Source organism: Eumetopias jubatus, unplaced genomic scaffold (genome assembly GCF_037043125.1).
Source record: "Eumetopias jubatus isolate StellerSeaLion01/CBP00866 unplaced genomic scaffold, mEumJub1_p1.0 scaffold_11, whole genome shotgun sequence".
Taxonomy (NCBI): Eukaryota; Metazoa; Chordata; class Mammalia; order Carnivora; family Otariidae; genus Eumetopias; species Eumetopias jubatus.
In genome coordinates this window covers 66,960,952-67,249,309 of record NW_028274817.1, presented here as the reverse complement: position 1 = coordinate 67,249,309, position 288,358 = coordinate 66,960,952, and the positions used below count along the sequence as shown (strand labels likewise).

Genomic DNA, 288,358 nt, shown 5'->3' with positions numbered 1-288,358 from the left:
TATATACATATTTAGAGTGGTTTGGGAGGTTTTTTCCAGGAAATAGGAAGGAAGGAGAGTTCCAGAGTGAATATAGACACCAGATTAGTAGAGGAATGAAACACATTTATTGGACAATCTATAGGATCTCAGCCAGGGATCTCAGAAAGGACAGAGCAGAGAACTCTGGGTCAATTCTCCCAAAGTTAAGTTGTTATGTTAGGCAAACAGCTTTATGGGCCATAGGTTTGCTTCTGAGGCAGGGAGGGCAGAAAGATAAAAAGAGCTAAAGAGTAAGCAACCAGATAAGACAGGAAGTCCAAGTCAGGGAAATAGGAGGAAAGAAGGTGAAGGGGCAGGGTGATAGGATAGAAGAAAAATGAGGTAGAAAGCCCTAGAGACAAACTGGAGCATTCTAAAAGCACTAAGTCAGGAACCAGTTGACTCATCTGGAGGTCAGCCAAACCAGACAGGTAGCCCCATGTTGTGTTGATATAACTAGCACAGCCAAGAGCTTTCAGAGCAGTGATTTGGCTTTCCCGATTATTTTGGCAAGACCACACTCCCACCACTATACTTACATCAACATGATTTGGATGAGTGCCTTTGTAATTGCCACTATGGCCCTTCAACCTATATCAAATGATCCTGCATTCTATTGGAGGTCTCCATTTCTCTCCATCCCTGTTTCCAGGCAGAATAATTATAGAGACATTACAACTGTGCTTCTGACTAATGTCTATCATTAATTGGTACACATTGAAGTGTAAATGAAATCCATTTTTATATATGGTCATTTTATCCCAGGGCAAAATGTTCTATTATAATCCATGAGAAATTCAAGAAAGAACAGAGGGTCTACTCAGGCTCAATTGTTTGCAAGAAACCCACTCAAGCTAACTCAGATAAAGTGAAATTTATTCTAAGGCTATGAGTAGAGTAACAGGGTGGAAGGCGTAGTACATAAATCCAAGAATAAACACTAACAGGAATGGAATTCAGCAAGATTAGAGTGCGGGATAGTTTTGGCTTCAAGTTAGCCCTAGAGAATTTCAGTAAGAGTTTAGAGTCTTCATTCTAGTGACTAAGTGACTCTTCTTTCCATCCCACCACCACTTGACTTCTTCTAATTAGTCATTATTACTCATATATCTCCCTGTACGTGGCCTATCATGGCTTCTCCAGTCCCAACTATACCTCATGACCTTTTAGCTATTATAATTCACTGTTTTCTGTTATTGTAGTTTTCTGTTTCATATTTTAGATTTAAGTAATAAAGTATGTGATTAACCCAGCTCATTCTTTCAAGTCAGCCCATACCAGCCAGTTTATGTCCTTCGAAAGGTCTTTCTTTCTCCCTCACCACAAAAATTTAACTGGTGGGGGAGGGAAAACAAGTAGAGTCAATGTGGTAGAAATGTGGTAGAAAATGTGGCTACTTAGCTGTCATTAGGGATCTGGAAGAGCATAAAATAGTGGAATATGATATAAGGTAGAAGGAAGGAATATAGCTGAGGCACGGGTACCTACAACAAAGAAAACTAACATGGGGAGTCAATCTAAGCAGAGACAGCATCTTAGACCCAAACTGTAGAAAGATTGTTATGGGGCTCCTGTACAGGGACATTTATTGCACATCTACTTTGGACCAACCAATTTAAATTTCTTGACTCATTTTTCTGGTCTCATATTATCTTTGAGGAATAATTATTATTAATGAAATTGTACAGATGAAGAAACTGAAGGCCAATGAGTAACTGTCTAAACTTATGAGCAAATAAATGACAGAGAAAGGATATAAGCCTAGAGTGCCCAAGAGCTATTCCACCTGTTCTTGTTAGAGAACAGGAAGCCCCTATAGGTGGGTGTGGATAGTGGATATCTCTTCTTTGCAGAGATAGGACCCTAAGTAGAAAGTCATGCAAATATCCTGGGAAGTTGGGTTAGCCTACTGGAGCCATCTGAACTGACACGTTTCGATATTGGGCAAGTCATGTAAGTCATAACAATAAGTCAGATGTGGAAGGATGAGAGACTTGGGAAAATACATGCTGTCAGAAAGAGGGTATGTGAGGGGAACGAGCAAGATGGCAGAGGAGTAGGAGACTTAAATTTCATCTGGTCCCAGGAATTCAGCTAGATAGGGATCAAACAATTCTGAACACCCACGAACTCAATAGGAGATCGAAGAAAAGAATTGCAGCAACTCTCTGAACAGAAAAGTGACCACTTTCTGGAAGGTAGGACGTGTGGAGAAGTGAATCTGAGGCAATATTTGGGAAGATAGGTCGCGGGGGGAGGGGGCCTCCGTCAGCCACTATTGGCAAGTGATAGAGCCACAGAGCACAAAATTGGAACTTTCAGAAGTTGGCTCTGCTGAGGGATGTCGCTCCTGTGGCTAAGTAGGGGTTGGAACCCTCGCTAGGACAGTGTGGTCTCAGGACCCTCAGGGTCACAGAAAGACCAGGGGGTGCCTGAGTGCGGCAGCGCTCCCAGGTATCAGAGCAGAGAAGCTGGGTGCAGAGAAAGAGCTGAGGAGTGGACTTTCAGCTCGGGGTTGCCATAAACCATGATCCGTGGAAGAGTCGGGCCACTGCTCTTCCAGCAGGGACCCAACAAGTGGCAGATCCAGGGAGACTACCCTTCCTCCCCTGGGATGAGTGGCGCAGGAGCACACCGCAGGACTCTGCTGGGTTTGGAGACTCCAAACAGGGTCATGCGCCAGAGATAGAAACACTCAGGCGCAGGCCGGGTGAGCACGGAGTGCGGCCAGAGACTGGGGAGATGGAAGTGATTGACTGCTTTTCTCTGGGGGCGGACTGAGGAGTGGGGCCCCGAGTTCTCAGCTCCTCCAGGGCGGAGATTGGGAGGCTGCCATTTTCACTCTCATCCTCCAAAGCTGTATGGAGAGTTTGTACGGAACAAAAGCTTCCAAGAGCAAACCCGAGGAGATTACTTAGCCTGGCCCCCGGCAAGGGAGAGGCAATTCCGCCTCCCGCAAAGACATTTGGGAACCATGGCAACAGGCCCCTCCCCCAGAAGATAAGCAAGAGCAGCCAGCCAACACCAAGTTTACTGATCAATGAAAACGGCAGAACTCCAGCACTAGGGGAATACTCCACGTAGAATTCATGGCGTTTTCCCTCATGATTCTTTAGTCTTTCAAAGTTAATTTTTTTAATTTTCTTTTTTTTTTGAAGTTTTCTTTTTCCCTTTTCAACCAACATCTTATCAATCCTTTTTAAAAAAATCTTTTTTTATTTTTCATTTTTAGAGTCATATTCTATCCCTTCATAGTAGTTACCTATTTTTGGTATATATACATATAAGTTGTTCTCTCTTTAAAAAAATTTGGGATACAGTTTCTTCTAACAGATGAAAATATACCCTAAATCTCTAGTGTATGGCTTTGTTCTAGTCTCCTGCCTGATCACATTCTCTACCCCCCTTTTTTTTAAATCCTCTTCTTTATTTTTTCAACCAACTTCTTATCTTATCAATTCCTTTTATAAAATCTTTTATAATTTTCATCTTTACAGTCGTATTCTATCCCTTCATCGTATTTACCCTTATTTTTGTACATATATAAGTTTTTCTTTCTTTAAAATTTTGGGAGTCACTTTCTTCTAACAGACCAAAATACGCCCAAAATCTAGTGTGTGGCACTGATCTATGCACCAGCCTGATCATATTTGATTATATTCTGTTTTTTTTGTTTGTTTGTTTTATCTTTTTCTTTTTTTTTCTTTTTTCTTTCTTTCCTTTCTTTCCCCCCAGTTTCAGGTCTCTTCTGATTTGTTTAGTATATATTTTTCTGGGATCGTTGTTACCCTGTTAGCATTTTGTTCTCTTATTCATCTATTGTCCTCTGGACAAAATGACAAGACAGAAAAAAAATCACCTCAAAAAAAAAAAAGTACAAGAGGCAGTACCGACTGCCAGGGACCTAATCAATACGGACATTAGTAAGATGTTGGAACTAGAGTAGAATGATGATTTTAAAGATACTAGCTGGGCCTGAAAAAAGCATGGAAGTTATTAGAGAAACCCTTTCTGAAGAAATAAAAGAACTAAAATCTAACCAAGTCGAAATCAAAAATGCTATTCATGAGATGCAAACAAAAATGGAGGCTCTAATGGCTAGGATAAATGAAGCATAAGAGAGAAGTAGTGATATAGAAGACCAAATGATGGAAAATAAAGAAGCTGAGAAAAAGACAGATAAACATCTACTGGACCACGAGGGCAGAATTCGAGAGATAAGCGATACCATAAGATGAAACAACATTAGAATAATTGGGATCCCAGAAGAAGAAGAAAGAGAGAGAGGGGCAGAAGGTATATTGGAGCAAATTATAGCAGAGAACTTCCCTAATTTGGGGAAGGAAACAGGCATCAAAATCCAGGAGGCACAGAGAACCCCTCTCAAAATCAATAAAAATAGGTCAACACCCCGACATCTAATAGTAAAACTTACGAGTCTCAGAGACAAAGAGAAAATCCTGAAAGCAGCTCGGGAGAAGAGATCTGTAACCTATAATGGTGGAAACATTAGTCTGGCAACAGACCTATCCACAGAGACCTGGCAGGCCAGAAAGGACTGGCATGATATAGTCAGAGCACTAAATGAGAAAAATATGCAGCCAAGAATACTCTATCTAGCTAGGCTGTCATTGAAAGTAGAAGGAGAGATAAAAAGGTTCCAGGACAAACAAAAACTAAAGGAATTTGCAAACACAAAACCAGCCCTACAAGAAATATTGAAAAGGGTCCTCTAAGTAAAGAGAGAGCCAAAAGTAACATAGACCAGAAAGGAACAGAGACAATATACAGTAACAGTCACCTTACAGGCAATACAATGGCACTAAATTCATATCTTGCAATAGTTACCCTGAATGTAAATGGGCTAAATGCCCCAATCAAAAGACACAGGGTATCAGATTGGATAAGAAAACAAGACCCATCGATATGCTGTCTGCAAGAGACTCATTTTAGACCCAAAGTCACCCCCAGATTGAAAGTGAGGGGGTGGAAAACCATTTACCATGCTAATGGACACCAAAAGAAAGCTGGGATGGCAATCTTTATATCAGACAAATTAGATTTTAAACCAAAGACTATAATGAGAAATGAGGAAGGACACTATAGCCTACTTAAAGGGTCTATCCAACAAGAAGATCTACCAATTGTAAATATCTATGCCCCTAACACGGGAGCAGCCAATTATATAAGGCAATTAATAACAAAAGCAAAGAAATACATTGACAACAATACAATAATAGTGGGGGACTTTAACACCTCCCTCACTGAAATGGACAGATCATCTAAGCAAAAGATCAACAAGGAAATAAAGACTTTAAATGACACACGGGACCAAATGGACTTCACAGATATATTCAGAACATTCCATCCCAAAGCAACAGAATACTCGTTCTTCTCTAGTGCCCATGGAACATTCTCCAGAATAGATCACATCCTAGGTCAGAAATCAGGTCTCAACCGGTACCAAAAGATTGGGATCATTCCCTGCATATTTTCAGACCACAATGCTTTGAAACTATAACTCAACCACAAGAGGAAAGTCAGAAAGAACTCAAATACATGGAGGCTAAAGAGCATCCTACGAAAGAATGCATGGGTCAACCAGGAAACAAATGAAAATGAAAACACAACTGTTCAAAATCTTTGGGATGCAGCAAAGGCAGTCCTGAGAAGAAAGTATATAGCAATACATGCCTTTCTCAAGAAACAAGAAAGGTCTCAAATACACAACCTAACCCTACACCTAAAGGAGCTAGAGAAAAAACGGCAAATAAAGCCTAAACCCAGCAGGAGAAGAGAATTAATAAAGATCAGAGCAGAAATCAATGAAAAAGAAACCAAAAGAACAGTAGAACAGATCAATGAAACTAGGAGCTTGTTCTCTGAAACAATTAACAAGATTGATAACCCCCTGGCCAGACTTATCAAAGAGAAAAGAGAAATGACCCAAATAAATAAAATCATGAATGAAAGAGGAGAGATCACAACCAACACCAAAGAAATACAAACAATTATAAGAACATATTATGAGCAACTATATGCCAGCAAATTAGGTAATCTGGAAGAAATGGATGCATTCCTAGAGACATATAAACTACCAAAACTGAACCAGGAAGAAATACAAAACCTGAACAGACCTATAACCACTAAGGAAATTGAAGTAGTCATCAAAAAAGAGCCCAGGGCCAGATGGCTTCCCAGGGAATTCTACCAAATATTTAAAGAAGAATTAATACCTACTCTTCTGAAACTGTTCCAAAAAATAGAAAAGGAAGGAAAATTTCCAAACTCGTTTTATGAGGCCAGCATTACCTTGATCCCAAATCCAGACAAAGATCCCATCAAAAAGGAGAATTACTGACCAATATCCCTGATGAACATGGATGAAAAAATTCTCACCAAAATACTAGCCAAGAGGATCCAACAGTACATTAAAAGGATTATTCACCACGACCAAGTGGGATTGATTCTGGGGCTGCAAGGTTGGTTCATTGTCCGCAAATCAATCAATGTGATACAATACATTAATAAAAGAAAGAAAAAGAACCATATGATCCTCTCTATAGATGCAGAAAAAGCATTTGACAAAGTACAGCATCCTTTCTTGATCAAAACTCTTCAGAGTATAGGGATAGAGAGTATGTACCTCAATATCATAAAAGCCATCTATGAAAAACCCACAGCGAATATCATTCTCAATGGGGAAAAACTGAGACCTTTCCCCCCTAAGGTCAGGAACACGGCAGGGATGTCCACTATCACCACTGCTCTTCAACATAGTATTAGAATCCTAGCCACAGCAATCAGACAACAAAAAGAAATAAAAGTCACCCGAATCAGTAAAGAAGAAGTCAAACTCTTACTCTTTGCAGATGATATGATACTCTATGTGGAAAACCCAAAAGACTCCACCCCAAAACTGCTAGAACTCGTACAAGAATTCAGTAAAATGGCAGGATATAAAATCAATGCACAGAAATCAGTGGCATTCCTATACACCAACAACAAGACAGAAAACAGAGAAATTAAGGAGTCGATCCCACTTACAATTGCACCCAAAAACCACAAGATAGCTAGGAATAAATCTAACCAAAGAGACAAAGAGTCTGTACTCAGAAAACTATAAAATACTCATGAAAGAAATTGAGGAAGACACAAAGAAATGGAAAAACGTCCCATGTTCATGGATTGTAAGAACAAATATTGTGAAGATGTCAATGCTACCTAGAGCAATCTACACATTGAATGCAATTCCTATCAAAATACCATCTACTTTTTTCAAAGAAATGGAACAAATAATCCTAAAATTTGCATGGAACAAGAAAAGACCCCGAATAGCCAGAGGAATGTTGATAAAGCAAAGCACAGCTGGTGGCATCACAATTCCGGAATTCCAGCTCTATTACAAAGCTGTCATCATCAAGACAGTATGGTACTGGCACAAAAACAGACACATAGATCAATGGAACAGAATCGAGAGCCCAGAAATGGACCCTCAACTCTATGGTCAACTAATCTTTGACAAAGCAGGAAAGAATGTCCAATGGAAAAAAGACAGTCTCTTCAACAAATGGTGTTGGGAAAATTGGACAGCCACATGCAGAAGAATGAAATTGGACCATTTCCTTACACCACACTCAAAAATAGACTCCAAATGGTTGAAATACCTAAGTGTGAGACAGGAGTCCATCAAAATCCTATAGGAGAACACAGGCAGGAACCTCTTCGACATCAGCCGCAGTAACTTCTTCCTAGAAACATCGCCAAAGGCAAGGGAAGCAAGGGCAAAAATGAACTATTGGGACTTCATCAAGATAAAAAGCTTTTGCACAGCAAGAGAAACACTCAATAAAACCAAAAGACAACCGACAGAATGGGAGAAGATATTTGCAAATGACATATCAGATAAAGGGCTAGTATCCAAAATCTATAAAGAACTTATCACACTCAACACCCAGAGAACAAAGAATCCAATCAAGAAATGGGCAGAAAGCATAACAGACATTTTTCCAAAGAAGACATCCAAATGGCCAACAGACACATGAAAAAGTGCTCAATATTGCTCCGCATCAGGGAAATCCAAATTAAAACCTCAGTGAGATACCACTTCACACCAGTCAGAATGGCTAAAATTAACAAGTCAGGAAATGACAGATGTTGGTGGGGTTGCGGAGAAAGGGGAACCCTCCTACACTATTGGTGGGAATGCAAGCTGGTGCAGCCTGTCTGGAAGACAGTATGGAGGTTCCTCAAAAATTTGAAAATAGAGCTACCATACAACCCAGCAATTGCACTACTGGGTATTTACCCCAAAGATACAAATGTAGGGATCTGAAGGGGTATGTGCTCCCCAATGTTTATAATAGCAATGTCCACTAAATAGCCAAACTATGGAAAGAGCTAAGATGTCCATCAACAGATGAATGGATAAAGAAGATGTGGCATATATATAGACAATGGAATATTATGCAGCCATCAAAAGGAATGAAATCTTGCCATTTGCAATGATGTGGATGGAACTGGAGGGTATTATGCTGAGCAAAATAAGTCAGTCAGAGAAAGATGTATCATATGATCTCGTTGATATGAGGAATTCTTAATCTCAGGAAACAAACTGAGTGTTGCTGGTGTGGTGGGGGGTAGGAGGGATGGGGTGGCTCGGTGATAGACACTGGGGAGGGTATGTGCTATGGTGAGCGCTGTGGATTGTGTAAGACTGTTGAATCACAGACCTGTACCTCTGACACAAATAATACATTATATGTTAAAAAAAAAGATAGCAGGAATGGATAAATGAAGGGGGGGAAATCGGAGGGGGAAACAAACCATGCGAGACTATGGACTCTTGAGAAACAAACTGAGGGTTCTAGAGGGGAGGAGGGTGGGGGGATGGGTTAGCCTGGTGATGGGTATTAAAGAGGGCATGTACTGAATGGAGCATTGGGTGTTATACGCAAAAATGAATCATGGAACACTACATCAAAAACTAATGATGTAATGTATGGTGATTAACATAACATAATAATAAAAATTAAAAAAAAGAAAGAGGGTATGTGAAAACAACTACTTTAAAATGAATAAAGTAATTTTGACCCCCTCCAATAAACAACCCAGACAAAGGCCCCTTGAAGGCCTCTGGGACATCAAGCAAGGCCCTGGAAATTAGTCTTCAGTGGTGATAATTCTATTGAATAATAAGAGGACCGAGGGAGTAAGGCATAGGAGAGTTCATTTTGGAGTTTTACCTCCATTATGAGACACAGAGGAACCCCGAAGGCAGTGTTGTGTATTCCCAGGGAAAGGCAGATTAGAGACTCCTAATTACTTTTCCATACTCCCCTCCTCATCACTCTCCCTCCATAGGAGAGGCTGGTGTGGGGGTGGGGTGGGGAGGTGCACAAGGACTCTGGCTCAGCTTCTTCAGCCTTCATGCCTCCATCCTGGGGCTATGGTGCCACTCACTGTCCAGAGTTTTCCTTGGGAGGCAGAGTGGGCCTGGAGGCAGCAGGTACTGTCTCCAGGAGCAGCAAGCAGAGTTTCTAAGAAGTCAGGGGAAAAGAAAGATTCACTTACTTCCCTACTTTCTGTAAGGAAGTGTGGAAAGAGCCTTGGAGAAGGGGTTTGAAAACTGGCATTTAGTTCCCCTCTGGGCCTCACTTTCCCCATCTGCAAAACAGGTATGAGAGCAGCTGCCTCTCAGGGTTGGGGGGAGGTGTCAAATGTGATGAGGGATATGGGAGCATCTGTGAACTGTAAGTTGCCCACCCAAAAGTGAGGGCACCTTGTTATCGTTGAAGGGAGCCTCTGTGTCCACATATGCTGCAGGGAAGACTCCTGTGTTCATGGAGCTAAAGGATGAAGGAGCTGTGTCTGTATTCGGTGGGGGAGGGGCAGGACGAATGAGGAGGCAAGGAACTGAAAGATCTCCCCCTGACAGGAGGAAACTCTGGCCCTTGCAAGGCTTTGAGGCAGATGGAACTGCAGGGCTGGGCTTCCCAGAACACTCCACCCTACAGGAGGGTGTATGTGGGTGTGTGTGTGGGGGGGGGAGTGGAGTTGGTTACTCTGGCCCTCTCCTTCACTCCTACTTAGGCAAGTGGATGGAGGAAGCAAGTAGGTGGAGGAGTGTCGGATGGGGAGCAAATTGAGGAGGGGGTCTGAGAGTGGACCTGGTCCATTCCTGTGTCTCTGTTTAGATTTGGGGGAGGTTTCTCAAGCCTAGGAAATCCCGCTAGCTAGTTCACCTGTGCGAACCTAGGGCAGCTGGTGGGGGCTCATCTTCACCCTGCATAGTACCCAAGGACTGCGTGGTGAGGGAACCTACCTGAGCTGGGAGCTCCCTCCAGCGTGGTTGGCCACCCCTCCCCAGGGGTTCTGGGACAACTATTACGGGAAAGTGGTGGGATTGACGGGTGGGCCAATTCTTTGGAAGAAGCAGCCCCATTGTGCTGAATGCATGGAGGAGGCAGCCCCGCAGGCCCGGCCCAGGGTTGGAGGTTGGAAAGGAGGGCGGAGGAGGATGTCTGCTTTGGACCAAGGGTTTCCTGGAGGCGATTCCCAGCCCCAGCCCCCTCATCTCCGAGAGCTCCTTGCCTAAAATCACTTAGATCCTTCGTCAGCTGCAGGCCGACTCCGTCTTTTGGGGCCTTGGGGCCAGATCAGGTAGGGGGAAGAGAGAAGAGGGCCGCTGGTAGGAAGGGGTTGTCGCCCATCCAGCCTGGATCACCTCCAGGGCTCTGGATTAAGCGCTCCGTGGGGGTGGCGATGCTGCAGTCCCTGGTGGTGGTGGCACGGACAGGGCAGTGGGGGTGGGGAATCGAGGAGGACCTGAGCCCTGGACACATGGCAGGGGCAGTCTATTAATCTGGCTCCCCGGACAGTTGGCAAGGCCTGGGGTTAGGTTCTCCCGCCTTCCTTCCCACCCCCTTCCCCTGGCCGGTCCTGATTCCCATCTGAATAGCAGGGTCAGTTGTATGTCCATGGCGGGTCTCCCAGGTTCTTACCTTTCCCAGACGCGGAAGTGGATGGAGGGCCACGGAGGGGCAGGAGCCGTGCCCTTTCCCATCCAAAGTGACCAGAGGCCAGGGGCAGAACCAAGGGATGCTGCACCCCCATCTCCATCTCCAGGCACTCCCCAAGTGTGAGTGTCGGGTGGGTGGGGAGACCCGGTGGGAAGTGGTACTGGTTAGCACCCCATCCCCAGATCCCAGAGCCCAGTCATTTCAAGGGCAGTGTAGGGTGGGTGTGCAGCGGAAAAGGGGTAATGTTCACCTGTCTCTAGCCTCCCATCCCTGGAGCAGATAGGCCCTGGGCGCAAGGAGGCTCTGGGCTGGGGGGCGCTTGACAGGTGCTGTCAATCCAGGCATCCTACTGGCCAGGCAAGAGTGCTCCTGGGCTCAGCTCTGACACTTGTTAGATGTGAGGAATGGGCTAATTTTTTAAAAAAGATTTTTTATTTATTTCAGAGTGAGTGAGAGAGAGAGAGAGACAGAGAGAGAGAGAGAGAGGGAGAGAGTCCATGAGTGGGAGGGGCAGAGGGAGAGGGAGAATCTCAAGCAGACTGCCTGCTGAGCGCAGAGCCCCAGTAAGGGCTCAATTCCATGACCATGAGATCATGACCTGAGCTGAAACCAAGAGTTGGAGGTGCCATACAGGTGCCCCAGCAATGGGCTAATTTTATCCTGCCGGGCTCTGGCTCAGTAGGAAACCAACACTGAAGAGTACATAGTTCTTCTGGGTGGATCTGGCCAGACGGAGGCCAGTCACAGGGCAGTGAGGGGAAAATACTGCGACCTTCATCCCAGAGGGGGTGCATCCTCAGAGAGGACCAAATTTTAGTGCCTAGGCCTGTATGCTCCAGGTCGCTGTGTTGAAATGGAATCCAGGCCTGTCATTGAGGCCTGGGGGTTCACACTGGGACACTTAGGTGGGAAGGTGTCAAGGAAATAGGTCTATTAGAGGGCTGAAGTATAAGAATCCCCCCTCTCTAAAGGGAAGGGACATTCTCACTGAATCTGTTAGGCACCTCTAGAGCTGGCAAACATGCTATTTGAGAGTGTGGAAATCAGTAATCCAAATAGGGGAGTCCAGACAGATCACCTGAGAGGATGGAAACAGAGAGCAGAGACTCTAACATAAGACCAAGGAAATGAACCAGGAAAGTAAGAGGGAAGAGTCCTGGACAGTTACAAAAAAATGGGCATGATGTGATGCTTGCACCCTTCCTTCAGGAGGGCTGGGTGTTTTTAAAGGACTAGCATAGATACTAGCACCACCTTTCTTCCTAGACTTCCCTTATTCTGAGCTAGGCCAGAGCTCTTTGGGTTTGACCAAGGAAGGCCTAGATTCTTTCTGAGGGGATTCTTGGCTTAGGAGGTGAGCATTGCTGACAGTGTTTCAGGTTCTCCTAACACTTCTCAATGGACCAATCCTAGAACTAGCCAGGTTTCAGCTAATGGGAACTTTATTTCCTCTCCTAATGAAAACAACTTTATTATTTGTTTTGATCATAAAAATGATATATTTCATAAAGTATTATTTAATAAAAATAGAAATATGTGAAAAAATGTGGATACTATCTTCCCCCCTCTACTTTTTGGTAAAACAATAACCAAAAAACACCCCAAATATGTCTGTGTATATCCAGATAGGATTTTGGGAATATAGAGAAAAATGTGGAAGAGTATGCAAATTTTAAATATAGGTTACCTATGGTAGGGTGGAGGTCATGTTGCCATGGAAGGGAGGAAGATAGGAAAAAAATGGAAAGGAAAAAAAGCCACATTAAAAAAGGAATATATGTGGGGTGCTTGGGTGGCTCAGTCATTAAGCGTCTGCCTTTGGCTCAGGTCATGGTCCCAGGGTCCTGGGATCAAGCCCCTCATTGGGCTCCCTGCTCTGCGGGAAGCCTGCTTCTCCCTCTCCCACTCCCCCTGCTTGTGTTCCCTCTCTTGCTGTGTCAAATAAATAAATAAAACCTTAAAAAAATAAAAAAGGAATATATGTGATCACAATTATGAATTTACATTAAAAAGATGCAGACTTGGGCGCCTGGGTGCCCAGGACCCCAGCACCCAGCATCGGTCTCCCTGCTCAGCAGGGAGTCTGCTTCTCCCTCTGCCCCTCCCCCTGGTCATGCTTTCTTTCTCTATCTCTATCAAATAAATAAATGAAATCTTTAAAAAAAAGATGCAGGCTCATTGTAGGAACTGAAAACAATATATCAAACAATAAGAATTGAGTGAAGATTTCCCCAAATCTCAGGTTCCAGCAATAACCTCTAACATTTGTGTGCATTTTTCCAGATAGACACACTGTTCTACATCTTGCTTTTGCAATTTTATAAGGAAAATTTTTATTGTTTACTTATTTTTATTTTTTTAAGATTTTATTTTTAAGTGATCTCTACACCCAACTTGGGGCTCACTTACAACTGTGAGGTCAAGAGTTGCATGCTCTACTGACTGAACCAGCCAGGTGCCCCATAAAGAACATTTTTATTGAGGTGTATCATACATACAGAGAAATGCACAGATCCTAAATGTACAGCTCAATGATATTTTATAATTTAAGCCACCCTTATAACCAGTATCCAGATTATACATTACATTACTTGCATCCCAGAAGTCCCCTGTGGCTCCTTCTAGTCATACACCTACTCCCACCCTGAGGGTAACCACTATTCTGACTCCTAAAAGCACAGGTTAGTTTGTTTTTATAAACTTAATCGTAAGTATGTATATTTGTTGGTCTATATTCTTTTGCTTAAAGTTACATTTTTTGAAGTCCCTACTACTATACAGTAATAGTTCTTTTTTTCTCATTGCCATATAAAATTCCATTGTTTGAATATATCACAGGGTATTCTTCCATTCTGTTGTGATGGAAATCTGGGTTTTTTCTAGTTTTTGGGTATTACAAAGTTGCATGAATATTCTTGTACCTAATTACACATTTTTGTTTGATATATACCTAAGAATGGAATAGCTGGGTTTTATGATAAGTTTTTATTTTCAGTTTTAGTAGCTATTGCTAGTCTTCCAAACTGGCTATACCAGTTTATGGTACTATGAGAGGTGAGTGTGTTTTCCAGTTACCTCAGGTCCTTGACAATACTCAGTATTTTGAGTTTTAAAAAATCCGCTCTTATGGGGGTGTACTGGTATCTCTCTTTGATTTTAATTCTTTTATGAAGTCAAGCACTTCTTCTGAGAGAGAGAGAGAGAAAGAGGGGGAGGGGCCGAAGGAGAGGGAGAGAATCTCAAGCAGCCTCCACACCTAGTGTGGAGCCCGATGTGGGGCTTGATCTAACAACCCTGAGATCATGGCCAGAACCGAAATCAAGAGTTAGATGCTCAACCAACTGAGCCACCCAGGTGCCCCAAGCACTTTTCTGTATGTTCATTGACCATCGGATATCATCTTTTATGAAGTGCATTTTCAATTCTTTTGCCCATTTTTTATTAGGTTGTCTGTCTTTTTTTTTTTCATGGATCAGAAGACAACATTTTTTTCTTTAAATTTTTTATTGTTATGTTAATCACCATACATTACATCATTAGTTTTTGATGTAGTGTTCCATGATTCATTGTTTGTGCATAACACCCAGTGCTCTATGCAGAATGTGCCCTCTTTAATACCCATCACCAGGATAACCCATCCCCCCAACACCCCTCCCCTCTAGAACCCTCAGTTTGTTTTTCAGAGTCCATTGTCTCTCATGGTTCGTCTCCCGGTTGTCTGTCTTCTTTATATAGATTTGTAACAGTTCTTTATATATTATGAATAAGAACCCTATGGCAAATATATTCATTGTGAATATCTTCTCTGAATCAGTGAGTTCCTTTTTCACAGTCTTAAGCACTTCTTTTGAATAAACAGATGATTGACATTTTAATGTAGTCCTTTATGGAACCAGCTTTGTATAAGAGTGTCTGGTTATCTGTTTCCTCATCAATAATGAGAACTATCAAATTTTTTCTTTCAAATTGGAAAATTATGTTTCATTGTGCTTTAATTTGCATTTATGTACTTACAAGTGAAGTTGAATGTTTTATATATACTAGCTGACCATTTAGACTGTTTTCTGAGTTGACTGTCAAGTATTTTACCCCATTTTTACTGGGTTCTTTTTCTTACTGATTTTTAAGAACTTACTGTATATTAAGAGTATACATATCTATTGCTGTTCTGCACATTACTTAACCCTGTGGCAAATGTCTTTAAATATACTCATAAATGAACATTCTTGTATGTTTATATATGTTCATTTATTTCCAGGAAGAATAATTAATGGGGCAAAAATATGTACTTTTGAATTTATTTATTACATATTGAGTAGATAGAGAATATTCATAAAATATATACAACAAACAAAGCATATGTCCTTTTGAGGTTCAGCTGACATACAATAAACAGCACATATTTAAAGTATACAATCTGATATTTTGACATGATATACCATGAATTCATCACCACAATCAAGATAATAAACATACCCGTCACCTGCAAGAGTTTTTTCATGCTGCTTTGTAATCATTTTTATTGCTGTGGTATTCTATAGCTTTGCTATCATTCATTTGGTGATAGATATGTGGGTTGTTTAGAGTTTGAGCTATTAAGAATTTTGCTATGAACATTTATGTAGAAATGTTTGTATGAATATATGCTTTCAGTTTTCTTTAGTAAATATCTAGGAGTGGAATGATTTAATATATGTTGGTGTATGTTGTACTTACAAGTAACTACCAAACTGTTTTCCAGGGTGGGTCTCCAAGGCCACCTCACATTTGGAGATTTACTAGAAGGATGCAGAGGACACAGCATAGAGTTTTAATCATAACTAAGATTTATTATAGTGATGTACTAAGGATATATAGCATAATCATTATGGGAAAAGAACCAGGTGAAGTCTGCAGGAATCTCTGTGTAGGAATCTTTATGCTCTTTTCTTCCTATTAGCAGTAGCACAGGGAGCATTTTTTTTTTAATTTCTTTAAATTCAATTAGCCAACATAGAGTACATCATTAGTTTTTGACGTAGTGTTCAGTGGTTCATTAGTTGCATATAACACGCAGTGCTCATCACATCACGTGCCTTCCTTAATGCCCATCACCCAGTTACCGATCACTCCACCAACTTCCCTTTCCGCAACCCTCAGTTTGGTTCCCGGAGTCAAGAGTCTCTCATGGTTTGTCTCCCTCTCTGATTTCTTCCCATTCAGTTTTCCCTCCCTTCCCCTGTGGCCCTCCACCCTATTCCTTATGTTCCACATATGAGTGAAACCATATGATAATTGTCTTTCTCTGCTTGACTTATTTCACTTAGCATAATCCCCTCCAGTTCCATCCATGTCAAAGTAAATGGTAGGCACTCATCCTTTCTGATGGCTGAGTAATATTCCATTGTAGATATGAACCACATCTTCTTTATCCATTCGTCTGTTGAAGGGCATCTTGGCTCCTTCCACAGTTTGGCTATTGTGGACATTGCTGCTATGAGCATTGGGGTGCATGTTCCCCTTCTTTTCACTACATCTGTATCTTTGAGGTAAATACCCAGTACTGCAATTGCTGGGTCATAGGGTAGCTCGATTTTTAACATTGAAGAACCTCCATACTGTTTTCCAGAGTAGCTGTACCAGCTTGCATTCCCACCAACAGTGTAATAGTGTTCCCCTTTCTCTGCATCCTCACCAACACTTGTTTCCTGCCTTGTAAATTTTTGCCATTCTAACAGGCGTAAGGCGGTATCTCATTGTGGTTTTGATTTGTATATCCCTGATGACAAGTGATGTGAGCATTTTTTTTTTCATGTGTCTGTTGGCCATTTGTATGTCTTCTTTGGAGAAGTGTCTGTTCATGTCTTCTGCCCATTTCTTGACTGGATTATTTGTTTTTTGGGTGTTGAGTTTGAGAAGTTCTTTATAGATCTTGGATACCAGCCCTTTATCCATAATGTCATTTGCAAATATCTTCTCCCATTCCGTGGGTTGCCTCTTAGTTTTGTTGACTGTTTCTTTCGCTGTGCAAAAGCTTTTTATCTTGATGAAGTCCCAAAAGTTCATTTTTGCTTTTGTTTCCCTTGCCTTTAGAGAATGTCTTGAAAGAGGTCGCTGTGGCCAGTGTCAAAGAGGTTACTGCGTGTGTTCTCCTCTAGGATTTTGATGGATTCTTGTCTCACATTTAGGTCTTTCATCCATTTTGAATTTATCTTTGTGTATGGTGTAAGAGAATGGCCCAGTTTCATTCTTCTGCATGTGACTATCCAATTTTCCCAGCACCATTTATTGAAAAGACTTTTTTTCTTTAAATTTTTTTATTGTTATGTTAATCACCATACATTACATCATTAGTTTGTGATGTAGTATTCCATGATTCATTGTTTGTGCATAACACCCAGTGCTCCACGCAGAATGTGCCCTCTTTAGTACCCATCACCAGGCTAACCCATCCCCCACTCCCCCTCCCCTCTAGAACCCTCAGTTTTTTTCAGAGTCCATCATTTCTCATGGTTTGTATCCCCTCCGATATACCCCCTTCATTCTTTCCCTCCTGCTATATTCTTCTTTTTGTTTCTTAACATATATTGCATTATTTGTTTCAGAGGTACAGATCTGTGATTCAACAGTCTTGCACAATTTACAGTGCTCACCATAGCACATACCCTCCCCAATGTCTATCACCGAGCCACCCCATCCTTCCCACCCCCCCGACTCCAGCAACCCTCAGTTTGTTTCCTGAGATTAAGAATTCCTCATATCAGTGAGTTCATATGATACATCTCTTTCTCTGATTGACTTATTTCACTCAGCATAACACCCTCCAGCTCCATCCACGTCATTGCAAATGGCAAGATCTCATTCCTTTTGATGGCCGCATAATATTCCTTTGTATATATATACCACATCTTCTTTATCCATTCATCTGTCGGTGGACATCTTGGCTCTTTCCACAGTTTGGCTGTTGTGGACATTGCTGCTATAAACATCGGGGGCGACATACCCCTTTGGATCCCTACATTTGTATCTTTGAGGTAAATACCCAGTAGTGCAATTGCTGGATCGTAGGGTAGCTCTATTTTAAACTGTTTGAGGAACCTCCATACTGTTTTCCAGAGTGGCTGCACCAGCTTGCATTCCCACCAACAGTGTAGGAGGGTTCCCCTGTCTCCGCATCCCCGCCAACATCTGTTGTTTCCTGACTTGTTAATTTTAGCCATTCTGATTGGTGTGAGGTGGTATCTCATTGAGGTTTTGATTTGGATTTCCCTGATGCCGAGCAATGTTGAGCACTTTTTCATGTGGCCATTTGGATGTCTTCTTTGGAAAAATGTCTGTTCATGTCTTCTGCCCATTTCTTGATTGGATCATTTGTTCTTTGGGTGTTGAGTTTGATAAGTTCTTTATAGATTTTGAATACTAGCCCTTTATCTGATATGTCATTTGCAAATATCTTCTCCCATTCTGTCGGTTGTCTTTTGGTTTTGTTGAGTGTTTCTTTTGCTGTGCAAAAGCTTTTTATCTTGATGAAGTCCCAATAGTTCCTTTTTGCCCTTGCTTCCCTTGCCTTTGGTGATGTTTCTAGGAAGAAGTTGCTGTGGCTGAGGTCGAAGAGGTTGCTGCCTGTGTTCTCCTTTAGGATTTTGATGGACTCCTTTCTCACATTTAGGTCTTTCAACCATTTGGAGTCTATTTTTGTGTGTGGTGTAAGGAAATGGTCCAGTTTCATTCTTCTGCATGTGGCTGTCCAATTGTCCCAACACCATTTGTTGAAGAGACTGTTCTTTTTCCATTGGACATTCTTTCCTGCTTTGTCAAGGATTAGTTGATCATAGAGTTGGGGGTCCATTTCTGGGCTCTCTATTCTGTTCCATTGATCTATGTGTCTGTTTTTGTGCCAGTACCATACTGTCTTGATGATGACAGCTTCGTAATAGAGCTGGAAGTCTGGAATTGTGATGCTGCCAGCTTTGCTTTTCTTTTTCAATATTCTTCTGGCTATTTGGGGTCTTTTCTGGTTCCATACAAATTAGGATTATTTGTTCTATTTCTTTGAAAAAAGTGGATGATATTTTGATGGGGATTGCATTGAACGTGTAGATTGCTCTAGGTAGCATTGACACCTTCACAATATTTTTCTTCCAATCCATGAGCATGGAACGTTTTTCCATTTCTTTGTGTCTTCCTCAATTTCTTTCATGAGTACTTTATAGTTTTCTGAGTACAAATTCTTTGTCTCTTTGGTTAGATTTATTCCTAGTTATCTTATGGTTTTGGGTGCAATTGTAAATGGGATTTACAATTTCTCTTTCTTCTCTTAATTTCTCTTTCTTCTGTCTTGTTGTTGGTGTATAGGAATGCCACTGATTTCTGTGCATTGATTTTATATCCTGCCACTTTACTGGATTCCTATATGAGTTCTAGCAGTTTTGGCGTGGAGTCTTTTGGGTTTTCCACATAAAGTATCATATCATCTGCAAAGAGTGAGAGTTTGACTTCTTTGCCGATTTGGATGCATTTGATTTCTTTTTGTTGTCTGATTGCTGTAGCTAGGATTCTAATACTATGTTGAATAGCAGTGGTGATAGTGGACATCCCTGCCACATTCCTGACCTTAGGGGGGAAAGCTCTCAGTTTTTCCCCATTGAGAATGATATTTGCTGTGGATTTTTCATAGATGGCTTTTATGATATTGAGGTATGTACCCTCTATCCCTATACTCTGAAGAGTTTTGATCAAGAAAGAATGCTGTACATTGTCACATGCCTTTTCTGCATCTATTGAGAGGATATCGAAAGCCTTTTTCTTTCTTTTATTAATATATTGTATCACGTTGATTGATTCACGGATGTTGAACCAACTTGCAGCCCAGGGATAAATCCCACTTGGTCGTGGTGAGTAATCCTTTTAATGTACTGTTAGATCCTATTGGCTAGTATTTTGGTGAGAATTTTTGCATCCATTATTCATTAAGGATATTGGTCTGTAATTCTTTTTGATGGAGTCTTTGTTTGGTTTGGGGATCAAGGTAATGCTGGCCTCATAAAACGAGTTTGGAAGTTTTCCTTCCATGTCTATTTTTTGGAACAGTTTCAGAAGAGTAGGTATTAATTCTTTAAATGTTTAGTAGAATTCCCCTGGGAAGCCATCTGGCCCTGGGCTTTTGTTTGTTGGGAGATTTTTGATGACTGCTTCAATTTCCTTAGTGGTTATAGGTCTGTTCAGGTTTTCTATTTCTTCCTGGTTCAGTTTTGGTAGTTTATATGTTTCTAGGAATGCATCCATTTCTTCCAGATTATCTAATTTGCTGGCATATAGTTGCTCATAATATGTTCTTATAATTGTTTGTATTTCTTTGGTGTTGGTTGTGATCTCTCCTCTTTCATTCATGATTTTGTTGATTTGGGTCATTTCTCTTTTCTTTTTGATCAGTCTGGCTAGGGGTTTAGCAATCTTGTTAATTCTTTCAAAGAACCAGCTCCTAGTTTCGTTGATCTATTCTACTGTTCTTTTGGTTTCTATTTCATTGCTTTCTGCTCTGATCTTTATTAATTCTCTTCTCCTTCTGTGTTTAGGCTTTATTTGCTGTTTTTTTCTCTAGCTCCTTTAGGTGTAGGTTTAGGTTGTGTATTTGAGACCTTTCTTGTTTCTTGAGAAAGGCTTGTATTGCTATATACTTTCCTCTCAGGACTGCCTTTGCTGCATCCCAAAGATTTTGAACAGTTGTGTTTTCATTTTCATTGGTTTCCATGAATTTTTTTAATTCTCCTTTAATTTCCTGGTTGACCCATTCATTCCTTAGTAGGATGCTTTTTAGCCTTCATGTATTTGAGTTCTTTCTGACTTTCCTCTTGTGATTGAGTTCTAGTTTCAAAGTATTGTGGTCTGAAAATATGCAGGGAATGATCCCAATCTTTTGGTACCGGTTGAGACCTGATTTCTGACCTAGGATGTGATCTATTCTGGAGAATGTTCCATGGGCACTAGAGAAGAACGAGTATTCTGTTGCTTTGGGATGGAATGTTCTGGATATATCTGTGAAGTCCATTTGATCCCGTGTGTCATTTAAAGTCTTTATTTCCTTGTTGATCTTTTGCTTAGGTGATCTGTCCATTTCAATCAGGGGGGTGTTAAAGTCCCCTACTATTATTGTATTGTCATCAATGTGTTTCTTTGTTTTTATTATTAATTGCCTTATATAATTGGCTGCTCCCGTGTTAGGGGCATAGATATTTACAATTGGTAGATCTTCTTGTTGGATAGACCCTTTAAGTAGGCTATAGTGTCCTTCCTCATCTCTTATTATAATCTTTGGTTTAAAATCTAATTTGTCCGATATAAGGATTGCCATCCCAGCTTTCTTTTGGTGTCCATTAGCATGGTAAATGGTTTTCCACCCCCTCACTTTCAATCTGGGGGTGTATTTGGGTCTAAAATGAGTCTCTTGCAGACAGCATATTGATGGGTCTTGTTTTCTTATCCAATCTGATACCCTGTGTCTTTTGATTGGGGCATTTAGCTCATTTACATTCAGGGTAACTATTGTAAGATATGAATTTAGTGCCATTGTATTGCCTGTAAGGTGACTGTTGCTATATATTGTCTGTGTTCCTTTCTGGTCTATGCTGCTCTTGGCTCTCTCTTTGCTTAGAGGACCCTTTTCAATATTTCTTGTAGGGCTGGTTTCGTGTTGCAAGTTCCTTTAGTTTTTGTTTGTCCTGGAACCTTTTTATCTCTCCTTCTATTTTCAATGACAGCCTAGCTAGATAAAGTATTCTTGGCTGCATATTTTTCTCATTTAGTGCTCTGACTATATCATGCCAGTCCTTTCTGGCCTGCCAGGTCTCTGTGGATAGGTCTGTTGCCAGTCTACTGTTTCTACCATTATAGGTTACAGATCTCTTCTCCCGAGCTGCTTTCAGGATTTTCTCTTTGTCTCTGAGACTCGTAAGTTTTACTATTAGATGTCGGGGTGTTGACCTATTTTTATTGATTTTGAGAGGGGTTCTCTGTGCCTCCTGGATTTTGATGCCTGTTTCCTTCCCCAAATTAGGGAAGTTCTCTGCTATAATTTGCTCCAATATACCTTCTGCCCCTCTCTCTCTTTCTTCTTCTTCTGGGATCCCAATTATTCTAATGTTGTTTCGTTTTATGGTATCGCTTATCTCTCGAATTCTGCCCTCGTGGTCCAGTAGGTGTTTATCTGTCTTTTTCTCAGCTTCTTTATTTTCCATCATTTGGTCTTCTATATCACTGATTCTCTCTTCTGCCTCATTTATCCTAGCAGTTAGTGCCCCCATTTTTATTGCACCTCATTAATAGCCTTTTTGATTTCGACTTGGTTAGATTTTAGTTCTTTTATTTCTTCAGAAAGAGTTTCTCTAATAACTTCCATGCTTTTTTCAAGCCCAGCTAGTATCTTTAAAATCATGATTCTGAACTCTAGGTCCAACATCGTACTAATGTCCATATTGAGTAGGTCCCTGGAAGATGGTACTACCTCTTGTTCTTTTTGTTGAGGTGATTTTTTCCGTCTTGTCATTTTGTCCAGAGGAGAATAGATGAATGAGAGAACAAAATACTAACAGGGTAACAACATCCCCAGAAAATATACTCTAAACAAATCAGAAAAGACCTGAAAGCAGGGGAAAAGAAAGGGAAAGAAAGAAAAAAGAAAGAGGAAAAAAAAGAAAAAGATAGAAACAAACAAAAATAGAACAAAACAAAAAAAACAGAATATGATCAAATATGATCAGGCTGGTGCATAGATCAGTGCCACACACTAGATTTTGGGTGTATTTTGTTCTGTTAGAAGAAAGTGCCTCCCAAAATTTTAAAGAAAGAAAGACTTATATATGTACAAATTAAGGGTTGATACGATGAAGGGATAGAATATGAATGTAAAGGGGAAAATTATAAAAAATTTTATAAAAGGAATTGATAAGATAAGAAGTTGTTTGAAAAAAGAAAGAAGATTTAAAAAAACAAAGAAAGAAAAAAACGGGGAGAGACTGTGATCGGGCAGGCGACTAGAACAAATCCATACACTAGAGACTTAGGGTATATTTTGATCTGTTAGAGGAAACTGTATCTCAAAATTTTAAAGAGAGAACAACTTATATATATATGCCAAAAATAAGGGTAACTACTATGAAGGGATAGAATATGACTCTAAAAATGAAAAATAAGAATGTTTTTTTAAAAAAGGGATTGATAAGATGTTGGTTGAAAAAGGGAAAAATTAAAAAAGAAAGTTAAAAAAGAAATTAACTTTGAAAGACTAAAGAATCATGGTAAAAAAGCCATGAATTCTGTGTGCAGTATTCCCCTAGCGCTGGAGTTCTGCCGTTCTCATTGATTGGTAAACTTGGTCTTGGCTGGCTATTCTTGCTGATCTTCTGGGGGAGGGGCCTGTTGTGGTTCCCAAATGTCTTTGCCAGAGGCGGAATTGCTCCACCCTTGCCGGTCCGGGCTAAGTAATCTGCTTGGGTTTGCTCTCCAGAGCTTTTGTTCCCTGCAAGCTTTTGGTACAGCTTTGGAGGATGAGAGTGAAAATGGCGGCCTCCCAATCTCCGCCCCGGAGGAGCCAAGAACTCGGAGCCCCACTCTTCAGTGCGCCCCCAGAGAAAAGCAGTCAATCACTCCCATCTCCCCGGTCTCTGGCCGTACTCCGTGCTCACCCGGCCTGTGACTGAGCGTTTCTATCTCTGGCACCCAACTCGGTGTGGAGTCTCCAAACCCAGCAGATCCCTGTGGTGCGCTCTCGTGCCACTCCTCTCAGGGGAGGAAGGGGAGTCTCCCCGGATCTGCCGCTTGTTGGGTCCCTGCTGGAGGAGCAGTGGCCCGACTGTGTCGCCAATCACAGTTTAAGGCAACCCTGAGCTGAGAGCCCATGCCTCGGCTCCGTCTCTGCAGCCGGCTTCTCCACTCTGATACCCGGGAGCTCTGCCGCCCTCAGGCACACCCGGTCTTTCTGTGACCCCAAGGGTCCTGAGACCACACTGTCCCATGAGCGTTCCACCCCCTGCTTAGCCACTGGAGCGACATCCCTCAGTGGAGCTGACTTCTAAAAGTTCTGATTTTGTGCTCCGTGGCTCTCTCACTTGCCAAAAGCGGCCAACGGAGGCCCCCTCGCCCGCCATCTATCCTCCTGAATATCACCTCAGATTCACTTCTCCACACGTCCTACCTTCCAGAAAGTGGTCGCTTTTCTGTTCAGAGAGTTGTTGCTATTCTTTTCTTCAATCTCCTGTTGAGTTCATAGGTGCTCAGAATGGTTTGATCCCTATCCAGCTGAATTCCTGAGACCAGATGAAATCCAGGTCTCCTACTCCTCCACCATCTTGCTCCGTCCCCCCGAAGAGACTGTCTTTTTTCCATTAGATATTCTCTTTCCTGCTTTGTCGAAGATTAGTTGACCATAGGGTTGAGGGTCCATTTCTGGGCTATCTGTTCTGTTCCATTGACCTATGTGTCTGTTTTTGTGCCAGTACCATGCTGTCTTGTTGATCACAGCTTTGTAATATAGCTTGAAGTCAGGCATTGTGATGCCCCCAGCTTTGGTTTTCTTTTTCAACAATCCCTTGGCAATTCAGGTCTTTTCTGGTTCCATACAAATTTTAGGATTGTTTGTTCCAGCTCTGTGAAAAACGTTGATGGTATTTTGGTAGGAATTGCATTGAAAGTGTAGTTTGTGCTGGGCAGCATAGACATTTTCACAATGTTTATTCTTCCAATCCATGAGCATGGAATATTTTTCCATCTCTTTGTGTCTTCCTCAAATTCCTTCATAAGTGTTCTGTAGTTTCTAGAGTATAGATCCTTCACCTCTTTGGTTAGGTTTATTCCTAGGTATCTTATGTTTTTTGGTGCAATTGTAAATGGGATCGACTCCTTAATTTCTCTTTCTTCAGCCACATTTGTTAATGTATGGAAATGCAACTGATTTCAGTGCACTGATTTTGTATCCTGCCACGTTGCTGAATTGCCGTATGATTTCTAGTACTTTGGGAGTGGAGTCTTTTGGGTTTTCCACATAAAATATCATGTGATCTGTGAAGAGAAAGAGTTTGGCTTCTTCTTTGCCAGTTTGAATGCCTTTCATTTCTTTTTGTTGTCTGATTGCTGAGGTTGGGACTTCTAGCACTATGTTGAACAAAAGTGGTGAGAATTTTGAACAATAGTGGTGAGAGTGGGCATTCCTGTTGTGTTCTTGACCTTAAGGGAAAAGAAAGAGTACTCTTCTTTTAGCAACAAAATGGAACAACTTGTGCAGTGTTTCTGCCTAGGGAAGCCCATTGAAGACACAATACCCAAGAGTTTCATTGGGAGCTGATCATGTAGGTACCTTTTGGCTCACACATACTAAAATTGGAGACTCCCAGAAGGAAAGTATAGTCAATATAATCCTTATGATATCATTTGTACAAATAATCTAGGCACAGTGAGCCACTTTAATCAGTTTTGGAAAGGCCAATTGGGAAGCTCAGTTTTTTTTTTTATCTCCACCATCCAGTAATGAGCCACCTAACTGATGGTAGCACTGGAGATCATGTAGAATGCTTTGGACTTTTGCCCTTGGTAATAATGAGGTTCCCTTCCTTCTCTCCTTTGGAGTGGTGTCAGAGAGAACTAGAAAAGAGGCAGGATTTTCATCATAATCCAGAAGTAACAAGAACATCCCCACCATGGTGTCCATAGAGAAGATATGAGGAGCTAGAACACTTATCACTATCCATCAGTAATGAGGCTATCCCCCACCGTCTGCCAATGGAGGCCAACTGGGGAAGTGGGACTTCTATTTACATCCACCTGGAAGTAATGAGGCACTACCCTACTTCCCCTGCAAGAGTGATGTCAGAAAGCTAGCTACAATAGCAGGTTTTTAATAATATCCAGGGTCCATAACATGAACATTTCCAGATTTCAAACTAAAATTAGTCATCAAACTAAGAAATAGGAAGATTTCAAAGTGAATGAGAAAAACAATCAACAGATGCCTATACTTAGATGACAGAATTGTTAAAATTATCTGACAAAAATTTTAAATCAGCCATGATAAAAACACTTCAATGAGAAATGACAAACATGTGAAACACATGAAAAATAGAAAATCCCAACAAAAAATTTAAGACATATAGAAGAGCAAAATGGAATTTTATTCCCCTTCCCCCCCCCAAATAAACCCCAAACAGTAACTAAAAGAGCTCAGTAGATTGACTCAACAACAAAATGATAGGGCCAGAGGAAAGAATCAGTGACCTGGAAGATAGAACAATAGAAATTATTTCGTCTGAACAACAGAGAGAACATATACTGAAAAAAAATGAAAAGAGCCCCAGGGACATGGAAGACTATGAGAAAAGATCTAACATTTGTGTCATCAAAATCCCAGAGGGAGAAGTGAGAGAGGGTGAGGCTGAATATATACTCAAAGAAATTATGATTGAAAACTTCTCAAATTTGGAGAAAGGCATAGACCTACAGATTCTAAAATCAGAACAAACCCCAAACAGGAAAACCCCAAAGAAATCTTCACAAAGACACATGCTAATCTTTTTTTTTAAGATTTTATTTATTTATTTGACAGAGAGACAGTGAGAGCAGAAACATAAGCAGGGGAAGTGGGAGAGGGAGAGAGAGAAGCAGGCTTCCCACTGAGTGGGGAGCCCGGTGTGGGGTTTGATCCCAGGATCCTGGGATCATGACCTGAGCCGAAGGCAGACGGTTAACCGACTGAGCCACCCAGGTGCCCCTAATCTTCTGAAAACTAAAGATGAAGAAAAAATCTTGAAACCTGCCAAATAAAAACAGTATCTTACCTATGATGGAATAATGATTTGAATGACAGTAGATTTCTCATCAGAAACATAGAGGTGAGAAGGAAGTGACACAATGTTTTTTGGGTTCTGAAAGAATTGTCAACACAGAATCCTATACTCACTTTTGGAATAAAAGGGAAATCAAGACTTGCTCAGATGAAGGAAAACCAAGACAGTTGGTCAATGGCAATCCACCCTGAAGAGTGTCTAAAGGAAATTCTATAACCAGAATGGAAATAATAAGAAAACTTGGAGCATCAGGAAAGTAGAAAGAACATGGCAAGCAAAATGAGTAAATATAACACTTTTCTCTCTCCTCCTGAGTTTTTAAAATTATGTTTGGTTGTTGAAACAAAAAATATGATACTGCCTGATGTTATTCTAAATGTATGTAGAAGATATATTTAAGATATGTATATATATAATAAACAAAAGGTGAGTAATAGGACATTAAAGAAGGTATGACTTCTATCCTTCACTCAAGATGGTAAAATGAGGACATCAGTAGACTGTGATAAGCTATGCATATGTAATGTAATACCCAGAGTAACCACAAATAAAACTATACAAAAAAATGAACTTTAAAAGACTATAAAGGGTGCCTGGGTGGCTCAGTTGGTTAAGCATCTGCCTTTAGCACAGGTCATGATCCCAGGGTCTTGGTATTGAGCCCAGCATCAGGCTCCTCTACCTCTACCCCTCCCCCTGCTCTCATGCTCTTTCTCTCACTCACTCTCTCTCTCAAATAAATAAATAAAATCTTAAAAAATAAAATAAAAGGCTATAGATAAATATAAATAGAATTCTTTTAAAAAAGATTTTATTTATTTTTTTGTCAGAGAGAGAGAACATAAGAAGGGGAAGTGGCAGGCAGAGGGAGAAGCAGGCTCCCTGCTGAGCAAGGAGCCTGATGTGGACTGGATCCCAGGATGCTGGGATCATGACCTGAGCCAAAGGCAGCCGCTCAACTGACTGAGCCACCCAGGCCTCCCTATGAATAGAATTCTAAAAATGTTTCTAGATATTCACATGAAGGCAAGGGAAAGAAAACAGAAAAAGAAAAATGAAGGAGACAAACATAAAAAAAATGGCATAATTATGTGCTAAAATAATAATTTCAGGGAATATAAATTGTCTAAATATACCAATTAAAAGACAGAGATCGGTAGAGTGGATTAAAAAACAGTACAGTGAGAGCGAGTGTGAGTGGGGGGAGGGGCAGAGGGGGATGGAGAGGGAGAGAATCTCAAGCAGACTCGCACTGAAGGCAGAGCAGACTCTGGGCTCAATCTCAGGACCCTGAGATCATGACCTGAGCCAAAGTGAGAGTCTGACGCTTAACCATCTGAGCCACCCAGGCACCCTCGAATAGAATTCTAAAAATGTTTCAAGGTGAAACAAAGAGTTTGTTCTTTGAACAGTTAAAAAAAAATTAACAAACCTCTAAGAAAGACTGACAAAGAAAAGAGACAAGACACAAGGTACCAATATCAGGAATAAACAGAGACTATCACTACATTTACTTCAGACATCAAGGCGATAATAAAAAATTGCCATGAACAACTCTAAAGACACAACCGTGACAATTGAGATAAAATGGATCAGTTTCTTGAAAATCCCAAGCTATCACAACTCAATGAAATAGATAATTTGGATTGCCATATACTTATTAAAGAAATTGAATTCACAATTTAAAAACCCTCATGCTCTGTTGATGGGAATGTAAATTGGTTCAACCGCTGTGGAAAACAGTATGGAGTTTCTCAGAAAAACTAAGAAATATGATATTCCACTGTGGGGTATTTACCCAAAGAAAACAAAAACACTAATTTGAAAAGATATATGCACCCCTATGTTTATTGTAACATTATTTACAAACTCCCCCCATTCCAAACAGTCCAATTAGAAAATGAGCAAGAAACCTGAAGAAACATTTTATTGAAGAGGCTATACAGATGGCAAATAAGTACATGGAAATAAGTTAAAAATCATCAGCCATCAGAGAAATGAATATTAAAACCATGATGAGATAGCACTATACACCAGAATGGCTAAAATAAAAAAAAAATTTGACAACATCAAATACTGGCAAAGATACAGAGAAGCTGGATTACTCATACATTGTTGGTGGGAATGAAAGATAAGGTGGAAAACTGTTTGGCAGTTAAAAAAACAAACAAAAAACAACTAAACATTCAACTACCATATGATTCAGCAAAGGCACTCCTGGGCATTTATCCCAGAAAAACAAAGACTTATGTTCACACAAAACCTTGTACATGAATGTTTATAGCAGTTCTGTAAGTTTTAACACATGTATAGCTTCATGTAAAATCAGCATAGTTATTTCCATCATCCCCAAAATCTCCCTCATGCTATCTCTTTAGAGTCATACCCTACCTTCCACAATAATCGCCAGAAACTATTGATTGTTTTCTTTCACTATACTTCTGTTTTTTCAAAAATGTCATATAAATGGAATAAAACAGTATGTAACTGGGAAGAGTGGAAGATTTAACTTTTAATGAAGTGCAATTCATCAGTTTGTTCTTTTATGGGTTGTACTTTTTTTAAAATTTTATTTATTTATTTGACAGAGAGAGACACAGCGAGAGAGGGAACACAAGCAGGGGGAGTAGGAGAGGGAGAAGCAGGCTTCCTGCAGAGCAGGGAGCCCGATGTGGGGCTCGGTCCCAGGACTCTGGAATCATGACCTGAGCCAAAGGCAGACGCTTAACCAACTGAGCCACCCCGGCGCCCCTGGGTTGTACTTTTGATGTGGTACAAGAAATCGTTGCCTAACACCAGGTTACACAGATTTTTCCCCCATTTTTTTCCCTAGAAATTTTATAGGTTTAGATTTAACACTTAGGTCTATGATCTATTTTGTATTGATTTTTATATATGTGTTACAAGCTATGGATTGAAATTTATTTTTTGTATATGGGTATCCAATTGCTCCATCACCATTTATTGAAAGGACTCTTCTTTCTTCACTGAATTACTTTTGAAACATTTTCATATGTCCAAACATGCCAGTTGTCCATATATATGTGGATCTATTTCTGGACCCTCTATTCTGTTCCATTGATCTATTTGTCAACCTTTACACCAACATCACACTGTCTTGATTAATGTAGTTTGATAATAAATCCTGAAATCAGTGTTTCATCCTGCATTTTAATTTTTTTTCCAATTTGTTTTGGGATTTTAGGTCCTTTTTATTTCCATATGAATTTTAGAATCAGTTTGTCAATTTCTACAAGAAGATTTTGCTGGGATTTCGATTGCTATTTTATTCAATCTATAGATCAATTTGAAAAGAGTTAACATCTAACATTATTGAATCCTCCAAACCATGAACAGAGTATATGTCTCAATTTATTTAGATCTTCCTTAATTTCTCAGTAATGTTTTATAGTTTTCATTGTACAGGTCTTTTGCATCTTTTGTCAGATTTATCTCTGGTTTTTCAAAAATTTTGATGCTATTGTAAATGACATTGTTTTTTAAAATTTAAAATTCTAATTTTTGTTACTATGTAGAAAAAACAATTGATTATTTTATACTGCAAGCTTGCTAAACTCATTTATTAGTTCTAGTAGCTTTTTTGTAGATTTCATCAGATTTTCTACCTAGATAATCATATAACCTATAAATAAATGCAATTTTACTTCTTTCCTTCTAATCTGGGAGTCTTTTTTCCTCTTCCTTGTCTAATTGCACTGGCTAGAATGTCCAGTATTGAATAGAAGTGGTGAAAGCAGACATTCTTGCTTTACTCCTGATTTTAGGGGAAACACATTCAGTCTTTCATCATTAAATATGATGTTTGCTGTAGGTTTTTTGTAGATGCCGTTTATCATGTTGAGGAAATTCCCTTCAATTTTTTCTTTGTTGAAAATTTTCATCTGGAATGGATGTTCGCTTTCTCAGAAGATTTTTCGTGTGTATTGAGATGGCCGTATGGTTTTTCATTTTTAGTCTGTAAATATGGTGAATTTCTTTAATTGATTTCTAAATGTTAAAACAAACTTGCATTCTGGGATATGCCCCACCTGGTCATAATGTGTTATTATTTTTATATATTGTTGGATTTGATTTGCTAAAATTTCCTTTTTGATTTTTGACATCCAAATTCATGAGGGATATTGGTTTGCAGTTTTCTTAATGTCTTTTTTTGGTTTTGGTGTCAGAGTAAATCTACTGTCATAGAATGAATTGAGGAATATTCCCTAATTTTAATATTTGTCTGTTTGTTTAAAGATTTTAGTTTTTGGAGAACTTTCAAATCTATAGGAAAAAATTGAGCAGAAAGTACAGAGTTCCCATAACCACTCTCCAACCCTCCCCTGAAGTGTCCCCTATTATCATCTTGCATTAATGCAGTATGTTTGTTATAATTAGATTAGCCAATATTGATATATTACATTTTTAAAGTTTTTATTTAAATTCCAGTTAGTTAACATACAGTGTAATATTAGTTTCAGGTGTACAATTTAATGATTCAACATTTCCATACAAAACAGTGTGCTCATCACTCTATTTAACCCATCACCTATTTAAGCCATCCCACACCCACCCCCCTCTGATAACCATCAGTTTGTTCTCCATAATTAAGAATCTGTTTCTTGACAGAAGGAAAACTTCCAAACTCCTATGAGGCCAACATTACCCTGATCCCAAAACCAAAGACTTCATCAAAAAGGAGAATTACAGACCAATATCCCTGATGAACATGGATGCCAAAATAGTCAACAAGATCCAAGCCAAGAGGATCCAACAGTACATTAAAAGTATTATCCACCATAACCAGGTGGGATTTGTTCCTGGGATGCAAGGGTGTTTCAACATTCGCAAATCAATCAATGTGATAGAGCACATTAAAAAAGAAAAAACAAGAACCATATGATCCTCTCAATTGATGCAGAAAAAGCATTTGGCAAAACACAGCATTCTTTCCTGATTAAAACTCTTCAAAGTGTATGGATAGAGGGAACATACCTCAATATCATAAAAACCATCTACAAAAAGCCCACAGCGAATATCATTCTCAATGGGAAAAAAACTGAAAGATTTTCCCTTATGGTCAGGAACACAACAGGGATGCCCACTCTCACCACTTTTGTTCAACATAGGGCTAGAAGTCCTAGCCTCAGCAATCAGACAACAAAAAGAAATGAAAGACATTCAAATTGGCAAAGAAGAAGCCAAACTCTTTCTCTTCACAGATCACATGATATTTTATGTGGAAAACCCAAAGGACTCCACCCCCAAAGTACTAGAAATCATACGGCAATTCAGCAATGTGGCAGGATACAAAATCAATGCACCGAAATCAGTTGCATTTCCATACATTAACAAATGTGGCTGAAGAAAGAGAAATTAAGGAGTCGATCCCATTTACAATTGCACCAAAAAACATAAGATACCTAGGAATAAACCTAACCAAAGAGGTCAATGATCTATACTCTAGAAACTACAGAACACTTACGAAGTAATTTGAGGAAGACACAAAGAGATGGAAAAATATTCCATGCTCATGGATTGGAAGAATAAACATTGTGAAAATGTCTATGCTGCCCAGCGCAAACTACACTTTCAATGCAATTCCTACCAAAATACCATCAACGTTTTTCACAGAGCTGGAACAAACAATCCTAAAATTTGTATGGAACCAGAAAAGACCTGAATTTCTTTTTCAACAATTGCCTGAATTGTTGAAAAAGAAAACCAAAGCTGGGGGCATCACAATGCCTGACTTCAAGCTATATTACAAAACTTGAGAGGACGAGAGTATAACAATCTCAGTCAGTCTTTAGTAGTGATCAAAGTGATCAGCAAGACAGCATGGTACTGGCACAAAAACAGACACATAGGTCAATGGAACAGAACAGAGAGCCCAGAAATGGACCCTCAACCCTATGGTCAACTAATCTTCGACAAGGCAGGAAAGAGAATATCCAATGGAAAAAAGACAGTCTCTTCAATAAATGGTGCTGGGAAAATTGGATAGTCACATGCAGAAGAATGAAACTAGGCCATTCTCTTACACCATACACAAAGATAAATTCAAAATGGATGAAAGACCTAAATGTGAGACAAGAATCCATCAAAATCCTAGAGGAGAACACACGCAGTAACCTCTTTGACACTGGCCACAGCGACCTCTTTCAAGACATTCTCTAAAGGCAAGGGAAACAAAAGCAAAAATGAACTTTTGGGACTTCATCAAGATAAAAAGCTTTTGCACAGCGAAAGAAACAGTCAACAAAACTAAGAGGCAACCCACGGAATGGGAGAAGATATTTGCAAATGACATTATGGATAAAGGGCTGGTATCCAAGATCTATAAAGAACTTCTCAAACTCAACACCCAAAAAACAAATAATCCAGTCAAGAAATGGGCAGAAGACATGAACAGACACTTCTCCAAAGAAGACATACAAATGGCCAACAGACACATGAAAAAAAAAAAATGCTCACATCACTTGTCATCAGGGATATACAAATCAAAACCACAATGAGATACCGCCTTACGCCCGTTAGAACGGCAAAAATTAACAAGGCAGGAAACAAGTGTTGGTGAGGATGCAGAGAAAGGGGAACACTATTACACTGTTGGTGGGAATGCAAGCTGGTACAGCTACTCTGGAAAACAGTATGGAGGTTCTTCAATGTTAAAAATCGAGCTACCCTATGACCCAGCAATTGCAGTACTGGGTATTTACCTCAAAGATACAGATGTAGTGAAAAGAAGGGGAACATGCACCCCAATGCTCATAGCAGCAATGTCCACAATAGCCAAACTGTGGAAGGAGCCAAGATGCCCTTCAACAGACGAATGGATAAAGAAGATGTGGTTCATATCTACAATGGAATATTACTCAGCCATCAGAAAGGATGAGTGCCTACCATTTACTTTGACATGGATGGAACTGGAGGGGATTATGCTAAGTGAAATAAGTCAAGCAGAGAAAGACAATTATCATATGGTTTCACTCATATGTGGAACATAAGGAATAGGGTGGAGGGCCACAGGGGAAGGGAGGGAAAACTGAATGGGAAGAAATCAGAGAGGGAGACAAACCATGAGAGACTCTTGACTCCGGGAACCAAACTGAGGGTTGCGGAAAGGGAAGTTGGTGGAGTGATCGGTAACTGGGTGATGGGCATTAAGGAAGGCACGTGATGTGATGAGCACTGCGTGTTATATGCAACTAATGAACCACTGAACACTACGTCAAAAACTAATGATGTTCTATATGCTGGCTAATTGAACATAATAAAAATAAATAAATAAATAAATAAATAAATAAATAAATAAATTTCGGAAGAGAAAAGAAAAAAGGGTCTGTTTCTTGGTTTGCTTCTCTATCTCTTTCTCTATGCTTATTTGTTTTGTTTCTTAAATTCCACATAAGTTAGAGCATATGGTATTTGTCTTTAACTTATTTCACTTAGCATAATATTCTCTAGCTTCACGCACGTCATCACAAATGACAAGATTTCGTTCTTCTTTATGGCTGAGTAATATTCCATTGTATTTATATACACCACATCTGTTTTTTTTGAGATTAAACAGGTGTGTTTTATTATAAAATGTAACAATTCTATAAAAATTCAGTAGTGTTGTAGTATTACTTTATATCTTAAAGTCTTTCAGAGCTTTGAGCAGACAGCATCTTTAAGGCATCAAATATAAACAAACTATTTTTCTGATCTTTAGTGCCAGTTGTCACCAATTTTCACACAAAATGGTTTTTTGGTTTTTCTTTTTTCCTACTGCAGTTAAAGGGCTATTGTTGGTAAGGTGAAGAGAGAATGTTTGGTTCTCCATTCAAGATGTTAATAAAAGTAAATAAAAATAGCAGCCACATAAATCTGCATGGCATTGCATCCAAGCCAAGGACAATAGGAGTAACTTAAAGACTGATGTGCACTTAGTTAATCAAATCCTGCTTTGCTCTTTGGAGTTACTAGCTAGCTGGTCTAATATTGCACTTTTGTGGCATAAACACTGCTAAACACGTAGGACAGCATCACTACCTGCTCTGCTTCAATGTTACCTCTCAGTCCAGCATGCTTACTACAATCCTATGCTTTTAAAAGTTTTAATTATTTGACAGTGAAGGCATTAGAGAGAAAGGTTTAAAGCTGTACCTTAATATATAAGCATTCTCTTCAGTTAGTATACTGCTTTCTATAATATACTGTTCATTCTCATTTTGCGATATTAAAAATTATGAAATTTCTTTTATTAAAGTCCAAACCATGGGACTTTATGGGAAGAGTACAGTGTAAAATAATACATATGAAGCCACAATGTTCAGTTATAGTTTAAAATAGAAATTATTAACTACACATAGCTGCTTCATTTTTGGTTTTGCATTTTGGCCCTTAGTTCATTCTTATTTACAACTGGTACCTGCTGATAGAAAAGATACAAATTTAAGCTATTTATATTTTGTGGTGGATGTGTAATGTCTTCTAATTTATCCCAAGTTGTTTTAAAAGCCGTTTTTGTTGGTTTTTAACTATAAGTCATCATGATGGCCAAGATAGTATACACCTCATCTTCTTTATCCATTTATCAGTCAGTGGACATTTGGGCTGTTTCCATAATTTGGCTATTGTAGATAATGTTGCTATAAAGATTTGGGGCACATGTATCCCTTTGAATTTATTAATATTTTTTAAAAAAGTGAACTCTACTCCCAACGTGGAGCTCAAACTCATGACCCTGAGATCAAGAGTCACATGCTCTACCAACTGAGCAGCCAGGCACCCTTTGATACATTACTCTTAATTAAAGCCCATAGTTTACATTAGGGTTCAATATTACCTCATTTAAAATTTTCTTGACATTTGTGTAGGATTCGCATTATTTTTTCTCAAATTATTGGAATAATTCTTCAGTGAAACCATCTAGCCTGAATGGACTTTTCTTTGCAAGAAGGTTATTAACTACAAGTTTGATTTTTAAAATTGGATATGGGGCTATTCAGTTTATATATTTCTTCCCGATTGATTGTAGTAGGCAGAATTCCAAGATGATCCCCAAGAGTCTTCTTCCTGGTATACATATTCTGTATAATCCCCTTCCCTTACGTGTGGGAGAGACTTGTAAATATGATGTGACATTCACTACCTTGATTAGTTTATATTACATTGCAAAGGTGATGGGATAGTCACTCTTATGATGATATTCTGTCTTAGCAGAGCTGGAGACAGATATTCTGCTGGTTTTGAAGAAATAAGGTACCATGTTGTGAGAGGCAATATGGCTAAGATGTGAGGTTAGCCTCTAGGAGCTGAGAGTCACCTCCAACCAAGAGCCAGCAAGAAACTAAAATCCCAGTTTTACAACTGCGAAGAAATGAATTCTGCCAACAACTAGTGAGCTTTGAAGAGATTTCAAGTTCCAGATGAGATCACAGTGAAACAAAGAGCTTTAATTATTTGTGTCTTTCAAGGAATCTCTTTTTAAAAGGATTTTATTTGTTTGTGTTTTATTTATTTATTTATTTGAGAGAGAGAGCACATGCATGAAAGGTGGGAGGAGCAGAGGGGGAGGGAGAGGGAGGGAGGAAAGAATCTCAAGCAGGCTACACGCTCAGTGTGGGGCTGGATCCCACCCTCAGATCATGACCTGAGCCAAATGCTCAACCAACTGAGCCACCCAAGTGCCCTGGAATTTGTCTAGTTCATCTAAATTGTTGAATCCATTGTCATAAAGTTATTCATAATATTCCCTTTTTATCCTTTCAATACTTGCAGAATCTTTAGTGATATCATCAGTCTCATTCCTGATATTAGTGATTTGTATCTTTTCCTATTTTTCCTAGTAAGTCTGGCCAAAATTCTATCAATTATATTCATGTTCTCAACAAGAAACACCTTTTTCTTTCACTGATTTCTCTATTGTTCTACTGTTTATTGTTTCACTGATTTTTACACTTAATCCTTATTATATCTTTCATTCACTTACTTTAGATTTAATTTGCTCTCTTTCTTTCTAGTTTCTTAAGGTGGAAATTGAGGTTATTGCATTGGAGGTCATTCTTCTTTTCTAAGATAGACCTTTAGTGCTATAAAATTTCCCCCAAGAAAACCTGCTTTAGTGGCATCCCACAAGTTTTGTTTTTGTTTTCATTTAGTATATAATACATTCTAATTTCCCTTTTGACTTCTTTGATCTTTGAGTTACTTAGAAGTATGTTATTTAGTTGCCAAATATTTGTGGATTTTCTAGAAATCTTCTGTTATTGATTTCTTTTTTTAAAAAGATTTTATTTATTTATTTGACAGAGAGACAGAGACAGCAAGAGAGGGAACACAAGCAAGGGGAGTGGGAGAGGGAGAAGCAGGCTTCCCTCTGAGCAGGGAGCCCTACGCTGGGCTCAATCCCAGGACCCCTGGATCATGACCCGAGCTGAAGGCAGATGCCCAGCGACTGAGCCACCCAGGCGCCCCCTGTTATTGATTTCTAATTTAATTCCATTTTGGTCAGAGAATGTACTTTGTATGACTTGAATCTTAAAATTTATTGAGACAGGGGAGCCTGGGTGGCTCAGTTGGTTAGCATTCAACTCTTGATTTGGGGTCAGGTCATGATCTCAGGGTTGTGAGATTGAGCCTTGCATCGGGTTTGCACTGGGCATGGAGACTGCTTAACATTCTCTCCCTCCTCCCCAATTCTCTAAAAGAACTGAAAGACTAAGTTTGTCAGATTTCTGAAAGAGCCAAATAAACATCAGGCAGAAACATCAAAAATATAAAATAAAATAAAATAAATAAAAATTACTATTGAGGAAATAGTAAGCAAAATATGTGTCCATTAAAAACTTCGTTGAGACTTGCTTCACTCATTCTGATATGTGTATAGTGATATTTCATTGTAGTCTTAATTTGCATTTTTCTGGTGGCTAGTAATGTTGAATATATTTCATGTGCTAATTCACTATCTATATATCTTTTTTGATAAATTATCTCTTCATGTCTTTTGTGTATCTTCTAATTGGGCTATTAGCTTTATTACTGTTGAGTTCTTTATATATTCTAGATACTAGTCCTTTGTTGGATTTGTGGTTTGCAAACATATTTTCCCAATCTGCATCTTGTCTTTTCAACTTCTCAACAGGATTTTGCATAGAGCGAAAGTTTTCAATTTGGATGAAGTACAATTTATCAAGTTTCTTCTTTTATAGATCATGATTTTTTTGTGAAAATCTATGAAGTTTTCTTTTTTCCCCAGTTTTATTGAGATATAATTGACATATAAAATTGTGCAAGTTTAAGGTATACAATGTGATGATTGGATACACTTATATTTATTGTGAAATGATTACCACAGTATGGTTAGTTAATACTTCCATCACCTCACATAATTACCATTTCTTTGTTGTGGTGAGAACATTTAGATCTCTCTTAGCAACTTTCAAGTTACATAACATAATATGAAAATATTTTTAATAAAAAACCACTCATCATACAGTGTCTTCAACAAATGGTGCTGGGAAAACTAGATATCCACATGCAAAAGAATGAAGTTGGGCCCTTGCCTAACAACATATGCAAAAATGAACTCAAATCCTGATTTCAGGGTGCCTGGGTGGCTCAGTTGGTTAAGCATCTGCCTTCGGCTCAGACCATGATCCCAGGGTCCTGGGGTTGAGCCCTGTGTTGGGCTCCCTGCTCAATGGGGAGTCTGCTTCTCCCTCTCCCTCCCCCTGCTTGTGCTTACTCACTTTCTCTCTCTCATTCACTCTCAAATAAATAAATAAAATCTTTTTCTAAAAAAGATACTGCTTTCAATTTTTTTACATATATACCCAGAAATGTGATTGTTGGATTATATGATAATTCTTTTTCTTTTATTCCAAAGCAGCTACATCATTTTATAGTCCCACCAACAATACACAAAGGTTACAATTTCTCCAATTCCTCACCCACACTTGTTATTTTCTGTTTTTTTTTGATAGTAACAATCTTAATGGGTGTGAGGTGGTATCTCATTGTAGTTTTGGTTTGTATTAATGATTACTGATGTTGAGCACTTTTTCATGTGCTTACTGGCCATTTGTATATCAAATGTAAAAACTTCTGAGCATCAAGGAAAGTAATCAACAGCGTGAAAAAGCAATCTATGGAATGGGAGAAAATATTTATGAATCATATATCTGATGAGGGGTTAATATCCAGAATATATAAAGAACACCTACAACTCAACAACAAAAACCACCCAAACAACCTAGTTTAAAAATGGGCAAAGGACTTGATAGACATTTCTCCAAAGAAAATATACAAATGGCCCTAAAGCATATGTGCATCCTTGTGCACAGTTGGAGGGAACGTGCAGCCACTATGGAAACAGTATGGAAATTCCCCTAAAATTAAAAAAAAAAAAGAATTACCAGATGATTCAGCAATTCCAGTTCTGGGTACATATCCACAAGAACTGAAAACAGGATCACAGAGGGATATTTTACACCCATATTCATAGTCAAGAAGTGGAAGCAACCCAAATGTCCATCAGTGGATGAATAGATAAACAAAATGTGATATATACATAAAATAGAGTATCACTCAGCCTTAAAAAGAAGGAAATCCTGTCACATGCTGCAATATGGATGAATCTTGAGGACATTAAAAAAGACAAATATTGTATGATTCCACTTATGTGAGGTATCTAAAGTGGTCAATCTAATGTAAACAAAAACTAGAATGGTGGTTGCTGGGAGCTGGGAGAACAAGAAATGGAGAGTTGTTCAATGGGTAAAGAGTTTCAGGTTTTCAAGATGAAAATGTTCTAGAGAACTTGCATGACAATGTGAATATGGTTAACACTACTGAATTGTGCACTTTAAAATGGTTAAGATGGTAAATTTTATATTATTTTTTTACCATGATATAAAACATTCTAATACTTTCAAGTATTACAGGTTAGTTACATCTCACATAATTACCATTTTGTTATTTTTGTCTGGTTAAAGCATTAAAACTGTACTTGCTAGCAACTCTTTGTCCAATATCTCTCTATTTCTCTCACCCCTTAGCCCCTGGTAATTGCTACTGTACTATCTTTTTCTATGAGTCCAATGTTTTTAGATTCCACATATGAATGTGATCACAGTAATTGTCTTTCTCTGTCTGACTTATTTCACTTAGCATAATGCCCTCAGGGTCCATCCATGTTATCACAAATGGCCTAATAATATTCTATTGTGTGGAATTCAATATATCACATTTTCTTTATCCATTCATCTGTAGGCAGACACTTAGATTGTTTCCATATTTTGGCTGTTGTGAATAATGCTGTAATGAACATGGGAGTGCAGATATCTCTTTGAGATCCTAATTTCATTTCCTTTGGATATATACCCAGAAGTGAGATTTCTTGATCATTTGGTAGTTCTATTTTTATTTTTTTGAGGAACCTCCATGCTGTTTTCTATAGTGGCTGCACTGATTTACATTCCCACCAACAGTGCACAAGGGTTCCATTTTCTCTACGTACTAGTCAGCATTTCTTATCTCTTGTGTTTTCAATAATAGCCATTCTAACAGGTATAAGATATCTCAATGTGGTTTGATTTGCATTTCCCTGATGATTAATGATATTGAGCACATTTTCATGTATATGTTGGCCATTTGTATGTTTTCTTTGGAAAAATATCTATTCAGTTCCTCTCTCCATTTTGTAATCAGGTTGTTTTATTTTGTTATTGAGTTGAATGAACTCTTTATATATTTTGGATAGTAACCTCTTTTCAGATGCATGATTTGCAAATATTTTCTCCTTTTCCATAGGTTGACTTTTCATTTTGTTGATTATTTCCTTTATTGTGCAGAAGATTTTAGTTTGATGCAGTCCCACTTATTTTTGCTTTTGTTTTTTATGTTTTTTGGTGTCTTAGCCTGGAGATGCTCTTATGTTTAAGTCTTTGAGCCATTTTGAGTTAATTTTGTGAGTAGTGTAAGATGGGTGTCCAATTTAATTCTTCTACATATGGTTATCTAGTTTTCCCAGCACCATTTATTGAAGAGGCTATCCTTTTCCTATTGAATATTTTAGGCTCTCTTCTCAAATATTAGGTGGTTGTATATGTGAGGGTTTATTTTGGGGCTCTCAATTTTGTTCCATTGGTCTGTGTCTATTTTTATGCCAGTACTATACTGTTTTGATTATTATATTTGTATAGTATAGTTTGAAATCATGAAATGTGATGCCTCTAGTTTTGTCCTGCTTTCTCAGGATTATTTTGGCTATTTGGAATCTTTTGTGGCTCCATGCAAATTTTAGGATTTTTTTTCTTTTTTTTTTTAAAGATTTTATTTATTTATTTGACAGAGAGAGAGAGAGATAGCAAAAGCAGGAACACAAGCAGGGGGAGTGGGAGAAGGAGAAGCAGGCTTCCCGCGGAGCAGGGAGCCCGGTGCGGGGCTTGATCTCAGGACCCTGGGATCATGACCTGAGCCGAAGGCAGACACTTAACGACTGAGCCACCCAGGCGCCCCAGGATTTTTTTTTTTATTTCTGCAAAAAAAGACATTGGAATTTTGATAGGGATTTCATTGAATCTATAGATGGCTTTGAAACTTCTGACCCATAAATATGGGTTATCTTTTCATTTATTTGTGTTTTCTTCAGTTTATTAAAGTATTATAGTTTTCAGTGTATAGATCTTTCACCTTCTTGATAAATTTATTCCTAAATATTTTATTGTTTTGGATCCTATTATGAATGGGATTGTTTTCATCATTTTTTCCCAGATGTTTTGTTAGTGTATAAAAACAATTGATTTCTGTATGCTGATTTTTATCCTACAGCTTCACTAAATTAACTGATTAGTTCTATCAGTGTTTTGGTGAGGTCTTTAGGATTTTCTATATATAAAATCATACCACCTGGGGGCACCTAGGTGGCTCAGTTGGTTAAGTGGCTGACTCTTGATTTCAGTTCAGGTCATGATCTCAGGGTTCTGGGATCGAGCCCTGCATGGATCCTCACCATCAGGCTCTGTGCTCAGTGAGGAGTCTGCTGGAGATTCTCTCCTTTCTCTCTGCCCCTCCCTCTGCTCACATGCTCTCTCTTAAACAAATAAACCTTTTAAAAAATCATGTTATCTGTAAACAAAGACAATTTAATTCTCCCTTTCTTATTTGGACTCCTTTTAGTTTTTCTTTTTGCCTAGTCATTCTGTTTAAGATTTCCAGTACTATGTTGAATAAGGGTGGTGAGAGTAGACATGCTTATCTTGTTCCTGATCTTAGAGGAAAAGCTTTCAACCTTTCACCATTGAGTATGAAGCTGGCTTTGGGTTTGTCATATATGGCCTTTATTTTGTTGAGACCTGTTTCTTCTATAGTTTGTTGAGGGTCTGTATCATAAAAGGATGTTAAATTTTGTAATTTTTTTCTGCGTCTATTGAGATGCTCACATGTTTTTAATTTTCATTCTATTAATGTGGTGTATCACATTTATTGATTTGCATATGTTGAACCATCCTGCATCCCAGGGATAAATCCCACTTGATCATGGTGTATGACCCTTTTAATGTACTGTTGAATTCAGATCGCTAGTATTTTTTTTTTTAGATTTTATTTATTTATTTGAGATAAAGAGAGAGAGAACAAGTGGGGTGAGGGGCAGAGGGAGAGGGAGAAGCAGGCTCTCCACTGAGCAGGGAACGCAACATAGGACTCAATCCCAGGACCCTGGGATCATGACCTGAGCCAAAGACAGACGCTTAACTGACTGAGCCACCAGGCACCCCACTAGTACTTTTTTGAAAAAAAAAAATTCATCCATATTAGTCAGGGATATTGGTCCATAATTTTCTTTTCTTGTAGTATCTTTATCTGGCTTCAATGTTGTAAGAATGGAAAAACCTGTTTCTACCTCTGTATAAGGAAAAACCTAGCTCTTCCCTACAGTCTTTCCTGTGAGTCACCTTTATTACTAACACAAAACACTTCACTTCTGGTCACCAAATGTGTAGAGGTATTTCCCTACACCACCAAGAAATTCTTAGGCACCAGTAAGGAGTCCAAGAATTCAACTCAATTCTGACACTATTTACTTGGAGATGGCATTAGATTCCACTGATTAAAGGTTCAGTCCTACAAGACTCCCCTCCCCACTCCTCAACTTCAAAAGCCATTTGCGAGCCCAGGTTATCACCTGTGCTTCTAACCAACGTACTACAGATTGGGGCTTCCAATGACCCTTTCCTTGGGTTTGACTAATTTGCTAGAGTGGCTCACAGAACTCAGAGAAGCATTTTACTTAATAGATCATCAGTTTATTGTAAAAGGATATAACCCAGGAACAGCCAAAGAGAAGAGATATATAAGTCAAGGTATGGAGAAAGGGCATGCCACTCTCCCAGCACCACCATGTGTTCACCAACCTGAAAGATGTTGGAACCCTGTACTTTTGGGATTTTGTGGAGGCTTCATCACATAGGCATGATTGATCATTAACTTCATTTTCAGCCCTTCTCTCATCTCACAAGAATAGGGGAGGTGAAAATTCTGAGCTTCTAATCAGCTTGGTCTCTCCAGTGATCAGCCCTCACCCAGGAGTCCTCCAGCAGCCCATTCAGAGTTGCCTCATTAGAACAAAAGACACTCCTATTACCCTGGAAATTAAAGGGTTTCAGGAGCCCTGTATCAGGAATTGGGGTCAAAGACCAAATATTAGAACAAAATATGTTCCTGGTGCTCTTATCACTTAGGAAATTACAAGGGTTTCAGAGCTCCGTATCAAGAACCAGAGGCAGACACCAATATATGTTTCTATTACCTCACAGGTTTTAAGGTAATGATGGCTTTCTAAAATAGTTTGGGAATTTTCCCCCTCCTCCTCCTCCTCCTCCTTTTTCTCCTTCAATTTTTGGGAAGAGTTTGACTTGGCATTAATTCTGCTTTAAATGTTTGCCAGAATTCATCAGTGAAACCATCTAATCCTGGGATTTTCTGTATTGGCAGGTGTTTGATTACTAATTCAATTGCCTCACTTGTTACTGATCATTCACATTTTCTATTTCTTCATGATTCAGTCTTGGTTGATTTTTTTGGTTTGGTTTTGTTTTTATTTAAATTCCAGTTAGTTAACATAGTTATTATTAGTTTCAGGTGTACAATATAGTGATTCAACACTTCCATACAACACCTGGTGCCCATCACAACAAATTCATTCCTTAATCCCCATGACACATTTCACCCATTCCCCCCACCCACCTCCCTTCTTGTAACCATCAGTTTGTTCTCTACAGTTTTAAGAATTTGTTTCTTGGTTTGCCTCTCTCTCTTTCTCTCTCTTTTTCCTTTGCTCATTTGTTTTGTTTCTTAAATTCCACATATGAGTGAAATCATATGGTATTTGTCTTTCTCTAAGTGAATTATTTTGCTTCACATAATACTCTCAGGCTCCATCCATGTTGTTACAAATGGCAAGATTTCTTTCTTCTTTATGGCTAATATTCCAAATATTCCTATATATATATATATATACATATATACATACACACATACGTATACACACACACACACACATATGTACCACATCTTCCTTATTCATTTATCAGTTGATGGACACATGGGCTGCTTCCATATCTTGGTTATTGAAGATAATGCTGCTATAAACATTGGGGTGCATGTAACCCTTTGAATTAGTATTTGTATTTGAATCTGTAGTGCAATTTCTGGATTGTAAGATAGTTCTACTTTTAACATTTTTAAAAAGATTTTATTTATTTGACAGAGAGAGAGACAGCAAAAGAGGGAACACAAGCAGGGGGAGTGGGAGACAGAGAAGCAGGCTTCTCGAGGAGCAGGGAGCTCGATGCGGGGCTTGATCCCAGGACCTGAGCCGAAGGCAGACGCTTAACGACGGAGCCACCCAGACGCCCCTACTTTTAACATTTTGAGGAACCTCCATATTGTTTTCCTGAGGAACTGCACCAGTTTGCATTTACACCAAGAGTGCATTTACACTACATCCTCACCAACACCTGTTGCTTCTTGTGTTGTTGATTTTAGTCATTCTGAAAGGTGTGAAGTGATAATCTCACTGTAGTTTTGATTTGCATTTCCCTGATGATGAGTGATATTGAGCATCTTTTCATGGGTCTGTTAGTCATCTGTATATCTTCTTTGGAAAAATATCTGTTCATGTTTTCTGCACATTTTAAATCAGATTATTTGTTTTTTGGGTGCTGAATTTTCTGAGTTCTTTATATGTTTTGGATACTAACCCTTTCTCAGATATGTCATTAGTAAATATTTTCTTCCATTCTGTAGGTTGCCTTTTAATTTTGATGATTATTTCTTTCACAGTGTAGAAGATTTTATCTTAATGAAGTCCCAGTAGTTTATTTTTGCTTTTGTTTTCCTTGCCTCAGGAGACATATCTATAAAGAAGCTAGTATGGCTGATGTCTAAGAGGTTATCGTCTGTGTTCTCTTCTAGGATTTTTATGGTTTCAGGACTCACATTTAAGACTTCAAGTGATTTTGAATTTATTTTTGTGTATGGTATAAGAAAGTGGTACAGTTTTATTCTTTTGCATGTTGCTGTCCAGTTTTTCCAACACCATTTATTGATGAGACTGTCTTTTTCCCATTGGATATTCTTTCCTGCTTTGTTGAAGATTGATTGACCATATAGTTGTGGGTTCATTTCTGGGTTTTCTATTCTGTTCCATTGATCTATGTGTCTATTTCTGTGCCAGGACCATACTGTCTTGATCACTTCAGCTTTGTAATATAACTTGAAGTTCAGAATTATGATGCCTCCAGTTTTGCTTTGCTTTTTCAAGATTGCTTTGGCTATTCAGGGTCTTTTGTGGTTCCATACAAATTTTATGATGGTTTGTTCTAGCTTTGTGAAAAATGCTATTGGTATTTTGATAAGGATTGCATTAAATGTGTACTTTGCTTTGGGTAGTATAGATATTTTAACAGTATTTGTTCTTCCAATCGATGAACATGGAATGTCTTTCCATTTGTTTTTGCTATCTTCAATTTCTTTCATGAGCATTTTACAGTTTTCAGAGCACAAGTCTTTCACCTCTTTGGGTTTACTAGTAAGTATGTTATGGTTTTTGGTGCAATTGTAAATGGGGTTGATTCCTTAATTGCTCTTTCTGCTGCTTCAGTATTGGTGTATAGAAATGCAGCAGATTTCTGTACATTGATTTTGTATCTTGTGATTTTACTGAACTTATTTATCAGTTTTAGCAGGTTTTGGTGGAGTGTTTTGGGTTTTCTATGTGTGGGATTATGCCATCTGAAAACAGTGTAAGTTTTACCTCTTCACTGCTGATTTGGATGCCCTTTATTTCTTTTTTTGTCTGATTGTTGGGGCTAGGACTTGCAGTACTATGTTGAATGAAAGTGGTGACAGTGAACTTCCCTACCTTGTTCCTGACCATAGAGGAAAAGCTCTCAGTTCTTTCCCATTGAGGATGATATTAACTGTGGGTTTTTCATATAAGGCCTTTATTATGTTGAGGTATGGTCCCTCTAACCCTACTTTGTTGAGAGTTTTTATTATGAATGGATGTTGCACTTTGTCAAATGCTTTTTCTGCATCTATTGAGAGGATCATATGGTTCCTATCCTTTTTTTTTAATGTGGTGTATCATGTTGATTGATTTGCAAATATTGAACCACTCTTGCAACACAGGAATAAATCCCAGTTGATTGTGGTGAATAATTCTTTTAAAGTGTTGTTGGATTTGATTTGCTTGTATTATATTGAGAACTTTGTATCTATGTTCATCAGGGATGTTGGCCTGCACTTCTCTTTTTTAGTGGAGACTATCTGGTTTTGGTATCAGGGTAATGCTGGCTTCATAGAATAAATTTGAAGGTTTTCCTTCCTTTTCTATTTTTTGGAATAGTTTGAGAAGAAAAGGTATTAACTATTCTTTAAATGTTTCGTAGAATTCCCCTGTGAAGCCATCTGGCCCTGGACTTTTGTTTGTTGGAAGATTTTTGGTTACTAATTCAATTATTTTGGTTGTTATTGGTCTGTTCAAGTTTTCTCTTTCTTCCTCTTCCACTTTTGGTAGTTTGTATATTTCTAGGAATTCATCCATTTCTTCCAGGTTGTCCAATTTGTTGGCATATAGTTTTTCATTATATTCTCTTATAATTGTTTGGATTTCTGTGGTGTTGTTTGTTCTTTCTCCTTTCTAATGTGATTTTATTTATTTGGGTCCTCTTTTCCTTTTAATAAGTCTGGCTAGAGGTTTATCAATTTTATTGATTTTTTTCGAAGTACCAGTTCCTGGCTTCATTGATCTGTTCTATAGGGTTATTTTAGTTTTCATATCATTTATTTCTGCTCTAATCATTATTATTTTCTTCCTTCTGCTGACTTTAGGCTTGATTTGTTGTTCTTTTCCTAGTTCCTTTAGGTGTAAGGTTGGTTTTTTTATTGGAATTTTTTTTCTTGCTTCTTGAAATAGGCCTGTATTGCTATATACTTCCTTCTTTTATAGCCAATTTTACTGCATCCCAAAGGTTTTCTACCACTGTGTTTTCATTTTCATTTGTTTCCATGTATTTTTTAAAAGATTTTGTTTATTTATTTGAGAGAGAGAGAGTGAGAGAGAGCACATGATCAGGGCCAGAGGGAGATGGAGAAGCAGACTCCCCTGCTGAGGAGGGAGCTTGATGTGGGGCTCAATCCCATGACCCTGGGACCATGACCTGAGTTGAAGGCAGACACTTAACCAACTGAGCCACCCAGGTGGCCCTGTTTCTATGTATTTTTAAATTTCTTCTTTGATTTCATGGTTGACCCATTCACTGTTTAGTAGCTTTGATTTCATGGTTGACCCATTCATTGTTTAGTAGCATGTTGTTTAACTTCCATGTATTTGTGGTCTTTCCAGATTTTTTTCTTGTGGTCATCTTCTAGTTTCATAGCATTTTGGCCAGAAAATGTGCATGGTATGACCTCAATCTTTTTTATCTGTTGAGGCCTGTTTTGTGACCTAATATGTGATCTATTCTGGAGAATGTCCCATGTGCCCTTGAAATGAATGTGTATTCTTCTGTTTTAGGATGAAATGTTTTGAATGTTGGTTAAGTCCATCTAGTTCAGTGTGTCATTCAAAGCCATTGTTTCCTTGTTGATTTTCTGTTTAGATCATCTGTCTATCGATATAAGTGGGGTGTTAAAGACCCCCACTATTATTGTATTATTATCAATTAGTTCCTCTATGTTTGTCATTAATTGCTTTTGGGGCTTCCATTTTAGGGGCATAAATATTTACAACTGTTAGATCTTCTTGTTGAATTGTTCCCTTTATTATTACTTGGTTCCCTACTTTGTGTCTTATTACAGTATTTGTTTTAACATCCAGTTTGTCAAATATAAATATTGCCACTCTGGCTTTGTTTTGACATCCGTTTGCATGATAAATGTTTCTTCATCCCCTCACTTTCTTTTTGTTTGTTTGTTTTTTGTTTTTGTTTTTAGCCACTTTGGAAAACAGTGTGGCATTACTTTTATTTTTTAATTTTTTAAATTTTTTTATTATGTTCAGTTAGCCAACATATAGTACATCATTAATTTTTGATGTAGTGTTCAATGATTCACAGTTGTGTATAACACCCAGTGCTCATCACCATGTGTACCCTCCTAAATACCCATCACCCAGTTACCCTACCCCCCTCCCTTCCACAACCCTCAGTTTGTTTCCCAGAGTCAAGAGTCTTTCATGGATTGTCTCCCTCTCTGATTTCTTCCCATCAGTTTTCCCTCCCTTCCCCTGTGGCCTGAAATACTCCTTCCAACCTTTCTACTTTAATTTCTGAAGGACAACTTTGATGTGTAGAGTATTCTTGGTTGGCAGTTTATTTCAGCCCTTTGAATACATCAACCCATTCTCTTCTGGTCTGCATGTTCTCCACTGAGAAATCTACTGATAGCATTATGATGATTCCATCATAGGAGATAATTTTTTTTCTCTTGCTGTTTTTAAAATTTTGGCTTTGATTTTAGTTTTATGTGTTTTGGTGAAGATCAATTTGGGGTGACCCATTAGCTTCATAAACTTGTATATCCAGATCTCTCCCCAGGTTTGAGAAGTGCTCAGTCAGTATTTCTTTAAATGACTTTTCTACCCCTTTTTCCTTCTACTCTTCTACTTCTGATACTCCAGTGTTGCATACATTATTTCTCTTGATAGTGTCCTATAAGTCCCATAGGGTTTTTTTTTCATTTATTTTCATTAATTTTTTTCTTTTTGCTCCTATGATTGGATAATTTCAATTGATTTGTCTTCTAACTCACTGATTTTTTGTTCTGTTTGGTCAAGACTACTATTGAAGTTCTCTATTAAATTCTTTAGGTCACTCATTGTATTCTTCAGTTTTAAAATTTCTGGTTAGGTCTTTTTTATGTTTTCTGTCTCTCTGTTGAATTTCTCATGCTTTTTACTGAACTTCTCATTTTGTACTTGTATGTTTTCTGGATACCATTAAGTTGTTTATCAGTATCCTCTTGCTCTCTAGCTCTCTGAGCATCTTTGGAACAACTATTTTGAATTATTTATTGTGAAATTCCTTGATTTCCATTTTTTTGTGGCCAGTTAATGAAAGTTTACTGTATTCCTTGGAGTCATGTTTCCTGATTCTCCTTGATCCCCTTAGACTTGCATAGGTGTCTACATATTTGAAGAAGCAGTTATCTCTTCCAGACTTTATGGACTGACTTCAGTAATGTAAGTCTTTCATGTGCAGGTGGGGGGCATTCCGGAGTGTGCTGGGATTCCATGTCTAGTGGTGCAGGGCACCAAGTTCAGGGGCTTGTTGAGGCACCAGATCCAGGGGTGTGTGATGTGTCTTCAGCTCAGGCCATTGGGGTCCATACCATCAACAACTGAGTGGTCCTTGGCAAATACTGTGGGGGGGGTCCCCAGTGGCTCCAAGCGCTGTTGGGGGTCCTCAGTGGTACCTTCAGTTCCAGTGGCTAGGGACAAGGACAGGCAGCAGTGGGGTCAGAGCTGGTGGTGTGCACACTCTCAGCTGCAGGGGCCAGTTGTGGGTATCCGTGTAGTGGCAAAGACTGGTTGCAGATGCTCATGTAGTGTTGGGGGCCAACTACATATTCATTGTTAGATGTGGTGGCCCTAGCTGTCAGTGTGCTCTCCTGAGGCGGCACACTTGCCTTTTGAGCAGGTGTACTGCAGTGGAGTCTGACAACAGGCATTAGGCTGGTGGCATCCATGTATACAGCTGGAGGTGGTAGCTACAGGTGTGGTGGTGCTGGCCAGTGACAGAAGACAGGACCTAATCTGGTCCCATAAGCAGCTATGGAAACCCTTCTGTCACTGTGTTTTCCTGTGACTATTCACTCTCCCTCCAGGCATGTGCACTGTAGTGGAGGCTGATGACATGCATCATGTTGGGGGTGTGCTATGTAGATGCACAGCTAGAGTGGCTATCCCTGAACATGCACACAGTGGTAGGGATGGGGTGTGTGTGTTTAGGCTGGCATTTTGCATCCATGCAGCCAGAGGCCTGAGTTGGCTGCCAGTGCCATTATGTTTTTGCTCAGGATGGGGGGAAGTTGCAGGGAGAGACTCGGGTGACTGGCATTTGCAATCATGAATACTTGTGGGGCAAAAGCCAGTGAAATATGCAGGGAGGCTATGGTATCTGTACTGGCTGGTGGTTTCACCAGTGGTGAAATCTGCTGAGTTTGTCTGCAGAACTTGTCTCTGCGATCCACCAAGCTCTTGCTGTGTGGTAGCTATTAGTAGCCCCTGATTTTCTTCCCTGTTCCTAGCCATCTCTATACATCTGAGCTTTGCTGGTCTGGGTGAGGTGAAATCAAAGCAGGACCTTTGTGTGTTGCCTTAAAAGGCTGGGCAGGCTGATTGCTCACACTATACCTTTTATCCTGATAAGGAGAACTTTAGCTGGAAAGTTCCCTGTTGGCACTGAGCAATGCTGGCCTTGAAGGTGAGATGATGCACACAAAATGAAGTCGTCTTCCTTCCATTCTTATTGCAATTATGGTAGTTTTATTTGTTTGTTTGTTTCCATTGTGTTGCTAAAATTTCTTAAGTGGATTCTAGGCTCTCCCAGACTGTTTTTGTTTGTGGATAGCTGTCTAATTATAGATCTTTGTTGGGGGATGGTGAGGCTGGGATCACCTATATTACCATTTGGGTTTTTTTTAATACATTGCTGAAAGTGGGTTATTAAAGTCTCCTACTACTATTGTATTTCTCCCTTCAATTCTGCCAGAGTTTGCTTTATATATTTAGGAGTTTTCTTTTCTTGTATTTTTTTCTGCCTGGTTTTGGTATTATGTTAGTGCTGGCCTCAGAATGAGTTAGGAACTGTTCACTCTGCTTTTATTTTTTGGAAGAGATTGTAAGAATTGGTATAATTTCTTGCTTAGATGTTTGGTAGAATTCACCAGGAAACCCATTTGGGGCTGGTGCTTTCTGTTTTAGATGGTTATTAATTATTGATTCAAATTCTTTAATAAATGTATACATATTCAGATTGTCTATTTATTCTTGTTTGAGTCTTGGTAGATAGTCTCTTTCAAAGACCTGGTCCATCTCATCTAGGTTATCAAATTTGTGGCATAGAATTGGTCATAATATTCTTTTAGTATTCTTTTAATGTCCATAGAATCTGTAGTGATTTCCTGTATTTCATTTCTGACATTAGTAATTTGTGTCTTCTTTTTTTCTTAGTTAGCTGGCTAGAGTCTTATAAATTTTGTGGATCTTTTCAAAGATCTAGCTTTTGGTTCTGTTGATTCTCTCCATTGATTTGTTTCCAATTTCATTGACTTATGCTCTATTTTTTTGTATTATTTCTTTTCTTGTTTACTTTGAACTTAATTTTTTCTTATTTTTCTAGTAAGGTGAAAGTTTAGATTATTGATTTTAGATCTTTTTTCTAGATATGCATTCAGTGTTAAAATTTCTTTCTAAGCACTGCTTCTACTGTATCTTAAAAAATTGGTAAGTTGTATTTCATTGTCTTCAAAATATTTAAAAATTTCTCCTGAAAATTCTTCTTTGACTCATATGTTATTTAGAAGTGTTTTTAAATATGGTATTTTTCATCTTTCTGTAATTGATTTTTAGGTTTATTCCATTGTGGTTTGAGCACAGATATTATATGATTTCTATTTTTTTAAGTTCATTAATGCGGGTTTATGGTCCAGAATGTGGTCCACCTTGGCGAATGTTCCCTGTGAGCTTGAGAAGAATGATTATTCTGATACTGTTAGATGAAATAGTCTATAGATGTCAATTAGACCCATTTGTTTGCCTTACTGATTTTCTACCTGTTGAATCTTTCCATTACTGATAGAGGGGTGTTAACATTTCCAAGTATAATAGTGAATTCATCTATTTCTTCTTGTGATTCTATCAGTTTTTGTCTCATGTATTTTGATGCTCTGTTGTTAGGTGCATACACATTAAGAATTCCTGCATCTTCTTGGAGAATTGACTCATTTATCATTATGTAATGCCCCTTTTTATCCTTAATGATGTTCCTTGATCTGTTTTGTCTGAGATTAAGTAGCTACCCTAGCTTTTTTTTTTCCTGAGTGTTAGCATGTCATTTATTTTTTCTCTCTTTAATTTAGATGAATTAAATTTTAAATTTATTGGTGCTTTTATATTTAAAATAGATTTTTTAAGACAACATATAGTTGAGTCTTGTTTTTTAAATTTATGCTGACAGTCTCTCTTTTAATTAGTATAGTTAGACATTTGACATGATGATTTAAATGATTATTGATATAGTGTTAACATCTACCATATTAGTTACTGTTTTTATTCATTGTCCTTATTCTTTGTTTCTCCTTTTTCTTTCACTCTTTCCACCTTTTTTTCTGCTTTTGCTGGTTTTAATTGAGCATTTTATATGACTCTGTTTTGTCTCTTTTCCTAGTATGTCAATTATTTATGTTAAAAATAAGTTTTTGGTGCTTTTCCATAGTTTACAATATACATTTACAATGAATCCAAGTTCACATTCAAATAATACTATGCCACTTTTTGGGTAGTGCAAGTATCTTATAACAAAGTATTCCTAATTCCTTCCTTCTGTCTTTTGTGTCATTACTGTCATTTCATTTCACTTATGTATAAGGTATAATCATTGAACACATTGTTGCTATTATTTTGAATAAATTTTTATATATTAGATAAATTAATAAGAAAAATGTTTTTATTATACCATCACTTATGCCTTCTCTAACACTCTTCCTTTTTTTAAGATTTAATTTTTTTAAGTAATCTGTACACCCAATGTGGGACTCGAACTTGTAACTCCAAGATCAAGAGTTGCATTCTACACCAAATGAACCAGCCAGGCACCCCTCCTCCTTTGTTTTTGTAGATCCAAGTTTCTGACTTATATCATTTTCCTTCTTTCTGGAGAACTTCTTTTAACATTTCTTCCAACAATGGTCTACTGGCAATAAATCCCCTCGATTTTTTTTTGTCTGAGAAAGTCTTTATTTCTTTTATTTTTGAGGGATAATTTCACTGGAGACAGATTTCTAAGCTGATGGATTTCTCTCAATACTTTATCTCAGGACACTTTCCTCTTGTTTGCATAGTTTCTGAATAGAAGTCTGATGTAGTTCTTATCCTTGCCCTTTTATAGGTAAGGCCCTTTTTTCCCCTCTGGCTTCTTTCAAAAATTTTTTCCCTTTGATTTTCTGCAGTTTGAATGCAATATGCCTAGTTGTACTTTTTTGGCATTTATCTTGCTTGTTGCTCTCTGAGATTTCTGGATGTTTGATTTAGTGTCTGATGTGAATGTTATGAAATTCTCAGTCATCATTGCTTCAGGTATTTCTTCTATTCCTTTCTCTCTTCTCTTTCTGGTATTCCCATATTAAAAAATTGAGGGTTTTTTTTTGTTTGTTTTTTGCCTTTCAGGATGCCTTGTAATTTTTTTTGAAAACTAGACATGATGTACTAGGTAAAAGGAACTGGGGTAAATTGGCTTTTATCAATACAATAGTAAGGTATAAGGGGAAGGGAAACATTCTGTGGACCTGTAATTAGGTCTCAGTCTTTTAGTAAGCCTGTGTTTCTGGGTTGTGACCTTCAAAAGTGCTTCTTAGTTTTTTCTTCCCCTTATGTGGGTCAGGAAGATCAGTGTGTGGAGTTGGATATTTCCCTTCTTTCAGGTTGGATAGGCTCTGGTAAAATACCAGCAGGGTACACTGGGGCAAAATAGTTTGGAGCACAGCCCTCATTGTGAAGAACAGAATACTCTGGGCATATTTCAAAATGGCTCCCTTTTCCATTTCCCTGCTAGAAGCACAAGGAGATTTTTCTCCAATCTTCATTGTGAGAGCCTGGTAGGGCTCCTGGAAGTAAATATCACAAGAGTTTTGGGGCACCTCTATTACGAGGCCCCTTAGAGTTTTTAACTCACAAACGTGTCCACACTGAGCCTCTGGCAATTTATCAATTTCAGTTTAGGTTTTCCTATGCTGACACTGGTTTCCATGGAAGTTTCTGCTTTGAGTTTCTGTTCTGGTAAATGTAATTCTTTATCTGCCTGTTTATGTCTCCAATATTGGGGGTGTCAGTTTGCCCTGTATCCTCAATTCTCTGATATATCTACAAAGAGTTGTTGATTTTTAATTTGTTCAGTTTTTTACTTGTTGTTAGGATGAGTGATCATTCCCAAGTTCTTTACATGCTGTACTAGAAAGCGAAAGTCTTTCCTTCTTCTTCTTTTTTTTTTTTGAGAGAGAGCAAGATAAAGTGAGAGTGGGGGGAGGGAAAGAGGGAGAGGGAGAGAGAGAATGTTAGGCAGGTTTCATGCCCAACATAAAGCCTGACATGGGGCTCCATCACATGACCCTGAGATCATGACTTTAGCCGATATCAAGAGTTGAACACTGAACTGACTGAGCTACCCATGCACCTCTTTCTTTCATTTTTGAAGGTTAGTTTTTCTGGGTATAGAATTTTTGCTTGATTTTTTTTTTCTTTCAGCACTTCAAATATGTCATCTCACTGCCTTCTGGCCTCCATGGGTTTCTGGTGAGAAATTGGTTGTTAATCTTATTGAGGATCCCTTGTATATGTTCAGTCACTTCTCTCTTACTGATTTTTTCCTTTTAGTTTTGGACACTTTAAATGTAGTGTGTTTCAGAGTGGATCTCTTTAAGTTTATCCTACTTTGAGTTGGCTTGTTGGATGTACAGATTCGTGTCTTTCCTCAAATTTAGGAAGGTTATGGTCATTATTTTTTAAAATATTCTTTCTGCCCCCTGTCTCTCCTTTCCTTATGGGAATCCCATTATGTGCCTATTAGTACTCTTGATGTTATACCACAGGTTTCTTGGCCTTTATTCATTTTTCTTCATTTTTTTCTTTCTACTCCCCAGACTAGATAATCTCAACTGACCTATCATCAAGTTCACTGATTCTTCTGCCTGCTTAAATTTGTTGTTAATGTCTTTTGTAAATTTTTAATCTCAATTGTACTTTTCAGTTCTAGAATTTCTATTTGGTTTCTTTTTTACAATTTCTCTCTCTCTCTATTGATATTCTCTATTTGCTTAAATATCAGTCTCCCATCTTCCTTTAGTTTTTTGTTAATGGTATTCTATATCTCTTTGAGCATACTAACACCATAGATTTAAAGTCTTTATCTAATAAGTCAAATGCCTGGGCTTCTTTATAATTTCTATTTTTCTTCCTGTGAATGGACCATATTTTCTTGTTTCTTTGCATGCCTCATAATTTTTTTTATTGAAAGCTGGATATTTTGAGTATTCTAACATGACAACTCTGGAAACCAGATTCTCCTTCCTCCCCAGGGCTTTTTTTCTCCCTGCTGCCTATTATGGGTTGTTGTTTCCTTATTTAGTGACTTTTCTAAACTATTTTTATGACATCTGTATTCTTTGTTGTGTGTGGCCATTGAAGTCTGTGTTCTGTTAGCTTAGTGGTCAGCTGGTGTTTTGACAGAATTACTTTAAATGCCTGGAGCCAAGAAATGCAAAAAGAAAGAAAGAAAGAAAGAAAGAAAGAAAGAAAGGAAAGAAAGAAAGAAAGAAAGAAAGAAAGAAAGAAAGAAAGAAAGAAAGAAAGAAAGAAAGAAAAGAAGAAAAGAAGTAAGGAAGGGAGGGAGAAAGGGAGGGAGGGAGGGAGGGAAGAAGAAAGAAATGCAAAAAAATACTCTTCTGATCTCTGCCTATTGGTTTTGTGTTGGGGCGCTTTTTCAATGCTTAGCTAGGTCACTTATAACTCTGCCTTAGCTTTTTTTTCCTGTCAAGGATGAAGACCAGCCAGAAGTGAAAGCTTGGGTCTCCTCAAGCCTTTGCAAGCATGTGTCTTGTCCTGGTTATGCACATGTGTCTTGTCCTGGTTATGCACATGGATTTCTTTATTCCCTAGTATACATAAAAGCTTTTTAAATTTCTTATTTCCACATATATCTCCTGTCCAGCCTCTTCCTTTCCAAGCGTCTATCTATTGCTTGTATCAAATGTTGTCCCTTGCCTCAGGCTGCTGTGGCCAATATCTATGTCTTTAAATGCTTGTGACAATGGCCTCCCTGCAAGCCACCTGGCCCTGTGATTTCTGACTCAGAAATAGCAAAGAGAAACCTTTATGCCAGTTCTTGAGGGAGCCTCTAGTCAGGTTGAGACCCATAACACAATCCTTTAAGAGTAAGGCCCATATTGCTCCCTCTGGCACCAGCAACTTGCACCAGTTGTGCCAGCTACTCTCCTCACAGCTGCTGCTGATTTGAGGTATGTAGGATGGTAAGTGAATGATTGAACACCACAGCAATCTCTTACCACAAAGCAACACTTTCTTTCTTCACCAAATCTTTGGTGTTTTAAGTTCCCTTTTGTTGTACGTTTTTGACTGGATTCCGGAGTTTTTCCAAAGCTGAATCAGATAGGTTTTTTTTTTCTAGCTCATTAGTTGCTTTTTGGGAGGGTTGTATACCTGGCGTTCTCTGCTCCATCATTTTCAGTGACTCATATACCCTAATTTTCCAAATATTATGCTTGCCAATATAAACAGTTATGAATGCTATGTGCACCCCAAGGGCACTTTTTTAATGGCAAATAGGTATTTTTTTTTTAATGGTGGTAGAGGGGACTAGTTGGAGGAAGGGATTAGGGAAGTTTTCTTCAAGTTGTGTGTGCAAAGCATATTGCATAAATTTGAGAAAACGCCAGTTGTCAATATCATGGATGTGTGAGGACTGATGAGAATTACGGAATGAGGTGTTGAATCCTTCCCAGACCTCTCTTGATGCTGCTTAAGTAGCAAGTGGTTCTGTTACTGAGAAGCTGATTCTGAGACTACATGTAAGGATGGAAAGATGAGTCTGGTCAACCACTAATAGTCACTTCTTGAGAGGAACTTGGGAGTCAAGCAAACTCATCTGAATTTTGGGGTAGGCCAAGAATTTATTGAGCCCTTTTCTATCATTCTGTTTTTGGGCTGAAGAAGGTATACAGCCTGATCAGGTATAGAAGCCAGAGCTATGAAGAATTCTCAGGTTCATCCCCATCCCAACCCACTCCCCTCTCTGAGATTTGTTGAAAACCACTGTGCTCTGGAACTGGCTGCTTGGAATGAATATTAATCCAGGTCAAAAGGAACTCTCTGACCATACACATTGATGTCTACAGCCAGTAGGGGGCAGCTGGACTTTAGAGACTATTACCCCCCCCACCCCTTCCTGCCCCCAAGGCTAATTTTGAATGGCAGCTTCCACATTTTTTCCTATAACTTCCCCTGGAGCTTGCAGTACACTGCAGGGAAGTGGGCAGCTTTTCAAATCACCTGATTTAGACATAGCCATCAAATTACCCCTCAGGCGAGGAGAACACTCAAATCTGGCTGTTGGGATTTAGTCTTTGGATGTCAGCACTGGGGGACTCTTGGGGATTACCTGGGCCAAGGCTTAGGTTTTATTTTTATTTTCTTGTTTCTTATTTCTTCAAATTAAAGGTGCAACTCTTTTGGTTAAATGGTAGTGGTGATGGTTGCCAGTGAGGGGCCTTGCGTTCAACCCTGGCCTGAAGAGATGCCTTAGAATTCTAGGGTAGTGTTATCCAACTTTCAGTTCTACCCAGAGCACCTATATTATTTTTACCATATCTACCAGCCAGTGTGATAATATTTGTTTCTTTAAATTGACTCACTTTTTTCTTAAATATATTCAGTCTCATTCTATGTAGTATAGATTTTAATTCTCTAGGCATATCTTTTTCTAATTCATATTAAAACACATAACACAGCTATTGAAATTTAAAATTTGTTTCTGGTAACACCTAAAATTGTCTCATTCCCTTGTATTACACTTTGGGAAATGATACTATCTGGCACCAAAAGCACAGTTGGGAAAGTACTCATCTTGGTTCATTCTGTTGTCAGGTGAAGACAGTAAAAGACCCAGAAAGGGTAAGGGACTCACCCAAGGTCACTCAGTGACAGAGCTGGGACTTAAACCCAAGTCTATTGATTCCTAGTCCCTTGTTACTTTCACTGTACCAGATTCCAAGGGCATTAGGAAGCCTCTCCACCATCCAGAATCTCCTATAGGAAGGAAGGAAAGAAAGAAAAGAAGGGAAGGAGAAGAAAAAAACTATTGGATTACTGAATCAGGATTGGTATAGAAACTGTAGCCCAGGAGGGCCAAGGCAAATGTGGGGTACATGTGCCTGAGTACATAAAAAGGAGCTCACATTCTAGTGGGTGAAACAGCTCAGTAAACAGCTGATTAGAGAGCTGGGATGGGGAGCACAGGGTGCTGCAAAGGCAGAGGAAGGCTTGATGTGAGTGGGGAAAGAAGAGAGTGGACACAAGCCTTGTCCTATGCAAACTCAGCAGCCCTAGTACAGAGCCTCAATTTTCTCTTCTCTCAATCATGGGGATTGATAGGAGTTAAATACTCTTCAAAGACTAAGGTTGGCAACCTATTGCCCGACAAAGGCCATGGCCATGGAATCCTTTGCTTTCTTTCTTTTTTACCATTGACATTTGTCACCAATGTCTCTTCCTTCCCCCTGTTCCTTCATCTCATGTGCAAACACAGAACTTACCTTCCAAATGGGAATGAACAAACTAAATGTGGCTAGAAACTCAACCCCAAGAGTATTGAGCTCTGATCTATGGCTCTTACCAACCTCCTCCCCTGCCCAAACTTGTTCATGAGGCACTTCAAAAAGGAAATGCTAGAAATGGGGTTCTAACAGTTTATTATCTGATTCTGGTAGCTCCATTTGGCTTTCCCTAGTTGGATGGGAAGCTGGGCCCCACTCCCACCTCCTTCACACATGTGGTTCCTCCCCAGAAATATGAACATAGGGATTTTGTTGTCAATTGCCTGCAGGACTCTGAGGGCTACTTTTACCACCATCTCTGCCTCCCCAAATTTCCAAACCCCTAAAACTAAATCTTCTAATAGGAAGAAGATCTGAACTATTGTTTCCTTCACAAGTATTCCCTGGATTGGCTTCTTCTCAGGCAGGGAAGTGTTCACTCTGAGGGAGCTCCACTGATGTAGGTACCAGGCTTGGCTTTCCTGCTAAAACTGGGACTCCTGAGGCAATGAGTAGGGAGAGGGGCAGACAGCACCGGACTTGTTCTTAACTATCTTTCCCTGCCTCTCCCTTCAGAACTCTTCTCCCTTGTAGTTTTCTCTCTGGTTCTTTCTCACTCCATTCGTATTCCCAGGGCCTTCAAGTACCCCCACCTTCACCAATCTGATAAATTCATTTACAGTGGGAAAATTTCTGTATGGATATAAGAAAACCTGTGTTCAAATCTTGGCTTTTTCATTTATTAGTTGAGTAACTTGGAATAAAAAAAAAATTCACTTTTCTGAGTCTCAATTCCCCTTTGCAAAATGAACATGATAATCCCTGACCTGCCTACCTTAGAAAACTGCTGGATAGATCAAAGAGGATATTGGACATGAAGTTGCTTTGCGATGAGCCAATCAAAATGTACATGTGAAAGTTTGAGTGAGTCACTTTTCTTTGGGGACTGGTATTTTTAAAGAACATAACTTGAAAGAAGCAGCCACTAATACAACATTTTAAACATCAGGGCAGTATGGACTAGAAGGTGGAGGCTTAGGCCACTTTGTTGACTTCCTTATTATTCACTTGACATCCAATTATTAAACATCTCCTATGTGTTAGGCACTCTTCTAAATACTGGAGATAGAAATACATCCCTCCATTAAACTGACATTCTATTAGTATCCAAAATATATAAAGAACTTAGAATACTCAACACCCTAAAAATGAATAATCAAATTAAAAAATGGGCAGAAGACATGAATAGACATTTTTCCAAAGAAGACGTACAAATGGCCAACAGACACATGGAAGAATGTTCGTCATCACTTACCATCAGGGAAATGCAAATCAAAACTACAATGAGATATCACCTTATACCTATCAGAATGGCTAAAATCAACAACACAAGAAACAACAGGTGTTGGCGAGAACACTCTTATACTGTTGGTGGGAATGCAAACTGGTGCAGCCACCCTGGAGAACAGTAGGGAGGTTCCTCAAAAAGTTAAAAATAGAACTATCCTATGACCCAGCAATTGCACTACTAGGTATTTACCCCAAAGATGCAAATGTATCAATCCAAAGGGGCAGCTGCACCCCAATGTTTGTAGCACCTAACAGTTCCACTTACAGGTATCTACCCAAAAGAAATGAAAATATATCCATGAAAAGACTTGTGTACAAATGTTCATTATAGCTTTATTCATAATAGTCCCAAACTAGAAACAACCTAGCTACCCATCAACTGGTGAATACAATACAGAAGCAATGCAATATTTCCCAGCACAGCATGGCTAAATCTCAAAAGCAGTATGCTGTGAAAGACACCATACTCGAGAGGTTACATACTATATTATTCCATTTATATGAATCCCTAGAAAAGACACAACTAATGAGGTGGAGGTTTGACTGAGAAGGAACTTGAGGGAAGTTTCTGGGGGTGATGGTAATGCTCTATATCTTGATAAAGCAGTGGGTTATAGAGGCATATGCATTTGTCAAAAGACAGCAAATGTTCCTTTAAGATTTATGTATTCCACTGTATGTAAATTTTACTTCAAAAGAAAAAAATGTGGGTGCCTGGGTGGCTCAGTCGTTAAGCGTCTGCCTTCGGCTCGGGTCATGATCCCGGGGTCCTGGGATCGAGTCCCACGTCGGGCTCCCTGCTCGGCGGGAAGCCTGCTTCTCCCTCTCCCACTCCCCCTGCTTGTGTTCCTGCTCTCGCTGTGTCTCTCTGTCAAATAAATAAATAAAATTTAAAAAAAAGAAAAAAATGCAAGAAAATTGAAATCTAGCTAGTAATATACGTGCTTCTGCATGTATTTACAAATATTTCTGCATTGGGGGAAATGTGTGCTGATGTCTTCAGTTTATTTCAAAATGCATTAAAAATAAGATGGATTGGTATAGGTCAATGGAGAGTTAGATGGACAAATATGTGTTAAAGCAAATATAGTAAAAATGTTAATGGTAGAATCCAGTGGTGGGTATGTAGGCATTAATGGTAAAATAATTTCAATTTGGGGAGGAAGAAGTTGCCAAAAAAGAGACATGGGCATTTGGGGCCAGTAAGGCAGGAAAGAGCTTTATGCTGTTTGGGTTTAAATCCCATTGTGGGAAGTGGCTCAGGAACCAATGGAGAGTTGAACAGGACCTGCATAATGAGGGCCCCAATGTGGCAGCCCCGGAGTTTGGACTTTCTTCTTCTTTTTTTTTTTAAGATTTTATTTATTTATTTAAGAGAGAAACAGATAGTGACAGAGATAGCAAGAGAGAGAGCACAAGTGGGGAAGAGAGTGAGAAGCAGGCTCCCACTGAGCAGGGAGCCCAACACGGGGCTCAATCCCAGGACCCTGGGATCATGACCTGAACCAAAGGCAGACGCTTAATGACTGAGCACCCAGGCACCCCTGGACTTTATTCTTTAGGCAGTAAGGAACCTTCTCAGGTTTTTAAGGAGTTGAATGACATAATAGGAGGTAGTGTGGCATGGAGAGATGTCCTGTGGTTAGGAGCTAAGAGACAAGGGTTCTGGTCCACTCACAGCATTTCTTTGGGCAAGTAGATTAACATCTCCAGGTCTCAGAAAGTTTTAACAAAATACACTCCTCCTCCTTGTCCCTTCCCTCATCCAAAAAAAGGCCCTAGAAAACAGTTTAGTCAGGCATAGAAGGAACTCTGTAAATATGTACTGAAGGAGAAAAATAAACTGTCTCTTCTTTGTTCTTACCCTCCACCCAACTCCCTTGCCCCCTGCCCCTTGCACCCTTACCCCTGCTCCATTTGAATAATATTTTCCTGCCCTTTAACTAGCTTTGTTTATCTGCAGGGTCAGCAAGTTGGACTTGAAACTTGGCCCCTGGGCCAGACCATACCAGTCACTCTCTAACTCAGTTTCTTATACGTGGTTCTGACCTTAAGGCCCACCACTGTTTCATTTTTCTGTCTCTTACTCTCTAGAAATTTTCTGTGCAAGGTCCTTGGGGTTCCTAAAGGCCCTACGTCAGTGGCTATCTTGGAGTCTGAGAAATCACCCCCAAAGAGATGGGCCAGACAAAATCTGAGAATGTAGGCACACAATGTCTACTCCTAGCCTCCCTCTGCTACACTGAACCCCACCCTGCCCCACCCCACCAAGTCCCCCTCACCTTGCTGTCCTATGGTCTCTTCAGCAGTTAGTGTTTCTACTACTGACTTGATGCTTGGGGGAATTATCTTACTAGATATATATGACTTATCTCTCCAGCTACACTGTGAATTCTTAGAAGGCCAAATGGGAGGAGGCAGGCAAAAGATATTATAAGACCAGAGCACTTCCTAAATTGAACAAAACAAAACACCTATCCCATGTAATTCCTAAAAAGCCTTTACTGAAAGAAGCCTATCCAGTTGTAGGGAACTCCCAGTTCTCATCACATCTCTAATATTGCACGTTCCCCCTGAAGCTTCTCACTAATTATTCTCCTTTAACAACCTAGCTCAAGCATGGGTACAGAACTGTTTGCTCTATAGAACAGATGTGACTAAGCTAAAATGTTCAACAAGACAATAATAAAGGGAAGGATATAGCAAAAGGGAAATGAACATCAACAGTACCACAGAGCTAGATAATCTGGCTTAAAGATATGGCCTGCTTTTTAGGCCTAGAAAGTCCTAGTGTATAATAGTTGCTCAGTAAATATTTGTTAAGTGAACTAATATCTATCCACAGTGGAAGTCAGACAGTGTTATTCCCTCAGAGAGCTTAGGTTCTAGTGGGGAGACATGTTAAATGGGTAATTTTAATATAATTTTATAAGTTCTGTGATAGAAAAGTGTAGTGGTTAAAATCATAGACTCTGGACCCAGACAGCCACAGTGTGAATCATAGGTCTTTGGGCAAATGATTTAATAATCTTATTCTGTGCCGATTGTAAAATGATGCACCTACTATATATATATATCATATTGCCTTCCACCAGGATTTGGGGTAACTAGAAGGGAAAGCTTAGATAAATTAGATGGCACCTTAAATAAGTCCTTTTTTTTCTTTAGGCTTCAGTTTTCCCATCTGTTAAATGAGGAGTTTGGACTTTGTGGAAGGTCCCTTCCAGCTCTGACATTTTATGTTTTTTCTAGATTTTGGAACTACACCAATGCCAAAGAACATACTAAATTGTTTTCTTCTTTTCTCAGTGAAGAGAATCTTCAAAACATCTTCCTGTTAACATTAATTGACCATGTAGTACTACATGCTAACATTTATTGAGTGCCTACTACATACCAGGTACTATGCTAGGTGCTTCCCATATTTTATTTCTAATCCTCACAACAAACCGGAAAGATGAGCCTCATCCTTAATGTGTATGGGTTTTGTTAGATGAAGTAACAAAATTGATTGATTGATTGATTGCACCTTCTTTGTATCAGGTATCATGTTAAATTTAACTAAGGTTACAAAAATAAATAATGCTGACCCTATGTTCAGTGAAGTCACAGTCTATGAAAGGAAACTGAGATGCAACACAGGCAAGACCCATTCTTTTTTTTTTTTAATTTATTTGACAGGGAGAGAGAGAAGCAGAGGGAGACGGAAAAGCAGACTCCCATGTGGGTCTCAATCCCAGGACTCCGGGATCATGACCTGAGCTGAAGGTAGATGCTTAACCCACTGAGCCACCCAGGTGCCCCCAGGCAAGACCCATTCTTTACACTGCATTGCAACCAGACACCTCAGACACTTCTGTTCCAGCCCGTTCCACTTCTCAGGATAGGACATTTTCAACCAGGGTTTAGCACAATATTTAGCATATAGTAGGCTCTCAGTAAATACCTCTTGAATGAATAAAAAATGAATAAATTAATAAAAGGCTTAAAAACCCCATTCCAGGGCGCCTGGGTGGCTCAGATAGTTAATCGTCTGCCTTCGGCTCAGGTCATAATCCCAGGGTCCTAGGATCGAGCCCCACATCGGGCTCCCTGCTCCACAGGAGGCCTGCTTCTCCCTCTCCCACTCCCCCTGCTTGCGTCCCCTCTCTCGCTGTGTCTCTCTCTGTCAAATAAATAAATAAAATCTTTTAAAAAATTAAAAAAAATTAAAACCCCGTTCCATTTTTCCCTTGGATATAATCAAGAAACCAGTCCATTTCATCCTTTCTCTCACTTCAAGTTTTGCTGTTCTCTTTTGACCCTCAGAGGGTTAAGTATTTCTTATCTCATTCTTTTTTATAATGCTTTGCTGCTTCTGTCATCTTTTCCCTTCTAAGCTTGCTCTAATAATAGACCAATTATGGAGGAGAATTGCTTCCTTGGCATTCAGGAAGCAGGATCCATGCATATGGCCAATTGATTTGTTTTTAATGCACATATTATTATGAATAGCCTGTTGGCTTAAGCTGAAATCAGACTACATCCAATATCTTTTCCTTTCCATGCCTCCACTTTGGCCATAAGAATGTGTCAATATTCAAATTTGTTTCCCAGTAATATGGGTTCCCATCAGTACTGTTTCCTGATTATGAACAATAAAACCTAAGTCTTCTCTGCTTTTGGACTACTTTTGCCACTACTAGAACACTCTGTGTCATTTTCACAATCAACCTCACTTGGCTCTTGGATTCAAGGGTGGTGCTGTATCATCAGGACTGTTAAGTTACCCTCATAGAGATGAATAAAGAAAGTGAGTAAAGGAGAAAAAAATATGTACTCACCTTCTCGAGAAAGGTCTCAGTACATCATCCATTCTCAAGTAGTTAGGATGAGTTAGGCACAGAGCAGGGGGATAATGAGAATGAACTACTGAATTCTACTCTAGCCAGAAAAGTTCTATTTGAGCATAGAAGAGGCTCAAAGCAAGGAAGTACCTTTGGCCTAAAATAGAGAATGTCAAGGATCGCAAGGCTTTCAAAGGTTGTATGGTCCAGTGAATCCCAAGCACTAATCTGCAGATCCATGACAGTCTGACATTTTCATCAGTTTGTTGACACATGAGAAAAATTGTTGCCCACTGACTTTTCTTGAGAAAGACTTCTTAGTAAAAGACTATGGCCTTTCTAAATTTTCATTATTTCAATGTTAAAATATCATTTCATTAATGATATGCTAGTAATGACACATGTCCTCACACGGCAACATTAACAATTGATATCCTTATGTTGGTCCCAAAAGTTCTGGGAGAAATTTTACAGAAATTATTCTAGTCTTTGAGATCAAAATTTTGGGTTATTATTGTTTTGGGTAGTGGATTTGAAATCTGACAGTGCATCTATATTACTGGGAGACTTGTTAAAACTATGAATTCCTGGCTCCCACCCTCAGGTATTCTGGTTCAGCAAGTGTGGATTGGGACCCAGGAGGCAGTACTGTTATAAAAAGTCTTTAGGTGATTCGGATGTGCGACCAAGTCAGCGAACCACTGCTTTGCTTCGCCCACTAGTATGAGTAATCAAGGGCATAAACAATTGGAATGATTCCACTGTGGGATTATTTCTGTCAGGGCCAGAAAGAAAGCACATTCATTCAGCTGCAGTATAAACCAGAGACCTCCACTAGAGTTTCCTAAAGTCCACAGTCAGACAAGTAAAATAATTTAAAGGGCTTACAGGGGCCACACCTTACTTACTTGTCATGAGCATGAGCCAAGCTGAACAGATCTATACATAGTAGGTGCTTTCTAAAGAGTTTTTTTTTTTTTTTTTGCTATTGATGATGTTTGTTGACTAAGTCTGACTTAGAAATTTGTAGAAAAATTCATTCATCTTGAGACACCAGCCCTACCTCTACCACCTCATTCTCAACTTTGTCTCATCCTTTACATCCTTCCTTTCCCTTTTCCTCAATCTCAAAATGTCTTCATCCAGTCTAGTGGAGTCAAGTTCAATAAATGGTAATTATAATTATTAATAGTTCCCACTAGAATGTAAACTCCACCAGGACAAGGACCATTGTATGTTTCCAGCGCCTGACATAGTGACTGGCACACAATAGTTGCTCAAAATAACTATTTGTGAAATGAATGGCTGAATGGCATAAGAAAGGCAAGAGACATGCCTCCTCAATTCAGCACTAACCCTCCTGTTTGCTTTGTGGAACTGACTCTGGAGATTCAGGAAAGGCATAAAATTTCAACTGGAGAACAGTGGGAAGAATCAGTGGAGAGGGCTGAGAAATCAGCAGGTGCCCATAAGTCATGAAATGGTAGGTAATCCAGCGTGTTTGGAGCCTGGCATGAATGGAAGAAAAGAGGGGAACAAAATGACGGAGAATGGTGCTAGACAGGTTGAATATAAGATCCTCAGAAACAGGCACCAGGTTTTTTTGTGTGTGTGTCTTTGATATTTAGTATAGAGCCTGGCAGACAGAGGCTCTTAGTAAATATTTGCTGAGTGAATAAGGCTGGTCCCAAACCATAAAGGACCTTTTATGCCTGGCTGAGGAATTTAAACTTAAGATTCAAATGGAGAATCATTGGAAGTTTTTAGAGCAGAGAAATATGATTAATGCTCTTTTTAAAAAAGATTTTATTTATTTATTTGACAGAGAGAGACACAGCGAGAGAGGGAACACAAGCAGGGGGAAGGGGAGAGGGAGAAGCAGGCTTCCTGCTGAGCAGGGAGCCTGATGCGGGGCTCCATCCCAGGACCCTGGGATCATGACCTGAGCCGAAGGCAGACACTTAACGACTGAGCCACCCAGGCGCCCGGAGAAATATCATGATTAAAGTTGCATTTTAGAGCTGTAATTGATAGGATTATTTAGAAAAAGAACGGAAGTCACAGGCATGTCAGACCTGATTTGGCTCCTAATTCCCAATCTTTGTTAACACTATTACCACTTTTTCCTTCACTCAAGCAACAAATGTCAGCATCATCTTTGTTTCTTCTTTTTCCCTCAGTACCCAAATCTGTCAACTCTTTTATAACAGTGGTTCACAGAGTCATCCTTTTTTCTTTATCCTCACAGTCACTGCCCTATTTCATATTATCAACATTTTTTTAACCTGCTTGGTTTCCTTACCTCTTATCTGTCCAAGCCACAGTATCTCTCTACGCGGTCACCACAGTTTTCTTTCTAAAATGTAGATTTGATGTTAGTCTCCTACTCAAAAATCTTCAGTGGCTCCCTTGTATATCCAAAATAAAGCCTATACTTCTCAGCATGCCATTTAATAACTGTGAAGTAGGTATTAGCTCCATTCTGCAATAAAGAAACTGAAGCTCAAAAAGGGAAAACGATGTGCTTAGAACCACACAGGTATGCAATGGTAGAATCAAGATTAGAACCCAGATCTTCTCATACCAGTACTCTAGCCATTAAAAAGGATTGAAATGGTAGATATTGCATGTGTTCCTAGAATAGTGGGATGGTGGTTACAGGATCCTGTCTTCTGGGAGGGACATATACTTTGAAGCTCACACAAATAAGCAAAAATTCCTGTGCTACCTCTTACTGGCTTTGTAGACTTAAGCAACTGACTTAACCTCTTAGAGTCCCTGTTTCCTCAGTTATAATATAGGCACAAATCCATCCCGACCTTATAGGGTTGTTATGATTATATAAGAGCGTGTATGTAGAGGGCTAACATAGTGCTAGGTTCATAGGAGATTCTCAGTGAGTGTTATTATCCACCCTCACCCCCCACTCCGGTGATCTAAAAACCCATTTAAACAACGAGGAAACAGAATTTAGACAGTAGGGTATAAGATGAGCTGCATGACTCCAGGTCTAGTCTTAGTTGTGGGATTGGAAACATCCTTTTTTCAGGGTTTTATTCAGGTTCCCTGCAAATGGAAACCAAGGCTAGTGTCCCCTGGGGCAATAGTTGGTCATGTGTATGGTGAGACCCCTGACTAAAAGGCAAATCTTAAGCCCTAGTGCCCATTATGTGCATGATTTGTCACTCATGGCTAAAGCATTGTGGATTTTTATTAAAATGTAAATGTTTCCTGGAAGAGGTAACATAAATATTAACTCTTTGGCCTGATTAACTTTCACTTACCTCTTTTCCATGAGTAGAGGCCTTCTATGCCTCTGTGCTTTGTCTCTTTTAGGCAGGGACACCCCACCCTACCCCCAGACTGTTAAAATCCTTCTCAACATTCAAGGCCCATCTAGGCCACAACCTCTCCCAGAAGCCTACTGTGATTTCTCAGCCAAATCCTGTCTTCCTTCCTTTGTCCCTCTCCCAAAGTGCCAAGCCCTAGCCTGCTGTGGTGAAGCTTAGGAAATGTGTGAGGCTTTGATGTATGGAGACCTGCCTTGAATTCCAGCTTGTACTTGACTTGTCCCATGACCTTAGGCTAAAAAATGCCTTGACTTCGTTGAGCCTCAGGTTTTGTGCTTGGAAAAAGTAGGTGAGACCCTTGACTAAAAAGGTGGCAGTAAAGGCGCTCTTATTCGCTCAATCAATGCCTGCTCTGCTGACTGGTATAGCCTCCGTGATTTGTGAATTTAGACGGATTCCTTTCAAGACAGGCAAGCTCCTCGAAAACCCTCTATTCAGCCCGCTCTTACGTGCTTAGTAACTCTGTGTTCGTGGGCATCTGGCAGAGCCCTGAGCTGCATTTTCACCGGCCATACAGTCTTCACCCGGGAAGAAGGTTAATGAGATGCCGGGTAGAAACAGCCTGGCGCTCTCCCGCCTGCTGGTGGAGAGAGGAGTAGCTTAGTAACCACACCGCGACCTCATGATTAGTGCATTAGACGCGTGGGCCCTCAGGGGAGGCAGAACTTCCCGGGATCGTGGGGCGGGTCCCCAGGGCTGAGGCTGGTCGCAGCAGCGCACTCCGGCAGGGAGCCGGGCCGCCCACAGGGCAGATCACCCATCCCACCTCTTGGGACCCGTGCGCTGTCTGGGGAGCAAAATCTCCCTTATCCTCGCGGGCCTGGGGCCTTAGTCTGGGACATTCAGCGAGACTCTCACGTCTCTAAGCCTGAGGTGGGCGGAAGGGGGCGGTGGAAAGACACCATCCGCAAGAGGCTCGGCGGAGTCCGGAGGGCGGGAAGATCGGCCCTTGCCCAACTGGCTGCTTGACCTGGCGTCGACTCCTAGTTCCCCACTGCAGGACAGAGAGCCGGGAGGAGCCTAAGCTGAGCTTGGGCTCCGGTCCCGCCTGGGCCCGGCCCCCTCCGGTGTCACTGCACCTCCCTCCCTTCCTGGCCCAGCCCCCGGACCAGACCCGGCCCTCTACCGCTCCTCTGGGCTCCAGGTTGGCGCAAACAAAACCCTGATTGACTGCCCGGAGGGGCGGGCCTCGCTGCCGGGCTTTCTCCTCCCCTTCGCGCCCCGCCAGGGATTTGCCGGGAAGGGCGGGGGCGAAGGGGGAGAGATTGGGGGTGGGGGTGGGGGTTGCGCAGGACCGTGGGAGGCTGAGCCCCCGGCTCTAGAAGATTGTGCCCACCTTCTGTCCGAAGTCTGGGTTTTCCCCTCCAGGTCGCTCTCCGCAAGCCCAAGTGGGGGACAAAGAGATTCCTGAGGGCAGGGTGGGGTCTCTCACAGTCCAACTTTTGTCCTGGGGTCCTCGGGACCACCTCAGTTCCAGGCTGCTTGTGAGGAAGAAGAGAGTGGGAGAAAAGGACAGTGGGGTCTTCCCTGGAAATTCTGGGGTGATCAATGCCTGTTTGGAACCCGTGGGGAGAAGAAGGGAGGGGGAGCAGGATAGTTTATGGAAAAACCATTTAAACTCTCCCTCTACTGGGTATCTGGATAAGGAGGACAGCATTCAGTAGTTTGGAAAGGAAGTTGAGGTAGGGAGCAGTGGCTAGGGTAGGTAGGCGAGTATGGGGAGCAGGAAGGGCTAGGGAGAAGAGCAAGGCTGTAGCGGCTGCCTGTTGAGGGAGGAAGAGGTGGGGGGGAAAAGAGGAGGGGGAGGAGAGAGATGACATGGGGAGAGCAGAAGGGGGGTTGGACGTGGGAGGAGGAGGAGAGGACTCTAGGGACCGTCTGTCGCGGGACAGGCGGGCCAGCTGGGGCGCGGAGCCGGGAGGAGGAGGCAGCGGCGGCAGCAGTGCTCGGAGCGGCGGCGGCAGCGGCGGCAGCGGCAGCAGCGGCAGCAGAAGCAGCAGAAACAAGTACCAGCCACACAGCGGCTCCTCCCGCCGGAGCAGCCACAGTCCCCCTGCCGAGATGGCGCTGCAAAGCCTGGCGAGCAAGGAAGCCAAGGGGCCCTGGCGGGAAGCAGACCAGGAACAGCAGGAGTGGGTGGGTAGCCCCGAGCCAGAGCCCGAGCCGGAGCCGGTGCCAGTGCCCCCACCCGAGCCGCAGCCGGAGCCCCAGCCCCTACCGGACCCTGCACCCTTGCCGGAGTTGGAATTTGAGCCCGAGCCAGTGCATGAATCCAAGTCCACGCCCACCGTGGAGACCCGCGGCACCGCGCGCGGCTTTCAGCCCCCCGAAGGTGGCTTCGGCTGGATGGTGGTCTTCGCTGCCACCTGGTGCAACGGCTCCATCTTTGGCATCCAGAACTCTTTTGGGATCCTCTACTCCATGCTGCTGCAGGAGGAAAGAGAGAAAAATCGCCAAGTGGAGTTCCAAGCAGGTGAGTGGCCCCGCGCGCCCCTCCTGGCATACTGGGCAAGGGTGTCCTCGGCTCCCACTGCCGCCGACTCCTGACCTCTCGGTCGGAGGCGCCCCTTCAGCTTTCTGCTTCGACTCCTCCCCCTTGTCCCTTGCCCACGGCGCTGCTAAGGCGCGGGTTGCGGGGCTCAGGGCACCCTTACCTATGGAGACTAGGCGCAAGACGTCCCTTGGGTGGGACCTGGGATATTCATTGATCACAGGCAAGGAATGAACTTTTTAGCCCTGGTACAAATCCGGACGCACCTTTTGGGTTTTTTTTTTTTTTTTTTTAAGTATGCTGACCATGTGTAGTGGGGGGAAATATTTGCAGATTTTTTTTGGAGGCGGTGCGAAGTCATGAAGAGAGGAGAGAGTTGGGAGGCTGGGAGGGCTTTGAGAGAAATACCGTACTGCGGATCTCCGCAGCAGCCCCTGTTCCTGTACAGGGAGCGGAGGTGTTTTCTGTCAAAAACACTTTAAGAATCCTGGTGACTGAGCGAAGAGTCAAACACAAGGCCGGCGTGTGTGTCTGTTGGAGAGAGAGAGGGGAAGGGAGGGAGTGCGAGTGGGGTGGGCGCGCGTCTCTTTGCTTGCGGTGGTTATGACCCAGCCAGGCCAGGCCGGCCTCTACCACTCTGAGGGAGCGAGCAGATCTCTGTGCCCTCTGAGCTGAACCCCAAAGCAAGCAGGGAGGCGGTCTCCGAGGTCTCCTGCCAGAGGAGTGTAAGGCAGCTGGCAGGCTGGGCCCTGAGACTCAATCCACGCCTCCCCCAACCTGAGCCTTCCCTCCCCGGCGCCGAGCCTCTCCACTATCTGTGGGATGCCTCGTCTGGAGCCTCTCCACTATCTGTGGGATGCCTCGTCTGGCCTCAGCCAGAATGCCGGCCTCCACCTCTCCCACTTTTGTGTGGGGCTGACTTGGTCTTCTTCCCTAAGACAGGCAGGGCTGCAGGGCATAGCCTTCGCTCTCTAGGCCTCTGGCCGCAAGACTGCAACCTTGCCTTCTCTTCGCATTGAATCTGCCCATAGGCTCTGAAGTCAGAGGAGCTATCCTGTTTTCTCAGAGAGCCAATGGCAATTCCCCTTGGCAGTTCTGATGAGGAGTCTAGGGAGGGAGCGAGGGACTTGGGATGCCTTCTCCCTGAAGGCTTGCTCCTGTGGCTCCTCAGGACAGCTCTGCTGTCACTGGCTGAAAGTTCGCAGCTCAGAATACGTGGCTTTTCATAGTGTTGCCCTGGGGCTAAAGGGTTCCCTCACCTCACCACCCCAACAAGTACTTCTGCTGCCTTCTGTGGGGGCCTCCGGATTATTTATTGAACATAGAAACCTTGAATTCTAGGGCATCCACCTGTGGATTCCCTGGGCCCTTGAACAGCCACTCCTACAGCTCCTCTGAACCAAGGAACCTCCTTTTTAAAGTTTGCCATTTCATGGGCTACCTTTGAAGAAGAGGATTTGGGGTACCTCTTGGTGCCTCTTATGACCCATTGGCACCACAATGTGTGGGTCCCACTTGAAAATTAGAGTGTGCCTCAATAGCTGTCCAGGGCGGAAATTGCCCAGGCCACACTGATGACCAAGGGTAGGGGGTCCCTGGACTGTGTAGAACAACTGGGAGTAACGTCACTGCCATACTCACCCTTGGGACTACATTTTCCTTGCTTTGATGCAGTTCAGGGGCCCTTGGGAAGGCAGCCAGGGTAGGGCCTCTGGCTGTTGCCTAGGTTACCTAGGAGGGCACCTGCTGAGCATTGCCCTGTGGTTGAAGGCAGGCTGTTGGCCTTCAGAGTCAGTGGCAAAGTCTGGGTGGAACTTCATGAGAGGTAGTGGGGGATGGGCTGAAGCTAGGTCCTGGCATTCATGTGGTGTGAGCAGGCCTAGAGCTGGGCCCTTCAGAGTATGTAATAAAACTTGGAAAAACCACTACTTTACCAGGAAGAGGTTTACTGCTGGGGAACAAACTTCAAAGTAGGTGATCATAGGGGACTCAGGGGGAGGGCTGGCTGGGACTTTCCGGTCAAGACCTCACAGTGCAGCTGGGAAAGGGGGGGGCGGCAGTAGGCTGTGCAGAGGTGTGGCTGGTGTGTACTCTGACACAGACTAGGTCCATTGAAGGGCTGGGTTTACTGGTTTAAATTATGGTGAGTATAGGTCAGGAAGGGACAGAAAGGAATTTGGTATGTCCCTAGGGTCTCAGAATACTTTGGCTTGGGTCCTTGTTGTGGTGCATCTTGAATTCATGAAAGTTATTTTTGATACTGAATGCTCTTGGGAACACCTCAGTTTTTATTTTGAAAAGGTCAAGAATACCCCACCACATTCCTGAGCTCCTAGAAAAATCTCATCCTTAGCACTACCTTTCTTGGTCCCCTCAGCTTTCCCAAGTAACCATTCAGATCCTGAGATTCCAAATGTGTCTCTGCCTCCAGATGCTTTCTACAGTTTACTCAAAATATCCCAGCAACTTGTGCCACAGCACTGGTGTCTCAAAAGGATAGAAGTAGAAGCTTGCTAAAATGTTTATCAGCCAGCATTTGCCTAATAACCATTCTGGGGAACATGGAACATATACCCCCATAATCACAGAGGTTGGTGCATTATACATTTCTATTAATGTGGTACATTGTCCATTTCTATTAATGTCTGACATGCCTTTCATCTCTAAAAATCTGTGAATTTAATGTTTGGAGGCATCCTACACCCCAGATTCTCTTTGGCTAGGCCTAATATCTTTACAGTTCTAAAGCTGCCACTGAATGACTTTATGAATCTAAGGTTCTGCAGATAATTGTAACTGTTATGAGGCAGCCCCAGAGAAAGGTAGTTTTGTTGTTTGGGGGCTAACTCCACATCAGAGGGGTCTCTGGGCATGGGGAAAAGCCATGGAGAGTAGAAAGGACATGGAATTCAGGCCATTCTAGAGCATGCAATGTATAGTTTTTGTGGATTCTGTGATGTGTAGAGTTCTGTGGTGGCACTAACAGTATATCTTGTGCCTTCTTTTCACCTGTTTTTGAAGGGAAGCCAACTTTCCCTTGGTCCTATGCCTGAGATGAATAGCGGGCAAAAGATTCCTGAGATGGAGGCAAGTGACCAAGGTCTGGTTTAGGGGGAAAAGGAAAAGATCAAGAGAGAAATGAGCCTATACTTTTTTCAGAGCTTGTGGGAAATTTGGGAGTCCCCCTGCCAGGACCAAGCAGCAGAAAGGACAGGGCGGCCAGGCAATCTGGTGGAAAGTATATCATGGCTTCCTGGTTGAGTTTTCCTTGTAGCTCTGCAAAAAGTATAGGCTCATTTCTCTCCTGATCTTTTCCTTTCCCCCCAAAACCAGACCTTGGTCAGTTGCCTCTATCTCAGGAACATTTTGCCTGCCATTCCTCCCAGGCATAAGACCCAGGGAAAGTTGACTTTTGGAGGAAAGAGGGTAAAGAGGAACAAGATAGCATTGGTTGTGGGCCCCAGGTCATTATTGGAACCCTAAGTGGGTTGGAACTAGGGAAGGCTTAGGGTTGGGGATCCAGGGGACAAGGTAGACCAAGCCAGAGTTGTTAACATTGGCTCTAAGCTTAGGTCTTTTAAAATGTGCTCCAGAGAAAACCCATTACTCTGCACTTTCCACCTTGACTAACAGTCCAACACTGAGCCATAAAATATGATGGGAGGCATCTTTTATTGGGTAGTTTATAAGCATGGCCCTTGTAGGCTCCCAGGTTGGAGGATAGGGATTCGGGCTCTCACCACCCAGGGAAGGGGACAATAGTCAGGAAAATCTGTTACTGGGTACAAGATAGTTCAGACTCATGGATCACTCAAATGGAGACAGAATTTTCTAGGCATGGGGAAAATGATACACTATGTATTTAGACAGAGAGTCCCAAGGATGGGTTGGGTCAAAGGCAGGTTAGGCTATATTTCTCTTCCCCATCTTAGGGCCTTTCATTGCTTGGTTCATGTCTCACTGGGCTGACCACTAAATTGCTGCGTTTAGGAAGCAGGTATTTTTTGAGCAAATCTGCCAGGGTCTTGCCTTTGGCTGAAAGCTTTTGTCTACTGTCCAGATAAACTTGATCAGGTTGGTTTAGAGCCTACAATGGAGCTTTGGGCCACAGGGCCATTGGTCAGGCATCTTTCAAGTAACTCTTCTGCCTTCTTTCCAACCAAACTGGATCCCAAACTAGGACCTTGACTCATACTGGAAGGGATGAGGAGGAGAGGTTGGGGTATTTGGAAGCCAACCAGGGGGATGCTTGTAGCTGGAGTAGCTGGTTGAGGTTGGATCCCTGGCTCACTGTCCAGTGACCTCAAATGCTCATTCTAAATATAAATCTGGACCCCAAAAGGCTGGTGATCTCAGTAATACCAGCAAGACAGTGACTAGGAGTTAGACAACTTGTGCCCCTGACTTGCTCTGTGACTTTGAGCAGGTACTTTACCTCTCTGTACTTCAGTTTATCTATCTGAAAAATGAGAGGGTTTGACTAGATGAACTTTATAGCTCTGCCATTCTATCCTTCTAGATTTATGTGATATTTTATTCTTTACTATTCACTTGGCATACATTTTGACTCATTCAGACAAAATGGAAATTTGTTAATCTGCCTGAATGAAGATGTAGACAGGTTGGGAAGAGATTGGGGGAACAATGAAAAAAAAAACACATAGATATTATTTTTCCATGTCATATGTATTTAGAGATTATAGGGCTGCTTATATATACCATTGTGGTTGGAAAGATCCATTCCTTTTTGCCCAGTGTGTAAGGGCAACTCTGGATATACAACTGCTTCTCCCAGAATGCCCTGCTCAGTATGGAACTGGGCCCCCAAGAAAATTCCCTCAACTTGGCTGGTTGCAGGCTAGCAGAGTGGGTCTGTATGCTACTGTTTCCCAGCATTTGAGCCTATTCCTAAAAAGCATTAAACTATAAGCATTTCCTTAAGCCTCAGTTTGGGCCCTTCTCCTGAAACTTAATTTCCCACAGCTCATTCTTACTTCTCAGAAATGCATAGTTACTATGACCTTGGTTTGCTGTTACTTCAGGAAAGAAGAGTAAACCAAGATTCCTAAATGTGACAGTGGTTTTCTTCAGGGAGCTTCAGACAGGGCAACTTTATAACTGGGTTAGAACTGCTTCCTGGGTCCCACTGTGGATGGGTGTGGGAGAACTGCTGTTTCAGTCTTAGAGGAGGTCCTATTGGGTATCCACAATCCCTGGTCAACTTCAGCTTCACTCAGGGCTTAGCTGAGAGTGTGGCTACTGGAGAAGCAGGCATAGAGCTCTCTCTCATTTTCTCCTAAATTTATACTTGCTTGTCATTGGAAACATTTCCTCCAGTGCCATGAAGAGTAAACAAGCACCTGGATTATCAACATTTGCAGAAATATGTAAAGGATGCCATCTTGACCTTTTGAATAGACCAGTTTCCCAAGAGGGTGTACTGCCTTTACCACCAGCATCTTTTTGTTTTGTTGCCTTTTGAAAATAAATAATCATTTACTCTTTTCAGATTGTGTAAAAGATAGAGTGAACTTTCTTGCCTTTAAAGGAACTGTCTCACTTGGGATTCAATGAGCAAACCTTAGAGAAAAGGTTTTATTCATAACACACACACACACACACACACACACACACACACACACACACACACACACACACCATACACCTCACCTGAAGCCATGGATTAGGAAAGAAGTTTTTTCCCATCTGTTTATGGAATCAGGTTTAACATAATAGAGGCTTCTATAGGGGCTATGGCAGACTAGCACAAAGGGCCCGGAATGAAAAACTTGTTAGGTGAGGGTGACGGAGAGGATATGGCCAGCCTGGTCTGTACATCTTGGCCTGGACCCCTTTGTAATTCCCCAACACTGGAGCGTGGAAACATTATAAGTTTCTTTCTGCTTCCATCCGTCCCCTTATCCTGCATCCCTCTCAGTAATGGGATGAGCATTGAAATGACAGAGCACTAAGCCTAAGGACATTTAATTACCTACCTTGCAGGTGGATGCTGTGGTTACGAATGTGAAATCACTTGGCACCTATTTGTGGGTGTTGAATGTGGCCTGTTTGGGTGGCTTGAGGAAGTATATGCCTCTTCACTCTGGTAGTCTTGCCTACCTTTATCTTTTACTTTGCTCCAGCTTCTGGGGTTGAAAGAAGAAGGGATGAAATTGACTCTCCTAACCATATTTTCCTGGCTCCTCCCATTTTCATAATGTATTTGTATCACCTTTGCTAGATATGTCATCTCCTTTCCTCACAGTATTGTTATCTCTCTTCTTTCTCTGTCTCTTGCTCAATTAAAGGAACAACTGGAGTTTAAGATATTGTACAGGCCCAACTCCAGCCTGTACCTTGACCCATTTCTACACATCCCACAGAGGAATCTCTTCCTTTTTCCCCTTTCTTCCCTCTCTTACTCTCCACTTTCTGGGGGAAAGGTGACTGTCTATATAGCATTCAAGAGTGTGGAAGTCATCACCTCTGGATTTTTGCCATAAGATAGCTGCTATGAACCTGTTTTTGTCATTTCCACACCCTCTCTTTTCGTAACCCTGGGACCCCAGCCAAGGAAATAGTATTGTAGCAGGTCTTACCCAATTGTATTCAACAAATGTCCTGGTCAGTTGCACCCCTTTCTCTTCAAGTCCTTACTTTCCTTGTTCTGTGCCAACTGGACCTCCAGAGATTTCAGATTGGTTTTCAGTAGCTTCAGTGGCTCTGGATAGAACAGAAGTCTTCATTCTATTTTGAGTCTCATCATCTCTCTTCTTGCCAAAAAAATACTACAGAATTGATTGTAGAGGAGTCAGAGAAGGGAGGAGGCAGACACCCAAGTCCTAACTAGAGTCAAAAGTGCTGTCAGTGAGGGTAGAAAGAGTGGAAGTAAAGTTCCCAGGTTAGTTGTTTCCCTGCTTCTGCATAGCTGAAGGGAAAAGCGGAAAGGAAATGTTGCTAGACAAGCAGTCCTTACACAGTCTTTTTGCTCAGCTTATCCTGTGGATCTCCCTACCCACCCTCTTATCCAGGCTGAAAGGGTATGTACATGCACCCATACATCCAGACCTGTGTGTACGTTTGTATGTATAGCTGGGCATGTGATGTCTGTCTGGGCCAGTTAGCACAGTTGCTTAGAACACAGCACCTATGAGGTGGAGATCACAGATTCAGTCACTTGTTCAGGTCACTGAGCTTCTCACAAAGAAAAGAGCTCTTCTGTTCACCACCCATGCCCTTCATGTGGGGTTGCCACTGATCCCAAGGGGACTGGGTAAAAGTATGGAGATGACTCACTATAAGCCCTCCCTGCTACTTATTATTATTATTATTAACATTTATTTAGCATTTTGCAATTAAATCTGTGCCAGCATTATATTAAATTCTTTTTAAAAATTTTATTTTATTATGTTATGTTAGTCGCCATACAACACATCATTAGTTTTTGATGTGGTGATCCACGATTCATTGTTTTCATATAACACCCAGTGCTCCCTACTGGGTATTTACCTCAAAGATACAAATGTAGGGATCTGAAGGGGTACGTGCACCCTGATGTTTATAGCAACAATGTCCACAATAGCCAAACTGTGGAAAGAGCAAAGATGTCCATCGACAGATGAATGGATAAAGAAGATGTGGTATATATATACAATGGAATATTATGCAGTCATCAAAAGGAATGAAATCTTGCCATTTGCAACGACGTGGATGGAACTGGAGGGTGTTATGCTGAGTGAACTAAGTCAGTCAGAGAAAGAGATGTATCATATGACCTCACTGATATGAGGAATTCTTAATCTAAGGAAAGAAACTAAGTGTTGCTGGAGTGGTGAGGGGTGAGAGGGATGGGGTGGCTGGGTGATAGACATTGTGGAGGGTATGTGCTATGGTGAGTGCTGTGAATTGTGCAAGATTGTTGAATCACAGATCTGTACCTCTGAAACAAATAATACATTATATGTTAAAAAAGAAGAAGAAGAAGAAGAAGAAGAAGAAGAAGAAGAAGAAGAAGAAGAAGAAGAAGAAGAAGATAGCAGGAGGGGAAGAATGAAGGGGGGGAAATCGGAGAGGGAGATGAACCATGAGAGACGATGGACTCTGAAAAACAAACTGAGGGTTCTAGAGGGGAGGGGGTAGGAGGATGGGTTAGGCTGGTGTTGGGTATTAAAGAGGGCATGTTCTGCATGGAGCACTGGGTGTTATACGCAAACAATGAATCATGGAACACTACATCAAAAACTAATGATGTAATGTATGGTGATTAACATAACATAATAATAAAAAAAATAAAAAAACACCCAGTGCTCCATGCAGTACATGCCCTCCTTAATACCCATCACTGGGCTAACCTATCCCCCCTCTCCCTCCCCTCTAAAACCCTCAGTTTGTTTCTCAGAGTCCATAGTCTCTCATGGTTCATCTCTCCCTCTGATTTCCCCCCCTTCATTTTTCCCTTCCTTCTCCTAATGTCCTCCAAAATTAAATTCTTTACATGTACCAACTCATTTTAATTCTCAGTAACACTATGAAATAGGTACCATTATTTTCTCCATTTTGTAGATAAAAAGAGGCACAGAAGTTAAGTAACTTGCTTAAGCTCATATAGGAAATAACGGCAGAGCCAGGATTTGAACACAGAGAATCTGAGTCCAGAATTCCTGCTTTTATATATCACCTAATACATAGTAAGGATGGGAAGAGGCAGCTACCAAGAAGACTGCTGCCAAGTTTTCCATTCCTGTAGCCTCAGGGCATCCTTATGACTAAGGGATAAAAAAGATGGCCTGGAAATGGTTTAGTAGACAGAAGTCTGACAGTCTTGTGATGTATGACATACTCCTCTAACTACTCATCTAACTCTACCCAGAGTCATGATCCCATAGAAATGGTCTCTTCTTAATTGTTTAGCCTTGAACACGTTATATAAATTTCCAAGTCTTCAGTGTTCTCATCTGCACAATGGAATTAACAATATTTTATAGGACTATGAAGTATCCAGTGAGATTATGTATACATAAGATCTTTGTAAACTGTGAAGGGGTTGGTATTATTCTTATTTCCAGGACTCTGTCCCAGCCCCTAGAAAATGAGTTGCTATACCTTTCTTTAAATGTTTCTGGAAGGGGAATCAACCCTCCTTCTCACATTCTACCTCCCCACTCAATCTCTTCCTCATATCCCCTCTGTATTATTCTGCAATTTGACCTGGGTGTCCTGTAGCTAAGGACTGGCTGTGTTTTCTTTGTTCCTCAGTTCTCTAGGAGCCCAGAGAAAGGAGGGGCCTGATCCCAGGTCATATACATTCAAGGAAACAAGGCATGTTAAAATATTTACAGCTCTTGGCAGGAGCTCACAAACCTCCTTACAAGTCAAGGGCTGAGCTTTTTAGTAGGAATTGCTAGGGATTGGGGGGGGTGAGTGGTGGGTGAAGTTAAGGCGTCACTTCCTCCCGAGGGTCTATCACAGAGCTTCTGTTCTCTTGCAGGTAGTGAGGAAGAAGGAAAGGGATATTTAGGGTCAGAAGGTCTGGGCCAGGGGACATTAAGCATAGAAGGGGCTTTGCTCTTTTGTATTCAGTTTTGGAGTGGGCCAATTTCCTTGTGTTCTAAACAGGATAGCCCTGGAGAACAGAGGCCACAGAAGGCCAGAGGCTTGGAGGAAGACTGCAATAGCAGTTTTGAACAAGCATTTCAGTGACCACTTAGGGAAGCTCCATTAAGACTATCTAGTAGGCAAACCTGAATGGAAATGTTTCTCTTCTTTGTTGGAAACAACAAAACAAAATCTCCAAGCCCTTCTTTGAGACCAAGATTTTAAATATAGTAGGATTCATCCTTTTGATTTTTGGTTATTTAAACGTCTGAGCTGGAAGGCATTTTGGAGACCATCTTATCCTACCCCATCTGGTTCCATTTTATAGGTAGAGAACTGAGATCTGGAAAGATGTGACCTCAATCAACATTACAGTCAGATGATTATAGTGCAGATTAGTTTGTAAGAGGGATTGGGAAATGGGTGCAAAGGATGGGGCTTTTGGTACCCTGGGAGGTCCCCAATCCAATTCACTGGCATACTGCCCCCTTCCCTCCCTGAAATTTTCCAAAGTCAATCCCCAGGCACTACTCTGTGGAAAGAGATTGTATTGTGTTTTAATAAATGTGATTTTATTTATTTAATATGAGACAAAATTCAAGAGGTGCAACACTGTAAAGTCTCTCTCTAACCCCTCTCGCCCAGTACCCTGTTCCCCTCCCTAGAGGCCACCAGTGTTGTTGGTATGTCCTTCCAGAGATATTCTGTATACGTACAAGCAATTGTGTGTGTGTGTGTGTGTGTGCACTCTGTTTTTAAAATACAAATGGTAACTCATACCTCATTTTATCCTCCACCTTGCCTTTTATACTTCAAAATATATCTTGGATATTATTGCACATTAAATCCATAAAGTCCTCACTCTTTTTTTTGTAATTGCACAGTATTCTATTAAATGGATATATCATATTTTATTTAATCAACACTTTGCTAATAGGCACTAAAGCTTGATTAAATTAATTACCACATGGCTGGCTTTGACAAAGTTGTTAATTTCTTAAAGTCTGAGTTTTCTCATGCATAAAATAGGGATAATAATAACATCTTTCATTATTGCTATGGAGATTAAGATGAGGCATACAAAATATCTAGCATATAGCCAGGTACATACTAAATGTCCAATACATGTTAGTTTTCTCCCTGCTCACAAACCTTCCCCATACCCTCTACTCAATTCAATTAACGTTGGTTCAATTCAGGTCAATAAGTGTTTTTTTGTGTGCAAGGCTAGACCTTGGATGAGCCTGAGAAGGAAAAGTCCCTCAAGAAGTTTATAATTTCTTTGCAAAGATATAACATACCAAACAACTGTGGATTATTGCTAAGTAGTAATATATATATATATATATATATATATATATATATATATATATATATATATAATTGAATGCAATTTTTTTGTGGTGATGTGGAAAGGGAGATATGAGTGTGAGGAATCAAGGACAGTTTGCTAGGAGAGCTGTAACTCAAAATGGGATTTAGCTAAGTGAAGAAGAGCCTATGAATTGGGCAGTGGCAGGATGAAGGTTGAGAATTGGACAGTCTGATTGTTGCTCAAAGTCTGGGTCTTTGCCCTCTGAGAGTCCAGTGAGTCACTGTTCCCCATTAGGCCCTAACCCAGCAGGCGGGGTGGAGTGGAGGGGCAGGAGGAGAGGAAGATACTGAGCACATTTGGAGAGAAGGGCACAGGGTGGGAGGATATCTGGGCATTGGGCCACGGAATGAGGTGCCTGCAAATGGCTTGTGGCATAGCCTGCCCAACCTACACCACCTGCTCTTCCATGTCAGCAGCCCAGGCACTCTTTCTGAGGTCCAAGGGGAGGGATAAAGGACATGAGAGCAGAAATGGCAACAGCTCTCAGCCCCTTACCCTGAGTCCCAAACAGACATCCAGATGCTGTGAGCCCCAGGACAGTGGAAAGCTACTGAGTGGTAACAATCCCTTCTGTGTGTAGCACATTGTAGTTTATATCTTAGTTGATGTTTATCCTTGCAACAGAGACAGTTATGAAATAAAATACTCAGTTGAATCTCATCATGTGCCAACATCTTTGATCACAACAAGTGCTATGTTGAGGGGTTCTGGAAAATGGAAACTCAATGTGGTTTGTATTTAGCTACGGAAAAGTTCACAACAGGGAAGGACTATGTAGAGACTTATATTCCTGTTTTATAGTTTCAGAAAATGGAGAGCAGACTGAGGGCAAGTGAGTGGCCTAAGGTCAGACACTTAATGTTTAGCAGAGCTGAGACTAGAACCCGGGTGTCCCCATTTCATGTTCCATGGGGATAGATATGTAGGAGCTCCCTGAAAGTTGGAATAGAGCTGTCCCTAAATTTGATAGCAGCTTGAAGTTTAAGTGTATGGATAAGAAGAAATATGGTATGATGAAAAATAAACAATTGGGAGTCAAAAAGTTAAGGGAGATGGAAATGAGGGTCATGGAAGGAAGGATCTGGGCCTTGCTAAGTCTTGTTGGCTGGGATCAAGAAAGGTACTGGATTGGCAATCAGGAGACCCTTCCCTTTTCTTGGCCACAATTTTTCCACTAATGCAATGAGAAGACTGGACATCCCAGAGACTTAGTGCTTAAAACCATTGGCTTTTATAAACCAAAAATGTTTGGGTGACGGGGAATGGTGAGATAGTGAGTAAGAGAACAACTTCTCTGATGAAAATGGAAAACAATTCTTCCCAGATTTGAGAAGAGATGAGCTTTGGAAAGGGTAGCTATCCTGTGGTCTTCATCCTGTCTCTTTGGAGAATTCTATCCAAAAGACGCAAAGAGAGAACATGTGTGCACAAGTGAGTAAGTACCTCAATGCGAAGCTGAGATTTGGTGGGACAGATTATGATACGCTGAGTCAACATGCCTGGAAATCTTTCCTGAATATTCTCCAATTTATGATCACTTTCCTAAGATCTTGGCTTTATTTTTTAAAATGGGGTTTGTTTCCTATGGGTGAAGTACCACTGAGAATTCTCCTTTCATGGAGCCTTCTTGAGTGAGCACTAACTCTGGAGCCAAACTGCTTGAGCAAGTCCTGGCTCCACCACTTAGCTGCATCCCTAGGCAGGCCACTTAACCTCTCTGTGCCGCTACGTCCTCATTTGTAAGAGGAGGATAATAAGAGTACTTACCATATAGGGCTGTTAAATGAGTTATATATAGCTTGGAACAGTGTCTGGCACATGGTAAGTGCTGTATAAGCATTTGCTATTCTTATTATCTCACTAGTAGGCTAGTGTAATCCCAGGTGAGCCCAAGGGAGCTTTGCATTACTCAGTGAGGAATTCTGGGGGTAAACTTACTTTATCCAGGAACCATCTGGGCTACTCTGATGTTGGTCATGCTCAGGACCAGATTAAGATCTTTAGGGGCCCTAAGCACTATTTTTTTTAACTGTCAGCTTCTGAAGCAATTCATTAAATCTATGCTTTTCTCATTTGGGGTGGCCCTGCTTCACTGGTGCCCTAAACTCATAACTTTGCCTACATGTTGGGTAATCTTGCACTGGCCACATCAACCTATAAGCTCCTCCCTGAATTCTGGAGGAACCAATGAATGTGAGTGGTCTGCACATCCACATACAACAGTTTTGAAACCTGAATAACCCCATCCACAACAGGGTGCTCTGCATCCCACCTCCTAACAACTTGCCAAGATCCTGCCAAGCCCTGTGACCTCCTTGCCGGTTGGGACCTCCCATCCTGTTACTTGGAAGGAGGGTTTATCTTTTGGGGCTAGGGGGAGGGGAGGACAAATGCCTGGAAGTCCCACTAGGGGCCCACAGAAGAATCTCTAAACATTAGCAAGTTAAAATTCTGGTGCCCATTTGGAATGGCTGAGCACAGTCATAGCAGAGCAGGGGAATGGTGAAGACCACCTGCCTTGAAATGATTAGGAGACCATTCCTCCTTCCCTGAGCCCTGTCTTCAAGGCCTTCAAATCAGTGATCCTGAAAACTTGGAATCATTATCATTATCTCCATTGCTCTTGACCAGGTTCTAACCATCCAAATGGTAAACAACAGGATAGTGTATGTTCCAAGAGACACAGTGTTTTATGTTGTTTTTTTTTTTTTTGCCTTGACCTAGATTTTGCCTATGGAAAAACTAGCCAAAAGCAAGTTTTCCTTAGATCTACAGGCCAACAAGCTGGAAGGACCTAGTGGTCAGTGTAAGGGAGGTTAGCAGAACCTCAGATGGACTTATTTGCTGCTTTGCCTTGGGATGGCACTATTCACATTCAGACCTAGCTAGACCTATGCTCCCTGCCCTCCTCACAGGATGTCTCAAACATGGAAGACTCAGGTAGAACCGGTCAGACCAGATGTTGGGAGCCTGTGGCTTTTAGGAAGAGAAAGACAGATTGGCAAAGCAGAGAATAGAGAGGGAACAAACATACTGTCCTAGCTCTTAACTTCAGAAAGTACCCCCAGTGGGCTCTAGAGTATCACCAGTGAACATGCTCTATCACCAGTGAACATGCTCAAAAAGGCCATGGCTCATCTTTGTCCCATCAGTGGACTTGGCTAGTGTCTTCAGGCAAGACTAGCAACCTGCAGACTATTCTCCAGACCATGGCTCAACAGAGAATAGCACTTGCCCTGGGGCCCTCTTTTTTTTTTTCCATGGAATTTGTTTTAGCACTAATAGAAAAGGTGCCCTTGGAATGGGAGATCATAAAATAGACCCCAGAGTTCAAGTCTCTTTTCCTCATTTTTTTCTGTGCTGTGTGGTATAGACTCAGGCACAGGATCTGACATCAGCTAGAACAGTGTTAGAGTCCTGGATTTATGGTTTACCTAATCTACAACCTTGGTCAAGTCACTTGGCCTTTCTCAGCCTCACTTTCTTTATCTGCAAAATGGGGGGAGGAAATAATAATCTCTATCTCACAGTCTTGTGATGAGTTTCAAATGAGAGGATGGAAGTGACAATATTTTGAAAACTGGTTTGAGACATATATAAATTATCATCATGGCTGCCAGGTATATAAATTAATCTATAGATTTGCATATGTTCTCATGCATCTATGGCTGGATTGAGGCATCACCAATGATGCACATATGTATAACCAACCACTCGTGTGTATAAAACTATACACAAAATCTGACCTTAAGCTTGAACTCATGACAGATAACTAAAAGCACACACACCCATAGGCATACACATACACATTTATCTACATGGATAGCCCCCTTTCCTGTTTCTCACACATATACCCCCACATAGGCAGATGTATATATATGTATATATGTATGTGCACATGTACATATATGTACAGCTCCATAGCTGTACAGGTGAGCACATCATACCCTCCAGCTTCTCCCTAGACTATTCAGTTTTCTCAGGGTCTAAGAAAGGCCATGTGTGTAAATCCCCTCACTTCACACAAATAATGTCCCTTTTGCTCTTATTGGGGCCTCTTCCCTGCTTCTTTTGTTTGCAGATTAACACAGCTGCTGCCAAAATTCAAGCTGCAGTATGTTGTATCCACATGTCTGGAGAACATGGATCCTTATCCAATTGCTCTGTGAATAGCATTATGAATCTATTCTGCACAATATATTTATAGCCATGTTTGCAAAGAGCTGACAGCGTTTTCAGATTTTTTTAAAAACACAGTTAATCCAGCCACAAAAATAGTCACTAGCTCCCATGCCCTGAGGCTAAAAGAAATTAGGTAGCAGGCCTAATGAAAATTAGTCACAGAGCCTAAATGAGATTGACTCTCTCCCTCCCTTTTTTCCTTTCCCTCTCCCTTTCCCTCTTTCACTTTCCTTCTACCACTCCTTTTTATTTCGAGGGTCTCTGAGTCTAAGGTAAGATGGGTGATGATGGCATGGAGTGTAATTTGCTTCAGAGAGAGTCTGAGTCATCAGAGCCTAATGTTTTGGAAAGGATGAAGAGGAGGAAAAGGAGAAAAAATGTTAGGGTGTCCAGGATTATAAGCAGAAAGAATTTAGCTGGAGAATTAAATGGGGTGAGAACAAAAGGAGGAGGGTTAGTGCCCACCATGAGGCCAACTAGAATGGCAAAGTGCTCCAGCCTCCCCTTAATCACTGGGACATGGACTAGTAAATTGTTTCATTTAATGCAAGGTTGGAACACTAAAAAGAATCTCTAGTGATAGAATTGAAGAGTTAAGCATGGTTAAAGAACAAAATGTTTTCCCAGGAAGACAGTAGGCCTGGGCCATCCCAGGTGGCCCAGTCATGACCCAGGGTGAGGAAAGGTTTAAGTAGGGCTATCAGATACTTTATTATCCAAACTGGGACACTTTTGAAAGTGAAAAGAGACACTATTAAAATTATGCTGGGACAACAGGCATAAATTAGGATTGTCCGAGGCAAACTAAGATGTATTTTCATTTAGGTTTAGGCTTTATTGCTTCAGCTTACCTGGAAGGGGCAAACTGTAAGGGTTCCTCACAAGACGACTTAAAAAATGTGTGTGGGGGGTTGGGTAGTGGGGATCAGGGCAGGGAGATTCAGCCTTGAGACTGGGGATTGCTTACTCTGAATATTAAATCCTTTTCTTGTTGTTGTCCATGAATATATAATGGAATTCCTTCCCAAGTATCTTTATTTCCTGGTCAGCTTCATAAGAGGAGAAACTATGTGTGTATGTGTGCTTGTGTGTATGCAGTTTTGTGCATTGCATGTATATGTTTGTGTCAAAGTTCTGAAAGTATGTATGAATGTGAGTAGGAATGTGAGTATATGTAACTGTGTGTAACTATGGGCATATATGAGTGTATGGACATATGAGTGTATGAATGTGGATGTCATGAGGATAAATGACTGTATGTGTGTGTGTGCACACACACATGAGCATATGTAAGGCAGAGGCTGACTCCCTAGTTCATTTAGTTGTGGAGTCCTTAATTTCTAGAGAGCAATTGCATAAACCACCAGCTCATTTTGCATGTGAGGAAACTGAGGCATGTGTAATGAGACCTACTTTTACTATTTGCTTGGCAGTGGTTGAGGGTAGACTAGCAATAGTCACAATAATTCTGATTGGGAGTTAACTGTCAATCCATGCATTGGAGTAAAAGCCCAGCTATTTCTTTAGGGTTTCTGAAAACCAGTGCTTGGCAAGTGTGGGAAGAAGCTGCTTAAAAGTAAGCTTGAGAGGCGCCTTTTGTCGCTCAGTCGGTTGAGTGTTCAACTCTTGATTTTAGCTCAGGTCATGATCTCAGGGTCATGAGATGGAGCAGGGCTCCATGCTCTGCACGGAGTCTGCTTGAGATTCTCTCTCTCCCTCTGCATGCTCTCTCTCTCTCCTCTCTCTCTCTCTCAAAAATAAATAAATAAAATCTTTAATGATAAAAAAGAGTAAGCTTGAGGTTCCTGTAAAGTCTCGATTTGATCTCAGGGAGAAGATTTGATAGCTGGACAGTTCTCCTAGGCCTGACCCCCTGAAACATCCTGTCAGGTAATGGAAAATTTCTGTGCTTTGAACATCATTCAACATCCCTGCCCCCGCCTTTTGCCACCACCAGCAGCACACACATACACATATACAACTTACATATGAGGTTTGCCTTATAGACAATCCTTGACAGTAAAGATCCACTAAAGGCTTTTACAGGATGCAGGCCAGATGTAAGCTGAAAGTATTTCCAGACTGAGCAATAAGAGGAAAGTCTCTCTCCACCAATCCTTGACTTTTCTGTTTCTGCCCTCATCGCTTTGGGCTTTGGGCAAGGAAAATGGCTAGAGAGTTCCCAGGAGTGTTAGGATTAGCTGTTGGAATGGGAATTTGTGCCTCCGAGAGCAGGATGGGAGACTACCTTATGAGCCTTGGCCTGTTATATCTGTGGCTAAGGAGTTAGCCGTGCAAGTGAGCAAGTGCAAGCTATGTATTTGCCCAGTGCTAATGAAGTAAAAAATCCCATACTGTGGTTCAGTCCTCATCTGAACAAATTTTGCTCACTCAAGGCTCTGTTTAGGCTATATCCATTTGTCTGACCAGTCACATGGATGAGGCAAAAGAGTATGGGGTGCTAAAGCACAACTCTGAGAAAATAATCCAAGTTTCATGTCCTAGTGATGTGCCCATTCACATTCAGCCAATGTTTATTGAGCATTTTACTGTGTGCCTAGCACCATGCTCACTTTTACATGTGAACCCTCACAACAGCCCTGTGAAGTGAGATTAGTCCCATTAAGATACACCAAGGGGTAAAGTGGCCTCTCGAAGTTAAACAGCTAGAAATGGGGGAGTCAGAATTTAACTACAACTCTGCTTGATTAATGGTACTAAAGCCATTTATATTTAAAAGAAATATTGAGAGCCCACTGCATGCCAGACACTATGCTTTTTTCCATGGATTATCTCACTTAATCCTCCAAATAGCCCTATGGGGGGATACTCATCCCTTTTTTACAGATAAATATATTGATTAGAAATGTTAGGTAACTTATCCAAGGTCAAGTGCTAGTATAGAACTAGTATAGCTTTTTAATTACCAAGCCTAAGGTGTCTCCCCTTTGCTCCTCCATGGCCTCCATGGCTATCAGATATCCTGTCTAGATGATTCCTAATGCTGCTTCCAGCTTTGACATTCTAGAGGTCAGCAACTCTATGGTAACCCTTCCCCATTAACTCAGGCAGCCTTGAGTCACTTGACTGTGGAACCTATCATGCTCCTCTTCCCACTAGGCTCTCTTTATGTGTACAGAGGAAGAGTAGGCCTCCCCAATAAGCTCAGTCTGAGTTGGCCTGGGACTCTCACTCAGCTCCCCACTCCTGGCCCCAGGTACCAGGTGAGGTGCTTTTTGTAATAACTTCTAGAAGCTTCTCTGGGCTCTAGGCCTGGGCCTTGTAACTCTTTGCCTCTATAAAACAAAACAAAACAAAACAAATCAAAACCAAAACAAAAAACAGGAAATATCTCCTTAATTTGGCAAATGAGAAAATCCTACAGAAAGGGACCAGGGAAGCTGCTTCCATGCCTGAGGTGATTGTACCCATGTTTGTGTGTGTGCTTCTCTGGGTGCATGGTATAGCCAGGAATTGTAGACAGTCAACCTTGATTCTGCATTGTCCAAAGTCCTCCTTGGGCTGAGATGAATATTTCATTCCCTACCTACTCCATCAAACCTTTCCCTCTTGGAAGCTGCTGATGAATTTTATATCCCCTTCTGAACCTCAATCAGAGGAAGGCTGATTGGCTCACTAAGTGTTTAGTCAAAGTCTGGTACCTTACCTGGTGGGGGTGGTATTGATCTACCCCCTCAGAGGACTACTGTGCCAGTGGTCCCAGATGTGCCCAGTGGCCAGGGTCTGAGGTGAGCCTATGTAGTTTCCTATGTAGCCAACATCTGGGGAAGAGAGTTTCCCTAGGAGAACCCTGAGCAGCACTTGGGAAATTACTTTCGGGGGAGGGGCTGTGGTTCAGATAACTCCCCATTCTCCTTCACCTTCCCTGATCTTGATGCTTTCTGAATTCCTTTTCTATACGGCTTCCCTCTTCAAACCTTGCTGTCCTGGCACCGTATCCTGCCCCCCTCACTCCTCTACCCTTGTTATTCGGCACAGGTGAAGGAGCACTCCACCAAGAATGAGAAAACATGGATTCTACCACTATCTGCCAATTTTACCACTATCTCCCTGTGTGACTTTGGTCAAGATACTTTACTGCCCTGAACTTCAGTTCCCTCATTTGTAAAACAGGCAAAAACTGGACTGTTTTAAGGTTTGACTCAGGATTTAAATGAAAAATAAAACCATGCAAAAACATCTAGGACAATTCTGTTGCTTGTTTTGAGGCTCAAATGAGAGAATAATCTGGAAATACTTGGTGAGCTCTAAAGCGCTCTTCATACAGGAGGAGTTGCTATTGTTAATACTCCCTGTTCCCTGACTGCCTTTTCACATACATGATAATTCAAGTGTACCCAGCCTGGCTAATGTCCTGTTTCACCTCCAGTGTTTGCTCTGAAGACTAGGTAGTCATCTGCTTCTGGAATCTCTATATCTGTGGTGAAAAATCGCAAGGTTCCCACAGGGTCCTCTTTCTTCTCCCACGGACAAACTTAGCTGGGCTTTTTTGCACAGAAAGCCTTTCTCATCTCACTGGCAGAAGCAGTGGCAATCTCAAGTCAATGCAACCTGTAGGAAGGATCTATTTGGAAAGATGAGGCTTGTCTCAGAATGTTATTACTAGCCTGTTATTGCAGATGAGAAAACTGAAGCTCAAAGAAGTGAAGGGCACATTGATAACAAGTGACAGTTTCTAAGTGGTGTGTGTATGTGTGTTGATGTAGGTAGGAAGCTCATCTGGAAGCATATGAGAGGTGAGAATTCTGGATTAGCTATTAAGATAACCATCAATCTCCAGGAATTAAATAAAACCAGGCAGCAAACCTAATAAAAATTAGGTAGTGTACCAAAAAGAGACTGTGTACTATCTTTTCATCTCCTTCTTTATTTGGCTTGAATTCTTGCAAGAAGACTTATTTTATTTCTCTACATATATCACATTTTGCTAGGTGCTATGAATTAAGGATCAAGGGGAGACAGAGAACTAAGTCTCATGTCTTATGTCTGTATGAACAGACATACAGTTGAACACAGTGATTTATAAGGAGAGATATAGTGACCCCAGCACCTAACACAATGCACTATATAGTAAGTGCTTAATAAATGTGTACTGAAGGAAATGAGGGCCTCACACTCTCAGGACAGCAAGGTTTGAAGAGGGAGGCAGTACAGAAAAGGAATTCAGAAAGCATCAGGATCAGGGAAGGTGAAGGAGAATGGGGAGTTATCTGAACATGGACATGTTTGGGGACAGGTTAATGCATTGTGTGCAAAACGCCCCAAGTGTTTCATGCCTCTCATTCTGGGCATACTAGTCAAAGCCAGAATCCACTGCTGACTTCTTATGCCTTATTTGCTAGACTGTTTTAAAGGTGTGATGTGTTTGGATTTGTTTTCCAAATCATTCTTTTTAACAAGCAAGGTTAGAGTTTTAGGCTTTTCCTTTGACTGCTGATCATGCTCCTTCTACCTAAGAAATCCCATAGGAATCTTCAAACTTCAATTTGCTCCTGACAAATGACTCTCCCATATCCTTGCCTTATCTATGAACTCTGATTTTTAATTGTGAGGACCAAGATTCCATCCCCTCTTTCCCCTGGGACCAATCAGGTTTCTGAGTTTCAGAGCAGAGCCACACTCTCACCCATCCTCTGCTGAGTCTGGAATTCCCAAAGCATGGTCTGCCTTGTCTGCATTCGTGCAGCTGGACAGTGTAAATATCCTGGACATCTGCCTTGTTCTTCCCTGGGCAGCTTGGCCTCCCCCTCCCCCACACCAGTTTCCAGACTCAACCTAAGTCAATTCCCTGCCTTCTTCCCCCCTCATGAGAAAGTCTGGCAGGGGAACAGGCTCCTCTCTTGCCAGCTCAGTGATACCTTTGGAGGGACCAAGCAGACTGCATCCCACGTTCGAGTGGATTCTGACACATAATTATCCAGGGATTGGTAATTTAAGCTTGCTTACCTCTCATACAAAGATCAGAGTACTGGTAGAAATAAATTTGCAGCAGAAGAAAATTAATCTAGAATAGAGAACTTCTCAACTTTGAGAATTCTAAGATATTGTTATGGATACAGTTCTCCCTAAGTGTTTGGATTCAGCCTCTTGCCTCCAGTCATGCCAGAGTGATGAAGGTCTCTGTCTATTTTCTTATTGTCAGAAGTTCAGATTTTGGCCCAGGGCCTGGGTGAAGATGAGGATGACAGAATGACAGAGTTACCTAACTGCAACAGAGAATGCATTCCTCCCCACCTGGTCCTGCCCCAACACGTAATTGAATACTTCTTCCTTTGCCACCCCTCAATAGGCTTTTGCCCTTCTCTTCCTAAATAAGGTTTTTAACTTATTGACTTACTTATTCAAATAAAAGATCCAATGTTCAAATGACCAAAGGTATGTCCTTTGGGCCTGAACACATGGTCAATTTCAATCTTTGGGAGTTTTCAGAGAGGCCCACAAACTCCCTGTGTGAAACGCCTAAACCTGAGTCATGTGAATGTGAAAGTCATGATAATGGCTTTCTGGATGGTGATATTGATAATTATGATAAAGTATTTGGTCCAAACCTGACTTAGATTCATAGAAGATCAGAGCTAGAAGGTCCTCAGTGGTCATCTAGTCCAGTGGTTCCCAACCAAGGCTGACCATTAAAATCATCTAGGGAGTGTGTTAAAAATACAGCTTAAACACACACACACACACACACACACACACACACACACACACATCTCTTTATGTGATATATGGAATATTAGTCAGCCATAAAGAATGAAATCTTGCCATTGCAATGACGTAGATAGAGCTATAGAGTATAATATGAAGCAAAATAAGTCAGTCAGAGAAAGACAAATACCATATGATTTCACTCCTATGTGGAATTTAAGAAACAAAACAAACAAGCAAAGGGAACAAGAAGAGAGAGAGGTAAACCAAGGAACAGACTCTTAACTACAGGGAATGGATGGTTACCCCAGGGGAGTTGGGTGGGAGGATGGGTTAAGTAGGTGATGGGGATTAAGGATGTCACTTATCATGATGAACACTGGGTGTTGTTGCATGGAAGTGTTGAGTCACTATATCATGTACCTAAAACTAATATTACACTGTATGTTAAGTAAATGGAATTTAAATAAAAAGTTAAAAAATACAGCTTCTTTGCAGCCCATGATAAGCTTTCTAAACCAGAGTTTCTGAGGTATAGCTTCAGAATCTGTATTTTAAATACTCTCTTCAGGTGATTCTGATAATAGGCCCATTTTGAGAACTGCTTAGTTGAATCCTTTGATTTTTGTGGGGGGGGGTGAGGAACTGAGGCTCAGAGGGGCAGTGGCCTGAAGCAAAGTGGACAGATAGAAAAATAAGGGCAGAGCCTTTCTACTTCGGTTCTCAACATCCTCTCTTTACATAGAACATCCACATTACTTTCCCTCATCCTGCCATTATTTATCTTTCCATGTCTCCAGAACTGAGTACTTTGATGGTAGAACCATGTCAGATCTATCTCTGAGGCCTCTATGTCCTTGAGCTTAATCCTTGAAGCCAGGCTGCCAACTTGCTGGGCAGGTGCACATTCTTATCCCCTGTACTTCCATTTTTCCAGAGATAGAGGGTTGGAGCTGGAGACACAGAACCCCCTTCTTTCAAAAAGCAGGGTTGGCTGTAAAGTTTCAATTTTTTGTGCAACCAGAGATCTGTCCAGAGCTATGTGGGACCCAGGAACCCAATTCTTGTGCTGAGGGAGACAGAATGTCTAGTGGCAGCAGGTTACCTGAAGCTCAGGCTGGGCTAATTGTCTGTTTGTTTATCTTGGGGAATTTTGGCTTTATTCCCATCACATTATTGCCAATGGCAACCTTAAGTGCAAGGATAATAACATGCTTTGAAAAATGCTTAAAACGTCAATTACCCAGCATTGAAACAACCTCTGGGAGTTGTTCCTTCATGTCCACATCTTAAACTGTGCTTATCATTCTCATAGCACTGTTTCACCCTGCCGAGGTCTGCAGGGCTGCCCACCACATTGGCTTGCTGTTTTTCAGGGCCAGCGTAGGAAGTAGAATGGAAAGATGGCTGGAGGGAGGCAAGGCAGGGCTGACCTGTGGTTTGCATTTTTGTGCATTGAGAAGGCTCAGTGCCAAGCTGTGGAAGGGAGCACTGACTATCATTAGACCTGAGTTTTAGCCTTACCATTGTTGTGTTCACTCACTGTGTGACTGTGGAGTAGGCCCTCACCCCTCTAAGTCTCAGTTTCCCTGCCAGCACAATGAGGAGGTTAGACTCAGAGTCTTTCAGTAGTGATCGAATGGTAATAATTCAAGAGCAAAGCTGTAGGGTCAGGGAGGGGTCACCTAATGGGTGATGTTCATTCCCTGACTTCATGGTGCCCTATTCATCTCGGATCTTGAGTTCACTCTTGGAAAATATGTATTACCCCAGGTTCAAGATATGACCTCCAAAGCAATTTGCATATGTTCATGCCCTACTGCGGTAGCTTCAGTGGGCCTCAGCTGGGCAATATCTCACTGCAGCCTGGCTCCACTGCACTCTGGATATTTTAGCTTCTTGAAGGCAGCCAGGAGAAAAAGAAAACGCTTTTCCTACTGGATGTGCGTGCCTGAGGATATAGCTAACTCTACTTTTTAGGATCCCCTCTTCATTCTCTGTTGACTACTTGCAACATCTGTGGGGCTTTTTAGCACATTGACTCCCTCAGCCACACACTCCTCTAACTAGGTCACCTGCTGGCACAGGCTCAGTGCCAGCAGCCTGTGGTTTCTCTGACTGGAAAGGCCTTGCTTCATCCTGTTGTGAGGAACTCTTCTATTTGGCAGTTTTGCTCTGGGGATTTCTCCTCTGCCTAACCCTTCTCCTAACAATTCTCCCTCCCTCCTCCTCCCCACCTCCTGCCCCAAACTCCTAGGGATAATGGGATGGTCTTTGTTTTGGAACAGGGCACTATGGTCTATCAGGAATGTCCACCCTTTATTACCAGTGATAGCAACAAAGGTAGCTTGGGGAACTTTAGCATTCCCCCAAAGCCATGACTAATAAACCAATAATCAAAGCAAAACTCATGTACCTGCTATGCAAGTAAGCATCAAGACAAATCTCTAGTCACCTCTTTCCAACAAATTGCTTGCTTTATACCCTTCTTATTGAGAAATTATGGGCTCCCCCTTGTACTAAGAAACAGACTCTTAATTGTAGAGAACAAACTGATGGTTACTGGAAGGAAGGTAGGTGGGGGGATGGGTGAAATAAGTGGTGGGGATTACAGAGTGCATTTGTCATGATGAGCACTGGGTGATGTGTGGAATTATTGAATCACTATATTGTACACCTGACACTAATATAACACTATGTTAAATATACTGGAATTAAAGTTAAATTTAAAAATTCCACTTTAAAAAAAGTGTGGGGCCCCAGAACCACAACAACCTTCCAGGTGTTGTCTGCCCAGGGCAAAGGAAAGCACAACTGTCTCTTCCTTTGTTCTGACCAGTACATTTTATACAACTCAGTTCAAGATTTCCAACAAGACAGCACATTACCACTTGGATACCTATTGAACTCAATGTTGCCTAAAACCCCTAGATATCTTTCATACATGTCTTTATTAAGTCACAGCTCCTTTATTATACAGTTGTGCAGATTGCTTTTTATTTTATTGAATTATAATTAACATATAATGCTATATTAGTTTTGAATGTACAGCATAGTGATTTGACATTTATATACACTATGAAAGGATCACCATAGTGAGTCTAGTTACCATCTGTCACTATACAAAATTAATACAATATTATTGTCTATATTCCCCATGCTGTACATTACATTTCCAGGTCTTATTTATTTTATAACTGGAAGTTTATATCTCTTGATCCCCTTCAACCATTTTACCCACCTTCCCAGCCTCCCTCTTCTCTGGCAAATGTCAGTCTGTTCTCTGTATCTATAAGTCTGATTTTGTCTTATTTTTTCATTTGTTTTGTTTTCGGTTTTGTCTTTTTCTGTCTGACTTGTTTCATTTAGCACAGTACACTTCATGTCCATTCATGTTGTTGCAAATGGCCATATTTCATTCATTTTTATGGCTAAGTAATATTCCATTGTTTGTATCCATCTTCTTTATCCATTCATGTATTGATGGTCACTTGGGTTGCCTCTGTATCTTGGCTATTGTAAATAATGCTGTAATGAACTTAGGAGTGCATATACCTTTTTCAGTTAGTATTTTCATTTTCTTTTTTTTTTAAGATTTTATTTATTTATTTGAGAGAGCGAGAAAAGAGAGAGAGAGAGAGAGCACATGGGGGGGGAGGGTCAGAGGGAGAAGCAGACTCCCTGCTGAGCAGCAGGGAGCCCGATGCGGGACTTGATCCCGGGACTCCAGGATCATGACCTGAGCCGAAGGCAGTCGCTTAACCAACTGAGCCACCCAGGCGCCCCAGTATTTTCATTTTCTTTGGGTAAATACCCAGTAGTGGAAAAGCTGTATCATATAGTAGTTCTATTTTTAACTTTTTGAAAGACGTCTATACTGGTTTCCATAATGGCTGCACCAATTAATGTTCCCACCAACAGTATATGAGAGTTCCCTTTTCTCCACATTTTTGGTAACATTTATTATTTCTTGTTTTTTGATAATAGCTGTTCTGACAGGTGTGAAGTGATATCTCATTGTTATTTTGATTTGCATTTCCCTAATGATGAATGATGTTGAACATCTTTTCATGTGCCTATTGGCTATTTGTATTTCTTCTTTGGAGAAATATCTATTCAGATCTTCTGCCCATTTTTAAATTGGATTGTTTTAAACTATTGAGTTGTATGTGTTCTTTATGTATTTTGATTATTAGCCCTTTATCATATATATGATTTGCAAATATTTTCTCCCATTCAGTACATTGCTTTTCCATTTTGTGAATAGTTTCCTTTGTTGTGCAAAAGCTTTTTAGTTTGATGTAGTTCCATTTGTTTATTTTTGTTTTTGTTGCCCTTGCCAGTGGAATCAGGTCCAAAAAAATATCATTAAGACTGATGTCAGGGAGCCTACTTCCTATGCTTTCTTCCAGGAGTTTCATGGCTTCAGGTCTTACATTCAACTCTTTAATCCATTTTGAGTTAATTTTTGTATATGGTGTAAGATATTGGTCCAGTTTCATTTTTTTTTTGCATGTAGCTGTCCAGTTTTCCCAACGTCATTTATTGAAGGGAGTGTCTTTTCCCCATTGTATATTATTGCCTCCTTTGTCATAGATTAATTAATTGGCCAGGTAGGGGTGGGTATATTTCTGGGCTCTCTACCCTGTTCCTTTGATCTATGTGTCTATTTTTGTGCCAGTACCATACCATTTTGATTATTATAGCTTTGTAGTATACGTGAAATCTGGGAGTGTGATACCTCCAGCTTTGTTCTTTTTCAAGATTGCTTTGGATTTTGGGGGTCTTTTGGTGTTCCATACAAATTTTAGGATTAATTGTCCTAGTTCTATGAAAAATGCTATTGGTGTTTTGATAAGGATTGCATTGAATCTGTAGATTGCTTTGGGTAGTATGGACATCTTAATAATATTAATTCTACAATTCATGAGAATGGTATATATTTCCATGTATTTGTGTCTTGTTCAATTTCCTTCATCAACGTCTTATAGTTTTCAGAGTACAGGTCTTTCACTTTCTTGGTTAAATTTATTCCTTGGTATTTTATTCTTTTTGATGCAATTGTGAATGGGATTGTTTTCTTAATTTCTCTTTCTTTTTAAAAAGATTTTATTTATTTGTTTAACAGAAAGAGAGACAGTGAGAGAGGGAACACAAGCAGGGGGAGTGGAAGAGGGAGAAGCAGTCTTCCTGCTGAGCAGGGAGCCTGACGTGGAGCTCAATCCCAGGACCCTGGGATCATGACCTGAGCCAAAGGCAGATGCTTAACAACTGAGCCACCCAGGCTCCTCATTAATTTCTCTGATAATTTGTTATTAGTGCATAGAAATGCAGCAGATTTCTGTATGCTAATTTTGTATCCTTCAACTTCACTGAATTCACTTATTAATTCTAAGTTTTTTTGGTAGAGTCTTCAGCATTTTCCATATGTAATATGTCATCTGCAAGTAGTGACAGTTTTACTTCCTTCATTTGAATTTGGATGCCTTTTATCTCTTTCTTGCACAGTTACCATGGCTGGAACTTCCAATACAATGTTGAATAAAAATGGCAAGAGTGAGCATCCTTGTCTTCTTCCTATCTTAGAGGAAAAGCTTTCAGCTTTTCACCACTAAGTATGATGTTAGCTGTGGATTTTTCATATATGACCTTTATTAGGTTGAGGTACTTTCCCTCTATACCTGCTTTGTTGAGAGCTTTTATCATACAAGGATATTGAATTTTGTTGATGCTTTTCTGCATTTATTGAGATGATCATATGATTTCTACCTTTCATTTTTTAATATAGTGTATCATGTTGATTTGTGGCTATTGAACCATCCTTGCATACCTAAAGTAAATCCCATTTGAATGTAGTGAATGATCCTTTTAATGCATTTTTGAATTTGGTTTGCTAATATCATGTTAAGGATTTTTGCATTTGTTTATCAGGGATATTGGCCTATATTGTCTTTTTTGTGTGGTGTCTTTGCCTGGTTTTGGTATCAAGGTAATGCTGGCCTCATAAAATGAATTTGGAAGGATAATCTCCTCTTGAATTGTTTGGAATAGTTTGAGAAGAAATGATATTAAATCTTTGAATGTTGGGTAAAATTCACCAGCAAAGCCATCTGGTCCTGGACTTTTGTTGGAAGGTTTGATTACTGATTCAGTCTCATTACTGGGTCTAGTCAGATTTTCTATTTCTTCATGATTCACTCTTGCAAGATTGTGTGTTTCTAGGAATTTATTAATTTCTTCTAAGTTGTCCAATTTGTTGGTATATAATTGTTCATGGTAATCTCTTATAATCATTTGTATTTTTGTGGTATCAGTTGTAACTTCTGTTTTAATTCTGATTTTATTTGGGCTCTCTTTTTCTTGGTGACTACCTAAAGTTTTGTCAATTTTATTTATTTTTCAAGGAACCAGCTCATACTCTTATTGAGTTTTTCTATTTTTTTAGTCTATATTATTTCCACTTTGATCTTTATTTCCTTTCTTCTATTAACATTGAGATTTGTTCTTCTTTTTCTACTTCCTTTAAGTGTAAAATTGGGTTCTTTATTTGAAATTTTTCTTGCTTCTTTCTTTTGATGACTATCATTGTATTTATATTCTCTTCTCTTAAACTGCAGATTCCTATGACCAATTCTCCTTTCTTTTTTTTAAGTTTTTCTCTTACTTCCAGTTAGTTAACATACAGTGTCGAATTAATTTTAGGTGTACAATATAGAGATCCAACAGTTCCATACATTACCCAGTGCTTATCACAAGTTCACTCCTCAATGCCCATCACCTATTTAATGCAACCCCCTCTCCTCCCATCTGGTAATGGTCAGTTCTCTATGATTAAGAGTCTGTTTCCTTGTTTGTCTTTCTCTCTATCCCTTTTTCTTCCCTTTAGCTCATTTGTTTCTTAAATTCTACATATGAGTGAAATCATATGGTATTTGTTTTTCTCTGACTTATTTCACTTAGCATTATACTCCCTAGTTCCATCCATGTTGATGCAAATGGCAAGATTTCATTCATCTTTATGGCTAAATAATATTCCATTCTATATATATACACCACATTTTATTTATCTATTTATCAATTGATGGACTCTTGAGCTATCTCCATACCTTGGCAATTGTAAATAATGCTGCTATAAACATAGGGGTGTATGTATCCCTTTGAATTAGTGTTCTTGTATTCTTTGGGTAAATACCCAGTAGTGTGATTGCTGGATCATGGGATAGTTCTATTTTTAACTTTTTGAGGAATCTCCATACTGTTTTCCCCAGTGGCTACACCATTTTGTATTACCAACAACAGTGCACAAGTGTTCCTTTTTCTCCACATCCCTCACCAACATCTGTTTCTTGTGTTGTTGATTTTAGCCATTCTGACAAGTATAAGATGATATCTCATTGTAGTTTTCATTTGCATTTCCCCAGTGGTAAGTGATGATGAACATCTTTTCATGTGTCTGTTGGCCATCTGTATGTCTTCTTTGGAGAAGTGCCTGCTCATGTCTTCTGCCCATTTTTTAATTGGATTACTTGTTTTATGGATGTTGAGTTGTATAAGTTCTTTATATATTTTGGATACTAACTCTTTTTGGGATATGTCATTTGCAAATTTCTCCCATTCCATAGGGTGCCTTTTAGTTTTGTTCATTGTTTCCTTTGCTGTGCAGAAGCTTTTTATTTTCATGTAGTCCCAATAGTTTACTTTTGCTTTTGTTCACCTTGGCTCAGGAGACATATCTAGAAAAAAAGTTGCTATGTCAGATGTCAAAGAGGTTACTGCCTGTGTTCTCTTCCAGAATTTTTATGGTTTCAGGTCTGACATTTAGGACTTTCATCCATTCTGAATTTATTTTTGTGTATGGTGTAAGAAAGTGGCCCAGTTTCATTCTTTTGCATGTTGCCATCCAGTTTTCCCAACACCATTTGTTGAAGAGACTTTTTCCCATTGGATATTCTTTCCAGCTTTGATAAAGATTAATTGACCATATAGTTGTAGGTTTATTTCTGGACTCTCTATTCTGTTTCATTGATCTATGTGTCTATTTCTGTGCCAGAACCATACTGTTTTGATCGCTATAGCTTTGTAATATATCTTGAAGTCTGGAATTGTGTTGTCTCCAGCTTTGCTTTTCTTTTTCAAGATTACTTTGGCCATTCAGGGTCTTTTGTGGTTCCATACAAATTTTAGAATTGCTTATTCCAGTTCTGTGAAAAATGCTGTTGGTATTTTGATAAGATTGCTTTAAAAGTGTAGATTGCTTTGGGTGGTATAGACATTTTAAAAATATCTGTTATTCCAATCCATGAGCATGGAATGTCTTTCTATTTGTTTGTGTCATCTTCAATTTCGTTCATCAGTGTTTTATAGTTTTCAGAATACAAGTCTTTCACCTCTTTGGTTAGGTTTATTCCTAGATACCTTATTATTTTGGGTGCAATTGCAAATGGGATTGTTTTCTCAATTTCTCTTTCTGCTGCTTCATTATTGGTGAATAGAAATGCAACAGATTTCTCTACATTGATTTTGAATCCTGTGACTTTACTGAATTCGTTTATCACTTCTAGCAGTATTTTGGTGGTCTTTTGGCTTTTCTATATATAGTAAAATAAACCAGTCAGAGAAAGACAAATACCATATGATTTCACTCATATGTGGAATTTAAGAAACAAAACATGAACATAGAGAAAGAGGTAAAAATAAAAGAGAGTGAAGCAAACCATAAGAAACTTTTTTTTTCTTTTTATTAACATACAATGTATTATTTGTTTCAGGAGTACAGGTCTGTGATTTATCAGTCTTACACAATTCACAGTGCTACCATAGCACATGCCTTCCCCAATGTCCACCACCCAGCCACCCATCCCTCCCATGCCCCTCCACTCCAGCAACCCTCAGTTTGTTTCCTGAGATTAAGAGTCTCTTATGGTTTGACCCTTGATAGAGAACAAACTGAAGGTTTTTGGAGGGAGGTGGGTGGGGTGGGCTAGGTGGGTGATGGGTATTAAGGAGGACACTTATTATGAGCACTGGGTGTTGTTTATAAGTAATGAACTACTGAATTCTACTCCTGAAACCAATGTTGCACTGTATAATAACTAAAATTTAAATAAAAATTTGAAAAGAAAAAAAATGAAAGCAATTACATGGAAAAAAAAGAAAAGATTTGTCATCTGCAACTGTGGAAAGTTTTACTTTTTACTTGCTGATTTGGATGCATTTTATTTCTTTTTGTTGTTTGATTGCTGTGGCTAGGACATCTGAATAGAAGTGGTGAGAGTGGACGTCCTTGTTTTGGTCCTGACCTTAGAGGACCAAGCCTCAGGTTTTGCCCCTTTGAGGATCATGTTAGCTGTGGGTTTTTCATAAATGACTTTTGTTGTGTTGAGGTATGTCCCCTCTAAACTTACATTGTTAAGGATTTTTATAATGAATGGATGTTGTACTTTGTCAAATGCTTTTTTCTGCATCTATTGAAATGATCACATGATTCTTATCCTTTCTCTTATTGATGTGAGGTATCATGTTGATTGATTTGTGAATATTGAACTACACTTGCAGACCAAGAATAAGTCCCACTTGATCCTGGTGAATGAATCTTTTAATGTACTGTTGGATTTGGTTTGTTAGTATTTTATTAACAATTTTGTGTCCATGTTCATCAGGGATATTGGCCTGTAGTTCTCTTTTTTAGTGGTGTCTCCATTTGGTTATGGTATCAGTGTAATGCTGGACTCAGAATGAATTTAGAAGTTATATGTTGGCTAATTGAATTTAAATTAAAAAAAGAAGTTTTCCTTTCTTTTCTTTTCTTTTTTTTTCAATAGTTCGAGAAGAATAGGTACTAACTCTTCTTTAAATGTTTGCTAGAATTCACCCACGAAGCCATCTGGTCATGGATTTTTGTTTGTTTGGAGTTTTTTGATTACTGATTCAATTTCTTTGCAGGTTATTGGTCTGTGCAAATTTTCTATTTCTTCCTGTTTCAGATTTGGTAGTTTATATGTTTCTAGGAATTTATCCATTTCTTCCAGGTTGTCCAATTTGTTGGCATATATTTTTTCATAATACTCTCTTACAACTGTTTGTATTTCTGTGGTGTCAGTTGTTATTTCTCCTCTCTCTTTTTTGAATTTATTGATTTGAGTACTTTCTCTTTTTTTCTTGATAAGTCTGGCTAGAGGTTTATCAATTTTATTAATTTTTTTCAAGGAACCAGCTTCTCATTTCACTGATCTATGTTTTTTTTTTTTTTAGTTCCTGTATCATTTATTTCTGCTCTAATCTTTATTATTTCTTTCTTTCTGCTGGCTTTAGGTTTTGTTTGTTGTTATTTTTCTAGCTTCTTTAGGTGTAAGGTTAGCTTATTTATTTGAGATTTTTCTTGTTTCTTGAGGTAGGTCTGTTTTGCTATATACTTCTGTCTTAAAACAGATTTTGCTGTATCACAGATGTTTGGGACCATTGTGTTTTCATTTTCATTTGTTTCCGTGTACTTTTAAAATTTCTTCTTTTATTTCCTGGTTGACCCATTCATAGTTAGTAGCATGTTATTTAACCTCCATGTATTTGTGGTCTTTCCAGATTTTTTTCTTGTGGTTGAATTCTGGTTTCACAGTGTCGTGGTCAGAAAAGCTGCATGGTATGACTTCAATCTTACTGAATTTGTTGAGGGTGGTTTTGTGGGCTAATATGTGGTCTATTCTGGAGAATTTTCCATGTGTACTTGAAAAGAATGTATATTCTGCAGTTTTAGGATGAAATGTTCTGAATATCTCTGTTAAATCCATCTAGTCTAGTGTGTCATTCAAAGCCATTGTTTCCTTGTTTATTTTCTGTTTAGATGATCAGTCCATTGATGTAAGTAGGGTGTTAAAGTCCCCTACTATTATTGTATTATTATTGATTAGCTCCTTTATGGTTGTTTAACTGTTTTATGTTTTGCACTCAAACTTGTTGAGTGCAAAGATATTTACAATTTTTAGATCTTTTGGATTGTCCCCTTTATGATTATATAGTGTCCTTCTTTGTCTCTTGTTACAGTCTTTGTTTTAAAGTCTGTTTTGTCCAATATAAATATTGCTACTCTGGCTTTCTTTGGACATCAATTTGCATGATAAACGTTTCTCTGTTCCCTCACTTTCAGTCTTTCAGTATAAAATGATTGGGTGATGGGCATTAAGGAGGACACTTGATGTAATTAATGAGTACTGGGTGATATTTGCAGCTGATGAATCATTAAACTCTACCTCTGAAATGAATAATACAGTGTATGTTAATTAATTGAATTTAAATAAAATTTAAAAAATGATTCTACTGTAGGGAGCATATATGTGGGTCTTAGTTTTTTTTTTTAATCCATTATGTCACCCTATGTCTTTTGATTGGAGCATTTAGTCCATTTATATTCAAAGTAATTATGGATAGATATGTATTTATTGCCATTTTATTACTAGTTTTCCTCTGATCCTTTCTTTTCTTTTTTTTTTAAGATTTTATTTGTTTTATTTCAGAGAGAGAGAGCACAAGCAGAGGGAGCAGCAGGCAGAGGGAGAGGGAGAAGCAGGCTCCCTGCTGAACAGAGAGCCTGATGTGGGGCTCAATCCCAGGACTCTGGGATCACCACCTGGGCTGAAGGCAGATGCTTAACTGACTGAGCCACCCAGGCAATCCTGATCCTTTCTTTTCTTTCTCTCTTTTATGGTTTGGTGATTTTCTTTACTGATATATTTGGACTCCTTTTTCTTTATTCTTTGCATGTTTATTAGTGGTTTTTGATATGTGGTTACCATTAGGTTTATATATAACTTCTGCATATATCAGTCTATATTAAGTTGATGGTCATTTAAGTTTTAACCCATTCTTTTCTCCTCTCCTTCCCACCTTTAGGCATATGTTGCCATATTTTATATCCTTTTATTTTGTGAGTTCCTTGACGGATTTTTTACTGAAATATTCATTTTCACTGATTTTGTGTTTCCTACTTTACTTTTGATCTCTCCTTTCCATTCAAAGAGTCCCCTTTAATATTTCTTACAGGGCTGGTTTAGTGGTCATGAACTCCTTTAGTTTTGTTTGTCTGGGAAACTCCTTATCTCTCCTTGTATTCTGAATGATAGCTTTGCTGGTTAAAGTATTCTTGGCTGAAGATTTTTTCCATTTAGCACTTTGAATATATCGTACCACTCCCTTCTGACTGCTAAGCTTCCATTGAAAAATTTCCTGCTAGCCTTTTGGGTGTTCCCTTGTAAGTTACTGACTCCTTTTGTCTTGCTGCTTTTAAGATTTTTTCTTATCATTATATTTTGCAAATTTAATTACAACATGTCTTGGTGTGTGTATGCTTTTGTTGATTTTGATGGGGGTTCTCTGTGCCTCTTGAATCTGGTTTTCTGTTTCCTTCCCCAGATTAAGGAAGTTCTCATCTATTATTTCTTCAAATAAATTGTCTGCCCCTTTTTCTCTCTCTTCTTCTGGGACTCCTATAATATGAATGTCAATACATTTGATGGAATAACTGGGTTCCCTAAGTCTATTCCTGTTTTGTGTAATTCTTTTTTCTCTCTTTTGTTCAGGTTGATTATTTTTCATTACTCCAACTTCTAGGACACTGATTCATTCCTCTGCTTCTTCCAGCCTAATATTCATTCCATCAGGCATGTTTCTGGTTTCATTTATTGAGCTCTTTATCTATACTTTGTTTTTCCTTGTCTCTGTGATAGGGGTCTCACTCATCTTCCACTCTTTTCTCAAGTTCAGTGAGTATCCTTATGATCATTGCTTTAAATTCTGTATCAGGCCTGTTACTTATATCTGTTTCACTTAGATCTGTGGCTGTGGCCTTGTTGTGTTTTTCATTTGGGATAAATTTCTCTGTCTCCTCATTTTGTCTGCCTCCATGTATCTGTTTCTTTTTGTTAGGAAAGTCAGTTATGTCTTCTGCTCTTGAAAGTAGTGAATCCATGAAGAGGAGTTCCTGGAGTGCCCTGCAGTGCAGTGTCCTTTGTTCACCAGAAACTGGCACTTTAGGGGAGTATCTATCGTATGTGTATTTCTTATGCCCTATTGTTGTATCTGAATCACTTTTCCTTTCACTGCAGTCATTTGCACTGTCTCTCTGCCTGTTGTGGGCTGTTATTGCTCTCTGTGGTGTTATTGGGACCCAGGGCAGGCGAGCTCTGAGGGGGCCAGCCTGCTGGGGAAATTGGGAGCAAGGCATCAATTTTAGCAAACAATACACTGGGCTACTAGTCCTATGCTGGGTCCCCCAAACTGCTGCAGCACTTGAGGCCTGTGTGGTGCAATAATGGCTGAGCCCAGCCCCTGATGGTTGCTTAGGGGCACATGGCTGGATGCATCATGGTGGCTGGGTGCAATATGCAGTGGCAGCTTGCACCTAGCATGTGGTGTGGCGTGTAGTGGTGGCTGAATGTGTATGTCTGGATGTGCTGTGGCTGGGTGGGGCACACATGCAGCTTTAACAAAATCTTCCCTGAGCCGTTGGTCAAGGCTACAACTGTCTGTGCAGCCCCACCTCCACAGGTGGTTCTATGTTTATGCTGTGGTTGGGGGAAGAAAATGACACCTGCCAGCTCCCTCATTTTCAAAGAAGTCTCCCAACATGCTCTGAAATCAGTATGAACGGATCTGTCTCCCATTTGACCCTGGCGTTATATAAACTGCTGTTGTTATGTTGCCTCTCCATGCAGGCTGCTGTCTCATTTAGGGTGGTGACCCAGGTCTCACTGGCCTTCCCAGCTTGCCCAGTGCTCAATCAGCTGACTTTTGAAGTTCTAGGTTCCAAGTCCCACTGGTTTTATAAACTCATGGAATTCAACTCCTTTGGTTTTTAAACTCAAACATTATGGGAATTAGTCTTCCCTGTGTGAGCTGCCTGGTGTGAGGGCCCATTTCTCTGCCCTCTCCATGTGCAGCTTCCTCCCTTCTGCAGGCAGCCTATCTCCACCTTTCTGACCTTCCTAACCTTTCAGATGCAGCTTTTTCTCTATATTTAGTTGTGGAGTTCGTTCTGTCAGTCTTCAGATTGCTCTCTGGTTTATTGACTTGGACATGGATGATATCTAGTTGTAAATGTGAGATGGGGTGAGCTCAGGGTCCTCCTACTCCACCATCTTCCCCTACACCTTCTCTCTTGTTTCTTGAGGTAGGCCTGTATTGCTATGAACTTCCCTCTTAGAATTGCCTTTGCTGCATCCCATAGATGTAGGAATGTTGTATTTCCATTTTCATTTGTCTCAAGGTATTTTTTTTGTTTCTCTTTTGACTAATTTGTTTTCTAGTAGCATATTGTTTAACCTCCAAGTGTTTGTGTTTTTTTTTTCCAATTTTCTTCTTGTAATTGATTTATAGTTTCATACCATTGTGGTTGGAAAAATTATTTTTCTTAAGGGAAAGTTACATAAAGGGCTTTAGAAATATTAGTAATCTTTTCTTTTTTTATTATAGTTGACACACAGTGTTACATTAATTTCAAGTGCACATTGCAGTGATTTGAAAACTTTATATGTTGTGGTATACTCACCATAAGTGTAGCTACCAGTTGTCCCCATACAATGCTATTACAATTCCATTGACTATATTCCCTATGATATACATTTTATCCCTGTGATTTATTCCTTCCATAACTGGAAACATGTGTCTCTCACTCCCCTTTGCCCATTTTGCCCATTCCTCTACATGGAAAAGATTCTTGATGTAATTTAAATTTTCATAAGTTTATTGAGACTTGTTTTGTGGCCTCATATGTGATCTATTTTGGTAAATGGTCCATGTGCACTTGAAAAGAATGTGTATTCTGCTGTTTTATGATGGAATGTTTGTAAATATTAAGTCCATCTGGTCTAATGTGTCATTTAAGGATGGTGTTTCTTTATTTTCCGTCTGGATGATCTATCTACTGATATAAGTGGAGTATTAAAAGTCCCTACTATTATTATATTTTTGTCAATTTCTCCCTTTTTATGTCAGTTGATATTTGCTTTATATACTTATGTGCTCCTATGTTGGGTGCATAAATATTTACAAACATTATATCCTCTTGTTGAATTGACCCCTTTATCATTATATAATGCCTTTCTTTGTCTTTTGTTGCATTTTAAACTTTTATCTTCTTTGATATAAGTATTGCTACCCCAGCTTTCTGTTTGTTTCAGTTTGCCTGGAATATCTTTTCCCATCCATTAATTTTCAGTTTGTGTGTGTCTTTAGATCTGAACTGAGTCTCTTGTAGGCATCATATGGATGGGTCTTTTTTTAAATCCATCTAGCCCTATGTCTTTTGATTGTAGAATTTAGTCCATTTACATTTAAGGTAATTATTGGTAGGTATGTACTTATTACCATTTTGTTAATTGTTTTCTGGTTGTTCTTATAGTCCTTCTCTCTTCCTTTCTTCTTCTCTTGCTCTCTTCTCTTGTGGTTTGATAACTTTCTTTGGTGTTATGTTTATATTCTTGTCTCATTGTGTCTTGTTTATCTAGTATAGGTTTTGAGTTTGTGGTTATCATGTGGTTCATATATAATAACTTTTAATTTTTTTTAATTTTATTTATTTGACAGAAAGAGACACAGCGAGAGAGGGAACACAAGCAGGGGGAGTGGGAGAGGGAGAAGCAGGCTTCCCGCAGAGCAGGGAGCCCAATGTGGGGCTTGATTCCAGGACCCTGGGATCATGACCCAAGCCGAAGGCAGACGCTTAATGACTGAGCCACCCAGGCGCCCCAGACTTTTAATTTTTAAAAAAGATTTTATTTATTTATTTGAGAAAGAGAGTGAACAAGAGAGATTGAGCACAAGCTCGGGGGAGAGGCAGAGGGAGAGGGAGAAGCGGACTCCCACTGAGCAGGGATCCTGATATGGGGTTCGATCCCAGGACCCTGGGATCATGATCTGAACTGAAGGCAGACACTTAACTGACTGAGCCACTCAGGCTCCCCTATAATAAACTTTATATACAGCAGTCTATTTTAACTTGATAGTTACTTAAGTTCAATTGTATTCTAAAAACACTAAACCCTCCAGCCCTGCATCTTACATTTTGGATGTCATATTTTTACATCTTTTAATTTTGTGTATCTCTTACCTAACTATTGTATAGTTGATTATACTACTTTCATCTGTTAATCTTCATAGTAGGTTTAGAAATGGTTTATTCACTACCTTTGCAATATATTTGCCTTTATCAATGAAATTTTTCTTTACATGTATTTTCTTTTTTCTATTTATGAACGTTTAGCTTAAAGAAGTCTCTTAAACAATTATTGTAAGGACAGTTTAGTGGTGATAAATTCCCTTAGGTTTTGCTTGTCTGAGAAAATCTTTATTTTTCCTTAAATTCTGATTGTTAACTTTGCCAGGTAGAGTATTCTTGATTGGAAATTTTTCCCTTTCAGCATTTTGGATAAAGTATGCTACTCCCTTCTAACCTGCAAAGTTTCTGCTGAAAAATTAGCTTATAATCTTATGTTGTTTACCTTGTATGTAACTAGTTATTTTTCTCTTACTGTTTTTAAGGTTCACTCTTTATCTTTAACTTTTGACATTTCAATTATAATGTATTTTGGTGTGGATCTCTTTGGGTTCATCTTGTTTGGGACTCCCTGTGCTTCCTAGACCTGGTTTTCTGGTTCTGTCACCAGGTTAGGGAATTTTTCAACCATTATTTCTTCAGATAAATGTTCTGCCCTTTTCTCTCTCCCTCTTTTCCTTCTGGGACCCCTATAATGCCAATGTTAGTATACTTCACTTTGTCCCACAGATCCCTTAAGCTATCCTCAGTTTTAAAAAATCTTTTTTTTTCTTTTCACTGTTCTGTTTGGGTGACTTCTACTACTCTGTCTTGCATGTCACTGATCTGTTCTCCTGTATCTTCTAGTCTGCTCTTGATTACCTCTAGTATATTTTTTAGCTCAGTTATTGTATTCTTCAGCTTTATGAGTTCTGTTTGGTACTTTCTAATATTTTCTGTCTTTTCCTTAAGTTCTTGATGTGTTCATCCGCTCTTCTTCCAAGTTCAGTGAGCATCTTTATGACTGCTACTTTGAAACCCTTATGAGGTAAAGTACTTACCTTCATTTCATTAAGGTTTTTAAAAAATTTAAAAAAATATTTTATTTATTTGACAGAGAGTGAGACAGTGAGAGAGGGAACACAAGCATGGGGAGTGGGAGAAGGAGAAGCAGGCTTCCTGTGGAGCAGGGAGCCTGATGCAGGGCTTGATCCCAGGACCCTGGATCATGACCTTAGCTGAAGGCAGACACTTAACGACTGAGCCACCCAGGCACCACTCATTAAGGTTTTTTCTGGAATTTTATCTTGTTCTTATTTGGAACATGTTCCTCTTTTCCTTCATTTTGGTTGACTCTCTGTGTTTGTTTCTGTGTATTATGTAAAACAGCTATCTCTCCCTGTCCTGAAGGAGTTGCAGTGTCTCAGTGTGGCTCTTTTATTCTTTGTTGTGGAGCAGGTGTTCAGCTAGTTACCAGGTTCTTTTCAGAGGAAATTATTCCATAATATAGCTGTATATTTGTTGTCTCTGTGGAAGGAAGTGAATTCAGATCTTCCTATGCCTTCATCTTGAACCATCTCTGTACAGGCTGCTTTTTATTTCAAGTACAGTAACTGTCATTTATTTATCTCTGTTGTAGTTTACCTTTCACCTTGACTCACATTTTTTAAATCTACTTACATGTCCCATCCATGACCATCTTCATACATATTTAAATTTGATTTATGGGTGTCTGGCTGGCTCAGTCAGTAGAACATGCAACTCAATCTCAGGGTTGTGAGTTCAAGCCCCATGTTGGGTGTAGAGATTATTTAAAAAGAAAATCTTTAAAAACAATGAAATAAATTTGATTTAATTGGATCAGAAAGAACTGTAATTAAACCTCACATAGCTCTTGCTCAGCATGTTATATTTTTTTCCAGACCATTCCTTTTATTGGTCATCTAACCTTTTTCTGTCTGACTACCATGAGGCTCCCACTCAATCCAAGCCAGTATCCTCATTGTTTATCTCCCTGCATCCCAGACATACTTCTGCCTCTGGGCTTTTGACTACACTAAGCCCTCATATTATGATGCTCTCCTTTTCTAATCCTTCTTTCATGACCCAATTTAAGTCACTACATTTTCCATGATGCTTTATTCAACATCTTAAATCACACTTATCTCTCCTCTGAATTTCTACATTTTTGTTACATTTGCTATATATTGCCTTATACAATATTATATAAAAATATTTATATTATATTTTCTTATATTACATAAGAATTACATAATATGTTATTACATAATATTACATTGTATATATAAACTTCCTGCATTGGAGGTGTATAACTGAGTCATACAAGTGGGAACTCCAAAACCAGACTTCTTGGGTTCATATCCAGTTCTATAATTTACTAGTTGTGTGTCCTTCTGCAAATTACTTAATCTTTCTGTGTGTCTCAGTTTTCTCAAAGTCAGGTTAATAATTGTGTGTATTACATAGGGTTGCTTGCTTGTTTAAGTGAATTGATATATATGAAGTACTTAGAATGGTGTCTGGTCGATATAAAGTACTCAATAAATGTTAGCTATCATTATGATTATATACTATATGCTTTCACATATTTTATCTCATTTGATCTGGGAGGAAGTTAAAGCAGGGATTGTCATATCCATTTTACAGATGAGTAACTAAAGTTTGAGAGGTTAAGTGACTTGTTGATGGTCATACAACAAGTGAACAGTCTTAGGGTTATGGGAGATTAACTATGAAGTAGAGTAGAAAATGCTAAGGGCCATGAGAGAGGGGAGCTAAAGGCCCCTGGAAATTTAAAAGTTCTTCTGGCTGGGGGAGTAGGGAAGGCTTGCTAATGGTGATAAGTAAGCAATGAGGAGGGAATAGGATAGGATTGGCCTTGATAAGAATCTATTGAGCTATTCCAGGCAGAGGGGGACCAAGTGGGGTAAGAAGTGGTGGAAGAGGTGGAATATTGCTCCTTCTACATTATACTTTTGATATAGAGGACCTAGGTTAGGAGGAGAATGAACTTGAAGAGGAGACACCAGGGCATTACAGTCATGTGAGGAGCAGGCTAGAGTAGTTCTGTGATATGAAGAGCATTATACTGTGTGGGAGAGGGAGGACGTGATTCTGTAGTGGCAATTCAAGGCTTTGGACCTGTGTTCCAAAATACCTACTCTCAAAATCCATGAATATTTGGCTACTTCACTGAGTTCTTACAACCCTTGATTGATCAGCTCTGGCAACTTTATCAGATGAGCCAACTGGCCTCTTGTGAAAGGTGTGCAGTGTCTACTCAGTTCTGTGTTAAGCTGTAGGGGACTAAGGAGAAAGAGGAAGCAAAATATCTTTCCCAAGGAACTTCCAGTTGTTGCATGGTAAAATTGTTATTTAATTGATTGTGTTCTGTAATTCATGGGTAGAGCTATAGAAGAGAGGTAAGAAATGGATGAAGAAACTGCCAAGGGGCATGAGGGTACTGGTTGGGAAAGGAGGTTCAGAAAAGGGAAGTTAGGATTTGGATTATTCTGGAGTAAGGCCAGTACATCAGTATTTTTAAAAGTTCCCAGGGTATTTTGATGGGCTATAAGTCCTTCCAAACTGGGAAGTCATCCATACTTAGAGTCCAGTGTGTGTGCTGAGAATCTTGGCTAGGATTAAACTTGGAAAACAGTGACTTGAAATATGGATTACTTGAAATATGTACGCTTCTACCTCAGCTCCCTAGGCCTTTATCTCCCATGGGGAGATAAATAGGAATGAGGAAGAGCGTAGAGTTGAAGTAGTTTCAGCTCCTTGGGATGCTGCTATGGACACATTTGATCTGTCATTATTATGAAATGGGAAAACTGGATGTCAAATTAAGATAATTACTACTACTACTACTACTACTACTATTACTACCACTACCATAAATAATATTAATAAACATGTGTAATGGCACCAGTGGGATCCTGCATTTGGGCACTGTTCGTGCCCAGTGGGCTCACAGTTGAGGAGGATCTAAGGACAGTTTCCATGCCTTTCAATTTGGGCTCTGGATAGGCAATTCCCTGAAACTGGCCCTTCTCAGTGGATTGGGTTAGCTGTGTTCTTTTGCACCCCCTGCATACCATGCAGCAGCACAAATATCCACTCTTCTCCCCACCAACCCCACTCTTTTCTCCTACCTGGTAAATTTCTAGAATGTTGAAGAAGTCAGAAAGATTCTTAGAGGTCATGAAGTCCAACTACTTTGTTGTACTGGGGGAGATGGGAGGCTCAGAGGGAGATGGGGAATTGACCAGGGTCACAAAGTGAAGCAGTGGCAGAAACAGGGCCCTGACATACATCTCCTGGCTCATATAGGCCATTGTGTGTTTCCCATAGCATCTATGTCTTGCTACTTCCTCTCTACCTCCACTAACTCCTGTCACCTAAGCTGGCATCTGACTGAGACTATGGACTTCCTCTAGAGCAGTGATTCTCAATCTCAGCAGCCCATCAAAATCCCCTGAGGAGCTTAAAAAATACTGATGTACTGGCCCTACCTCAGACCAATTGAATCAGCAACTCTAGGGGGTCAGGCAGTATTTTAAGAAGCTCCCGAGGTGATTCTAATATGCCATCGAGATAAAATAAAACAAATACTACTCCAGAGAAAACAAGCCTCATATGTTTTTAAGTAATCTCTACACCCAACGTGGGGCTTGAATTTACAACCCCAAGATTAAGAGCTGCATGCTGTACTGACTGAGCCAGTTGGGTGCCCCCGAGCCTCATATATGTGAGATCTAAAGGACAGACTCCCAACAAAGCAGGCTTCCCAGCCACTAAGCCCCGCAACAAACCCCTGAGCTCTGGTATATGGAGGTCCTAGGAGTCTGGGAGTCTGAGTTTCAGAGTCACTGATGCTGTCCTGAGCCCCACTGACCCTCTTGTCTTCACCTTACCCCTCACTCATCCTAGGTCAGAAGTATTTTAACTCTAGCCTTCTTATTCTTTCTTTCTTTTTTTTTTTTCTTATTCTTTCTTTACCTATCACAAATGCCTCTGAAGAGACTGCCTGCCTCCAGTGGGAAGCCCACAAACATTTTGCCCCAGGTTTTGACTTTTTTTGAAGACCTCCATACATAAGGCATATCTTGTCTCTGGCTCCCTCCAAGGGACTTGTGCTATCTAGACCCATCCTCCAGCTACCACTTCATCTGCTTACAGTTCTCATACATAGAGCCTGCTTCTTAAACACCAGACTTCTAGGGAGTCAGTCCAGAACAGGGAGGAGAGACACTAGGCACTTGGACCCCTGATGCATGTTCAGCTCTTTGCCTGTTGTCTTGCTAGCTCTGGGCCCATAGTTATGTGTAAGTTTGACTTGCCTGGGGATGAGAAGGTAGAGATGTGTATCTTTTCCTGCACCACCAAGTGGTCTTTCTTTTTTCAGAAAATTAAAATTCATTGAAATATTCCAGTAGTGAAACTAAACATTAGTGATACTAAATTGACAAAACATCTTCTGGAACACACTACATACACCTATCTTCAAGTAATCAGGTAGGAAGGGATTATCAGTATTGTTTGGCAACATAGGCACTTTGCTATGTTGTGGTCTTTTAATGCCCTTCCTTAGTCAGATATCTGCTCCCTCCTCTACCTCCTCCTACCTATGACTCAGTGTCCAGGAATGTGCTTGTTAAATCTCCTGGACTGTTGTTTTGTGAGCTTTTAAAATGTAAAATCAAAGCTAGAGTAATAAAGAAATCCCTTTGGGCTATTGTTGTTGGAGGATAGCATATTCTGTTTACTGCAGTGGGTGGTGAGTGGACTGGGGTACTGAGAAAGCCCAGCTAGGCTCCAATCCCTGCCACACCAGAGCCCTTCCTGGATTGTTTCAAGCCATTTATAGACCTCTGCTCTGGCCTCTGTCTGTAACCGAGCCCTGATTCTGGTTTTAATCTAGAGTTTCCCCTGCCTCCTGTCAAGGCCAGAAGCTGAGAGGTATTCTGGAAAAGAGACACTGAGGCACTGGCCTCTGAGGGGTTGAAGCTGAGTTGAACAGCATGGCAGTCAGCAGACAGAAATGCAGATTAGTGGTGGCCTTCAGTAGAAGCAGCTTGCAGAGAGAGCTGTACCTCTGCCTGTCTCTGGGGTTCTAGAAGAGGAAAAACTTGCTGAAGGGCAAAGTTTGTGTGCCCCCTGACTGGGGTTCAGGTTCATTGTGAGTTTAAGGGCTCTGCCTCTTACAGCTGTGTGACAGTAGGCAAGTGGCTTACATGTATCTCCAGTTTTCTCATCCATCAAGCCCGTGTATGGAATAATTCAGGTTAGGCATACTGGCATGGGGAGGTTAACAAAATGTTAGTTTCCTAATCTTTCCCTCTCTTGGTTCCAGTAGTCACACCCCCTGTTGAAAGAAAACAGTTGGATGTGACACTGTCCAACTCTCATCCCACCTCCTTGGCCATTCTGTTTTGCTCTGTGTTCTCTAGGCTTGTGTGATTAGGAGTCTAGAGAAAGAAGGGATAAGGGGTATCTGAAGCAATAAAAGGTCTGTATATTAATTAACATATACTGTATTATTAGTTTCAGAGGCAGAATTTAGTGATTCATCAGTTGCATACAACACCCAGTGCTCATTACTTCAAGTGCTCTCCTTAATGCCCATCACCCAGTTACCCCATCCCCCCACCCACCTCCCCTCCAGCAGCCCTTTGTTTCCTATAGTTAGGAGTCTCTTATGGTTTACCTTCCTGTCTGTTTTCATCTTATTTTATTTTTCATTCCCTTCCCCTATGTTCATCTGTTTTTTTTTCCTTTAAATTCCACATATGAGTGAAATGGAGTGGTTTTGATTGACACCTAGCATGGGTGGTATGAACATGTCAGCTCATGACACAGGGCAGGGCCATGGAAGGAAAGAGCCACAGCTCAAGGTAGGTCTGACTCCTGTGCTTTAGGCAGAGGCTCTCTGGTCTCTGTCATTTCCTATTCTCTCTCTCTAGAGACTCAAGGCCCCAGTTGGCCTATGGGTATGGAGAAAGCACCTGCAGCTGGGCAAAGAAGGGATATAGTAGAAGTTAAAAGTGGTGTTCTATAGCACCCAAGACAGTGTGCCTTGCAGACCTCCAACTACAAAGAGCACAATTGACCAAGGGCCTTGGCTGCCTTGCTCTGAAATCCATCCCAGCATTTTCACTGAGGCACCTGCTACAAGGCAGTGATATTAAAGTAAGCTCATTCCTGGGAGACACAGAAATCCTCTGACTGCCAAGTGACCTTGTCTTCATCAATCCCTGTTGGCCTTGCCAAGCCTTCCTTAGAGTGCAGGGCAGACTAGGACACTTTCACCCAACCTTCCCTTCCTCCTTCTTTTGTTCAGGGGCAGACTTACATTATAGTTTCACAGCTCTCCTAATCTTCCCAGGCTCCTTCCGCATTTACTTTCATTTTCCTTAATAAATCTTTGCACATTTAATCCCATTTTATTGTCTAATCCTTGGAGGCCCCAGACTAACACAAGTTCTGAACAATGTGAAATCAAATGCATTGGCCTGGATTCTGGACCTATACCCAGGATCCTGTGTAATAAGAAGCCATGGGCTATCCTTAGAAAACAGCATGTTTCTAAACATTAGAGAAGAATCCTTAGGGTTTGCAGATACTTTGTGAGTGATCCAAGTTTATTGCCTTGCTTTACTCCAAATCGATATTTCAGATAGTTTTCTTTTTTTTTTTCAGTGTTCTCAGTGTCTTATATGTCTTTGTATGGAAGAGGATCTTTCTTTTCTTACTGAGGTATAATTCGTATAACATTATATTAGTTTCATGTGTACAATGTAATGATTTACTACACTGCAAAATGATCACCATAAGTCCAGTCAACATCCGTCACCATACATAGTTACAATTTTTTTCTTATTAAGAGAATTCAATATCTACTCTCTTAGATACTTTCAAATATGCAAGACAGTATTATTAACTATAGCCACCATGCTGTGTATTATATCCCCATAATTCATTTTATAAATGGTAATTTAAAAATTACCTTTTAACCCATTTCACCCATTTTGCCCACCTCCACCTCAGGCAACCCCCAATCTGTTCTCTATATTCATGAGCTGGGTTTTTTTGTTCATTTTTTTAAGATTCCACATATAAGTGAGATTATATGGTATTTATCTTTTTCTGTCTGACTTATTTCACTTCAGCATAATACCTTAAAGGTCCATCCATTTGTCACAAATGGCAAGATTTTGTAGGAAGATCTTTCTTTAGTATAGCTATAGTATTGCCTAAGAAGCACTCATTTCATCTTGATCTCCATTTTTGATTTGGAATCGGAGAACTATAGCTCCAGGTTTGCCACTGAAAAATTATGTTACCTTGGACAAGTCCTTACACCTCTATGACCTTCTCTTTCTGGGCCTCAGTTATTTTTTGTGACTTCCACTTTTTTTTTTCTGTTTCTTCAGTCTTTTCTTATCCAAGTCGTGGTGTTAAGTTCTAAAGGCAACAATGTGTTGGAAAAGGAGTGTGTGTGTGTGTGTGTGTGTGTGTGTGTGTGTGTGTGTGTGTGTGTTTGTGTGACAGAGGTGGGGGGGAAGACATCTTCTTACAGCTTGTTTCCAGCTTTGCTTGGCTGTTTCCTCGCGTGCAGTGCTAGGCAACACACATGGTGACCTACTTTTGCAAGAAGGCTGCTTTTGGAGTTACAATCTTTACCTTGCTGCTTGGCCTGGGATGGGTCAACCACTAAATGTCAGGTACAGATGTAGGGAACATAGGGTCTGTGGCTCTGGTATCATCACCAAATTAAAGAAATTATAAGATTGAAAGGCATTCTAGCTCTCAGCTTTATGTTGCCAGAAACCACCCCAGAAATTTTAAACTTAATCATTTCCATCTCCTCCTAGGAGAGATTCAGCCTTAATCTCATTTCCAGCTTTTTCTGGAGAGGCCAGGATGCTTTGTTCCAAGCTCCTGATTTCTCTAAATCTTACCTTGTCCCCTGCAGTGGCCTTCCTTCTCTCTTACCCTCCGTGGAGTGTCTCTTCCTGAGCCCTTCAGCCCAGCCCAGGTCAGCTCCTTTTATAGCTGCCCCTCCCCCCTGAATTCCCTCTTCCTGTCTCCTCTTACCCCTAGTGGAGGAAACCCCACCTCTGTTGACCCAGTATCTTTGAAGAGGGTCTGGAGCTGCCCCTCTGAATTTGGGTGGAGCCCCTTGTAGGCATCCAGAAAATGATTGGGAATCAAGATTGTTTTTACTTTCTGGTTCCCAGGCTCTCTGGGGGCTTGAAGTTCTGTTCATTTGAGGTGGTACTTGTACTGAGGTACTTGTTTTCTTGTGTAGCCTCCTGACTGCCAGTGTTTCACTCAGAGCTTTTGGTTCTAATTTGGTGTTCTTATCCCAGCATGTCACAACTTTACCACCGAGTGAGCCTGCTGCAGATCTATTGAGAATGGGCCTGAAAGACCCTGACCAAATAGAAACAGAACTAAGCAGGGGACAGAGAAGTAGTTGTGCTTGGGACTAGTGTAGCAGGAATTCGTTAAGGGTACAAGACACTTTTAAAGAAACTGAAGAGAAAATCCCATCAAAACAAAAGCCTTTCAAAAATACCACCCACAGGCACCAACACAGGGATCTGTCTTAGTACTTCTCAAATACTTGGACTACCAACTTCTGCTTCTGTCTATGAGACCACGTGCAGGTACTTTCACCTCTTCATGCCTCAATTTCTCCACCTATCAAAGTGCAAGGATTAGACTCTATCATGTTTTAGGACAGAGAGTGAGTAAGTAGGTAGCCTGGGAAAGAGAAGATCTGTACAACTCCAGAGATTATTTAGTACCCCTCAGGGACTACAGCGGAAGGAGAGCATAAATGAAGAGAAAGTAAATAAGAAAAAACATCAGTGGAGGTTCCAGTATCCTGACAGCCATCCCCATAACACTAGTGCAGCCCTCCTTTTATATGATTTATATAATGTGCTCCAGTGTAAGATTGCAATTGGAAAGGAAAAGGGTTTCCATAGATTTAGAAATATTTTTAAACTTTCAAACTTCTAGCTGTGAGTCTGGAAAAGTAAGCATTTAGTGTTTGTAGCTTCTGTAATGGTGACAGAAATAGAGAAGAGAATTGAAATGGATATTGAGTTAGCCCAACAGCATTTGCTATAATTTTTTTGCTCTAAATCTAATTACTTTTTTACAGCTTATGAAGGTATAATTGATGTACAATAAACTGCACATATTTAAAGTGTATAACTTGGTAAATTTTTGGTACGTGTATATATCCATGAAGTCATTGCAATAATATAGTTAATAAACATATTACCCTCAAAAGTTTCATCATGGCCTTGTTCAGTACATCTCTCCTTCCACCACCATCCCCAGACAACCACTGATCTCCTTTCTGTCACTATATATTAGTTGGCATTTTTTAGAATTTTATATAAATTGAATTATACTGGTGGTTGCCAAAGGGAAAGGGAATGGAATGATGGGCAAAATGGTGAAGGGGATTAAGAGGTATAAACTTCCAGTTTTAAAATAAATAAGTCATGGGGACGAAAGGTATAGGATAGGGAACATAGGCAATAATATTGTAATATACTTATTGTGGTGAGCATTTTGTAATATATATGATTGTTGCATAACCATATTGTATACCTGAAACTAATTTAATATGTCAACTATACTTCAAATAAAAATTTAAAAGTAAATAAATAATGGAGTCATACAGTACTCTTTTTGTTTAGAGATTCTTCCACTCAGCATAATTATTTTGAGATTCAAAATAAAGTGTATGTCGATATTTTGTTACTCTTTATTGCCAAGTAGAACTCCATTATATGAATATAACACAGTTTGTTTATTCTTTCATGGATATTTTGGTTGTATCCAGTTTTAGACTTATAAATAAAGCTGTTATGAACATTTATGTATAAGTCATTTACAAGTACTTTTTAATTTAATTGATGACTTCCATTTTCAGAATGTTTTTAGCAGAAACTGACTTGGCAAATGTTGCATTTGTGTTCTCTTTTGTGCTCAAGTTATTTTTGGCATTTTTGTTGTTGTTGATGTTTTACATCCTTTTGATGTTATTACATATTGTTGACCCTACAGTAGCACTTCCCCAAGCATTGGGAATGGGTTTCTGAAAACCCATGCAGGAAGAATTTCAGTTGAAAAACTTAAGACTTTTGTATAAAAAGATTTCTTGGGGGAATTGAGAGCCAAAGCCTTTGTAAATATTTTACATTTAGTAAAACAAACCAATAACTATAATACCAAATAAAGACAGTATTAATTTCTTTTTAAATCCACTGGCCTAGACAAAGCTTAGGGTCTTCACTCAGATAGGAGAGACTAGAAATACATGAATGGAACAGGGGACAGAATCCTAAAATAGTTGCAGACCTGTTGCTCTGCCATTGAGCCAGAGAATATGGAAACACAGAGGAAACTGGCCTTCAGGGCTGGGCTGGCTCATGGCCAGCAGCTGTTGTTTCAGGAAAGGGGTTTGGAGATGAACTGCATGATTTGCATCTGTTAATAGGACAGGATATGAGATCTATCTCATGTCTTCCTTCCATTCCTCCCCAAGGAAATGGCCATACTTTTATTTCATTCTTATGTTATCTTAGTTTATATTTCCTTAATAAAATTTAAAATGGCCCTATGGGACTCTTTGGAAACCAACAGTGACTCTCAGGCCAGGAGACAGTGTGGCATAAGGAGATTTTGCCACAGTGTGAGTGGCCTGGAATGGGGAATCCAAGCACCAAATCTTTGCCCTGGATTCTGGAGTCCTTTCATGTCTCCTTGATAATGAATTACTGCAGAGAAAGACAAGAGCAAAATTCTTCAGAAAGGATTGACTCATCAGCTGCTGCAACTCCACAGGTTCTTGCTGCCCTTGCACCCTTCAGACTCTTCCCCTGGGCCCTGAGGCCACTCAGGTCATCTTGAATAGTATTTCACTGTGCTGGGCTGCCAAGAAGGCTGGGGCTAGCACTCAGCCCATCCTGTAGATTGGAGATAGCGTTTGAGCACCAGGACAGTCCCCACTGCCAGACAGGAAAGGGCTGGAGAAAGGCCTAGTGAGGAGCACACTGCAGTTTTCTTCCCCAGCCAACCCCCATATTTGAGTGACAATTCCAGGGAGATGGAGTGCATTGTTCTTGGCTTGCTGCAAGTGTTTGGGCAATGAACAAAGCAGTCAAAGACCATGTGAGGAGATAGGACAAAGATGAGGAGGGGACTGAAGGGAAGGTGGTGAAGGATATCTGGACCAGGAGCCCCTGGGGCTGCCCAGGCGACTGACTGATCTGCTTACAAACATTAGAACTTCCCCTCTCCGGCCCTCCCAGACTCCAGGGAATGTGGACTGCTTTGCTCTCCTAGATCAGGAAGAACATGATGTCCTTATGTGGTGGGAGAGGGCCGGTCAATACCACCTCCAAGGAGAGATGAGAAGGGAACCAAGAGAACTGCAAACTCAGCAGGCAATGCCATTGAGGGAAACCTAGGAAGAAGGGTACAAGCTCCACTCCAGGGTTCCAGGAGTCCGGATGGGCGGTGGATGTCAACTCCATACTCTCTCATCAATGCTTCAGAGCCTGGGTGTTTAGGGCTGGTGTGAACTTTCTACTTTCATTCTCTTTATGAGCTTTCTCTAGACCTGGCTCCTCAGAAGCTATGAAAAAGCCACTGAGGTGACAGCATTCTCCACCCCTTTCCCTGACTCCCCACTTGCAGTTCCTCTCACTTGAATGTATTTTTTCTGGGGTCTGCTGCAGACCCATGCTTCTTCTAGGACTCTCATTCTTTGTGCCTTTTTTTTTGCCACAGAGAAATTGACCTGTTGTGCCTAGTGAGAACAAAGTAGCTCTTCCCTGAATTACTTTACCAAGCTCCACCCCAGCCATAGCCACTCTGAGTGCCAGTTCAGTGACATTAGGGGTACAATAAAACACTCACCTGGTTAAAGGGGTCTTGGAGTTTTGGAACTTGTGGTTTGGGTTGAGACCATGATGTTGTCCTAATCTAAGTTACAGTTGCCATAGGTTAACATGATCCAGAAGCCCATGGTTTTGTCATAATACTCAATACTTAGTGATATGGCCTTAGAGAGGTTTTAGACTTTTTGGCCCAGGTTCTAGATTTTTTGGCCCAATTCTGCCAACACAGATCACTTTCAGTCCATGGAAACAATCAAGCCAGACACTTTCCTGGCAAAACTGATGGGTTTCGTTCAATTCAACAAATCTTTCCTGAGTACCTACTTTATTGTGGGGAATAGGCAGTCCTGGAGTAGAGTGGAGTGGAGTAGATGAAACAAAGTTCTGGCTGGTGCTTAAGAGACCTGGGCTCCAGATCTGACAGAACCAGACTCACTATGTAACTTCAGACAAATTACTACTGTACCTTGGGTCTCAGTTTCCTCATGAGTAAAATTAAATGTTTGGATTCTGTCAGCAGTTCCCAAATTATTCACCCTTTAAAATATTTCCCCTCCTGGGTCATATAGTTCTCAAGATTTTGTTTACCAATAAATACATTGATTACATGAAAATTCGTTTCCTCATCTTATTAGTCGATGTCATAACTGCTAATCAGAACTGACCAGTAAAGATAATGACTGTTATAGCCAAAAAGAAAGAAACTTTCCAATTTAGTGAGCATGTACTACATAGCACTTTATCCTGGATCAATTTAAACTTTATTTGAGAGCTTTGGATTTATTCAAAGACTTCTCTCCTTCCACTTCCTTTTTACTACTTCCACCACTCTCAATTAGAAGCTCCTGGAATAGATGCTCACTAAGCTCCCATAGCCCTATGGGTGCCCCAGGGAATCAATCCCAGCTCCCTTTGCCTGCTCTTTCTCTAAACCTGGATTCCTAGAGTTTCTGTGACCCATATCAGCCTTCTAAACCATGGCTCCTTTGTGGATTGGTAGGCCTTCTCTGGGTTATTTCTCCTCAGTTGTAAGGTCTCTGTGAAGTATGGGTAGGAACCCAGAAACCTCTTAAAGATAAGCACAAGAGGCCATGTCAAGGATCCTCACTACAGTTTTGCCATGCCTGAACTCAAAGGCCCTTTTGGTCTGTCTGCCATTGTTCAGTGGACTGTTCAGGTTCTCAATAAAGGGTATGCTTCCTATGGATTCCTATCTTAACCCAGAACAATATGCTTTCCGGAGATTTGGAGACACAGAGAACATTGGAAAATATGAAGTACATTTTGGATTTGAAAGTGGAAAAAAAAAAGAAAGTGGAACACTCCTAGGAGCAGATGTTTGGTTGAAGGAGCATGGAGCATGTTTGATTTGGGGACAGTTCCCACCTTTCTCAGGCTGAACTAGGTCACCATATACCCGGGTAGCTCCCAAACAGAGAGAGAGGTCTAAGGACCTCTTAGGGCTTACCCCCTTTCCCTGTCTTCCTGCACTTCTTTATCTCTATCCCTTCTCGGCTCACTCAGGCTTAATTCCATTTAAAAAGAGCTAAGCTGGAAAGTGATAAGGACCCTTAGAGAAATTCTTTTCAGAACTCCTCATGATATAGACAGAGAAACAAGGATGCAGAAGAGTAGGGGACTTAATTTAGGCCACATAGCAGATTAGCAGCTGGGAACTAGAGTCTAGGGCTAAGGGTAGAGGGGAAGTTTCTAAAACAAAGCGGATAGCCCAAGTTATGCGTGTGGGGGGCATGCAGAAAGCAGGTCAAGACCCATAACCTGGACACCTCTATGGTTGGTTTGCAGTTTACCTGGTAAACTTCTGGCGCTGGGACCAAGTTATCTCTCAGAAACAAAAATGCCACTTCTGAATGATTATTTTGGAGCTTGAAGACTATGCACATTTAATTTTCCAAAAATAAAAACCTGTATAAGCAAGACCCTGTGGGAATGAGGCTTAGGGCAAGTCCTCAGGGATGCAGCTCAGACAAGACAATTGAGAAAGCCCCCAGTGATAACCTTTGCAGGCAACACAGTTTGCAAAAACCTAGCTGGTATTCTTGCCTCCTTTCATATATTCTACAGACTGATTGTTATCAAAGCATGTTCCTGTAAAATGGAAATCTGATTTTTGTCAGTCCCCAGCACAGAATCCACTCATGAATCCTCGTTTAACTTCATGAGATTAGATCCAAACTCTTGAGTTTACCATTCAAGTTCCCAGGTTACTTTCCTAGGCTCATCTTCCACCCAACACATAGCTAAACCACCCACACATACCTTCTTCATTCATACCATATCATTCATATTTTGCACCATATTATTAATATTTTGTTCATGCTTTTCCATTAGCTTAAAATACCTTTCTTAATTTTTTTTTAATGAGAGAGAGAGAGAGAGTGAGGACAAGCAGGAGAGTGGCAGGCAGAAGGAGGAGCAGGCTCCCTGCTGAGCAAAAAGCCTGATGTGGGACTTGATCCCAGGACCTTAGGATCATGACCTGAGCCAAAGGCAGCTGTTTACCTGGCTGAGCTTCCCACGTGTCCCAATACCTTTCTTTACTTTGTGATTATTTGATTATTCTTCATGGCTCAACCCAAAGATTACCTTTTGTTTTGCTAAGGTTTTTTAAAAATAACAGCTTGAGACAAAATTCATGTGCCATACAATCAGCCCATTTGAAGTACACAATTCAGGGGCGCCTGGGTGGCTCAGTCGTTAAGCATCTGCCTTTGGCTCAGGTCATGATCCCAGGGTCCTGGGATGGAGTCCCACATCGGGCTCCCTGCTCCACAGGAGGCCTGCTTCTCCCTCTCCCACTCCCCCTGCTTGTGTTTCCTCTCTCACTGTCTCTTTCTCTGTCAATAAATAAATAAATAAAATCTTAAAAAAATAAAGTACACAATTCAGTGTTTTTTTAGTATATTTACAGAATCATGCAACCATCACCACAATCAATTTTACAACACTGTAATCTCCCAAAAAGGAACCTATACCCTTTAGGTCTCACCCCCGAATTTTCTCATTCGCCCATTCCAGCTCTAGGCAACACTAATCTAATTTTGGTCTGCATGTCTTTACATGTTCTAGACATTTCATATAAATGGAATATGTGGTCTTTTTCTTTGACTGGCTTATTTCACTTAGCAAGATGTTTTTAAGGTTCTTCTATGTTGTAGCATGTATTAGTAATTTATTACTTTTTATGGCAAAATAATATTCCATTGTATGGATATACCACATTCTGTTTATCCATTCATCAGTTTATGTACTTTTTGGCTATGAACATTTGTATTCAAGTTTTTTGTTTGTTTGGTTTGGTTTTTATTTTTTTGTAGACAAATGTTTTCATTTGTCTTGGGCATATGCCTAGGAGTACAATTGTTGGATTAAATGGTAACTCTATGTTTAACATTTTAAGGAACTGCCAAAATGTTTTCCAAAGCAACTGAACCATTTTACATTCCCACCAGCAATGCATGATGATGTCCATTTATCCACATCCTCATCAACATTTGTTATTCCTTTTTAATTATTTTTTAAATTTTATTTTTAGTTCCTTTTTAAAATTATTATTATTATAGCCATCCTAGTGGGTGTGAAGTGGCATCTCATTTTTATTTTGATTTGCAGTTCCCAAATGATGTTGGGCATCTTTTCATATCCTTATTGGCCATCCATATATCTTCTTTGGAGAAATATTTAGTCAAATATTTTGACTTTAAATAAAAAACTCTTTTTAGGTTCACGGCAAAATTGAGTGGAAGATACAGAAATTTCTCATATTTTTCCTGCTCAACCATATGCACAGCCTCCCCTACTATGAACATCCCAGAGTGATACATTTCAAGGAACAATCAGTGAACCTACACTGACACATTATCACCCAAAGTCCATATTTTGCATTAGGCTCACTCTTCATGTTGTACATTCTATGAGTTCTGATAAATGTCAAACTCCCCCATTATAATATTCCCCCTTATATTGTTTTACAGAATAGTTTCACGGTCCTAAAAATCCTCTGTGCTTTGTACCTATTCCCCTCTCCCTTCCCCTGAATCCCTGGTAACCTGATCATTTTACTGTCTCCATAGTTTTGCCTTTTCCAGAATGTCATATAGTCGAAATTATATCGTATGTAGCCTTTTCAGATTGGCTTCTTTCACTTAGTAATGTGCATTTCACTTAGTAGCATGTCTTTTCCTGTCTTGATAGCTCATTTCTTTTTAGTGCTGTTTAATATTCCATTTTCTGAATGTACCCACAATTTATCCACTCACCTACTGAAGGACATCTTGGTTGCTTCTAAGTTTAGGCAATTATGAATAAAGCTGTTATAAACAATTGTGTGCAAATTTTTGTGTGGGTATAGGTTTTTGGACTCATTTGGCCAAATACAAGGAACATAATTGGGGGATCATAAGGTTAGATTATGTAGTTTTGTAGGAAACTGCTAAATTGTCTTCCAAAGTGGCCATACCATTTTGCATTCCCATCAATAGTGAATGAGAATTCTTGTTGCTCCACATCCTCACCAGCATTTGGTGTTGTCAGTGTTTTGAATTTTGGCCATTTTTATAGGGGTGTAGTGGTATTTCATTGTTGCTTTTATTTGCAATTCCCTAATGACACATGATGTGGAACATCATTTCATATGCGTATTTGCCATCTGTATATTTTCTTTGGTGAGGTATCTGTTAAGATCTTTTACCCATTTTTTAATTGGCTTGTTTATTTCCTTATTGTTGAGTTTTAAGAGTTTTTATATATTGTGGATTAGGAACTGTCCTTTATCAGATATGTCTTCTGCAAATATTTTCTCCCAGTCTGTGACTTGTTTTCTCATTCTTGTGACAGTGTCTTTTGCAGAGTAGAACTTTTTAATTTTAATGAAGTATAGTTTATCAATTCTTTCTTTTATGGATCATATCTAAAAAGTCATTACCATACCTGAGATCAACCAAACTTCTACATTATTTTTTAGAAGTTTAAGAGTTTTGTATTTTGCATTTAGGTCTATGATTATTTTTGAGTTAATTTTTGTGAAGAATGTAAGGTCTGTGACTAGATTCATTTTCTTTTTTTGCATATGGATGTCCAGTTGTTCTAGCATCATTTGTTGAAAAGACTATCTTTGCTCCATTATATTTTCTCTGCTTCTTTGCCAAAGATCAGTTGACTATATTTATGTGGACCTATTTCTGGGCTCTACTGATCTATTTGTATGTTCTTTCACCAATGCTACACCATCGTGATTACTGTAGTTTTATAGTAAGTAAGCCTTGAAGTTGGGTAGTGTCAGTCCTCCAACTTCATTCTCCATCAATATTGTTTTTAAAAGATAAAGTAATGTTATTATGGATTAAGCATTAAACCAGATTATGATGCCTGCACCATAGGTAATCCACTAAGAGAGTGCAAGGACAAAAATGAATCTTGCTCTTTTATATAGCCAAGCAGATACAACCTATTATATACTTGTTCTCAAGCTAAACAATAACTAGTCCTCAAGTAAGAGGGCTTAACAGCACCTTTTGTCACATATAGTTCTTCCAAACTTTACTTGGTAGTTGGGGTATTCTCTTTCATATTATGTTGGCTATTTGTGGTCTTTTGCCTCTCCATATAAACTTAAGAGTCATTTTGTCAATAACCACAAAATAACTTGCTGGGGTTTTAATTGAAATTGCATTGATCAAGTTGGAAGAACTGATGTCTTGACGATATTGAGCATTCCCATCTAAGAACATGGAATAACTCTCCATTTATATAATTCTTTTATTTCTTTCATCAGAGTTTTGTAGTTTTCTTTATCTAGATCTTGTACATATTTGTTTACATTTATACCTAAGTATTTCATTTTGAGGGGTGATAAAGTAAATGGTATTGTGTTTTAGTTTCAATTTCATTTGTTAATTTTGGCATATAAGAAAGTGATTGACTTTTGATTATTAACCTTGTGCCCTGCAATCTTGCTCTATTTTATAATTGCTTATTAATTACAGGAAATTTTTAGGCTTCGTTTTTTCCCAAGTTTTTGTTTAAATTCCAGTTAATTAACATAAAATGTAACATTAGTTTCAGGTGTAGAATTTAGTGATTCATCACTTATAACACCCAGTGCTCATCACAACATGTGCCCTCCTTAATACCCATCACCCATTTAACCCATCCCCCTGCCCACCTCAGATCCAGCAACCCTTAGTTTGTTCTCTATAGTTAAGAGTCTGTTTTATGGTTTGCCTCTCTTTTTTCCCCCATGTTCATCTGTTTTGTTTCTTAAATTCCACTTATAAGTGAAATCATATGGTATTTGTCTTTCTCTGACTGACTTATTTCACAACATAATACTCTCTAGCTCCATTCATGTTGTTGCGAAAGGAAAGATTTCATTTTTTTATGACTAATAGTCCACTAAACACACACACACACACACACACACACACACACAAACACACACACACACTAGATCTTCTTTATCCATTCATCAGTCAATGAGCATTTGGGTTGTTTCCATAATTTGGCTATTGTTGATAATACTGCTATAAATATCAGAGTGCATGTATCCTTTCAAATCAGAATTTTTGAATTCTTTGGGTAAATACTTAGGAGTACAATTGCTGGATCATAGGGTAGTTCTATTTTTAACTTTTTGAGGAGCTTCCATGCTGTTTTCCAGAGTGGCCGCACCAGGTTGCATTCCTGCCGACAGTGTAAGAGGGTTCCCCTTTCTCTGCATTCTTGCCAACATCTATTGTTTCCTGTGTTGTTCATTTTAGCCATTCTGGCAGGTGTGAGGTGATATTGTAGTTTTCATTTGTATTTCCCTGACGAGTGATGTTGAGCATTTTTTCATGTGTCTGCTAGCCATCTGTATGTCTTCTTTGAAAAAATGTCTATTCATGATTTCTGCCCATTTTTTTATTTTTTATTTATTTATTTATTTATATATTTTTAAAGATTTTATTTTATTTGAGAGAGAGAGAGAATGAGAGATAGAGAGCACGAGAGGGAAGAGGGTCAGAGGGAGAAGCAGACTCCCCGCTGAGCAGGGAGCCCGATGTGGGACTCGATCCCGGGACTCCAGGATCATGACCTGAGCTGAAGACAGTTGCTTAACCAGCTGAGCCACCCAGGCGCCCACTGCCCATTTTTTTAACTGGATTATTTTTTTGGGTGTTGAGTTTTCTAAGTTCTTTATATATTTTGGATACTAACCTTTCATCAGATGTGTCATTTGCAACTATCTTCTCCCATTACTTAGGTTGCCTTTTAATTTTGCTGATGTTGATTATTTCCTTCACTGTGCAGAAACTTTTTATCTTGATGAAGTACCAATGGTTTATTTTTGCTTTTGTTTCCCTCGCCTCAGGAGATGGATCTAGTAAGAAGCTGCTATGGCCAATGGCAAAGGGTTATTGCCTGTGTTCTCCTCTAGGATTTTTATGGTTTCCTGTCTTACATTTAGGTCTTTAATCCATTTTGAATTTATTTTTGTGTATGGGGTAAGAAAGTGGTCCGATTTCATTCTTTGGCATGTTGCTGTCCAGTTTTCCCAACACCATTTGTTGAGGAGACTGTCTTTTTCTCATTGGATATTTCTTCCTGTTTTGTTGAAGATTAATTGACCATATATTTGTGGGTTCATTTCTGGGTTTTCTATTCTGTTCCGTTGATGTATGTGTCCAATTTTGTGCCAGTACCATACTGTCTTGATCACTGCATCTTTGTAATATATCTTGAAGTCTGGAATTGTGTTATTTCCAGCTTTGCTTTTCTTTTTCAAGATTGCTTTGGCTATTCAAGGTCTTTTGCATTCCATACAGATTTTAGGATTTTTTGTTCTAGTTCCATGAAAAATGCTTTTGTTATTTTGATAGGATTGCTTTAAATGCGTAGATTGTTTTGGGTACTATAGACATTTTAATAATATTGTTCTTCCAATCCATGTGCATGGAATGTCTTTCCATTTCTTTGTGTCATCTTCAATTTCTTTCATCAGTGTTTTATAGTTTTCAGAGTACAGGTCTTTCGCCTCTTTCGTTAGGTTTATGCCTAGCTATCTTATTGTTTTTGGTGTAATTGTAAATGGGATTGATTCCTTAATTTCTCTCTCTGCTGCTTTGTTATTGGTGTATAAGAATGCAACAAAAAAATTCTGTACATTGATTTTGTGTCCTGAGGCTTTACTGAATTCTTGTATCAGTTCTAGCAGTTTTTTGGTGGAGTCTTTCAGGTTTTCTATATATGAGATCATGTCATTTGCAAGTAGTTTTACTTCTTCCTTGTCAATTTGGATGCCTTTTATTTCTTTTTGTTGTCTGATTTCTGTGGTTAGGACTTCCAGAACTATGTTAAATAACACTGGTGAGAGTGGACATCCTTGTCTTGATCCTGATTATAGAGGAAAAGCTTTCAGTTTTTCCCCACTGAGGATATTAGCTGTGAGTTTTTCTAGATAGCCTTTATTATGTTGAGGTATGTCCCTATGACCCTACTTTGTTGAGGGTTTTTATCATGAATGGATGTTATAAGTTGTCAAATGCTTTTTTGCATCTATTGAAATGATCACATGGTTCTTATCCTTTCTTTTATTAATATGGTGTACATGTTGATTGACTTGTGAATATTGAACCACCCTTGTAAGGGTGGAAGGGAATAAATCCCACTTCATCATGGTAATGATTTTTTTAATGTATTGTAGCATTCGAATTGCTAGTATTTTATTGAGAATTTTGGCATCCATGTTCATCAGGGATATTGACCTGTAGTTCTCATTTTTTAGTGGGGTCTTTGTCCAGTTTTTGAATCAAGGTAATGCTGATCTCATAGAATGAATTTGGAAGTTCTTCCTTTTCTACTTTCTGGAATAGTTTGAGAAGAATAGCTATTAATTCTTCTTTAAGTGTTTGGTGGAATTCACACATGAGCCATCAGGTCCTGGATTTCTGTATGTTGGGAGTCTTTGATGACTGATTCAATTTCTTTGCAGACTATCAGTCTGTTCAAGTTTTCTATTCCTTCCTCTTTCAGTTTCAGTAGTTTATATGTTTCTAGGAATTTATCCATTTCTTCCAGGTTGTCTAATTTATTGACATATAATTTTTCATAATATTTTCTTATAACTGTTTGGATTTCTGTGGTATTGGTTGTTCTTTCTCCTCTCATTTGTGATTTTATTAATTTAGGTCCTTTCTCCTTTCTTTTTGATAAGTCTGGCTAGATGTTTATCAATTTTGTTAATTTTTTCAAAGAACCAGCTCCTGGTTTCATTGATCTCTTCTATTGTTTTCTTAGTTTCTATATCATTTATTTCTGCTCTAATCATTATTTTTTTATTTTTTTTTTAAATTTTATTATGTTATGTTAGTCACCATACAATACATCATTAGTTTTTGATGTGGTGATCCACAATCCATTATTTTCGTATAACACCTGGTGCTCCATGCAGTATGTGCCCTCCTTAATACCCATCACCGGGCTAACCAATCCCCCCTCCCCCCTCCCCTCTAAAACCCTGTTTGTTTCTCAGAGTCCATAATCTCTCATGGTTCATCTCTCCCTCCAATTCCACCCCCCCAATTTTTCCCTTCCTTCTCCTAGTATCCTCCATGCTATTCCTTATGTTCCACCAGTAAGTGAAACCATATGATAATTGACTTTCTCTGCTTAATTTATTTCACTTAGCATAATCTCCTCCAGTCCCATCCATGTTGATGTAAAAGTTAGGTATTCATCCTTTCTGATGGCTGAGTCATATTCCATTGTATATATGGACCACATCTTCTTTATCCATTCATCTGTTGAAGGGCATCTCGGCTCTTTCCACAGTTTGGCTATTGCAGACATTGCTGCTATGAGTATTGGGGTGCATATGGCCCTTCTTTTCACTACATCTGTGTCTTTGGGGTAAATACCCAGGACTGCAATTGCTGGGTCATAGGGTAGCTCTATTTTTAAATTTTTGAGGAACATCCACACTGTCTTCCAAAGTGGCTGTACCAACTTGCATTCCCACCAACAGTGTAAGAGGGTTCCCCTTTTGCCACAACTTCTCCAACATTTGTTGTTTCTTGCCCTGTCAATTTTTGCCATTCTAACTGGTATAAGGTGGTAGGTATCTCAATGTGGTTTTGATTTGGATTTCCCTGATGACTAATGATGATGAATGTTTTTTCATGTGTCTGGGAGCCATTTGTATGTCTTCTTCAGAGAAGCGTCTTTTCATATCTTCTGCCCACCTTTTGACTTGATTATTTGTTTTTTGGGTGTTGAGTTTGAGAAGTTCTTTATAGATCTTGGTTACCAGCCCTTTATCTGTAGTGTCATTTGCAAATATCTTCTCCCATTCTGTGGGTTGCCTCTTTGTTTTGTTGACTGTTTCCCTTGCTGTGCAGAAGCTTTTGATCTTGATGAAGTCCCAAAAGTTCACTTTTGCTTTTGTTTCATTAGCTTTTGGAGATGTATCTTGAAAGAAGTTGCTGTGGGCGATGTCAAAGAGGTTAGGGCCTATGTTCTCCTCTAGGATTTTGATGAATTCCTGTTTCACATTGAGGTCTTTCATCCACTTTGAGTTTATCTTTGTGTATGGTGTTAGAGAATGGTTGAGTTTCATTCTTCTGCATGTGGCTGTCCAATTTTCCCAGCACCATTTATTGAAGAGACTTTTTTCCATTGCATATTTTTTCCTGCTTTGTCGAAGATTATTTGACCATAGAGTTGAGGGTCCATATCTGGGTTCTTTATTCTGTTCCATTGGTCTATATGTCTGTTTTTGTGCCAGTACCATGCTGTCTTGGGGATCATAATTTGTTCTTATAATTGTTTGTATTTCTTTGGTGTTGGTTGTGATCTCTCCTCTTTCATTCATGATTTTATTTATTTGGGTCATTTCTCTTTTCTTTTTGATAAGTCTGGCCAGGGGTTTATCAATCTTATTAATTCTTTCAAAGAACCAGCTCCTAGTTTCGTTGATCTGTTCTACTGTTCTTTTGGTTCCTATTTCTTTGATTTTTGCTCTGATCTTTATTATTTCTCTTCTCCTGCTGGGTTTAGGCTTTATTTGCTGTTTTTTCTCCAGCTCCTGTAGTTGTAGGGTTAGGTAGTGTATTTGAGACCTTTCTTGTTTTTTGACAAAGGCTTGTATTGCTATATACTGTCCTCTTAGGACCACCTTTGCTGCATCCCAAAGATTTTGAACAGTTGTGTTTTCATTTTCATTTGTTTCCATGAATTTTTTAAATTCTTTAATTTCCTGGTGACCCATTCATTCTTGAGTAGGATGCTCTTTAGTCTCCATGTATTTGAGTTCTTACCAACTTTCCTCTTGTGATGAGTTCTAGTTTCAAAGCATTGTGTTCCAAAAATATGCAGGGAATGATCCCAATCTTTTGGTACTGGTTGAGACCTGATTTGTGACCCAGGATGTGATCTATTCTGGAGAATGTTCCATGGGCACTCGAGAAGAATGTGTATTCTGTTGCTTTGGGGTGGAATGTTCTGAATATATCTGTGAAGTCCATCTGATCCAGTGTGTATCTTAAAGCCTTTATTTCCTTGTTGATCTTTTGCTTAGATGATCTGTCCATTTCAGTGAGGGGGGTGTTAATGTCCCCTACTGTTATTGTATTATTGTTGATGTCTTTCTTTGATTTTGTTATTAATTGGCTTATGTAATTGGCTGCTCCCATGTTAGGGGCATAGATATTTAAAATTGTTAGATCTTCTTGTTGGATAGACCCTTTAAGTATGATGTAGTGCCCTTCTTCATCTCTTAGTATAGTCTTTGGTTGAAAGTCTAATTTGTCTGATATAAGGATTGCCACCCCAGCTTTCTTTTGATGTCCATTCGCATGGTAAATGGTTTCCCCCCCCCACTTTAAATCTGGAGGGTCTAAAATCTCTTGCAGATAGCATATCACTGGGTCTTTTGTTTGTTTGTTTTATCCGATCTGATACCCTCTGTCTTTTGATTGGGGCATTTAGCCCATTTACATTCAGGGTAACTATTGAAAGATATGAATTTAGTGCTGCTGTATTGCCTGTAAGTTGACTGTTACTGTATATTGTCTCTGTTCCTTTCTGGTCTATGTTACTTTTAGGCTCTTTCTTTGCTTAAAGGACCCCTTTCAATATTTCTTGTAGGGCTGGCTTGGTGTTCACAAATTCTTTTTGTTTTTGTTTGTCCTGGAAGTTTTTTTTTTTTTTTTTTATCTCTCCTATTTTCAATGATATCCTAGCTGGATATAGTATTCTTGGCTGCATGCCAAGAATGAGAAAATTCAGTACTCTGAATATATCATGCCAGTCCTTTCTGGCCTGCCAGGTCTCTGTGGAGAGGTCTGTTGCCAATCTAATATTTCTACCATTGTAGTTTACAGACCTCTTGTCCTGAGCTGCTTTCAGGATTTTCTCTTTGTCTCTGAGACTTGTAAGTTTTATTACTAGATATTGGGGTATTGACCTATTTTTATTGATTTTGAGGGGGGTTCTCTGTGCCTCCTGGATTTTGAAGACTCTTTCCTTCCCCAAATTAGGGAAGTTCTCTGCTATAATTTGTTCCAATATACCTTCTGCCCCTCTCTTTCTTCTTCTTCTGGGAAACAATTACTCTAATATTGTTTCATCTTATGGTATCACTTATCTCTTGAATTCTCCCCTCGTGATCCAGTAGTTGTTTATCTCTCTTTTTCTCAGTTTCCTTATTCACCATCATTTGGTCTTCTAGATCACTAATTCTCTCTTCCGCCTCATTTATCCTAGCAGTTAGAGGCTCCATTTTTTTATTGCACTTCATTAATAGCCTTTTTGATTTCGACTTGGTTAGATTTTAGTTCTCTTATTTCTCCAGAAAGGGATTCTCTAGTATCTTCCATGCTTATTTCAAGCCCAGCTAGTATCTTTATAATTGTCATTCTGAACTCTAGGTCCGACATCTTACTAATGCCTGTATTGATTAGGTCCCTGGCAGTCAGTACTGCATCTTGGTCTTTTTTTTCTGGAGGTGAGTTTTTCCGTGTTTTCATTTTGTCCAGAGGAGAATAGATGAATGAGAGAACAAAATGCTAAAAGGGTAACAACAACCCCAGAAAAATATACACTAAACAAATCAGAAGAAACCCAAACCAGGGAGGAAAAGGGAAAAAAAAGAATATGATCATGCTGGTGAATACAACAGAGCCACACACTAGATTTTGGGTGTATTTTGGTCTGTTAGAAGAAACTGCCTCCCAAAATTTTAAAGAAAGAAAAATTCATATATATATATATACAAAAATAAGGGTAAATACGATGAAGGGATGGAATATGACTGTAAACATGAAAATTTAAAAAGATTTTTAAAAAGGAATTGGTAAGATAAAAAGTTGGTTGAATAAAGAACAAAAAAAATTTATAAAAAGAGAGAATGTCATCAGGCGGGAGACTAGGACAATGTCACACTAGATCTAGGGTATATTTTGGTCTGTTAGAAGAAACTGTATCCCCAAATTTTAAAGAAAGGAAAACTTATATACAAAAAATAAGGTTAAATACAATGAAGGGATAGAATATGACTGTAAAAAATGAAAATTAAGAAAGATTTTAAAAAAGGAATTGATAAGATGTTTGTTGAAAAAGGAAAGAAGAAAAATTCAACTAAAAATTAGAAAAAGAAAAAAATAATGAAAATTTAAAAAATTAATTTTGAAAGACAAAAGAATCATGGGGAAAAGAGCCATAAATTCTATTTGCTGTATTCCCCTAGTGCTGGGGTTTTGCCATTCTCATTGATCAATAAACTTGGTCTTGGCTGGATGCTCTTGCTGATCTTCTCGGGGAGGGGCCTGTTGCAGTGATTCTCAAATGTCTTTGCCTGAGGCGGAATTGCACTGCCCTTGCCAGGGGCCAGGATAAGTAATCTGCTGTGGTTTGCTCTCGGTAGCTTTTGTTCCCTGAAAGCTTTCTGTACAGCTTTGGAGGCTGAGAGTGAAAATGGCAGCCTCCCAGTCTCTCGTCCCAGAGGAGCTGAAAGCTCGGGGCCCCACTCCTCAGTGAGCCCTCATAGAAAAGCAGTCAATCACTCATGTCTCCCTGGTCTCCAGCCACACTCCATGCTCACCCAGCCTGTGACCAAGTGTTTCTATCTCCCCTGGCACATGACCCCCTTTGGAGTCTCCAAACCCAGCAGATTCCTGGGAGCGTTTGTGAATATTGGTATTAATTATTTTTTAAATGTTTGGTACAATTCATTCATCAGTAAAGGGATTTTTTTGAGAAGGGGAGGAGTGTCTTAATTACTAATTCAATTTCTTGCCATATCTCTATTCAGATTTTCTGTTTCTTCTTGCATCAATTTTGGTAGTTTGTGGTTTTGTAGAAATTTGTCCATTTCATCTAAGTTATCTAAGTTAGTGGCATATAGTTGTTGATAGTATTCTCTTGTGCTCCTTTTATTTCTGTGAAGTTGTAGATATCCCAGCTTTATTCTTAATTTTACTAATTTGAATCTTTTTTTCTTTTCTTTTTTCTTTTGGTCAATCTAGCTAAAGGTTGTCAGTTTTGTAGATATTTTTAAATAATCAATTTGAGGTTTTATTGATTTTCTCCATTGTTTTTTATTGTCTATTTTATTTATATCTCTTCTAGTCCTAATTATGGCCATTCTTCTACTTAATTTGGGTTCAGTTTGGTCTTATATTTCTAGTTTCTTTAGCTGAAAAGTTAGGTTAGTGACTTGAGATCTTTATTTTTAAATTTTTTTCTTGAGATAAAATTCACCTACAATAACATTCACCCTTTTAAAGTGTACAGTTTGGTGTTTTTTGTATATTTTTAATGTTTTCCAACCATTACCATTATCTAACTCCAGAACATTTTTATTACTCCCAAAAGAATGTATTTAGCAGCTGTCTCTCCCCTAGCTCCCCATCCCCCTGCCTCTGCTGACCAGTAATCTACTTTCTGTCACTGTGGATTTTGGACATTTCATAGAAGATATTTTTGTTTGACAATTTTTTCCTTTCACCACTTTGAATATGTCATCCCACTGCTTGCCAGCCTCTATTCTTTTTAGTAGAAGTCAGCCATTTATCGTACTGAAGTTTTTCTTGTTCATGATGAGTCATTTTTTTTTTCTCTTGCTGCATTCAAGATTTGCCTTTGTTTTTGGCATTCTACATCTTGACCGTGGTGTGTCTGGGATGTCTCTCCTTGTATTTAACCTATTTGTTATTTGTAGAGCTTCTTAGATTGTAGATTAATGTTTCCTTCAAATTTGAGGAGCTTTCATTATTTCTGAATATTTTTTTCTGTCCCTCTTTCTCTTCTCTTCCTGAAATCTCATTGCATGTATCTCGATGTTTTAATGGTGTCCCACATTTCCCTGAGACTCTGTTCATTTTCTTCATTTTATGTTCTCAATCTTTTTTCAAATTGCATAATATGTATTAATCTACCTTCAAGTTTGCTGATTTTTTTCTTCTGCCACCTCAAAACTGCATTGAGCTTCTCTTTTGAATTTTTTATTTTACTTATTGTGCTTTTCAACTCCAGAATTTCCATTTAGTTCTTTTTAAAAATTTCATTCTCTTTACTGATATTCTCGATGTGATGAGACATTGTTATTATACATTCTTTTAATTCTTTAAGCATGATTTCCTCTGGTTCTTTGAACATATTTGTAATAGGTGCTTTGTCTTCTAAGTCCAACATCTGGCCTCCTCAAGACAGTTTCTATTGCTTGCTTTTTCCCTCTGTTTATGAGTCACACTTTCCTGTTTCTTTGCATGTTTCATAATTTTTTGTTGAAAACTGGAAATTTCAGATAATATATTGTAGCAACTCTGGATACTGTTACTGACTTTCCTGTACTTGTTTGGTGAAGTCTATGCCCTGCAGTATATGGCCTTTATGTTGCTACTCAGACGTTACAGCTTTGGACATATACACAGCATTTATACACAGCATTACTACCGCTGTGGTTTTAGCTGGGCTTTCTGGTTCTTTCACTGAGATCCCTGTTTAGCCTCTGGCAAATCTGTCTCTAGTGGTATCACACCCAGCTATTAGCCTACACTAATTGCTATTTAATTCCACTATTGTGTTTTTAATGATGCCCATGGGCATAAATTGTTCCTCAACCTGATCCAATTATCTTGTACTCTGTTGCAGAGGCAGGGTGTTATCAGTCTTTGAAGCTTGCTTAAACCCTAGAATAGTACTTCTCAGATCTTTGTTGTTTGTTGTTGTTGTTGTTAAATTTCTAGCTGGTCTACCAATCTACAGTTGCTACTAGAATCATGGAGTTCCCAGTTCCCTCTTAATTACTCACCACGAAGAGCTTGATTGTTTCTGACAATACCCTCAGGGAAGAACTTTTCCACGTAATGGTAGTTCATTTAGGGAGAACTGAGGTGCTCTCCATTCTTAAAAACCTGTCTTTCCTCTGGGCAAAATTTCTGCTTCACTGCACTTGAGCTGGAGGTAGGGATAGCAGCCCACACCCCCCAGAGTGACACCCCTGCTTGTGAGCAAGGTGCTAGAAACAATGATAGTTACTGCTTTTCTCATCTTGTCTTAACCTAGCATGGAAGCTCCACCCTATCAGTGAGCTGAGGCAGAGGTAAACAGAGACAGTATTTTTGGCCTGCCACACTAGAAGAAGCTAGGTGGTAGAAAGGCTTTCCAGTCCTCTTGGCCCCAGCAGTCTAGAATAAAGCTTCTACAACACAGGACTAGAAGGTAGGGTTGAGATCCTAGCATCCTACCCTTCCAGGGATCAAACTGTAGCTCAGTACTAGAAGGTGGAACTCCCTGTTATTGGCCACACCCACCCAGAATAGAGGTTTAATCACACTGAGCTGGAGGCGGGTAGGGACAGGAGCAAGTCATGGTTCAAATGCCATAGACTTTCGCTGTTCTTACCTTGATTTACTAGTTTCTAAATAAATATTGCTTCATTTGCTGTATGACATAAGGACAACATTTAATAAATTTAATAAATTTCACCAGCTATGGTTCTTTCAGTAGAAAATGGGACTACAGAGCTCATCATACCTCCATTCCAAAACTGGAACTCTCTCTGTTAGGTTTATAAACACTCCCCACAGTGACATATCCCTCTGACCCAAGACTCTGCCCTGGGCCAGGAGGTCTCCACCTGAGCAGGAGGTGGAAAAAGCTTGCCTGGATTCTGGGGTAGGAATTGGATCCAGGACCTCTTTGTAAATTTGTCTGTCCTAGTGGCCCACCCCTTAAGGAGACTAAAGGTCAGACTGGGGGTGGGAGACCAGAGGGCACCAGTCATGGTAAGTCTTCCACCAAGTCTGTCCCTCAAGAAGTGGCAAGAGGTGGGGTTTGGGGCTCACAAAAGAGAGACACTACAGATCCCTTCAGCAAGGTGGATTGGATTAGCTCATTTAGCCCTTGAGGGAAAGAGCCACAGTGAGACTGACCTGGGCTTCTAGGGACAAAGCATTTTCTAAGGACAAGGTACAGAAAGGGCTACCCCAGGAAGACATAAGCCCCTGTCATCCTGAGGTTATTATCTAAGCAGAGAGCAGAAGGCCATATGTGGGGGGTTCTCTGGCATTCAGCAAGAAGTTGGACCCCAGGACCCTTGGGGGCCCATGGACCCTAAAATGCTCTGATCCTCCCATCTTTGGAAGACAAACCCTGCCCAGTCCTGTCTGGCCTGGTCAGGTGATTCAGAAGCACCCCGGGGACTAACAGCCTTTTCCTGAGGCTTCAAAAAGGAGCAGCATTAACATTCATTAGTGCTCTAATTGGCATTTTAATTGCCAGTCTCACTCTCTTCTTTCAGTCTTTAGAGTGAGTACCAGGTGCATAGTCCTCTCCCTATTCCTTCCACCCCCACCCCCCTTCTCCCTAGAGATCAGCTCAAAGTTGTGCCTCACCTTCCCTTCACCCACCACCCACATCTCCCAGCAAAGCTTAGAGTCAAGGATGAGCTTCTCCAGGGCATCTGCATTGCACTTTCGCTCCCTCCCCCTGCAGTGAGCTCAGGAAATTGGTTTTAATCCACCAGGCTCCAGTTGCTTAGCAACAGAAAAGCAGGCTCCTAGCAACCAGAAGCCACAAAGATGCTGCAGAAAGAGGGGGTTGTCTGGGCCCTGCTCTTGCTCAGCTCCTGACTGCTGGCCTCCCTGATGTTTTTCTCATTGAGTACAGACACCCTTCCTTTCTCAGATGCCAGGTCTTGAAAGGCTGATCTCTGGGGCAGCTGCCTTGACCTCACCCCCCCCACCCATTCTTCCCTCCTGGAGCCTCTCTGAATCCCACCTCCCAGCCCAGCAGAAGACAGCTCCTGATCACCGTGGGGTGGCTCCAGGAAGTGTCCTCACCTTCCAGTGACCAGTGACAGAGATCACTGGCTATGTAGGTTCCTCCAGGCTGGCCTGGTGGGTGGGAGTGGCCACCTTTCACTCTGGGTGAGAGCAATTCCTGCCCTGGGTGTCAGGGGCTGTGCATTGTAATCCCAGCCCGCCTGAGTTTGAAGGGAGGTAAGGGACCATACATGACAACTCCCCACTTCTGGAGGTCAGAAAACTGAGAGTCAGATGGGCTCAGATCCACACAACATTTCAGTGTCAGCTGGGTCTGAACCAATGCCAGAGCACAAGGCTCCCCAACACAGTCAGCATCCCTGAGACTGCCAGGCCACTGTGCAGCACAGAAGGCTTCCGCTGCCCCTCCCCAGAAGACAGTGAGGACAAGGGTCTCCACCACAAAGAAGAAGTTTTCTACCCTCCTGCTTTTTGGGATGGCCTCAGCTCAGGGTGATCATCAGTGCAGATTTTCCATTTGACGAGCTGCTTTCCTAGAATGTTTTAACTTAATAAGAGTTCAGGAGTGTCCCCCAGGAGGGGGCTGATCAGAATTCTGACTCTGTGAGTGGGGGCTAACTGGTATCTTAATCTCAGATCTCACTGGACTTCCCAGGAGGTGCACATGCATGCATTCCTCTATCCCTTCTCTAGGGCCACAAGCTCTGGCAACGGGGCTGCCCCCTAGAAATAAACCATGGAAAGCGGGGGCTGTGGGAAACTGGCATCTAACAGGGGACCCCCATCCCCAACTCTCACCCTGAGCCAGGCCCCTAGGCAGGGACAAGCCTTCCCCTGGGCAACTTCTTTCTACCTTCCCCCCTCTTCTTGTTTCTCTCCCTCCCTTTCCCCCTTTCTCTCTCCCAAGAAAGGACTTCTGGCTTCCATTGCCTGGCAACCAGACTGCCACAGGCTGAGAAGAGCAGCGCAGATGCTGCCTAATGAGGGGGCTGAAACGAGGGGCAAAATCTCTGTCTCTAGGCATAAGCCTCTGCCAGCACTGCCGCTGGTGCTCACAAATTACACATTTTCTTAAATTTGCAATTGCTGTGCTCTATGATAAAAAGCCACATTTGGATGAATACCTCCCTGATCCACCCTTTTCTATTTCATATTGAAAATCTTTTGTTATGGAAAATTTCAAGCCTACACACAAGTAGAATAGCATAATGAGCCCCCCTGTGCACACCACCCAGCATCAACAATTATTAACTCCTAGCCAGATTGTCACATCATTGTGTCTGTAAGTATTCTGTATGCAGCTCTGGAACATTAGAATTCTCTTTTTAACATAACTACAATGTTATTTTAAAGTAATTAACAATAATCCCATAATGTCATCAAATACCCAGTCAGGGTTCAAACTTCAAATGTCTCATCAATATCATGAAGGGTTGGTCTGGTTTTTTTAACAGTTTATTTGGGTCAGGATTGAAATAAAATCTACACATTGATCTATAGACTCCACGTTCTGAATATTGTAGGGGAGGAAAAACTTTTCCCCTACTCTCCTAAGCTCAGTAACTGAGGTGTGTAAATTAAACTGATAAAACACAGACTAACAGAAAGGGAAAACCAGAGTTTATTTACATGTGCAATCTCCATATACATGGCAAAACTGAGTGATCATACCTCAGAGGGGTGATTGGAGTTTGGTGCTTATATACCATCTTACTAGGTGAGGGCTGGGGGAGAAGGGCACTTGCTGGAAAACAAATACCTTTTTGGAAAGATAAATGGGTTTTCAGGAGAACCAACAGTTGATAGGAAAGTTTGTGATAATGTTTGTCTCTACAGGTGTGAGTGGTCTTTCTGTCTCCTTCAGGACCACAAAACTCTCCTGGAGAAGAGATTTGGGGTAGATTTTATTCACAGTCTACCTCTGGGAGTAGATGGCCTGAGAAGGAATTTATGACCGTCTCATTTCCCAGAAGTTGCTGCTTTTAGTCAGATAAGGGAAGCTCCGGGAAGGATTTTCCCCCTGTTATCTGTTGACTCTCAAGTGTCTGCAGCTTAAAATAATCTTTATAGCAACTCTGGGGTTCCAAGTGGGTCCCCACAATATTCCAACATAACAAGGAACTGAAATTACCCTGGAAACCATCGATCCACGGGCTAGACTTCCTATGAGCTCTGCCTTGAGCTGTGTGAGGCATTAGTTCCCAAATCTTAAGATGAGGAGACTGAAACTCAAAGTGGCAAAATGAAGAGCTCAAGGTCACCCAGCTAATGAGGCACTGGGCCAGGCTAGTAACTCATGTCAGGAGTCCAAACTCCTAATTGTATGTGTCCAACCATACTCTGCCACTCCCACCTGTCCTGCCTCCAAAGAGGTAAGAGAAGGCTTTAGGAAAGAGTCAGGGAAGGCCTCCCCTGACCACCTCTTAGCCCAGGTCTTACCCAGCATCTGTGAAAGACCCATGCAATCCCACCTCCTCTGACTGCTCTGGTCCATTTCTTTCCTCCCAAGTATCTGCCTTTGGGTGCATGTGTCTCAGTCTCCCACTCACTCAGAAGCTCCCTGAATGCAAAGGCCTTGGCTCTGGATATTGGTGACCTGCCCCAACTGAGACTCACCCAGAAACATTTGGAAGGTGCTCCCCCAAGGGGGGGCCTACTGACTGATTGCCTGAGTCAGGGGCCTTCTGGAGGGTAGGTGTGCTGGAAATACAGGTGAGTCTTTGGGAGGAGAGATCCTAGACCCCAGGAAGGAGCAGCCACCAGACACTGCAGAGTGTAAGTGTTCTCTCTTGTCCTCAGAGGAGTCAAGGGAGTGTGCAGGGAGCATCCTGGGCCCAGGCATCCGGAGGACAGGCGCCTTTGGCCTCACCCCTTCCTCTTATAGACCATTTACCCTCTGAAAGCATCAGGGAGTCCTCATCTGTGTAGCAAAGACACTCCAGAGAATCGACTGGGCTGTCATGTGGTTGAAGGAGCCCTCTCAGCTTGGAGCAATGAAGTCTGCTCTGGCTGGGGAACCCTGATGGCAGGTCTGGGTCTCTGCTCTTTCATTTTGCTGCTCGGTGACCCTGGGCAGACAATTTCCTCCCTGTGGGTCTTCATTTCCTTATCTATACAATGAAGGGTTTGGACCAGATGATCTCTAGGGGCCCACAAGTCTCCACATTTCTATGATCTCCAGGAAAGGGAGACCCAAAACATTCCTTGGTAAATGGTTACCGTTCTTAATTATCTTTACAGTCAGAAGGGTCTTCCTGCCTGTTTCCTACTGTCTCTGAGCCTTGGCTCCTCTGGCCAAGGCCCAGGTCTGGATAAGCGTGTTCATTGTCCCAGAAGTACCTGGGTGGGCAACAGGCATTTTCATGGAATGGAATGCATAACTCAAGTCACAATGGTGGGAGAGTGGGGCCTGGAGCTCTGCAGTCCCTACACCCAACCCTAGAGGTGTTCAGGAGGCAGCAGTGTTCAGACATCAAGGAGATGAACAATTGTGACACTGATCATCTCCTTGCCCTCCATGTAGCCAAACTTCCCCATTTCTGGACAAGGAAACAGGGAGTTGTCCAAGGTCACAAAGTGCTAGGACAGGGAGGAGTTTGGAGTGGGGAAGAGCTGGGGACCTCCTCAGGAAGGAATCTTTCCTGGTGAGGGGTAGGGATGGTGAGGAGGAGAGCCAGTCCCCAGAGTTGTAGCATAAACTAAAACCAGTTTGTGAAACCCACCATCAGGGAGCTCCTGGTTTCTCCTGGGGGGAATGCGCATGCACGCGTGCGCGCGCACACACACACACACACACACACACACATACCACAGGACAAGAGATCGCAAACATCACTGACTACCAAGTACCTGAGCTGGGACTCTAACTTGACTGCCCCACCAGGAGCTACTGAATCTCCCAGCTATTTCATTTATTCAACAAATAGTGACTAAGTTACTGGGAACCAAACTGTAAACAAGTGGGATGTGGTCCCTCCCTCTCAGAGTTTGCAACATAGCTAGGCAGGCAAGTGCTCAAGAGGAGATTTCAACCCTGGGAACTACTCTCAGATTAAAGGAAGCCAGGGCCTGTGAGAACCCAGCAGAGCCCATCTCAGAGGCTCAAGAGCTACAGGCACTGTTCTGGCTGTGCCCATTTCTAGAGGAATCAGTTCTGGTTGGTTGGGAAGGTAGCCATGGGGAGCAATTGACTTCCCTTCTTCAGGTCAGGCAGGCACAGTCAAGGATGTGGATGACCCTCAGGCACTTTTGTTATCTCAGTAAGAACTGGGCAACTTCTGGGGCTTGGAGGAGAGGTGAAGCTCCTCTTCTTCAGGCTGGGGTTCTCAAAGTAATGAGTTGGGACCCCAAAGCTCACTGTTGAGTCTTCAGTGGCTCTTCTGAGCAGAAGTTGCATATGAACTTGGCCTCCTTTCTCTTGCTGGTTGTGGTGATGTGCGGTGTGGGACTCAAAAAATGTCAAAAGTTAAATTATTCTGAAAAAAAATTACCCCCACTCCTTCTGAGGGCCAAGCCACTTAGTTCTTCAAACCTGTGCTTGTGATTTAGCTTCCATTGATCTTCACAATTAATATAAAAGGCACTGAGCAAGGGCACTGAGAAAGGCTGCCCCTTTTCTCCATCCTTGCTGCTTTTCTGCTATGTGTGTGGTGGGAAGTGACACAAGAAGCAAGGAGGGGAGAGGGAAGGTATGGAAAGTGTCTTGTGGATTCTATATTTATGGAGTTCAGTGACATGTAGAGAGGTTTAAGTGAAACTTTTGTGGAAGAAGGTAAAGAAATGCCTTGTTTGCTTTCTGAGTCTTTTTGTTTCCAGGCTGTTTTGTAAGTCCTGAGCTATTAAGAAGCTGTATGTTTTCTTGGTACAGAAAAGGAAGGGACCTCTTGTCCCTTGGGCCTCTCCATCCATGTGTACGTGCTCTCTCTTTGCCACTGTCCCTGGTGTGGGACCTGTGCCCATGGAAAACAGTGAGCCTCCAATCCTTTGGGGCCCAGGGCTTCACATTCCTTCTCTCTCCCATACTCAGTTCCACCCATGTCAGACTTTGAATCATAGAGAAGCACAGGTGTGGTGATATCCAGCCACTTCTTACTAAGAGCTTGGATCCAAGGCCTAGATAACACAGAGCACTTGCCCTCGTCCCAGGTATCAGAATGCTGTAAACCTCTATTTCACCCAGTTATTAGTAATTTAATGCAGTGCTTATTGCGGAGTTATGTTATGGAATAGAATGCACAATTCTGATGGATCTCTAAGAAACAATTATCAACCTCAGTGTAATTCTGAGCCTATCCCTTGTTACCTTATGTAGTCTATTTCTCAGATAGACTGAGTTTCAGAGAAGGGAAGTCATTTACTCAAAGCTCCATGGCAATCAATTCCAGAACTGAAATTCAAGTTTCTTAATAATAGGTAAACTTTATAAATTGAATAACTGGGCATCCCAGTTTATGAATATTGTCCCACTTTAATTATTGGAAGTAAAATTCCCTGTATAGATTGGCATGATTTGGATGATAAATTATGTTCTCCCCCTCTTTAAATGCTATTAATTTTACTTTGTATGCATTATTTTATATTATCTTTACAATAACTTTATGAGTACTATTACCTTCATTTTACAGTGTGAGAAAATTAATTAAAAGGTGTTTTGTTACTTGACTGAACGTATATAGAAGGTAATTGATGAGGCTAGGGCTGTGCACTCAATTGTCAAGACTATTGTTTAGTGTCTCCAGACCAAACTCTCACAAGAGAGGCCTGGGGCTATGTACGGAACAGATGTTTGACTTCAACTTATGCCCTTTGGGAGGTGTATTAACCTGAGCTGGGAAAACAAGGCAGAGAGCAAGCAGCTCAGTGCAGGAGGGGGCAGAGGGATACGATCCCCAGGCCTAATGGAGAAGAACACTTTTAGGGGCAGCTGATGACAATAGCACAAGCCAGTTGAGTAGGGTGGTTGGAAAGGGTGCGGCTGTAGCCCCGTGAACAAGGAGGGCAAGGGGCAAGAACCCAATGCTGCTGCTGTCATCTCTGGTGGGCCTTATCTCTGCTTCAGCTCCCTTTGGGTTTAGTTCCCAGGAAACCAACTTTGTAGAACTATCTCCCCCTAGACAAATATCACTTCCTAGCCAGAGGAGACTGCTGAGGGGTACCGGAGACACCCACTTCCCATTCTGCCCTCTCATGTTCCCCTTCTGCAGCCTGGCACTGAAGACTGCAGAAGTTCGTCCTGGACAGAGCCAATTCTCTTCTACTAAACCTTAAACTCCAAACCCATAATTAGTCTTTTGTGTACAAGATTTATTTCTGAAGGAGTTTGTCTTGGCATGGGGGCCACCTCCTCCAAAAAGTACATGTCTCAACAAACAGCTCCTGCTCTTCTTCACCTTGGTGTTTGCTAGCTTGTTCACCCTGCCCCAACCTTGCCCCTTGGGGAATGCCACCCGCATAAAAGAATGGAATAGGCTGCAATAGGAGCTGGACAGCCTGGCTTTTACTGATACCTGCTGCTCCACCAAAACCCACCAGGCAGGTATCCTTAGCCAGAGCTCAGACCAGCCCCTGGCCCACTGCATGGAAAGAGCCCTTGGTGTCTTCTATACACTCCAGCCTTAGACCTGAGGGTAACGCCTTAGTCACTTTCTTTGAAGTTTTCCCGAAATCTTGTCCATCCTCCAGGGAGGGAGGGTCCAAGGAACATCTTCAGGTCCTGTGTCCAAGTACTATCTGAGATGCAGTTACATACTTAAAGTTTCAGAGTCCTTCTCAGGTCTCTCTTCCCCCCTCTCCAGGAAGAGTCTTGTCTCTTTTTAGTATCTCAAGTCTTCCTGTACTAGAAAAATATCATGCATTACTTTAGCCTTTGGCACTTACAGATTACTGATTTTGGGTGATACACTTTAATCTCTCTGGGCCTCAGTTTCCCCATGCATAAAATGAGGATATTCATTTAGATGAGCACTAAGTGTTGTTATTCCAAACTGTTGTGTATGTGGTTCAAATTTAAGTCTGCTCCCATTGGCAGGTCCCCAATCCAGGCTCTCTCCTACCCTCCCTAAAAAACTTGGACACAAGTCTCCTCAGTGGTGGCTTCTAATCCTGCCTTCACGCCTTATGGGCACAATAACCACAGTTATCTTTCTAACATTCCACTTGAACCATGTGTGGACTCTCCAGTACCTAAAGATCCAGGTCCTTTTCATGACCCTGTCATTCAAAATTCTCCACACTCAAAGTTGGAGAAAGGCTCAGGACACATCTGTTTTGTGAGGCTTTCTGGGTATTTTAAAATGAAAAAAAAAAAGTCAAAATATGCTATCAGAAATTGTGGTACTTTTAAAATACTTACCTTTAACAACTAAACACTTTAACACACATCACTCATATAAAATGCAACATAAACCATTCACAAGATAATTACTGTATTAATAAGGTCTTTACTGGAGACCTTTTCTGAATGAGAGTTCTGCCTATTGGTCCTTCTGACCTCTTCCTCCTGCTTTCCCTACATCCCACAATGGACCCTGACAATGTACGATACTAGTTGAACCAATCCAGAACTCTCCAAACTTGGCAGTGCCCTTGAATTACCTAGGTGGTCCCCAAACTGGCATTTGGGATCACTGGACAGTCTCCCTTTACATGTGTGTTAGCCTCCTGCTTGGACTGTCCAGACCTTTGGCTTTGCATTGCTCCATAGCCACCTTAGCCCCTGGTTTCGGGCCAAAATCCTGACAGGTTATTAGTCAGTGTTGGTTTAATGGCTGAACACCAATGAGGGTAGAAATGTGTTTACAACTCTGCTTGTATTCCTGCTCTCTCCTCACTCCCTTCAGGGACACTAGATAGCTTCTACAAAAAGACACACTGTGCCTTCAAGACCCCGACATTGCCTTCTATATGCTTCTACCCAAATTATCTTGTCCTATCCCTACAGGCCCCTGACCTTCTTTTCAGCCACCTCACTTCTTTCTGAGCACCTTTGTCCCTGTCCTGCCTGAGGGTTCCACCAACCCAATATTTAAAAGACAGGGAGTACACTGGGTTTCTTTTGTTTGATTTTCTTTTGACCCACAGTGCTTTTCTTTGCTGCCTGTGGGCACATGCATAGGTATTCAAGTGAAACAAGCCCAGACTTGAAAGTTAAGAACTTTGAGGAATTTCTCTGCTCCTGGTACAGCAGGGAAGCTGGGGTAAGCTGTTTGCCTTCTTTGCACCTTGGTTACCTCACCTATAGAGCAGGTATCATAAATAATGAAAGATTAAACTCTGGACTTGCTGGAAGACAGCATGTTTATCTGATCTCTAGCATTCCAAGTGCATGGTGACCACAGGGCACTTGGAGTATAGTAGTAATGGGTGGGAAGTCATGCCAGTGATGGAAATAAGGGAAAGAACACTAGACTGAGGGTCAGAGGCCCAAAGTTAGGCCTCCTTCTGGTACTAGCTTGCTTTGCATCCTAAGGCAAGCCACTCAAGCTCTCTCTCTGGCTTCATTTTCTTCCTTTGCAAAATGGGTGTGTAGTAGCCAAGAGCAAGGGCTTTAATGTCAGACAAACCTGGGTTGGAGTCCCAGCTCTACCACTTACTAGCTGTGACCTAGTCCAATCACCAAATCCCTCTTGGTTTGTTTACTTATTTGAGGGAATGTAAATGCGGACACTAATTGTATTTACTTTGTGAGATTGTTATAAGGATTAAATGAGATAACATAGGTAATATACATAAAGAATTTAACATAGTATGTCAGTTATTACTACAACTACTACTCTGAAGAAAAGGAAGACCTAGGGGAGGACATTTGCTAACCTATCTTACACAGTTGCTGTGAGAATCTAATGAGGTAAGTGCTGGAAAAGGGCTTTGGAAGATAAAAGGACTCTTAAAAGGTGAGGTGGGATTGAAATAAAAGACAAAGGTGTTGGGACCTTCCCCCTTGCTGCCAAGAGGTTTGAGTCTATGGGCTCTGGCTTGCTCAGTGCTGGCATAAGTGTCTATTGCCTTCTCCTCCCACTGACCCATCGTGCATTCATGATGATTTGCTCCTCCTGGCAGACTAAATTAGAAAAGGGGATTTGAAACCTTGATCTCCATCCCTCTGCCACCCCTACTGTAGAGGCACCTATCAGATAAGTAGCCAGTGCCCAGCCCAGACCCAGACTGAACTTCACATTTGCCCTACTAGAGGTCTGGCTCTAGTTGCCAATGGTCAGCCTTCCTGGTCAGGTTTTGGGGTGTGTTGGAACCTATGGGGTACCATGAGAACTCACTGCTCTGAACAACTACTAACTTCTGCACACAAAGACATATTGTTGCATAATGGTCATTCAACAAAACTGGGCTAGTTAAGGAGGGGTGCATGTCGGTGGGTGTAGGGTTTCCTTCAGTAGCAGCTTGAGAGGAGTGACGGTCCTCATCTGCATTCCCCAGGACAATATTTAATTTCTACATTCCAGGTCTCTTATGTGACCTTATTTAATCTTCACAAAACAAACATTTAGTTAGTATTTTTATAGTATCCATTTTTCAGATGAGGAAACTGAGGCTTAGAGATGTGAAATAAGTTGCTGTAGGTCAAACAGCAAGTAGAAGATCTTGTTCTCAAGCCCATGTCTTTCTGACTGCAGAGCTTACACTTTTAACCTATACATTTTAGAAAGACTAATCCATCCCAGAACCTTCCTGTGGTGGTATAGGTCCCAACCTGCTTCCAGAATGATCAAGCTGAAGCTTAAGGAAATTTCTCTCTGCCAATTGCCAACCACTGCAATATCCTCTGGCCTCCAAGAACTTTTGATTTCCTTCCTCTGCTCTTTCCTTCATTTTCCCCATCTATCACAGAAAACACTTAACAGAAAGGGTCAGTATTCCCGGAAAAGGCATTTTAGAGTGAAAAGTGAGGTCAGACCATGTTTTCCCAGTCCTTCACTCTGCCCTTTTTTCTCTACCTCCATCCCTCTGCTCTGACAAGGAAAGCAGGGGTGCTAGGGATTATAAGAAGATTCCTGTTTAGAGGCAGGAACATGGTCGAATTTCAAGAGTGGGATTTCCTCTGGCTATGGCACTTTATGAAGCCAGAGCAGGAGGCCCCTAACTGTGAAATCAACATCAGTATTTCTTTCAGCTCTGAGGATCAAAACCTTATTGATTCTGGCAGCCAGTCCTCCTTGAATTGATTAGTTTGTCATTTGTCTCAGGCCAGATACCCAAGGTTTCCTTCCTAATGCTGGACTGCAAGTGTGGGAAGAGCCACTTCTAGAGACAGAGTGACGACCTGTCTCCTTGGGTTGCCCACTAGAAGTAGTTACCTAAACTGGCCACCTTCTTCAAGTTCAAAAGTGTCCTCAAAGTTGAGGGCAGGGCCTTATACAGTTTCAGGCTCAGGGCAGGAAGGGGGTTCATCTTTTTGGCATTTGCTTTCTTGTTCTGGTTCTACAAAGGCTCTGATGCTTCCTGAAAGCAGAGTGTAGAAAATTAGCGTCTGACTTCTGCTCTTCCCTGGTGGTTGGACAGATCATTGGAGACCTGTCAGACATTGTGGTACAGTGGAAGAAGTACTAGATTAGGAGTCCAAAGAAGGGGGTTTTAGTCCTGGCTTAGCAATGGACCCGCTGTGTTTCCTTGAGTAGTTTGTATCCTCTCTGAGACTCCATTTTCCCCGTCTATGAATTCTTAAAACTTTATTGAGGTACAATTAACATACAATAAACCACACACATTTCAAGTGTACAATGATGAGTTTTTTTTACCTGAAACTAATATTATACTGTATGTTAACTAACTGAAATTTTTCAAATTTATTTCTATTTTGTTAGTATCAATATGCTTATTGTCCACCACAGGAATACTTACAATTTTTTGCATACAGCTTATTTTATTTTATTTTATTTATTTTTATTATGCTATGTTAGTTGATGAGTTTTGATGTGTACACACTCATGAAACTATCACTGCAATCAAAGTAATGGACGTATCTCTCACTCTCAAAAATTTCCTTATGTCTCTTTATAATTCCTCTCTTCCACCTCATTCCCTGCCCCTCCCCACTCCCAGGTAACCACTAATATGCTTTCTGTCACTATAGATTAGTTTGTATTTTTCAAGAGTTTTACATAGCTGGAGTCATACAGTATGTATTTTTTGGTAGGCTCTGGCTTCTTTTACTCAATATAATTATTTTGAGATTCATCCATGTTGCTGCATGTATCAATTGTTTGTTCATTCTCCCTCCTTCCCTGCTTCTCTGCCTTCCTTCCTCCCTTTATTTCATTTTATCAATTGGGGAGGTAGTATTGAATTTTATTAACATGGAAAGGTCTCTGAGACATGAACAAATTTCAAAAAGCATAAGTGGTATGTACTATATATACTGTCTTTGACAAAACTATAACTATATATAATGTATATGTATATATATATACTATATGTATATATACACATACCTACATATATTCACATACATTTTTATGAATTTATATATATTTAATTAAATATACAATTTATATATTTATTTATATATATAAATCTGGAGGAATACATATCAAGGTAAAAATACTTGTCTCCAAGTGATTGGAATTGTGAAGATATTTTTTGCCTTACTTTCCTGTTTTCTAATTTTTCAATTGTGAAGATATATAGCTCTTTTAAAAAGTAGGAAAATGTTACTATATTTTTAAACCGCTTTCTTGAGGTAAAATTGGCATACAATAAACAGCCAATTACATAAAGTACACATTCTGATAAGTATATACATATATATATATAAAATCATGAAGCCATCACCATATTCAAGATAATGAACATTTCTATCATCCTCAAAAATCCTCTCCCTATCCACCAGCAACCATTGCTCTTCTTTCCATCACTACAGATTAGTTTTCATTTCCTAGAATTTTATATAAATGGAATAAAAAGTGGGTCTTTTTTTAGTCTGGCTTCTTTCACATATCACAATACTTTTGAGATTCATCCAAGTTGTTTCATAAATCAATAGTTCAATCCTTTTTATTGCTGAGTACCATTTTTTGGTATGGCTGTGTTTGTCCATTTACATATTGATGGACACTTGGGTTTTTTCTAGTTTTTTACTATTTACTATTACATTCATTTCTTTTGGGTTGCTGGGTCATTGTAACTCCATGTTTAACTATTTGAAGACCTTCCAGAGTGATTGCACTATTTTACATTCCCAGCTGCTGTGCAACTAGAGCTAAGAGTTCAAGTTTTTCCAGATCCTTACCATGATCAGGTTTTTAAATTTTTAAATATTTTAATAGTTGTGTAGTGGCATCACATTGGGCTTTAATTTGTATTTCCCTTATGACTAATGATGTTAAGCATTTTTTCATGTATTTGTTTACCATCTAAATATCTTCTTTGGTGAAGTGTCAGTTCAAATATTTTGCCTGTTTTCAATTGGGTTATTTTCTTATTTTTGAGTTTTGAGAATACACACACGTACACAGAGGATATAAGTCTTCCTTTATCAGACATATAATTGGCAGATATTTTCTTTCAGTGTGTAGCTTGTGTTTTAATTCTCTTAAAAGTGTATTCGAAGAGTAAATTTTTAAATTTTGATGAAGTCATTTTTATGTATTTTTATCCTTTTTATGTATTTTTTATACTTTTTATATCACTCTTTGTGTTCTATTTAAGAAGTCTATGCCTCACCCAAGGTCACTGTGATTTTCTCCTATGTTTTCTAGGAGTTTTATACTTTTAGGTCTTACATTGGAGTCTATAATCTGTTTTGAGTTAATTTTAGAGTATGATATGAGGTCGCAGTTCAACTTCACTCTTTTCTGTGTGGATATCCAGGTGACACAGCACCATTTGCTGAAAAATATTATCTTTCTCTATTGAATTGTTGTGACACTTTTGTTGAAAATCAATTAGTCGTATATGTGTGGGCCCATTTCTAAACTTGTTATTTTTTTCAACTGATCTATACATCCATCTTTTGTCAATACCATAATGTCTAGATTGCTGTAACTTTTGAGTAAATCTTGAATTCAGGTCACTCACTATAAGTCCACCAACTTTGTTCTTCATTGTCAAAATTATTTTCACAATTCTATATCCTTTTCATTTACACATAAATTTCAGAATCAGCTTGCCACATTTTATAAAAAACAAACAAACAAAAGAAACCTTGCTGGGATTTTGATTGGGATTGCATTGTATCTATGGAATAATTTGGGAAGAACTGATGGCTTAAACATAATGAGTCTTCTGACCCATAAACAAGATATATCCTTCCATTTATTTAGGTCTTTCTTAATTTCTCTCATCAACATTTTGTAATTTTCAGTATAGAGGTCTGGCACATATTTTAAAATCAAATTTATATAGCCAAACTGTGGAAGGAGCTGAGATGTCCTTCAACAGATGAATGGATAAAAAAGATGTGACTCATATATACAGTGGAATATTACTCAGCCATCAGAAAAGATGAATACCTGCCATTTACATCAACATGGATGGAACTAGAGGGTATTATGCTAAGTGAAATAAGTCAATCAGAGAAAGACAATTATCATATGGTTTCATTCATTTGTGGAATATAAGAAATAGCTCAGAGGATCATAGGGGAAGGGAGGAAAAACTGAATGGGAAGAAGTCAGAGAAGAAGCCAAACCATGAGAGACTCTTGACTCTGGGGAACAAACTGAGGGTTGTAGAAAGGGAGGTGGGTGGGGGAATGGGGTAACTGGGTGATGAGCATTAAGGAGGGCACATGATGTGATGAGTACCAGGTGTTATACACAACAAATGAATCATTGAACACTACATCAAAAACTATGGATGTACTATATGTTGGCTAATTGAATTTAAATAAAATAAAATTTATAAATATTTCAAATTTCTGATATTATAAATGGTATTTTACTTCTAATTATTCATTGCTAGTATATAAAAATACAATTGGATTTTGAATGTTGGCTATGTATCCTGTGAGTTTGTTTAACTCACTTATTATTTCTAGTTGCTTTTTTGTACTATTTTGAATTTTCTAGATAAACAATCATGTGTGTAAATAGAGATAATTTTACTTATTTCTAATTTGTATGTCTTCTAGTTCTTTTTGTCTTACTGAACTGATGAGAACCTCCAGTACAATGTTAAATAGAAGTAGCAGACATCCTTGCCTAGTTCCTAATCTTAGGGCAGAAGATTTTAGTTTTTCACTAATTAATGTAATGTTAGCTATAGGTTTTCTATAGTTGCTTTTTATTAGGTTGAGAAAGTTACATTTTATTATTAGTTTGCTGAGAGCTTTTATACTGAATGGATAATTTTGTCAAATGTTTTTTCTGCATCAATTGAGATAATTATATTGGATTTATAGAACTTGTAGTCTTTTTAAAAAGATTTTATTTATTTATTTAAGAGAGAGAAAGAGAGAATGAGCACACGTTGGAGGAGGGGTGAGGCAGAGGGAGAAGCAAACCCCTCACTGAACAGAGAGCCCACTGCAGTGTTCAATCCCAGGACCCTGGGATCATGACCTGAGCTGAAGGCTGACACTTAACCGACTGAGCCACCTAGGCGCCCCTAAAATTTGTAGTCTTGTTATAATTGCATACTGCATTGACTGATTTTTGGATGTTGAACTAATCTTGTATTTCTGGGATAGATACGACTTGATCATGTTTTATCCTTTCTACATGTTGTCGGATTCAATTTGTTAAAATGTTGTTAAGGGTTCTGCAACTGTGTTTATGAGGGACATTCATCTATAGTTTTCTTGTGATGTCTTTATCTGGTTTTAGTATTAGGTAATACTGGACTTATAGAATGAATTAGAAAGTGCTCTTCTATTTTTTATAAGGGTTTGTGTAGAATTGGTATTATTATTTCCTCAAATGTCTGAAATTCACCAATGAAACCATCTTGGTTATCCCCTCTATGATGTTTTTAAAGTAGGCTACATCCCCAATGTGGGGCTTGAATTCATGATCAAGAGTTGCATGCTCTACTGACTGAGCCAGCCAGGTGCCCCACACCCTCTATGGTTCTTGAGGACCCTTTCATTTTTAACATCCTGCGATTCTAATAAGGCCTTTGTCATCAATTTTTCTGTTTTAGATGTGTGTCTCTCCTTGTCTTCTTCTTATCTGTCTGTCTTTGCCTCCTCCTTCTTTCTCATACCTTCTATCAGGTGAATGACAGTCTGAGTCTGCAGGTGCTGGCTAGCCTCATCAGAGAAAGCTGAGGAAATTGTTTCAATTCATTGTTCCTCTAAGCACTGATGGTTTTGGCTCAAGAACTATCTGTAATATACCCTGGCTGCTAGTGTAGATAACTATTTTCCTAAAACAGTGGTTCCCAAATCAGTGGGCCATAGGCCATTAAGTAGAGCCCAGTCGCCCATGAAAGACTGGGGCAAGAGCTAGAAGGACTGCATTTTCAGATTTGATGTAGGTACTTCTAAGTGTTAGTCTCTGGGCCTGAGTCTGATTACCTATAAAATTAGAAACTGGATCTCTAGATCTTCTGATTCCAAAAATGGAAGTAAATAAACAATAGCATCAGAGAGAAGGAGGCCAAATGACCTAATAAGGGGGTAATAAGACAACTTATTGTTGTCTTTTCAGTGATTATTTGACTTTTTAAGTTTTGATACTCAAAAGTAGATAGACTTTTGAGTATCTACAAAAGTAGATACTCAAAAGTAGATAGACCATTAAAGTTGGCATGTTTTGAGGCAAAGTGTGGAATGGAAAGTTAAAAATGGGATTTGTTTAGATATTGAATGTTTACAAAAGAATATTTTCCAGTATTGCTGTGCCAACCCAGAAAAAACACTACCACATTCTAATGAAGAAATCTGGCAGGATCAAATGCCAGGACAAATATAAAAACACTTTTGGAATTTTAAAATAGAAGCTTGCTACAAATCTATAGAATTCTAGACACAATGAATGGATGGTGAGTAGCTACCTAAGTAAATGGGCTTAGAGAAGTTGAAAGGTGGAAGAAAGAGCTCTTCTCAACATAAGTGTTTGTCAGGAAATGGAAAACGATTTGGAATTAGCTTCCCTGAACAAGAGATTTTCATCTATTAACTGGAAAAATAACTACCTAGCACTTAACTCTGGGTCCTGCACAAGGTTAAATAAATAGTTAATAAATGAAGCTTAGTTGGAGGTCACTCTCCAGTCAGGCACAGAAAGAATGGAGGTCAGGGCTCTGCCATCTTAGTACCAAGGAAGACGAGGGCTTTGCATTTCTCTCCCTCTGGAGCTCCCCAGCTGACCCTTAAAGTGCCTTCACTTCCTTCCTCTTAACTATGTTCCACAATACTTTCAGTCACCTGACTAGTATTTGCTGACCACCTGGCACGATGTACCAGTATACTATCAGCACTATCCTGAGCTGCTTGCCACCTCTCCCACATAGTACTCATGCCCTACCAATGCCATTAAGACCACCCTTACTTGTCCCAAGTAGGTTTAGTCTCTTTACCATATTCTGGGGACTCTGAAGAGGGACAGAGATGAGGCAGAAACAGGGGAATACTTCTGGTAACAGAGACACTAATTCATGGTGCCACTTTTTCCCACTTAGCATTAGGTACAATAGTTGGATAGCTAAACCTCAAAACATGACCTTCTAATCCTATTTGCTATCCTTTCATCATACTGTGCACCTTGTCAGAACCGGGGGCTCTTGAATAGAGTCATCTCATCCCCATGTCAATCCCCCTTCACCTCTCTGATCTGCCCCTTTCCCCAGCTTTGCCCCTTCTTTGGCTTTTTTCCATCATTCCCTCATTTGAGCTTTCATTAGTTCCCCACAACAACAGGAATTTGTAAAAGCCTGTAATTTATTTGGAGAGTTTGGCTCTTAGAGTACCCTTTCCTCCTTTTGCAACTCAGAGAGAGAGCTCAGAAAGGTTGGCTTTTGGCAGCCAAGGAATAAGGAATCTGGTCTTGTATTTGAGTTCTTTTCTGAGAAGTCTCCCAGTACATCAAAGGCATTAGCCTGTGGGCCTGGGTAAGGATCCAGGGCACTAATTGGGCACTTGAGTGAAAAGACTTTGAGCATAAGGAATCCTGAGGACCAATAGGCCCAGGATGGAGCTGGAAAGGCCAGCGTTTCTATTCTTGTACTGCTGAGGCCCAACAGAAGCCCAGCTGGCTGTGGATGTCTAGAGGAGGAAAGAGGGAGGGGAATGCCTGCTGAATACAGACACTGTATTTACTTCAGGTACAGACATTTTGAGGCCAACTCTGGAAGTATTTAACTCAGCTGAGAATAGTGATTGAGGTTGAAGAGAACTTTGGGAAACAATGGATGAAAGCTGTGGATGGTGGATTTATACATAGTTCATCCTCAAAGTGTTAGCGCTGTACTGGATGGAAAGTGTATTAGTCAGAAAGTGTATTACTTTCAGCATTTACAGTGGGTTGAAGATAATGCTCTGTGCCTGATGGAAAATTGTGGGGTGCCGCCTCTTATTTTGCCAAGTCTGTTTAGAAAGATGGCCCTCGGGGCACCTGAATGGCTCAGTCATTGAGTGTCTGCCTTCGGCTCAGGTCATGATCCCAGGGTCCTGGGTTCGAGCCCCCCATCGGGCTCCCTGTTCTGCGGGAAGCCTGCTTCTCCCTCTCCCGCTCCCCCTGCTTCTGTTCCCTCTCTCACTGTGTCTCTCTCTGTCAAATAAATAAATAAAATCTTAAAAAAAAGAAAGATGGCCTTCTATGTTACCTGTTAAAATCTACAGGAATGCTTCAGAGATACAGCAGGTTTGGTTTCAGACTATGCAATAAAGCAAATATCACAATAATGTGAGTCAAGTGGTGTTTTTGGTTTCTCAGTACATATAAAAGTTATGTTTACACTATACTGTAGTCTTGTAAGGGTGCAATAGCATTATGTCTAAAAATGTACATACCCTAACTTAAAAATACTTTATTGCTAAAAAATGCTAACCATCATCTGAGCTTTTAGTGAGTTGTATTATTTTTACTGGTGGAGGGTCTTGCCTTGATTTTGATGGCTGCTGATTGATCAGGATGGTGGTTACTGAAGGTTGGGGTGGCAGGGGCGATTTCTTAAAATAAGACAACAATGAAGTTTGCCACATCGATTGGCTCTTCCTTGCACAATTTGTCTGTAATGTGGGAGCATTTTACCCACAATAGAACGTCTTTCAAAATTGGAGTCAATCCCTTCAAATGCTGCTGCTGCTTTATCATGTAATTTAGTAATAGTATAAATTCTTTGTTGTCATTTTAACAGTCTTCACAGCATCTTCACCAGGGGTAGTTTCCATCTTAAGAAACCACTTTCTTTGCTTATCCAAAATAACTCCTTATCCATTAAAGTTTTATCATGAGATTGCAGCAATTCAGTCACATTTTCAGGTTCCACTTCTATTCTAGTTCTCTTGTTCTTTCTACTATATCTGCAGTTACTTCCTTCACTGATGTCTTGAACCCCTCAAAGTCATTCATGAGGGTTGAAATCAACTTCTAAACTCTTGTTAGTATGGTATTTTGACTTCTTCCCATGAATCACAAATGTTCTAAATGACATCTAGAATGACGAATCCTTTCCAGAAGGTTTTCAAGTAACTTTGCCCAGATCCATCAGAGGAATCACTGTCTATGGCAGCTATAGTCTCATGAAATGTATTTTTTTAATAAGAAGACTTAAAGTCAAAATTGCTCCTTGATCCATGGGCTGCAGAATGGATTTTGTGTTAGAGGACATGAAAATAACATTAATTTCATTGTACATCTCTAATGTACAGAAGTCTTGGGTGACCAGGTGCATTGTCAATGAGCAGTAATATTTTGAAAGGAAACTTTTTTTTTTTTTGAGCAGTAGGCCTCAACAGTGGGCTCCAAATATTCAATAAACTATGTTGTCAACAAATGTGCTATCATCTAGGCTTTGTTTTTCAGTTTATAGAGCAAAGGCAGAGTAGATTTAGCATAACTGTTAAGGACCCTAGGATTTTTGAAATGGCAAATGAGCATTGGCTTCAACTTAAAGTCACCAGCTGCATTAGCCCCTAAAAAGAGAGTCAGCCTGTCCTTTGAAGCTCCAAAGACAGGCATTAACTTCTCCTTAGCTACACAATTCCTAGATGGTATCTTCTTCCAATAGAAGGCTATTTTGCCTACATTGAAAATCTGTTGTTTAGTGCATTAACTATCTCAGCTAGATCTTTTGGATAACTTGCTGCAACTTCTATATCAGTGCTTGCTGCTTCACCTTGCACTTTTATCTTATGGAGATCATGTCTTTCCCTAAACATTATTAACCAACCTCTGCTATATTTAAGTTTTTCATGATGGCTGCTGAATGATCAGGGTGGTGGTTGCTGATCATTGGGTAGCTGTGGAAATTTCTTAAAACAGGACAGCAATCAAGTTTGCTGCATTGATTGACTCTTCTTTTCACAAACGAGTTCTCTGCAGCATGCAATGCTGTTTGACAGCATTTTACCCACAGTAGAACTTCTTTCAAAATTGGAGTCAATCTTCTCAAACCCTGCTACTGCTTTATCAACTAAGTTTTTGTAATATTCTAAGCCCTTTGTTGTCATTTCAACATTCTTCAGTGCATTTTCACCAGGAGTAGATTGCATGTCAAGAAACCACTTTCTTTGGTCATCCCTAGCACTTTATCCATTCAGGTTTTATTATGAGAATGCAAAAATTCAGTTGCATCTTTAGGTTCTTCACTTCTAATTCTATTTCTCTTTCTTTTTCCACTGTATCTGCAGTTACTTCCTCCACTGGTAGTCTGTAATCCCTCAAAGTCATCCATGAGGTTTGGAATCAACTTCTTCCAAACTCCTGTTAATGTTGATATTTTGACTTCTTCCCATCAATCACAAATGTTCTTATTGCCATCTAGAACAGTGTCTGATTTCCAGAAGGTTTTCAATTTACTTTGTCCAGAATCATCAGATTAATCTCTGTAGATGAGAGATATAATCTTATGAAATGGATTTCTTAAAGAATGAGACTTGAAAGTCAAAATTACTCAATTATCCATGGGCTGCAGAATGGATATTGTGTTAGCAGGCATAAAAAACATTAATTTTGTTGCACATCTCCATCAGAGCTCTTGAATGACCAGATGAATTGTCAATGAGCAATAATATTTTGAAAGGAATTTTTTTTCTGGGCAGTAGGTCTAAACAGTCAGCTTAAAATATTCAGTAAACCATGTTGTAAACAAATGGGCTGTCATCCAGGCTTTTTGTTCCACCTATAGAGCAGAAGCAGAGTAGGTTTTGCATAATTCTTAAAGGACTTAGGATTTTCAAAATGGTAAATGAGCACTGGCTTCAACTGAAAGTCCTAAGTAAGCCCCTAACAAGAGTCAGCCTGTCCTTTGAGGCCAAGTATTGGCTTCTTTAATCTAGCTATGAAAGTCCTAGATGTCATTTTCTTCCAATAGAAGGCTGTATCTTCTACATTGAGAATCTATTGTTTAGTGTAGCCACCTTCAATCAATCCACCTTAGATGGAGTCTCTGGATAACCTGCTGCAGCTTACACATCAACATTTGTGCTTCACCTTGCAATTTTGTGTTAAGCAGATGGCTTATTTTCCTCAATTTCATGAACCAAACTCTCCTGGCTTCAAACTTTTCTTCTATACATTCCTCACCTTTCTTAGCCTTCATAGAATTAAAGAGAGTTAGGGCCTTGATATGGATTAGGCTTTGGCTTAAGGGAATGTTGGGGCTGGTTTGATCTTTTAACCAGACCACTGAAACTTTCTTCATATCAGCAATAGTTGTTTTCTTATCATTCACATGTTCACTGGAGTAGAACTTTTAGTTTCCTTCAATAATCTTTCCTTTGCATTCACAACTTGGCTGTTTGGCACAAGAAGCCTAGCTTTCAGCCTTTCAGCTGTTGACAGGCCTTCCTCACTAAGCATAATACTTTCTAGCATTTGATTTAAGAGGAGAGACATGTGACTCTTCATTTCACTTGAATACTTAGCAGCCATTATAGGATTATTAATTGGCTTAATTTCAATATTGTTGTGTCTCAGGGAATAAAGAGGCCTGAGGAAAGGGAGAGAGAAGGGAAATGGTTGGTTGGTGGAGCAGTCAGAACACACACAACAGGGGCACCTGGGTGGCTCAGTAGGTTAGCCATCTGCCTTTGGTTCAGGTCATGATCCCAGGGGCCTGGCATCAGGCTCCTTGCTCAGCAGGGAGCCTGCTTCTCCCTCTGCCTGCCATTTCCCCTGCTTGTGCTCTCTCTCTCTCTGACAAATAAATAAATAAAATCTTTCAAAAAAAGAACACAACATTTATCTCTTAAGTTTGCCATCTTATATGGACACAGTTCGTGGTGCCCCAAAACAATTACAAAAGTAACATCAAAGACCACTGATCACAAATCATCATAACATGTATAATAATAATTTAAAAAATTGAAATATTGCAAGAATTACCAAAATGTGACACACAGACATGAAGTAAACATATGCTGTTGGAAAAATGATGCCAATAGACTTGCTCAATGAAGGGTTGCCACAAACCTCCAATTTGTAAAACACACACACACACACACACACACACACACACACACCAAACAAAACTTAGCATCTGTGAAGCACAAAGAAATGCGGTATGCTTAAACTTTCCATGCTTCACAAGTCTCCCAGATCTCAGCTGCTTCATTGAAATCTCTTTGTCTACCTCATATGAGAGCAAGAGTAATATGGGGAACAACAAAAACTCCCTAGCTTTGAGTCCAAGGACTGTCAAAAGTTATAGAAAACCTTTACCCATGCTTTGTATTTGTCAAAAAGGAACTGAGTTCAAGGAAGGTAAAGGATAACCAATAGCATTTAATCATCATCATCATTATGATGATTATTGGTTCTTCTTTATTTTTTAATTAATTTATTTTTTAAGATTTTATTTATTTATTTGTCACAGAGAGAGAATGAGAGAGCACAAGCAGAGGGAGCGGCAGTCAGAGGGAGAAGCAGGCTCCCTGCTGAGCAAGGAGCCCTATGCGGGACTTGATCCCAGGACCCTGGAATCATGACCTGAGCTGAAGGCAGATGCTTGACTGACTGAGCCACTCAGGCATCCTGGTTCTTCTTTTTTAAATATAGTCATCCCTTGATTATTTTTCTCTTACTGAATTTCCTCCGATAACCTTTATTTCTAACAATCCTTTAAAATACTTTCTCTTATATCATGCTATTCTTTTTCAGTTATTAATCTAGCTATTAGATTACCTTTCTTTCCCTTAATATAACAATTTTTTCTGTCAGTTAGAATGTCTGATTTGTTTGAGAATCTATAAATAGAAAATTTTACTCTAGTCTTGAACCATGGGATATATAAATTATATTGCCCTGTTTAAGAAAAAAAGTTCCCTATCCTACTGTGAGATCCTTGAAGGCAAGAACCATGTGTCCCTCATTTAGCAACTTCAGGGCCTATAGGATGGCCATGTGTCTGGGCCAGAGAGGATGTTAAATAACTGTTGAATAAATGAATATCATATATAGGTGGCTTCATTTTTTATAATATGCATTTAGAAAAAACTATATTAAGGTACTTTTCTATATTCCTCCCATGAAGCATGGCTAAAAACTCTGGGCACTGTATATAAAGCAAATATAAAGACTGAAAGGTAGAGAGAAGGAGACTGATGGACTAAGGACCTCAGGACCTGAGGAACAACAGAGCAGTGAATTACATGGTTTTTATTTTTGCCTCAGATATCTTAGACCTGGAGCTGAAAAGGTTAGCAACAGAGAAATACCAGTGGATAAACAAGCCCCTAGAAAATCCTGCTTTTTCTAGCTAAAAGACCAGGAAAGAGGCAGCATAGAAGACAGAAAACTTTTAGACAACAACCACTGTGCTCCAGCCAAACATCATGGGGGAAAAAAATTCATCCCATCTGATTTTTATCAGCAAAGGCTTAGTGGGAAACCTAGACTTCTACACTCACCCAGTTGTAACAAGGTGCCCCAAACTGCCCCACCATGCTGAGGTAGTATCAAAGAAAACTAAGTGGAGAGCTAAGAATTTCATTCCCTTTCAGTGGTAAGAAGGCCTACTCCTCCCCCATAATGTCAACGGAGGGAGCCTGGACTTTCACCCTTCCAGACTTTAACCTTTGACTCTCCTCCCATTCCTGGAGAGGTGCCAAGGTGGTGTCATTGAAGGCCAAGCAGGAAAGTAGGACTTTTAATATTGTTCAGTATAGTAACAGTTAAAGCAATGTGGGAAATAGTAATAAGCAATCCCTACCCTTTCTAGCCAGGAAAATATCAGAGGAAGCCCAGTGGGGATTTTGAACACCAACCCTTGCTCAGCAGTAACAAGGCACCCATCCTTCCCAGCCTCAATGGAGGCTAAGCAGGGAACCTGGACTTCCACCCCATCTCTTACACCCCATATAGCAATAATGAGGTGGTGCCTTACTGGCACAGTGCCATAGCAGGCTTGTTAAAACACAAGATTTAGATAGATCCAGAGTCTTAAAATATCCAAAATGTCCAGAATAGAAAACCACTTGTCACACCAAAGACTGGAGAAATCTCAACTTCAATGAGAAAGATAATCAACTAATACCAACACCAAGACGACACAGATATTGGAATTATTTGACGAGGATTTTAAAGCAACCATCATAAAAATGCTTCAGTGAGCAATTACAATCCTACTTGAAACAAATAAAAAATACTGTCTTAGCAAACAAATAGAAGATACAAAGAAGAAACAAACGGACGTTTTATAACTAAAACATACGACTGAAATAATGATAATAAGAACCTCTCTGGATAGGCTCCATGAAAGAATAGAGAGGACAGAGGAAAGAATCAGTGAACTTGAAGACAGAACAATAGAAATCATCAAATCTGAACAACAGAGAGAAAATAAATTGGAAAAAAAATGAACAGAGCCTTAAATAACTGTGGGGCTATAACAAAAGATGTAACATTCCTGTCATCAGAGGAGTCCTGGAGGGAGAGAAGAAAGGAGATGCAGCTGAAAAAGTACTCAAGGAATGACTGAAAAATTCCCAAATTAGGCAAAGACAAATCTACTGTGTCAAGAAGCTGAGTGAATCCCAAAGAGGATGAACTCAAAGAAATTTATGCCAAAATACATCATAATCAAACTTCTGAAATCTAAACACACACACACACACACACACACACACACACACACACACATCTTGAAAACAGGGAGAGAGAAATGACACCTTAACTAAAGGGGAAACATTCAAATGACAGTGGATTTCTCATCAGAAATCATGAAGGGCAGAAGAAAGATGGTACATTTTTAAAGTGCAGGGGAAAAAAAAAAAGCTGTCAACCCAGAATTGCATATCCAGTGAAAATTTCCTTTAGGAATGAAGGCAAAATCAAGATATTCTCAGATGAAGGAAAACTAAGAGACTTTGTCACCAGCAGACCTACTCTAAATGAATGGCCAAAGGATGTTCTTTAAACAGAAAGGAAGCAATAAAAGAAGGAACCTTGAAACATGAAGATGGGAGAAAGAATAATGAAGGGTAAAATTATGGATGATTACAATAGACCTTCTTCTCTGTGTTGTCTAAGTTATCTTTAACAGTTGAAGCAAAAATTATATTGATTCCTGATGTGGTTATCAATGTATATAAATAAATATTTAAGAAAATTATATTATAAATGAGGGAGAGTGAAGGGACATAAGGAAGGTTAGGTTCTTACATTCCACTCAAACTTGTGAAATGTCAACATCAGTAAACTTTGATAAGTTATATACATATAATATAACAGCTAGAGCAACCACTAAAAAAAGTATACAAAAGGAGACACTCAAAAGCATTATAAATAAATCAAAATGGAATTCTAAAAACTGTTAAAGGAACCTACAAGCAGGCAGGGAAAAGGGAAACAGAGGAAGAAAAAACATAAAACAAAAATAAAATTACCCTAACCATATCAATGATTATTTCCATTATAAATGGTCAAAATACATCAATTGAAAGAGATTGGCAGAGTGGATAGAAAAAAAACCCATATCCCAAATACAGGAAACTCACTACAAATATGTATCTCCAGGGAATCATGCTAGGTGAAAAAAGCCAATCTTCAGAGGTCTGTACTCTATGAGTCCATTTATATAACTTTCTTAAAATAATATCTATAAAGATAAGAAACTAGTGGCTGCCTAGGAATGGTAGTGAAGTGGACTGGGTATGACTGTAAAGGAGTAGCACAAAGGAGATGTTTGTGGTGATGGAATAAATCTGTATCTTGATTGCAATGGTGGTTACAAGAATCTACACATGTGATAAAATGATATAGAACCATACATATATATTGTACCAATGTAAATTTCCTGGTTTTGATATTTTAGTATAGTTACATAAGATATAACCATTGGGGGAAACTGGGTGAAGGGTTCATGGAACTTCTCTGGATTATTTTGGCTCTTTCCTGTGAATCCATAATTATTTCAGAATTTAAAAGTTTAAAAGAAACCCAAACAGATTGATTTTTTAAAAATCTTATATTAAAAAACCTATAGCTAACATCATACTTAATGATGATAGACTTGAAGCTTTCCCACTAAGATCAGGTAAGGCAAAGTTATTCTCTCTTATCACTCTTTTTCAATATCATCCTGGAAGTTCTAGCTAGTGTAACATTTAAACAAGGAAAGGGAATAACAGATTAAGGTAGACAGATTAAGAAAGAAGACATAAAACTGTATTCACAGATGACATGATCATCTATGTAGAAAATCTGAAAGAATCAACAAAAAACTCCTGGAACTAATGAGTGATTATAGCAAGGTTTCAGGATACAAAGTTAATATACAAAAGTCAATTGTTTTCCTATATACCAGTAAGGAACAATTAGATTTTGAAATTTTAAAAATGAATACCATTTATATTAGAGCCTCCAAAATGAAATATTTAGGTATAAATCTAACAATATATATGTGTGTGTATATATATGTGTGTGTATATATATATACACAAATTGTATATGATGAAAACTATAAAACTGTGATGAATGAAATTTAAAAAGAACTAAAAACATGGAGAGATATTCCATGTTTATGCATAGGAAGAGTCAATATTGTCAGGATATCAGTTCTTCCCAAATTGATAATGTAGGTTCAATGCAATCCCAATAAAAATTCAAGTTATTTTGTGGATATCCACAAACTGAATCTAAACTTTACATGGAGAGGCAAAATTTCCAAATAGCCAATACAATATTAGAGGAGATGAACAAAGTTGGAGAATGTCACTACCCAACTTCAAGAGTTACTATAAGGCAAGAATATTCAAGACAGTGTGGTATCAGTGAAAGAATATACAAAGAAATCAGTGGAATAGAACAGAGAGCTCAGAAATAAATCCACATAGATACAGCTAACTAAACTTAGACAAAGAAGCAAAAGCAATACAATAGAACAAAGATAGTTTTTTCAACAAATGGTGCTGGAACAACTGGATATCCATGTACAAAAAACGAATCTAGACACAGACATTACAATCTTCTCAAAAATTAACTCAGAATAGATCACAGACCTAAATATAAAACACAAAAAACTCTAAAACTCCTAGAAAATAGCATAGGAGAAAACCTAGATGACCTTGGGTAGGGCAATGAATTTTTAGATACAACACCAAAGGTACAATCCATGAAGAAAATAATTGATAAGGTAGACTTCATTAAAATTAACTTCTGCAAAAGACAATGTCAAGAGACAGTGCCCTGAGGGCACTGTGCTGCTTCTGGAGAGAAGGCAGGCAAACAACCAGGGGCAGACAGTGTGGAAACAGCAATCTGAAGAGTACCTGGGGTACACAGTGGGGAGATTATTCGCTCTTCTCAGAGCCATCCCTGAGAGGCAGCATTCACGGAAATACCTCTCCTGAAACAAAGGAGCTGGTGGGTGACATTCCCCTCCCCCACCCCTCAGATTAAACACAGAGCCACCTCCAGGAAACAGCATAGCACTGATGCTGGCTGCCAAACTTGCATACAAGTTCCACCACCCCTGTGCTCTGGTGGGATTACCCTTCTCAGTCATGCTTGCCTCAGTCCCAGTGCAGCAGGCCCCTCCCCAGACCAGCACAAACCCCTGCCCACACCACATCTCCTGACCAGAGAGTTCTGCAGGGCCTCAGTTCTGGTAGAGGAGGTGTCCAGTCTCATTTCATAAGCAGACCAGAGGACACCTAGTTAAAACTTGCCACATTCAGGCCAGGGACCAAACACTGCCCACAGCAGGCAAGGAGAACCTCTGCAGAGGACTCGTCTGAGGACAGAGCAGCCAAAACACAATAGCAGAGCACATGCAGTGCACACCAGAGACACTTCCTGAAGTACCAGGCCCTGGGCATTAATGACCCCTTCCTCATAAGATCATTACTTTCTGGAGCAGGAGACATAACTGGCTTTTCTAACACAAAGAAGAAGGCAGAGATTTAGACAAAATGCAAAGACAGAGGAATTTATTATCCCAAATGAAAGAAGATAAGGCCACGGCCAGAGATCTAACAGAAACAGATGTAAGTAACATGCCTGATGGAGAATTTAAAGCAACAATCATAAGGATACACACTGTGCTTGAGAAAATAAAGAAGACATCAGGGAAATCTTTACCACAGAGATAAAAGAGTTAAAAAAAGAATCAGTCAGAGATGAAGAGTACAATAAATGCGACTGAAAACAGGCTTGATGCAGTGAACAGCAGGCTGGAAGAAGCAGAAGAATGAATTAGTGACCTGGAAAACAAAGTAATGAAAAGTAATGAAGCTGAACAAAAGAGAGAAAGAAGAATTATGCAACACAAGGATAGACTTAGGCAACTCAATGACTCCCTCAAATGTAATAACATTTGTATTGTAGGAGTCTCAGAAGAAAAAGAGAGAGAAAAGGGTAAGACAATTTATTTGAAGAAATAATAGCTGAAAACTTCCCTAATCTAGGAAAGGGAACAGATATCCACATCCAGGAGGCAGGGAGAACTCTCATCAAAATCAGCAAAAGCAGACCAAGACCAAGACATTTTAATTAAATTGACAAAATACTGTGATAAAGAAAAACTTAAAAGCATCAAGATAAAAGAAGGCCTTAACTTACAAGGGGAAACCTGGGAGACTAGCTGGGGATTTCTCAACAGAAACTTGGCAAACCAGAAGAAAGTGGCTTGATATATTCTAAGTGCTGAATGGGAAAAATGTGCAGTCAAGAATACTCTATTCAGCAAAGCTATCATTTAAACTAGAAGGAGAAGTAAAGGGTTTCCCAGATGAACAAAAACTAAAGGAGTCCGTGACCACTAAACCAGTCCTACAAGAAATATTAAAACGGAGGCTTTGAGCACAAAGGAGAGACCAAAAGTAACAAAAGCAAGAAAGGATCAGAGAAAATCTCAGGAAAACATGACCAAACAAGTAATAAAATGGTAATAAATACATATCTATCAGTAAGTACTGTGAATGTAAGTGGACTAAACACTCCAGTCAAAAGACATAGGGTGTCAGAATGAATAATAATTTAAAAAGACCCATCTGTATGCTACCAACAAGAGACTCATTTTAAAGCTAAAGACACCTGCAGATTGAAAGTGAGGGGATGGAGAAACATTTATCATACAAATGGATATCAAAAGAAAGCTGGAGTAGCACTACTTATATCAGACAAACTGGACTTTAAAAGACAGACTGTAACAAGAGACAAAGTAGGGCACTGTGTGATCATAAAGGGGACAATCCAAAAAGAAGATCTAACAACAGTAAATATTTATGCACACAATATGGGAGCACCCAAATCAATAAAACAATTAATGACAAACATAAAGGAACTAGTTGATAATATAGTAATAGTAGGGGACATTAACACCCCACTTACATCAATGGACAAATCATCTAAGCAGAAAATCAACAAGGAAACAACAGCTTTGAATGACACACTGGACCAAACGGACTTAATAGATATATTCAGAACATTCCATCCTAAAACAGCAGAATACACATTCTTTTCTCTTCTATTTGTAAAGTTTCTATTTACTTATTTGACATATATAATATAGAGAGAGCACAAGCAGAGGGAGTGGCAGGCAGAGGGAGAAGCAGGCTCCTGCTGAGCAGGGAGCCTGATGCAGGGCTCAATCCCAGGACCCTGGGATTATGACCTGAGCCAAAGGCAGACACTTAACTGACTGAGCCAACCAGGCGCCCCTACACATTCTTTTCAAGTGCACATGGACATTCTCCAGAATAGAACACATATTAGGTCACAAAACAGACCTCAACAAATATAAAAAGATTAAAGTTGTACCATGCAGCTTTTCTGGCCAAAATGCTATGAAACTAGAAGAAAATCACAAGAAAAAATTTGGAAAGACCACAAATACAGGGAGGTTAAACAACATGCTACTAAACAATAAATGTATCAACTAGGAAATCAAAGAAGAAATTAAAAAATCGGAAGCAAATGAAAATGAAAATATAATTGTCCAAAACCTTTGCGATGCAGCAAAAGTGGTCCCAAGAGGGCAGTATATAGTATTATAGGCCCAGCTCAAGAAGCAAGAAAAATTCCAAAGCAACAACCTAACCTTACACCTAAAAGAGCTAGTAAAAGAACAGGTGAAGCCTAAAGACAGCAGAAGGAAGGAAATAATAATGATTAGAGCAGAAATAAATGATATAGAAACTATGAAACCAGAAGCTGGTTCTTTGAAAATATTAATAAAATTGGTAAACCTCTAGCCAGACTTATCAAAAAGACAGGAGAAAGGACCCAAATTAATAAAACCACAAATGAGAGAGGAGAAAGAACAACCAACACCACAGAAATCCAAACAATTAGAATATTATGAAAAACTATATACCAACAAATTAGACAACCTGGAAGAAATGGGTAAATTCCTAGAAACATATAAACTATCAAAACTGATAGAGGAAGAAATAGAAAACTTGAACAGACTGATAGTCTGCAAAGAAATTGAATCAGTCATCAAAAACTCCCAACATATGGAAGTCTGGGACCAGACAGCTTCATGTGCAAATTCTACCACTTATAGAACAGTTAATATCTATTCTTCTCAAACTATTCCAAAAAAAAAATAGAAAAGGAAGGAAAACTTCCATATTCATTCTATGAAGCCAGCATTACTCTGATACCAAAACCAGATAGAGACATCACTAAAAAAAAGAACTACAGGTCAATATCCCTGATGAACACAGATGCAAAAATTCTTAATAAAATACTGGCAAACTGAATCCAGCAATACAGTAAAAGAATCATTCACCATGATCAAGTGGGACTTATTCCTGGGTTGCAAGAATAGTTCAATATTTGCAAATCAATGTGATATACCACATTAGTAAAAGAAAGGATAAGAACCATGTGATCATTTCAATAGATGCAGAAAGGGCATTCAATAAAGTACAATATCCATTTTTGATAAAAATCCTCAACAAAGTAGGTTTAGAGGGAACATATATATCTCAACATAATAAAGGCCATATATGAGAAGCCCAAAGGTAACATAATACTCAATGGGGAAAACCTGAAAGCTTTTCCTCTATGGTCAGGAAGAAGACAGGGATGTCCACTCTCACCACTGTTATTTAACATAGTACTGGAAGTCCTAGCCACAGCAATCAGACAACAAAAAGAAATAAAAGGCATCCCAATTGGCAAGGAGGAAGTAAAACTTTCACTATTTCCACATGACATGAACCTATATATAGAAAAACACAAAAGACTCTACACAAAAACCTGCTAGAACTGATAAATGAATTCAATAAAGTCACAGGATACAAAATCAGTGTACAGAAATCTGTTGCATTTCTATAGACCAAAAATAAAGTAGCAGAAATGGAAATAAAGAAATCTGTGCCGGGACACTTGGGTGGCTCAGTCAGTTAAATGTCTGCCTTCAGCTCAGGTCATGATCTCAGGGTCCTGAGACTGCGTCCTGCATTGGGCTCCTTGATCAGCGGGGAGTCTGCTTCTCCCTCTCCCCTGCCTGCTGCTCCACCTGCCTGTGCTCATTCTCTCTCTCTCTCTGAAAAATAAATAAATAAAATCTTTTTAAAAAGTCAATGCCATTTACAATTGCACCAGAAACAATAAGATACATGGGAGTAAACCAAACCAAAGAGGTAAAAAACCTGTACTCTGTAAACTATAAAACACGGATGAATGAAACTGAAAAGGACACCAAGAAATGGAAAGACATTCCATGCTCATGGATTGGAAGAACAAATACTGTTAAAATGTCTATCCTACCCAAAGCAATCTACACATTTAATACGGTTCCTATCAAAATATCACCAGCATTTTACACAGAGCTAGAACAAACAATCCTAAAATTTGTACGAAACTACAAAAGACCCCAAACAGCCAAAGCAACCTTGAAAAAAAAAAAACAAGTGAAGCTGGGGCATCACAATTTCGGACTTCAAGTTATATCACAAAGCTGTAGTGATCAAAACAGTATGGTACTGGTGCAAAAACAGACACATAGATGAATGGGATGGAATAGAAAACCCAGAAATGAACCCTCAACTATATGATCAATTAATCTTTGACAAAACAGGAATATCCAATGGTAAAAAGACAACAATGGTGTTGGCAAAACTGGACGGCAACACACAAAAGAATGAAACTGGACCACTTTGTTACACCATAGCAAAAAATAAATTCAAAATGGATTAAAGACCTAAATGTGAGGGGTGTCTGGGTGGCTCAGTCGACTAAGCATCCACTCTTGATTTTGGCTCAAGTGATGATCTCAAGCCCTGCATCTGGCTCCATGCTGGGCATGAAGCCTACTTAAGATTCTCTCTCTCCCTTTCCTTCTGTTGCTCTGCCCTCTAAAAAAAGACCTATATGTGAGAAAGAGAGGCAAACCAAGAAACAGATTCTTAACTATAGAGAACAAACTGATGGTTACAAGATGATGTAGGGGTGCCTATGTGGCTCAGTTGGTTAAGCATCTGCCTTTGGCTCAGGTCATGATCCCAGGGTCCTGGGATCTAGCCCTGTGTTGGGCTCCCTGCTCAGCAGGGAGCCTGATTCTCTCTCTCCTGCTCTCCCTGCTTGTGCTTGCTATATCTCTCTCTTTGTCAAATAAATAAATAAAATCTTAAAAAAAAAGACGTGGGTGGGGGAATGGGTTAAATAGGTGATGGGTATTAAGGAGTGAACTTGTGATGAGCACCAGGTGTTGTATGGAATTGTTGAATCAGTATATTGTGTACCTGAAACTAATATTACACTGTATGTTAACTAACTGGGATTTAAATAGAAACTTAAAAGAGAAAATACACAGATGAGAAAAAACCATACAAAAGAGGTACTCAACTTCATATGTCATCAAGGAAATGCAAATGAAAAGAACAATGACCAAATTATGGAAAGAGTTCAGATGTATGTGTGTGTGTGTGTGTGTGTTTGTGTGTGTGTGTGTGTGTATCACATCTTCTTTATCCATTTATCTGTCGATGGACATCATTTTTTATATATATATAATATATATATAATATATATGTAATGGAATATTACTCAGCTATCAAAAAGAATGAAATATTGCCATTTGCAATGATGTGGATGGAACAGGAGAGCATTAAGCTAAGCAAAATAAGTTGGTCAGAGAAAGACAAATACCATATGATTTCACCTATATGTGGAATTTATGAAACAAACCAGATGAACATAGGGGAAGGGAAGGAAAAATATAAAAGACGAAAACAGAGAGGGAGGCAAACCATAAGAGACTCTTAACTATAGGGAACAAACTGAGGGCTGCTGGAGAAGAGGTGGGTGGAGGGATGGGGTAACTGGGTGATGAGCATTATTAAGGAGGGCACCTGAAGTAATGGGCATTGAGTGTTGTATGCAACTGATGAATCACTGAATTCTACGTCTGAAACTAATAATACAGTATATGTTAATTAAATTGAATTTAAATTTAAAAAATTAAAAAAATAAAGAACAATGATATACCACTACATGCCTATCAGAATGGCCAAAGTCTGGAACACTGACAACACCAAATGCCAGAAGGATGTGCAGCAACAAGAACTCTCACTCATTGCCAGTGGGAACGGAAAATGGTACAGCCACTTTGGAAGACAGTTTGGCAGTTTCTTACAAAATTAAACATATGATCTAACAATTGAGCTCCTTAGTATTTAACCAAATATATAAAATATGTATGTCCACACAAAAATTTGCACACAAATGTTTCTAGCAGCTTTATTCATAATTGTCAAAATGTGGAAGCAACCAAGATGTCCTTCAGTTCAGTAGGTGAGTTGATAAATAAACTGTGGTACAGCCAGACAATGGAATATTATTCACTGCTAAAAATGAAATGAGCTATTGAGCCATGAAAAGGCATGGAGAAACCCTAAATGCATATTACTAAGTGAAGGAAGCCAATCTGAAAAGACTACACACTGTATGACTCCAACTATGTAACATTCTGGAAAAGGCAAAACTATGAAGGCAGTAAAAAGATCAGTGGTTGCCAGATGTTGGAAGGGTGAGGCAGGATGAATAGGTGGAGCACAGGATTTTTAGGGCAGTGAAAATATTCTGTATTATACCATAATGACGGACACATGTCATTAACCAGAAAAATGCTATATCAAATATAATTTAAACTTTCTTTGTACAAAAGTTACCTTCAAGCCCAGTCCTCAATTTTCATTGTATTGTAGATATTCAGAAGGGCCAAATAATCATGAGTTCTAGTTGATTAAATGTCAGCAAGATGATTTAATGTAGTATTTTCCTCTTTGACAATACACTAGAACTATTTTTTTTAAAATCCTTCCAGAATAAAAATACATACATCATAAATGAAATCTCCCACTGGCACTTTCTGCTTCCCTGCCCTCTCCTTTTTTTTAATAACATCAGATTTATTGAGGTATAATTTACTATGGTAATATTCACCCTTTTTATATGCTCAGTCCTATGAACTCCATACTAGAGTTAAAATATATAACATTTCATCACTCCAGAAAGTTCCCTCATGCTCCCCTGTAATGAATCCTCTCCCCACCCCCATCCTTCCTCCTGGTACTCGCTGATCTATTTTTCTGCCCCATAGTTTTGCCTTTCCAGAATTTTATATAAACAAAATCATTTGTGTCTGGCTTATTTAACTTCGTGTAATGACTTTGAGAATTGTTGAAGTTTTTGCTGGTATCAATAGGTCATTCCTGTTTATTGCAGAGTTGTAATCTATTGTATTAACGTATACCCACTTATCCATTTACTGGTTAAAGTACATTCTGAGTTATTGCCAAGTTTTGGCAGTTATTAAAAAAAAAGCTGCTGAGTAATATTCCATTGTATATATATGCCATATCTTCTTTATCCATTCATCAGTCAATGGATATTTGGGCTCTCTCCATTTTTTGGCTATTGTAGATAATGCTGCTATAAACATCGGGGTGCATGTGTCCCTTTGAATTTGTATTTTTGTATCCTTTGGGTAAATACCTAGTAGTGCAATTGCTGGATCTTAGGGTAGGTATATTTTTAACTTTTTGAGGAACTTCCGTACTGTTCTCCAGAGTGGCTATACCAGTTTGCGTTCCCACCAACAGTGCAAGAGGGTTCCCCTTTCTCTGCATCCTTGCCAACACCTGTTGTTTCTTGTGTTGCTAATTTTAGCCATCCTGACAGGTGTGAGATGGTGTCTTATCGTGGTTTTGATTTGGAGTTCCCTGATGAGTGATGTTGAGCAGTTTTTCATGTGTCTTTTTGGCCATCTGGATGTCTTTTTTTAATGATAGAGAACAAACTGAGGGTTGACGGACGGAGGTGGGTTGGGGATGGGCTAGACGGGTGATGGGGATTAAGGAGGGCATGTGTTATGATGAGCACTGGATGTTGTATGTAATGATGAATTATGAATTCTACTCCAGAAACCGATATTGCACTGTATGTTAACTACCTAAAATTTAAATAAAATTAAAAAAAAAACAAGAACTAAAGCAAAACAAAAAAAGCTGCTATGAACATCTAGGTATAGGTTTTTGTGTAAACATAAGTTCTCATTTATCTTGGGTAAATACCTAGGAGTGGGATTTCAAGGTCATGTGGTAATTGTACGTTGAACCTCATAAGAATCTGCCAAACTGTTTTCCAAAGTTGGTGTACCATTTTGCATTCCCACCAGCAGTGTATGAGATTTCCAGTTCCCCTCCATCCTCTCTAGTAGCAGGCATTGTGATTTCTTAAAAACCTTTTTAGTGGGTATGTAGGGGTATCTCACTGTGGCTTTAATATGCATTTCTTGAATGATTACTGATATTGAGCATATTTTCCTGTGCTTGTCATTCATAGTGTGTGTATATGTGTGAAATGTCTGTTCACATCTTTTGCCCATGTTTTAAACTGGATTGCTTGCTTTATTCTTATTGAGTTATGAGAGTCAACTAACACTTGTGTTCTGGATACCAGTCTTTTTATCAGATGTGTGTGTTGTAAATATTTTTCCCAGCCTGTGACTTGCTTTTTCATTCTGATAACAGTATTTTATGAAAGGCAGAAATTTTAAATTTTGATAAATTCTAATGTATCAGTGTCTTTCTTTTATGGATCATACTTTTTGTTAATTTCTGTGAAATCTTTGCCTACCTTAAGGTCAGAAAGATTTTCTCCTACACTCTGTTCTGTAAGTTTTTTAGTTTTAAGTTTTACATTTAAGCCTATGATCCATTTGCATTAATTTTTGTATATGGTGTGACTATTGGTATTTATAAAGCTCTCTTAAGTGTGATTACATCTGATTATTATTTAAAAGAAAACTTGGAGGAAGGCACATCAGGAATTTTAATCCCCATTTTACAGATAAGAGGACAGGATTAGAGAAGTGCTGTGTGACTTGCTTAAGGTCCCATGGCTGATAAGAGGTGAAACTGCAAGATAAGAGGTAAAATTGTGATGAGAAAGTTCAGGTTTCCTGCCGTCCCAGGCCAGTACTTTTGAAGCCAGGCAGCTAGGGCTCAAGTTGGTGCCCCAGCAAAGCAAAGATTCCCAGTGGGGATCTGAGCAACTTCTTAGGCATTGAGATAAGAGACACAGATGGTGGACTAGCCTTGACCCAACTGAGACTGCATTCCTCTAAGCAACTTGGGGTTCCACGATCGAAGAGAGCCAGAAACGGTCCTGGTACCTTGCTCGGGTGATACTCAGTGAATGCTTTTTGATGATGATATGAAGACTTGGAACATGTTCAGAGGAGAGCTCTGAAAGTACAGAGTTAGAAATTAAAGCTAAGGAAAAAAGTTAAGGCAACTAATATTATTTTGCCTAGAAAAGAGGCCTAAGAAGAAACTTGATAACAGCTTTCAAAGAAAAAAAAATGAGCTTTCTTTCTGAGGGGTAAGTAAAGGGAAATGGGCTGAAAGAATCTAAGTAAAATGGTAAATTTCTTCCTCCCCAGTGAGGACTGTTACAGACAGTTAAGAACCTTTATAAACAGAATAAACTCTTCTTATTTGAGTTTGGAGTCAGGGATTTGCCAAACATAGGCTCTGATGAAGGATTACATGACCTCTTGCACAGTGTCCTTAGAAATCTCTGGGTGGCTCCTAAATCTGCCTTGTTTCCTCATACAATTCGAGGAGGCCTTTGTCTGTGGACTTCCCTGCTCTTTAGTCTTAATATCTTTATAGGACTGTTCCAATGGCCAACACAAGCTTTACCTTAGCTCCTGAAGGCTCAATTAACTCCCATGCTCCTTGGCCCTTAAGCCAGGTAGAACATGCTTAAGGCTATAAATCTGGCTTAGCATGCCTGGAAGGGCCTAAAATGTTGGCTAGTCCAAATCTGACCCCGATTCTTGAATCCCCTGTTTTATATCTAGCATCTGCTTGCACACCTCCAATTATGGAAAGCTTCACTCATCCCAATAGAAGACATAATACAATGAACTTTGGACTAGGAATAAGAAGAGTTGGGTTTGAGTCCCAGCTCTGCCACTAACTTGCTGTGTGATCTTTGGTAAGTCCCTTCACATTTCTGGGCCTGTTTATCAGTAAAATGGTAGTGGAGGAATCTTTTTGTTTTAGTTTATGTTGGTTTAACTGCTGTTAACAAATGGCCCTCAGAAATTCAGTGGCTTAAAGGACAAGAAGTATGAAAGACTCCTAATTATTGGAAACAAACTGATGGTTGCTGGAGGGGAGGTGGGTGGGGGGATGGAGTAACTGGGTGATGGGCATTAAGGAGGGCACTTGATGTAATGAGCACTGGGTGTTATATGCAACTGATGAATCACTAAACTCTACCTCTGAAACTAATAATACTTTATATGTGAATTAATTGAATTTAAATTTAAAAAAAGAAGTTTCTTTATTTCTTATGCAATGTTCAGGGAAGGGGTTCCAGATTGGAGAGGGAACTTTGCTCCATGTAGTTATCTAGGGGCCCAGACGGAACTGATGGCAGTTCTACCAGTCTTAATACATGGCTTGCAAGGTCACTTTGTGGTTGTAGCTCACAGGAAAGCAGAAATCTCATGGGAGTTTTTTTATGGTCCTGGCCTGGAAGTGGTGTATATTATTTAACACACATCCTATTGGTCAGAATTCAGTCATATGGTCATACCAAACAGCCAAAGTAGCTGAGAAATGTAGTACAGCCATGTGGTGACTAGCTAGAAGATCCTGTCATAGACTTGATCTCTAAAGGCCCCCTACCCCAGCTCTGAAGTTCTAGGTGTGCTTATTAACTAAACTCCTGGTTCTCACATTGCCCCACTACAGGTGCTTATGGAAGCCACCTAACTTCTCTGACCATTAGGGACTAGCAGGATGGCAGTGAGGCCAATGCAATGTCCCCTGTGAAAGGCCAGAGAAGGAGAACTGAGATACCAGCTGCATCACTGGGTACCACGTTAAGCTAAGTTGTCTTTGTGCTTCTTTTCTCTGCAGCATGGGTAGGAGCCCTCTCAATGGGCATGATCTTCTTCTGTTCTCCCATTGTGAGTATATTCACTGATCGTTTGGGCTGCCGAATCACAGCAACTGCAGGGGCTGCTGTCGCTTTCATAGGCCTCCATACCAGCTCCTTTACCAGGTAAGGCTAGGAGTTGCTAGCCATTTGCCCGAGACTGAAGGTTGGCTTCTTTCTGTGCTTCAACTGGGGACACTTCTCATTGCAGAATCCGCTGTGGCCCTTTCCATGTAGGGTCCTCAAAGACCCTGCTCCTGAGAATCACTGTCCAGTGGGATTCATCTAGGTAGGGTCTCCAGGACACATTGGTATACAATATCCCCCAAAAGGACCCCAAAGTTCCAAAGTGGTGGGAGAAGCCTAAGCTTGGGGGTTCATAAAGCTGGGCCTAAGTCCAGTTTTGGCCACTAAATGGCTATAGCCACTCAATGATGAGTACCATTCCCCTATCTCAGTTTCTATATCTGTAACATGAGGGGATTAGACCAGATAGTCTTTTCAGGTCTCTTCCAGCTCTGCCATTCTATTCCCCCTTCAATATGCCACACAACTCATGACCTCACTTGCCTTCCTGGGAATGAGCTTCTGGAGTGAACGCATGTGAAACACCTACTTTACAGGATTCCTGAGGGAATCTTATATTGAAAAAGAAGTCAGCTGAACCCCAGGCTTTTTAGCATTTCTGGCTCCTTTCCAGGTATTTCTGGCTGCCAATGTATGGATAATTTGGGAAAGAAAAAAGATCATGTCTTGGGCATGAGAAGGGATGTTTAGCAGCATCCCCCACTGGAGGTCTAGACCTAGCACCCAGCTACCCAGCTAGGCCTAGGCTAACCTCAAACTCTGGTCCAGTTGGTCCTACTGTCAAAACTTGGCAGTATCAGGCAAGAAGCAGGCTGTAAGTTCATTCTCTGGTTTCTTTCTGCCAACCCTGCAGAAGCATGTCCGCAGGAGAGGGGAGAAATAAAAACCTTCCACCATGGCCTGAGGAATATGGGACTCCTAAAGAAGTCTGTTGACTTTCTGCCAAAGACACTTTGGAAGTTTTTATACTTCCTACTTCCAATTTGCCTGGGCTGGTGTATGACAATGCTGGCCTGGAGACATGGCTAACTTGTCAGGGACTTGCTTTCTGATCTTGGCTCACCAGAGAAGGACTATGGTTATACTCTCTAGGCCTAAGGTTCCACTCACAGTGGAAAATGATAACTGGGTTCTGCCACAACTGGGCCCTGTGAGAGGGAGCCAGCTTTTTTTTGACTTGAGCATTTCTGGCTACCCAGCCTACCCTCCAGCAGAGCTTGGATATGGCCTACAATGATTTCTTGGCTTGGTCCCATCCAACTGGGACAGAGGAGGGGAAAACCATGTCCTGCTTGGAATGTGCTCAGCTCTCCTATGGCAGCCCCCCCTCCCAAACCCTTTCAGGATCCCTCTGGTGGCTGGCCTCATTTGCCTTCAGCAAGCTGGTGCCTGGCCCCTTGAGGGAAGGAGCTAGGCCTCAGAAGTGGCTCCAGTCTCAGCACTACACAGCAGAGACCTGTTTTTTAACGCAGAGCAGAGCAAAGTGTAAACAAATTAGCAACATACGGATCCCATTTCTCTTCCAGTACACATCAGCTCAGTTACAGGAGGGGAAGGAGCTCGGATGTATTTTTTTCTGGCACTCATCTTTAGGCACAATGGAATAGGCATTCTGTTCTCCAGCCCCTAAGCCCTTCCCCACCCCCTTTGCCTTTTCTGTAAGAATATCTTTAGAGCCAAGAAACTTTCTGGATGGCTTCATGTCCAGTGGAAAAATGGTTCTGCTTGTGGCTAGCGCTCTAAGTCATCCTTCCTGTTGTCTGAATCAGGGTTCTGAGTTCTTTTAGATGGCATGAGATGGGACAGAGTGTAGGCAGGGCTGGGGAAGTCTTGGCAAGCCTATGCAGGGGCTTCCTGTCTTGAGGCCCTGCTAGAAATAGATCTGTCAGACAGCACTCTGAACTAAATCCCATGCTTTGCTGGACCTCTCCTTGAAGGTCTCCCTTAGACCTTCTTAACTCCTCTCCCTTACACAAGGCCCCCAGACCAGGCCAGTCTCCAAAAATCTGACAGAAGAGGAGCAGTTGGCTAAGCTATGTGTTCCAAGTGGAGGCAACCCTTTTAAAACTAAAGCTTTTGCTCATATCCAGTGAATATAAGCAGATGAAAAGCAATCTTGCCATTTGCAACAATATGGATGGGGCTAGAGAGTATTATGATAAGTGAAATAAGTCAGTCAGAGAAAGACAAATACTTCAGTCATATGTCAAATTTAAGAAACAAAACAGATGAACATGGGGTATGGGAAGAGAGAGGCAAATCATAAAACAGACTCTTAACTATAGAGAACAAACTGATGGTTACCAGAGAAGTGGGTTGGGGGATCGGTTAAATGGGTGATGGGGATTAAGGAGTACACTTGTTGGGATGAGCACCAAGTGTTGTATGGAAGTGTTGAATCACTATATTGTACACCTGTAACTAATATTACACTGTATGTTAACTAACTGGAATTTAAATAAACATTTAAATAAAAATAAAGGAAAGCAATGGTGATATAGTTGTCTCAGAATCATGAGTGCTAACACCACATCATCTCTATAGCAGAGGCCTAATCCTTTGCTGTATGAGGACTGGGTCCATCTATGGAGAGCAACGGCCTGACCATGGAGAGTATTAGTTAATTAAATGGTCAGATAAGAACTATTGCAAAATATGTGGAAACTTCAAAAAGAAAACAAAATTCTTCACTAGGTTGTGCCAATATTGTCTAAGGGCAGACGGCTGGCCAAGCTGACCTTCCCGTGGCCTTTTCTCTTTTGACACTTTGCCTTCTGTTACAGAGGCTTATGGCCACAGCAGAACCTAAGAGTTTTAAGCCAGAACCTGTCTTACTTGGCCAGGCCCACAATTTCTTTGAGGCTCCACTTCTCATCAAGCAGTCAGGCTACTCTGGGAGGCTAAGCCATACCATGTCCAGCAAACAGGAGCCAGGATCTGGAAGTTAAAGGGACTCCTTACTTCAGGATCCCCAGGGAGATCATCTAAGGTCTGGAGTAAAGGGTCTTAGGATATCCAGACCTTGGGTAGGGTTGGGGATGAGGTTTCTCAGGAACCTACCAGCCATTTTCTGAAATGTGAAGGGCCCTGAGCATAGAGAAAGATAGTAGAGTCCCATGGAAGATCTTGACCTTCCAGGATCTTGGCTCCCTGCAGACCTTTGTTGTTACTTGGGATAAAGCTTTGGCTACCAGCCTACACATGGTGTCTAGGTGAGCAGTAGGTGAAACTGTTCTAAGGCCCTGACTTACTCCTTCTAGCCTCTTCTCCAGCCACTGCATAGGTTGGTTCTGACATTCTTTTGAGCAATTCTCTTTGATGGGGTACTATGATTCAAACTAGAGTCATGCAGACCTAGAGTCAAGTCCAAGCTTTGCTGATCCCCAGTTATGCTACACTGGGTAAATTACTTCTCTGAGACTCTGTTTCCTCATCTGCAAAATAGGGATAAGAAAGTCCTGTTCTTTGTCTATTCTGAAGGTCAGTGGTAAGTGGGGTTGTGGGTTATGGTGGGGGTATGAAGGTCTCAGGAGGGTGATGGGAGAGGGCAGGTGGATTGCTGGTCAGGCTGCTGAGAATAGCTCTTGGTGTTTCTCCCACAGCTCCCTAAGCCTGCGTTATTTCACCTATGGGATTCTCTTTGGTTGTGGCTGTTCCTTCGCCTTTCAGCCATCTCTCGTCATCCTGGGCCACTACTTCCAACGCCGTCTGGGTCTGGCCAATGGTGTGGTGTCTGCTGGGAGTAGCATCTTCTCCATATCCTTTCCTCTTCTCATCAAAACACTGGGGGCTAAGATCAAGCTCGCCCAAACCTTCCAGGTGCTGAGTACCTTCATGTTTATTCTTACGCTGCTTTCGCTCACCTACCGGCCACTCCTACCCAGTTCCCAGGACACCCCAAACAAGAGAGGTGTCCGCACCCTGTGCCAACGCATTCTGTCTCAACTTAGAAAGTACTTCAACATGCGAGTATTCCGCCAACGTACCTACCGCATCTGGGCCTTCGGGATTGCTGCTGCTGCCCTTGGCTACTTCGTTCCCTATGTACACCTGGTAAGGAATACTAGGGTGGACCCACCTTACCTCCAAGAAGCTGCCCTTAGTCTGCCCGAGGTCCAGAGGGTAGGGGTGAAGGACAGTGAAAGGGCAGAGCTGGGACCTTTGGAAAAAGAGACCAAACAATGTTTGAAGAGATGCAGAGTAAGAAAGAACAGACTGAGGGAAGACCTCAATGGAAAAAGGGAAGAGTTCCTTAGGGGAAAGCCCATGCTTTATCAGTGGGGTTCCCACTGATAAATCTAGATAGGTTTTCAGAAGATAACATCATTGGGATGGAAGACTGGCCCAGATGACCCAAGGATAGGGTTTCCTAAGAGTGTATTCTATGGAATGCTGGTCTTTGTGGTCAAATGATCTGTTCAGGAATCGACACATAATCAATATTTCTAGCTTCACATTGTTGCAATCTTTTAAAGGTACCAAAAATCCAGCAGTAAAAGAAATCCATTTAGCTTTATTTAACCATTATCCACCCAAATTCTACTTCCACAGAACTGTCAGTTGTAGTCCAGTTATTATCTTCCATAGACCTCGTGTTTCTTAAAACACACTTCTGGAAGCATTATATGGAAGTTGGTGGATCTTCTCCCCTGGTGACCTGCTGTTGCCCCAGGCTATCAGTTCTGGGTCAGGGAATGGGGAGATTTTGGGGGAGCCCTTGGATTTTCTTAGTTTTTAAGGCTGTCTGTAGTCTGTCCTGCCAGAGCTTGGAAGGGGCTTGGAGATACCCACTCCCCTCAGCTATTGCTCAGAAGCCCAGAATCCAAAGAGCAAAGGCATACGAAGCCTTTTAAGCAATTAGAAGCAGCCAGAAAGCTTGTTCCGGAGCTAGGGCTACAAAGGAGGGGGTTGTAGGGGAGGGAGCTCTTGCCATGGTCCAGGAAAGTAAGCATTAGAGGGTTTTGGATATGCAAACAGTTAACCAGTCAGCTCCTTTTCTTCCTCCTGTCCCTGGGGGTCCTGGTGCTATGCTTTTCAGATGAAGTATGTGGAGGAGGAGTTCTTGGAAATCAAGCAGACCTGGGTGCTCTTGGTGTGTATTGGGGCTACCTCAGGCCTTGGGCGCCTTGTGTCAGGCCGTGTCAGTGACTCCATTCCTGGACTTAAGAAGATCTACTTGCAGGTGAGTGTGACCACCCTGCCCTGACCACAGTAGTGTGGGGAGGGCCTGCCACAGATGCTAGGTAACCCCCAGCCTTTGGGATAGAATGGTAGGTTATGTCATTACTGTGCCCTGGGCCCCAGCTTTGACACGAGCTTATTGTTCAACATGGGAAAGTCAATCAAATTCTCTGAGCCTCAGCTTCCCTTCTTTCAACTGAAGACTGTCATCCTTGTTCTGCCTCCTTCATCAAAATGGAGTGAGGATCCAGTGAGAGGAGTGTATAAATGGAAACTCTAAGAACGCTTTCAAAGAAAGCATTTATTAATAATAGCTCTTCCATCTGAAATAGGGAAACTGAGGCCAGGAATTAGATGTTGTCCCCATTGAGGACTGATCTCCTTGCTCTCCCATACTCTCTTGGAAGGCCTTGGGCATCTGTAGTATTCTGTGGCCCAGTGTTTCTCTCCTTTAAGTCCAGTTTCAAGTCATTCACTCCTTATACTTCCATAGTCACTTGTACCAGGCATTGGCTCTCAAATGCTATCTTCCTGATGGACACCAAAAAAGTGCCAGAAAACACAACCTTACTTTCCCTCTATGGGCCTCACTTTCCTCATTTGTGCAATAAGAATAATTCTCGCCTTTCCTATCTCACCTCGCAGGCGAGGATCAAAATTTCTTTTGACAGGTGTGACCAGGGTTTGGGAAGTAAAAAATGTTAGAGCCATGCAAGATTTTAATCCTTCGGACAGTAACACAGTGCCTCATATTGTGGGGAGTATCCACCTAGATGCTAGAAAGGCCACTTTCTGTGTGAATTGGGCTCTGGTCTGGCTTGAGACTACTGTTGAAGCTGTCTCTTTGTCTACCTGGCATCAGTATTGCCTTTCTGACCTTGTTCATGCTTTTTGCCCCTGCAGCTGGGTTTACCAGAATGTACATGAATGTGGAACCCTGTGAAGGGGCAACAGCAGCCCCTCAAAACATGTGGTCACAAATGATCCATTAAAAAGGTGGTTGAGTTCTGACTCTCCTGGTAAAGCCCTAAAAGCCTTTCCAAGGGGCTCTGACATAGTCGGGATTTCTCTGTCTTCTGACAGACCCAAGCGTTTTCCTTAATACTCTCAGATGTCTTAGACAAGAATATGATTCAAGTTTTCTGTTGTGTTTAACTCTGTGTTAAATTTGCAAAAGCTGGTGAATCTGCTTTGTCTGAGCTAGGGGTGCCCTTATGGTTCATCCAGTCCAACTTCTCATTATACAGAAAGATTCATATAGTCATGGCAAAGTTGAATTCATATGTAGCACTTTTCTCATATTCCACTTTACGCTAAGTAATGGATGGCAGAGCTATGTCCCAGAGATAAATGACTTGACTGAAGTCAACTCAAAAGACCGTGATTGAGGTAAACCAGTTATGAAATTCTGAATTCCTGTGCAAATATCAGCGAGTGCCTTATCTGGGTAGCTTTTTGCATAGGAGAATGTGTGGCTTTTTCAGCCTCTTCCATATGCCACCCCTGCAGGTCTTCCCTGTCATTATCATTTGCTCCAAGATGCTAACCGTGCTGGAAATCAGGGTAAGCTAGCATTTGGCCAGGACTTTATTTTGAGGAAAAGCAGCAGCCCCTGCCTAGCCATATAGCTCATTTCTCACCACAGTCCCTAGGAGAGAAATAGGGCCCAATCAGCTTTTGCTTTCTATTGTGCAGAAGGAGTTCCAGGGGAGGTAGAGGCATTGATTAGTCAGAAGCAGAACTAGACTTAGAGCCCAGGGCTTCTGTTGACCATTTCCCCTACCCACCCAACACCTTCTCTCCCCTTTTCCAGTCTTACTTGACCCAGTTTTACCACTTAGAGTAATACAAAAATAATCTTAGAATGTTATAGCTAAAATATATTTCTATCAATTGTAGTCCAACTCCCTCATTTTACAAATTGAGGAACTGAAGCCTAGAAAGGGAAAGTGATTTGTCCAGACTCATCTTGCTGGCAAATGTCTCAGGCAGAGAGAACAAGACATGGATAAATTTCTTTCTCTTGAGCTACTCAAGATACTCCATCACAGGAATTTGCCTCACTTTCTCCCTGGGTCAGATGTAGGAGTATAGGCCTGGCAGAAGAAAGGAGTGTATACAACTTCAGATTCTGAAGAGATATCCACTAGACCCTGTGGTTCCCACTACTGGCAAAGACCCAGACACATGTATCTGGCGTCAAGCTCCTGGACAGTCTGTTAGAAAGAAACGGTGACAACCTGCAGGACAACCTCACTTTGGGCCAATTCTTGAGGTCTGATTCTCAGTTCAAATAGGTATTTTAATTTCTAAACTTGGCAAGGCCTCATGGAGGATGTTAACGGGCAGCTAGATACAATAGGTAGTAATGACAGATGACTGAAATCAGTTAATGGGGTCCTTTGTGTTTTATAATGGTATTAACTCTTAATTGCCATACCATTATGACTTGGTTGATAGGTGGGTCTTGTTTTATCTTATAGTTGTGCATGAATCTCCTAGAGGAGAAACTGGGATATCAGGGTCCTTATTCTTAGATTCCACCTAGGTATCCCAAAACAGCCTAGGCAAAGTTCAAGAATCTTCCAACAAAGAGATTTCCTCAGATGGCACAGCCAGGACATTTCTTATCCTCTCTAAAACCCAACTGATCAACCTAGCAAACCCACTGCCAGTACAACACAGAAAATCTTCAGGGTTTGAAACAGCCTTGACCCTCCTACCCCATCCATGTGGTGATGTGGTGATTTACCCTTCCTGGGTAAGTTTCCCTGCCTGTGTGAAGGATTAGAAAATCCTGGGTCCTGTCAAGGACTTGGTAAACAGATCAGGTCTTAGCCCTGACCCTGGGATGACCTGGCTCTGCTGGCTAGAGTGGGTGGGAGGAGGGGGTTTATTTCTCTTCCTACAGCCCTGGTCTTCAGTCTGGCTCACTGACACAGGTTGCAGATGACCTTAATCAAAAGATCAGCTGTGTTTCCAGTTGCTCTTCTCTCTGTTGAGTGGGAAAAACTAGCCTTTGGACAGGCAGTTTCTTTGTTTTGGAGTCAATTTGCTCAGCCCAAAGAAAGCCCAGTGGCTAGTCAATGCCCCTGAGCTGGCTTCAGGCTCCCTAGAACACCTCCTAGTGTCTTGGTTCTCCTTAAAGTCCCCTTTGTTGCCCTTTGCATGGTGCCCAGCCAAGTCCAGAGGACCCCACAGCCATGCTATCTGAGATGGTGGTGTGTCCCATGTCCTAAATCATAAGGAACCTGGGTGAACCTCCCAGTGGTTTCCTTCATGACAAGGTGTTTTCTAAAAGGAGCCACCCACATAAACGGGCACTGGGTCCTTCCTCATTTCAGGAAGCTCTGACTTCCATTCATGCCCCCATCTAATCATCATCCAAGTTATCCTTACTTTCTTCCCTTCCTCTCCCATATCTTGGATCTGAGAACACCAGCATGGTCTGATTCCGACCCTAATGCCTGGGACAGCCAAACGCAAGATCAGAACAACAGCAATTTCCTTTAGCTTAGAGTCCAGTGAAGAGACAACTTCTTAAGGACAGGGGCCATACCCCCTAATTTTTTAAAAAAAATCTTGATGGAATCACAGTTAAACAGGAGCTCTCTTAAAAACCTTGAATCCTTCAGTGCAGGACTTAGAAGGCGCCTAAGTAAGTATTTAGCCTAACTGTTCTCTGTTGACAGCCTCCATTCCAATTTATAGATGGTGGAAATGAAACCCTGAGAAAGGAGATATGATTTGCTATGTGGTCTTGACTGACAAGCACAACATGACCTAAGGCCCTTGCTCCTCTAGGTCATCTCCTTCCTGCTCCTGGGCCTGATGTCCATGATGATTCCCCTATGCCGGGGCTTCGGGGGCCTCATCGTTGTCTGCCTCTTCCTGGGCCTGTGTGATGGCTTCTTCATCACCATCATGGCCCCCATCGCATTTGAGCTGGTGGGCCCAATGCAGGCCTCACAGGCAATTGGCTACCTCCTTGGCATGATGGCCCTGCCGATGATTGCTGGGCCCCCCATTGCAGGTGAGGCTGATATTACAGGGAGGGCATGAGTGGGGGAGTCCTCTCTTCCCTGGGCCCTAGCAATCCTGAGCAACTCTGCTTGAAGTCCCTTTTACTCTTATTTTCTATTTAAGCAGCCTTGTTAGAGTGCATGAAACCCCTTACCACTATTGGTGGAAGAGGCTAAGTACAGTATATGTGCATGGATTCATTTTCTGGGAATGGGCTTTTCATGGCTCTCTCTCTGTTTCAGTGGGGTTTTATTTTAGACAGCCTGGCTGATTCCAAGAGGGTAGAGAGAGAAATGGGTTTGGCCTTCTTGATCATTCTATTGGTCCAGTATCTTCTCTCTCTCTCTCTTTATAGGAAAGGAATTATTTGCAAGGTAGTTGGGCAGGAAGAGAAGAGAAAGTGGACCCCAGCTTTATTAAGGCTTAGAGATCCCCCCTCCTTCTCCATTGGCTTCTGAACTGAGCCTGTAGAAGAGATTTGATTAAAGCCAAATCCCAGGACTGAGCCAGTGAAGCTTACTTCCAGCAGGCAGCAGGCAAAGTGTTGGCTCGCAGTCCTTCAGTACTCCCAGTTTCCTTCTCCACTCTCCAAGATGGGCATTGTTGATATCCCAAGGAACATAGGAAACAAAGAAAAACCAATGAAAAGAGAACTCCATTTCTTTTCTTTAGGATTTATTGCAAATACTGATTCATGGGCTAGCCTCTCTAGATTGGCCAACTGGGCTAACTCAACAAATATCCCTTGAACACCAATTCTGTGTAAGGCATTGCAAGGGCATGTCATGCTGTGTGACAGTGACAAAAGATTCCACCCGGCCCTTGTGCAATAGCCACACTGCTCACTGGGAGAGGGGAGACTCCTCCCAGCCTCTGATCCCAGAGGTGGATCCCAGAATCCACATCTCTTTCTACTTTGCTTACCATCTAAGCAACTCAAAGGTTTACTTGCCTTTCCTCGGTAGTATTTCTGGGCTCATCTTTCCTATGAGGTACCCCACATTAGCTTCTGAAGGCAAGCAGGGGAGTTCTTGCATACCATGCCAACCATATTCATGGTATTGGCAACTTATAGGAACCCAGAGGGGCCAACCATAACTGTAACTGGGATGAAGAATATATATTGCCTTCTCAGGGTAAATGGGAAATTCAGAGAAAGAGAAAATAGGAACTTAGCTGAACTGTTCCACAAGAACACTCTAGTCTAAGTTGGGGGTTGAAGGGTATATCACTATGAATCAAGACAAGGCTTGGCCATCTTTTGTGGAACTCTTTTAAACTAGGTTCCCTCCTAACTCCATACCTAGGAGCAAATGGAAGTTAAGCTGTAGCTTCATGAAAGTGAAAAAATGGAGAACTTTAAGAGAAGCTTCATTAGCCCCTTTCATAATAAGCATTAACCCCAAGGGCCTGCATCCCCATTACCTCAGGAAGGAGCCATCTGACTTTGCAACGGAGGTTTTATTTATTTATTTTTTCACTAGGAATGTTTAAATTGAGGGGGCATTTGGGTCAAGGTAGTGCAGGTCAAGGTTCTCTGGATAGGCATTGTTATGGCCCCTGAAAGAGGCAGAGAGCACCTTTGGGCAGGAGGGCAAAGCTGAACTTGATTTGTCTTTCTTGACTGTTTCAGGCCTCCTCCGCAACTGTTTTGGGGACTACCATGTGGCCTTCTACTTTGCTGGTGTGCCCCCCATCATTGGGGCTATAATCCTCTTCTTCGTACCTCTGATGCATCAAAGGATGTTCAAGAAAGAGCAAAGGGATTCCAGCAAGGATAAGATGTTGGCCCCTGACGCAGACCCCAATGGGGAGCTGCTGCCGGGTTCCCCCATCCCTGAGGAACCAATCTAATGCATTTTCCTTGCCGTTGTGTGTTCCTCCCCAACCCTTTCCCTTCACCCCACCTGCTCAGCATTTACATTTTTGCCATCAGCACACTTGTTCTCAAACATGCACACACAGCAGTTCATCCACCTGACCAGCCCCTTGGAGCCAAAGCTCATGTTAAACTCATTAACCAAATTTTCCCTGTGAATGCCTTTAAATTTGCCAGGGTCCTTCTCTCAGGATCTAGGAAAGCTTGGAATCTCCCTGGCCTTTGGAACATCTCCATATACTTTCTAATACCTGGAGATGGTACCTCCTGGCCCCAGCTTGCTAGTCACCCACTAAAAGCAACTTCCAAAGGTGCTACCGTGTCCCTAGGAGCCTGGTGGGAAGACCCAAGCCTCTGTGTGCTCAGGAGTTCCTTGCCATCTATCCTTGGGAGCCATTGGTAAGGGGGCAGAGAAAGGGCGGAGAGGTAAAATCAGACAAGGAGACTTGCTTAGTTTCAGAGTCTCTTAGGGTTGTGGCTTCCCAAGAGCTATGGGTGACATCACTTTACAAGTGTACAAGTAAGTCTCCCCACCATATAGTTGGTTAACAATCTGCTTCCTTCCTCCCTTGTTTTTTTTTTTTTTTCTCTACTGCTTCTTTTTCTATTTCTTTTTAGGACTGTCATAGATGCATGGGTGCTTGAAGACAGAAGGGACTTAGAGCTTGGGCCAATCAGCCTCACCTTGGCCTAGCCCACCCCTAACATGATCATCAATTCCACTCATCTCAGGCTGAGCCACATCTCACTTTTTGGCTCAAGCTGCTATAATTATAAACTGGAAGAGTCAAATATCACATAGGGAAGGGACTTTAAACACCAAAATTTCCACTCACTGATTTTTACAGGTTTCCCAGGCCAGTGCATTAACCTGTAGGCACTTCCAGCTCCCCATCTGTGTATTCACCTGTCAAAATGTGAAGAAGTTCCTTTCATCTCAGCAGGCAAAGGAGGACCGATGATGGGGGAGGGCATGGTTGGGGGAGGGGCAATAATTATTGACCTGGCAAAGGACCAACTTCTCCATCTCTCATTAGTCATGATAGGTTAATATTTCCACCTGGGTCAGGGTGGGAAAGGGGCTGTTTTAGGGAAAATCCCATTCCCAACCTGGATCCCCAAAAGGTAGAGGCAGAGCTACATGTAAGATTTAACAATTTCTTTTAGGAAGAGGAAAGCATCTTAACCTTTACCACCCAATGTATCTCCCACGCTAGGTATCCTGAGCCACTGCTTAGTGGGCATTAAAGGTGCCAGGAAAGTAGGCTCTGGACCATCTTAATCCTTCTGAAATAGGTGCCAGATGCTTCCCTATGCTCAGATTCTGAGCAACACTCTTACTGAAGAGCATTCCCAGCGAGGCTGTGTCCAAGCTAGCACAACTCACCTCCTTAGGAGATCAGCCTCTCTCCTTACTTGGCCTCTTTGTGTCTCTTTCTCTGTATTCTGGGCCTTTGTGCTCCTGTTACCCTAATCTTTCATCACCTTCTTGTCAGGCATCCTTGGCTGTTACTTGGAGCTAACAGTGACTTACCACCCTAAGCCAGGGCCATCCAGGGCCAGGAGGATGAGGTTACCTGTGAGAGGCTCCAAAGAAGACAGTGGTCCCTAACCATGACATTTTCCGTTACAAACAGGCAGCTGGGACATGGTTGGCCTATGATGGCCTCATTCAAGGCCAAAGTCCTACGCCCCCTCCATTGGTCCTAGTCCAGCTTTTATCAACTTCCCAAAGGAAAACTCACTGGCTCTTAGCCCTGTGGGTAGGAAGGGGCCTAATTACTATCCTCCTGGATTAAACAGCAGTGGGAAAGGAGAAGCTGAGCCCCAGGAGCCTTGTAACTCCAAGGAGAGACCACTGAAAATGTTGGAGCAATAAAGCCCCTGTGTCCATTCTTCCTGTCCCTCCCCCACCAAATCATTGGAGGGCAGGTCTGCAGGGCCTCCTTTGTTGTTCAAGGTGAAGAAAGCTCTTAAAAATCAGGCTGCCAACCACTTCTCTCCAGATGAAGGAAAGACATTCACAGGTCCCAAATCTGCCCTATCAGTTGTCACATAACATAGTGGGGTGTCAGTTTACTTCTTCCACATATGTGCATGTACATGTGTGAGCTTGTGTGCTTTTGGAGAGAATGTCAGTTGGTGAAAGCAGCTCAGTATTAATATTTAGGGTAGGATGCAGCCTCTAATGCACCACAGTTAAATCTAGGAGAACGAACAAAATTTGGGAGCTTGAGATCTGGGACATTTAAATCCTCAAAAGGTTTGGAACAAAATAAACAGATCTAAAAATGTAGATTTGGTATGTGTGTTGCCTACAGGGTGAAATAGTCTTAACCTAGTTAACAGCAGGAAGTTTGGTTTCAAAACTGAAATCTCATTTCAAATAAAATTTATGCCAGGGTCTATACTCTCTGTAAGAGCAGAAATTGGAAAAGGATCTATAGGGGATTTAGAGTTGGATGGACTTTTCAGGATTAGATTTTTAGGGAGCTCTGAAGTGGAAAAGTAGTCACTTTACAAAATGAGAACACAGTAGCAGAGGCCAAGTGGAGGCCTCATGAAGGCCACCACCTTGCTACAGACATGCCATGTTGAAAATGGGCAAAGACCTTAGGAACAATCCATTTTAATCCTCTCCCTTGTTATTGATGGGAGAACCTGAGGGAACTGGTATAGCTGGGTTACACAGCCAGACAGCAACAGACCCTGGAATTGGTGATGCGGAAGAAAGACCTACAACAACGACAAAGCTGGGAGTAACTTTGTCCATCCTCTGCATTGATTTAAGTGGGGAAACTGAGGCCTAGATATAGCAAGGGACTGAGCAGGTTCACATAGTTCATCAGTGACAGAGCATGCTGAGACTTGAATTCAGGTAATTGACTTCCAGTCCAAACCCCTTATTTTACAGATGAGGAAACCAAGTTAATAAGGGAAATGACTTGTCTACTTCATTTAACAACTATGTAGCAAGCCCATTTCCACAAGGGCGTCAAAAGGACCAGCTCCAAGCAAAAATGAAATCTGAGCAAAGTTTGATTTTAGCATATCCCATTTTTTTTTTCACGATTACCCTCATTCCCAACCAACACATACTTCTGGTGTTGTCTCTTCCCAAGCACTCCAGACTTTCATGCAGCCTTGGCCTTGGAAAGCTGGTCCCACTTACTGCTCTTCCACCCCCAGGAAACCAAGAGGTACAAATAAAGTCCATCTCTCTGTGGCCATACACTGAACAGGGGAGGGATAAAGAGAGAGGACTGGGGGTTCCCTTTGAGAGAGGGTGGTTTACTACTCAGCTCTTGATGATTGTTGTTTCTCCCCTGACTCAGTGCAGACATCCCCAGGCTGCCAGCCTCCTCATCTCCTCCCAATGAGACTAATTACTCTGTCCTGTTGCCTAGTCCTAGGCTCTCCCACCCAAGTTCTGCCCCCTCAGCCCCTCCAGTAGCCTCAAGGCCCCAGTCTGTGTTTGATCACTCAGATCATTAGATTTCAAAGCCGTGGAATCCCATAATTTTTATGAGCACATGCTCTCCTCCAGGGCCTTTTCATGTCTGAAGAGGGAGCCAGTAAGCTCCCTGCCACTTCTCCACAGTAACAGAGCAGGCCAGCTGAAAGGAATTATGGGTACCCCCAGGAAATCCTTGATGTCTGACAGCTGGTGCCTAGATAGGGTGGGTGCTGGTTTGAACCAGAACCCTTGAAGGAAGTTCTGAAAGTTTAATGGGCTGAAATGTACAGGAGACCCCAGAGGCACAAAGAAAGGGATTAGATACCCAACTCCAGCAGGGATTGAGGAGGTTTTGCTTTAGAAAGCTCTCAATTCCTGCCTTTTAGCTCTCCCTAGTGGTCACCAGAAGCAGAGTTCCATGACTGATTTTCAAGTCATAAATATTTTCTAGGGACCTGCTATGTGTCAGGCACTCTGCTAGAACTCGGGGATTTCAGAATGAAAGCAGAGGTGGAGAGAACTAAGAGAAAAAAAAAAACACAAAAAGGAGTTTGTACTATCTTTTATCTGAGATACCTTTTTCTCTTCTGGATCCCAGCAGCCCAGAGCATACTGACCTCAGAGCCTTTGGGACAATACAGGAACAACCAGGGCCCTTCCAGGACCAGGCCCCAGCATTTCCACCTCCTCACTGCCTGGCGACTGGCCTCCTCCTGGCCAAAGCCACCTGGAAGAACTATGTGCTCCTTAGCATTGGTTTCCTGCTGAGCCAGAGCCCAGCCGGATAAAATTAGCCCATTGCTCACATCTAACAAGTGTCAGAGCTGAGCCCAGCAGCACTCTTGCCTGGTCGGTAGGACACCTGGATTGACAGCACCTGTCGAGGGCCCCCCAGCCCAGAGCCTCCGTGCGCCCCAGGCCTACCTGCTCCAGGGATGGGAGGCTAGAGACAGGCGAACATTACCCCTTTTCCACTGCACACCCACCCTATACTGCCCTTGAAATGACTGGTCTCTGGGATCCGGGGATGGGGTGCTAACCGGTACCACTTCCCACCAGGTCTCCCCACCCACCCGACACTCACACTTGGGGAGTGCCTGGTGATGGAGATGGGGCTGGGGTCCCTGGGGCCCTGGCTGCAGCATCCCTTGGTTCTGCCACTGGCCTCTGGTCACTTTGGGTGGGGAAGGGCACAGCTCCTGCCCCTCCGTGGCTCTCCATCCACTTCCGCGTCTGGGAAAGGTAAGAACCTGGGAGACCCGCCATGGACATACAACTGACCCTGCTATTCAGATGGGAATCAGGACCGGCCAGGGGAAGGGGGTGGGAAGGAAGGTGGGAGAACCTAACCCCAGGCCCTGCCAACTGTTCCGGGAGCCAGATGAATAGACTGCAGCTGCTATGTGTCCAGGGCTTGGGTCCTCCTCGATCCCCTGCCCCCACTGCCCTGCCCGTACCACCACCACCAGGGACTGCAGTGTCGCTGCCCCCATGGAGCGCTTGATCCAGAGTCCTGGAGGTGATTCAAGCTGGATGGGCGGCCCTCTTCTCTCTTCCCCCTACCTGATCTGGCCCCAAGGCCCCAAAAGACGGAGTCAGCCTGCAGCTGGCGAAGGATCTAAGTGATTCTAGGCAAGGGGCTCTCGGAGATGCGGGAGCTGGGGCTGGGAATCGCCTCCAGGAAACCCTTGGTCCAAAGCAGACATCCTCCTCCGCCCTCCTTTCCAACCTCCAACCCTGGGCCGGGCCTGCGGGGCTGCCTCCTCCATGCAGTCAGCACAATGGGGCTGCTTCTTCCAAAGAATTGGCCCACCCGTCAATCCCACCACTTTCCCGTAATAGTTGTCCCAGAACCCCTGGGGAGGGGTGGCCAACCACGCTGGAGGGAGCTCCCAGCTCAGGTAGGTTCCCTCACCACGCAGTCCTTGGGTACTATGCAGGGTGAAGATGAGCCCCCACCAGCTGCCCTAGGTTCGCACAGGTGAACTAGCTAGCGGGATTTCCTAGGCTTGAGAAACCTCCCCCAAACCTAAACAGAGACACAGGAATGGACCAGGTCCACTCTCAGACCCCCTCCTCAATTTGCTCCCCATCTGACACTCCTCCACCCACTTGCTTCCTCCATCCACTTGCCTAAGTAGGAGTGAAGGAGAGGGCCAGGGTAACCATCTCCACTCCCCGCCCCCCAACACACACACCCACATACACCCTCCTCTAGGGTGGAGTGTTCTGGGAGGCCCAGCCCTGCAGTTCCATCTGCCTCAAAGCCTTGCAAGGGCCAGAGTTTCCTCCTGTCAGGGGGAGATCTTTTAGCTCCTTGCCTCCTCATTCGTCCTGCCCCCCGCCACCGGACACTGACACAGCTCCTTCATCCTTTAGCTCCATGAACACAGGAGTCTTCCCTGCAGCATATGCGGACACAGAGGCTCCCTTCAACAATAACAGGGTGCCCTCACCTTTGGGTGGGCAACTTACAGTTCACAGATGCTCCCATATCCCTCATCACATTTGACACCTCCCCCCAACCCTGAGAGGCAGCTGCTCTCATACCTGTTTTGCAGATGGGGAAAGTGAGGCCCAGAGGGGAACTAAATGCCAGTTTTCAAACCCCTTCTCCAAGGCTCTTTCCACACTTCCTTACAGAAAGTAGGGAAGTAAGTGAATCTTTCCTTTCCCCTGACTTCTCAGAAACTCTGCTTGCCCCCAGGCCCACTCTGCCCCCCCCCAAGGAAAACTCTGGACAGTGAGTGGCACCAAAGCCCCAGGATGGAGGCATGAAGGCTGAAGAAGCTAAGCCAGAGTCCTTGTGCACCTCCCCACCCCACCCCCACACCATCCTCTCCTATGGAGGGAGAGGGATGAGGAGGGGAGTATGGAAGAGTAACTAGGAGTCTCTAACCTGTCTTTCCCTGGGAATACACAACATTGTCTTTGGGGTTCCTCTGTGTCTCAAAATGGAGGTAAAGCTCCAAAATGAACTCTCCTATGCCTTACTCCCTCAGTTCTCTTATTATTCAATAGAATAATCACCATTGAGGGCTAATTTCCAGGGCCTTGTTTAATTCCCACAGACCCCCAAAGGACCTTTTGTCTGGTTTGGTTATTGGATGGGGGGAGAACAGTTCCTGGGAGGCCCTGCTTTTATGGGAAAGGATTTGTGTGTCTAAGTGGTCAACATAGCTAGCTCAAAATGTCCCTCTTTTCTAGACTTCCAGTGCTTTGCTAAGCCTCAGAGAGGGGATGGGAAGAGTAGCAAATAACATGCAATTAAAGGCAGGGAAGCTCCTAAGGCAGCACCTGTGGAAAGGAAAAGTGGAGAACATGCCTAAACTTCTGCCCACATACTTCAGTGAGGTGGACTCGTCCTGTATATGCCTCTCAGCAATTGTGGCCATTACCTTCTTCCTCATCTCCCCTGCCCCCAGGTGAGAGATTCCCTGTATCTGCAGGAGAGCTTGGTCATCTGGCAGCCCCCACCACTCGGAGGTGCCACATTGTTTGGTAGGCTCTAAATTCCCTGATCCCAATAAGTCCTAGCCTAAGCCTTCCCTTCAGGCTGAACAGCTTCAAGCATCCAAGCTGGGTCCTTCCAAGGTTAGAACTCACCTGTCAACCAGGCTGGGCCTGGAAATCAAGGAAAGCCAGGTTTCAGGGAAAGTCAAGTTCTAGGCAAAGCTACTTCTAGTTCAATAGCTCTATAAATAGTTGTAACTAATGAACTCCAGGAGCCCTTTAAATATACTGACAGAGCATAGGGGCTACAAACAAACTTACCTTAATTCCCTTTTTCTAGACAACCGAGTTCTTTCTTCACAATCATTGGTCAATACAATTAAGGGCTGTCATACCAGAAGGAAATCAAAGATCCAAAGAAGGTCAGGATTAAACCAGTGGAGAACTTCAGATCCAGTAATTTTCACACTGTATTCTGTGACCCCTTTAGGGGATTCACAGTTACCTCAAATCCACTGAAATTTCTGGGACTGGTTTTTCCCTATCCCACCTATGAAAACAGATAAAAATGCTGAATATTATACATAAAACAAATTGAAGAAGACTTTGAAAGGTGGAGATAAGAAGTCAGACCAACTAGGGACCTCAGGACCAGAGGGGTGACTCACTTGAAGTGAGTGCTCTAGGTTTCTTTTTTGCCTTATATATCCCAGACTTGGTGCTGGAGAAGCCAGAAACCCAAAAATGCCAATGGGCACTGACATAAAAAGTCAATGAAAATCTTTCCCTCTTTAGCCAAAGAACCATGAAAGGGTCAGCCTAGAAAGATAGAAAACTTCTACACAATAATAATTTTACTTCAGTCAAACACCATGGAAAAAACTGGTCCCAGCCTCACCCCAGCCAGCAAGGGCAAAGTGGAGAGCTTTCATCATGCTGTAGCAAATAACCTCTCCCCCATTCATCACCATGGTGGTGTCACAGTAGGCCAAGTATGGAGCTCAGACTTTCATCCCAGAAACACATGGTATCCTTGTCCCTTGCATCCCTGGTGGTATAAGAGGAAATCTAGTGGGGTACCTGAACTCCCACCCCCACATAGTAATGAGAAGCCCCTCAACACTGGGGTATCGGTGGTGGCCCAGTGGGGAACCTTAACTTGACAGTAACGAGGTAGTGTACCTTTCTTCCACTGGCATGTTGTCAGAGGAGGCCTGCTAAAACACATTTTTTTTAAACCCCACAGTTTCATTACATACTACTAAAAATGTCCAGGTTTCAATAAAAAAATCATTCATGACACGAAGTCATCATATCAGACCCAAGAAAATATCAATTTGAGTAAAAAAAAAAATAATGACAACAACGAGATGGCACAGATGTTAGGACTATCTGACAAGGAACTTAAAGCAGTCATCATAAAAATGCTTCAGTGAGTATTTATGAGTATGCTTGAAATAATTCAAGAATTAGAAAGTCTCAGCAAATAAAAAGAAGATATAAAGGGATACCAAATGGAAGTTTTGGAACTAAAAATAGAATAGCTGAGATTAAAAAAAAAAAAAGCTCAATGGATAAATTCCACAACAGAATGAAGAAGAAAGAGGAAAGAATCAGAGAATTTGGAAAAAAGGCCAATATAAATTATCTTGTCTAAATAAGAGAAAGGGGGATGCCTGGCTGGCTTAGCAGGTAGAACACACGACTCTTGATCTCAGGGTTGTGAGTTCAAGCCTCATGTTGGGTGTGGAGCCTACTTAAAAAAAATAAACAAGAGAAAGGAAATAAACTGAAAAAAAATTAACAGAACCTTAGGGAACTGTGAGACTACAACAGAAAAAAAAATAATATTCATGTGATCAAAGTCCCAGAAGGAGAAAAGAAGGAAGGGGTGGCTGAGAAAGTATTCAAAGAGATAATGGCAAAAAAGATCTTGAAAGCAGTGAGAGAGAAATGACACCTTAATTATAGAGAAAAAACAATTAGAATGATAATGGATTTCTCATCAGAAACCATGGAGGGGAGAAGGAAGAAGGGAAGAAGTTACAAATTTTTTTAAGTACTGAAAGAAAAGAACTATTATCTCAGAATTGTATATTCAGCAAAAATATCCCTGAGGAACAAAGAGCAAATCCAGACATTCTCAGATAATGGAAAACTAAGAGAATTTGTTGCCAGCAGACCTACCCTAAAAGAATGGCTAAAAGAAGTTCTACAAACAGTAAAGAAATGACAAAAGAAGGAATCTTGGAGCATCAGGAAAGAAGAAAGTACAATGAAAATAGTAGAAATATGAGTAAATACAACAGATTTTCCTTATCCTCTTGAGTTTTCTAAAGTATGTTTAACAATTGAAGCAAACATTATAACAATATCTGATGTGGCTTTCAATGTATGTAGAGGAGTCATTTAAGGCAATATTATAAATAGGGGACAATGAAGAGACAATAAAGGAGGTAAGGTTTCTATACTTCACTGAGGGTGGTAAAATATTAACACCAGTAGACTATAGTTAGTTATGTACATATCAAACCACTAAAGAAACTATGTAAAAAGTTTATCTATAGATAAATAGAATAGAATTCTAAAAACTTAAAAATAAAACCTACAGGAAGGCAGGAATAAAGCCAGAAATGAAGAACAGATGAGACAAACAGAAAACAAATAATAAAATGTCAGACTTAGGCCCTGACATATCAATAATTACATTAAATGTAAATGATGTAAGTATATTAATTACAAGGATTAGTAGAGTAGATTAAAAATGACACGGTATTTGTTGTCTACAGGAAATTTACCTCAAATATATAATGATAGGTAGGCTGAAAGTAAAAGGTTGGGAAAAGATATGTCATATACACATTAATAAAAAGAGATGAGAGTGGCTGTATTAATTTTTGATATGGTGGACTTCATAGCAAAGAAATTTACCAGAAAGAAAAGGACAAAACATAATGATAAAATGTTTAGGCTACCAGGAACATACAGCAATCCTAAACAGTGCTTCAAAAAAGTTGAAGCAAAAACAGAAAACAAAGGGGAAATAGACAATTCCACAATATAGTTGGAGACTTCAACACTGTATCTCAAAAACTGATGGTAAAACTAGACAGAAAAAAGTGAGTAAGGACATAGAACTAAAAACACCAGCAACCAGGAAGATCTAATCAACATTTAAGGAGCACTCTACCTCACAACAGCAGAATATACATTCTTTTCAGGCGCCCATTGGACATACACCAAGATAAACCATATCCTGAGCCATAAAACCAACTTTAACAAATTTAAAATAATCGAAGTCATACATATGTGTTTTCTCAGTATAATGGAATCAGATGAGAAATCAAAACCAGAAAGACAATAGCAAAGTCTCTTAAAAAATGGCAATTAAACAACACACTTCTTAACAATGCATAGATCAAAGAGGAAGTCTCAAAAGAAATAAAAAAAAAAATACAGGCAACAGGGTGCTGGATGGCTCAGTCAGTTAAACCTCAGACTCTTGGTTTGTGCTCAGGTCATGATCTCAGGCTTGTGAGATCAAACCCCACCTTGGGCTCCAGGCACAATGCAGTCTGCTTGAGATTCTTTCCCTCTCAGTCTGCCCCTCTCCCTGCTCATGCTCTCTCTCTCTCAAATAAATAAATAAAATCTTTAAAAAAGATAATCTTTGATAATAAACTTACAATTTAAAAAAATACAGGCAACTGAATGAAAACCAAAATGAAAAATACCAAAATATGTGGGACAGAGCTAAAGCAGTACTGAGAAAGAAGTTTATAGCACTAAATGCTTACATTATAGATTGGGAATTATTTCAAATCAATAATCTAAGTTCCTACCTCAAGAAACTAGAAAAAGAAGAGCAAAATAAACTCAAAGTGAACCGAAGGAAGGAAATAATAAAAGGTAGAAATCAATGAAATCAAATATAGGAAAACAAGAGAGAAAAATCAATGAAACAAAAGTTCTTTGAAGAAATCAGTAATATTTACAAAACTCTAATAAGAATGATTAAAAAGAGAGAAGATCCAAACCACCAAATATCTTGTATGAAATAGGAGATAACATTACAGATTCTGCAGCCATTAAAAAGATAACAAGAGAATACTATGAACAACTTTATATTCATAACTTTAATAACTAGAGGGAAAAATTAGACAAATTCATCAAAATCCACAAACTACAAGAACTCAACCAAGAGGAAATACATTACACGAATAGTCCTATAACCACTAAAAAAACTGAATTTATAATTTAAAACTTCCCCAAAAGAACAGCCTATATGGACTCATTGGAAAATTTTACCAAACATTCTTCCAAAAAAGAATTAACAGCAATTTTATACAATCTCTTCCAGGAAACTTAGGATGAAGAAACACTTCCCATCTGATAATATGAGGCCAGCATTACCCTGATATTAAAGCCAAAGACAATACAACAGTGAAAGAAAAAGAAAATTATAGACCAATATCCCTTATGAATATAGATGCAAAATTCCTCAAAAAATATTAGCAAACCAAATCCATTAATGTATAAAGAATTATGCCCCATGCCAAAATGAGATTTATTCCAGGTATGTGAGGCTGTTTCAATATTCAAAATTCCATCAATGTAATGTACCATATCAGCAAATTAAAGATGAAAAATCATATGATACTATCAATTGGTACGGAAAAAGCATTTGACAAAATCTAATACTCATTTATGATTAAAGACTCTCATCAAGTTAGTAATAGAGGGGAACTACTTCAGCCTCATAAAGAACATCTAAAGCATCTACATCTAATGTCATACTTAATGGGGAAATACTATGTTTTCCTGCTAAGATCAGGAACAAGGCAAAGATGCCCATTCTCACCACTCTTATTTAAAATCCTAATGGAAATTCTAGCCACTGCAATAAGCTAAAGAAAAGAAATAAAATGTATATAGATTGGAAAGGAAGAAATAAAACTGTCTCTATTCACAGAACTGCCAGAACTGTCTACATAGCAAATCCCAAGTTATCTACAAAAACTTTATAAAACTAGTGAGTTTAGCAACATTGTATTATGCAAGATCAACACACAAAAATCAAACACACTTCTATATACTATATGAACGTGAAGAAACTGAAGTTGAAAACACAGTAACATTTATAATTATTACAAAGAAAACGAAATACTTAGGTATACACCTAAAAAATCATGTACTAGATCTGTATGCTAAAAATGTCAAAGTGCTGGTGCAAGACACCAAGGAAGATCTAAATAAGTGGAAAGACATGCTGTGTTCATGGACTGGAAGATTCAACATGGTAATGATGTCTATTTCCCCTAAACTGATACAGAGTTTTAATTCAATTCCTATCAAAATCCTAACAAGTTTTTTTTTGTAAATATGGACAAGATTATTCTAAAAATTATCTGGAAAGCTAAAGGACTTAGAATAACTGAAACAATTTTTAACAAGAAGAATAAAGTGAAAGGAATCACTCTGATTTCAAGACTTATTATATAGCTACAGTAATCAAGACTGTGGTATTGGTAGAGAGATAGGTATGTAGAACAATGGAACAGAATGGAGACCCCTGACATAGTCCCACACAAGTATAATCAACTAATTTTTTACAAAGGTACAAAAGCAATTTAAAGGAGAAATTATAATCTTTTTAACAAATAGTGTTGGAGCAATTGGATATTTATAAGCAAAAAAGAAAAAAAAACTCAAAATGGATCATAGACTTAAATGTAAAATGTAAAACTATAACACTTTTAGGAGAAAATCTTTAGGACTCAGGGCTTAAGAGAGGAGCTTTTCTTTCTTTTTTTTTTAAGATTTTATTTATTTATTTGACAGAGAGAGGCACAGCAAGAGAGGGAACACAAGCAGGGGGAGTGGGAGAGGGAGAACCAGGCTTCCCGCGGAGCAGAGAGCCCGATGTGGGGCTCGATCCCAGGACCCCGGGATCACGACCGGAGGCGAAGGCAGATGCCTGACGACTGAGCCACCCAGGTGCCCCTAGAGAGGAGTTTCTTAGACATGACACCAAAAGCACAATCCATAAATTAATCAATAAATTGGATGTCATCAAAACTTAAAACTTTTGCTCTGCAAAAGACTCTATTAATAGGATGAAATGACAAGCTACACACTGGGAGAAAATGTTTACAAACCACACAAACCACATATCTAACAAAGACTGATAGCCAGAATATATAAATTAAACTCAACAGAAAAAACCCAAACAATCCAATTAGAAAACAGGCAAAATATATAAAGAAATATTTCACCAAAGAGGATATATGTAAGGCAAATAATCACATGAGAAGATGTTCAACATTACTTGCATTAGGGAAATACAAACTATGATCACAATGAGATACCATTATATATTTATCAAAACAGTTAAAATAATAAATGGTGACAATGTCAAAAGCTGGAAGGATGTGGAGAAAATAAATCTCTCATACATTGCTATGAGATTGTAACATGTTACAGCCACTATAGAAAATAAGTTAGCAGTTTCTTTAAAAGCTAATCATACATTTACCATGAGACCCAACAATTACACTCCTGGGCATTTATCCCTGAGAAATGAAAACTTATGTCCACACAAAATCTCTACACAATTGTTCACAGCATTATTTGTAATAGCCCAAATCTGAAAGCAACCAAAATGTCCTAAAATATAGATGAATGGTTAAACTGTGGTACATCCATACAATAAAATACTATTCAGCAGTAAAAAGGAACAAACTACATGCAACAATCTGGATGGATCTCAAGGGTATAATGCTGAATGACAAAAAGCCAATTTTAAAAAGTTACATACTGTGTGATTCCATTTATATAACATTCTATGAATGACAAAATTATAGTGATGAAGAAGAGATTAGTGATTGCCAGGCATTAGAGGTGGTGGTAATGTGGGGGGAGTGGGTGTGACTATAAATTGGTAGCATAAGGGAGATCTTTGGCGTGATGGAATAATTCTGTATCTTTATAGTTGTGGTTATATGAATCTACATGTGATAAGATGGCATAGAACAACACATGCACATTGTACCAGTACAAATTTCTTTGTTTTGATATGTACTATGGTTACCTAAGATGTAGTCAATGGGGGAAACTGGGTGAAGGGCATATAGTATCTCTCTTTACTATCTTTCCAATTTCCTGTTGATTTATCAGTATTTCAAAATAAAAGTTTAAAAATTTAATTAGCTGGGAAAAAATAGTCCAAATCCCTTATTTTACAAATAAGGAAACTGAGATGCCAAAAGGACAAGTAACTGGCCCAGTGTTTTACAACTGTCAGTGTAGCACTGAGACTTTGCAACTTTTATTACTGTCCTGAAACCTAACCTCTCAAAACTCATTAATTTTCACGTGTACTTTCCAGCATCAACTTGTCCACACTTCCATCACATTCTCTTATACCAAAGTTCTTCTAGTTTTTGCTGGTCAGATTTCCCTTAAGAGTCTTCCTGCCTACTGGCATTTCCCCTGTAGATGGCTTAACCTTTTGTTTTTGGCAGCCATACACTGCCAAGGTAGATTTTCTGATCTTTGCTCCTCTTTACACTAACCCTTAGGATCTGGCTCAATCATGCTCAAGATTTCTTAGAAGCTTCTTGCCTACTTCATGATCTTTTCTGTTGAGAAATGGCCCATTCATTAGTTAGGCCTAGCAGTTCAAGTCCACTGCCAATCAGTACATGATGCCACCTACTGAAATAGGGGAAGGCTATTCCACAAGTCTAAAGTACCTGTAAAATAGTCAGGTTGAGATGTCCAGCAAACTGGGGAACTAAAGTTCCAGGGAGAGGTCAGGCCTAGAGATACAGATTTTTGAGTTGTTGGGGTATGGAGAATAGTTAGAACCCTGAGGAAATTTCTTCTTTAATAGGAAGATAAACAATTCTTACATAAAGGAACAATACCATAGGGGTGGATAAAATCAGTGTTAACTAGAGAAGAATGAAGGGTCCAAGTCCTTTTTTCTCTGAGCAATTATCTCAGGTGGTTGAAGCCTTAACTGTCCTGAGCATGTTGAGGAAAGCATCAGGGCTTTGTGTGATGGATGGGGTAATGCAAGGAGGGATTCCCTCTAGATGAATTGTCTCAGCGGTCTTTTTGCAGGCTGTTCACTCTTCAGAACAAAGGAAAATCTCAGTTCAACTCAGAACTGGGGATCGGATTACAAAGAGGGATTCCCTCTAGATGAATTGTCTCAGTGGTCTTTTTGCAGGCTGTTCACTCCTTTCAGAACAAAGGAAAATCTCAGTTCAACTCAGAACTGGGGATTGAATTACAAACTGCTGGATAAAGTGTCTAAAATGTTGCTAAGGGATACCTGAAAGCTGCTGTTCCTAGAGAAGAGGACCCCAAATTATAAGAGAAAGGGAAACAGGAAAAATTCTAGGTAAGATTCTGGGAGTCACTGGTCTCTGACAAAAGCTTTCCCTGGGCCTAAGATCCACACTTTCCACATTTCTTTTCCTTCTCAATATTTTCCAACTCTGTCAAAGATTTTTTTTTTTTTTTTTGCATCACTCAGCATGTGTGGAATCTTTGTTGAGCCAAGTGCAAGTTTTAAAAGAACCATTGTAAGATGCTTCTTTTGGCATTTATCCTATTTAACTGATTTTTTTGTTTACTTTTTTTTTTTTTGCACCTGGCATATCTAATTACTCGCCTATCTAGCTATGGTTGTAGACGCTAAACAGTGGCTATATGCTGAGCAAAAAGAAAAAAAAAATAAATAAAATTGCCATAGCAACAAATCTTCAGCTATTGATTTGATTTGTTGTTTCACAGGCAATAATGTGTAATCCTAGTTTACCTGGTAAAGCAGGAATCTGTTACATGGGCTTTTTTTTTTTTTTTTTTTTTACTGTCTCACAATGTACAGGTCCCATCTTATTCTAGAACAACTGTGTCTGTCATCCTGCCTATCTCCTTCACACACACCTAGTAGGCTTTCTTGGACATCCAAAGAACATTGTTCAGATGCATTTATATTTATTGAAGCTGGTTTCCCAGACAACATGCTCAGTGTTCTTTAAATGTCTCAAAATCAGATGTACAGACTTCACAGCCATTGGAGGCTGGTTCAGCCACCTCTTCCACACTGGGTAGTACTGCTTTCCTATCTTACTAATATCTTAAATAGAATGTCTCTTAAAGTGCTAGAGATTTTACCTATGTGATCTCTAAGCTTCTCAACAAAGTAGGCATTATCCTTGCTTTGCAAAAAGGAAAACTGACTCAGAAGTGTCATTTAAAACCACATTGCTTGTAAGAGGCATTATGAATTTAAGTCTGATGGGCTCTTAACCTATGTTCTTTTCACTGCATCTTTAGGTCTCCAAATAACCTCTCTAATGGGTCATTTGCTCAATAGAATCATTGTTGCTCACTATTGTTAAGGCCCTGGACCTTATATTGCTTCTTAAGCAAAGTTCCTGGGGCCATGTGTCCGTGTCCAGACACAATTCTAATAATTCAGTTGGATCTCCAGGTGAATAGATTGTTTTGAAGAAGTAAAGATAGAAGGAAGTTTCGGGGGGGAAAGCCAAGAGTCAACTTTCCCAGGCAAGTGTCTTACACAGGAGTAGGATCCATATTAAATATGCTATTTGCAGAGTCCTTTGTCGTAATAACTTAGTGATAGTAACTTAGTTTCCACACCCATTGAACAGGGCCTCCTCCCAAAACTTGTTGCTTAGCCTGAGAGGATCTGCAAATGAGTCTGTTCCATGTGCACTCACCTGCAGCCCTGAAAATCTCAGGGCTGGGGATCCAGAGGGTATGTGGCTATGAAATCACCATCAGACCCATCCCAACAGTTAGTGGTGGCATGGCAGAGGGATGAGGTAGGACTGCAACATGGACCTACCTACTGGACTAGGGAAGCAATATTTGCCACCATAACAAGCAGAAGAGGAGCCAGTTTCCATGTAGTTGGTCCTGATTCTTATGCTGTAGTCCATAACTGCCTTTCCTTTGGCCCTTTTTGGCCCTTTGCTCTTATATCTGAAATCCAAAAGATGAACTTTGACACCAAGGTTGGGACCCCTACTGCATGGTTAGGTTAGGGCCTCATATCCCCTAAACAACTAGAAGCAGCCAATCTGGAGTTTCCATTTTTTCAACTACCAATTCTTTCTCAGGATGGTTTGCATGTAGACCTGCATCGATGCAGGCAACTGATCTGGGTGACTGTCACTCAGAAAATGCCAGGGCATATTAGCTAATCCATAAATATATGTTAAATTTACTAGATTCATCTGAGTTTGCTGAATTTAGTTTGCCCATCAGTAAAATCTCTGGCAAGTAAAGTCACCTAGAGGCATCCAATGAAAAGGATTTTAGTATTCGGCTCTTTAAAAAATTAAAAACTGCTGTCCCTTTGGTTCATTATGTGGGCAACCCCGCCCCCTACAGTTATTAGCCAAGAAAAACAGAGCAATGCTGGCCCAGTTATCAGTGAGAAGCTAGTTCCATCTTATTTGTTGCACTGGGTCCCCGTTAACTGAGGATTTCTGTGATGGCAGAAAAAAATCATTCAAATTGGATTATAATAACATAAAGAGCTGCCCTGCTGTTTATATGAATCTCACAAACCAAGTTTCTTAGGAAAAGAAGGAAACCTAGAAAAAGAAGTCAAAAGCTTAGAGCACTGTAGAGCCTTCTCCACTGGGTACTGTGGACCCAGCTTCATTGCACTTCCACTTGTGGAAGGAAAGGGGCAGGGAAGGGAGAGTCCTCTGTGGTGCCACGGAACATGCAGCAGCCCTAGAGTCAGATGTTTGGTAGCTCTGATTCTGCCACTTAGTAGATATTTAAGTCAGAACACTTCATTTCCATGATTGAGACTCCAACAGCTTCTCATCTCAGAATAAAATCCTATCCTCCTTCCCTAAACTATAAAACCCTCACAGACTGGCTCCTGACTCATTTCTTCTCCCCCCTCTTCAACATTGCTCCTTTTCTTCCCTCTAAATAATGACCTGAGCTCATTTCCTGGGGCTGGAATGTTCTGCTCCCTATTCATTCAGGTTATCAGCTTGTGTCACCTCCTCAGAAAGGTCTTCTCTGACCACCCTACTCCATCTCAGTCACAATCACATCAGACCATTTAAATTTTCTCCCCAGCATTTAACCACAGTTTTAATCTGTATTTATAAGGGTATCACCTGCCTCTCCCTACTAGAAGGTAAGCTCCATGAATGCAAGGACCTTTGTCTTATTCACCACAGTATCCTCTACGCCTGAAATGTTGGGATGCAGATTACAATAAATTTATTCTGGATGTTTAATACTAGCAGTGGGACTCAGAGGATGTCACTTAGCCTCTGATTCTTTTTCAGTTATAAAGTGCAAATATCCAATTGCCCACCAGCTGTAATGAGTATCAAATGAGGACAAAAGTGAAAAGGCCTAGCCTGCTAGCTGATAAACAGGTACAACACATCTATTGATCTATTAATCAATCCATAACCATCTCTCCAGCTCCCCTTCCCTTTCAGGGCCATGCTGGCAATTCACGTTTACCTTTCAGTAGAACCTATGTGTGTATACAGTGCTGGTGAATGTGGAGGGTAGATGCTAGAAATCAAAATGCTTTCGAGTGTCCCACAGTACCTCTTTGGAACAGTTATGGGTACGTGTTGTCATCCACAAAAATGTCAAGGGTCAGGAATCTAGCCCACTCAAGTTTCTAGGTTCATGTTTATAAGTTGGCATTTTAAACAAGAAATAAGGCCTAAGCCAGGCCTAGTTAATATATTCTGGACAGGTAACTTGTAAGGTACTCAAAATCAAATGTACCAGTCCAGTAATGTGGACTGAAGGAATTGGGGTAGGATGGAAAGAAAGAACGAGGGCTCTTCCAGCTTTTTTTTCCAGGTGATTTTGACCTCAGACTTTTAAAAAGTAACAAAGGGCCCAGCCAGTGCCCATGTCTGTACAAGTGTTGTTAGATAATATCTATACTAAAATGAAGTTTGGAGTGTATTTTTTATTTAGCAGATTAGGCTGAATGATTTTCCTGTTTAAAAATGTAGATGCTACTTACTAGTCCCCAAATGTGAAGAAAAGGGATTAACTCAGATGCTGGAGAAGACAGCATTAATTACTTGGAGAGTTTCCTTTTCATTAGAGCAATAGGGAAGAATTTGGGCTTAGTTGCTGAGTAGGTCTCCTTCTTAGAAAACAATCCTGTACCTTTGTGCTGAGTTTCACACTGTTCCGTTCTTTCCCTTATCCAGGAAAGGGCAGAGCAGAGACACAACAGAATAACTCTTCCTGAATTTTCACCTTTAATCTAGAAGGGCTACACCCAAAATACTGAAAAAAAGTGAGGTGATGTGGTCCTCTGGCCTCATCCAAGCAAGCAGAGTCACATGCTGGAGACATATTTGGGTCACACACGACTGAAACCAATATCCATCCTCTACTACTAAATGGATTTTCAGATTCCTAAATTAAAGGGCCACAGAAAATGTTACATTATATTCACACAGAAAATACAAGTAAAGCCAACGTAAATGAATCAACTTTTCCCCAAACCTCAACTCCAAGGGCTCTTCTTTCACAGGAGTTAATAATTCACTCCATGTTGTCGAACAAAGCAAAACATTCAGCAATCGCGTCAGAAAGACTTGGTGTTAGGAAACACTTGCTTTCACTTGGTCTGAAGTCTAATTTGGTAGCCTCTATCCTGTCAGCTTTCCCCCTTCCACTTGAAGTCATTTAAACATATCACTTACTTTCTAACTAAAGTAGAAACATAAATCCAGGTTAGCGGTTTCTAACAAATGCCAAGAATATTCAAATGTAGTGATTTCAGATGACAGGGCAACTGCTTGGAAATTATTTGTATTGTTTTCACATAACTGAACTAAGAGAATCCACATAAAACTTGGGAGTGCCCGTTCCTGCAATAGATCAATGTGACAACCACTACTTATTGGCTGCTACATAATGCTGAAGTTGTGGTGGACTGCCCTAATTTTTAATCATTGGGCCCTCGACCAGCTAAGGTTTTTTGCAAATTCTTAATGGTTAGATTTCAAGCTTTGGTAGGGAGTACATTAACCTCAAAAGGGGAGAATGATGGTAGTTTTTTAAGCTTGGATAGACACTTTTTTTTTTTTTAAAGAGATTTATTTTTTTGAGAGCGCGTGCAAGCAAGTGGGGGCAGGGGTGGAGGGAGATCTTCAAGCAGACTCCCCACTGAGTGTGGAGCCCAGTGCGGGGGTTCCATCTCACAACTCATGAGGTCATAACCTGAGCTGAAACCAAGAGTAGGACGCTTAACCAACTGAGCCACCCAGAGGCCTCCAGACACTCTTTTAAGCTACAGTTTTGACACACAATTAAAAAAATGATGCCCATTTAGTTTTAGGGCGGTGTAGGTGAGCAGATAAGATGTACATATCTACAGGTGAACTTTTAAAACCCATCACCAGTTGCATCCTACTTACTGTAACCATTCTCTCCCATATTCTAGAACTGCACTGTCCAATATGGAAGCTGCTAGCCACTTGTTTCTATTGAACATTTAGAAATGTGCCTTATTCAAAATGAGACATACTCTAAGTGCAATATACCAGATTTTGAAGACTCGATTTGAAAAAAAAATGTAAATCTCAATTATTTTTTAATACTAATTCAAATTGTTAAAATATTTTGACCTTATTGGGTTAAATAAAATTATTAATTTTACCTGTGTCTTTTTACCTTTTGTATTGTGGCTGCTTTCTTAGGAAAGTTAAAATTACACATCACTTGTGTTATCCTCCTACTGAACAGTGCTAGTCTAGAACACTTGGTGCAGACAGGGGACAAGTGTGAATTTATTTAAAAAGTAGGTACATCATGCTCGCTTCAGCAGCACATATACTAAAAAAGTAGGTACATCACAGTCACCAACACTGTCCATTGATAAACTCAGCAGTTCAGAGGCTTCAGGTCCCCATCCTGCCAAAACCAAGAAATCTCAGACCAGCACAATGCTTAGAATTTAACGGAAGCACAACACACATTACCTATTAGTTGATGAAACTCTAAATTCAGATGAGCTCATTTTCACCCCATTACTCTTCACTGCTCCTCTCAAATATTTGAATGGGGATGGAATATTTATAACATGTCTATCTTTTAAGGTTTTTGTATTATTTTATTAACTATTTACAAGTCTCCCCACTGAAATGCCTGCTCCTTGTGAGTAGGAATTAAATCTTTCTCCTGTGCTTTACCTGTTGAATGAGGAGTGATAATCATTTCAAAGTACTCACCTCACCAGCCATTTACTTACTCTAAATACTACTTACTGCACCTATTATTTGAAATGCCTTGTGATTGCCTTTAGAGCACAGATTCTTCTGAATATGCTTAAAGGTGGCAAATCTCCAACCACTGAGAAAAAGGTCATTCTTGGAAATAGCCAAGACTTGTCTCAATACAGCAAATAAGGTGAAGAAACTGAATAGGGCTGCTTCTCTGTTTATACAATTGTTTCTGAAAGCAATTTTAAACAAGCTCCAAATATCTTCTGAGCAATGACGACATTCTTAGAATGCCTATGGCTGCCCAAGACAACTTCAAAGGTCATTTACCTGGATGCCAATGAGCTAGCTGGAATACTTTTCAAAAGTTGCCATCTTGGGCGCCTGGGTGGCTCAGTTGGTTAAGCAACTGCCTTCGGCTCAGGTCATGATCCAGGAGTCCCGGGATCAAGTCCCACATCAGGCTCCCTGCTCAGCGGGGAGTCTGCTTCTCCCTCTGACCCTCCCCCCTCTCATGCTCTCTCTCTCTCCCTCAAATAAATAAAAAATCTTTAAAAATTAAAAAAAAAGCTGCCATATTTTCCAGTGATTTCATATTTCAAGCTGAGTAAAAACTGGGGCCAAGAGCACATATAACAAGGGGCTGAGATGATTCTTAACATTAAAGATTCCCCAAATGTACTCCATCCTCCTAAAATGTTGGAAATGAAACACCTTGATATACAGAGTACTAAGGTCTATTTGTTAATGCCCACAGTGATTTACTGAATTTACAATATATAACTTTTACTCCTCAGATTTGCCCTTAAAGTTTTCCTTGGCAAACTAGCTAAAACCCATGTTTTTTCTAAGAAATCATACCTTATAAGCAATCTAGTCTAGGGGTTGGGATAAATACTTAAAAATCAATTAGGAGCCACAAAGGAGCAGGGCAAAGAAAGTACAATGAAAATAAGCTATGGATGGGGTGCCTGGGTGGCTCAGCCACTAAGCCTCTGCCTCCGGCTCAGGTCATGATCCCAGGGGTCCTGGGATGGAACCCTGTATTGGGCTCCCTGCTCAGCAGGGAGTCTGCTTCTCCCTCTCCCACTCCCCCTTATGTTCCCTCTCTTGCTGTGTCTCTGTCAAACAAATAAATAAAATCTTTTAAAAAATTAAAAAAAAGTAAGCTCTGGAATCAGAGATGACTGGAAATACGTGGCCACTTACTATGTGACCTTGGGAAAATTACCAGACTGTATCTCATCTGCATCACCTATAAAACAGGGTGGTAATAACGCATCTGAGTCACTGAGAATTAAATAATTTATAGTGTCTGATATGTCTAACAGCAATCAGAAAAAGTTAGAGCTCTTTTTAATACAGCTATATTAGCAATCCATTTGGAATGCCTTACATTTAAATCTTGCCTGAATTCAAAGACCTCAAAACTGGACCCTAGATTTCCTATTTTTTTTAAATGATCATTAAAAGTACAGTTTATACCCCACTCCACTCTGATTAACCAGATCCTCTGTTCCAGGCAATAGTCCCTTCCACCGAATTTCAAGATGCTTGTGCATTGGCTTACTTTGTTGTCAAGAATGTCCTTTTCAGTGGCAGTCTTGAGCTTCAAAGAATAGAATCATGAACAGCACTTAAAAGGGACAGTCATAAGGCAAAGAGCTGACCACACCAAAGTTATCCCAAGGAACTGAGTTCCTATGCCAATGATAGGGCTTGGTGGGCACCAGAGGAAATGAAACTAATAAAATTTACCATCGGCTAAACGAATACCAGTACCAGGGGGAAGTCTTACCCAGGTATCAGAATGTGACAACCTACTTAAGAAACAAGGACATCTTAGTGGTTTAAGCAACATGTGTAAGAGGTTGGAGATAGGGACAGAAAACAAAAGCTACATGAGCACATCTACACACCTAGACAAGTTTTTGTATTTATAGAGGTCAAGCAAGAGAGTAGGCAGGGCAATGGTGAGAATACAAGTAATAGCAAAGATGCACCTACTTAAAATGTCATTTACAAAAGTCTTTCTAGGATTCTTGTATTGGAATACACCTCAATTTTTTATTTTACCACTCAAAGACTAAGCCATTAAACTACACAACATAAAATGGAGGTTATATTCCATAAACCAGTATCTGCTCAAACTCATAGCAGCGAGGAAATCAAAATCAAGGTTGCCCGAGAATTCCACTTGATTCTAAAACTCAAGTCTGTTTGACATTGGTTGGAGGCAACAGAACTTTGATCAGATCAGATTCCCTTTTAAAGAAAAACCCGAGAGATGATCAAGCACAAATGATCACTTCATGCATTTTATTGATAGTCTATATTTTAAATCTGCAGTATGACATCTTACATAGGGAAAAAGCTTCTTCCTAAAAGATAACTATTAATAATCAAACCAGCTTTAATATGACTGACCTTTCAAGGTCTTGTTTTGCATTAAACAAGTTAATTTTTAGCAGGTATAAAGCACTGTACAAAAAAAAAAAAAAAGGAAACTGGGTACATTCTCAAAATTTAATACAGGGCTTCCCAACCAGGAGTCTTCTGGATAGATATTGGAGAAGGGTGTTATGTTCAGATTTAAATTGAAAGAAAATGAGAAACCAGATAAAGCAAGCCGACCAAATTCACTTCACTTTGTGCTCCTTTCTGCTTTTTTGAAAGTCTCTCCCAGAGGTCAGGAAGCCCTGGTATAACAATCACTTTAGTCTTTACAGAACATACATTTATGTGCTTCATGTTCAAAGACATAAAGGCAGCTTTTGTTACTATCCCCCCTCCAAATCCCTTCAGGTTCTTTTGGCTTCAGAAAGCTTTCTAAGATTGCTGCCCAGTTCTTTATATATGAATCCAAGTAAACATCTATACCAAAGCAGCTCTTCCTGGGAGAAGATAAAACAGGCACAGATACATAAACCAGGCCAACCGCGTACCTATTCAACTTGATACCTGATCACATGGCCCTATATCTTTAAAAGCAGCACCAGGGACAAATGGAGCTAACAAGAGGTAAAATCCAAACATTGGACAGTTAAAACACATACAAATCAATCAGTTAAAAGAACGTTAGCAGAGGGGCACTAAACAGAGTTAAGGCTGGGCAGCTGGTTCAACCATACCTTGGTATCGGAATAAATCTGCAAGATGAGGAACTGAGAGGAACCCTGAAATAATGAGGCACAGTGGTATGGTGGGGTTCACGTCCATTGCATGTATTTAAGGTTATCATTCAATCCAGGTGACTATAAAGCAGCTTGCGGGTCTTTAGTAAACAAATCCTAATCAAAACCAAGTATCTCACTGTAATTGTATTTGAGAGTGTTGGAGAGTGTTCATTTCCTTCAAATTCGAATGAAAACATCTACAGAGACATGAAAATAATCCTAAAAACTGATACAAACTGTTATCCCTTTAGAGTTCCAACACTTCAATAACAGCTCTATTCTGTGCTGTATTTTAAATACAAAGTGGAGTTATTAAATCAAGTGAGATCACTCACCTGTTGGGAATATTATAGTATTTTAGAAATGCTCCAGTTAAGAACTCAATTTCAAAATGTTAAAACTTTTAAAGGGCAAGTACTTAACTCATAGTTCTTTCTTAGTTGCTTCCTAAAAATCCAATTTCAAAATAAGTGAAATACTCGTTCCTCGGACCTTGTACTTTTAACTTTCCAAATGAAGCATATTATTTTTGTTGATTTACATTTTCAAATGTTTTTCAAAAGCATACAATTTACTAGTTAACTCCATGAATTACAACACTGTTATTGAATAGTAAACATACTGAAGAATTATACTATACTTAAGGGAAAAAAAAATGCCTGACACTTTCACATGTGCCTTATCAATCTCTTGCATCACTAAGGTACAGAATACTTTAGAAAGTAGCAATCAGCACAGTTTCATAAGAATAAAAGTGCCCTGCAAACATGGCTTCTCTGTACTTAATATTGATAATACATTTGACAGGGAAGCCAGTAAGGTAAAACTTGAAAAACTCAAGGCAGATCATAATATTTTGTGTTCACAAAAGAACAAAGGAGAATAAAAAGGGGTGGAGGGGAATATCCTCCGTTTTTAAAAGAAAAGTATCAACAACCACCACAAGGTGCCACTGTATTCTAGCAAGCAGTAAAAATGGCCTTTTAAGAGACATTCTGCAATATTCACCTCCCTTATCACATGGGTATTTTGGGAGCTGACTGAAAGTCATGACTGATGCTTGACCCAGTTCAAGTCACAGACATTTGGGAAGCAGGTGGTTAAACAAAAAAAGCATATTAAGTGAAAACCCTTCATAAATACAATCTGAGACAGACACTAGGAGAGAACACTTGGCACAGAAAGGACATGTTTTCCCAAGGGGGGGAAATTATTTGAGGTAACACTTATAGCTAAGCAGTTTCCTAATCTTAAAGTTTGGGTAAACTCAACGATCACGTTTTTATAGAGATTAGATGTGCATATGTGTGTGCGTGTGCAGACACACACACCACACATATAAAATCCTGGTACAACTTTGTTAACTGTACAATTGATAATTTCCTACACTTCCAACACTAATGCGAACACTTCTCTCAACCCCCACCTCCATTAACCATTACCACCACTGAGGTATAACTAATGTGTTCTTTTGAGAGCAAATATTCCAAATTAACAACATGGCTCATCTTCTAGTGTTGCTATAGATAAAGTTTGCACACTTTAAACCTAACTTGCTCAATTTTGTTTTTAGTATTAATAAATCTCAACCTTGTCACAGCTGCTTGTAGTTAAACAACGTAACACCTCAAATGCTTCATACCAGTAAGTGATTTAAAAATATCTGAAATACTCAAGGAAACTCAGTTTTCAGTATTTTTCCCTATGCTTCAAACAATGTATTTCCCAACATTGTTTTTTCTTGTTCCTATTACTGCATGAAGTTCAAACTAGGTCTTCAAGACAGAACCTTTCTGTAATAAAGAAAAAAGTGCAAAGATACAAAATGAAATGTAAAGTCTTTTGCAAGAAAATGCTCCCTCAAGAGAATAGGTGTTTTGGATGCTGGTGGGAAAAAAAAAAGACTCTTGCTCTCCATTGTACATCTGACACCTACGAATGACTTTGTCTTCAATGTCCACAACACTAATAAGTATAGTCATGGACTTTGTAAAAAAAAAAAATTAAGTAGCAAATTCCACTAAAATATTTGTATCCATTCTACACAATCCAATGGAAATGAGTGCTATTGAAAAAGGTGTCCACATGCACATGTCCAGTATGTGCATTCTACTGAAGGCTAAAAACTTAAAATTCTATTTCCAGTGTTTATGAATAGCTTCAATATCTACATTCATAACCAGCATTCGGCATGAGTTACCTCTTACTTTAATACTTCACAAATGAGTAATACATCTTGGGAGGTTAGGGAGGTACCTGTTGTCAGTAACTTTGTTTTATGCTTAGAATGTGCTGCAGTTGTTTTTAAACTATTTAAAATGAACACCCTTATAATGGGACGTTTTATACCAAGAGGAAAATGGGTTTTAAGCCAATCAGGACTACCCTGCAGATCTGAAAATCGTAGATTACACCCTTAGGAAAGGAGACAAGGAGGCTCACAAATATAAAGGAATCCTGACTTTTACATGGACAATTTTTTTTAAAAAGATAAAATGTATTACATAAGCGCCATAAACAGTGAAATCTGCTTATATTAAAAAAAATAAGTGAAGCTTTGTTTGGACATTATTTCCTTGCAAGAGCAGTACATATCCTTAGTAAACAACTACCATATTTACAAGTTAATTTCCTTGATACTTAGGTAGGAATGAAAGCCAGAGGAAAATATGAAAGGATGAGCTTTGAAATAACCTTTACAGCTAAGTTGGTAACAGTTAAGGTAGCCAGATAATTCCTGAAGCAGACCTGTTTATTTTATAGAGTATCTGACTATGCATGGGTAGTTTTCACTTTAAAGACCAAGGATGTGTTCAATTCCTATTTGGGTACACTATCTTCTCCCAGATAAACAAACAAATCCTCCACAGTCAGACTAATCCTAACCCCAACTGGCCTCAAAAGAGAAATTCAGCAAGAGTACTGGGGTTGTTCACAAACCTAATCTCATTACTAAGGAAACAACACAAAATGCGTGTCCCATAGATTGTGAGTCAGCAGCCTCATCTTCAAATATGGGCAGCACCATTAAAATTTGAATCTCAATGACCCAACATGATTCACTTTCAACAAAGGATAAACATCCCTTAGTTCCTCAATTGGCCTTTAAATGCGAGATGTTAGGTCTGTGTTAGATGGTAATGAAATATTAACAAGTGCGCACTGGTACCTTAAATGACAAATCTAGAAAATAACGCAAATTTGAGACTTTCCTATTAGTACACACATCTGTACCAACTTCAATTCTTATGCTAAAAGTGGTTTATAGTCTTTTTCCTCCACCTTTTTTTTTCCTTTTCTGAGGAGCAGACTTGTGAAAACATCGATGTAACTTGTGCTACGTGGTAGTGGTTTGTTTGTTTTTAACCAAAACTCTACCAAATTTAATCTACTTCATCAGCTCAAGCAGAATACTGTGTCAAGGACCTCACCATATGAAACCAGTTCCCGTCTGTATGATTACTGTCTTCATAAAAATTTTAAATTCTTCAGAGCAGTTTTCTTGACTCCTCCCGTCTTTCATTTCCTGCCTAAATCCAAGTTAAAGTACCAAGTTTCCATTGGTATCTTCAATGCAGTTCAATTCTGCACTCTGTCCTTTCCTTTGCATGTCACAGTAGCTGTTCACATACATTAAATACTAGATATGTTCTGCTCTTGACATCTACACACTTACAAAAGCAGCTCTGTACTTTGTTTGGTGTGTGTTTTTTTTTTTTTTTTTTTTTTTTTACTATGTTGGCTCACAAAAAGCAGTTTTTTTCATTTCTAAGCATGGTACTTTACAATTTTTAATGCATTAATACAACAGTGCATTGGAAAAGTACTGAGCCTCTACAAAATAGCTTTACATTTTTAAACAAATGAATGTGATTTTTTTCACTTACACAAGCATAGGCTTTTTTAATATTTCCACAAGATAAATATCTCAATTAAACTATAAGCTCACTCTACAGTGTGCCACAGTGATGGGCTTAGGAGACAGTTATACACTTAGAAGATCCTAACCTTAGTGTTATTTACACTGACGTCCAATATCACCTCATCTGAAAGGTGAACAAATGATATTCAGCATGTAGCTGAATTTGTGCCAACTAAGAACTGGGAATGGTAGAGCTTTTAGCAATCACTTATGAAACATGTACTGTAACTTAGTCTAAACTGGGAATTTCCTTTGCCCTTCTCTCCTATGGCATGGGAAACGTTAAAGATCAACGTGAAACGGATAAAGAGCCATTGCTAAGGCAAATCTTTTAAGATAACAAAGGAGAAACTGATAAGCGTATATGACAAATCATCAGTAATATCAATTACTGGTACTGAAATCAGATTTTTATGTCCTAAAACATTGCTTTTTAAATATTTCCTTTTATTCTGGAACAGAAATTGGAAAAAGGACAATGATTCACTCAGAAAGCAATGACTCAATTCAGGTTGCTACTTTACATTTAAGCACCACTCAAAAAGTGGGCATAAAGCAAGTGATTCCTGTTTGCCCATCACTATACCAGCTACGTAGCTGAGAGTTCAGAACTTAATTACACAACGCTTTCTCTGTTACCAGAAGCTAGGACTGCTCTGCGACAAATAGGACAAGTAGAATTCTCAGATAGCCAGCGATCGATGCAGTGGACATGGTACTCATGGGAACAAGGTAGTTTACGAAGTTTGTTGCCTTCTGTATATTCTGTAATGCAAACACTACAGGTTTTTAATGCATCGTTTTCACCAAAACTTCTCATGGCCAAGTTGTCAATCTGTTCTTTGGTAAGTCCTCTAGGTTGGTCATCATCATCCTCATTTAAGAGGAAAAACTGAGCCAGACTAAGGAAGGGCAAAGAGCCACTTTCATCAAAGGTTACCGGGGCCCTGTGTCGACCCTCTCGTCTGGCACCTGATGAGCCTGATGATGAGCTTCCTTCATTACTGCCTTCAAACACCTCTGAGCTAGTCTCTGAACTTTCACCACTGGAACTGGAACTAGGACTGGAACTGGAACTAGAACTGGAACTGGAACTGGAACTGGAACTGGAACTCGAACTGGAACCAGAACTGCTACCACCACCAGAACTCCCTCTTCCATTCCGTGACTCTGCCCTTTCCACATTTCGACTCGAGACTGAGCCACTAGGCTCGGAATCACTATCACTGTACATAAAGTAGCTTAACTCACCAAAACCTGTCATTATCTGCCTTAACATGGTCTGAATTGCAACAGATGTAGTCTCACTTAAACCGGTATTTAAGATTCTACGAATCGGAATTCTGATGGTACTGACATAGGTTCTCACACCTGCCCGTTCGGAACGTGAAAACGTACGCCTAAAACCTCCTCGTTCACTTTCATAAGTGACAGTATTGTTTGGCGTCTGAGACCTCGACCGAGTTCTGCTAGCTATGCTATCTCTCTGCCGGTATTCTCCAGGACGGACTCTTCTTACTTGAAGATCAAGGACTATGGTTGGAGGTCTCTGTCCTGATCCTGTAGATTCACCACTGCTGGTTGTGTCTGAAGAACCTGCTCCTTGTGAGGCATTTCTTGTTCCAGAAGCTGCAAAAAGACCTCTACTCAGCAAATCGGGTCCACTTATTTGCTGTCTCAATGTCACATGGTGCCGGGTTCTAGAACTTCCCTCCGTCTCATTTACTAAAGGATGCTCGAAAGTCTGAGATGAGATACTATGATGAGATCTTCGTGGAATTTCACTCATCGGATGCAGAGGTGACCTACTTCTTTCAGCTCTCGCGCGGGTTCTCCGATGGTCTGGGCTCCTGCTTCTTGCCCTTCTCTGACCTCTGGTAGGTGCGACTTCTCCCGTTAATGCTTCCGTTGAATTTCGTTCTGATCTGGATGGCCTTGCAGATGTTGATTCAGATCGTGGATTTTCCACTTGCCTTTGGCTGTTGTTGTCTGTATTTTCTCCACCAGAACGTCTTGCAGATGGCTCATTTTCATTCTCTGAATTTTGGCTCCCATTATTACGGTTAACATTGATCTCTAAACTGAATCTGAAATCACCACTGTTTGGATTAGTCCGGCTCACTGCTCTCCAAGATTGGTTTCCTCTCTGCCCACTTCTTGTTGTATTTCCAGTTTGTCTGACAGAGTTAAGCCAGTCTATTATAGAGTCACCATTAGACACATCATCTGAAGAGTCTCCACCTGTTTTTAAAAAAGGGAGGGGAGAGGGGAAAAAAAGGAACTACTAAAATTAGGACAATCATGTAATAGTGCTCTGAAACTGTGTTAGAAAAAAAGAACAAAGATTCTGAACAGATTTCACATTTACAGATTTTTGTCAACTATACTGCATAGATTTGCAAGTAAAGGCAGGAATGTTTCAATTCCATTTTGAAAGAGCAAGTTAATCCTAGGGAAATTTAGAGGAAGTTTTTTTAAAAGGGAATCTGGAGGAAGTCTATTTTCAGAACTGCATCATATACAGAGCCTAGGATACCACTATGGACTGTCAGAAGACATTTTTTCAGGCCTCTGTCAAAACATTAATCAAACAAAGTAAATGCCAGTTAGGGTACAGGGCTAGTATTTTTGTTCAAATCACATTTTTGTCACATTTTCATTAGTCTACAACATTTCCTCTAGGATCTTGACTTAAGTGCCTTTGATAATACCGGACTTTTAAAATACAAGACTGCTGTAGCCATTGCAAAAATATACACAGGGTTTACTGATTCAAAAGTATTTTAATACTTCTTCATATTACCAAGATTTTAAATTAACATGAAACTGGGAGTCCAGACCAAAAATGAATAGTCTGAACCTAGCACGGTACATATAATGACATGCTCAAGAACCAAACTGTTATTATATAGCCTCTTATGTTAGTCAAATTCCCTACAATCCTACTTAAAATTAAAAGCAGGGTTTCTCAAGTGGCACTATTTCCATTTTGAGCCAGGTAATTCTTTGTTGTAGGGGCTGTGCTGTTATGAATTTCAGGATGTTAGGATGTTTGGCAGAATCCCTGGCCTCCACCCACTAGATACTAGTAGCAAACCCCCAGCTGTGACAACAACCAAAAATGTCTCCAGACACTGCCGATGTCCCATGGGTGGGGGTGGGGTGGGGATATAACCCATTGAGAGCCACCAGGTTAGAGACTACAGCCTTTCTGCTGGTGGAGAATGCACAGGTTTATAAGGTAGAAATAATTCAGCAGGTAGGAGGAAATTTCAACGGAGGTACAAACTCAAGAAAAAAACCCCAGCACATTTAAATAGGCCATTTCTCACTATGTCTCAATTAATACAAACCCAAAGGTGAAGCAGAAAAACAACATGTTGACATTCTCACCAAATACCAAGAAAATGCCAGTTCTCTTTCTGTTAACAGTTCCTTAGCACTGTTTCTGGATAATCTTTGGCTGACCTTTCCTGGAGTTCCGTATCTATTTCATCCTCTACCCATCCCCCCCAAAGCAAAATATACCTCTGTTTTCATCTGAGTTTTGTGGTGGTGGGCCCTCTTTAATTTGCTGTAGTCTTCTCAGCAACTCTTCCTCAGTACTTTCACCTGAAAATAGTTTAGAAATATGTGCCAAATTACAAATAAAAATGGAGATGAAAACCAAAGAGTAGGAACCTGGGTAAAATTCATTCTTTGGGGGCATGACATTACAATTGATGCAAGTTTCTTTCCAGTGTACTAAATGCTTTTGCATACGATTTCTCATTCTTTCGAACTGTAACTCTATGAGGTAGATATTATCTGCATTTTAAAACAAAGAAACTAAGTGAGACTGCTGTATTAATAACTGGCAGGGCCAGAATACCAACTGGGGCATTCTGATTCAAGTCTGGTACTGTTGGCTCAAAATGCGCTCCCTCTTCGAAGAGTCATGCTAACTAACACCTTACCTTTTAAAATTTAAACAATAACGCAAATGTTAGAATTAAATAGAAATGAGGAGGACCAGAGATAATGAATTTTAATTAGGATCAAATGGGACCTAAATGAGCAAAAGAGAATAACCAAGCACAAAGTTCTGAACCGACAATTTTACCCAAGGACAGCTTTGGAGGACTACAACTGGAACGTGATCTAGGAATCAAAGATGACAAAAAAAAGTCTGTCCTAGGAACTAACGTTCTCTCATTAGCTCTTCCACACTTAGATTTATCTCTGGTAAATTAAATAAAGCTAACTAAAGACAAAAATATTGTTCAGTTCCACTTTTTCAATTCAGCTCACTCTAAATTCATAATATAAATCATAACTAAAAGTTGTGATATAGGATAATTCCAAGTAGGAGTGAACAGAACCACGCAATTAAGTACAGCAATAAATGTCATTCTGTACTCCCTGTATTAAAATGATACTTCATAACAGCTGAAGAAATAGATTTTAAAACATAAAAAAAAAGACCAGCAATTTACATTAAATCTTTACACATCGCATACCTGGGGTGCCTAGCAAATTGTTATCCCTCATAAGTCTATAATCTTCTTCACTCAGGTTATTTACAAATTGATAGAAAGCTTCTTCCCGATCCAATCGGTCCATCTGACTTCTGCGCTGTGCTGCAGACTGATCACCACTTCCTTTATCGTTAGAATCTGAGCTTTCCATCTTGATGAACAAGTGGAAAATTATCTACAAAGAGAAAGGAGATCCATCTTGAAAACCAAAGTTAGCACGTGTTCTCTAGAACAGTTTTAATTATGTGAAAATCCAGAATGCAGGTCAAGAAGTGAATTTTAAGACCTCATGTGAATAAAATTTCATAAAAGAAAACTCCTGAAAAGGCCCTGTTATATATTAGGAAAAAAGTAGGTCAGGAATTAGCCTAACTATGGCCGATGGGCCAAAATCAGCCCTGGTGCCTATTTTTTTCCTTGAGAGCGAAGAAGGATTTTTACACTTTTTAAAGATTGTGTTTACAAAAGGGAGATGATGTTTTGTGATGTATGAAAAGTACGTGAAATTCAAATTTCAGTGTTCACTAAGTTTTACAGGAATACAGTCGTACACCTTCACTTACATGTTGGCTGTGGCTGGGCCAAGTAGACGTGAGAGACCGAATGGGGCCCAATCGCTGCTTTGCACTGGGGACGATCTGGGCCTTATGAATCGCAGTGATGTAACCTGACTGCGTGTCAAATGCCATGCAGATCACCATACCGCGACATTTTAAGAAATGACCAGTGCGTTCTCATGTCAAATGAAGTCAAAGTGCACTCTGAATGTCACCCTCAGAGGCAGAGTAGGGTATGGATTATTTTGCTGTGAGATGGAAGACTGAGACTTACTATGCAATGGCACGACTTAACTGTGCTAAAAGAAAATACACGTTCATACTATCAGACCAAGCATTCATCACCAAGTTCCCAATTCACAGATAAAGCTAAAGTCTGAAAAACTGGAAAATTTAAAACAAAATATCTCATCACCAAATATTTTCTCACAAGAATAAAAATCAAGGCTTCAACCACAAAGTTTCCAGGTGGTTTATTTGTTGGCTAAGCAAGAAAAGCTGTATTATTGATGGTGAGTTAATTAAACTGTGCTTGATTGCAGAAGCTCAAGAAATGGGTCCCGAGAAAGTTGTTTAAGATTATTAGCTCTTTGGTGAGAAGAGTTGCTCAAAAATTCGAGGACACTGGAATATGTCATAACCAATTGACAAAAGAGACAGCAAATGATTTTCAGTGGTTTTTCTTGGGCCTTGATGAGTCGACAAATGTAACTGATTACTATCCAGTTGTTTATTCATGGAGTCAAGTGTTGATTACTCAAGAAGTTTGGAGTAACTACAGAGGTAGCCTCTATGAATAGTCTGCATGGAGCAACTACAGGTGATATTTCAAAAAAGTTGAGAAAACACTAAGCACAGTTTGAAGTGGAATCTGCTAAGATGTGCTACAACTGAAATGGTGCTAAATGTATGTGTACAGCAGCAAAAGACAAGTTGGACAAATTTCTGAAGACTGTGAAAATGTAAAGTGTTAGTGTTTTAAGTCTATGGGTAATTCCTTGTATTATTCATCAGCAGGTAGTCTGTAGAAACTATCTAAATTTATCATATCGCTAAACCAGTAGTGTTAATGGTGAACATTACTGTGGCCTTAACCATCACCAGTTCTCTGAATTTTTGTCAGAAAAAGAAGCTGAATATCCTAATTTGCCCTACTACTTGTTAACAGCGCCTACATGCAAAACTTACCCTGCAGGAAAATCATTTCAGCAACAACTAACACTGGAATCACAGTGTCAGGCAAGCTGCTTCATGCACTTCTTATGCTACCAAAGAAACGAAAGCTCCGTTCCCATGTAAATTTGTAGCAGATTTATTTTCTAAGGACAAATCACAGTTCCAGAAGCATTTTTTGGACCTCACTGCAAAGAAAATTTCCTTATTTCAAAATCCATTCAACTGTCCATCTAAGGCGCTTCCACCTAACCTTCAATTCAAAGTGGTAACTCTGCTGTGTAATGATATGCTAAAAGGTAAATATCAAATGAATTCTGTAAATGCCTTCTCTAAGGGATAAATATGCTTCATTAATTTACGCTTGTGGATTGATTAGACAGCAATATAGGCATACCATGTCTTGTTGCGCTTCGCAGATACGGTTTTTTTTTTTCCTTAGATTTTATTTACCCATTTGACAGAGAGAGACACAGTGAGAGAGGGAACACAAGCAGGGGGAGTGGGAGAGGGAGAAGCAGGCTCCCCGCGGAGCAGGGAGCCCGATGCGGGGCTCGATCCCAGGACCCTTGGACCATGACCTGAGTCGAAGGCAGACGCCTAACGACCGAGCTACCCAGGCACCCCAGATACTGTGTTTTTTAATGAATTGAAAGGTCTGTGACAACCCTGCATGGATCAAGTCTGCTGGTGCTATTTTTCTAGCAGCATTAGCTCACTTCCTATCTCTGCCTCACATTTTGGTAATTCTTGCAATATTTGAAACTTTTCATCATTATTATATTTGTTAAGGTGATCTGTGATCAGGGATCTTTGATGTTGGAATTGTTTTGGGGTGCTGTGCACCACGCCCATACAGGCCGGCAAACTTAGCAGATAAATGTATGTGTTTTGACTGCTCCACTGACCACCTGTCCCCCCTCCTTTTCTTGGGCTTCCCTCTCCCCTGAGACACAATCTTGAAATTAGGCCTGGGTGGCTCAGTTGGTTAAGCGACTGCCTTCGGCTCAGGTCATGATCCTGGAGTCCCTGGATCGAGTCCCATCAGGCTCCCTGCTGGGCAGGGAGTCTGCTTCGCCTTCTGACCCTCCCCCCTCTCATGTGCCCTCTCTCCCTCTCAAATAAATAAATAAAATCTTTAAAAAAAAAGAAATTAGGCCAATTAATAAACCTACAATGGCCTCTACGTGTACAAATGAAAGGAAAAGTCACACATCTCTCTCACTTTAAATCAAAAGCTAGAAATGATTAAGCTTAGTGAGGAAGCCATGTCAGAAGCCATATCAAAAGCCACGGTAAGCCAAAAGCTAGGCCTCTTGGGCCAAAGAGCCCAACTGTGGATGCAAAGGAAAAGTTCTTGAAGGAAATTAAAATTAAAATTCACTCCAGTGAATACATGAATGATAAGAGAGTTCAGCAGCCTTATTGCTGATATGGAGACAGTTTTAGTCGTCTGGATAGAAGATCAAGCCAGCTCCACCATTCCCGTAAGCCAAAGCCTAATGCAGAGCAACACCGTTTAACTCTCCTCAATTCTATGAAGGCTGAGAGAGGTAAGGAGGCTGCACAAGAGAACTTTGAAGGCTGCTTCATGAAGTTTAAGGAAAAAAGTCATCTCTGTAACACAAAAGTGCAAGGTGAAGCAGCAAGTGCTGATGCTGAAGCTGCAGCCAATGTCGTGCCAAGAATCTCTACCAGCAAAGATTATGACTTGCTGAAAGCTCAGATGATGGTTAGCACTTTTTAGCAATAAGGCATTTTTTAAATTAAGCTATGTGTTGTTTCTTAGGCATAATGCTATTGCACACTTAACAGACTACAGTACAGTATCAACAAAACTTTTATATGCACTGGGAAACCAAAAAACTCATTTGACTTGTTTTGTTGCAGTATTTGCTTTATGACGTTAGTCTGGAATTGAACCTGCAATATCTCCAAGGTTTTCTTGTACCTGTATGTGTGAAAGACATTATCAAAAATGAAATATGGAAAATCTCATTTCAAGTCAGTAACAGTAGAGAAACATCTGCAAATAACTTTGATGAGGAATATCTTTACCCCGATTAAGCAAAATGTTATCCCTCCAAAAGAGAATGCCATTCTTCTCGTTATTCGACCTCTATTACAAAAACACCAATCCATTATTATTATAACATTTTGAGTTTTATCAAGAAAAACTTTGTAGAAATTTGGGCTTCTCTTTATATCTAAATAACTATGTAATATGCTCAATTTTGCTTTCTGATCAGCATAGCAAAAGAACAAATTACCACCTGGCTTTTCTATTAATCTCAATTAACCATTCCAATGATCAACAACATAGTAAGCAATCTAAAACAAGACTCCAAACAAAAACTTTCAGCCTCTAGTTCTTTTCCTTCCAACCCCAAGTTGCCCTTAAGTGCACACTGAAAAAATAAAAGTTAAGTCCATGAAAATACGAAAATCTGATTTGTGGAAGAGGTAATCTATATTGGTATACTAAGATTTAATCCCACACATAACATATAAAGTATCTGGATGTTCATAATTCAATACTAAAGGGAAAAATAAAAACAAACCCTCTTTCAGATAGTGAAAAAAGAAAAACAAAGAGGCTTCTCTACCTGTCTGGTTTTTTATAACTTGAAACCTTAACAAGATTGGAAATCAACAGCTTAAAGTTATATAGGCCAGGCAATGAAAAAAAAAAACAGAAGGAAGCCAAATTTTTCCATATGTAGCTAAGGAATACAATTTGGTATTGGGAACAGTAAGCAGCTAACTTAAAACAATACAGAAAAGCTCAAAGGAAAAATATACTTCAGCCATAATTCTTCAAACCAAATAAAACCACCAGTAACATTCACTAATGTTCTTAAGAACTTAATATTTTGAAAGTTAACAACATGAAAGTTAGGACAAAGTCCACTTGTGAAGGATCAGTAAATGGTTCTAAAAATAATTTATAATTTTTTTTTTTTTAGAGAGAGAGAGAGCATCTGTGGGGGGGGGAGAGGGAGAGAAAGAATCTTAAGCAGGCTGATGCAGGGCTCAGTCTCACTACCCTGAGATCATGACCTGAGCCAAAATCAAGTCAGACACTTAACCAACTGAGCCACCCAGGTGCCCCCAAAATAATTTATAAAAAAGTACAATTCCATAGGGTTGAAAGGCTTTCAAAACATAAATCTTCAAAGAAGACAAAAATGTCTGATAAGTTCTGACATTTGAAGAACATGAACCAAAGATAATAGAAAACACACACACCAAGTACTGTTTTAAGAACGGCACAAAGTCTTAACAGTGTCAGGGAGGTTAAAGCCCATGTGGAACAGAAACTTGCAAAAATATGGGAGATTTTAAAAATGGCTCTGAAAAACATAATAATAATAAAAGAAAAGAAAGAAAAAAAAAGAAAAACATAATCTGAAACAAGAAAGGGGTCCTGTATTGAGTGGGTGGGGAAACTGGTATATGAACAGGAGAAGAAGAGTAGAGGCACTCAACTTCTGTTTTGTTTCTATTTTATTCAACGAGGAATTCACCTCCTAACTGAAAACAGTGGAAAAACAAACTTCTCAAAGAGAGAATCAAGACCCCAAACTGCAAAACTTCTAATGATAATCTTTGAAAAATCACAGAGAACAGGAGAGATGCTAAAAAGACTAGATTTTAGAATTGACCAAATCTTCAAATAAAAGTGGTCTATAAACTGTAGCACAGCAAAATCTGACAATAAACCTGGGGGGGGGGGCGAAACGCCTGGGTGGCTCAGTCGTCTGCCTTCAGCTCAGGTCATGATCCCAGGGTCCTGGGATGGAGCCCCGCATCGGGCTCCCTGCTCAGCGGGAAGCCTGCTTCCCCTCTCCCACACTCCCTCTCCCACACTCCCTCTCCCACTCCCCCCTGCTTGTTCCCTCTCTCGCTGTGTCTCTGTCAAATAAAATCTTAAAAAAAAAAAAAAACCTAGGGGGGATTCTGCAATAGACTATCAGACATATTGCAAACATGTAGAAGTAAATGTGTTCACCAGAAGTGGGGTTCACTGCCAAATTAACCCCATTTGCTTGACCTAGGGATGGTTCTCAACCTTGGCTTGCACATTAGAATCACCTGGAAAACTTTCTCTGGGGTTGGCCAGACAGCAGTATTTTTAAAAAATTCCACAGATAATTCTATTGTGCAGTTAGGGTTGAGAACCTCTTCGATAGGTACATGTGAGGAAAACACTGCTGACTAGTCTGGCTTGATTTCTGTAGAGTGTGAGGAGATTTTACATCCTTAGCATCACAGAGAAATGGAGGTTAGATCAGTGCTTCTCTAACTTCAGCATACAAACGAATCAACTGGAAATCTTGTTAAAATGCAGATTCTGATTCAGTAGATTTGGGATGGGGCCTGAGAACCTGCATTTTAAATAAGCCTCCAAGGGCTGCTGATCCTAGAATCACAGTCTGGGTAGCAAAGAGCTTGAAGACAATACAGTTTAACAGATTCACAGCTGTCAAATACCATCCTCAAAGGTTATAGAGCAATGTTAACCTGCAAACAATCCTGTCTTTAGCATTTAAAAAAAAGCCACGTCAAAAACATGCTAACCAAATCTAAGCAATTCAAAGCTGGGAGTTAGTAATGAAGATGTATGCATATGACAAATAATACTCTGAATTCTCAGTGGATTGTGAGGATGAGCTGAAATCAACAAAAACGATGGTAAATGTGCTTTCCTGAACACTTTATGAAGAACTATCAAGCTAAAATAACCCACATTAAGAGTACAGAGTAGGGGGAAAACCTACTCCTGTGACAAAAGCAGTTCACACGAAGACCTGAAAGTTTTTAATTAACAAAAACTCAATAAAAAGCTCGTTTGACCTAGCTAAGGAACCTAACAGAGTCCCATATTGCTTTCACAGACCACAGTGCTCAAATAAAAGTAGTAACAGACCCACTGCAACCTGTTGTTCAGCTCTAGAGTGACCAAGATGATAAGCCAGGAACACCACAAAGGAAACGCTGAATTACCTGGATATGTCTAGCCTGAAGACAAGACTAATACTGGGCATGATTACCAATGTCAAATATTTAGTTATAGCATGAAAGAAAGCAGAACCACAGAATCAAACTAGGGCCACTAGCTGAAGAACTATGGAAGCAGATAATTCTCTTAATCCAATGGTCTAACGATTAAATTGTCCAAAAGTGGAGATGCCACCAGCCTCCTGAAGCAAGCAAGCTACCCATTCTCTGGAAATATTCAAGCACAGGCTGGATATTAAGTGAAGATTCCTTATTAGGTAGGAGTTTGAACAGACCGACTTCAAAAGACCCTTTGGACTAAAATGTCATTAAGGATGGGAAAGTCTCTTGGTTTTCTATTCTGGGCCTAGGGTCCTATGAAGGTACATATTCCAGCGCCACAATTTTGTTTTAACACTTTGATAAGACCAATCCACTTAAGTTGTTCCATCCCCGCCCTCCAACACACCTTGTATTTTACTACCTTCACACTTCTACCAACCCTGTTCCCTCAGCCCTTTCTCAGTCTCTCCCCATTTCACTCACCCTTTAAGGTTCAATGAAATCTTACCTCCTAAGAAGCTATTACTAGCTCAGCTAGCAATTTTTTCATCTCTTCACACAGTGTTTATGCCACTAAGAGTGGCACCTTGTGCCTTATGTGGTCTTTTATATTTTTGAAATAATATGAATCTTATTTACCCAACATAACCAAAGTATCATTCCAACATGTTATCAATATAAAAAAAAACTAGAGATGTTTTACATTCTTCTTTTTAAATAGTGAGTCTTTGAAATGTGGTATTTTATATTCATGGCACATCTCAAGTTGGATACAAAATTTTCAATGGTTAAAGTAAAATGTAGTCCTATCAAAACAACAAGGTTGTGTTTAATGAGAAAATATACACTGCTTCACTTTTTATTTAACTTGGTTAAAATTAAAGAAAATTAAAGGTTCAGTTCCACAGTTACACCAGTGACATTTCAAGTGTCAGGTAGCCACATGTGCTTAGTGGCTACCCCACTGGACAGTGCAATTTGAAAAAAATTTTAAGGTAGAGAAATCGCACATACGGGAAGAATTTCAAGGTGTTCCCAATATATTGTTCACACTCTATAAACCCATGACTTCTACGTCCTCTGTTTTCCAAAAATAAAATAATGTTGAATACTCTATAAATACACATGGAATAGATGATTCTTTCCTATGCTCACCAGTGTTCAAGATTCATTCTTGACCTTTTAGAATTTCTGTCATTTCCTCATGCTAATTAGAGCTAAAACACTATACCTCTATTCAAAACCCTACTGACACTGTGATTTTAGGGACTGTTGGACCCTAAATAGCTCTTGCCCGGTGACCTGAGGGGTTAGTGGATTCCATGCAAAAAGAATTTTTATCCTCGTTTAATTTTATCTTTAAATTCAACATTTTAATGAGACACACTCACAAAGCAACACAGGATTGTCCAAATCACTATTACTTCCACAATCACATCCTGCTATCCTTGCCCCCTCTCATACATATACCAGAGAAAATCAAGGAAAATAATTTCCCCACGACATCCCTGCAACACACTTTTTTTATTTCAAAACTGCAACCAGACCAGCAAGGCTTCAATAAACAGAACACACGATATTTTTGCTAAGGTATAGGTTTCCATTAAAAAAGCAGTTTGTTGGGATGCCTGGGTGGCTCAGTCAGCTAAGTGCCTGCCTTTGGCTCAGGTCATGATGCCAGGATCCTGGGATGGAGCCCTGCATCGGGCTCCCTGCTCCGCGGGAAGCCTGCTTCTCCCTCTGCCTCTGCCTACCTGCCGCTCCCCCTGCTTGCTCACTCTCTCTGTCAAATAAATAAATAAAATCTTTTTTTTTAAAGCAGTTTTTTTTTTTGTAGTTGATTAGGGAACAGGGAGAAAAAAATCTGATTTGCTCCCCTACATTTGCCTCCTTTCTGTCTTACTCTGCATTTCCCCTAGGCTGGGAATGGGGGTCAAGAGATTTCAGCACTGACAAGACACCTTTACCCTTTGAGGACATTTAACGGTTGAGTTATGGCTGTAACACCTGCAGAGTTCCCCTGGACTAGAAGTAATTACATTTTTTGGGGAAAAAAAAGGAAATCCTGAATGTAAGCAATGCCCTCAAACACCTTGTAAAATAATCTTACACACAGACAACCCCCAACCTCCCGACCCCCACACACAAAGTTGGTCTTATTTTAAGCAGTCCCTTTACTACCTAAGTGGCACAAAATGAAAAATATAGTAAATTTAAATCACAAGTTCCGCCCCTGGTAGATGTAATATCACCACTGGTGAGTGAAGAATGAACATTTTAATGGCTAAAGCATGCCAAAGATGCCAGGACACCATAATTCAAATGATCAAATACAGAGCTCTCTCCATTTTGGTGTCAAATTTTAATAAAGAATTATGTTACCAAAATGGGTCTCTAGAGTCTACTCTATGGTGGACACTGCAATACACTTCCAGTTTACCTAGTAAAAGGAAAGAAGGATCCTCCCACACTCCTGGGCTCCTTCTATCATCATAAAAAAAGAGAATCTTCAATCTCCTCAGTTATCTTACTCTCAGGTATAATACTCATGTGCATAAGTCAGAAATTTTGGATTAAGTATATGATTAGCATCAGCCCCCACTTTTAAACTTAAATATTTCCATAAAAAGCTTACCAATAAAACAATCTAAGAGAATACGTAATTGTTAAATCACTTAAGTCTCTCCCTAGTTATAAACAATACCCACCACCATGTATTTACACAGTCCTTCCACTTATATTTCATTTAATCCTCACAATAATCCCAGGAAGTAGAAGAGTATCACCTCTATTTTGCACCTAAAGAAGTATAGAAAGAGAAAGTGATTTACCAAAGGCCATGTGGCTAGTAAGTGGAAAGAGCCAGTAATTAAATCCAGGTCTCCTAATTCTAAATCCAGTCAACTTTTCACAAATGAACAACTGTCTCCCAATAATATCCCAGAACTATAGACTTTAAAACACATTCCTTCAATCCCAATAGGCATGTCTAAAGTATTCAACCTCACTATGAGCTTTTTATACCATGTCCACTCTGGGTATGAAAACTTCCAAAACAACAAAACCCCTTTTATAAGCAGTATAAACTTATTTTTAAGTAAGTCAAGTTTTAGTATTTTTGTTTTACAAACAAAAAATAGCATATTTTATTAACCTTCTTTCAGAGTACTGTGTGCCAATATATCCAAATCCATTCCTGGAAATGAGCAGCCAAATTAGAAATTTTGCCCAGTCATTTCAAAAACTACTCGTTTGGTCAATGAATATGTGACTGTGGCAGGTAAATTCAACTCTGGGAGGACAAGCCAGCAAGAAAACCAAACCTGAGGTTTATTCTGTAATCAGGGAATTTAAAACAGATTTTATTCACCTTGAAAATTTGAAAGCACGGTTAGTGATCTCCATTTCTTCTATAGTCATTATCATCTATTAGAAGTTATGCAGCTTTACTATGTTTCTGACCACCGTTAAAAGTATTTCATTAATTCTCCTCAGCCATGTACTCCAAACTTTAAAAAATGTAATTTTGTTATATTGGGGTGAAAAGTCACTTAAAACATATCATTCAGGGGACACCTGGGTGGCTCAGCCGGTTAAGCCGCTGCCCTCAGCTCAGGTTATGATTGCAGGGTCCTGGGATAGAGACCCGCATCGGCTCCTTGCTCAGCGGGGAGCCTGCTTCTCCCTCTGCCTGCCGCTCCCCGGGTTTGCGCTCTCTTCCTCTCTGACAAATAAATAAAAATCTTAAAAAAAAAAACCATATCGTTCGGTACAAATGGGTCTGGAGACCTGGTGCTAAGTACACACATATTATATTCAATAGACATACCGCATCACAGTACCCAATGAAGGAGACTTATGGCACCAAAATATACTGTTAAACAAAAGACTTCACAAAACTAAATCCTGAAATTCAAATGTCTGTGTGAATATCAATTTAAAAATAAGCCACATCTATTAAGTCTGGAATAAATAATGTTAAAAACAAAAGGTATAGTGAGAGGAAGGAATCAAGGTAACCTAATATCAACTAACTACCAAAGTATCCTGAGCATCTTCATCTTTTGTGTTCATACAAGCTCCAAACTCAATAGTGTTCTAAAGCAGAACATGCCACTTAAAAAAAATCATAGTATCAAGATAAAAATGTGTCATACTGAAAAAGAACATCATTCTGTTTGCAACAGAGCTTCATGAAGAACCTCAGAGAATAAATGAAAACTAATGACATGTGATCCTTGTCAATAAAGAAAATAGTTCAGTAATACCACTGCCAAAATGAAAAATACTTCATGCAGTTTTTAGAAAAGTCAAACCACAAAGAACCACTAAATTTGAGGTCAGGGTATAAAGTACCATTGTGTATGTAGTCACCAAAAGTGTTGAGAATTCTTCATACACAAAATGTTTAATTAAAATTTTACAGCATTTATAACAGACAAATAAAAGATGATTAACAACCAAATCACTTTTTTTAATCCTATCAGTAAAAGGGATGGAATTTAGTTCTGTGAAAAGGAAAAAATAGGAGATACTGGGTTCTAGTCTTGGCTGTAACATTAACCAGCTATGTAAATTTGGTCAATTCATGTAACCTTTTGTGCCTCAGGATCTTTATCAATATTAAGGGCACTGGATTAAAACCATCCATAAGGTACCTCCCAGTTCTATGAATCTGTGACTATGAATAAAATATAACCCAGGTCACATTACGGTAATAAAAATAAAACTAAAGAATAGGATGCAAGCTTAAAAAGCTGTGCTTTTCTCACTACCATTTCACTTACGCACTTCTATCTCCATTTTTTTTGACTATCTTACCTTTTTCAAAACAAATATAAAGCATCCCTCTCTAAAAACAGGACAGGGTTGAAGTTTCAATGCCTTTACCTACTGCATGATACCTGTCACCATCCACACAATTTGTTGATTATTTCCAATATTGGCCTGTCAGAGGATGGTACCAAGACTTCTACCACTGTTGATATTATCGCAGCAATGCAAAATTATAAAATATTATTGCATGGCAGTGTTACTTTAGCCTCGTTTATATTCTTCTATCATTACCACTTGAAAAGGACAGCAGAAAAAAAAGGATTCAGAAACGTCCCTCATGTGTCTAATCTCTTGGCAGGAAGTCTACTGCCTTGCAGCTCACGAACAGTTCTATCACAATCCTCTAAAACAGTTAAATAGAAAGACTATTAATAAGAACGTCAACAAATCAGAGGACAGAGATCAAACCAAATGCTGCCAGTTCACAGGAATAAGGTAGTTAAAAAAGGAAACCATTATGATGACATTTCTATTCACTCAAGTACTTTTAGACAGTAAATTTAATCTTCGATTACCCATTTCATGTTTTTATTATTGAGCTACGTTACTAAATTAGAATTTGGTCTTATCCACACAAACTCAATTGTGCCTTCTCATTATTCCCAACAAGTCAAAAAATGACTCAAAAACCCAGAATGTTCACGTGTTGTTATTAATGTAAAATCACTGATTACCAGCAATTTTGGTGTTATTCGATAAGGCACTATCTTAATTTAAGAACATGAGCTTTCCATCAAAAATTAACTTCTTAATAAGTGAAGCAAAGTTTTAAAATTAAAATCCCTTGACCAAAAAAGAAAATATTATCTACACAAATGACTTGTTATTTGAGGAAAACAATTTTGTGTTACAGAACCACACATGCTGACAACTGTGCTTCCTGAACCAGTGATCCTACATCCTACAATGATGACAAAAGTGACCATATGTCCTGTTTGTCCAGAAGAGTAGCAATCTACACCTGTTATCCCACAGTAATTATTAATACGGCCCTCTTTCATTCTCAAAAACGTTCTTGCTTGGATAAATTAATACAGTCACCTTAGATGTAACTGACACTAACAGGAACTTTGGTCAATAAAAAAGATGAAAATTGTAGTTAAGAGTTAACTTCTTTTTCCCTACAGTTAAGTGGAGAGTAAGAGGAAAGAGACCATTTTTCATTCTAAAGAAAGTTTAAAACATTGAACACAAATATCTCCCCCCCATAAAGTATCATGTTCATCACCATGCAAACGTTATAATAGTAGCCCAATCTATAGTTGTGAAATTACTGCACAAAGTCCACAAATCTACATACACACCACAAACTGTCTATAGATATTTGTCTCACATGTATGTAGGTACAATTATGACTAATGAAATTGAAAGTCTTGGGTCAGAAAATCTACAACAAAAAGATCAACTATATACTTCAGAAACAAAACCACAAGTTCATAAACATATTCCTGAATTATTCAAAACTGCCAAGATTTTCATATTAAAAAACATCTCAATTGATGACAGGAAAAATGAACTGTTTGATTATCTGGGAAATTTCCATATTCAAGGGTGGGAAAAAATAATGAAGGAAAAAATAGACATGGAAGTAATATTGCTTTCTTACACTGGCTATCAGAATGTCAAGGGATTATGTAAACTGATACTTTTTGAAATCGATGTTCACTAACCTGAAAGAATATATCCAACCAACCTAACATTTCTAAATATCGCTTCACTAAGCTATTTCTTAAAACCATTTCTGATTTTAAATTAAGTGTATCAAATTATATCACAAGCAGTAATAGCTGAAACAGAAGCCATGCCATAAAAAAGGGAAGAGAGTAATTACTAAAAAAGTCTCATTTGCATCATAAACCAGATTCTCTGTAAGTGGGAACAAAAGTTTTTGATATGACATAACCTGTAGATTTTTTTTTTTACTACAACCTTTATTTTTTTTTCCATCTGCAATCTAATTAGAGAGCAATTAAGTCTAGAGGCATAAAAGTTTAGTGACTTCAGGATCAGAGAGACCTGGGTTAAAATGGGGGCTCTACCACTTATTAGCTATTTAATTGAGGACAAATTGCTTAACCTCTTTTGAGTCTCAGTTAACTCTGTAAAATAGTTAATATCCTCATGAGGCTTTGCTGTGAGGATTACAAAGTCATGCAAGTGAAGCACAGGACAAAGCACATTAAGCATTCAATACAAGTTAGTTATGAATTTAGGCTAACTAACTCCATCCCAGTTTGCCTGGGGCAGTCCTGGTTTGCACCTGTTGTCCAGGCATAATTATTAATAATGTCCCTTTTGCTCTTAAAAGCATCCTGGCTAAGACAATAACTTATGTGGTTACCTTAACAATGATGATGATGAAAGGAGTTAATATCAGAGTATTACATATCAATTATGACTTTTTGGATCTTGAAGGAAAAAAAATGAACACCACACAAAATAATGTAGGATTATATTCCTGTAAGATATTCTACTGATATTTCATTTAGTTACGCAATGAACATTTAAATGCTATTTATTTAGACCCATCCCACCCCAACAATGATTTAAGGCAGCAAATTTCCATTTTGTTCTTTCTGTCTTATACGGGTACTGGTAAACTTCAGACATTATTTTAAGAGGAAGACTCACAGATAAAACGCTAGCGGAGTTCCAGCTATTCAGGCACACTACCCTTTGAATTCCCAATAAAAAATACCCATTCTCATCATGAAGAATGCCCAACACCAACAAACATATATCAAATAAGCCCATCCAATTACAGGGCCTGCAAAACAGAATAAATATTTTTAAACATGCATTCTACACAAAAATCATGAGACGCAACAAGAAATAAATTACCTGACTGTTATGACATAGTATTGTAATACAATAAACTGGATTTTAGTTTTCTTCACTCTCTGCTCTAGAAAAAAAAAGAATCCATTATTCTTCCTCTTTCATAAGATATACATTTTCTATGAAATAGACACATCCTAAAAAAAAATCCTATATATTTTAAGTTACACACCCCATAACCCAACCTAATTTAATATTACTATTAGGATATTTGGGGAGATGGAGGTCAGAGGAAACCAGGAATCTTGTGTTAGATATAAGATTTCCTTTAAAGGCTGAAAGCCAACCTACCTTTTAATATAAGCTTGCTTAAAATAGGCCTTTCCTTAACAGACCAGTAATATTTTCAGATTCTGATAGTTACTTTCAAGGACTTATTTGGCACATTATAGTAGCCTATGGCAGGAACTAAAGTATGAACGATCATCAGGACGTTTAGGCTAAAGAATGAAACATTTTTCAGTTTAACAGTCTCCTAAAATCATAGTTTAAAAAGTATTTGGATTGGTCTTCCTGGGTACTTCATTTTTATAATCTAGAAACTGATTTTTGGGGGGCTATAATTGTGCCTGCCTGGTCTCGAGTCATCCAGGATGGACATAATGTACCTGATAGGATGATATGAGTAATTTTGTCTTTAATCACGAAGAATCAAATAAATGATTCTAGTAATAGAAACGACTAGTAGTACGTTTATTTCTTCCTCCCTTCAATCATCCAAAGCGACTGCGGTTAATTCTGATTCAGGAAATGCGGGCTCTTCATTTGCACCAAAAAATTATTGTGGGACCTTGCAAATGGTGGATGACAACCTGATATAAACGCTTCCTCTTGCCCCCAAACGAAAAGAATGACCTAAATAACAAGATTGCTAGGCCTCAGATTCCCGGACTAACCTGTGGAATTAAGTATGGGGAAACTGTCTAGGGAAGGAACGTGGCTGTCTCCTCCATCTTGAAATTAATCAGCATAAGGCAAAAAGGGACTGAGTATTCAGGAAGCAGAAGCCCAACCGGTTAATACTAGTTACTAAAGCTACGGCGTACGTGGCAGGTACCGCCCGCAGAAGCCGAGACCCTTAGGCTTTTCTTTTTGAGGGGGGAGGGGTTGGGTTGTTGCCGGATTGAACCGAAATTAAGTTGAAAATCATTTGGCCCAATTCCCACCCTTACCCAGGGAAAAAAACAACAAACACGCAACGGCTTTTCCCTGCCTTTTCGGGGGATCCCTGCAGTGATATCTGGCAAAGGATATGCCAGGGTTATTCGAGTAAGGGAGTAAACCACAGTTGCCCCAGATCCTCAGGGAAGATGTCATCGTGGCCCCAGGGGGCGCCTAATTGATAGTGCCCAGGAGAAGGGCTCAAAATGGGGTTTTGCAAATCCTGGGAAATCTAAAGGCCCAAGAGTTCCCAGCATCTGACTTAGAGCAGCCTGATTTTTTTTCCCCTTTTCCCAAACCCAAGCCCGCCATACCAAAGGGGGGTGGGGAGACGAGGGAAGCCTCCAGAGAACCAAAGAGAAAAACCTGAGACGATCAAAGATTCTCATGCCTGAGGCCAACACTCAAAAATCGCCTCCCCCAAATTCTTAAGGCTGTGGAGGGCCCCGGCTTTAGCTCGCACCGCCACGGAGAGGAAGTACTACCCACCTCCTTCCCCTTCTTCAAGAGACTGTGACTATACACCCAACTAAAATGGCAGCGGCGACTACGCCACGGAGCCCCCCGCAGCAATCAGCGCCTGGGGTCCGGAGGCGGTGCTGAGCGTCCGCCACGACGCGACATTCAGGCCATTTTGAGAGAACACGGCAGCCGCGGCTCCGCTGTCTTCCCCTCGCTCTCCATCCATTTCTCAAGAGGATTTCCCAAGGCTTCACTTACTCGGTTTTAGTGTCGGGTCCGACTCTGTCGGTTCGGCCGCCGCCGCCGCCGCCGCCGAGGCTCCTGCGCGCCTCCCCTGCCGCTGCTCTCAAGCCCGCCTCCGATGAGTCGCTGGTTGAGACCCGCCTCTAGCCCAGCGCCTGCTCGGAGACGTTGCTCAGGCAGCCATTATCTTCCCCATTGTTACCAAGCAGCGACAGGAAACGACTGCCCACAACAGGAAGTGATGATGCCGCGTCCCGGCTCCGCAGCCCCACTCCCAGCCTATTAGCCAATCCCAGGCGATTCCTCGAAAAGGCTCGGCGGGAGGAAGAAGGGGGCAGCCGACGACGCGGCAAGGCGGGCCGCGGTCTGGAAAAGGAGAGCTGCTGTGACGCCCACCATGTGACAGGCCCCACCCTCCTCCGCCATTTTGAATTGTGGCGAGAAATTCGCGTTCTGAGGACTGTGGGAACCTGAGCTTTACCGGTTTTAAAAACTGAAGAATGTCACCTTCTGACTGCTTGAAGCCTTTCTCAGAGAGCGCGAAATGCGATATTAGTCCAACCTGACGTCGATCACACAATTAGGTCAGACTAGTTTGTACAGCATCTTACCTTATATTCAACATACATTTATTGAGTGCCAACTGTATGTCAAGCATTGTTGTAGATGTTGAGAATACAGCGGAAATTAAAACGGACCAAAAGCCCAGTTCTCGTGGTTCTTTATATTCTATTTTCTCATGGTTCCTCATACTCGGGGAAGGGACAGTAATTAATAAAAATCTATGTGTATCTATTTGGTGATAAATACTAGGGAGAAAAAGCAGAGGAAAGGGGGTGGGGTGGGAGAGTGCCCGGTGGGGGCAAACGGGAATTGCGATTTTAAAGACTGGTCAGAGATGGCCTCTCTGAGATGGTAATTTTCTGAAATACTTGGAAAGGGGCGATGATCGTAAAAGGGTGGGAAAATCTGATAACGTTGAGGAATTTGTAAAAGGACAGTTACAAAAGGCCTTTCTTAGATGGTAATGCCTGAAGGAAGTTAGGGAACCAGCCACACAGCGTCCCACTCCGGTTTTCAGAGTTAATTTAGAAAATCAACCTTACCCAAGTTTTTATGGTGTTTCCGTGTTTCTTTTTCCATTTTTCTGTTTTCTCTGTTTCCAGGTAACACTCCAGCTACACGCTTTCTTACTATTCTTCCAACAAAACCAAACTTGTTCCCACCTCTACAACTTTATATAGGCTAGAATATTTTTCCTTCATGTCTTTACTCTTATCAACCCAGCCTCTCCTCAACTGTCATCTCCCCAGAGGAGTCTTCCCTAATCACGCTATCCAAAATAACAACTTCCCCATTCCCTTACCTGCGTAATTTTCTTTAAAATACTTAATCTGAAAGTATATTATTTGTTTACCCCACCCCTTAAGAGCAGTAAACCTCATTTTTTTGTTTATTGTTATAACACCAGCGAGCTCATAGTAGACTATCAGATATTTTTTTGAGAGAATGCGCCCCCTCAGCGTGATGGCCATATCATCAGCCTGGAATATAAGTATTTGACTCCAAGCAGTTACAATAATATTCTCATATTTCCTGCTCATCTTCCCACCAGGCTTGATATTGTCATTTTTAACAGTATGTGTACATACTTTAGGTGCTGTGGCTCTACTCAGTTTTTGTCTTATATGATGTAGTCATGTACCAGAACTTTTACCTAGAATGTATAAAATGAATTCTTCAGTGGCCTGTAAGGGCTATTAAGCCTGATATTGAGCTTCTGGTAATAACATTAGCCACTCCTTGACATATTCTTGAGGCAAACATGGCTTAACGTGAAAGTTACAATCATAAAAGAAGTAGGAGAAATTCACTTACATGTGACTATGTCTATATCCTTGGGGACGTGGAAGGACTTTCTAAACGTGACACAAAACTTAAAATACTGTTAAATAAGATTTCATAAATAAAAGCTTCTGAATATCAAAACACAAGGTTAGCGAAGTTAGAGAAATGACAAACTGAAAAAAATAATTTCAACATGACATATGAGAGCTAAGGGGTAATACTAGTCTATAATAAAATTAAAAGACAAATGACAAATTGGTAAAAATGTTACATATATGATAAACATATATGACAAATATCACAAGTCTATAAAGAACTATTAAAAATTGATTTTTTAAAAAGATAAACACCCCTTATGCTAAGGACATAAATAAGCAATTCAAAAAAGGAGAAAACATTTGCCTGATAAGCATATGATAATTCATATTCTCAGTAGTAACCAGACGTGAAAATAAAAACAGTAATTTCTGCTTTTCCTCTTAGAATGTCAAATATTAAAAATTTGATAATATTAAGTTTTGATGAAGATTCTATGAAATAGGCACACCTGTATGGTACTGGTACAAATTGATATGACTTGGCAATGCATATCAAATGCCTCAATGTCCTGTTTGACCACCAAGTCCACATACAGATATTTAAGGAAAAGAAGTGAACACATTTGCAAAGACGCATGTAATGAATGTACAAAGATTTTAATCATAGTGAGGCTTATAATATTGAAATACTGAAAAATCAGGGAACTATTCAACAATATTAGTGAAACACTTTACAGTATATCTACATAATGGACTCCTACATAGCCATTAAAAATTAGTAGCTAGATCTGGAAATATGTTCAGGTTATGTTTTTAATGGAAAAAAAAGCAGTTTATAAAGTAGCATGTGTGATTCTATTTTTACGTTAAAAAGATATGTGTAAATATGCATAGAAAAAGTCTAGATGTGTATACATGCAAATAAAATATGAAGGGATGATTATTAGTCACCTTTCTTCTTTCCTCTTTTTGCACTGTCTTGAATATTTTGCAATGTGCATGTATTACTTGATTTTGGGAGAAGGGGCTATTTTCATTTTGAAAGAAACGTCTGTCTGAATCTGAAAAAGAAAAAAGAAAAAAAGTATCTTCACATCCACCTATTTTTTCTATTCATCATTTAATTATGCCCTTTCTCTTTCTTTCTTCTGTTCTTTTCTTTTTGTCTTCCTCTCTTCCATGTATTCTTCTATGCTGTTTTATAAGCAAGGAACTGCTTACTTCCAATATCTTAGAAATGACTTCTCAAAACAGTTTATCCTATGATGGCATTCAGTGCCACCCTAGAATCCAAGGAAACAACCACTGACTAATTTTCATTCAGCATCCATTCAATCTAATTGCATTTCTCTCCCATGCACTTCTTACATATGTGTGATGTTCAACTGATTTTTACCCCTTCCTGCTGTGATGTTCTTCAAGAGGAAAAAAATAAAAGATTTTCCCAGTCTTTCTTGTGTTCTTTTATTCAACAAAATGTATTGATCATCTGCTATATGCTGGTCACTGGGAATAGATCAGTAGACCACAGACAGGAAGACCCTACCCTTGTGGCAAGACAGACACTGAACAAATATTTACAAATGTAATGAACATTACAAAGGAGACATGTGGGTACAATGGGAGGGGTATATAAAAGGAACATTTAACCTGGAGATGATGCCACTTTTAGCTGAGCCCTGAGCTGAAGTAAGAATGACAATTAGAGAGGGGGGAAAAAAGGAGGAGCTCTGGAAGAGGGAATATCTGTACAAATTTCCTGGGGTGAGAAAATGGGGAACTGAAAGAATATCTCATTTTCTTTAGAAAATCATTCTATGTAATTTTATTCTTAGCATTCATCTCACTGGAATTTATCTATCTTGTCTATTTATGTTGTTTACTGTTTGTATGTCTATGTTTCTAGCCTGTTAGTCTTCCCACTGTCCTATCCCCAGTGTTAAATTCCATGGGAACTGAAGCTTTGTCCCACTACTTCACCGCTGTATTTTCTGAGCCTAAAATACATAATGGACAATCAATATTTCTTGAATGAATCAAAGAATTAGCTTGTAGTTCATATTAGACATTCTGGATCTTAAGGGCAATGGGAAGTTGTTCAAAAGTTTTTACAAGATCATTTTAAAATTATCTGATAAAGGGTTTTTTTTTAAAGATCTTTATGACTGCCATATGCTCAAGATTGCATTTTCTTTATAGTAGTTATATTTACCATTTTTTTTAAAGTAGGCTTCATGCGCAGCATAGGGTTTGACACTGGGCTAGAACTCACAACCATGAGATCAAGACTGGAGCCGAGATTAAGAGTTGGACACTCAATGGACTGTGCCACACAGGGATGCTGAGCATATTTACTATTTTAAGATTAAAAAATCCTTTATCTTTAGGAAGATCAACTGGTTTTGTTTTTTAAAAAATGACACCCACAAAATATTTATTTATTTAGTTTAACTGATACTGCCCATAGTGTCTAAGGAGCTTTTTTTTTTCTAATATTTTTGAGTAAGAACTACTGGCCAAAATCAATTTAACCAGAAAACCAGTGTCTGCATCTTAGCGATTTCATTTTGCCTCAGTTTGCTCCTTTAGGGGTTCACAATAATATTCAAGATATAAATGAATTCTAAATATTTTCTCCAGTTTGCCCTGAAGAAAAGAAGAGCAGAATGGGAAGAGATAAGCGAAAGGTAATCAGTAATTCATTCATTCATTCATTCCATTAAGTCATTCATTCAACAATATTTATTGTGTGCCATGGCGTTGTACTAGGCCTTGGGGCTATAGATATAAAAGATATAATCACTGTCCTAAGAAAATTCACATCCAGAAGAAAAGAGGCAGGATGTAGTTTCATCTATAGTCAATTTGTAAAAATATGTGGAAGCTAAAGCTGATGTGTTGGTTTCACTGTAGGGGCCTAGGCAACACTTTTGAGAAAGTCATCCACAAATTTGTGTTTATAGAATGTTAGAGGACTTAAAAATAAATGAAAGACTAGGGAGTGAAGCACACAAAGCAGAAAAGCCCTTTTATTCCTTACCATCTGTAGAAAGTATTTTTAACCTAAAAGACCTAAGAATGGCAATCTTGTGTATTCACCTTAGGTTAGTAAAAAGATTACAATTGTTTTCATTCCTAGTAGCACAATGCCATGTATATACTAGTATTGCTATTGAAAACCTGGTTGCTCTATAACTCAGGTAATCTCTTTGAAAAAGGTATATAGTGATGGATATTGTTTCTCCTACAAATGCCATGTAATTAATAACTGGGGTTGTTCTCCTGCCCCAAAATATACTCTAGAAATAGGAAGTATTATTGCAAATATTCAAACACAGTAGAAATAAAATATGTGCTGAGCGCCTGGTTAATTACATTAGTAGTAGGGGAACTCAGTAGATTTAGTGTAATGTCTTTTTTTTCTGTCTTTTACAGCATTAATGAAAGGTTTCTCTTTACATTTTGTGCTTTCTGGGAATATAAAAACAACCTGCCTGAGGAAGCAATATCAAGCACCTTATATATCAAACATGAAGGTTTCAGATGCTCTGGTATAAGAAAGCACAAAGCAGTTTTCTAAATCATGCCAAAACAACCAGAATGTAATTTTTCTGTAAGAAATTAACTGCAATATAACAGGGAGAAGACAGAAGACTTGGATTAGAGAAGAAATACCCATCTTATCTCCCAATTAGTAATCTATTTTACTAAATACATTGTCATTTAATTATTTTAAAAAAATAAACTGAAGAATAAATGTTTAAAGTAGACTAGGTTGATGTCTTTGGCATCAGACAGCTTCTCTGTGGAGACAAGATGATTTTGTCCCTGTTTCATATCTCTATTCTCCTCCGTCACCAAAGAAGCCTCAAGCCCCTCTGGTCCAGCACCCACCTAAACTTTCATCTCCGTAGAGGTCAGCTGTAGGTCCACTTCCATCTCCATTTCCACTGTTTTGCATCCTCTCAACGCTTTCCATTGAGCCCTCTGAAACCGTGCATTCAATATTAGCATACACCCCTGCATTCTTAGTCTCTCCATTGAAAAGTCTTTCCTTCTTAGCACTTTGAGAAGTTCCAGCTTCCAAAAGACCTCCTCTCCCCCAAGATTCACTGAGAAAAAAACCAAAGTGCAGACTGTTTTTCCTAGAAAAATCTTCATATCTCAAACCCAGAAGGAGAGATGGAAAGGGCACTTAATTAAAATACAGATTCCTAGGCCTCACCTTAAGATTCTGATTCAGACGTTTTAGGGTACAATTCAGTAATCTTCATTTTAAATAAACCCTCCAAAAGATTCAGATGCAGGTTATCTGCAGAGAAGTGCTTAGAAGATGGATTTAGTCCCAGACTCTGGACTCCAGGAAACAAACTGAGTGTTACAGAAGGGAGGAGGGTGGGGGGATGGGGTAACTGGGTGATGGGTATTAAGGAGGGCATATGATCTGATGAGCACTGGGTGTTATACACAACTAATGAATCGTTGAACACTACATCAAAAACTCATGATGTACTATACGTTGGCTAATTGAACATAATAAAAAAATAAAAAAACAAGATGGACTTAGTTAAAACAATAATAGTTATCCTCCACCGTGTCCCTACTATGTGCCAAGAACATTATGCACATTATCTCATTTAACTCTCTCACACACAAAATGCCCTTCAAAGATATTGTGAGCATTTTATAGTTGAGGAAAATGAAGCTTAAAGCAGCAAAACCAAAATTTGCATAAGATCATACAAATGTAATTAATGGAGATAAGTTTGTACTCTAAGTGCATGTGGCTTCTAAACCCAGATCTCCTAGCTTCTAAACCAGGGCTCAAGTGAATAATACATTTTAAAAAATACTTCTTTAAAGGTGATTGAAAAGATAGAAAACCCTGCTCTGCTAGAGATGTTATTCTTAAAAAGTTCTATATATCTTATAATACTAAAGATCTTGAATGGGCATTTTTTTCCAAATAAAAGTTCTTTCCTTTTCCCTTTTTACCCACCTCGCTCTGTATATATAGCAGAAATCTGCTAAAATCATTTATTTCTTGGTTAGGTTAATACCTTTTTTTTTTCTTCTTGGCAGGACAAAACACTTGGAAATATCTAGAAAAAGGATGAAATCTCTGACTTCAGGAAAGCCTGGTCAGTGCTCATCTGCTTCTAAATACTTAAGATAATCCAGCTGCGAGAAAATTGTTATCAATCTTCCATAACTCTATATTTCAAGGAGAAAAAGAACGGTGTTTAAAAATATGCCTTACTGGGCGCCTGGGTGGCTCAGTCGTTAAGCGTCTGCCTTCAGCTCAGGTCATGATCCCAGGGTCCTGGGATCAAGTCCCACATCGGGCTCCCCGCTCAGTGGGAAGCCTGCTTCTCCCTCTCCCACTCCCCCTGCTTGTGTTCCCTCTCTCACTGTGTCTCCATCTGTCAAATAAATAAAATATTTAAAAAAAATATGCCTTACTACCTACACATATAAATAAATAATAAAATATTTATTATGCATTTAAAATGTGTCAGGCTGTATATGAACACTAAGCAATCCTCTTATTTAATATTCACAATAAACCTGTGATAATATGTATTGCTATACCCACATTAAAGCTGGGAAAATTAAGGTTTAAAGGAACTCTATCAAGCAATACAGCTAGTAAGTGGAGGAGCCAGGGATACAGACCAAGTCTCTGACTTTAGAGTCTTGGTCATGTGCTTAATCCCTCTATCAAACCTCCACAAACCAACCTTTCAGAAAAAAACAGCACCTTTAGACAGAAAAAGAACTGCAAGCGAGTTATTAAAGACACACTCACATGATCCAGAATAGGGAGTGTAAAGGAGTATTTTTATTTTGGTTGCTTTTGTTTTCTCCATGGAGCACTGCACCAGCAGATGCATCCATTTCTCACGTATGAAGTGCCCATGACCCCCCGCCACCCGCCACAGCCACTTCATGTTGAGTGGTAGCTGACTTGCACTGGTTTGAGCGCTGAGCAGAGAAGAGGAATACTGCCTGTTCCTTTTCACTCAGCGTACTATCTTCTCCAAAGTGGTCTCTCAGTTATTCCCATATTGGAAAGCACACATTTACTTTCAAGGGAAGAACTATTGCTTAAATCTGCCTGATTACGAATGCTTATACATCTCTCCTTCTTGACAGAGGTGAGCCTGTTTCTTAAAGAGCAAAGAGTAAGGAATCTTCATTTCTCTGATCCTGGATGCCAGAGTCTTGAGTTACCATTCCATTTTTGAAGAAAATCTTTTATAAAAGATTCTATTTTTCAAAAGATTTCTATCTATACAGTAACACAAATATCATCATACTAAGACACACAACTAAATTTCCTACTCTCTTCTTTGGTCCAGGACTTGATTCAACAAGAATCCTGAAATCATAAATAGAGCATCAGACTTTGATAAAAGCGTAGCTGGACTGGTCACTTTCCATTAGTGTAAAGTTGAAATTGTACAGTTTGACTCATGCTGCCAGTAAAAGCTAACACAAGATGAGGTGAGGAACCTAAAAGACACCAATAATAGTTGGTATTAGCTCTGACCCTGAGCAAAACTGCCAGGTAGACAAAGCTTATTTGAGTTGTCCCTTAAACATTGCTCCCCCAACTAGACTTCCAAACATCTAGTTGTCAGTGCTTAGGCAACTTTAGTTATTTCTAACCATATTCAAAAGTTTTACAATATTCCTTGCTGTCAGTAATTTTTTTCCTTTAAATTGACTCACCTTTTAAAATGTAAATAATTTATTTAAAAGGATATTCTGCATCAATATTATAAATGGAAAACCAGTATCATTTGCCATAAATGGAAGATAGCCAGAAAAATCAGTACATAATTAGTAAAATATAGGATTTCGTTTGAATATCACCTAAGATCAAGCTGATTACATTTAACATGCTGATTAACATAAACAAGGGAAACCTTGTTTATGGATTGGTCTTCCTGGCCTGAAACCCTGTCCAGAGTATTGCATTATATTCCTTCCTTCTCCTCTCAATTAAGCCAGTTGTATAGTTTTTCCTCTTAGGGCTCAAGCCTCCTTGGTGGCCTATTCCAAAGTGATAATTAGCTCAAATTGAATAACCAGTTTCCAGCTTAGGAAAAAGGATTGGAAGAGATTCTTTCCAGACAATAAATACAGGTTTTAACTTTTGTCTTCTTGAGGTAATTGTTGCCTTTTTTTTGTTGAAACCTTGGAGGAATGACCTCCAAACCTCCTAATCATGAGTGCCGGAGCTCACCCTGACAACTCTGATTCAGTAGGACTGAGGTGGGGTCCAGATATCTGTATTTAAGGAGTGCACTTGTTGTAATGAGCACTGGGTGATGTATGGAATTGTTGAATCACTATATTGTACACCTGAAACTAATATAACACTGTATATTAAATATACTGGAATTAAAATGAAATTAAAAAATTAAAAATTAAAACAAGCAAACAAATAAACCTCTCCAAGTAATTCGAATGTGGAACCTGTTTGGGAACTTTGATATAACCAAAAAAGAGGTCTTTTGGGGGAGCCATAGCAGATTACTGGGGAACATATTTTCAGGTGAGAGTGCTGGTTGACACTTGTCAAATTACACTATAGGCAGTTACTACTGGAAAGGTTAATTCTGTAGACTTGATTACCTAAAGAAAAATTTAATTGGGAGCAAATAAGGTATATTATTATTTTAAGAAAATTTCAAAGAAGTTGTGTCAGATGCAAGATTAGATTGATTGTGGGGGGGGAAGAAAGCTCAAATCATATGCAAATATTCCAAATATATATCTGATAAAAATGGCATTTCAAATCAACTGAATGATAGATTACTTTTTAATCAGTGATATTGAGACAATTCATTAACTTTGAACAAAAAAGTACAAAAAATATACCACATCTTCTTTATCTATTCATCTGTCGATGGACATCTGGGCTCTTTCCATATTTTGACTATTGTGGACATTGCTGCCATAAACATTGGGGTGCATGTGCCCCTTCAAATCACTTCAAATCACTATGTTTGTATTCTTTAGATAAATACCTAGTAGTGCAATTGCTGGGTCTAGTGGAATAATACTCAGCCATCAAAAAGAATGAAATCTTGCCATTTACAACAACATGGATGGAGCTAGGGGGTATTATGCTAAGCAAAATAAGTCAGTCAGAGAAAGACAAATACCATATGATTTCACTTATATGTGGAATTTAAGAAATAAAACAGATGAACAGAAGGAAAGGGAAGGAAATATAAAATAAGATGAAAATTGAGAGGGAGGAAAACCATAAGAGATGCTGAACTCTAGGAAGCAAATAGGGTTACTGGAGGAGAGGTGTGTAGGGGGAAGGGATAACTGGACGATGGGCATTAAGGAGGGCACTTGATGTAATGAGCACTGGGTGTTATATGCAACTGATGAATCACTAAATTCCACCTCTGAAACTAATAAAAAATGTACAAATAATAACATCCATGTGAATAAAACCATTTTATATACATAAAAATGAAACTCCTGCAATTTATGAAAGTGTATATTGATCCACTCTTTTTGAAGTAAAATTTGGCATTATACAGCAAAAACCTTTTTCTTAGCAATTCTGCATTTAGGACTTTATCTTGAGGAAATAATCACATAAGTGCACAAAACTGTATATTTAAGACTGCTCATCAAAACATTGTTGTAGGGACCCCTGGGTGGTTTAGTTGGTTAAGTGTCCAACTCTTGGTTTCGGCTCAGGGTTGTGAGATCCAGCCCCACATGGAGCCCCATGTCGAGCCCCCCCATCAAGCCCGGCGTGGAGCCCCTCATGGAGCCCAGACGAGCCCCATTGAGCCCCATGCTCAGCATGGAGTTTGCTCGAGATTCTCTCCCTCTCCCTCCCTCTCTGCCACTCCCCATGCTCACACTCTCTCTCTCAAATAAATAAATAAATAAATAAATATCTTTAAAAAACATTGTTAATAATAATGCAAACCTAGAAATAGTCAAAATATTCAGAAATACAGTATTTGTTACATAATGTATGGTATGCTTGTACAGTGAAATATATCTCAGGAATGAAATATGGTTATGTCTGCCTATATTTATTGGTATGGAAATGTATTTATATGTTATAATATGAAAATGCAGGTTACCAAATAGAGTGTCCTCCTTTTTAAATATAGATACTAATATATACAAAGAAAAAAAAGTCTGGATAGTCACCAAAATATTAATTGTGTTTATCTAGTGGATGGTGGGCTTAAAGGTAACTTTTATTTTCTTGTTCGTATCTTTGGACATTTTCTAAAAAAATATATAAGCATGAATTATTTTTAAAATAAAGAAAAGCAATAAAGATGTTTCTATTTTTGTTCATACCATTTAGCTTAGCATTTCTAATTCTAGGAATTTTTCCTAAAGAAAGAGTCAGAGATATACACACATGCAGAAAAATAACACTCAAATATTGTTCATTATCAATCATTTATAATAGCAAAATATTAAAATGCCCTCTCTTCAATAATTAGGGTGTTTTTTACAGTTTTTAAATATCATCTTAACCATTTTTAAGTGTATAGTTGGGTAGTGAACTAGGGTGTTTGTTAATAAATTATGGCACACTTTATGATGGAGCATTATAGCACCATTAAATGGTTATTTTAGTTTAATGACATGGAAAATATTTGTGACATATTGTCAAATGAGAAAAATCACTTTATCACATATGCACAGTATGATTCTAATTTTGTTTTAAAGACATTTTTTATAAGCATAGGAAAGATAAATCTGGAAGGATATATATTTAAATGTTAATATATATTTCTGGGTACTGTCATTAAAGGCAATTATTTCCCAAAGTGTTTGCAAGAAACATGCATAACTTTTGTCCTCAGAAGAAAAATAAATATTATAGAAGAAAAGGAGATTTTTACCTCTAGAGTAATCAGTTTTCACTCATCTTCTTGTGCATTGCAAATTGTCCATTAGACTGTAACTATCATGTGGGCAGAGATTAGGTTTTTAAAAAAATTTACCCTGGTACTTCCTGCCACATAGCATTCTGCATTCAGTAAATGTTGACTAACTGAATTTGTGCATGTGCACACATATAAGCCTATGTACCTATGTGGGCATGCATATTTAAATATGCCAACCTCCTTCTTATCAGTAATGAGAAAAAAAAGGGAAAGGGAGTTTTTTGAAAAGTGCTACAGGTCTCTAGGCCTTTTGTCATATATTGGGAAAGGAAAATACTTGTCAAGGGTAAGAGTACAACGTGACTAGTAAAGATGTGTGGATCATACCAGTCAAGTTTGTCAACCTCAGCCCAAGCAATTGTTTTCTTATACTATCCTTTTTGGGGTAATCTTGAGTCTCATCCAAATCTTCTGTGGTTCTACTAATTAGCCTGTCTGGGCACTTTACTGGAAATTTTTAACTAAAAAGCCATATACCACTGCAACCGGTAAATGGATTATCCGTACCCAATCTCAGTTCCTTCTTACAAGCCAGTGTTAAATCAGCTGAAGTGGCCCTCGTTCTATTGGGAAGCTGGCAAGCATGACAGGTTTGCAGGTCTTCAGTCAAAACTCCATAATCCACATCAAAACTGAGATAAGAGTATAAAGTTTGTACTTCAGGATATCAGCATGTGCCCAAGAGGGAATGAGTATTAAAAATCTCTGAAACCACTAAATTATTTAAAAAGCTTCTAACAAGCTCTTCAGAATCAGACAGCAGAGCTTAAGAACTTATACATTTGATATCAGAAATGGGAAGACAGGATAAAGACCCAATTTGAGCCCTTGATGATTTGATTTTTTAATAATAGTTATGGCTGTGCAAGGAAGGCATGGAAAGTGGAGGACGTTTTAAAAGCAGATTATGGTTTATACTTAATTATAGCTTTAGTGGAGCTGAGAACATGGGTTGGGGCCTAATCATGACGCAGGTTTTCTCTCAGAGACACCTCAGATAATTGGGTAGGGCTCCTGCTTCATCAAAGCCTCTGATAGAGAATCACTGATTCTAAAATCTCCTGTAGGATGTTTTTACACAATGAGGTAGGAACTAAAGAAGTGGGAGTTTAGAAATCTAGGCAGATTGACCAATCGTGAATTTATACTGCTTCATTATGCTAAGCCATTAGAGGCTGCGTCTGGGGAACACACTAATGCCACTGTCTTCTTACATATTTATTGGGCTGTCAAGGTATAAAATGTCACTATTAAAATCCAAAGTACTATGTAGCAGACTTTGGGTTACTATTTCCTCTGCTCATCAGCAAGCCCTGTAAGTTTCCCATACCAAAATCCTGACAGCAGGATCCCTACTCTCAGCAAAGATGTAATAGATGAAAGCACTAGTAAGGTCTCATGTGACTCAGCTTTACTCCTTTTTCAAATTAACTGGGAAGTGTTATTAGTAAATAATTAAAAACCCTAATCCAGTTTGGGGCCCATCAACCACATCAGATTTTATATTAGGAATGATATCTGCTAAAAATCCTATACTTTGCATTTTGTGGGAGATGTAGGGGGTACCCCTGTGATAAAGAAAATATCAGAAGTGGCACAAGAGTCAAGAGAATTACAGGGTTTCTGAGCAATACACTTATTAAAAAATAATTTTCCTTGTCCAGAAGCCTACGGCTCCACTTACACCCTTGTACTGTGAAACTTCTATACCACCAGCAAAATCCATACCTAATAGAATATACTCACAACCTCTAATCTAGTGACTACACTCTCCTTCTCACCCTTGTATACTAGGCATTAAATACATATCTGGTAAATAAATGAATAAAAGAATCTAGAGAAATGGTAGTTTTCAGTGCCTGTTAGTGTTAAATTGAGTATAAGTAAGCTTCCAAAATATAGTCCATCTTAAAATGTGTGGTGAACTATAGAGAGTGGGCCCTTGAAAAAGAGAAGGTGGTCTAAAAACGACCTCTAAGCATCAGTTCTCTCTCTATATATTTTTAATTTGACATATTTAGGGAATTTACATTTAATGTAGTTGGGTTTTGGTCTACCACTTTAGAAGTTTTCTTTACTAGCTCAGCCTCTAGGCTGAGCCACTCACTTCCCTTTGTTTGTTTGTTTGTTTGTTTTTTTGTTCCTTATCTTGCAGATTTTTGAAGAGTCAGAAATATGGCCTCTGTAGTTCTTGAAATCTGCACACTGGCTACTTTTATTGCCCCTTGAGTAATTTTATATTCTGGTGTTTTGTTTTCACAATATCATTGGCTTGGGCAATGCCCATTTATTGTTTTATTCTTTTTCATTCTTGAATAGGACTCCCGTTTCACTTCTCCGTTCTCTACAAGTAACTATTCTAACGTGTTTAGTGAGTATCTTTTAATTTATAGGTATTCTTGGGGCACTTGGGTGGCTCAGTCAGTTAAGTGTCTGATTCTTGATCTTGGCTCAGGTCTTGATCTCATGGTCATGAGTTCCAGGCCCGCGTTGGGCTCCATGCTGGGCAGGGAGCCTACTCAAAAAACAAAAGTTATAGGTATTCTTGCAAAATGCCTATTATTTTATGTTTTCACCTGTATGTAAATGGAATTATGTTATATACTCATTTCCTCCCAGCACTGTATTTAAAAGCTCCAACCATGTTGCTCTATGCAGATCTAGCCCATTGCTTTTTTTCCTACTGCATTACTCAGCTAGCATCTCCAACACCCTACCACCACAAACCATGCTGCAATGAATAGCCCTGTCCGAATCCATTTGGGGATTCAAATTTTTTGGGGCATACTGATTCAGGAAAAAAATTGTTGGAGTATAAGACATGCATTAAATTTAATTAACTGCTTCCGGTTAGTTCTTCAGAATGACAGCACAAATCTACATTCCTACCTGCATGTACAAATCTACATTCTACCAGCACTTGGCACGACTCTGCTTTCTAATTTGTATCAGTTTAATAGGTACAAAGTGATATTTCATTTTTTTAATTTACATTTTTCTGATTATGGATCAGTTTGAGCATCTCTATGTATGCTTATTAAACTTTTGGGTTTGCTTGTATGTACACTGCTTGTGAATATCATTTGCCTATTTTTCTACTGGAATTGCTGATTTTTTGTTGTTGACTTGCCAGAGTTCTTGTATACTTTAGATATTCATTGTTGGTTTCAGAGATTGAAAATATTTTCTCTAATTTTATCATCTTCCTATCAGTTTTATCCACGGTGTTTTATGTCAAATAGAAATATGTAATCCTAACATTTGAATTTATCAAAGATTTGTTTTATGATTTGACTTCTACAATTTTGTTTTAAAAGTTCTTTCCAGGGCACCTGGGTGACTCAGTCAGTTAAGTGCCTGACTCTTGATTTTGGCTAAGGTCATGATCTTGGGGTTGTGAGATTGGACCCTGTGTTGGGATACATGCTCAGTGGGAAGTCTACTCGAGATTCTTTCCCTCTCCCCCTTTCCCCCGCTCTCTTCCTCTAAAATAAAAAAATCTTTTTTTAAAAAAGTTCTTTCCAGGAGCACCTGGGTGGCTCAGTCCAAGAAGTGTCTCCCTTCGGCTCAGCTCGTAATCCCAGGGTCCTGGGATGGAACCCCACATTGGGCTCCTTGCTGAGCGGGGAGCCTGCTTCTCCCTCTCCCTCTGCCTGCCGCTCCCCCTGCTCCTCGCTCTCTCCCTTTCTCTCTGTGACAAATAAATAAATAAAATCTTCTATAAAAAAATTCTTTCCCTGGGGTGCCTGGGTACCTCAGTCAGTTAAATGTCTGACTCTTGATTTCACCTCAGGTCTTGGTCTCAGGGTTGTGAGTTCAGGCCCCATGCCGGGCCTGCATTGGGCTTCATGCTGGGCATGGAGCCTACTTAAAAATAAATGAATGAATGAATGAATGAATAAAAAGTTTTTTTCCCTAATCCATCCTCTATCTCCAGGACACAAATGTATTTTTTAAATATTTTCTTCTATTAAAATTGTAGTGTTACCTTTCACTTTTAGTTCCCTAATCCATCTGTTGTCCACCTTTTTTATATAATGTTACTTAGGGACTTAGTTTTATTTTTATTCTTATGATGTAAAACAATTTTAGAAGCATTCATTAGACTGCTGTATACACATGAAAGGCATGTCCTGGGGACAATGGCAATTATGGGGAAATGAAAAGGGGAAAACATTTGTTCGGTGAATCCTGTCATGACAGGACTAGGCCCTGTCAACCCAGGTACTAATGGCATTCAGAATTCTAGGCTTCTCCTAAAAGTAGTTTTTCCAAGCAGAAGTAAAAGAGGCAGGGCTCTGTGTGAACTAAAAGGACCACAGCTCTCTTGCATTCAATTCTAGCACCCATGTCCTCTATATCCTCTAAACTCTGTACCCATGACCTCTATATCCTCTAAACTGTGGCTCCTACCAAGGTTTCCTGGCTGAAACTGCTAAATAGACCTGGAGTTAAAGATGCCAGTGGCAATGGATAAGAGCTTTGGAATGAATGGTATGATCCGTGCTACAGGTGCAACTATGACTGGAACCTAAAAAGCTGTGAGGATGATATTGCTCTATGATCAGTCACTCCATTTGTCACCAGGATTGAGTTGGATGATCTAGCTGACTTAGTAGGTATTTCATCCTTGTGCATCCCTTCTTGAACTGTGTGCACTGTCAAGGAAGACATACTTTCCAGTCAGCTGTTGATATCATTCTTAACAAAGAAGAAGCCTGATTAACTGTGTACTTTCTGTTCAAGTAGCAAGTTGGTCTCATCAAATAGTATTCTCCACCAATTTTTAGGAAAAATGGAAGATTCCTAGAACAATTTGAAAACCCTATCTTCTCCTTCTCTACTTGGAAGTATAGGACAATGTTTTGGTCATCTTTTCTAACCTGGGGCTCAATTTCAACCATCTGTAAGTGATATAGAACTACTTTATTTTATTTTATTTTATTTTATTTTATTTAAGATTTTATTTATTTATTTGACACAGAGAAAGAGCGAGAGTGAGAGAGAGAGCACACACAAGCAGGGGGAGCAGCAGGCAGAGGGAGAAGCAGGCTCCCCGCTGAGCAGGGAGCCCAATGCCAGGCTTGATCCCAAGACCCTGGGATCATGACCCGAGCTGAAGGCAGACGCTTAACTGACTGAGCCACCCAGGCGTCCCAGAGCTTCTTTGTTTTTTGACATTGCGTTGGAGTCCAGGGTCAAGAGATCTAAAAATTCATAGCTCCACTATTTGCAGTGATTGGATTTTTTAAATTTATTTTTTAATAAAGCTTTTTTTAATGTTATGTTAATCACCATACATTACATCATTAGTTTTTGATGTAGTGTTCCATGATTCATTGTTTGCGTATAACACCCAGTGCTCCATGCAGAACGTGCCCTCTTTAATACCCATCATCAGGCTAACCCATCCTCCTACCCGCCTCTCCTCTAGAACCCTCAGTTTGTTTTTCAGAGTCCATCATCTCTCATGGTTCGTCTCCCCCTCCAATTTCCCCCCCTTCATTCTTCCCCTCCTGCTATCTTTTTCTTTTTCTTTTTTTTTTAACATATAATGTATTATTTGTTTCAGAGGTACAGATCTGTGATTCAACAGTCCTGCACAATTCACAGCCCTCACCATAGCACATACCCTCCCCAATGTCTATCACCCAGCCACCCCATCCCTCCCACCCCCCACCACTCCAGCAACCCTCAGTTTGTTTCCTGAGCTTAAGAATTCCTCATACCAGTGAGGTCATATGATACATGTCTTTCTCTGATTGACTTATTTCGCTCAGCGTAACACCCTCCAGATCCATTACAATGAATCATGGATCACTACATCAAAAACTAATGGTGTATAGTATGGTGACTAACACAACATAATAAAATAAAATTTAAAAATAAATAAATAAAGTCATCTGCCCTGCTGTAAAAAAATTTTAAAAAGTGCCATTACAAAACATGGTATATACATACAATGGAATGTTATTCAGCCTTTAAAAAGGACATTCTGACATATGTCACAACATAGAACTTTGAGAACATTCTGCTAAGTGAAATAAGCCAGTCACAAAAAGACAAATCCTGTATGAGTCTACTTATATGAGATATCTAGTGTAGAATGGGCTGTGGGGAAGGGAAATGGGGGGTTGGTGTTCAATGGGTATAGTGTTTCAGTTTTGCAAGATGAAAAAGTTCTGGAGATGGATGGAGGTGATGGTAGCACAACAATGTAAATGTAGTTAATGTCACTGACCTGTACATTTTAAAATGGTTAAGATGGAAAATTCTATGTTATATGTATTTTACCACAATTAAAAGTTTAAAATAAAGAAGTAAATTAAAAGGGGGGGCATTAAAAGAATGACTTACTAAACCAATAGAATATTACTGAGAAGCTTTTTACAAGACTTATTTCCACGCTAAATTCAGAAAAACAAATAATTTTTCTTAGGGAACTTGGAGTCCACATTAGAAACACAAGGCTGAAACTAAAAGAGAACTAAACATTAGGAGGAGGAGGAAGAGGTAATGTGCACAGAGGCAGTTACCTTAGTATATCTAACTGCTCACTGGGCACAAGATAAAAAGCAATCAGTTTATTCTCACAATCCCCAGAATGGTTAAGAGACAGAGCTATGTTATATTTGTTATTTTAATTTATGTAGTTTCTTGAAAAAATACTTCGTTAAGAAATGATTAACATAATGATTAGTACACATATAGAAATTTTTATAAGTTTTGACATATGTGTATCACCATGAAGCCAAAATCAAGATCATCAATATATCCATTCCCTTAAAATTTCCACATTCCAGGGGAAAAAAAGGAGAGAGAGGGAAGCAAACCATAAGAGACTCTTTTTTTAAAAAAAGATTTTATTTATTTGACACAGAGAGAGAGAGAGAGTGATCACAAGCAGGGGGAGTGGCAGGCAGAGGTAGAGGGAGAAGCAGGCTCCCCACAGAGAAGGGGGAGCCCAATGTGGGACTCGATCCCAGGACTCTGGGATCATAACCTGAGCCAAAGGCAGTCGTTTAACCAACTGAGCCACTCAGGCGCCCCATAAGAGACTCTTAATGACAGAGAACAAAGTGCGGGTTGATGGAGGGAGGTGGGTGGGGGATGGGCTAAATGGGGAATGGGCATTAAGGAGGGCATTTGCTATGATGAGCATTGGGTGTTATATGTAAGTGAAGAATCACTAAATTCTACTCCTAAAATCAATATTACACTATATTTTAACTAACTAGAATTTAAATAAAAATTTGGAAAAGAAAAATGTTTCCTCATTCCACATTTTATTTCCTCCCTCCCAACCCTCACCACTTCCCAACCCTTACTCCCATCCCCTGTCTATAGGCAACCACTGTCACAATTTTATATTATTTTGTATTTTTGAGACTTTCTTTAAAGCACTCTTTTATATTGAAGTTTAATTAACATACAGTGTTATATTAGATTCAGTTGTACAGTATAATGATTTAACAATTCTATACATTACCCAGTACTCATTAAGATAAGTGTACTCTTGATCCCCTTTATTTTACCCCTCCACCCACTACTCCCCTCTGGAAACCACCAGTTGGTTCTCTGTATTTAAGAGTCTTGTTTTTTTGTCTTTTTTTCTTTGTTCATTTGTTTTATTTCTTTTTTTTTAAGATTTTATTTATCTATTTGACAGAGAGAGAGAGTACAAGCAGGGGGAGTGGCAGGGAGAGGGAGAAGCAGGCTCCTGCTGAGCAGAGAGCCCGACCTAGGACCCGATCCCAGGACCCTGGGATCATGACCTGAGCCAAAGGCAGACGCTTAACCGACTGAGCTACCCACGCGCCCCTATAACAAAAAATTTTAAACATAATGGCATTCAAGAACATGTGGTGTTATGTATTACAAGATATAGACATCAATACAGGGTCTCATCTAGGCTATTTGCTCAAAGATATTTTCTGGCTTTGGGTGCATTTGCTTTTTCTTTTCTTTTTTTTTTTTTTTAAGATTTCATTTATTTATTTGACAGATAGAGAAAGAGAGAGAATGCATGCACAAGCAGGGGGAACGGCAGACAGAGGCAGAGGGAGAAGCAGGCTCCCCGCTCTGCATTTACTTTTTCATTCAAAGCTGGATCACACCACCTACATGGACCGAAAATGGAGCTACAAAGGTGAACAGTGCTGTTCATTTCCCAAAGTGTATATGCGTTTATGCATTCTTCCTTCACCTTTCTGGCATTCACATTGCCATGGCCTCTATAGTCCATAATGAGGCCAATTTGGATTAGATAAAGTTTTTGATTCTTGACAAGACTTAAGTGCCCCCACCCCCAACCCCCTCATATACGTTGTTAGTAGCCAGAATTAAAAAAGTTAACATTTCACAATGGACTGTGATGCCCAACCTAGTTTATTGCGTCAAATGAACAAATAGTATCAAAATCCATTGGGATGGCTAGTCACCAAGTACTATTTAGTGACATAGGCCTGGTTTCCAAACGTTCTAGCATTGGCATCTCTAAAGAGGAAAGATGAAATAAAAGGCAAAGGTAATATTTCAGAATGGGAAGAAAGGAGAGAAGTGAAATTTAGAGGATATTTGTAGATGAAACCATAAAATAGCAACAAAAAAAAAAAGAAAGAAAGAAAGAAAGAAAAGGAAAGGAAAAGAAAGAAAATAGTCTTAATGAATCTGAGGCTGAGAGTCTAAGCAGGCCTAACCAAATCACTATAGCTACAAATATTCTCTGCCTTCATCTGGACCCACAGAGCATGACACAGTTTCCCTGACTGTGTACAACCCATCCTTCCCTATGACACACTAACATCCGCAAATCTCCTCCCGTGCTCTGAATTCAGTCTTTTGAACATCAAGGTAGCGAATGGTGTGGTTGCCTTCCTGTTGTTGCTTCCCACTCTCCAGTTCCACACTGTCATTCTATTTAGTGTTTAGATAACTGAACTTAAAGCTTTTAGTGTTTGAAGAATGAAGAAACTCTTTGCAAGAGGGACTTTAAAGACCAAAATACAAAATGCCATGCAAACTAAAGCTGGTTTGATGCACTTAAGAGAAGGGCTCTGTCCACTTTACACACTACCATGGCTGTAGCATGGACCAAGATTGCAGAGAGGGACCAGCAGCCTGAGAGGAAAGTCACTGCAAGTGACCCAGGAGCCTGGCAGAGTGGGCCCAACTCCACAGCACCCCTGGGTGTGATGTTTAATTTCATGTGTCAATGTGACTGTACCATTGTACCCACTTTTCTTATTATTAACATATAATGTATTATTTGTTTCAGGGGTACTCATTTGTTTTATTTCTTAAATTCCACATATGAGTGAAATCATATGGTATTTCTCTTTCTCTGAGAGTTTTATGGAATCAAACAGCAAAGTGCTATTTTTTTCCTGGTATTTTTTTAAAAACTCAGCAGAATTATTTTGAGATTTATTCATGTTGTAGTGTTTATAGTTTGTTCCTTTTTATTCCTAAATAGTATTCCACTGTATAGATATAGCACATTTTGTTTATCTGCATAACTATTAATGGACATTTGGGTTGTCTTTACTTTTTGGCTGTTATTAATAACACTGCTATGAATATTCATGTATATATCTTTGTAGGACTTAAGTTTTCGGTTCTTTTAGGCAAATACCTAGAAGTGAAATGGCTGGATCACATGATAGATGTGTTTTACCTTTATAAGAAATTACCGCTCTTTTCCAAAGTGATTATATCAGTTTATATCCCCATCAGAAACATATGATATCTCTAGTTGTTCCACATTCTCACCAACATTTAGTATGGTTAACAATTTTTGTTTAGCCATTTACTTATCTATTGGATATGAAATGGTATATTAGTTTTCTATATTGCTGCTGTATAAATTACCATTAATTTTAAAACAACACAATTTTTATTATCTTACAGTTTTGGAAGTCAGAAGGTTGAAATGAGTCATATGGGACTAAAATCAAGGTGTCAGCAAGACTATTCCTTCTGGAGGCTGCAAGGGAACTCCATTCCCTTGTCTTTTCCACCTTCTAGAGGCCACATACATTCCTTGGGTCATGTATGGCCTCTTCTTCCATCTTTAAAGCACATCACTTCAACTTTGGCTTCCGTTGTCACATCTCTTTCTTTCAACTCTGATGCATCAGCATCTCTCCTTCAAGGACCCTGGTGATTATGTTGGGCCCATACAAATAATCCAGGATAATCTCCTGAGCTCAAGGTCCTCAACTTTATCACTTCTGAAAAGCTCCTTTTACAATGTTACAATGTAACATATTCTCAGGTTTCAAGGTTTAGGATGTAGGCATCTTGGGGGAGAGGGAGCATTATTTAGCTTACAATAATTGATTAATTGACTCTTCATTGTATTTTTTTTAAAGATTTTATTTATTTGACAGAGAGAGAGAGAGCAAGCACAAGCAGGGGGAGGGGCAGGCAGAGGGAGAGGGAGAAGCAGTCTCCCCGCTGAGCAAGGAGCCTGATGTGGGGCTCAGTCCCAGGACCCTGGGATCATGACCTGAGCTGAAGGCAGATGCTTAACAGACTGAGCCACTCAGGCACCCCTCTGTATATGGGTGTTTTTAACAGCTTAAGATATAATTCACATACCACAAAATTCACCCTTTTAAAATGTTCAGTAGTTTTTAGTATATCCACAATGTTGTGTAGCCATCATCACTAATTTTAGAACATATTCCTCACCCCAGTAAGAAACCTCATACTAATTGGCATGTTCCCTCCTACTTGTTCCCCATTCCCTTTTTCCAGCCCTAAGCAATCATTAATCTGCTTTCTGTCTTCATAGATTTGCTTGTTCATTTAATATAAATGGAATCAAATGTGGTCTTTTGTGACTGGATTCTTTCACTTAGGAGAATGTTTTGGAGGTCCATCCATTTTGTAGCATGTATCAGCATTTTATGCATTTTTATGGCTGAACAATATTCTATTATATAGGTATACCACATATTGTATATCCATTTATCAATTGATGGACAATTTATTTGTTTTTACTTTTTTCACAATTATGAATAATGTTGCCAAGTACATTGTCTACAAATTTTTGTGTGGGCATATGTTTAGTTTCTCTTGGAATTGCTGGGTCATATGTTACTTCTACGTTTTACTTTTTGAGGAACTGCCAAATTGTTTTCCCAAGTGGTCTAATCATTTTACATTCCCACCAACAATATTATGAAGATTCACATTTCTATACCTCCTCACCAATACTTGTAACTGTCCTTTTTTTTTTTTTTATTAAAGCCATCCTACTGAGAGGGAAGTGGTATCTCATTGTAGTTTTCATTAGCCGTTCCCTGAAAACTAAGGTGTTGAACATCTTTTCACATGCTTCTTGGCTCTTTATCTTCTTTGGAGAAATACCTATTCAGATTATTTGCCTGTTGTTTAACTGAGTTATTTATCTTGTTATTGTTGAGTTATGAGTTCCTTTATATATTCTGGGTACAGTTTTTTATCAGATATATGATTTGCAAACATTTTATCCCATTGTTTGGATTTTTTCATGTTCTAAATGGTGTCCTTTGAAGCACAAAAGTTTTTAATTTTGAAGTCCAAACTACCTACTTTGTCTTTTGTTGTTTGGGCTTTTGGTTTATATCTAAGAAACTTTTGTCAAACTCAAGGCCACAAAGATTTACTTCCATATTTTCTTCTAAAGGCTTTAGGATTTTAGCTCTTACATCTAGGTACTTTATACATTTTGAGTTTATTTTATGTATGATCTGAGCAAAGGGTCCAACTTTATTCTTTTGCATGTGGACTTCTAATGGTCCCAGTTTATTTGTTGAAAAGACATATTTTTCCCCATGGAATTGTCCTGTTCCTTTCATCAAAAATCAACTGACCATAAATTTGAAGGTTTATATGTGAACATTCAATTCTATGCCATTGATACATGTTTACCTGTATGCTCAGGCCACACTATCTTGATTACTTTAGCTTTGTAGCAAGTTTTGAAATTAGGAAGTGTGAGTCTTTCAATTTTGTTCTTTTTTCAAGATTAATTTGGCTATTCTGAATCTCTTGACTATCTACATGCATTTTAGGATGAAGCTGTCAATTTCTGCAAAGAAGCAGGCAGGGATTTTGATGGAGATTGTGCTGAATATGTAGCTCAACTTGGAAAGCATTGACATCTTAATATTTAAGTCTTTTCATCCAGGAACATTGGATGTCTTTCTATATTTAGGTCTTCTTTAATTTCTTTCCAAAACATTTTGTAGTTTTCATTTTACAAATCTTGAACTTCTTTGTTAAATTTATTCCTAGGTATTTTATTCATTTTTATGCTATTATAACAGGAATTTTCTTAATTTCATTTTCAAATGTTTGTTTTATGTGTAGAGAAATACAATGGTTTTTGTACATTGATAAACTCATTCATTAGCTCTTGTAGTTTTTTGGAAATTCTTTAGAATTTACTATGTACAAGATTGTGTCATCTGCAGATTTAGTTTTCCTTCTCTTTAAATCTACATGTCTTTTATTTCATTTTCTTGCCTAATTGCCCTGGCTAGAACTTCTAGTACAGTGCTGTATAGAAGTGATGAGAGGGGCATCTTTGTCTTCATTATTACATATGATGTTACCTGTGGGGTTTCTTGTAAATCTTCTCTATCATACTGAGGAAACTCCCTTCCATTTCTAATTAGTTGAGTGTTTTTATCATGAAAGAGTAATTGGATTTTGTCAAATGCTTTTCAACATCTCTTGAATAGATCATGTAGTTTTTGTCCTTCATTCTATTAATATGGTATATTACATTGACTAATTTTTATATTTTAAACAAACTTGCATTCTTGGGCTAAGTCCTATTTGGTTGTGGTATATAACACTTTCTATATATTGCTGGATTCAGGTTGCTAGTTTTGTTGTTGAGGATTTCTGTATCTATATTCATAGGAGATATTTAGACCAGTTGATTTTGCCTGGGGTCACTTCCTGCCAACCTGAGGATCTTCCTTTAATATTTCTTGAATAGCAGATCTGCTAACAATCAATTCTTTCAGTTTTTGCTTATTTGGTAATGTCTTCATTTTGCCTTCATTCTTATAAGATAGCTTTGTTGGCTATACAATTATTGATCTACAGGATTTTTTTTCTTTCAGCATTTTGGATATATCCTCCTTCTGTTCTCCATTATTTATTTGAATATTTTTTGTGCTCCTTTTCTTTCTCCCTTATATGTTGGTGCACTTAATGTTATTGTACACATCTCTGAGGCTGTATTCACATTTCTTTTTTTTTCAAACAGAAACATCACTTTTATTGACAAGTTAGGGCCACAACAGACAGCTTCTAGAACAGAAATAAGACAGTCCCAAGACAACGGAGTGTAAAATCATAGCAGACAGGTTAATACTCTTCATCCTCATCCTCTTCCTCAGCACTATCTGCTCCAACCTCCTTATAATCCTTCTCAAGGGCAGCCATGTCCTCACGGGCCTCAGAAAACTCTCCTTCCTCTATGCCCTCCCCCACATACCAGTGAACAAAGGTACGCTTGGCATACATCAGGTCAAACTTGTGGTCCAGGCGAGCCCAGGCCTCAACGATGGCTGTGGTGTTGCTCAGCATGCTCAGAGCTCGCTGTACCTTGGCCAGGTCTCCACCGGGCACCACAGTGGGAGGCTGGTAATTAATGCCCACTTTGAAGCCAGTGGGGCACCAGTCCACAAACTGGATGGTATGCTTGGTCTTGATGGTGGCAATGGCAGCCTTGACATCCTTGGGAACCACATCACCACAGTACAACAGGTAGCAAGCCATGGCAAGGATCACATTTCCCCATCTGGTTGGCTGGCTCAAAGCATGCGTTGGTGATCTCTGCTACAGAAAGCTGTTCATGGTAGGCTTTCTCAGCAGAGATGACGGGGGCATAGGTGGCCAGAGGGAAGTGGATGCCAGGATAGGGCACCAGGTTGGTCTGGAATTCTGTCAGATCAACATTCAGGGCTTCATCAAATCTGAGGGAAGCAGTGATGGAGGATACAATCTGGCTAATAAGGCAGTTAAGGTTAGTGTAGGTTGGGCGTTCAATATCGAGGTTTCTATGACAGATGTCATAGATGGCCTCGTTGTCTACCATGAAGGCACAATCAGTGTGCTCCAGGATGGTGTGGGTAGTGAGGATGGAGTTGTAGGGCTCAACTACAGCTGTGGAAACCTGGGGAGCTGGGTAAATGGAGAACTCCAGCTTGGACTTCTTGCCATAATCGACAGAGAGACGTTCCATCAGCAGGGAGGTGTTCCCGGAACCAGTTCCCCCTCCAAAGTGGTGGAAAACCAAGAAGCCCTGAAGACCTGTGCACTGGTCAGCCAGCTTCCGAATGCGGTCCAAGACAAGATCAATGATCTCCTTGCAGATGGTGTAGCGCCCTCGGGCGTAGTTGTTGGCAGTGTCCTCCTTGCCGGTGATGAGCTGCTCAGGGTGGAAGAGCTGCCGGTAGGTGCCGGTGCGAACTTCATCAATGACCGTGGGTTCTAGGTCTACAAACACGGCCCTGGGCACATGCTTGCCTGCGCCCGTCCCACTGAAGAAGGTGTTGAAGGAGTCATCTCCTCCCCCAATGGTCTTGTCACTTGGCATCTGGCCATTGGGCTGGATGCCGCGTTCCAGGCAATAGAGCTCCCAGCAGGCGTTGCCGATCTGGACACCAGGCTGGCCCTCGTGGATGGAGATGCACTCACGCATGACTGAGACTTATAGGGTTCCTCGGGGCAGGAGGAGGCGAGGGGATGGCGACAAGGTTCTCCCGCTGACAGACTACCAAGGAGTCCGGGGGAGAAGTAACTGTATTCACATTTCTGTATTCTTTTTTCTCTTTATTCTTAAAATTGCTTAATCTCTATTAATCTATCTTCAAGTTCACTAATTCTTCCTTCTGCCAGTTAAATATAGTCTTTAAATCTACTAGAGCCTCTCTAGTGAATTTTTCACTTTTATTTTTGCACTTTTAAACTCCAGAATTTTTATTTAAACAAATTTTTTATCTTTGTATTGAGACATCGTCTTCCTTTAATTCATTAAGCAAGGTTTCCTTTAGTTCTTTTTTTTTTTTTAGTTTTTATTTAAATTCCAGTTAGTTAACAGTGTAATATTAGTTTCAGGCATATAATATAGTGATTCAACACTTCGATACAATAGCTGGTGCTCATCACAAGAGCACTCCTTAATCCCCATCACCTATTTTACCCATTCCCCCACACACCTCCCCTCCAGTAACCCTCAGTTTCTTCTCTATGGTTAAGAGCCTGTTTCCTGGTTTGCCTCTCTTTCCCCCCCTTATGTTCATCTGTTTTGTTTCTTAAATTCTATACATGAGTGAAATCGTATTGTATTTGTCTTTCACTGACTGACTTACTTCACTTGACATAATACTTTCTAGTTCCTTCCATGTCATTGCAAATTACGAGACTTCATTCTTTTTAATGGTTGAGTAATATTCTGTTGTATATATACACCACATCTTTTTTTATCCATTCATCAGTCAATGGATATTTGGGCTCTTCCCGTAGTTTGGCTATTGTTGATACTGCTGCTATAAACATCAGGGTGCGTGTATCCCTTTGAATCGGCATTTTTGTATCCTTTGGGTAAATACTTAGTAGCGCAATTCCTGATGATGAGTGATGTTGAGCATCTTTTCATATGTCAGTTGGCTACCTGTATGTCTTCTTTGGAAAAATATCTATTTATGTCTTCTGTCCATTTTTAAATTGGATTATTCATTTTGGGGGTGTTGAGTTTTACAAATTCTTTATAGATTTTGGATATGAATTCCTTCTAGTTCTTTGAGTATATTTATTATAATAGCAAATCTGCAATCCTTGTTTCCCAAATCTAACATCAAGGCCATCTCATTGGCAGTTTCAGTTTCTGCCTCCTTTCCTGTGTACAAGTTATACTTTCCTGTTTTTTTTTCATTTCTAATATATATTTGTTTTAAACTAGATATTTTAGATAATATATTGTAGCAACTCTATACGGACCCTCCCTCTCTCAGGGTTTATTGTTATCATTGTTTGCTTGTTTTTGTTTTTGTTTTTGTTTAGTGATTTTGGTTGTACTATTTTAGTGAAGCCTATTTCCCCTATCATGTACAAACCCTAATGTCATTCCTTAGAAGGCACAGTTTTGGGCATGCATGCAGTCACTCTGAAATGACAGTGGTTTTGCAGAGCTCCTTTATTTCTTTTTTTTTTATACTTTATTTTATTATGTTATGTTAATCACCATACATTACATCATTAGTTTTTGATGTAGTGTTTCATGATTCATTGTTTGCCTATAACACCCAGTGCAGAGCTCCTTTCTGTCTCTTTCTCTGATCTCTCTGTTAAGCTGTCTGCCTTTGTTGGTAACACAGAGCACTGTTAGGCACCACTAATTGCCAGCTAATTGCTCTACTGTTTTAACAATGCACTATGGCATACATTGCTCCTCAGTCTGATCCAATTAAACTTGGACCCCTTTGCAGAGGTAGTTTTTGAGGCCAGCCTTTGAGTTTTGCTCTGACTCCAGGAGGGCTTTTCTTAGTTGTCTCTTTCCCTCAGTCTCTCTAGTAAATTGGTCTATAGTTAATTTAGTGTGTTCTCATGAAGCTACTAGCCTCTTAGTTACTTAACACAAAAATCTCCAGTGTTTCAAGAGTATCCTTTGGCTTGAACTTCCCCACACCATGCTCCAAATAAAGTCAGTTCTCTTTGAGAGAGTTTCAGAGTTCTCTATTCTTATGGCTGTCCTTGAACAAAATCTCTGTGTTACTGCTCCAGAGCTGGAGTTGGGACCAGTGACCTGCATCAGAGGTCACCTACTGTCTTGCCTTTCTTGATGTGGAAAATATCCTATAAGTCAGCTGGGGTGAGGGTGATAGATGACAAGTGTTTTTGGCCTGCCATGCCTAGGTTAGTGCTTCCATACTATTAGTTAAGTCTGGTTGGGAGAAAGAAACCCCATCCTTTCAATCATGCTTGGTTGGAATAGAGCTGCAACATGAATCTGGGAAATTGAGAAATGCTGGTTGCCTACCCCTCCTGGAAACAAACACGAAAGAAACCCCATCCTTTCAATCATGCTTGGTTGGAATAGAGCTGCAACATGAATCTGGGAAATTGAGAAATGCTGGTTGCCTACCCCTCCTGGAAACAAACCCCATCATTTTTTATTTACTTGTCCACAGTAGAGCTTATGGTACTGAGCTTAGATTCTCACTGCTTTTACCAAGATTTAGTACATTTTCTTGAATAAATATCTTTTCCTTTGCTCTATACCCTTAGGAACATTTCCAGAGATTTTAAATGGTTGTTTTTTAAAAATAATCTTCACCAGTTATGGTTGTTTTGCTGGGAAGAGGGCTCATGGAGCATTTCATGCCTCCATTCTGGAAGTAATCCTTTATATAATGTTTTACAAAACTTATGTAATATTCTGAAAAACACACTGAGGGTTCTAGAGGGGAGGAGCGTGGGGGGATGGGTTAGCCTGGTGATGGGTATTAAAGAGGGCACATTCTGCGTGGAGCACTGGGTGTTATGCACAAACAATGAATCATGGAACACTATATCAAGAACTAATGATGTAATGTATGGTGATTAACATAACAATAAAAAAATTTAAAAAATGAAATAGTTAAAACTTTTGTAATATTTTCTAGAGTGGCTGTATCATTTTACATTCCCATCATCAATATGGGGGAGTCCTTAAGCTGGTGCATCCTCACCAGCATTTAACATTTATCAATATTCTCTGTGTTTTCACCAGCATTTGCCATTGTAAATATTTTTTATTTTAGCCACCTGGTAGATATGTAATGGTCTTTATTTGACTTCTCTGATAAGTGGTGAATGTTTGCATATGCTTTTTAGTCATTTGTACATTTTCTGTGTACTTTTTTGTTTTTGTTTTTTTTTTTAAGATTTTATTTATTTGAGAGAGAGAGAGAGTGAGAGGCAGCATGAGCGGGGGGAGAGGCAAAGGGAGAGGGAGAAACAGACTCCCTGCTGAGCATGGAACCAGAAATGGTGCTTGAACCCAGGACTCTGAGATCATGACCTGAGCTGAAGTCAGATGCTTAACTGATTGAGCTACCCAGGCACCCCCATCTGTGTTCTTAGTTTAGATTTTACCAATGGCTATTAATGTTGAACATCTTTTCTTGTGTTTGTTTGCCAACTGTATACTTTCTTTGATGAAACATCTGTTCAAGTCTTTTGTCTATTAAAAAATAGGGTTCTTTGTTTTCTCACTGTTTAGAAAGTTATCTATACATTCTTTGTTGAATATGTGATTTGCAAATTTTTTATTTCACTTGATTTTCTACAAACGTACAAAGGAGGGGCACCTGGATGGCATAGTTGGTTAAACATCTGACTCTTGGTTTCAGCTCAGGTTGTGAGATTGAGCCCTACATTGGGCAACACGCTCAATATGGAGTGTGCTTGAGATTCTCTCTCTCTTTGCCCCTCCCACTTGTGCTCTCTCACTCTCTCAAATAAATAAACAAATCTTTTTAAAATAGGAATAAAGGAAATTCAACAGAGAACTGATAATTTTTTTAATAAATAGTACTGGAATAACTGGCTCTCTGTATGGGGAAAAAAGCAAACTATGACCTCTACCTCACACCATAAACATACAAAAATGAAATATACAGCAATATAAAGTGATGAAATGGAAGGAGTTAGACTTTCAGAATGGTGGAGTGAAGAACTTGGTAAATCCTCTCTCTTCCTAGTTCATTCCTTTTTTGTTGCTGTACAGTATCCCATCAAATGAATGTATCATGGTTTATTTTGTGGTACATAAATAATATTCCAATAAACCTGTTTTTAAAAAGCATGAATACTAATACATATAACAAGATGGATGAAAAAATAATATGGATGAATCTCAAAAAATTATGCTGAATTTAAAAAGCCAGACATAAAACAGTACATACTGCATGACTTCACCTACTAGAAAAGATAAAACTAACCAGTTATGGCCAAAAACAGATCAGTAGCTTCCTGAGGCTAGGAGTTGGATAAGGAGAATGAAGCAATATATTGGAGTGATAGAAATATTCTATTTCTTGATTGGGGTGGCAGTTACATGGGTGTATATATGTATTAATGTTCATTGAACCATAGACATAAAAAATTGGTAAGCTGATTTAAAAAACAGTCAAGGAAGACCATATCATAGGCCCTCATGAAAACCAGAGAGCCCATCTTACCTTCAATGATGAGAATGAGGGCTGCCTCATCTTTACTTGGTGAAAGACAATAAGTTGAAGAATTCTGAGGCCACTCCAGATACTCTGTCTTCTAGGAATGCAATGTAGCCCAACTGATTCTTTATCCACACTAACAAGGACCTCCAAACTTAGATTGGGCATTGTTCTTTCTGATATCAGCTAAAGATGTAGTCTGTTGCATGTTCATAAGAACAAACTCAACTTTTTATTCCTGGATGTCAAAACTGTTTTTGGAATATGACTCAGTCTTGCTCTGTTATGGGAAGATGTTATTATTCCTGTTTCACATCCTGAGATTATGAGGGCCTTGTACTCTACCAGTATCTGGGATCTCTCACCAACATTTTAAGTACCATGTTTTGCCCTAAGAACATACAGGATAATTGAAAATAATCTTTTTATAACCTTCTCCCCTGTAGAAAGGGCAATTAAGACTGAGGGATACTAAGATAAAATCTAAAAATTAGTTTTGTCTTTCAGAGAGTGTTTACACTTTGAGATAACAACTAATTGTTTTGGGGAAAAAAAACAATTTAGAAATGTGTTGGCTTAAAAATGTGAAACATGCAAATAGTATATTATTTATCATTTGTTATGATAGGCATCGTTCCTCATAATAGAATTTCAATATTTTTTAAAAGATTTTATTTATTTATTTGACAGAGAGAGACACAGCGAGAGAGAGAGCACAAGCAGGGGGAGTGGGAGAGGGAGAAGCTGGCTTCCCATGGAGCAGGGTGCCCGATGCGGGGCTTGATCCTAGGACCCTGGGATCATGACCTGAGCCGAAGGCAGACACTTAACGACTGAGCCACCCAGGCGCCCCTAGAATTTCAATATTGACAGTTCTTCCCTGAGGACTATGGCTTTGATTTCCAAGATCAGACTGCAATTATGGGTAAAGATTCCTCTCTCTCTCTCTCTCTCTCTCTTAATTCAACCCCTTCGATTTACCAGATTTTTTTTTTTTTTAGTTTCCTGATTATCAAGGTGGTGAATACACATTATAAAAAATTTTGGAAGTACAGAAAGCCTATATAAAGAAACAAATCACCCATCATTTTCCCAGCAAGAAGCCACATGAAACAGTAGACATGGCAACGAAAGGCTATTTCCAGTTACTAAGAAATCAACTTTTTGTTCCTCCACCCCCTATTGATTGATCAGCTTAGCAGTAAGAAGCTAACTTCATTTCCACAGGGATTTCATTGATGTGGGGTTTTTAGAGAGAGATACTAGATGGTCATAAAAGGAAAGCACTAGGGATGATAAGGGTTCTACAGCAAGTTTTAGCTAGAGATCAGAAAATAATTTATTAGTGACAGCAGTTCTAGGGACTGGCCAAATTTTGCCTCATTTCTAGTTTGTTACTTGATCATATCCTAATGGATGTGGCCAGCCCTGTAAGCCCTGATGCTAAAAGTCCTGACTGCTAAAAGCTAGGATAAGGTTTTTGATCATAGTAATTTGGTGTTGTAGACAGGGACTCAGGAATACTCATGTTTTGACTTAACCTCATTATGTCTCCCATAATAAGAGCCATAAAGGATCCATACACACAAGGGACAAGGATAGATAGGAATTAAAACACTACTTTGTGATTACTGGAGTTAGTGCCCAGTACTCTGGTACAGGGCTATCTGTTAAAGCTGGATTTTAGTACATAACTTAGGCTGAAGGTCCAAAAATGGTTTCACTTTTTCTGGCCAAGCCTCAATCTTATTAGTAATTGACCATTGAATTGATAAGAACGATTAAGTACCTGAAATACCAAGTGAAGGAAGCTAGAAAGCAAAATGGCTGGGCATGCAAGAGACTGCTTAGTGTTTTAATTTCTCTAAATGACAGAAAAGCACTAAAGAGAAAGTCATCTGCAGTATATAACCTTTTAACCCATAGTGACCAACCCAAACACGCTAGCAAATGTGGTTCAAGGGATCTGAGCCAATCATATTACCAGGTCCTCTTTGAGGGAGGGAGTGGAGGTGAGGGAGATGTAATCCTTTCCTTTTCACTCTCATTTTGCTTAACGATCACTCTCAAGGGTTTAGCTCTGTGCCACAGTGGCTGCTGTCATTGCTGTCTGCTCCATGTTCCTTAGGACTTCAAAACCTGCCTTTTAAGAAAGGTTCACCTCTTGGGGTGGGTTAAGCGTCTGCCTTCGGCTCAAGTCATGACCTCCAGGTTCTGGGATCAAGCCCCATATCGGGCTCCTTGCTCAGCAGGGAGCCTGCCTCTCCCCCTGCTTGTGCTCTCTCTGTCTCTCTCTCTTTCTCAAATAAATAAATAAAATCTTTTTTTTTTTAAAAAGAAAGGTTCACCTCTTGTCCTCACAAATAACTCAGTAAGTAAATCACCCTCAAAAAAATCCCTGAATGGAAGTTGATGTTATTGATGCTTCCAAAAGTTGTGCCACTCAGTGAGAACCAGTATGTTTTCAGTTGTCTTCTTTCCTGAAACCTTGTTTTCCCTAGGGTTTTTAATTTTCTAGGGCTTGTGTAATGTGTAGTACAACATTCATTTGGCTGTCTTTCTTTTTTCCCTAGCAGCAGTGGCATATGTCTCCAATTCTTCCACTTCCTTCTGTTTTTCCCTTATTTATTTCTTAAGGTCTTGTGTCTTCCCTAGCATGTGTAGGATCACACTATTGCTGTGTCAATCTCTTTTGTCTTTTTTCCTTTCTTTTTGTTTTGTGATCTTGACGTTTGTTTTCCAAACATACTTCTTCAGGTTTATCCTTATGGAATCCCTCCTATAACGAAAGTTATAAAGACAAAAAAAGTTGCAGGTCTGCAGAAATCATCTGCTGGTCAAATAAAACCTCCTTACCCACATGTATATCCCTGTGAAGGATAGGGTGGTTTCTTCTAGGAGGTATCTTTGCATCATTCAATTACCTAATGCAGACCAGACCCATATATATATTGAAATCCAACTTTAGTGATTTAATCTTTTCTCCCCTTTCCTTGGAGCCCTAACTCCCTAAGTACCATGAACATCTTCCCTCCTGGTCCAGGCTACCCCTGCTTCTCCAATGACAAGTACTGTGAAACTCACTAAATAATGCTTGAAGTATCCTATACTGTTCATCATGATCTTCCTCTCTTGATTTTTTTCCGAATATTTTATAATCAGTCATCAAAAGGATTATAATCTGCTCTTATTAATGACACTTTGCAGTTTTCAGAGGGCACCTAAATAGTATTCTGGATGTGGGTTCCTTTGCAAGAGGGGGTAGGGTAAGGGAGGTCATTCCAGTTCTTCTCATATTTTTCCTTTTCTGTTAAATCTCTTAGATCTGAGTTATCTTCCTTGACTTAATAACAGAAAATATACTCTCCCCTTTCCTAGTCTCATATCAAAATGTTTCCAGGCCTAGGGATATCTTTGGGAGTACATCCTTCTTTTCCTTTTAATGTAAGCTGAATTTGAACTCTAAGGTGTTACCTTCTCTACCCTTATTTCTTGATAATCTCCTGGTTTGCCTTCTGAAATTTCTAAAGCTAAACTAGTCTCCTGGGTTATGGTTCCCTGTTATTTAAAACATGTAATTGCTCTGCCTATTGCCAAGTTCCTTAAGCTGTTGTTGTGCCAAGTGGATTCTCAAGGCCAAAGCATTATTGCCACACTCCCTTAGTACACTGTTTTTTTTGTTATATATTTTTTCTTTTGGTTTCGTGGTAATTTATTTCATTGGTTTTTTTCTGCTACCCCAAACCTACAAGCAGCCATAGTCTCCATGTGTTTATATCTGTCACACTTTTTGATCTGGTTTCCAATAAAGTCTATCACACTTTGGGTCTTTGAAATCTACAACCAGGATTAGGATCTACCTAAGGGATTACCAGAACAAATTCAAGAACCTGTGGTAGGGGACAGCAGCTCAGCAATGTGGCAGGATACAAATTTGATGCACAAAAATCAGTTGCATTTCTATATGCTAACAATGTGCCTGAAGAAAGAGAAATTAAGGAATCCATCCCATTTACAATTGCACCAAAAACCATAAGATACCTAGGAATAAACCTAACCAAAGAGGTAAAAGATCTGTACACTAGGAACTACAGAACACTTATGAAAGAAATTGAGGAAGACACACAGAGATGGAAAAACATTCCATGCTCACAGACTGGAAGAATAAACATTGTGAAAATGTCTATGCTGCCCAGAGCAATCTACACATTCAATGTAATCCCTATCAAAACACCACTGATGTTTTTCACAGAGCTGGAACAAACAATCCTAAAATTTGTATGGAACCAGAAAAGAACCCAAATAACCAGGGGAATGTTGAAAAAGAAAACCAAAGCTGGGGGCATCACAATGTCTGACTTCAAGTTATATAACAAAGCTGTGATCATCAAGACAGTATAGTATTGGCACAAAAACAAACACATAGATCAATGGAACAGAATAGAGGGTGCAGAAATGGACCCTCAACTCTATGGTCAACTAATCTTCGACAAAACAGGAAAAAAATATCCAATGGAAAAGAGACAGTCTCTTCAATAAATGGTGCTGGGAAAATTGGACCAATTTCTCCCGCCATACACAAAGATAAACTCAAAATGGATGAAAGACCTAAATGTGAGACAGGAATCCACCAAAATCCCAGAGAAGAACACAGGCAGCAACCTCTTCGACCTTGGGCACAGCAACTTCTTGCAAGACACACCTCTAAAGGCAAAGGAAACAAAAGTAAAAATGAACTATTGGGACTTCATCAAGGTAAAATGCAAATTAAGATAACAATGAAATGATCCTTTTACCAGCAGCCTGGCAAAAAATAAAGAAGATATATTCCTTTTAGAGATATGTGATCAGAGTACTCTCTGATACTGCTGGTAGAAATGTTAGAATCACACTTTCTGGAAAATAATCTGACAATAGCCAACAGTCCCTTTCTTGGGGACCTAGCCCATAGAAATAAAAGCATGTATGTTCTATGAAGAAAAAAAGACAAAAAGCTTCTGCACAGCAAAGGAAACAGTCAACAAAACTAAGAGGCAACCCAGGGAATGAGAGAAGATATTTGCAAATGACATGTCAGATAAAGGGCTAGTATCCAAGATCTGTAAAAAACTTCTCAAACTCAACACCCAAAAACCATATAATCCAGTCAAGAAATGGACAAAAGACACGAACAAACACTTCTCCAAAGAAGACATTCAAATGGCTAACAGACACATGAAAAAATGCTCCACATCACTTGCCATCAGGGAAATACAAATCAAAACCATGAGATACCACCTACCACCATTTAGAATGGCTAAAATCGACAAGACAGGGAACAACAAATGTTGGAGAAGATGTGGAGAAAGGGGAATCTTTTTCACTGTTGGTGGGAATGCAAGCTGGTACAGCCACTCTGGAAAACAGTATGGAGGTTCTTCAATATGTTAAAAATAGAGTTACACTATGACCCAGCAATTGCACTACTGGGTATTTACCTCAAAGATACAGATGTAGTGAAAATAAGGGGCACATACAAATCAATGTTCATAGCAGCAATGTCCACAATAACCAAACTGTGGAAAGAGCCAAGATGCCCTTCAACAGATGAATGGATAAAGAAGATGTGGTCCATATATACAATGGAATATAAATCAGCCATCAGAAAGGATGCCTGGGTAGAGTTGCCCCACCCCTTGTCAGGGGGATGAGCTTAACGTGAGCTGGTCGTCTGTGTGGATTTTGTTCCCAGGCAGCTTTCTGCTTCTCTTTAGAGGGTCATAACAAATACGGCTGTGCAGGAATCTCTGGCCCAGAGTCACAAGGTCGCGGTCCCCTTTCTTCAATAAACCCTGCAGGTTAAACTTTCTCCACATCTGTGTGTACCAAACTCCACAGACTCATGCTATTTGCACATGCTACAAGTCTCTTGGGGGAATTCTGGGGGCCAGCCAGTATCTCTGTGCTTTGTGACTTTGCAATTGCTAGCGGCGGTGGGCTCGCTCATGCAACCTCTTCCACAGCTCCCAGGTCATGGCTGGCTGCTGTGCCAGTGTCCTTCCAGGGGTCACACCACCCTGAGAGCTGTTCCCCAGTTGTGGGCACAGCCTCTTTGTGCACCAAACCACTGAATCCCATGGTTTGCACCTGCTGCACCTCTCCTGGGCGAGTTACAGGGACCCTCCAGCATCTCTGTGCTTTGTGACTTTGCAATTGCTAGTGACCATGGGCTCACACATGCACCCTCTTCCGCGGCTCCCAAGTCATGGCTGGGTGCCACCCCTGTGTTCTTTCGTGGGCCACACTGCTCTGAGAGCTGTTGCCCTGTCTTGGGCATAAGCCGTTTTATATCTTCCCTAGGATGTTAAGCAGCCCGCACCTTCTGGTCCTTCTCAGGGTGGTCAGGCAGAGAGCAATCTCCCTACCGGCCTGGCTCGCAGTTTATGGTGACCGGAACTGAGAGTGCCTTCTGGGCTTGCTGACCATAATCAGTCTCCCCGCTCCACCGCTTGGGCACTCTATCGGTTCAGGCTCCCCCATACTTTCTGAGTCTCCTGGAATCCTGAGACCACAGTGATCCACCTAGAATTCTGCCCTATTCATCCCCTGTGCCCTTTTCAGAAAGGGATGTCTCTCACTGGAGCAGATTTCTAAGGGTCCCAATTTTTTGCTTCGGGTGTTATATCACTTTCTGGTGGCCAACTTGTGGAGGCTCCCTCTCCCCTCCATTTATCTTCTGATATCTCCTGTGAAGATTCAAGGTTCGGCACCTCCTACCTTGCAAAAGTAGTTTTTTTTTCTGCTTATAGAGATCCAGATAAATTTTATTATATATCAGGTTGAATTCGTGTGTGTTCAGAATGGTTTGATAGATATCCAGCTAAATTCGAGGGACCAGATGAAACAAGGTCCCCTACTCTGCTGCCATCTTGCCCCCCTCCTTTATCTCTAATAGTAGGAGACTTTAACACAACACTCACATTAATGGATAGATCATCCAGACAGAAAATTAATAAGGAAACAGTGGCCTTACACAACATAATAAACTATATGCACTTAATAGCTATAACAGAATATTCAATCCCAAAACAGTAGAATACACATTCTTCTCAAGTGCATATGGAACATTCTCCAGTATATATTACATGTTAGGCCACAAAACAATTCTGAATAAATTTAAGAAGAAGGAAATCATATAAAGCATCTTTTCTGACCACAATGGTACAAAACTAAAAAAAAAAAAATTACAAGAAGAAAAATAGAAAAAACACAAACATATGAAGACTCAAGAACATGCTACTAAACAAACAATGGGTTAACATAGAAATCAAAGAGGAAGTAAAAAAGTACCTCAAGACAAATGGGAATTATAACATTCTAAAATCTATGGGATGGAGCATAAAGCAGTTTTAAGAAGGAAGTTTATAGTGATACAAGCCCATTTCAAGAAACAATAAAAATCTAAAATAAACAATCTATACCTGAAGAAACTAGAAAAAGAACAAAAATCCCAAAATTAAAAAAAGAAAGGAAATAATAAAGATCAGAGTGGAAATACATGAAATAGAGACTAAAAAAGAAATAGAAAAGATCAATAAAACTACGAGCTGCTCCTTTGAAAAGATAAACAAAATCAATAAACCTTTAAACTCATCAAAAAAAAAAAAAAAAGAGAGTACACAGGGATGCCTGGGTGGCTTAGTTAGTTGAGTGCCTGCCTTTGGCTTGGGTCATGATCCAGGGTCCTGGCATTGGGCTCCCTGCTCAGTGGGGAGCCTGCTTCTCCCTCTCCCTTTGTAGCTCCCTCTGCTGCTCCCCCTGCTTGTGCTCTCTCACTCTCTCTCTCAAATAAATAAATAATTAAAATCTTTAAAAAAGAGAGAGTACCCAAATAAATAAAATCAGAAATGAAAGTGGAGAAGTTACAACCAATACCACAGCTCTACAAAGGATCATAAGACAACCCTAGAACAATTACACACCAACAAACTTTTCAACCTAGAAGACATGGGTAAATTCCTAGAAACATATAATCTTCCAAGACTGAATCAGGAAGTAATTAAAAAATCTGAATAGACAAATTACTTAGTAATGAAATTAAATCATTAATCAAAAAAAATCCCAACAAACAAAAGCCCAGGATTAGACAGCTTCACTGGTGAATTCTACCAAACATTTATTTTTTTAAAGATTTATTTATTTATTTGAGAGGGGGAGGGGCAGAAGATGAAAGAGAGAGAATCCTAAGCAGACTCCGCCCTGAGCATGGAGCCAGATGTGATTCCAGGACCCTGAGATCATGACCTGGGCCAAAACCAAGAGTCTAACACTCAACCAACTGCACCATTCAGGCACACCAAATTCTACCAAACATTTAAAGAAGGGTTAGTACTTAAACTATTCAAAAAATTGAAGAGAAGGGAATGCTTCCAAACACATTCCATAAGGCTAGCATTACTCTGATACCTAAACAAAAACCCTACAAAATAAAGAAAATTACACACCCAATATCCCTAATGAACGTAGATGTAAAAGTCTTCAACAAAATATTAGCAGGCTGAATTCAATAATACATTAAAAGAACCATACATGATCAAATGAAATTTATTTCAGGTTTGCAAAGATGGTTCAATATTCACAACTCAATCAATGTGATACACCACATTAACAAAGCAAAGGGTAAAAATCATATGATCATCTCAATAAATGCAAAAAAAGCACTTGACAAAATTCAACATCCATTGATAATTAAAAAAAAAAACCCTCTCAGTAAGTATATACAGAGGGAACATACCTCAATGTAATACAGGCTATATATGACAAACCCACACAGGTAACATACCTCAATAATGAAGAGCTGAAATCTTTCTTCCGAGATCAGGAATAAGACAAATTTGCCCACTTTTGCCACTTTTATTCAACTTAGTATGGAAAGTTTTAGTGACAATGATTAGGCAAGAAAAATAACCAAAAGGCATCTAAACTAAAAAGGAAGAAGTAAAATTCATAATCTGAATATGACATGATACTATATGTAGAATACCCTAAAGCCTCCTCCATAAAAGCTATTAGAACTAATAAGCAAATTCAGTAAGGACATGAAAGTCATAAGGGAAATATGTTTCAGGATACAAAATCAATATGAAGAAATCGGTTGTGTTTCTATACACTAATAATGATCTTTCAGAAAAAGAAATTTTTTAAAAATCGCATTGAAATGAAAATCAAAACCACAATGGGATATCACTTTACACTTGTTAGAATGGCTAAAATTTAAAAGACCAGAAATAGTAAGTGGTTGAGGATGTGGAGAAAAAGGAACCATGCACTGTTAGTGGGAATGTGAGTTGGTACATCCACTGTGGAAAACAGCATGGAGGTTCCTCAAAAAATTAAAAATAGAAATACCAGGTGATCCAATAATTCCAATACTGGGTATTTACCCAAAGAAAACAAAAATGCTAATTCAAAAAGATATATGCACACCTATATTTATTGCAGCGTAATTTGTAATATCCAATATATGTAAGCAACCCAAGTGTTCATTGATAAATGAATGAATAAGGAATATATGGTATACATATACATAAAAATATATATGTATATATACACACACATATACATACAATGGAGTTTTATTCAGTCATAAAAAAGACTAAAATTTTGTCACTTGCAATATGAATGGAACTAGAGAATACAAAAATTGACATAAGTTAGAGAAAGACAAATACCATGTGGTTTCACTTATATGTGGAATCTAAAAATCAAAACAAATTAACAAACAAAACCAAACAGAAACAGACTCACAAACACCAAGAACATAGTCATGACTGCCAGAGGGGAGGGTGTGGAAGGAGGAAGATGAAATAGGTGAAAAGAATTAACAAGTACATTCTTCCAGTTATAAAATAAATAAGATGGGGGGATTTACTGTACAGTAGAGGGAAGATAGTCAATAATATTGTAACAACTTTGAATTCTGACAGATAGTAACCAGACTCATTGTGGTGACCATATAATAATGTATATAAATATCAAGTCACTATGTACATCTGAAAACACTAAAATATTTTATATCAAATATTCTTCAATAAAGACAAAATTTCCTTTAAAAAATTTCTTGGGGTTCTTGGGTGGCTCAGTCAGTTGAGCGTTTGACTCTTGATTTCAGTTCAGGTCATGATCTGAGGGTTGTGAGATGGAGCCCCCGCATGAGATTGAATCCCAGCATGGAGCCTGCTTGGGAGGCTGTCCCTTCTCCCCCACCCTCTCTAAAAAAATTCTTTCTTAATGGAGTATTTTAATGGTATCACTATCAAGGACTTAGGAAATATACAGTAGTCCCTTTATCTGCAGTTTTGCTTTCCACAGTTCCAGTTACCCTGAGGTCAACCATAATCTGAAAGCGGATGATGCTCCTTCTGACGTATAGTGAAAAGGTCAGTTGTAGCCTATGCTATGTTATAATGCCTGTCATTCACCTCACTTCGTCTCTTCACATAGGCATTTTATCTTCTCACGTCATCACAAGAAGGATACAGCACAATGAGATATTTTGAGAGAGAAACGACATTCATACAACTTTTATTGCAGTACATTGTTATAATTGTTTTCTTTTATCATTATTGTTGTTAATCCCTTATTGTGCTTAATTTATAAACTAAACTTTATTATAGGGAAAAGCAGTGTATATAAATTTTGGTACTATCCATGGTTTCAGGCATCCAGTGGGGGTCTTAGAAGGTATCACCTGTGGATAATGGGGGTCTAATGTAATATTAGCACCATACTATTCACAGTGTATTGAATTATTTAAAAGTAAATCTTGGGGCGCCTGGGTGGCTCAGTCTTTAAGTGTCTGCCTTCTGCTCACGTCATGATCCCAGCATCCTGGGATTGAGCCCCCAATCGGGCTCCCTGATCCACAGGAGGCCTGCTTCTCCCTCTCCCACTCCCCCTGCTTGTGTTCCCTCTCTCACTGTGTCTCTCTCTGTCAAATAAATAAAATCTTTAAAAAAATTAAAAAAAGTAAATCTTGTTTCTATAAATATCTTTTCACACAGGTACTGACACTAGAACTTTTTGGTTATTTTTAATTACTGTGTTGTATTCTATATTATGAGCATACAGAAATTTATTTTATTAGATTCTTTTTGTTTGTGTTGTTTTTTTAATTTTTATTTGAATTCCAGTTAGTTAACATACAGTGTAATATTAGTTTCAAGGTGTACAATATAGAGATTCAACAGTTTGATACAACACTGATTACTCATTACAAGTGCACTCCTTAATCCCCATCACCTATTCACCCCCCCCACCCACCTCCCCTCTGGTAACCATCAGTTTGTTCTCCATAGTTGAGACTCTGTTTCTTGGTTTGCTTCTCTCTCTTTTTTTGGTCCCTTTGCTTATTTGTTTTGTTTCTTAAATTCCACATATGAATGAAATCATATGCTATTTGTTTGTCTCTGACTGGCTTATTTTGCTTAGCACAATATTCTAGCTCCATCCATTTTGTTGCAAATGGCAAGATATCATTCCTTTTATGGCTGCATAATATTCCGTTGTACATATATACCACATCTTTTTTATGCATCCATCAGTTGATGGACAAAGGCTGTTTTCATAATTTGGCTATTGTATATAATGCTGCTATAAATATTGGGGTGCATGTATCCATTTGAATTAGCATTTTTGTATCTTTGGGTAAATATCTAGTAGTGCAATTGCTGGATCATAGGGTAGTTCTACTTTTAACTTTTTGAGGAAACTTCATACTGTTTTCCAGAGTGGCTGCACCAGTTTGCATTCCCACCAATGGTGCAGGAATGTTCCCCTTTTTCCATAGCCTCACCAACACCTGTTGTTTCTTGTGTTGTTGATTTTAGCCATTCTGACATGTGTGAAGTGATATCTCATTATAGTTTTTATTTGTATTTCCCTGATGATGAGTGATGTTGAACATCTTTTCATGTGTCTGTTAGCCAATTGGATGTCTTCTTTGGAAATATGTCTATTCATGTCTTCTGTCCATTTTTAAGTTGAATTATTCATTTTTGGGATGTTGAGTTTTATAAGTTCTTTATAGATTTTGGATAGTAACCCTTCATCAGATATGTCATTTGCAAATATCTACTCCCATTCTGTAGGTTGCTTTTTAGTTTTGTTGATTGTTTCCTTTGCTGCACAGATTTTCATTTTGATGAAGTCCCAATGGTTTATTTTTGCTTTTATTTCCCTTGCCTCTAGAGACATATCTAGAAAGAAGTCGCTATGGCCAATGTCAGAGAGGTTACTGCCTGTGTTCTACTCCAGGGTTTTTATGATTTCAACTCTCACATTTAGGTCTTTCATCCATTTTGGATTTATTTTTGTGTATGGTGTCAGAGAGTGGCCCAATTTCATTCTTTTGCATGTTACTGTCCAGTTTTCCCAAGACCGTTGGCTGAAGCGATTGTCTTCTTCCCCATTGGATAGTCCTTCCTGTTGTGTTGAAGATTAATTGACCATACAGTTGTGGATTCATTTCTGGGTTTTCTATTCTGTTCTATTGATCTATGCGTCTATTTTTGTGCCAGTACCATACTGTTTTGATCCCTACAGTTTTGTAATATAACTTGAACTCTAGAACTGTGATGCCTCTAGCTTTGTTTTTCTTTTTCAAGGTTCCTTTGGTTATTTGGAGTCTTTTGTGGTTCCGTACAAATTTTAGGATTGTTTGTTCTAGCTTTGTGAAAAACGTTGGTATTTTTATAGAGATTGCATTAAATGTGTAGATTGCTATAGGTAGTATAGACATTTTAACAATATTTGATCTTCTAATCCATAAGAATGTTGTGTCTTTCCATTTCTTTGTGTCCTCTTCAATTTCTTTCACCAGCGCTTTATAGTTTTCAGAGTATAGGTCTTTCACCTCTTTACTTAGGTTTTTTCCTCGGTATCTTACGAGTTTTGGTGCAATTGTAAACAGCATTGATTCCTTAATTTTTATTTCTGCTGCTTCATTATTTGTGTATAGAAATGCAACAGATTTCTATACATTGATTTTGTATCCTGTGACTTGACTGAATTCGTGTATCTGTCCTAGCAGTTCTGTAATTAGTGAAAATCTGATTTCAAGTCCTGGTTCCAGCACTAATTTTATGTAACTGAACTGTCTAAAATTTCCTCAAGTATAAAACAATGATATATGCCTGAATAACTAACTGAGTTGTCTTAAGGATCAGGGGGACCGTGGATAAGAAAGTGCATTGGCAACTCTAAAGTAGGACACAAACATAGCATACAAACCTGTGCAATGAATCCAAGCTGTGCATTGAACGGCCTATAGACCTTTTTCAAATTTATAATGTAAAGTATTGAGAATATGCAGAAGTACTCAGACATTATTTTTTCACTACTGTGCAGTTATTTGTGCAGTGATATGTATCAATTCCTCACTAAACAGTGTAATAGATGATGACTTTCAAAAGATCAAAAGCCTTTCAAGCATGTCTGATCTGTTCAGCACTGTACCAGGCAATGTGAGAAATATTAAATAAGTTTAAGGAACTACTCATGGCATAAAATATTAAAAAAATAAAACAATATGTATAATTCAGGCACAGTGAGAATGTTGGCAAAACTTATTCTCCTAAAAGTAATGATAACTGGGTAAAGTTTTTTAAACAACAATTTCAGAATTCTGGACATCAACCAGAAGCACATAACAAACTGAAAAGCACATATTCAAGAAAAACTACTGAACGTCAGTAAAATGGTGTTATCTGTTAACTTCAGGCTGCTCTTATTCCCTCTTCTGCAATCTGCCTAACTCTATGATTACAGTGGTCCTCCAAAGACCATCAGCCTAGCTGCTTGTTGAAAGAGGCAGACCTGATTTAGAACCCACATGCCCATATGACATTGTTGAAGAAAATAGTAAGCAGTGTCAAAAAATCAAAGGCCAATATTATAGCTGCCTGAGCCTGTGATAATGGTTGAACAAGCAAGAGACCAGCCAAATTTTTTAAAACAAAAATCAGGGGAATAAGACAACTGTAGAAGGTTTTGAAAAGACTGACATATTCTTGGGGATCTGGAAGTTGATGTACATGTATAGAACTAAGATTATACTAAAATTAAGACCAGAGAGGGCCCCAATTATCTATTTATTTCCAGCTGATGGTGAGGCTCTGCATAAACAGAAATTAAAAGCCAAAGCAGAACAATTAACTGCCTGAAATTTGAATGCATGCCCTAACCCAAAAAATGCCTAAGCAAAGTGTGGAAGATTTACCAGGTTCAAAGATCAAGGTCCTTAAGCACTTGTGACTAAACATTGGTTGACCAATAAGCACTGTTGACCCAGGAGAGACTCTTAGAAATCTCCTACAACAAATACATTCAGAGAAGTAGAGGAAACCATGTTTAAAATAAGGGACAGTATGACAACAATCACTCACCAAATAGAGAATATCAATAAAGAGATGGATGGAAATTATTTTTAAAAAGAACCAAATGGAAATTCTAGAGTTGAAAAGTACAATAACTGAATAAAGAAATTCACTAGACTGGCACAGCAGCAAATTTAGTCTGAAAGAAGAAAGAATCAGTGACCTGGAAGAGAGATCAATAGAGGTATGCAATTTTAAGGACACAGGAATAAAGAAAAATGAACAGTGACTCAGAGAAGTCTGACACACCATTAAACACACTAACATGCATCATAGGAGAAATAATGGCTGAAAACTACCCAAGTATGACAAAACCATTAACCTACACTTTCAAGAAGCCAAACAAACTTTAATTAGGATAAACCCAAAGAGACCCAGACCAAGACATACCATAAAGAAACAGTTGAAAGACAACGAAAAAGAGAAAATCTGGAAAGCAACAAGAGAAAATGACTCACAAAGGAATCTCAATAAGAATAGCAGTTGACCTCTCATCAGAAACAGTGGAAGCCAGAAGTCAGTGAGATGACATATTTAAAGTTCCAAAAAGAAAAAAAAAACAAAACACCTGTCAACAAAGAATTCTATCTTTCAAAAATTAAATTTTAAAAAAGGCATTTCTACCCAAAGACTGAGAGAATTAATTGCTAGCAGATCTGCCTTACAAGAAATTCTAAAGGAAGTCCTCAGGCTGAAAGTCATGATATCAGATAGTAAATTAAATCTGTATGAAACATATATAAAGAGTACAGGTAAGGTAATTACAGAGGTAAATATACTAGAGAGAATAAATATATATCTTATTCCTATTTTCCCTTAACTGATTTTTAAAACCCTGATTAAGACAAAAATTTTAAAACTGTATTTTTGAGCTTATAATATACAAAGATGCAATTTATAAGAAAATCATGTTATCAGGGAGAAGAGATGGAAATGAACTATAGTGGAACAAAATTTCTATGTATTATTGTAATTAAATTAGTATCAATTCAAAGTACAGTATTTTAAGTTAGGATGCAACTTGTAATCCTCAGAAAAATCACTGAGAAAACTACTTTTAAAATATATTTGGGACATCTGTGTGGCTCAGTCACTTAAGTGTCTGCCTTCAGAACAGGTCATGATCCCAAGGTCCTGGGATTGAGTTCCTCATTGGGCTCCTTGCTCAGTGGGGCGCCTGCTTCTCCCTCTGCCTGCTGCTCCCCCTGCTTGTGTGCTCTCTCTGTTCCCCCCACAAATAAATAAATAAAATCTTTAAATATATATGTGTTTATATATTTATATATGTATAAATTTATTTATAATTACATATATTTATTTTAAAAATACAAAGAATGGTGTTAGAGAATGGTCGAGTTTCATTCTTCTGCATGTGGCTGTCCAATTTTCCCAGCACCATTTATTGAAGAGACTGTCTTTTTTCCATTGCATGTTTTTTCCCGCTTTGTCAAAGATTATTTGACCATAGAGTTGAGGGTCCATATCTGGGCTCTCTATTCTGTTCCATTGGTCTATATGTCTGTTTTTGTGCCAGTATCATGCTGTCTTGGTGATCACAGCTTTGTAATATAGCTTGAAATCGGGCAACGTGATGCCCCCAGCTTTGTTTTTCTTTTTCAACATTTCCTTGGTGATTCGGGGTCTTTTCTGATGCCATACAAATTTTAGGATTGTTTGTTCCAGCACTTTGAAAAATGTCATTGGAATTTTGATCGGGATGGCATTGAAGGTCTAGATTGCTCTGGGAAGCATAAACATTTTAACAATGTTTATTCTTCTGATCCATGAGCATGGGGTATTTTTCCATCTTTTTCTGTCTTCTTCAATTTCTTTCATGAGTGTTCTGTAGTTCCTAGAGCATAGATCCTTTACCTCTTTGGTTAGGTTTATTCCGAGGTATCTTACGGTTTTTGGTGCTATTGTAAATGGAATCATTTCTCTATTTTCTCTTTCTACAGTTGCGTTGTTAGTGTATAAGAAAGCAATTGATTTCTGTGCATTGATTTTGTATTCTGCCACATTACTGAATTGCTGTATGAGTTCTAGTAATTTGGGGGTGGAGTCTTTTGGGTTTTCCACATAAAGTATCATGTTGTCTGAGAAAAGAGAGAGTTTGACTTCTTTTTTTTTTGCCAATTTGAACACTTTTTATTTCTTTTTGTTGTCTGATTGCTGTTGCTAGGACTTCTACTACTATGTTGAACAATAGTGGCAAGAGTAGACATCAATTTAACACCATTCACAAAGATAAACTCAAAGTGGATGAAAGACCTCAATGTGAGACAGGAATCCATCAAAATCCTAGCGGAGAACATAGGCCGTAACCTCTCTGACATAGGCCACAGCAACTTCTTTCAAGATACATCTCCAAAAGCTAGTGAAACAAAAGCAAAAATGAACTTTTGGGACTTCATCCAGATAAAACGCTTCTGCGCAGCAAAGGAAAGTCAACAAAACAAAGAGGCAACCCACCGAATGGGAGAAGATATTTGCAAATGACACTACAGATAAAGGGCTGGTAACCAAGATCTATAAAGAACTTCTCAAACTCAACACCCAAAAAACAAATAATCACGTCAAAAAGTAGGCAGAAGATATGAAAAGACACTTCTCTGAAGAAGACATACAAATGGCTAACAGACACATGAAAAAATGTTCACCATCATTAGCCATCAGGGAAATTCAAATCAAAACCACATTGAGATACCACCTTACACCAGTTAGAATGGCAAAAATGGACAGGGAAAGAAACAAAAAATGTTGGAGAGGTTGTGGCGAAAGGGGAACCCTCTTACACTGTTGGTGGGAATGCAAGTTGGTACAGCCACTTTGGAAAACAGTGTGGATGTCCCTCAAAAATTTAAAAATAGAGCTACCCTATGACCCAGCAATTGCTGTCCTGGGTATTTACCCCAAAGACACAGATGTAGTGAAAAAAAGGGCCATATGCACCCCAATGTTCATAGCAGCAATGTCCGCAATAGCCAAACTGTGGAAAGAGCCGAGATGCCCTTCAACAGATGAATGGATAAAGAAGATGTGGTCCATATATACAATGGAATATGACTCAGCCATCAGAAAGGATGAATACCCAACTTTTACAACAACATGGATGGGACTGGAGGAGATTATGCTAAGTGAAATAAGTCAAGCAGAGAAAGTCAATTATCATATGGTTTCACTTATTGGTGGAACATAAGGAATAGCATGGAGGACATTAGGAGAAGGAAGGGAAAAATTGGGAGGGGGAATTGGAGGGAGAGATGAACCAAGAGAGACTATAGACTCTGAGAAACAAACAGCGTTTTAGAGCGGAGGAGGGTGGGGAGATTGGATAGCCCAGTGATGGGTATTAAGCAGGGCATGTAGTGCATGGAACACTGGGTGTTATACGAAAACAATGGATCGTGGATCACCACATCAAAAACTAGTGATGTATTGTATGGTGACTAACATAACATAATAAAATTTAAAAATAAATAAATAAAAATAAAATGCTGAAAAATACAAAGTAATGAAAATGGTACATAAAAACATCTAATTAAGACAAAAGCCAGCAGTGAAGGAGGAACAGAGAGCCAAAGAAGACATGAGACATGTATGAAAAAAATACCAAGCTAGCACCCATAATCTGACTACATGAAAATTGCAATAAATAACCCAATCAAACAGCAGACTGGATAAAATAAGCACAAGATCTGACTCTATGCCGTGTACAAGAGATACACTTAATTTTTTCCAGCTTTTCGAGGTATACTTGACAAATAAAATTGCATATATTTAAAGCAAGTGACATACTTTAAATTCAAAGATATAAAGATATTGAAAGTAAAAGGGTGGGAAAAGATACACCATGCAGACAGTAACCACCAGAGACCTGAAATGGCTACACTAATATCACACAAAATAGTCTTTAAGACAAAAATGGTTACTAGAGACAAAGAGGAATATTTTATAATAATAACATTGTCAATTCATCAGGAAGATATAATTATTATAATAATCATATTTGTACCTAACAATAGAGTCCTAAAATACATAAAACAAAACTGACGGAACTGGGAAATAGAGAATTCAACTATAATACCTAGAAATGGCAATACCACATTCTAAATAATTGATAGAACAGCTACAGATAATCAGAAGATTTTTAAAAACCTGAAAAACACTATCAATCACCTTGATGAACTGATATCTATAAAACATTCCACTCAACCACAGTACAATTTGCATCCTTTTTAACTGCACATGAATATTCCCCAGGATAGACTATATGCAAGGCATTAAAACAAGTCTCCACAATTTCAAAGAATTGACATTATGGAAAGTATGGTTTCTGACCACAAGGAAATTAAATTATAAATCAACAACAGAAGGACATGGGAAAATACAAAAACACTTGGAAATTAAACAATGCAACTCAAGATAGTTCATAGATGAAAGAAGAAATCACACAAGAGATTAGAATGTATTTTGAATGGAATAAAAATGAAAACACAATGTATACAAATTTATACGAGGTAGCTGAAATAGTACTTACAACAACATATAT

General features: G+C 39.7%; 2 protein-coding genes and 1 pseudogene across 4 annotated transcripts; 1 reads left to right on the top strand and 2 right to left on the bottom strand.

Moving 5' to 3' along the window:
• Nucleotides 1–70,523: 70,523 nt before the first annotated feature.
• Nucleotides 70,524–189,158, top strand: SLC16A2 (solute carrier family 16 member 2). 2 transcript variants are annotated; one of them, XM_028101536.2, is made up of 6 exons: nucleotides 70,524–70,950; nucleotides 177,995–178,139; nucleotides 181,703–182,153; nucleotides 183,139–183,282; nucleotides 187,086–187,314; nucleotides 188,938–189,158. In XM_028101536.2, the coding sequence occupies exons 1-6, from the start codon at nucleotides 70,539–70,541 to the stop codon at nucleotides 189,156–189,158; spliced, it is 1,602 nt and encodes a 533-aa protein (XP_027957337.1). In that variant the 5' UTR covers nucleotides 70,524–70,538. The 2 variants fall into 2 exon arrangements, with proteins under 2 accessions (XP_027957337.1, XP_087884856.1); XM_088028730.1 differs by having other exon boundaries at nucleotides 70,539–70,950; nucleotides 181,703–182,168.
• A 15,794-nt stretch (nucleotides 189,159–204,952) lies between these two features.
• Nucleotides 204,953–238,543, bottom strand: RLIM (ring finger protein, LIM domain interacting). 2 transcript variants are annotated; one of them, XM_028101444.2, is made up of 5 exons: nucleotides 238,340–238,543; nucleotides 236,462–236,525; nucleotides 221,973–222,165; nucleotides 221,002–221,085; nucleotides 204,953–219,714 (listed from the first exon to the last, which is right to left on the bottom strand). In XM_028101444.2, exons 3-5 carry the CDS (start codon nucleotides 222,139–222,141, stop codon nucleotides 218,090–218,092), a joined length of 1,878 nt encoding a protein of 625 aa, XP_027957245.1. In that variant the 5' UTR covers nucleotides 222,142–222,165; nucleotides 236,462–236,525; nucleotides 238,340–238,543; the 3' UTR covers nucleotides 204,953–218,089. The 2 variants fall into 2 exon arrangements, with proteins under 2 accessions (XP_027957245.1, XP_027957244.1); XM_028101443.2 differs by lacking the exon at nucleotides 236,462–236,525.
• A 24,994-nt stretch (nucleotides 238,544–263,537) lies between these two features.
• On the bottom strand, nucleotides 263,538–264,876 carry LOC114207481 (tubulin alpha-1C chain pseudogene; annotated as a pseudogene).
• Nucleotides 264,877–288,358: the final 23,482 nt, after the last annotated feature.

Coding starts and splice junctions, on each gene's coding strand:
- RLIM (XM_028101444.2), bottom strand. CDS start 222,141: ATGGAAAGCTCAGATTCTAACGATAAAGGAAGTGGTGATCAGTCTGCA. Junction 221,086..221,972: donor CAATTTGCTAGGCACCCCAG/GTATGCGATGTG, acceptor AACTATTTTCAG/GTGAAAGTACTGAGGAAGAG. Junction 219,715..221,001: donor AAACTCAGATGAAAACAGAG/GTATATTTTGCT, acceptor TTTTAAAAACAG/GTGGAGACTCTTCAGATGAT.
- SLC16A2 (XM_088028730.1), top strand. CDS start 70,539: ATGGCGCTGCAAAGCCTGGCGAGCAAGGAAGCCAAGGGGCCCTGGCGG. Junction 178,140..181,702: donor CATACCAGCTCCTTTACCAG/GTAAGGCTAGGA, acceptor TTTCTCCCACAG/CTCCCTAAGCCTGCGTTATT. Junction 187,315..188,937: donor TGCTGGGCCCCCCATTGCAG/GTGAGGCTGATA, acceptor TGACTGTTTCAG/GCCTCCTCCGCAACTGTTTT.